Source organism: Gobio gobio, assembly GCF_949357685.1.
Source record: "Gobio gobio genome assembly, chromosome: 1".
In the NCBI taxonomy this organism is placed as follows: domain Eukaryota; kingdom Metazoa; phylum Chordata; class Actinopteri; order Cypriniformes; family Gobionidae; genus Gobio; species Gobio gobio.
Genome location: NC_137097.1, coordinates 29,314,148 through 29,602,505, shown reverse-complemented (window position 1 = coordinate 29,602,505; position 288,358 = coordinate 29,314,148). Strand labels below are relative to the sequence as shown.

The window sequence follows — 288,358 nt, the reverse complement described above, 5'->3', positions numbered from 1 at the left end:
AATAGCACCAGGGATTGTTTGCGCCGGGACACGCCTCCTTTTTTGCGCTGAACCGCCCAGGGAGCGCAAGTTCATTCACTAGTTTAGCGACGTGCTTCTGTGGAGGGAAAAGCGCGCTTTGCGCGGGTGCAAAATAGGAATGACACATGCGTCGGTGTACAAAGTCAATTGCGCTGGGTGCAAGATAGGGCCCAATGTGTGTTAAAGGAGCTGTATGTAGGACTGTGGCCAAAACTGGTACTGCAATCACTTTCAAATTACTGTAGAGCGGTGTATCCCCTCTCCCCCTCCCCTGACTCGAGGTTGCCAGATAGGCTGCAGGATCCAGCAGGAACGTAGCTGCTACACGGAGCTTTCAATGGCAAGTGACGAGTCGTACACAGTAAGATTTTTTTCTTTCTGTTAATTATGTTTATGCTTCAAGAGCGATGTTTTGTGAAGTAATTATGAATCGCAAAAATATGCTAATGGCGATTAGCCAAATATAATCGTAAATATGAACGCTCGTATGTGACAGTAGCTACATTCCCACATGAAAAAATACTATAGTAAAATTACAGCAAAGCTAAATAACATTAGCAATGGTCATACAGGTCAACTTGCAGCATGTTTTGTCCACTATATATGCGAAGAACGAATGAGGAATAATTTTTACTGAGGTAACGTTAGGCTACTGTCTCAAATACGTTTTCACATTGCCATAATGGCGTGCTAATGTTGTTTTCCTCAGCGTCCCAGCATAATGACAGAGAAACGGGCTCTGATAATGCATTACTAATGTTAGCAATGACGACTCGCCGTTTTTATTTACCAAACAATTCCTTAACGTTACCTTTTCAATTCAATGACCCACCTCCTCCATCTGCGCTAACCTAATGTTACTTTGCACGAACATGCATATCTTTGTTCGACTGTCATGAATATTTGAAATGTCCATTTACATTAAGTACAAGTTAGCCAAACATAGATGAACCTTACCTGTCCAGGAGAAAATTAGCAACGTTGGCATCAGTCTTCAAATTATTCTCCGTTTTCAGCCGTCTCCATCTTTCAAAGGCATCTCTAATACAAATCCTTGTTTTATTTCGGACACTGTCACAACGTTTTTCTGATTCATAACGAGGTCGTTTAGGTTTCGTAAAGTTAAACATTGTTTATCCAAAAAGTTTGTAGCTGCAGCTGTGTTGACTAGAGCAGAGCTGGCAACCCGAATGCAGAAACACTACTGACTTTATGATTGGTAGACAGGTGGAGGGTGGGGCTTCAGGCATGACACAACATGTCAACATCAACATCAGTTGAGGGCTGCAACTTCACTTTTAAAATGACAATATCTTGGCCGGACAACCGTTGTCAGTGATATAAATATTTGAAATTAACATGATTTCTTAATGTCTAGTGACATATCAGGGCCATTTTATGATTAATTGAAATACATTTCTCACATACAGTTCCTTTAAATGTTACTCTGGATAAAACGTCAGTGGGTGTTTTGGCAGCCAATCACATCATGCCTCTTTTTCAATGTCTTTTTCAAATGCTTTCTCCGCTTTTCACTTGTTATCACTGACCAGACTGACTTTATTTCTGTCAGACAGAAGCTCTTATTGAGATGAACAGGATTTGTGTTGATGATTCAGTGAATGTTTCATCTGAAGTCACCAGAATTGTGATTAGTGGCTCCTTTATTTGAGGTCTTGACCCTTGACTCTTACACATCAGTTTTTCTCTGTTTGCTGTGACTGTGTGTTTATTAAACACATTTGAAACAGCAGAAGTTACCATGAGAAGACTATGATCAGATGAGAATGTTATTATCGGTTACATTTGTTGAGTTTAGCAAGTGTTAGATATGTGAAACTTTACTGTAATAAATATTTTCAGTTATTAATATTTTTTTTATGTTATTGTTGTCATTATCTGCACATTTGATTTTAGAAACACAGTGCACATAGGATGTTCCAAGTCTATGGTGTCACACATGCACACACACATATCAAGGATCAGCTCATGAATCTCAATAATGGTGACAAACCAAAAGCTTCATCCTGCAATGCATTCTGGGAGTCACCATAGTACAAAACTCATCCATGACTCCCAGCATGCACTGCAGGATGAAGCGTTTGTCACCATTGTTGCGATTCATGAGCTGATTCTTGATGTGTGTGTTTGACGAGTATCTGCTGCAGCTCTAAACTGTCTGAAAACATTGAATTTATATTTTTTAAGAATTCATTCTGCACTACTGGACATCATGAAGTAGTTTCACAAAACTTTTATAGCTAACAGCACACAAATAAAGTAAATGTGTACCATCCATTTATACATAAGCTGGATCAGATCTTAAGATTATGACTTGATCAAGAAACTTCTGATCGTGTTTTCATGCCATAACAAACATATTTGATTTAAATGCAGTTATAGCAGAAAGAGGAGAATTATAAGACAAGTAAAGGGTCAAGACCTCAAATAAAGGAGCCACTGATCACGATTCTGGTGACTTCAGATGAAACATTCAATGAACCATCAACATCTAAACCTCTGTTCATCTCAATAAGAGCTTGTGTGTGTAGATTCATGATGTCTAAAACATCCAGGTAATACAATAAACAGTCAAACACACTTTATTAAACGTCAATGGACTAAACACAAGTTAACAATACGTGTCAGTGTTCATCCAAACACGAAGTAACTCTGGCAAATACACACATACAGTCACATGTAACACACATCTGACACAAGTTGTGTAACTATAACACATTATTGTGTAAAAGGTTTCAACACACTCCTGTGTAAGAGGAATGACACATTAGTTGAGTTACAGGTAACACAGAGATGTGTTAAAGAAAACGACACAGGTTGTGTTTTAAATTTTACGCAACATGTGTTGTCCCTGAGCACACACACTACATGTGTTAAAATCTACACAACATGTGTTGTCCCTGAGCACACACACTACATGTGTTAAAATCTACACAACATGTGTTGTCCCTGAGCACACACACTACATGTGTTAAAATCTACACAACATGTGTTGTCCCTGAGAACACACACACAATATGTGTTAAAATCTACACAACTTTTGTTGTCCCTGAGCACACACACTACATGTGTTAAAATCTACACAAAATGTGTTGTCCCTGAGCACACACACTACATGTGTTAAAACTGACACAACATGTGTCAATTTTTAACACATCTGGTTGTGTTGTTCTCAACACATCATATTATAAAGCGCGACACACACCATCATTGTGCATTGTATGCAGTGTTTATGTTGTCAAACAAACAGGCCTGAGTAAATAAAAGTTATTTATATAGAATGTTTTATCAGTTGCTACATTTTAATTTAATTCAAAGCGCAAACTCTGTCAACTGTTATCTCTTCATGATCTTTTCTCAAAAGCAGCATCGATGTGGTGTTGAAGTGTGAATAATTGAGTTTATAGAGTCATAGAGTTTGAAACATTGTACTTTGTGTGCACATGCGTTCTGTACTCGACTATTGATTAAATGCTTAATAATTTAGTTTCACTTTATTTTTAAAATTACATCTGAGTATGTGATTACCTGACACAATTAGTGTGTTAAAATGACTTACACATTTATCGTGTTAAATTTGACACAACATGTGTTGTCCCTGAGCACACTCACTACATGTGTTAAAACTAACACAACATGTGTCATTTTTAACACATCTCTTTTTAGAGTGTATGAGTTAAAACGTGTTATCAAACGTTGTCTTTTTTTGTTTTTTCAAACACACGTTATAAGCGACTCAAACTCGCAGTGCTTTCATATGGAGCAGCATTTACTCCTGATCACAGAGCCGCTCTTCAGTTCACTGACACACTGGCATACATTTATTTAATTAAAATCGCAGCCTTTACGCTTTCATAATCGCACATAAGTCAAAGCGCGATTGCAGTTCCATTTTGATGAATCGTGCAGCCCAAACAGAAACCAAAAAGACCAAAACTAAACAGAGCAGGGAAACAGGAACCAAGAAAAACACAACAGAATTTCAAAATAAGAGTAAAGACCGTGACTTTCAGCGATTCATTTGTCCTAAACAGTCAAATGTGGCTTTTAAAATCTCCTAATGTATTTTTACTGAACGATACCTTCGTGGCCCATGTCACAAAGCCTTTTCCTCTCTTTTATCTTTCATATACCGAGGTATCTTGCTATACCCAGCATTATGCGCTGACATTGTTATCTTTATCCTTTCTTTTTTTTAATGATTTTTTTTTTACTTTTTCAGCAAATAAAATAAATAAACCTGAGCATCACATGCCTCGCCTCATGTAACTGTATCATTTCTGCTGAAGAGAATCTGTTCCAAGCTATTTTATAAACACTTCTACGAGATAGCGCTGAACAGTAGCCGCTAAATGCTCTTAGAGATTCAAATGCATGCCTTTGCATCAGTGCAAAGCTTTGAAGACCTTTTAATGAGCAGATAGCTGGATTTAAACATTTAAAATTTGAGGAAGTGCCACCATGGAAAAAAGGTTGCACTCTCTCTGTTTTTCCCTGTCATTTCTCTCTCTCTCTCTCTCTCTTTGATGCTGGGAGATTACTGCAGGGCAATGCTTTTACTTTCTCTTCTGGGAAGAGTTTCACAGACAGTAAGATGCCATCTTCAGCACCCTCGCTTCCATCTCAGAGCAAGCAGACTTTATCGACTGCAGCAGAGAGAGGAGAGGAGATATGAAGAGCAAGAACAGAGAGGCGGAAGTGTTGCGCTTGTGTTTTCTCGCGAGCAGCGGGAGAACAGTGGAGCTTTGAACTCGCCCCCCCATTAAAAGCCCGATGGAGATTTGAAGAGATCTGTTGAAAGGAGCCGGCGTATTTTAGATGTTAATTTGTTTTTGTTGTGTTTTTCCCCTACTCTCTTTTTTCTCTGTCTAGGCCTTTCTAAATCTTTTATATTCACATCCAATTTAACACAGCTGGATAAAAAGCTTTATTTTTCCCAAACTCCAGCGTCTTGCTTCATTTCCATCTCTATTGAACTTTTCCACACTTTGTGCAAAGTCAAAAGATCAATATTCACACAACTTATTCCGGGTTTATGGCGTGACTCCGTGTGCACCATATACGGCACATGACTTGTGTTCATGTCTTGAGGAGCGGTATTTCATGGAAAAGAGCCAAGATAATTATCCCAACGCATTATTAGACAGAGCAATCAGGGAGCGTTTGGATTGTTCTTTGCTGTTTTCTCTGGCACTCACTCTGAGCGTGGAAATTTTTGTATGCTGTGAGATCAGAGAAGCTCATATAGATGCTAAACGGCCTGTTATGAAAAAAATAATTTGTTTACACTGGATGTCTGACATAGTTTTGTTAACTACAAAGATGGGGCATTCACTGAGAGTGCTGTGGCTTTGAGGCATTTGTCTTTCACAAGGTTGCTTTAATACAGAACAAAACTAGAGTTTTAACTTTTCTAAAGAAAATGTGAGTGATGTTTGCCAAACTTACCATTAGGGTGGTTTCTAGGGTGTTGTTGTCTTTGCTATGGAGGTGCTAAGAGGTTGCAAGGCTTTGCTATTTGGTTTTTGGGATTTTTTTTGAGTGGTGACTATGTATTAGGGTGTTCTGGGAATTCACTGATGAGCTAGGATGCTGCCTTAGAAGTTGGTAGACAGGGAGGCACCTCACTATGGATTGGATCAGACCTATATTGTGTCAGGTTGGATGTTTCAGCTTGAACTGGCACCTCTGAGTCTGTGGAGCCATTAGTTCCCCTCAGCAACATCATGTCTCTGTTTCAGGGTCTGTGAGATGCCCTGTGGTCCTGGACCAGTACGTGTATACCTTTGAAAGAATACATTAAAAAAGAGTAGGCTACATGTTACGCAAATAATATAATAAATAATATACTTAAGTGTGAACTGAATGTAATGTTTTGTAATGACACTTAATTGCACTTTATTGAAAATCGATTAAACTTAAATTAAAGTTAGATTAAATGTAAGTATTTAAACTAGAGATGCTCCGATTAGCATTTTTGGGGCCGATTACCGATCACCAATTTCATGATCTGCCGATTGCCGATCACTGCCGATCACAGAATGGCAGGGGAATGGCAATCTTTTATCTATAATCTTGCAGAGTTTGCACCATTTGTAGAAATGAAACTAACTCTAAATTAACTGAGTCAAGATCTTGAAGAACCACCAAGTGTTTATTTTAGAAAATTAGATAACTTAAGGCTACTGTAGGCCATCTTTCCCAAATAAATGTATATAATTATCTCACCTAAATATTTGATCAGGCAGTGCATTTTTGTTTTTAAAAATAATTTTTCAGGTAGGTCTAACATTAGTATTGAGGTAAGAAATACTAAAGACATTTAATAAGAAATCAAATGTAAATTAATTTTGGTCTTCCCTGAATAAATTAAATTAGATTAATCCTTACACTTAAGGTTGCAAAAGTTAGTCATTCAAGAGCAGTGAGTGTCATAAAGGTTCATCAAACAACACAAGACAAAGAGAAACAGCAGCAGTTTATTCGACAGCTGTCACTTTAAGAGCGAATACGGTTACAAGCAGTTGCACAAACGTTCACTCGCGAGTCACGACGGGGTTTACGTGCATACTCGTCAAGACGGTAATTTAGTACATACATTTGTGTGTATCTGACCATTTCAGCGCAATTTGTACTCGCAAGCTTTTTGTGAGATGGCCTGTGTGTGTGTGTGTGTGTGTGTCTCTCTCCAGACTGTGTGCGCGAGTGCTGAGCGGTTTGAACACTGGCAAGACTTAAAAATAAATGCAAATGATAAACTTTAGTGACGATGCGACACTGCCTCGATTGTGCAAAGTGGCAAATCCTTTGTCAACTGTGCAGCTCGATTTTAGTGCAGATGCAATGCGCTGATGTGAAGCCATTTGAGCATTTTGAAAGGGAGAGAGAGCGCGCGCACGCGGTGATTCACGCGCGCTGTTTGTGAACTTGCTTCCCACAGAAAGTTTTCAAATGACTGCGTAAGTTATTTAATATAGAAATATGAAGTGTACCTCACCTTCAGCATTATAATTATTTTACCCGCGCTGGAAAGAGAATGAGACGGTGTCGCTGCAAATCATGCCCTAGCTCTCACGGCAGGTGCGGGTTTATGTGTCGTCAGCATGCGATCGGTTCATGAGATCGGCCTTTTTGGAGACCGCCGATCAATCATCCCAAAGCGATTATCGACCGATCGAGATCGGTTGCCGATCAATCGGAGCACCCCTAATTTAAACATAAGAGTACATCCTTTATATAGATTCATAATTACCTAATGTTTTCTTTGAAATATAGATGAACTCTACAGCCGAATGTACTGACGACGGTTTATGGCAAAATAGAATTTAATATAATTTCTAACATACAAATAAACACTGATCACCATTATGGTGATCAGTAAATAAAACTCAATAAAACATTGACATCTAAACCTCTGTTGATTCTCCATAAGAACGTCTGTAGACGAATAACAGAAATAACTCTTTTTTTTTTTAAACCAGCCAGAGAAAAACTAATGTTAAAGAGTCAAGGGTCAAGAAGCCCAACTAAAGCAAACACTGATCTCTACTATGATGACTTCCAACGAAACTATTATTTTCAATAAAACAGTAATAACGTAATTCTGGTTAGTAATGTGTGAAGCTAGTAATGCTGTTTGTGGAGTTGTTTAATCCTCCTCTGCTGAGATCTACAGAGATTGAATGTCTTCTTTTATCTTCAGTTGATTTAATCTAAGGCTGTGGCTGAAGTCACTTGTAGTTCTTGTGTTTCTCTTTCCTTCAGTGGTTCTGCTTGTTAACAGCAGGTGTTAATCACAAATGATCAATCGTCTCTTATATATTCACTTAAATAATCACTTGCAATGTATATCTTCTTTTAGTGAACTCAACTTCATTTAAGTTCAGAGTACTCATAACTATTGGTTTCTAAACTTAAATTAATTAAGGTAATCTGTGTCCTCAAATGTAATGAGTTACTTTATTGGATTGGATTTTGAGTATGCTATTGTGAGCTAGCAGTGACTGCAAGCACTCTGAGTTCATTCAAAGTTTGTAATTTCAGTGGTTTTACTCAATATAGCGAAGTTTCACCTCTATAAAGTATTTGAATGCAGTGCAAAGTTTAAATGTATATTAAGAAATATCCTTGTTTTAGTGGATTAAAATGAGTACTCATTACTATTGTTTTTTTCTTAATTGAATTGAGGTAATCCGTGTCCTCAAATGAAATGAGTTAGCTGAACTTGTTGGGTTTTAGAATGTAGTCATAAAAGTGTTCTCTTTTATTTAATTAATATTATATAATCTACTGTTTTTTATCTTTGAATATACTTTTAAAAATGTAAGTGCACTACAAAAGCACATTCAATACAATTAAGGGTTTCACTTTATTTTGATGGTCCCTTTGACACGTTCTGTTGACTATAAGTAACTTTGCGCCTCTCATTAGAGTAGAGTATTAGTAGATTAGGGTTGGAATAAGTTGACTTGTAGTTGCTAAGTTACTAGAATGTATGTTGGGGTGGGGAGCATCAAAATAAAGAGTTAGCAGATATTAAGCAGACAGACTACTATACTCTAATGACTGATAGTTGACATACAGTTGCAAAGTAACACATAGTCAACAGAATGTTCAAAAGGGCCCATCAAAATAAAGTGTTTCCCAATTAAGCTTTTATAAGCAATCATCATCTGTATATGCATATTTTACACAGGCTCAGTCACACACACACAGCTGTTCCTCATCACTGCAGCACCAGTACAATAGCGCTCCCCTCTCCGTCACTCATTGTCTGGCCTTCAACGTGGAAACAGACTCCTTACCTGCTCTACTTATAGTCACACACAGACATCAAGATTTTGCATATGATTCACAACAACGGTGACAATCAAAACAAAAAAAGCTTCATGCTGCAATGCATGATGGGTAGCTTCATAGTACAAAACTCATGCTTGATTGTCACCGTTGTTGTGAATCATATGCAAAATCTTGATGTCTGTGTGTGACTGTGAAATAGTTGCTCAAAACTTTGTGTGCACATACTGCAAACAAACTTTAATTTAATTCATTTACTTTAATTTATCATCTTTCAGGACAAAGGATCATTTTATTGCTATTGGTGCCAATACAGTATTCACAAGCTTATAGTGGATATAATAAACGACTATATGCCAAACAAGCACAAAAACTTAAAAACAAAACATCAGATGCTCACTTTCAAAGAAAAGCTAACATAAAAACAGGGACCAAGAGCCCAACTAAAGCAAACGCTTCCCACCACAATGGTCACTTCAAATGAAACATTAATATCAACATCTAAAGCTCTGTTAACTCTCAGTAAGAGCTTCTGTAGACGTCTGACAGAAATAGTCAAAGTGTGTCTTATGTCTGTGATTAAGGGCAGCACCAGTGTCTCAGTGGGAAACACTGTCTCCTCACAGCAAGAAGATCCTGGATTGAATCCCACGATTCTCTCACGATCCAAAGATGTGTGAATTACAGATGCTAAGTTGTCTAAAGTGTCTAAAGGTGTGAGCTAAGTTTCTTTTATTTTCATGATTTCTGGACAAACACACACTGTCTGTGAGTTGCTTTGCAATTACAAATGGGAAATATGTCCACAATGAGCACATTTGAACTAGTTTTTAACCTTGAGGTTCCATGAACGTCTATATCGGACGTGCAGAATACGTCAAAAACAGACGTCATAAAAACGTTCATTCTGGCTCCTCAGTGGACGTCTTTTCAACGTACGCCTCTAGGGGCAAAGACATTGAAAAGACATCTTTTGGACATAACTTTGCTCAGTGGGTTGTTTATCTCCTGTGTTGATTCCCCTGTGTTTCCTTTGTCTCCATGCCTGAAACCTGTGGATTAAGATGATCTATTCATCGTGTTCCTCAAGAGGTGTTCCCCATTCTCCATCTACAATGAATAGAAACACAAATTATTCACCAGAATTCAATCAGAAACTAAACATAAACATGTGCCTAAATTGAGCTATAATTCCATCTGTTCAATTAACAACTGTTTGGATTTCTTATATCGGTCTTTGAGTCTGGTTTTATCCTGATGATATACATTGCCAAAAATTTTGGAGTTGGCCCACCCTTTGCAGCTATGACAGCTTCAACTCTTCTGGGAAGGCTTTCCACAAGCTTTAGGAGTGTGTTTATGGGAATTTTTGACCATTCTTCTAGAAGCGCATTTATGAGGTCAGGCACTGATGTTGGAAGAGAAGGCCTGGCTCTCAGTCTCCGCTCTAATTCATCCCAAAGGTGTTCTGTCGGGTTGAGGTCAGTTCTTTGTGCAGGCCAGTCAAGTTCCTCCACACCAAACTCGCTCATCCATGTCTTTATGGACCTTGTTTTGTGCACTGGTGCGCAGTCATGTTGGAACAGGAAGGGGTCATCCCCAAACTGTTCCCAAAAAGTTGGGAGCATGAAATTGTCCAAAATGTCTTGGTATGCTGAAGCATTAAGAGTTCCTTTCACTGTAACTAAGGGGCCGAGCCCAACCCCTGAAAAACAACCCAACACCATAATCCCCCATCCACCAAACATTACACTTGGCACCATGCAGTCAGGCAAGTACCGTTCTCCTGGCAACCGCCAAACCCAGACTCATCCATGGGATTGCCAGACAGAGAAGCGTGATTAGTCACTCCAGAGAACACGTCTTCACTGCTCTAGAGTCCAGTGGCGGTGTGCTTTACACCACTGCATCCAACGCTTTGCATTGCACTTGGTGATGTAAGGCTTGGATGAGCTGCCCAGCCATGGAAACCAATTCCATGAAGCTCTCTACGCACTGTTCTTGAGCTAATCTGAAGGCCACATGAAGTTTGGAGGTCTGTAGCTTTGACTCTGCAGAAAGTTGGCGACTTCTGCGCACTGTGACCCTCAGCATGTGCTGTTCCCAATTGCTTCCACTTTGTTAAAATACCACTAACAGTTGACTGTGGAATATTTAGTAGTGAGGAAATTTCACAAATGGACTTATTGCACAGGTGGCAACCTATCACTGTACCACGCTTGAATTCACTGAGCTCCTGAGAGCGACCCATTCTTTCACAAATGTTTGTAGAAGTGTCTGCATGCCTAGTGCTTGATTTAATACACCTGTGGCCATGGAAGTGATTGGAATTCAATGATTTGGAGGGGTGTCCCGATACTTTTAGCTAGGGCTGGACGATTAAAGGGGTGGTAAAACACATTGTTTTGAAGGCTTGATTGTGTTTGTGGGGTGCACTGTAACATGTGTTCATGCTTCGTTTTAAAAAAAAAAATCATTATTTTTCATATATTTGACCTTTATTCTACACTGCTCTGTCCCTCCTTGTAAAACGGTCTGATGCTTTCCGGGTTGTATGAAGCCAGTCCCTCAAAAATACGCGATGGGCTCTGATTGGTTAGCTGGCCCAGTGTGTTGTGATTCGCTAACCGCAGTGCACGTTTGTCGGAAACGTCACGCCCCTTACGTTTACCGGTAGACTGTGCTTTTGTCAGTATTAGAAACGATGGCGTCAATAAAACCACACCAATCTGAGCCCGAATCAGACCCAGAACATTTTAGTGAAGATGATCGAGCAGAACCTGTTCAGTCCTCAAGAGTAAAGACTGCGGATCTATAGTGATCGCTACTGAATGGCACTGTTACTTTTGTATTTTTAGAACGATTATAGCCAAATATCTGTCGCAAGAACTATTAACCCAAAACAAACACTAAACATTGGCTTTACTAGTAGCCAAATCACACACAGAACCATGTTTAGCAAGCCTGTAGATAAATAATACATAAAAGCTCTAATCAAAGAATCATTTACACTAATGCCAAGTTCGCTGTTGAGATTTTATTGTAGTGTTTGTAACGATAGGTGTTCATCGGATAACGTTAAGTATGAATGAGCATTTAACAGACTGGTTTGCAGAACAGTGTTGTCATCTGTTTACTTCCTTGCTACAATGTACAACCTATTACAGGAAAACACATCGATGAAAAATAAATCAGACTTACAGGTTGTGGCCCGTAAACAGCTTCTGTTTGTAAATCCAGCTTTCAGGACAAGCTGTTGTGCATATCCTGTATTGAACTTGCGAACATTGTGGAAGTTTTCCTCCGTGAAATGTGCTGCGGGAGGGAGCCCCGCGCGCGTCGTGCATTCACACACTGGCCGCGTTTGTCTCACGCAGCTGACGTTGTGCAAATCCGGCATTGAACTCGCGAAAATTGTGGAAGTTTTCCTCCGTGAAATGTGCTGCGGGAGAGAGCCCCGCGCACGTTGTGCATTCACACACTGGCCGCATTTGTCTCACGCAGCTGACGGTGTGCAAATCCGGCATTGAACTTGCGAAGATGGTGGAAGTTTTCCTCCGTGAGATGTGCTGCGGGAGCCCGGCACGCGCCTGTTCCCTTCTGTCTCATACACACGTGCATATAACATGCTGTATGTTAAACGCTCTGCAACGCACCCCTGTCCCTATGAAGGCTGAACAAAGCAAGTACCCCAGACCTGCAATCCGGATGAATATAACAGCATTTCCTCGGCATCGCGGCAACAACACTCCAGCCTAACTATACCACAACAGCGCCGCGATACAAAATGGCGCCCCGGCCCCCCCTATTTAATATTCTCGGAGGAGGGGTTTATGTAAATATTGAGCCTGGTGATGTCACCAACCCTGGAGGAATGTGTGTAGTCGCCTACTGGCCATTTGCTGTAGTCCTTAGAAATGGATTTCTTTAAAAGCAAATATCTCCCTTTGCTTAAAACTTGGAACGTTGTAACTTTGCAGATGTTGTTTATGCTCAAGCAGCAACATTACACGCTAGCTAAAGTTAGAATAGTGAAATCGTGGTTTACCACCCCTTTAACCGAAAACTATTAGAAACTGAAATTTAGAACCTCTAACCGACGTAATTTTCCCATGACGGTTATTTCGGTTTTCACGTGACTCCACCCCGTCAGTCATATCAAGTGCAGTTTGCAGGCACACGGAAAGATGCAGGAGCCCCTTTGTTTATAGATGCTCAGAATTACTATGGTAATTGCATGTTTTACACAGTTTAAACAGGTAAGTTAATCGCCGTTCTTATATGCGCTGATACACACACACAGACAGCGCGCACAAGCCCCGAAGCCAGATCACTTTCACTTGCGTCCTCATGAAGTTTGTCAATTAAATGAGTTTAAAGGCTTGCCAGTTTTAACATTAAAGCGATTGTGCAATATTCAAGAACAACGTTATGGAAAACTTCTCCGTTCAGTGCTCATGAGCTTTTTTCTGTGAGACAGAGAGTCATGTCTCTGACAACTCACGCCAGATCACTTTCATTTGCGTCCTCACAAAATGTTGTCATTTTGTATGTGTTTAAGGCCTGCCAGTTTGAACATTGAAGCGATTTTAGACAATCAGATGTGTATTATGTTGAACTAATGCCTGTGTAACGTAGCTTGTTCGTGTGCACGCAGCTGCCGCTCATCGTCCTTAATGACCACGTCCTCGTCCCGCTCTCACGGTCCCTCAGCCTCACTGCTCGCCACATACTCCCGAGCCTGCGCTCTACTCCCCCCCCCTCCTCTGGGGGGGGCGATCATGGCGGCCACGGCACCTGGGGGTAAGGACAGAGAGGTGAGAGAAAGGAGCCGGAAGCATGAGGAGCGACAGAGACGAGACAGTGGAGAGAGGAGAAACGAAAAAAAGTAAAAATTCTGGTCCGGTTCCCGGACACACTGCCACTCGGTCTTCAGCCAGCCGAGAGGCTCTTCCTCGCGGTGCCATTCGATTCGAGTCGCCGGTGCTTGCTGTGAGCCGGAGCCTGCTGCCGCTCCTCCTACTGAGGGAGCCGGCAGCGAGTCCCGCGCTCCCTGCTCCTCCCCTAATACCCCTTTTCCACCAGAATGAACCGGTGCTGGTTCAGAGCCAGTGCTAGTCCCAGTTCATAGTTGGTTCGACTGAGCCTTCTAAGAACCGTTTGTTTTCCACATGCTGAGAACCACAACAGAGCCATGTCTTACGTCACTGTATACGTCTCATCTTTCTCAGCAATGCTAGCGAGACGGCGGGAAACACAAACACACCAGGTTTGTTCAAGATGCATCGGCGCTGCGCAGACCTTTTCACGTATGATATAAAAACACTGCATGAATGAATCAAAAGCATAAGGAGTCATATGCTCTCGCTGGACTTGTTATCATACGGCGATCGGTCTCTGCACAGCACCGCTGCGAACAAGCCTTCCATCAACTACATCAACAAAAATCCAAATATTGTGATGTAAATAACACATACTTACCATTGCAAATATTTGCTGTTGCTGCTTTCGGTCTTCTCCATTACTTTTCCATGAACAAGAATGGGCTGACTGAGTCCGAAAGGCCCCTTTGGTCGTTTCAGGTTAAAAAAAAAAAGAGAAAAAGTCATAATATATAACACATACATTATATACAGGACAAAGTATTTACATCACAATATTTGGATTTTACATTAAAAGGCATTCAAAGCATGGTAAGTGTTGTGGTTACTGTCTATTAACAAAAAAAAATCACATTAAAACTACCGATACTGTGGTAAAAGCATGGTAAGTGTTGTGGTTACTGTCTATTTACAACAAACATCACATTACAACTAGGGTTGTTTTTATTGTGCTTCTACTACAAATGCCACGTTGGAACTACACTAGTTGTTATTATTAAATATGAATAACTGTTTAAAAGGTCTATAGCACGTCACGTGACAGTGTTTAATCGCCCTATTAGCAAGGTGTGTTGATTTAGAAAGCAAAGAAAAGCGAAGCCTGAGTGGAAATGAAAGATATAATGCAGTGACTGAACATAATCTGATCATTAACGACAGAAAATACTTTATATCAAATATTCATGGCTACTCACCAACATGTGGCCCACGTGCACTGATGCCAAACATCGCGATGTATTCTGAATGAGACTTCTTCAGCGAGATTTCATACCGATAGAATACCGGCAAAGGTTTCCAATTGAAAGCAAGGGAGTTCCCAGTTCGTCTATAGACTGACGCCGAGGGGTAGGCCGTACCTGTGGCGTCTTCACTATGACGCCGCGGTGCGGAGGGAAACGCAGATCGCTTTTGGGTCTTTTCTTCACACAAATCAATCGTTTGGCCTCGGAACAGTTGGAATACTTGACATTTTTCAATAAAGTGTGCATGTTGTCTGTTATATTCTGTGTTTTATATCATATAACGCAAATGGGTAGGTTAAGGGGCGGGGTTGGGCTACTTTCAAACGTGTCTGAATAGCGTAAATACAAATCAATAAATGTAAATAAAATAATGCTGGCTGATTAAATTGAGAATCATACTCCAACATGTCATAATGGAAAAATTATAACCCAATAAATAGTTACATCATGATAACATTCACATGCCCAACATGTCTATGTATGACGCCAAAAGTGTCTCATTGGAATCACTGCAGTACCCTTAACGTCGAAAAATGCCTTTCAAGGGGTACCCTGTACGTAAAAAAGTGACGACGAGGGGTCCTGACCAAGCGTCAATATGTGAAGAGTGGGAGTGAGACTGTGTTGGACTAATTCACACACACAATCACTCTCTCATTAATGCATTCAAATAAATGAAAGCTTTAGCATAAGTTCTGCCGGGAAGACTTAATTGTCACGTCACTTCAACTTTTATCAATCCAATCACATTCTAATACTTGGGTATAAAAGATCGGTAACTACTCATGTCTGAGTTCGCAGATGCTGACGCTCCAATTCACCGCCATCCTCCCCACCACCTCCAAGTCAAATCCTTCCCTACATCCACCCCACCACCACCAGGATGGTCCCTTCCATACCTCACGGGGCGGTCGGCTGCGCCTCTGCCTTCGTCTTCAGGCAGGATATGCAGAGTCCGGATCCTCAGATTGCGAGCTACGGACGGGGCCTATGCCAGAGTACTTTATTGCTTGCTGGGTTGTTAATAATGGATAATTGTCACAGTATTTATTCTCCCGAGTCTTTCTGGTAGAAATGTAATGTATGTGCTAATTTATCTGCATCTGATGTACAACAAACAGAAATCTGCCCCATAGACAATAACTGCTGAAAGTGAACCGTTTCCTTCAAGTATTTTAAAATCACAAAGAAATTCACTTTTTCATTAGAAAAAAAATCCCACCTTTAATAGTAGAAAATATTTACAGTACAAACCTTATCAGTGAACTATGAGGGCAAAAAAAGGAAAGAAAAAAAAGAGAGCAAAATAATCGTTCATTAATTGTAATCAAGGTAAAATGTTCAATTAATCGAGATTTTTATTTTTTGTCAAATCATTACAGCCCTACTTTTAACAAATTTAAAATTTGTATGTATAACCATTGGGCTTCAGTCTAATCAACCCCCTCTAGATTGATGTATGTGTGTGACATTCAAGAGGACAGCAGGACACACACACACACACATACACACAGAAACAACAGCTGGCCAGTGGATGAGTGCACTTGTCTCATTCATTAGGCTGCCTGAGAACTAGAGCCGGAGGATACACTCACAAACATGCACACAATAGTTTTTGTATCATGATGGGGACTTCATTGACTTCACTTACATTTTCATATTGATCTAATTACACTTGTCCTGTGTAATTACATTAGCCTGGGTCCGCCCTCCAACGTACTTCCGCTCTATTTTAATTTTCCTTCAGTACTCCGTCTGGGACTGCGGCATATTCTTAGGTTTTCTCCGAACAAATTTTTAAGGGTCCAATCAGCAAACAGAGGGAATGGCTGAGAACGATGACGTTGATGTTGTGTGCTAGTTTGAGTTGTAGTTCTGTAATGGCGGCGGAGAAAGATGCGAGCAAAACCATTAATTCCGTTGTGGCACCGCTGCCGAATATCCAGAAGTTAAAGCCGGAGCAAGAACAATCTTTGCTGAGTTTTGTTGGTGGCCATGATGTTGTGGCCCTCCTCCCCTTAGGGTTCGGGAAAAGTTAGATTTTCCAGCTCGCTCCGTTAGTGCACTCTAAAAAGAGATGTGTTAAAAATGACACATGTTGTGTTAGTTTTAACACATGTAGTGAGTGTGCTCAGGGACAACACATGTTGTGTCAAATTTAACACGATAAATGTGTAAGTCATTTTAACACACTAATTGTGTCAGGTAATCACATACTCAGATGTAATTTTAGAAATAAAGTGAAACTAAATCATTAAGCATTTAATCAATAGTCGAGTACAGAACACATGTGCACACAAAGTACAAGACAATGTTTCAAAATCTATGACTCTATAAACTCAATTATTCACACTTCAACACCACATCGATGCCGCTTTTGAGAAAAGATCATGAAGAGATAACAGTTGACAGACTTTGCGCTTTGAATTAAATTAAATTGTAGCAACTGATAAAACATTCTATATAAATAACTTTTATTTACTCAGGCCTGTTTGTTTGAGAACATAAACACTGCATACAATGCACAATGATGGTGTGTGTCGGTGCTTTATAACATGATGTGTTGAGAACAACACAACCAGATGTGTTAAAAATTGACACATGTTGTGTCAGTTTTAACACATGTAGTGTGTGTGCTCAGGGACAACACATGTTGTGTAGATTTTAACACATGTAGTGTGTGTGCTCAGGGACAACACATGTTGTGTAGATTTTAACACATGTTGTGTAGATTTTAACACATGTAGTGTGTGTGCTCAGGGACAACACATGTTGTGTAGATGTTAACACATGTAGTGTGTGTGCTCAGGGACAACACATGTTGCGTAAAATTTAACACACAACCTGTGTCGTTTTCTTTAACACATCTCCGTGTTACCTGTAACTCAACTAATGTGTTATTCCTCTTACACAGAAGTGTGTTGAAACCTTTTACACAATAATGTGTTATAGTTACACAACGTGTGTCAGATGTGTGTTACATGTGACTTCGTGTTTGGATGAACACTGACACGTATTGTTAACTTGTGTTTAGTCCATTGACGTTTAATAAAGAGTGTTTGACTGTTTATTGTATTACCTGGATGTTTTAGACATCATGAATCTACACACACCAGCTCTTATTGAGATGAACAGAGGTTTAGATGTTGATGGTTCATTGAATGTTTCATCTGAAGTCACCAGAATCGTGATCGGTGGCTCCTTTATTTGACCTCTTGACCCTTTACTTGTCTTTTAATTCTCCTCTTTCTGCTATAACTGCATTTAAATCAAATATGTTTGTTATGGCATGAAAACACGATCAGAAGTTTCTTGATTAAGTCATAATCTCAAGATCTGATCCAGTTTATGATTAAATGGATGGTATACAATTACTTTATTTGTGTGCTGTTAGCTATAAAAGTTTTGTGAAATTAGTCAATGAGGTCCAGCAGTGCAGAATTAATTCTTAAAAAAATATAAATTCAATGTTTTCAGACAGTTTAGAGCTGCGGCAGACACTCGTCAAACACACACATCAAGAATCAGCTCATGAATCACAACAATGGTGACAAACGCTTCATCCTGCAGTGCATGCTGGGAGTCATGGATGAGTTTTGTACTATGGTGACTCCCAGAATGCATTGCGTGATGAAGCTTTTGGTTTGTCACCATTATTGAGATTCATGAGCTGATTCTTGATATGTGTGTGTGTGCTTGTGTGACACCATAGACTTGGAACATCCTATGTGCACTGCGTATCTAAAATCAAATGTGCAGATGATGACATTAATATTATAAAATAATTATTAACAGCGCAAAATAATTTTTACAGTAAAGTTTCAGATATTAAAAACTTGCCTGAGCTCAGCAAATGTATGCGATGATAACATTATCATCTGATCATCGCTTTCTCATGGTAATTTCTGCTGCTTCAAATGTGTTTAATAAACATACAGCCACAGCAAACAGAGAAAAACGGATGTGAAAGAGTCAAGGGTCAAGACCTCAAATAAAGGAGCCACTAATCACGATTCTGGTGACTTCAGATGAAACATTCACTGAATCATCAACACCAAATCCTGTTCGTCTCAATAAGAGCTTCTGTCTGACAGAAATAAAGTCAGTCTGGTCAGTGATAACAGGTGAAAGCATTTGAAAAAGACATTGAAAAAGAGGCATGATGTGATTGGCTGCCAAAACACCCACTGCTGTTCATCCAGAGTAACATTTAACACACATTGTGTGTTATATCTACACAACATGTGTCAAAATACCATCAACACACTCAGTGTGTTGTTTTTTAACACATCTCTTTTTAGAGTGTGGTGAAGGAGTTGGCTGAAGCCCTATTCGGAAAGTAATTGTTTCTAGTGGGGTCGGAAGGTATTGTCATCATTTACAGGGGCTAGTCAGTGATTTTATTGCCGTCCTTCTCCCACCACCCATGTAAAAATCCCCGGCCGAATTACCTACTGTTTTAGACAAACACCAAGGTCGTGTGGTCATTTAATTGCTGTCCGAATCCACATCTCTGAGTTTTCAAGAATATATCACTTCAAAATTCACTGTTTATAACCTTTTTGGCCACTGCAAAGCACCGTGCGGTTGCGCTTCGCTGTAATTTGGATGCATTTCTAGACTTGTATTTCTTTAAATGCTGGCAAGTGTTTACAAGAGCAATATATTTAATCACCGCTCAAAAAATAAAAAGAAGAAAAGCATGTAAACATTTGAATTGGGCTGTTATTTACGGCAGCATTTATTCTTATCATACCAAGCATATGACATTTTATTTACAGCATACAATCATGTTACGGACCACATGAGCAGCGCGTTCCCAATCACAAAACTCTCCCCTCCACTGTGAATAAATCACAATCCGAATGCACAAGTTTTAGGTTTTTTCACTGAGGTGGCGTGCACAATCTGCACAGTTATTTTTATGGACTTCCATGTGAGAAACTGGCGAACAGCGCATGACATACGTCACGACCAAACGTAAGCAATTGGTTATGGCAGATCCAGAGTGGCTCTGGGCAGATCCAATAGTTTTAAACTTCAACAGAGGACCCGCCTTCAAGGAAGTTAACACTTGTCAATGGAGAGTGGCCAGACTCTCTGTACAAATTAAATGTACGAGAGTCTGGTAAAACCAGGCTATAATTGCATAGTCCTTTTAATAAAATTTGCATTGTGGGAATTCACCTGTCGTAATGAGGAAATATCATAAATGTTTGCATATAAATAAAATTTTTATTGATTACATAATTTCAGGATACATAATCTCCACAAGGAGATTGCCATCCTTATGGGGACATTTTGTCCCCACAACATAGGGAATACCTAAACCACACTCTACTGTAAAAATTTTTTTACAAAAATGTTGCCAATAAAATCATTGCTGTATAATACTGTAAAGCAATTTACAGTTAATTGTTGTATGTGAAATACAGTCATTTGTAGTTTATTTTACAGCAATATTTTGTAATTTTACTAAAGTACAGTTCACACTGAAAAAAATAACTTGTAGGATTTTCTTGAACACATTTTGAGTAAATTTCATTGCTACTGCTTTGTACTAACCGGTTGTTATCAAGTAAAATCTACTTACTATTGAACTTAACATTCATGAAGTAATTGAGTAGATATTAATAAATTATATTTAATTTCACATTAAAGGTCCCGTTTTTCGTGTTTTTTTTTAGCTTTGATTGTGTTTACAGTGTGCAATATAACATGTGTTCATGTTTCATGTGTAAAAAAACACAGTATTTTTCACACAATTTACTTATCTGTATACCGCTGTTTTCACTGTCCTCAAAACGGCCTGAGAATTTCCTCATTACGTGAAGTCCCTCCTTCAGAAATACGTAACGAGTTCTGATTATGCCAGCGGTTCCCGTGTTGGGATTCGACAGCAGCTTAGGGCACGTTGCCCGGGAAGGTCACGCCTCTTACCATAACGGGGAGATGAACGCGCTCAAACTACAGCCCCTGAAGGCCAAACAAAGGTGATTTGACTCCGGGATGAAAATAACAGCGTCTGAACGACATGGCGACAAACGCAACCGAACCGAACCGAACCGAACGCAACACTTCCTCTTCTCCACGAGGGAGCAACAAGACCACGCCCCCTTTTTCGCGTATTCTTGTGGGCGGAGGTTAGTCGACAAACTGTTCTACTGATGTAATTAAAGCAGGATGTACAGGGATGTAGTCCAAACCGGCCGTTCGCTGTAGGCTTTGAAAGGGAACTTCTGTTAAATAAAATATCTCGCTTGGCATTGAACTTTGAGCTTTATAATTTTACAGGTATTATTTATGCTCTAACAGCAACATTACACACTAACTAAAGTTTGAAAAATGGGATCACGAAGAACAGGACCTTTAAGAATTAAGTAAAGACAACTTAACTAAGTTAAAGCTGCAGTCCGTAGCGTTTTGCACTCTAGCGGTTAATAAACAGAACTGCTTGTGTCTTGCGGAAGAACATTGCAGCCGGAGCTACTTGTCTCTGTTTATGTCTATGGCGAGTCACGCAGGGACTGTGCTCCTCCGCAGCAGTTCCTACCAGACCGGTCTGAAGTAGTTCCAATATAATCACTTATTATAAATGTGCCATAATGATTCACACTGTAAAACCTAACAGTTGTATGTACTAAATAAAAATGAGTTCACTGCACTCAAACATTACAGAATGTTGTGTGGACACAATGACTGAAACAGAACTCAAAATGAATGAGTTATAGAACATTTCTAGTTCCCAGCATGATAATTGGATAATAATTGTATTGTTAAGTGATTAAATAAGTGATAATTGCGTATTGGTGGTGACACCTGATGATGGTAATGAGCAGAATCACTGAAGGAAAGAGAAACACAAGAACTACAACTGACTTCAGCCACAGCTTTAGATGAAATCAACTGAAGATAAAAGAAGACATTAAATCTATGAAGATCTCAGCAGAGGAGGATTAAACAACTGCACAAACAGCATTACCAGCTTCACACATTACTAACTAAACTAACTTTATTTCTGATATATTGAAAATATTAGTTTTGTTTGAATTCACCATGATGGTGTTCAGTGTTTGCGTTTGTTGGGATCTTGACAAAACATGTCTTGCTCTGGCTGCTTTAACGAAGTACATTTGTTATAAAAAGAAAAGCCAAGAGGAAATGTGAATGTGCTTTCTAAACACAAAGTTAAAGCAGCCAGAGAATAAAAAAATTAAGTAAATTGTTTAAGGGTCAAGAGCCCAACTAAAGAAAAGACTCATCTCCATCATGGTGACATGATGAATGAATGATCAATTAAACTATTATTTTCATTAAAACAGAAATGACAGAAATAAAGTCAGTCTGGTTAGTAATGTATGCAGCTGGTATTGCTGTTTGTGGAGTTGTTTAATCCTCCTCTGCTGAGCCCCATAGATGTAATGTCTTCTTTTATCTTCTGTTATTTCACCTAAAGCTGTGGCTTAAATCAATTGTAGTTCTTGTGTTTCTCTTTCCTTCTGTGATTCTGCTCGTTATCATCAGGTGTTCATAATTAATGCTCAATCATCACTTAATTAATCACTTAATTACTCAACTGCAACATATATTAAGAATCATTTAAAAAAAATTCTATTAGTGTACTCAACTGAAATTAGCTTAGAGTACTCATAACTGTTGGTTTTTAAACTCAAATTACATACACACACTCACATAAAAAAGTTATGGACAGCAGCTTTAAGTAAATTTAACAAACCTTTAATTCATAAATAATATAACAAAAACTTAAACCATAATTTTAAAGTGCATGCTTTACTTAGAAACATCTGAGTAAATGATACAATAGATATCATGTAGATGCCATATCTACATAATAGAAGTAAATAATGCCGCATCTGAACACAGAGACTTCAATACTTGGTACACAATACACAATGACAGTAACATTCAATAGATCGATTTGAGTATGAATGTGTCATTTTGAGTAGAAATTAACTTCAGATGTCATAAAATCGCAAGTTAATAAACCTAACAATAAAAGCAATGATAAAACAGTGTAAATACAGCTGGAAAACAGTAATAAAAAAAAAAACGTATTAATTAGCCATACCCCAGTGCATGACACCAGTATCAGAGAGTTGATTAGTTTTACTTAATTTTATATTGTTGATATTTACGCTTTAATTTACAAGCTTGAATTGAGTACTAAAATAGAATTTACTTAGTTTTTTATTCTTGCCTGAACTAACTTTTTCATGTAGAAGATTTTCTGTAGTATTTACATTTACCTGGCAATAAAGTTGCCAATAAAATCCTGTAAATATATTTTACAGCATTTTTTTGGGGTAATTTCACTAAATTACAGTATGTAATATAAATTCATGTCTAAACAGATTTATGTATTTGAATTGCATATACATTTTCAATGCATTTGGATTACAAAGTTTTAAAATAAACAAATTAATAAACTGAATGTGATTCATATTTAAGTTATACACAAATTAAACAGTTAAGATTTATGTAATTGTATTAATAAACTGAATGTGATTCATATTTAAGTTATACACAAATGAAACAGTTAAATTGACACTTCCTAGCGTTCATGTCTGTGCTCACTACTGAGTTAAAGTACCTTTGAAGCAGTGTTGACGTTATAGATAATTAAGTGATGATTGAACATTAATGATGAACACCTGATGATAATGAGCAGAATCACTGAAGGAAAGAGAAACACAAGTGCTGCGTCCCAGTTCGCCTACTTATACTACGACCTAAAAGTATGTACTCTTTTTGTGAAGAAAAAGTAGCAAAAGAGTATGCAAGAGTATGCAAGCTTTGGGACATACTACTTTGTCATATCTAATAGACTCTATTACGTGCATCCTGTCACCGTTTAAACTGCCCAGTCAATCATCGTCACAGTTAAATTCCTCCTCATTCAGTTTCATTTCCTACCGTATCAGAGAGAAATGTAGTAGCCCGTTGCTCTGCCATTCGTGAGTCTTTAATGCAGAGACTCTCCTCGTGTGTTTGCAGTTTAAATATAATGATGAATTTAAAAGTTAATGGCCAAACATATCAGTACAAAAATTCACAATGCTGTTGCAGATAAAATATAATGTGGATAGCATTAAATACATATATTTTCGTCAGGTTAAATACTTATAATTGATTACTCAAGCCCCTTGGAGGGATAGTTCACCCAAAAATGAAAATTCTGTCATAATTTACTCACCCTCAAGTTGTTCCAAACCTGTATGAGTTTCTTTGTTCTGCTGAACACAAAAGAAGATATTTAGAAGAATGTTTGTAACCAAGCAGATAGAGCAACTATTGACTTCCATAGTAGGAAAAAAAATACTATGGTAGTCAATAGTTGCTCTATCTGCTTTGTTACAAACATTCTTCACTCTATCTTCTTTTGTGTTAATCAGAACAAAGAAACTCATACAGGTTTGGAACAATTTGAGGGTGAGTAAATTATGACAGAAAGTTCATTTTTGGGTGAACTATCCCTTTAATCTAAACCTCTCTACTTAACCGTCGGACTCGCACATCCGTCATGTTTGTATTTTTTTTAACACTTTTTATCCGTGTTTGTAGTTCTAATCGAATCCTCGTCCAAATCGCAATGGGCTGTGGGCAATATCAGCCGTTAGAGTGTGCGTCGATCCGCACTTCGAATTCTGACCGGAAATAGTAGACCATCCGGGTATCTTTGGAAGACTCTTTTCAACATTCTACGATTTGGGACACGTGTCCCAAATCGTAGAATGTTGAAAAGAGTCTTCCAAAGATACCCGGATGGTCTACTATTTCCGGTATTTTCGAATACTATTTAGGATGGATAGTATGCGTATTGGAATGCAACAAAGAATTACAACTGACTTCAGCCACAGCCTTTGATGAAATCAACTGAAGATAAAAGAAGACATTAAATCTCTGAAGATCTCAGCAGAGGAGGATTAAACACAGTAAATACATTACTAACCAGTAGGGTTGGGTACCGAAATCCGGTTCCAATATGGCACCGGTACTTATATAACCGGTATGTACCGGACCGAATCAGAACGCAGTTTTCGGTTCCTCATTTCGGTGCCAAAATTCAAACGTGCTTTCGCGCTTTGGCTGAGCCAGAGACAGACGCTCAGCGCTCGTCACATCACAACTCATGACAACTACTCAGTGTTTTCAACGACATCATGTTTATTTCAGGTTTCAGACATTTAAATGTTCATAAGTACTAGCAAAAAACACACACTGATGTCTATGAAAGCGGCAATGACAATCCTTTCAGGCGGTTATAATTTGACTAACGTTACGTGTTTTATTCACATCAGATAAATGCACATTATATAGTAACTCTATAGTTTACTCTATTCTTCTTCCAGTTCACTGGTCACTTACTTTCATGTATTTTGTAAGACGAGAATGAACTCAAGTGTTGTAAATCCGACAGATCCGATTCTGAGGCGCAAACTAACATGGCGCCGCCCATTGCGCTTTATAGATCAACTAACACACATTGACTCACACATTTGAACATCAGATAGTTCGTGACACAGTTAAGAAGTTTGTGAATATTTTGAATAAAAAGAAAAAACGAAATAAACCCGATACAGCTGAGCTGTCAGCGCTATTGCGGCTGCTGTGTCATGTGAGAAACATGACGCGTCGTCATGGAAACATTAAGGCGATGCGTTCTAAAATATTTAGCCAGAGAAAATTATCATATTTCAAAATAAAGCTGAAGCTCGAAGCTGGTTTGTAGCAGAGCAAGAATACAGACGACTGCTGTTATTACTGTAACTGTTTAGAGTTATATTAGGCTTGTTGTAGTTGGGTGGCTTAGGTTTTACTGTGAATTTGTAAATATGTCAATTATAATTTGTAAATAAGTAAATTGTGTTTTGTATTTATTTATATTCATACATTTAAGTATACATTAAACTTTTAATAAATGGTTCAATTTAAATAATAAATAAATAAATAAATAAATAAAAAGCCATTTAATGTCATCCACCTCGTTTGGTGGCCTTTTAAAAAAAAAAAAGTATCGGTTCAGGCACCGTTTAGGCACCGGAACCGTTTTAAAAGTATCGGTTTGGCACCGGAATCGAAAAAAACCCAAACGATACCCAACCCTACTAACCAGACTGAATTTATTTCTGTTTTATTGAAAATTATAGTTTCGTTGGTGATGATGGAGAACAGTGTTTGCTTTAATTGGGCTTCTTGACCCTTGACTCTTTAACATTTGTTTTTGTTTGGGTGCTGTAACTGTGTGTTTATGAAATGCATTTGTTATGGAAAGAAAAGCCAAGAGAAAATGTGATCAGTGATATTGGCTATTCATTGATGATGACATCATCATGAAGTGGCGGAATCACTGATCTCATTCAGAGTCTAATGCTCTGGGGCCAGTTGTTCAAAGGTAAACTGATCGGAGTTTGGTTATCGGATTGGATCAAATCTTGAAAATGGGTTGTTCAAAAGGGAAAGAAGGAATCTGAAATCAGATTAGATCACGGAATCCAATCCTAGTTTTAATCTGGATCAAACCTTCAGTTTGTGTTGTTCAAAACTTGTCAGTAGGATTTGGATAACTTTGATCCAAAAAAACAGGATTATCCTGATCCCAACAGGGACTGGGATTTCAAGGTGGATTCCAGGAAGAAAATGTAGTAAAACTTTTCAACTGTTCAATAAATACAACATTTGTATCATATAATACACAAACACATATTATTTTATTTTGCTCTTGATTAGGTAGGCTAATTGTTTAAGTAATACATTTGAAGTAGACATTAGGCTACCTATGAATCCTTTCGGGAGCCTACAGTCAAAGGGAAAAAGATTTCACCACTGTAATATATCACACAAAAGTACTATATTTAATTTAAAATATTTTTCTTATCATTTATAAGACTTTTTACTTCTTATCAATTATAAGAGATGAACCATTTAATCTAAAACATTATTTAGCCACACACACACATCAAGAATCAGCGTATGAATCTCAACAATGGTGACAATCCAAAGATTTATGCTGCAGTGTATGCTGGATACCACCAATCAAAACTCCCCCATGGGTCCCAGTATGCATTGCGGCATGAATAAATTATGCATCTGAATTGTGACAAATTTTCTTTGACTCTTACTATTGGATTTTACTTTTGCTGTTTTTGTTGTGATGTTTTAGTAGCTTGTTTTATATTCAGAGTTGATCTGTTTATCTGAATTTTTTTTATTGTTGCCATTGTTGAGAGTCATACACTGATTCTTGATTTCTGTGTGTGTCTTAGCAATGTGGTATTTTAAAACTTTTATTAATTAAAAAATATTAATTATCACAACAGAATTAGATGTCATACTGTAGGATCATATGGCTATTATTATGAATATATCAAAAATATTAATAACTATTTCTACAACCAGGAGTCTTTTCTTCGTACCTCGCTTAACATATCTGAGATGATTTGAATGATGGATCCCAGATCTTTTAATTGTGATAATTGATCTCTGGTTAATTGGGTTCTTCACACGAATTTGCGGATTGGATTAAAATATCTGGATTAAGTTATCTAAGATTACTGCGCTTTCCGGAGTTCCTGAAGAGGGCAGATGCATCGATACTCCAAACCATGAGCAGCAGAGCAGCGATTGGCTGGCGTCAAGACAACGTAATGACATCATATAATAAAAAAAGCTAAATGGCAAAAAAACTTGACAAATTGCCCCCCCCCCCCAAACAGCCAAACGACCAAACCAAAATAAAAGTTATAATAGATAAATGATAAATGTTGTTTTTTTTTTACATGATTCCCAATTATTTATGTTCACGATTTTATAGTATTTGTACACCCTTTACATTTTTATTTTAATGTTTTAATTAGCAATTCATTTAATTTTTAAGTCAATTTGAAGCAGATTTGTTACGTGACATTATTAAAGTTTCGTAAGGGTCAAGATCAAGTTATCTGCATCTTTTGCGCTGCATCAAGCCACTCCCATAATATCCGTTCTCACTCAAATTAATGCACGGCTAACTGTACAGCATGTGTGTAAGAGAATAACATTATAAAGTAATTATTCCATTAAAAAAATAAATCTCTCAATCAAATGGCTTTGTCTATACACAGTAAAATCCCCAGAGTTAAATTAACACTGCTCAGAGAACATTTGGTCCCACTCTACAGAGTGTTAAAGTAACACTGAATCAGTGTTAAAGTTAATGAGATAATTGAGAGATTAATTAAGTGATGATTGGCCATTAGTGATGAACACCTGATGATAATGAGTAGAATCACTGAAGGAAAGAGAAAAAGAAAAACACAAGAACTACGAATGACTATAAAAAAGACATTAAATCTCTGAAGATCTCAGCAGAGGAGGATTAAACAACTCCACAAACAGCATTACCAGCTTCACACATTACTAACCAGACTGACTTTATTTCTGTCAGACGTCTCTTATTGAGAATTAACAGATTTTTTGTTTGATTCTGTTGTGAAAATTGTTAGTTTTTAATGTGACCATCATGGTGATCAGTGTTTTCTTTAGTTGGGCAGTTTGATGACGTTTTAACGTTAGTGTTTCTCTGGCTGCTGTAACTGAGTTTGTTATGGCAAGAAAAGCAAGAGTAAACACAATCAGATGCTGTCGGCTGCTCGATGTCGAGAATATGATCATTGTATAATGATTTAATTCATTGATTTTACGACTGAGTTTGAGCAATATCCTATTAACTTTTTTTATTGTGATTTTAGAGAAGATCCAACACTGTTTTAATCAGAAAAGCTGAATAAATTTTGAAATCGATTGTACACTAATCACTTCTAACTCCTGCGAGATGAACTCACACACAGACATCAAGAATCTGCCTATGAATCTCAACAATGGTGACATGCTTCATGCCACAATGCATTCTGGGAGCCATAGATGAGTTTTGCGTGATGCACCCAGAATGCATTGTGGCATGTCACCATTGTTAAGATTCATAGGCTGATTCTTGATGTCTATGTGTGAGTAAAACTTGCAGGAGTTAGAAGTGCTTATTGTGTGATGTGTTAGTAAACCGCAGTACAAATCTTATGTAAAAATGTTTTGATAATTGTTTAGTTTCTCTGATGATAACATTGCTGGATCTTCTGCCCTAGAATCACAAGTCTCCTATAATCAATGACTTTCAGGGGATCAGCAAATAAGGCACTATATGATGATAACAACTGTTCATTCAATCATAAACAACAAGCGTCAAGATTTTCTTGCCAATTTCACCGTAACGAACAGTTACAGCAGCCAGAGAAAATCTTATGTTAGTAAGTCAAGGGTCAAGAGCCCAATTAAAGCAAACACTAATCACAATAATGGTAACTTCAAACAACTTTAATTTTCAATAAAACATCAACATCTAAACCTCAATAAGAGCTTCTGTAGTCGTCTGATAGAAATAAAGTCTGTCTGGTTAGTAATGTGTGAAGCTGGTAATGCTGTTTGTGGAGTTGTTTAATCCTCCTCTGCTGAGATCTTCAGAGATTTAATGTCTTTTTTATAGTCAGTCGTAGTTCTTGTGTTTTTCTTTTTCTCTTTCCTTCAGTGATTCTACTCATTATCATCAGGTGTTCATCACTAATGGCCAATCATCACTTAATTAATCTCTCAATTATCTCATTAACTTTAACACTGATTCAGTGTTACTTTAACACTCTGTAGAGTGGGACCAAATGTTCTCTGAGCAGTGTTAATTTAACTCTGGGGATTTTACTGTGTAGTATTATACATAACATAATATTATTTTCAAATACATTTTTAAATAATTATTATTTTAAATTATTATTGCCCCTGGTTCAGTAAGGAACTCTTGTAATAAAGTATCAGTGGCTGGGACACATTTTAAGTTTCACCTCAAGATGCAATCTAATCCTGTTTACATAAAATAAGCCTGCTCGCGGGCAGGTTTAAGTTTATGGACCTATTGCTATGACAGTAAGTCCAGAAAGAGCTTCGAAGGACCAAACAATTCAAAATCATGCCAAATAGTCAACGATCAAATCCAGCTTATTAAATTAGCAGCGTACAAAGAACGGACCCCATTTGATTCAGCCACTTCATGATGATTATGGCATGATCAATGAAAAGCCAACATCATTTAATCACATTTTCCTTAGGATTTTCTTGTCATAATAAGTGTGTTATATCAAACACAGTTAAAGCAGTCAGAGAAAAATATTATAGATATTCTAGAGTCAATGGTCAAGAGCGCAACTAAAGCAAACACTGATGATGGCAACTCCATCATGGTGACTTCAAATGAACAGAAATGCCAAAAATAAAGTCATTAAGGTTAATAATGCGTGAAGCTGGTAATGCTGTTTGTGGAGTTGTTTAATCCTCCTCTGCTCTGATTTTCAGAGATGTAATGTCTTATTTTATCTTCAGTTGATTTCATCTAAGGCTGTGGCTGTTCTCCAGTTGTTGTGTTTCTCTTTCCTTCAGTGCTCATTATCATCAGGTGTTCATAATTAATGCTCAATCATCACTTAATTATCTAATTATCTTCAGTGGCACTTTAACGCAGTAGTGAGCACATGCATGAACACTAGGAAGTGTCAATTGAACATGCATGGGCGTTTTGCTGTTTCATTTACATATGACTGGTATATATGAATCATATTCAGTTTATTAATACAATTACATAAATCTAACCTGTTTCAGTTGTGTATGACTTACAAATATGAATCACATTAAAGGAACACGCCTCTATTTTTGAAAATAGAGTTGGCTCATTTTCCAACTCCCCTAGAATTAAAGAGTTTAGTTTTACCGTTTTCGAATCCATTCAGCCGATCTCTGGGTCTGGCGGTAGAACTTTTAGCATAGATCATTGAATTTGATTAGACCGTTAATCTAATTCTTGTAGAATTATACTGGAATATATACTGGTTATACTGTTATACTGGTTATATTTGCTTTAAAATCCCCCTACACCCTGACCCTTACAGAAACATTCTGACATTTTTACATTTTAATACATTATAAATCAAAAACCATACAAACACACACCCAGACAATAAAGGCCATGAAAACACCATCCTCCATGGCTCTTACTCCTCCAGACGTTTATAATCTTCTGCTTCCTCTGCTGCAGTGACTTTAGGACCTTCATTAGAGCTACTGGGCTGCCAAAAAATCAACAATCTGGGGTTTGTGAAAATGTGTCTATCATAATTTCATTGGGACATATCCATGCACCATAAATCATTAATACTCTGATGCTTTGAAGTGACTATTGTACATGATGAAAGTGAAACGTCTTGAAATGCTAGAGCGTAATAGTTGGATTATGTTGCTCCTTCATGTTGAAGCGGCACTGAATTGAAACTCCTTAAGATATTATGTCTTCGTCAAGAAGAACTTTTTGAAGTCTGTTTAAAATCATAATCCGTCTTTAATCAAACTCTCACACGGTTACTGCTGCACAAGCCGCACATGGAAGGCGTCACACCTTTGAAGTTGGTTTCTAGCAGTATAAAGGGTTTATTCTGGCCTGCTGTCACTGTCCGCTGAGCTGTGATCTTCTTTCTCCTTTGATTGCAGTCAGAAGAACTTGTCTGTTCATGTAGCGCTTGTGCGAAAAGAAAAAAAAAAACAAGGGAAAAGCCATCAAAGACACTTTAAAGAAATTTAAAATTAAAGTAGAAATTAAACACAACCATCATACGAGCACACAGAATATTAAAGGTGCAGGCAGATCAGTTTCATTATAAAAATAAAAACTAGTAGTTCCCACATACCAACAACAGAGGGAGTATTTTCCTTCCAATTATCCATCCATTTTCCAAGCCGCTTATAGGCTTGAGGGGATGCTGGACATAGGCAGGGAAACGCCCTGGATGGAAGGCCACTTCATCACACTAACACGCACACACACACACACACACACACACACACACACACACAATTTAGTGCAGGGGTGTCCAATCCTGCTCCTAGAGGGCCAGAGTTTAGCTCCAACTTGCCTGGAAGTTCCTGGAAGACCTTAATTAGCTGGTTCAGGTCTGTTTAACTGTCGTAAAGACCAATTTAAACATTTCTCACTTAGCTAAATAGATAATAATAGTGGTAGACCTGTTTGGTGTGAGGATCAAATGTGGTGCTGCAACATTTAAAGGGATAGTGCACCCAAAAATTTGAATTCTCTCATAATTTACCCATCATTATCACTTACCCTAACGTTGTTCCACATCTTTGTGACTTTCTTTTTTCTATGCAACACAAAAGATGTTAAGCAGAATGTTCATGCTGCTACTTTACAAGTCAAGTCACTTTTATTTATAAATCGCTTTTTACAATTCCGATTGTTTCAAAGCAGCTTCATAGTGTTAAACAGGAAAATAATGCAACAGAATTTGATTCAACTGTACAGCCGCTCTGGAGAAAACGTTGATGTCATCCAGCTCAGTTCAATTATCATATAGTGTCAATGCGGGCGGATCAGTAATATAGTTGAATATTTAGTGTCCCCTTTACATACAATGAAAACATTCAGTCCCTGTTTACACTAGAACGTTTTCGTTTTAAAACGTTGTTTTACGATCCTCGTTTATACTGATGTTTCAGAAACGATCTCCGTCCACACTACATGACCAAAAACGCATGTCACATGACTATTCATGCACACTGGGCATGTGCGTACAAGTGTAAACAGTTGTCTCTTGCGCATGTAGAAGTATTTATTATACACTATACAGAAAACGACTCTCAGACAGGAACTGACTCATAGAGCTGATTTGTTCGCGAACGACACATCTGTTAATGCTGATGGTGTTTTATTTACTGTTGGTTACTAGGTTACCAATACCACTGTCGTCCGCTCTAACAACTCGATGGAAATACACCTAATTCACATTTGGGTTTTTTTCTTCTTCTTTTTTTTGCGAACTTTGAAAAGATTCGCTTCACGTTTGGATGGAAACCCTACATCAGTAGCTATACTGGCCTTCATAATCACGATTAATCTAAATTAATTACAGAAAGAAATGTGTGATTAATTCGTTTTTTAATCGATTGACAGCAATAATTTAAATGCATTACGTCGCCTTCATAACAAGACAAGTCTGGAGACTTAGAATATGATTGTGACTAAATCTGAATGTGTACTAAATCATGCACACAATATAATAATCTGTTACCTCGTTTTACTAAATTATGCGCATAATATATATTATTATAAATTATTTTTCATTTACTTGTGACCACTGTACAACACAGATTGTTTCCCCAATGCGCGGTGCAGATGTAAACTTTAGTGAGAACAAGATGGCCTGCATCTGTTTCTCTTTCTCCTGAGAGAAGTGACTGTAGCTCCTCCTCATACTCTGTGTTTTGTTGTCAGAAATGAAGTACCTTCACATCAGCTTTCCTACCTCTGCTTTGATCACTTCTGCAGTGAAATTCCTCCAATGGATGAAAGAGCGGCGTTACAGAGGAGAAAGAAAGGAGGTAAATGGAGTGAGTTAGAGGAGAGTGATCATTGTGAAAGTTGTCTGAGCGACTTCAGAGGCAGTGCCGTAATGTGCAGCTCTTTTGGAGTAATTAGGATCAGCATGCATTATTTACATTGTTTGTGTCTGTCTTCTCTCGTCACCTAAATGGCTCTTCAAACCCCTACGTGTGTGTGAAGGAGACAGACAGCTAGACAAATCAGCAAAAGCAACAATCAGTGTCAGGCTTCATTTGAGCCCACACAGGTGATTGTCTCTCGTGACATCAGCCTAAAAGTGACAACAGCAAACACTGCCTTCTTCTATGATACTGTGGTAGTGAGACACATCTAAGTAAGGATGTACAGTCAGACAGCTATTATAATGAAGGCTTGGGGTTTGCTTATGTTTTCTGCCTATACTGTTAACACCAGCCTTTTTACCTAACCTGCAGAAGACGAATTTGTGTCAACTTTATACAGTTGTACAAATGCTGGTTCCTTCTGACTAGAAATGGGCTTACCAAGGTCATGGGACTTGTTTTGGAAACCACTGATTAATCGTTTTTAAACATGAAAAATGCTTTATTTTACACATTGGTTCAATACCTTTATGCAGCCTTTTAAAAAATGACAGGAGGAGCTGGGGATGGAGGAGGGTAACAAATTCCTGAGCAATGCGATAAATCTCATATTCCTATAGGAAGACGTGAGAGTCAGCTGATGCGAGCTTGACTGATGTGACCTGCCAGAACTAACGCTACGCTTGATCTCTTTTACCTCCTTATATCCATTTTTTATGATTCTGCCTGTTGTATCTAGCCTGGCTCCGCCCTCCTACATACTTCCGCTCAATTTTCATTTTCCTTCAGTACATCGTCTGGGTTTGCGGTATATTCACTGGTTTTCTCCGGCCAATTTTAACCAGTCCAGTCAGCAAACAGGGGGAGTGGCTGAGAACGATGACATTGATGTTGTGCGCTAGTTTGAGTTGTAGTTCAGTAATGGCGGCGGAGAAAGATGTGAGCAAAGCCATTCAGTCAGTTGTGGCAACGCTGCCGAATTTACAGAAGTTAAAGCAAGAACAATCTTTGCTGAGTTTTGTTGGTGGCCATGATGTTGTGGCCATCCTCCCCACGGGGTTCGGGAAAAGTTTGATTTTCCAGCTCGCTCCGTTAGTGGTGAAGGAGTTGGCAAAGGTGAACGTATGACATACGTCACAAGCAAACGTTAGTGATTGGTTATGGCAGATCCAGAGTGGCTCTGAGCAGATCCAATAGTTTTAAACTTCAGCAGAGTACCTGCCTTCAAGGAAGTGAACGCTTGTCAATGGAGAGTGGCCAGACTTTCAGTACAAATTAAATGTACGAGAGTCTGGTAGGACCAGGCTATGTTGTTTCTTCTTCTTTAGCTAGTTTTTAAAAGCACTGTAAATTGTTGCCACCTAGTGGACCCACCAGTTCAATTAGAGTGATTAGGAGTCTGAAAGGTTTTATATTTTGCGATAATAGGGGAGACCGGGTATGGTGATAACACTTTTTTCTTCAGCACCTAAAACTACCTTTTTTTTTAGCTACACGTCTGAAACGTTTAGGCAAAGTACCCACATTTGTCTACTACAAATGGCAACAATTTATATTTCTTCAACTATATCACTGACTTTGTAAGATGATGACAAATACAAGGTGTTCCTTTGTTACAACCTACCCCACTACTGGCAAAATGCACAGAAACTAAGGGTACTCCAAGTGATATGCCACAACAACAGTTTTAATTTAAATTAATGGCTGCAACAATTAACAGATTGTTTAAATTAACGGATGCCAACAGTACAATTATTTATTTCAATAACAGTGTACATACTTTTTTCTTGATTACCCCGAAAGAATGGAAGTGAAATGTGACAACATGCCCCATAGGTGGGGTACAGCTTAAAAATATATCTGATCTAATCAAAAAAATATCCAAGACAAATTAAAATATTTAATTGCATATAAAATAATAGCATTTTTTAATAATTAAAAATAAACACATTTTTGAGTTTGACTATAAGCAAAACACAGCTATTCAGCATAGTTCAAAACATAATAATTATTAATAATTTATGAAAATTGACTCAGTCTTTATTCACCTTTTTCTCATGGTTTCTCAAAACAATTCATAAAAGTATAGAATAGAATAGCTTAGTTCTAATAGTGGCTCATTTTAACGCCGTGTGACAACATCCCACCTGCACAATTCAGCATTAAAGAACTGTTAAATAACAGAAATAAGATTACAATAATATCAGATTTGTCTAATTTTATATAAACATAAAAAACAGAGAATTTTTTTTTTTTACTTTAGTAATACTTTTACTTTTGCTATGGTTAAATAAATGTTCAGTGATACCTTCCAAAGATTTTAAAATTTTGGCGGAATTTTTTCTCTATGTATTGTTGATATGGCAGATAGTAAATACACTAAGTTTCGTCAGGCTGGCATGTGTGGAAAGTTTTAAACAAAAAGTGCTAATTAACCCCGCGGCTCTCCCCTATTGATAGCTGTGCAACAATATTTTTATATATCTTTTAATTTTCACTATTTCTCCTCTGTCCTCCACTAGTCGCATCCTGGTCTCATTATCTAATGCATATCACACAAAATTGACTAGAGCATATTGAAAAGGCCAGTTCTGATTGGCTGTTTTCTTAGGAAATGGTGTCATTGCTTACTTCATTTAACAAGGTTTAGTGTAAAATGTAAAATTATTTTTGAAATAAAACATACATTTTATATGAAACAAAATAAAACAAAACTTTTTTTAATATCGACATCACCTATTCACCTTATGTTGCACCACGGAAGAAAGCTATTTTCTGTGATTGTTTGAGATGAGACTGGAAGCCTCGGCATCCAGTTACAATGCTCTTACATTAAGATTAAGGTGAATAAAGCGCACTGGACTTTGGAAAAGAGTCCAGTTGAGAAGTGGTTTAGCTCCTTTCCTCCATATTAGTTATCTTTTGGTTGGTACTGTTAACTATGTAAGCATTTACTGGGGTTGCCAAGAGATTGTTTCAGAGCTGAAGACACTGGATAGAGTTGAGGGGGATCCGAGAGGTCAGAAACATTATAGTACGAGAGAAAGATTTAGAGGGAAGGCCAGGACTCAAGGTCCCTGTGAAGGACAGCTAATCCTGTGCAGGTGTGCTGGAGTGTATGTTACTGCAAGAAGAAAGAGCAATGCACGTGTGTGCACTTGTGTGTTCGTGTCAGCTGAACACATCTGTTTATTATTCCTGTGTGTGCTCAGTATGTGAAGAACACCTCTTGCAAAGCGTTGTCAGTCAGCTCTCTCTACTCCCCTGAAGACAGCAGGAGAATCAACATGTCAGTCACTCTCTAACTCTCTAACTCTCACACTTCTGGGGGATATACCACACTTAAACACAGATTTACCATTCACATGCTTGTTTTTGTTTAAAAGAGTCATGCGACAGAGAGATAAAGAAAGACATTTCTGATACAGCTAGTGTGTCCCAAAGTGATATTTTAACAGTCAATACATGACATATAATGGAGCTCTCCTGGGTCAGACTCAAAAGTCAGGCTATAAGTGTTAATTTAAAAGCATCTAAGAAGGGGACAGATTGATTGAATGCTTATCAGGAAATTATTCCATAACCTGGGCACGACTATCGAAAATGTAGGTTGGTGTAAGATAAGCAGGTTTGTTAAATAGGGGCCAATTAAAGCTTAAAAAATTAATAAGACCTTAAAATGAATTATATAGGCTAACTGGATGAAGGGAGGCCAGAATGGGAATACACCTGTCCATGACTATGAGAGGCCTAAATATAGAGAATTACATTATCCAGGTATTCATTTTAGCTTTGCCAGCCCTCGCTCCACACATGCATCAATGAGCCTTGGCCTTATATATAATTTTACATGCATGTAAAAGATCCAATATGTCCTCCAACCAATACGCCTTTATAGGTCGTTTGTCACTTCCCTGAAATACGACCCATATGAGCGTTTACTAAAGTTGCACCCCTATCGACAACAGGACACTTTCATTTGAATGCTTTGTTTCCTTTTATTTGCGTTATAATTTATTTGCGTCCAGGTGGGGGGGGGTGTAGTTGTTAATAAAAAAAATATTTTGGCTAAATGGAAAGATGACAAATGGTGGTGAAAAAGTCCACACATTGCATTTAAATGAACACGCATTTTGATTGGTAACGACAGTCGTACGTCATTTCGACCAGTCAGGATCTGCAGACTGAACTGGCAAGACAGGTCTTATTTCTGCAGGCAAAGAGAAAATGGGCTAAGTTAGAGACCCTCTCCTAGGAGGACACTACAAACTCTGCTCCAAAACTTGTTGAGGAGGTCTATAAAACGTGGAAAGCATTTTATTCTACTTTTTCAGATACTAGAGAAATGTTGTGTAACTGCTAAAGATAACCAGGCAAGACCTGACCGCTGGAATTGATATCAATGGAGATAATGTCTTATACTACCCTCAAATAAATGGGGGTTGTTTTTCCTTTGGTTCCTGTGTTTCCTTCCTGTGTTTAGTTCCTGTTCCCGATGCTAGTTGGTTTCTATGGTTACTCTGGTTAGTTGATTATGTTCACCTGTGTCTGGTTTGGTTCCTCATTTAGCCATTTATTTAAGCCCTCAGTTTGTTTCTTCTCTTTGTCCTGTATAGAGGGTGTGCACGTGACATCACCGTCGGCCGGAGTGACTGCAGTTACACCCACTGAGTGAGCAGCAGCATTGGTTTTCAGTGTGAATGAGATGAAAAACACAAAACAAATCTAAAATGGGAAATAACTTTGAGATTGACTGTACAAATAGATTTAATAAGAATTCTGAGGTATATTTTTACAGACTGTTGGACGCTACAGAAAAGAGACACAAATGGATCGTTGCAATTGAGAAACAACTAGACTCCTGGCAGCAAAACGTGGATTTGCAGTTATCATTTTGTGTCAATATGTTGAATTTTGTGGTAAAATCATATCCTATACATTGTATTGTTATATATTGTATTGACAATTAAATATTGGCAGCGGCTATTTACACTAAGTGCAAATAGCAACTAGATTAAATTTGCACTAAGTGAAAATAACATTTTGTTAGCAATAGATGATTTTTACACCAAGTGAAATAGCACACTAAGTGAAAATAGTGATATATACTATTTACACCATGTAAAAGCAGTTCTTTGTGAAAATAAAGTATAAATAGCATCTAATTACTATTTACACATATTGCTGATAAATACTATTTGCACCTCAGTATTGTTGTTCATTAACTAATTAAATGCAATAATAAAATAGTGTAAATTACTATATTTATTAAAATGATTAAATGGATGCTGCCTTAAAAGCCCTCCCTACACCGACCCCTAACCCTACCCAATAAATGCTTTTATTATTAAACATTTCATTAGGCACTTTATTTCCACTTTTAGAACATTTTCTTAGTTTTTATTGAAAGTAAAATGTGTGATGGGAAAAGGGAAAAGAGCGAGCTCTGCAAAAGTCGGATGCGAACCCGGGTTGATCGCGTCAAAAGCTGGACTAGCCAGGCATTTTTAGGTGGATATAGTGCGAATAGCACTTACCAACAAGGCACGCTATTGGGTGTAAATAGACTTGGTGTACTTGGTGTAAATTAAATATTTACACTTAAATTAAAAGTGTAAATTAAATAGGATGTGTTTAAATAAACACTGACAAAAACTAACCAAGTTTTAGGGCTGGATGATATATGATATGATTATATATACATACATTGATATAAGTGAGCCCGGATTTAGATCGACATATTGTGTTTAAATAAAACGTTCACAGGCACAGGAAAGTGACGTCAATGCATACTGTAACAAGTCCACTGACGAGGCAAGTTGCTGAACCCAAGTGCAGTTTATTATAACTTAAATCTTAACATAAATCAAAACAAAGACTTGGCAAAACAAAGACTTGACTAAACACACACTCACCAACACAGCGGGTTACACATTCACTAACAGACGAAGACACATGGCAAACATGAGGGCTTAAATACACATGGACTAATGACAAGACAAGGGACACCTGTGAACGATGATCAGACAATGAACCAATGACATGACATGACACAAGATCACATGAGGGCATGGGAGTCACATGACAAGACCAGGAAGTGCATGACAAACTGAAAAACATAACAGTGAACATGACAAACTGAAAACATGAAACATTAACATGAACCAACACCAAAACACCCTGTGACACATACCCTCTATTGTCTTTATATGAGTGAAGCTGTTACGTTGACTCTTGCCTTCTGGATTGCCTTCTTTGTGTTCGTTTTTGTAAATAAACGTAAAATTGCTGCAATTTAGATCCTCTGATCCTCTTGAGCCCTTACGCACCATGACAATAATAAATTGAGTTCCTTGCAGCTAATCTTGCATGGCAAATCACAAATGCATCAGCTGTATCTGCTCCCAAAAAAAGTCTCTGTTTTAGAAGAGAAAGATGGAAATTATATTTCATATAACTATGCTTTGCGCAGTAATATCAAATTGATAGTTACAGTTCATAGTTAGTTCTGCCATGTTTTAGGTCAGTGGATAGATGCATGGATCATCATAAGCTACTGATGTCCTAGTAATAAATCTTTCGTATTGATTATGAGAAAATCTGGAATTTAATCTACATGTTTTTAATAAAGCTAAGCTGCTGTGATTGTCACTGTATCTATTTTAGGAGAGAACATTTGATTGATTTCACTGAACAGCTAGCAATAAATGAACAGTCCTGCTCAAGAATTGGAGATGCTCCCCACTGTAAAAAAAATGCTGTAAAAAACGGGGAAATTTTGACAGTAAAATGCTGTTTTCCATTAAAACAGTAATATACCGTAGAAAACAATGCATTCTGGGTAATATTTGTAATTTTCGAGAAAATAGCCAACAGGAATATACCGTGAATTAACAGTGCTCAAAGTCGACATTCAGGGGCTGTGCTCCAAATCACACCCTATACCCTCATTCACTATTCCCTACACTAGTTTACTGATAGTGAGCAAAAATAAGTGAGTGAATTCAAACACCTGATGAACACCTGCTGTTATCACCGAAGGAAAGAGATACATGAACAGAAAAAAGTTGCTTTCATCAACTGAAGATAAAAGAAGACATTAAATCTCTGAAGATCTCAGCAGAGGAGGATTAAACAACTCCACAAACAGCATTACCAGCTTCACACATTACTAACCAGACTGACTTTATTTCTGTCAGACGTCTACAGAACTTATTTTGACGTTACCATTATGGTGATTAGTGTTTGCTTTAGTTGGGCTCTTGAACCATGACATAATAACATTAGTTTTTTTCTATAGCTGCTCTAACTGTGTGTTTTAAATACATTTGTTATAGCATGCAAAGCTGAAAACAAATGTAAACAGATGATGTTGACTATTTATTAATGGTCTGGTTCACTGAGCTCCTTCATAATCTAATTTATAATGATTTAGAAGAAGTTTTATTTTATGATAACATAATTTTATGGAATGAGTTCCATTAATGTTGCAACAACCAGATAATTTTAAGGACAGGGAAAAAGCTTGTGGTCAATATATATTGAATACGATAGTCATTCAGACTCAAATAGACATCAAGCATCGGCGTATGAATCTCAACAATGGTGACATTCAAAAGCTTCATTCTGCAATGCATGCTGGGTACAGGCACTGTGCAAAAATCATCCATGACTCCCAGCATGCATTGTGGCATGAATAAATTATGCTGATGAATAGCCTGGTTATTTTCTTTTATTCTTAATATTTACCTTTATTTTTGGTGTTGTTTTTGTGTTGACTTTTGGTAGTGTTTTGTGATGTTCAGAATTGATCTGTTCATCTTTTTTTTGACTGTCACCATTGTTGAGATTCATATGCGGATTCTTCATGTCTATGTGAGTCTAAATGGCCCTATAGAACAAACCATTTATGTATTTCAAGTGTTTAAAAATCCTTCTTAACTGATTCCTAATCACTGTTTGATATTCTACAAACTGTCACAATTTTGGTAATAAAAAATTGGGGTACAATGAGATGTATATATTTAAAAAAGGTTTTGTGTAGGGAATAGACACTGAATGAGATGAACGAATTAAGCATTCCATTATATTTATGTCACAATCAATAACACCTGATCACAAGTGTTTTGCAACAACAAATGTGTCTAAGAAACACACAGTTATAGATACTAAAGAAAAACTATTGTTACAAAGTCAAGGGTGAAGAGCCCAACTGAAGCAAACACTAATCACCATAATGGCGACCAAACATTTTCAATTAAACATCAAAAGTTAATTTGATCTGTTAATTTTCTATAAGAGCTTCTGTAGATGTCTGACAGAAATAAAGTAAATCTGGTGAGTAATAAGTGAAGCTGGTAATGCTGTTTGTGGAGTTGTTTAATCCTCCTCTGCTTTAATGTCTTTCTTTCAGTTGATTTCATCTAAGGCTGTGGCTGAAGTCAGTTGTACTTCTCTTTCCTTGAGTGGTTCTGCTTGTTAACAGCAGGTGCTCATCACTAATTCTCAATTATCACTTAATTAATATCTTAATTATCTCATTAACTTCAACAATGCTTCAATTACTCTAACACTCTGTATGTGGACACATATAAGTGTTCATTTAAAACTGAAGATTTTGCTGTGGAGTTTAAAGGGTTAAAGGAATTAGATGAAAATTAACGGTAAACAACTGTAAATTAATTTACGGAAAAGTACTGTAAAAACAGCAGTTTACTGGCAACCAGAGCTGCCAGTAGATTACCGTAAAATCAAAGAAAAAACAGTAATATACTGTAAAACGTAACAGTCAGATTTACCAGATGAATCAAGATATTTTCACTGAAATAGTAGTGAAAGTTAATAGAAAAAAGTTGTGCAAAGTCTGTAACTGATAAGGAGAGTAAATATTAAAATGAACTGTTTCTATGTGTTGTTGCACAAGATGATATAGAAGAGATCTTTTAGTTTAATTAATTTGTTTTGTGGGTCACCATTGTGCTGGAGAGTAGAGCCTGTGCTTCAGTCCAGGCTGAGCAGAGAAACACTGATGAAATGCTGCCTGATGCTTTATTTAAAGTCAGTGACTGTGTTTGCTAATGCAGTTATGAACTGTTTGTTGAGTAGTTTATCACATACATGTGTGCTATTGCTAGCGATGAACTGTAAAAATTGAAGTTAAAGTCATCTACTTTCACTACTACACTTTACGTGTTTGCAGTTTATATTAAGAAATGTTCCTTTTCAGTGGACTCAAATTAAATGTTTACAGTACAAACACCATATGAATGCTAGTTTTAAAATGAGCTGTTTGAAGCAATCAGTTTTTCAAATGAAAAGAGTTACCTTTCATGGTATTATTACGGTAACATACTGTAAAAAAGGAGAGCTGTAGAGGGCTGTAAATTAACAGTATATTGCTGGCAACCACAGCTGCCAGTAGATTACCGTTATTTTACAGCGCAATTTTTTACAGTATATAGTCTTACCACAATGCCAGTTTACTGTTTACCGAATGTGAAATTAAAGGGATAGTTCCCCCAAAAATGAAAATTAGCCCATGATTTACTCACCCTCAAGTCATCCTAGGTGTATATGCCATTCTTCTTTCACAGGAATAAAATCTGAGTCATATTACAAAAATCCAGGGTTATCAAAGCATTAGAATTTACTTCATAGTTGCTCTGTTTTTGAAGTCCATAAAAAGTGCATCTGTCCGTCAAATAACATGCTCCACACGGCTCTGGGGTGTTAATAAAGGCCTTCTGAAGCGAATCGATGCGTTTGTGTAAGAAAAATATCCTTAGTTAAAACTTTATAAAGTAAACTTTCGACCGACCGCCTTCCCTGTTCAATTTATGGAAAAATTGTTGAAAGTTCCCCTGCCGATCGAAAGACTAACGCGACCAGGTACGATTGTCATGACGTCACGTAGCCTACGCATCTTGAGTTTCACTTTCAACATTCAACAGTTTTCCATGGAAGGCGGTCGTCGAAAGTTTACTTGATAAAGTTTTAAATATGAATATTTTTCTTACACAAACGCATCGATTCGCTTCAGAAGGCCTTTATTAACACCCCGGAGCCACGTGGAGCATGTTATTTGACGGACAGATGCACTTTTTATGGACTTCAAAAACAGAGCAACTATGAAGTAAATTGTAATGCTTGGATTAGCCTGGACTTTTGTAATATAACTCTGATTTTATTCGTCTGAAAGAAGAATGTCATATACACCTAGGATGACTTGGGGGTGAGTAAATTATGGGCTAATTTTCATTTTTGGGTGAACTATCCCTTTAAGCAGTAATAACCTAACATATTAGGCACTATTCGGCATGTGAAAACATGTGTGGCACATATATAATAAAAATCATGTGTGTTTAAGTAATTTTGTTTATTTAAGTTAAAGTTATATTTTCAGTGGCTAAGTTGCTCATGTTCCAAATTAGGAATTGAGATATAATTCTGAGATATAAACTTGCAATTGTGAGAAGAAAGTCAAAATTGTGATAAAGTTGCGTCACACTTTAGATTAGGGTCCATTTCTTACTATTAACTAAATATTAACTATGAATTTTTCCTCAATAAACTCCTAATTACTGCTTATTAATAGTTAGCAAGGTAGTTGTTATGGGATGTAGAATATGCTCATACAGTATAAAGCATTAATATGTGCTTTATAAATACTAATAAACAGCCAATATCCTAGTAATATGCATGCTAATAAGCAACTAGTTAATAGTGAGAGTTATTAAACTAAAGTGTTACTAAAGTTGCAGTTACGAGACTCTTGACTTTTTTTTTATTAACTTTTTTTCTAGCAATTCCAAGTTTACAGTTCACAATTCTGATATAAACTATTATAAACTGTTATAAACTCAGAATTGCTAGAGAAAAAAGTCACTATTACCTTTTTGTATTTTTATATTCCTTGACAGAAATATAGGCAGACTTTTCAGTAGCACTTCATGCATCACCAATCACGGGCACGGTACAAGGCAACCAGGCTAGTGTGAGTACACCCTTATACACTGTAAAATCCAACAGTTGTTCTTACTAAGACTTTTTTAGTAAACTTTACTTAATGTCCAATAATTTGTTGACCTTACTTAAAACAAGTAAGTAATCTGAACTATTTGCATGCTATGCCTTCGTTACTTAGAAAACTCAAGTAAACATTACTTGACTGGTTTGAGACAGTTCTTTCTTAGGTAAGTACACTGTAAGTACATGTACTGTAATATAAAGTGCAACCATAATTTCTTCACAGCAGAGTTTGAACATGTTTAATAAAGTACTCTTTTCATCACACAAAACACACTGTGCATTGCATTCTTTTTCAGAATATTATTTAGAGGGACACGATCAAATCTCATGGGGGGGCAGAGGAGGGAGTCAAGCTTGCTGAGTCTGGGTAGTATGTAGATCGGGATGGAACCATCCAGTAAAGTCATGGGAACATCGGTTTTAAAGTGGATTTCAGTGTAACTTTCAGCGAATTATTCGGCCGGTTTAAAATAGAACACAGAACATGTTCTCAACATTCACTCAACTTCCTTTCAAGGTTCCACGTCAGTTGCACAGATGAACATTATAATTTGGCTCTAACTAGTTCTCTTTTCATCCTCATGCTTTCATCTGCTGGTCTAAAGGAAAACAGTCCGTTGTGTGTGCCCTGCGGGAGAGAAGAGTTTTAGACTGAAATCCCAACGCTCCTCAGGCAGAGTAATGAGATGCTGGTCAAAAAAAGTCTTTCAGCTTGTGCCCCCTGTGGGCTCCTTTGAGATCCTCAGGGGTGCCGGTGCTCCGCGACCCAAGTTTTAATGAATCAATCAAACTTGTTGATTGGACACTGGGATTGATCACCTGATCTAGAGTTGTCAATCAAGAGTTGTTTCAAAGACCCCCTGGCAACTTGTTGACCCCCTGGGTTGTGTACACTTTTCATTTGCTTCACTTTCTTTCCATCTACAACTTCCATATACCATCTTTCTTTTATTCTCACTTTCTCTTGGTCTCAGTGTGGATAATGATTCAAAGTGGTAAGTCGTCAGATACAAAAACATCTCTCATCTGGCCGTCAGATCATAATTAAGTCTTCAAAGGCATAGATAGCTTTGAAACTGATTACCTTACACTGATATAAGATATATTCAAACATTATCTCCACCTCTTCCTTAATCCCATTCTTTTCATCCTATGATTGTATCGTGCGATGACTGTGTTTGTTTTATCATAATAATTTTACTTGACTCTGCAGCTGAGATTATTCTGATCAGAGCGTATAAAGGGGCGAAAAAGTAGAAGTCCAAAATACTTTCTCTGATTCAAGAGAACTTTATTCAACATTGCCAAAGCATTCATAACATTATGGATCTGATCCAAAAAAAGCAATTGTACTGCCAACGTGGGCATTATATGGCATTATATATTAGGATCACTCTCAACTTGAAGACTCTTCTATCTTGTTTTGGCTCAGGAAAGCATAACATAGATCTCAGAGAAAGCAATACCATAATGTATTATGACAAACTTCCGAAGCAAGAGAAATGTTGATTATATTCAATGACAACAAACATATTTATCAAAGCTTATCAAAGATTTGCATCAGCTTAGCAACATGCAACACAATCGTGTGTCCAGTCTTTTGTCCGTATACATCACTCCAAAACAGTCATTTATGATATTGGATCAGGTTTTCATAAGTATCTCTGTATTTTGCTGTGAGCAGTCTCCAGTACAACCAGTTTGAAAATGTGTAGTGTTGGAGGGCCTCCGGGAACAGGGTTGGGAAATACTGGACCAGAGCATTTTGTTTTCCAATGTCTTTTGGGTGCTTTTTTTCTTATTCTAAGTGATCTTTATGTGTCTTTACTGAAGAGATGTTTCCATCTGGCCAGATCAGTGTATTGTCTCAATGATGTTTGTCCTTCTCTAAGTTTTTCCCATCTCCACATGTGATCTCTGGAGATCAGCCAGAGTGACCTTTGGCTTCTTGGTCACCTCTCTTACCAAAACCTTCTTCCCTAATTAGCTGTGCAGTGAGCTCTAGGAAGAGTCTTGATTGATTCAGACTTCTTCTATTCACAATTATGGAGGCCATTGTGCTCTTGTGAACCTTCAATGCAGCATAAACATTTTTGTAGCCTTCCTGAGATCTATGCCTTGACACAATTCTGTCTCTGCTCTACAGGCAGTTCTTTTTACGTCATGGCATTGCATCATGGGTGTCGGAACCATTGTACACTATATTGCCAAAAGTATTGGGACACCCCTCCAAATCATTGAATTTAGGTGTTTCAATCACGTATAAAATTAAGCACTAGGCATGCAGACGCTTCTACAAACATTTGTGAAAGAATGGGTTGCTTTCAGGAGCTCAGTGAATTCAAGCATGGTACCGTGATTTCCTCACTACTAAATATTCCACGGTTCCACTGTTAATGGTATTATAACAAAGTGGAAGCAATTGAGAACAACAACAACAGGCCACGTAAAATCACAGAGCGGGGTCAGCGCATGCTGAGGCATACAGTGCGCAGAAGTCGGCAACTTTCTGCAGAGTCAATAGCTACAGACCTCCAAACTTCGTGTGGCCTTCAGATTAGCTCAAGAACAGCGTGTAGAGAGCTTCATGGAATGGGTTTCCATGGCCGAGCAGCTCATCCAAGACTTGCATCACCAAGTGCAATGCAAAGTGTGGGATGCATCACTGGGCTCTAGAGCAGTGGAGACGTGTTCTCTGGAGTGACCAATCACGCTTCTCTGTCTGGCAATCCGATCGACGAGTCTGGGTTTGGCAGTTGCCAGGAGAACGGTACTTGCCTGACTGCATTGTGCCAAGTGTAAAGTTGGGTGGAGGGGGGATTATGGTGCGGGGTTGTTTTTCAGGGGTTGGGCTTGGCCCCTTAGTTCCAGTGAAAGGAACTCTTAATGCTTCAGCATAAGACATTTTGGACAATTTCATGCTCCCAACTTTGTGGGAACAGTTTGGGGATGACCCCTTCCTGTTCCAACATGACTGCACACCAGTGCACAAAGCATCGGCCGATAAAGACATGGATGAGCGAGTTTGGTGTGAGAATGGAATGTCATTAAAGTTCATGTGCATGTAAAGTCAGGCGTCCCAAAACTTTTGGTAATATAGTGTATGTGGGTGGGTCAAGACCCATTTTTTAAGACTAGTGATATTGGACCCACTCACTTTTACAGTCTCTAATTCAGCGCATGTCTGTTCACCTACCCCTAACCGATCAACACTTTATTATTAAACACACTGTAGACGCTTTATTTCTTTTTAATTCGGCAAAAGGCGGATTCGAATCTTGGGTCAAAACTTGCTCCCATGTGCCTTACCCCTACACTATTGTCACTGTAAAAAATTGTGTCTTTCGTATTTTTGTCTGGCTCAACCAGACTTTTAGTAAACAAGGTGGACTATTCCCTTAATGTAAATGGCATCTACTCCAGTTAAATTTTTGGAAAGGTGTGTACCAAATCACATACTGTCAAATGATTTTGACACAGGTTCACTCCAATCAAAGTGTATTACATACACATTTTCACTATTTGTCACTCTCTCTCTCTTTCTTGGAGTTTTACTAAAATAGGGGAGGCGAATAGAAAAGGTTTGTTAGTGAATAGCTGCACTGTGCTGGGCCACTCATTTCATGTGGAGGAGCCATGCTGAGCATGCAGCTTTCTCCTGAGGCTGAGCCAGTCAAACTCACACCACTCCCTCTCTAAAGACCTCTGGGGGTGTGGGAGGGAGCGCTGTAACCCAGAAACCCCTTCACTCTCCATTTGTTCCATGGGAACTTGCAATGTGCAATCTAATCCCACTTCAGTGGGAGAGCAGCTATTGAAAACAGCTTTTACATACTCCACTCCACAAGTGGCTTCTGGCTGCTTCAGTGACTTTAAGTCTGGTCTACTGAACACTGACTGACTCCTGCGTGTGGTAATCAACATGGGAGAATGGAAGTAGTGTCTGAATGTACACAAGACTATAGGTGCTGTCATGTTGTTTGAGCTTCTATGTTAGTGTTCTTATGCAACCAGACTTTTGAATATAAGCATAAAGTCTAGCCCACACTGCAGCTTATTCTTGCATAGAACAAGAATGAATCATTCTTACTTTGCATAATGCCCACCTGTAGTCTTCATTGACTGCCCACGAACGTCTACTTTGACCGGACCTCAAACACTGTAGTTGTAGCTGAGGTCTTTGATTTGTGTGGTTGACACATGATAAGAAGACGCTGTTTTCTATGCTAAAAAAGCAAAACCGGTACAATAAAATCAACACCGTTGTTACTGTTTATATCACAGTGTATAAGTGTTGAGGAAGCCTCCAGAGCTGAAATTCAGATATGTTAATGGATATTTCGTTTTCAACACACTGTAAGCAATAGACCAATCACAACAGAGCAGAGATGACCAATCACAACAGACTGGGATATCTGACCAATCAGAGCAGAGTAGACCAATCACAACAGACTGGGCCATCTGACCAATCAGAGCAGAGTAGACCAATAACAACAGACTGGGCCATCTGACCAATCAGAGCAGAGTAGACCAATCACAACAGACTGGGCCATCTGACCAATCAGAGCAGAGTAGACCAATCACAACAGACTGGGCCATCTGACCAATCAGAGCAGAGTAGACCAATCACAACAGACTGGGCCATCTGACCAATCAGAGCCGAGTAGACCAATCACAACAGACTGGGCCATCTGACCAATCAGAGCAGGCTCTCAGAAAGAAGGGGTGTAGAGAGACTGGATTGAACCTTTATTGAACCATTTCTGACACTGTGAGAAAAGAGGTGATGCTGCAAAGTATATTATGAGAAAATAAAATATTTTTTTTTACCTTCGACACGTGTAAACTTATTGAAGAAGACCCCCAAAACAAAACTAGGAACCTTTAAAATGTCATATTAGGGGCACTTAAAGGGATAGTTTGGGTAACATTTTATTCCGATGGTCCACATTAGATAAGTGACTATTAACTATAAGTAACTTTACAACTACATGTCAACTTATTCTACTAACCTGATCCCTAACCCAACAGTCTAATACTCTAATGACTGACATGTAGTTGCAAAGATACATATAGTTAGTAGAATATCTAATGTGGACAATCGAAATAAAGTGTAACAAATAGTTCACCCAAAAATGAAAATTACCCCATGATTTACTCCCCCTCAGGCCATCCTAGGTGTACATGACTTTCTTCTTTCAGACGAACACAATCAGAGTTATATTAATAAATGTCCTGGCTCTTCCAAGCTTTATAATGGCAGTGAAGCTCCAAAAAAAGCACATTCATCCATCATAAAAGTAATCAATACAGCTCCAGAGGTTTGATAAATGCCTTCTGAAGCGAAGACATGCATTTTTGTCAGAAAAATATCCATATCTAAAACTATAATTACTGGCTTCCGTCAACGGCCTGACCGTACGTGAGTTCACGAGAGACTTGAGTTCACGCGGAAGGGTGACCTCTGACTCGACGTTTTCATTTTTGTGTGAACTATTCCTTTAAAGACACCTAATCACGCATGCCAGGATCACACATATGATGCCTTGACATTCTTGCTGTAGGTAGCTCATTAGGATGAAGACCAGAGATTGTTCACAACAAAAATCTGAAGCCCTCATTGCACAGCAGCTAGAGGACATTGTCTGGTGTAAACTGGGAAGTGACAGACTTTCTAGAATTTCCAAACCAAAACCTGCGTACTCGACTCCTAGAAATAGCCAATCATTTTGGAGCTTGCTGTTTGCTGCAGATTGTCCTTTCTATTTTTGTGCGTAACATGCATCGGACGGTGAGTGAATGATGTGCCGTCAGAAGCCGAGACCATTAGCAAGTGTAATAAAGAAGCTAATCAGAACAGAAGCTTCAGAAAGTATAGCGAGAGACTACATCCTCCCACCATTTCTCTCCTTTTCTGCTGGGTCCATCACAAGACATGGGAAAGTGTCCTCTCTTTCTGGAAACACCAAAGTGGCTGTCAAGACATCAGCTCATTAGATACAACAGCAGACAGAAGCTCATGATGTGTGGCACAGTGTTGACCAGCATCCAAACTGTGTGTTTGCATTCAGAGCTGGTCTGTTTTCGTCCTGCTTGGAGCGAGGGTGGTCCTTGACTGAAGACCCCACACTCTGACTGCATACTCTGTTTGACCCCTGCAACACACACAGCAATGCTCACACACTGTGAGCCTTCCACTGGGCTTGTCACTTAAACCCACAACTGAAACAAAGAGAGAAAAAGATGCAAACTCCAGACAACAACAGACAGAAGCTTCGCTCACCTCTCTTTTTCTCAATCACTCTCATTTTCACGGCTCCATGTCTATCCACCTTCAATGAACTGAGCTAGCAAACAAAATGCAGAATTATAATTTGAATCTGAATTTCAGGAAGTACAATTAAAATAGACTGAAAATTTCATAAAACTGCTGTATTTTTATTTTTAAAAATTCAGAAACATTACATATTTAGATACTAGATTGATAATATGAAATAAATATTCACCAATGTTTAAAATGGCAGCTATAGAAATGTGTTTATTTTTCATAATGTCTAACTGTATACACTGATCAGCCATAACATTATGACCGGTGAAGTGAATAACACTGATTATCTCTTCATCACGGCACCTGTTAGTGGGTGGGATATATTAGGGATATATGGGATATACAAAGCATCTCCAAACCTGCAGCTCTTGTGGGGTGTTCCCGGTCTGCAGTGGTCAGTATCTATCAAAAGTGAAGGAAGGAATAGTGGGGAGCGAAGGCTGGCCCATGTGGTCCGATCAAACAGACGAGCTACTGTAGCTCGAATTGCTCAAGAAGTTAATGCTGGTTCTGATAGAAAGGTGTCAGAATACGCAGTGCAAATATGATCCCCAGGACTGGCCTATGGCCACGGTTCAAAATGAACTTTCCCTTACCCAATGCTTAATATGAGCCGGATCCTTTTCTGGAAAATGGAAACAGGTTTGAATGTCTTTCATATTAACAGTGTGTGTGCCTTACATCAGCGAGAGTCTGACTTTCATTTTTATAATTTGATTTAAACCAATTGCATACTTGATACCCCAGTGATAATATTTGATGTGTAATGTCATCATGTGTGTGCGGGGCCCATCTCATGGTTTATGGGGCCTCCGAGATTTGCAATATGCCACTAAACCATATAGTATGTTGCAGTTGCAGTAACCGACCAAGTGGCAAGTATTTAAGTTTTTTGGGTTTTTTTGTTTGAATTTGGTGTATGGACCCTGTGCTCAGACGTGCTGTCGCAATGTGACACCAGGTGTGATGCAAGTGTTTTTTGATAGTTTCAGCTCTACGCAGGGATCATTTTCACGTCCAGCTCCAGCACACACACATTTTAAAGTATTGAAAATAAAATAATTCCTCTCTGAAGAAGAGTTCAGTCTTTCCGTTCAGATGTAAGTAGTGAATCCGCCATGGTGCGAGCGCAACTGGCTTTTAAAGGGAATGGGAGATGAGACTCTGATTGGTTTATTGCACGTTACGCCCAAAACACACCCATGACTCATTAAGAGACTAGGGACAACCCTTTTGGACCATGCGTCTGGTGCGCCAACTGTTTTTTCCGTCATTAAACTACCAAAAGTGGATTCGGACGCCCTAAGTGCACCTGCGCTATGAGGTTCAGATCGTTAAAATAGGGCCCTATGTGTGAAGAAAACTACCATCTAGAAAACATTATTCCAGTTAATTTAGAACAGACAAAGCACTAGAAAAACATAGCGTTACACACGCTGCACGTTTTCATGTCCCTCTGGAAAACATGAGGAAGAGGTAGAGAAAGAGCGTTAGAGAGAACATGACCTCATCGGCTAGCAGCTCCTTTTCATATTCATTCTTGCTGTGCACATCAAAGACTTTCAAAGGCAACCAAGAAAAATATTCCTTCACAGCGCACCTGATCTGAGCAGGAAAGATTTGGATTATGATATGCAAATGGGGCTTTGTTATCTGAGCTGACATTCATTATGAAAGCAAGCTTTCTCTCGCGCTGACTTTGTCTCTCTCTCTCTCTCTCTTTGCACGTCGGCCACCCCTGTGCTCTTATTTAAGATCAAAAGGTTACAAACAACAAAGCGAGGCCTTGTTGAAAAACCTTGAGCTCTGAAGCATTCGGCCTCATGTGTGTGAGAGTTGAGCTGACGGCCGGCTGTAAAGGAAGCGTCACCAAGTTTGTAGGGTTTAAGGGATTGTTTCACAAAATGCAAAATCAAAAGTAAGGCATAAAGGCCGTTCACACCAAGAACGATAACTATAAGGACAAATATATTGGCGTCCACACCAGCGGACAGTAATGTTCTGTTTACTCTATTCGTGCGCTGCAGTTTTGTCGTCTATCACTTTAACATGTTACTGCAGGATGGATTCTGATTGGCTGTGTGAACTCTGCTATTCTTTTATATTGAGAACGATTTTTACAACTATCGTTATAGGTTATAGATTATTGTTCTTGGTGTGAACTGGCCTTAAAAAAAAAAAAAATTCTTATAATTATTTTCATGACACATTTACACTACGCACATTCACCTGCCAATTCTTATTACAACAACACAGAAAAACATATTTATTTTTAGCATATCTAAATTCATATAAATGCTTATATGTCATGGTATTATTTGTTCTGTACATATTAAATTGAAAAACTATTGGGTAACAATAATAATTGTAACCTCAGTTGTAATACATTATAATACACTTTTATAAAGTATAATGCATTAAAACACAACAAAAGTCAATTTCAGATGTAACAAGGAATCTGTGAATATTTTTACTTTACTCATGAAAAGATATAATTATAACATATATTATGAATACATTTATAAAGCATTATAAATATAGGCTTTAAGTAAAGTTTTACCCAATCATTGTTACATCTTTTGTATACAAAAATGATTGTCTACATACAACTTTTTTAATTACTGTAATTTAGTAAAAATAGTTTATTATACAATAACCCTTAAGAGAATCTGTAATAATGTGTGAATACATTCTGGTGCTTAAAATGAAAAAGCACAAAATACATTTATTTCTACAAAATAAAACTGGAAATCGAGGGTAACATGGGTAGGATGCCACTGATAGGTGACACGGTCCGTGTCCTGGATAAAAATGGCTTATTTATCCAGATTTAAACATTTGTGGAAACATTTGGGATAATGTAAATACACAAGTCAACAAAATAACATTGTTCTAGTGGTTTTTGGATATTTAAATCCAAAAATCGTACATATTGTGCCTTTTAATGGTCCTATGAAATGCTTTCTTTTTCTCATTCGAAATATATTTTCTTTATATTCATTGTGTCACTGAACATTTCTTCGCCAGATCCCTCATGATCGGCTATCTGTCATGAAAACAGGGCTTTTATGTGTCCTCCATACACATAAAGAGGTGGTTGAGTTGAAAGCAGGTAAATCGAGGTGGCTCTCTGCTTCTGAGTTATTAGTTCACAGAGCATGTTTGTGAATAAGGTATGCAGTTTATTAACTATTATGGCGAGAGGAAGGCGATCAGTAGCTCCTGCTTTCAGCCTGAGCAGCAGGAGTCTCTGCGGCTTTGATCTCCATCACAGCTAAATGTCTTCTGAGAGAGAGTGAGAGAGAGATAGAGAGAGAGAGAGAGAGAGAGAGAGAGAGAGATCCATTTACTCCCTCTCTCTCTCTCTCTCTCTCTCTCTCCTTCCATCGAAGCAAATGACAGCAGGTTTGTTTGCTCTCTCAGTTCTTTCTTAAAGAAAACTCCCAAAATAGCATCTAGAGCACACAAGTCACATGATTTGATTTAATCTCAGTCAAATGTGAAATACTCTAAACACTAGGGATGTTTTGCCAGTTCAATGTAAACTATTTACAGTCAAACCAAAAATGATTCAGACAGCAGATATAATGTTTTACTAGTGGGTGCAGGACACTATAGTTCATTTATGTAAGTGAGGATAGCAAAATAAAGTAAACTGTGACATTATACCCAAAAATTCTTCATACAGTGACTATCAGTAAAATTTGTGAGCAAAATGATTCAGACACTTTGACCTGAGCATGTTTTGCTGAAGTGTCTTTTCTTTAATGTGACCTTTGACACCATAGACTGAACAAAATGAAGCATTGCTTGGTCATTGGTTGAGCTAAATTGGTATTATCTAATTGTGTTCTTAAATTTAACAGCTGATTGGTTGATTGTAATCCATTACATCCCTTTATATCAAAGTTATCTGACATTATCAAGATGAATTTGTTCTGACACAGTTTAACTCTGAGTTTTTGTCATATTTTATAACCATTTTCGAAACTATAGCGAATAAACTGTGATCATGTGAGATGTTGAAGGTCTGAATACATTTAGGTTTGACTGTACCTCAAAAGTTAATAAATAAAGAATTTGAGCTTTATTTCAATGATGTTTTGATTGGGTTTTTCATTTTTTGAGAAGCAATATGAAAATGTTTTTTTTTTCTTTTTTTTCTGTGCAATTTAAGTATTTTGCAAGCAAAATATTTTATCCACAAAATGTAATATTATGAAAGTTACCTCCAATTTTTCTCACTTTCAAGATGTTAAGATCTATATTAAAGCCTCCTGTAACAAAAAGGCTACTAAAACTTTGAATGTATACTCACTTTTTGGTGTTTTTGTATAATTTTATTTAATATTATATATATATTTTTTTGTGAGGAGGATTATGTTTATGTGATCTGTTTAATTGATATTTTTATTTTTTATTTTTGTATTGATTTATTACATTTTATTTTATTTTATTAATTTTATTAAAAAAAATGTATATATATATAAATATTCTTTCTCTGAATTCACAAGTCATGTAATTATTATTATTTTATTTTTTTTAATATGTATGTATATACATCGATCAGGCAAAACATTCCAATATTGTGTGGGTCCCCCTTTCGCTGCCAAAATGGCCCTGACTCGTCGAGGCATGGACTCCATTAGACCCCTGAATGTGTGCTGTGGTATCTGGCACCAAGATGTTAGCAGCAGATCCTTTAAGTCCTGTAAGTTGCGAGGATGGGCCTCCATGGATCTGATCCTGATCTTGTTTGTTTAGCACATCCCACAGATGCTCGATTGGATTGAGATCTGGGGAATTTGGAGGCCAAATCAACACCTCAAACTCGTTGTTGTGCTCCTCAAACCATTCCTGAACCATTTTTGCTTTGTGGCAGGGCACATTATCCTTCTGAAAGAAGCCACAGCCACCAGGGAATACCGTTTCCATGAGAGGGTGTACACAATGCTTAGGTAGGTGGTACGTGTCAAAGTAACATCCACATGGATGGCAGGACCCAAGGTTTCCCAGCAGAACATTGCCCAAAGCCTCACACTGCCTTCGCCGGCTTGCCTTCTTCTCATTGTGCATCCTGGTGCCATGTGTTCCCCAGGTAAGCGACGCACCCGACCATCCACGTGATGTAAATGAAAACAGGCCACCTTCTTTCTATGCTCCGTAGTCCAGTTCTGATGCTCACGTGCTTTCAGTGATGCACAGGGGTCAGCATGGGCACCCTGACTGGTCTGTGGCTATGCAGCCCCATAGCCTTGGCCACCCATGACCCTAATCCTTACGCTTGCCCATTTTTCCTGCTTCTAACACATCAACTTTGAGGACAAAATGTAAACCTTCTGCCTAATATATCCCACCCACTAACAGGTGCTGCACACAAACCCACTAACCAGTACGCACACAAATATAATTGAAGAAACAGTAAATCAGGGTTTAAAAGGTGACTTGAAAAATATATCAAATTACTATTTAAAAAAAAAAACAACATTTTGAATTATTAAATAATAATAATTTGAGTTTAGTGAAAGAAACGTCTAAATTATATGAAAGCACTGCTTCACACATAAACCCCTTTTATTGTTAGTTTAGTTAATGAATTCATGTCAGCTTTGCTGGAGAAATGCTGCGTCTGTGTCATATTATCAGTCCACCAGGTGGAGCTGCAGTCATGAGCCGGTTTAAACCTGCTCTGCTGGAAACATGAAGAACTCATCTCATCTCAGTCTTAGCACTTTAAACTTTGATGGGATAGATATAGCATATCATATCTGCTGTGATGTGTTCAGCATAACTCAACGACCTCAGCTCTCCAATTATTGCATGTCAGTTCTTGTGTTGAAGAAGTGTGGAAATGTGGATGTCAAATTGTGGATGTCAGGAACCACTTTCTTAGATTTAAAATAAATAAATCTAAGAAAGTGTTCCTGCTCAAATAAGGAGACGTCTGAGAGAGTTAAAAGAGGATGATGGGAGTTTAACCCTCTGGGGTCAGTCGTTCAAAATTTTTTATCTGGATCCGAATAATCTGGATCTGGAAATCCCATGTTTTGCTATTCAGGATCTGGGAGTCCATCTTACTTTTAGTGCCGTTTTTTCAAAGCAAAACTACTTTCTCAGATGACCAAATCTGGATAACCAGTGCTCTACGAAGCCCCTAAAGGGACATGCGATGGGAAAAAATATGAGATGAGGGGGAGTATAATCCTGATTTTTTTTTTGGATCAAAGTTATCCCAATCTTACTAAAAAAGTTTTGAACAACTGAAACTGATGTTTTGATCCAGATCAAATCCGATCTAAGATCCAATCTAAATATCTCAGAATATTTTTTTTTTTGAACAACCTATTTTCAATATTTGATCCAATCCAATAGCCGAAATCCGACCAGATTACTTTTGAACATCTGGCCTGTGGTGTTGTTTGGTCATTTTAGACCAGAAAAAAAAAAACGTCATCAGAATGGTACGAAACTCAAAAAAATGGTGACAAAAAGGACTTGATTAGAAATGGCTAAATAATCTTTAAAAAAAATAGTCACACAGTCAAAATAGTCCCATTCATTCACGGTCAAAATTAATGGGAAATAGGCATTAGAAAAATACAGAGAAAGTTTTATGTGTATAGTCAACAAATCAGCCACAATGCAGAAAAAAAGTGAAGGGGTGACACACTAAAATATCAAAAGTGCAAACAGACACACCACTCCCAAACGTATATGAACTGGTGTGACTGTAACACACACACACACACACACACACACACACACACACACACACACACACACACACACACACACACACACACACACACACACACACACACACACACACACACACACACACACACACACACACACACACACACACACACACACACACACACACACACACACACACACAATAACAATGTGGCAAAATTGAGCCAGAAGACTCAAATAAGAGGCTGAATTAATCTGAATGTCTAAGTATATTTCCAAATCCACAACTTAATACATATAAGTATTTATGTCTAAAAGCCACTTGAGAATGTATAAGCCTCTTTATATGGAGCTATATGGGAATCTAGCCAACATTGCACAGGGTTTTATTTTTGTACTCCCACCAGATGGCACTGATTTGCCTTCAAAAATCGGATTTTATTGTAACATGAAATATTGATGTCATTGAAAAGTATAAAAAATACATTGATTTTACTGAAAATAAAGAAGTTTTAGTGACCATAATATAACATAATATTTAATAATATAACATAACATAATTAATATAATATAATATAACATAACATAACATAACATAACATAACATAACATAACATAACATAATATAATATAATATAACATAATTAATTTAAAATAATATTTAACAATATTTAATAATATAATGTAATATTTTATAACATAATATAATATAACATAATTAATTTAAAATAATATTTAACAATATTTAATAATATAATGTAATATTTTATAACATAATATAACATAACATAATGTAACATAACATAATTAATATAATTAATATAATTAATATAATATAATATAATATAATATAATATAATATAATATAATATAATATAATATAATATAATATAATATAATATAATATAATATACTATAATATAATATAATATAATATAATATAATATAATATAATATAATATAATTAATATAATATAATTAATATAATATAATATAATATAATATAATATAATATAATATAATATAATATAATATAATATAATATAATATAATATAATATAATATAATATAATATAATATAATATAATATAATATAATATAATATAATATAATATAAAACACATCCAGCAGGGGGCGCATCTGCCCTTCAGGTTCGTCCAGCACACCAAAACAAACACACGCCCTTCCATCAGACATTTTAATCCCGCACAGAGTGTGTAACCGTAGACGTGTATCGTCACCTCCTGCGGATCATTGTTCGATTGTTCTCGTCTGGGGGTCTGTATGGTTTATTTTCGCCCCGCTTCCCTGATGTGCGACTGTCACTGGATTATAAACACAGACATGGTTGGGATCGATTGTGGACGCACACGCGAGTATATAACGTGTCGGATGAGATTCTGTGTGTAGTTCCGGCAGGATCATGAAGAAGTGTAATGGTAAGATCGCGCTCACGCCCATCCTCATCTGTGTGTCGTTGCTATAAGCCGCATCCCTGTCTCGAGACAGACGAGTATCATAGCAACCGCAAATCTTCTGTGTCGGTGATGTCCTGTGAGTTCTTCATCTGTTGATCTGTTGTGAAACACAATGGCGTCGCGTTGAAGCGATTGCAATGCTGCGGAAACTGACAGACATCTGTTAGATGAGTTACAAGAGTACAGTAATGGTGTCAGGAGGTAATACCGTGGTGTGGGATAATTTACCCTATTCTTAAACCATGATACGTCAAAGAACAGGAGGTACGTTTCCTACTAGTTACCTTGCAATTATACCATGTTACATGTGCAGAAATGTGGTATTACCATGTTACATGTCCTGAATGTTGCTTTCCCCGTCGTGGTAGCATTTCCAAAGCCACAACAGCACTATAGTACTTTATTAGTGATTTCATAACACATTTGTTTGTTGGCAAAGTTAATCATATTCAGGATTTTAGACGGTCAGATGACGGACTGACCCATGTGGTAACCAAAATAAAACAGTGATTGTTACAGTAAAATTGTGGTAACTCACTCTCAGCCTACAATTATCATCAAAATAATCAGTTAAGAATGACAGAAATAATATCAGACTATCCAAAACAATAAGCAGAGTAACAAACAAAAAGCAAAAAGGATTGTTTCGGTGTAGTCCTTCCTTAGAGAAATGTGTTCACACTCAGTTGTGTTGGATAAATCATCCAGGATTGTAATCATCACTGCTCTAAAAATAGAAAAATAACTGTTTTGCATTGTAAACACAGATTCAAGGCTAGGACGACTGGCTAATTGCCTGTTTTAACTGTTGTTTATGCTTTTTACATGTCTTTTTTTATTTCTATAGCACCTTGCTCTAGAAAAGTAAATCAAAATAAGGGTGACAGGCAATCAGATAAAACAGAGTAATGAAGTTTAAACAAGTGTGTTTTTAGCTACTTTTTAAAAGTGTCCCCTGATCCAAAGGGAGAGCGAGGGACGGCTAACAAGACCTGTTGTTCAGAGGATCTCGGATTCCTGCTGGAATTAACAGCTATTTTATATAAACAGGAGCTTGACCGTGCAATGCTCTAATCACAATCACAAGAATTCTAACTGGGAGACAATGTAAAGAAATTAAAATTGGTGTTACATGTGATCTCTTAGAAGACAGCAAAAAGAGAATTACAATAATCAAGGTTAGTGGAAATGAAACATTATTTTATTGAGTCAGAGGTACTTTATGTCTTTTACATATATGATTAATTCAAATGCAAAGTTCTGTCATGAAACTCCATAAATCACTCATTTTCTATAGGGCAAATCTAGCTCGCTGTTCAACCTTCAAATACTGGTCAGCATTTGCTGCGTGCTTTCAGAAACCCTCCACCTTCCCCAGCTCCACCTGTATAGATCTGCCACAGGTAATCCATGTATGCTATATTGTACAGCAGCATCATGTCTTACTTGCTCACAGCAGCGTTTTGTGTATGTATTGGCAGTAGCAATAACCAACAGCAGTACAGCGCTCCAGACTGATTAATCCAACTGAGAAAGTTGGTAGCACCAGTGCAACCAGTGGAAAAGTTAGGTTGGAGCCCTGCAGCAGTAATAACAGTAGCAATAATGACAGTAGCAGTAATAACAGCAGCAGCAATAACAACAACAGCTGCAGCAATGACAGCAGCAGCAGCAGCAGTAATGCAGTTGTAGCTATGACAGCAGCAGCAGTAATAACAGCAGCAGCAGTAATAGCAGCAGTAATAATAACAGCAGCAGTAATGACAGCAGCAGCAGTAATAACAGCAGCAGCAGTGATAATAGCAGTAATAATAACAGCAGCAGCAATAATATCAGCAGCAGTAATGACAGCAGCAGCAGTAATAGCAGCAGTAATAATAACAGCAGCAGTAATGACAGCAGCAGCAATAATAACAACAGCAGCAATGACAGCAGCAGCAGCAATGACAGCAGCAGCAATAATAACAGCAGCAGTAATGACAGCAGCAGCAAGGACAACAGCAGTAATAACAGCAGCAGTAATGACAGCAGCAGCAGTAATGGAGTTGTAGCAATGACAGCAGCAGCAGTAATAACAGCAGCAGCAGTAATGACAGCAGCAGCAATAATAACATTAGCAGTAATGACAACAGCAGGGGAACTGGCAGCAGCGGTAATGACAGCAGCAGTGATAACAGCAGCAGGAGTAATATCAGCAGCAGTAATGACAGCAGCAGCAGTAATAATAACAGCAGAAGTAATGACAGCAGCAGCAATAATAACAGCAGCAGTAATGACAGCAGCAGCAATGACAACAGCAGTAATAACAGCAGCAGTAATGACAGCAGCAGCAGTAATGGAGTTGTAGCAATGACAGCAGCAGCAGTAATAACAGCAGCAGCAGTAATGACAGCAGCAGCAGTAATAACAGCAGCAGCAGTAATGACAGCAGCAGCAATAATAACATTAGCAGTAATGACAACAGCAGGGGAACTGGCAGCAGCGGTAATGACAGCAGCAGTGATAACAGCAGCAGGAGTAATAAAAGCAGCAGTAATGACAGCAGCAGTAATGACAGCAGCAACAGTAATGACAGCAGCAGTAATAACAGCAGCAGGAGTAATGACAGCAGCAGCAGTAATAACATCAGCAACAGTAATGACAGCAGCAGTAATGAAAGAAGCAGCAGTACTGACAGCAGCAGTAATAACAGCAGCAGCAGTAATGACAGCAGCAACAGTAATGACAGCAGCAGTAATAACAGCAGCAGCAGTAGTAATAAAAGCTGCAGTAATGACAGCAGCAGCAGTAATAACAGTAGCAGTAATAACAGCAGCAGGAGTAATGATAGCAGCAGCAGTAATAAAAGCAGCAGTACTGACAGCAGCAGTAATAACAGCAGCAGGAGTAATGACAGCAGCAGCAGTAATAAAAGCAGCTGTTATGACAGCAGCAGCAGTAATAACAGCAGCAGCAGCAGTAATGACAGCAGTAGCAACAGCAATGACAGCAGCAGCAATAATAATAACATCAGCAGAAGCAGTAATGGCAGCAGCGGTAATGACAGCAGCAGTAATAACAGCAGCAGGAGTAATGACAGCAGCAGTAATAACAGCAGCAGGAGTAATGACAGCAGCAGCAGTAATAACAGCAGCTGTAATGACAGCAGCAGTAATGACAGAAGCAGCAGTACTGACAGCAGCAGTAATAACAGCAGCTACAGTAATGACAGCAGCTACAGTAATGACAGCAGCATTAATGACAGCAGCAGCAGTAATAACATCAGCAACAGTAATGGCAGCAGCATTATTGACAGCAGCCGTAATAACAGCAGCAGCAGTGGCAATGACAGCAGCAGTAATAACAGCAGCAGCAGTAATAACAGCAGCAGCAGTGGTAATGACAGCAGCAGTAATAACAGCAGCAACAGTAATTGCAGCAGCATTATTGACAGCAGCCGTAATAACAGCAGCAGCAGTGGTAATGACAGCAGCAGTAATAACAGCAGCAGCAGTAATAACAGCAGCAGCAGTGGTAATGACAGCAGCAGTAATAACAGCAGCAACAGTAATTGCAGCAGCATTATTGACAGCAGCCGTAATAACAGCAGCAGCAGTGGTAATGACAGCAGCAGTAATAACAGCAGCAGCAGTAATAACAGCAGCAGCAGTGGTAATGACAGCAGCAGTAATAACAGCAGCAGCAGTGGTAATGACAGCAGCAGTAATAACAGCAGCAGCAGTAATAACAGCAGCAGTAATAACAGCAGCAGCAGTGGTAATGACAGCAGCAGTAATAACAGCAGCAGGAGTAATAACAGCAGCAGCAGTGGTAATGACAGCAGCAGTAATAACAGCAGCAGGAGTAATAACAGCAGCAGCAGTGGTAATGACAGCAGCAGTAATAACAGCAGCAGGAGTAATAACAGCAGCAGCAGTGGTAATGACAGCAGCAGCAGTAATAACAGCAGCAGCAGTGATAATGACAGCAGCAGCAGTAATAACAGCAGCAGGAGTAATAACAGCAGCAGCAGTGGTAATGACAGCAGCAGCAGTAATAACAGCAGCAGCAGTGATAATGACAGCAGCAGCAGTAATAACAGCAGCAGGAGTAATAACAGCAGCAGCAGTGGTAATGACAGCAGGAGTAATAACAGCAGCAGCAGTGGTAATGACAGCAGCAGTAATAACAGCAGCAGGAGTAATAACAGCAGCAGCAGTGGTAATGACAGCAGCAGCAGTAATAACAGCAGCAGCAGTGGTAATGACAGCAGCAGTAATAACAGCAGCAGGAGTAATAACAGCAGCAGCAGTGGTAATGACAGCAGCAGCAGTAATAACAGCAGCAGCAGTGATAATGACAGCAGCAGCAGTAATAACAGCAGCAGGAGTAATAACAGCAGCAGCAGTGGTAATGACAGCAGCAGCAGTAATAACAGCAGCAGCAGTGGTAATGACAGCAGCAGTAATAACAGCAGCAGGAGTAATAACAGCAGCAGCAGTGGTAATGACAGCAGCAGCAGTAATAACAGCAGCAGCAGTGATAATGACAGCAGCAGCAGTAATAACAGCAGCAGGAGTAATAACAGCAGCAGCAGTGGTAATGACAGCAGCAGCAGTAATAACAGCAGCAGCAGTGATAATGACAGCAGCAGCAGTAATAACAGCAGCAGGAGTAATAACAGCAGCAGCAGTGGTAATGACAGCAGGAGTAATAACAGCAGCAGCAGTGGTAATGACAGCAGCAGTAATAACAGCAGCAGGAGTAATAACAGCAGCAGCAGTGGTAATGACAGCAGCAGCAGTAATAACAGCAGCAGTAATAACAGCAGCAGCGTAGCAGATCTATTCAGCCAAGATCAAGCATATCAAATTCAACATTGTCAGCTCAATTACCGTGTGCCAAACACTCAGAGAGTTGTCGTGACAGAAAAATATTTACTATTAAAAGAAGCTCTTGAGGGATGGTCTTCATCATCATCGTCAACATCTACTGTCATTACTGTCATGTGCAATCCATATTTCAATCTTCAGTGAGAGAGAACTTTTTAGTCTGCTCTTGTAGTATTTTGTACCACACCACTAAAATACAATAAGTAGTTGTAAATTCACATTGCCCTTTTTTTGCAGCTGAGCTACGTACAAAAATGTGAAGGGGAATAAAACATTTTCTTTACTGAAGCAATAAGATTTAAAGGGACGGTTCACTCAAAAATTAGATTTCTGTTATCATTTATTCACACTAATGTTGTTCCAAACTCAAAAAACTTTGGTTAATCTTCAAAACACATATTTTGGTATTGTAATGGCACCGACCTGAGAGGTTTTAGTCCCTTCATTGAAAGGTCAGGTAACCAAAACTTAAAAGGTCAGTTACATCTAAACTATGATCAACACACATATATATAGAGCACATCACATTTGGTAAACACGGAAGCTCATATGTGACCCTGGACCACAAAACCTGTCATAAGGGTCAATTTTCTGACATGAAACATGAAAGCTATAAATAAGCTTTCAATAACAAATTAGCTGAACAAATAAGCATTGATGTATGGTTTGTTAGGAGAGGAGCTGAGATACAACTATATGAAAATCTGGAATCTGAGGGTGCAAAAAATCAAAACATTGAGAAAATCTCCTTTAAAGTTGTCCAAATGAAGTCCTTAGCAAAGCATAATGATTTTTTTGATATATTTACGGTAGGACATTTACAAAATATCTTCATGGAACATGACCTTTCCTTAATACCCTAATGATTTTTGCCATAAAAGAAAAAAATATAACTTTGATCCATACAATGTATTGTTGGCTATTGCCACATGATTTTGAGCGCCAGGGTCACATATTGTGCTTTACCAGATTTTAAATTAAAATTACCTTAATTTGTGTTTCAAAGATTGTCAGTAATTTGAGTAAATGATGAAAGAGTTTTCAATTTGGGATGAACTATCCCTTTAAGAGACCAAATATGATAGTCATGTTTATGATAACGCAGTTTAGAAAAGCGAAGTATACATTTCAACATTGAGCAACCGACAGTTCATGTCTTTGAACTTTAGAATAGTGTTGGATAAAGACTGATACTATGCTGTCTCACACACACGTTCAGAAGTGCACCTTTATTTGCTGTGTGCAAAAGTGTGTTTCTCACACACGCACAGAGCTCATTAAAGCTGCATGAGTGTTGCCTGTATGTTTGTTAGTGTTGATTGACGGGACTAAAGCAGAGCTCTCTGCAGTCAGTGCACACGTTAACCTGCGTTGTGTAACGCGTCAGAACAAACAGCCCCGAGTAGTGCACATCTGAACACACTGAAGGACGCATGGGATACCGAGCGCTCGTCTCCCAGCTGGTCTGCATCCTGCTCACAGCTCGCTCTTTTACTGCTCGGGATACTTCTTAGTTAATGAGTCAATTGTTGACAATGCAATACGAGTACAGTCCAATCGTTTGTTCTCGGGAGAATTTGATGAGAAATGTTTGAGTTTGTTGTATTGAGATGTCTGACCAATCTGAGCACAGTTTGGAACCTCTAGAGGAGACACCTGGCAGTGCAGAACCTTTAGACTTAATAGGGATAGTTCAACCTCCCAAAAATGAAAACTGTCATCATTTACTCACCGGTGTGTCGTTCCACAAACCTGTATGCCGTTCTTTCCTCTGGAGAACAGAAGTCTTCTGAAGCCACACGTTTTCTGATAAGCAGTTTGATATTTAATGCCTTCATGAGGTTGAGTAAGTGATGACAGAATTTACATTTTTGGATGAACTATTTAATTCCATTGCTGTCTAGGAGAAACAAAGTCTCCTGCAGCAGGTTTACATGCATCAAAGGTAAAACCTTCTATAGAGCTCCGGAGGGTGAGCTCCGCCGCCATTTTGGCAGGCAATCAGAGGAGCGCTAGAGCGGCTGTAGCATTGGTACCTATTAGGGCTGGGTAAAAAATATCGATTTCTCGATTTTAATCGATTATCACTTTTACAAAACAATATCGATTCTTAAATCCCAAGAATCGATTAGTCATCCTGTGGTCTATACGTCATCCTGTGGTTTATACGTAGATTTAGGCTTCAACTAAGTTTAATGGTGCAACGCAAAAATATTTAGTAGTGCATAAGTTGTAACTTAGTGCCCATTTACATCAAAACTGCGCTTAGTTGTAGCTTGCGCACGACTGGTGCAACAGGTGTCCTCCTTACAGGAAAGCTATCCGGTTCTTTATCGATACATGTGAAAAGCACACAGGGGGCATTATAGGGATCTGTTATGTTTAATCTATTAAGTTTTGCTATGTACAATTCTATGTCTTTTGAATTAAAGTGCGCAGTGAACTCTGTTGCCTTAAAACTCATGCTGGCGCAGACTGTTCCTGCCTGCCAAAATGGCGTCGTTAACAGAATGGGTCACGTGACCTCCGGAGCTCTATACATTGCAGTATCACCTCTTCTCTCACAGTGTCAGAAAATTGTGTATTCAAAGATAATAGGCATTTCTCAATGTCAAGGAAGGATCCTCGGAAGCCAGAATTCCGAGGATGCTACGTCATCGACGGCCGTCGAAGGGCTGTTCCAATGTCGAGGATCCTCGGAATTTCAACCAAGGTCTGAGTCCTTCGTTCGAAAAATATGCCATAAGGAAAGGATGCATACGAGTAGACTTTGCGCACTTCGCGCTCTCAAATCACCCACAATCCTATGCGCGCAGCTTTGCTATCTTGTTCAAAAAATACAAAATATCGGACGTTGCCGGAGTCGGAGCGTTAACAGGCAATATTTACGTCACCAAACATTTGTTATAACCATTGTAAATATAAGTAAAGTTTAACGTTTAAATGCCAGTACAAATGACTACCGTATTGATATTATACAAATTTCGTTATTGATGGCTAACGGACCTTTTCACTGATGTAATGACGTGCACTTGCTAGCCTGTTCCATTTACCTGTTCTCCGAATGCTAAAGAGGAGCCTCGCCTAGCCTCTGAAGGAAGTGACTTGGAAGGACCAGTCCTACAGAGGAAGCATCCTTGACATTGAGAAACACCTTCAGTCTCTCTAAATACTTACTCTGCTCTGATTGGTCAGATGGCCCAGTCTGTTGTGATTGGTCTACTCTGCTCTGATTGGTCAGATGGCCCAATCTGTTGTGAATTGTCTACTCTGCTCTGATTGGTCAGATGGCCCAATCTGTTGTGAATTGTCTACTCTGCTCTGATTGGTCAGATGGCCCAGTCTGTTGTGATTGGTCTACTCTGCTCTGATTGGTCAGATGGCCCAATCTGTTGTGATTTGTCTACTCTGCTCTGATTGGTCAGATTGCCCAATCTGTTGTGAATTGTCTACTCTGCTCTGATTGGTCAGATTGCCCAGTCTGTTGTGATTGGTCTACTCTGCTCTGATTGGTCAGATGGCCCAGTCTGTTGTGATTGGTCTACTCTGCTCTGATTGGTCAGATGGCCCAATCTGTTGTGATTTGTCTACTCTGCTCTGATTGGTCAGATTGCCCAATCTGTTGTGATTGGTCTACTCTGCTCTGATTGGTCAGATGGCCCAGTCTGCTCTGATTGGTCAGATGACTCAGCTCCAGCTCTTCCTCAGCGCTTGATACACAGTGATACGTAATGATGGTGTCGATTTTACTGAATCAATTCTAGTGCGAGTCCTCATACTTTTAACAAACAGTATTTGAGGGTCAAAGTAGACATTGTTCGCGGGCAGCCAATAAAGACCATAGGCTGGCATTATGCAAATTTGTAATATAGTTTACATAGGTTTGTAACAGGAAGTGAGAGTGGAGTTGCTGACGACTCGTTTCAAGGCACTTTAGAATCGGTTCTTTCTTTTGGGAGACAATAACTTTATTTATCTGCACTTTGCAGAGCTTTTACATTCACAAACAGCTGTATTACACAATACATGAAAGGTAACATTCGAAAAAGCACTTTAAAGAGATTTAATTTGTGTTTTTTTGTGTGTGATGTTTCTGTATGTTGTCATATAGCTTACAGCTGTTGTCGTTTTTTTGATGGAATATTTACCATGTTTTGAACCATGCCATGGTTTGGCAATTGTGTGATGATACATGAAATTGTTTGTGATCCTCTGTAAGGATGATATGAAACACTAATGCAGTGTTGTGTGTCTGTGCCATCCGCAGGCTTTTGAAGTGTGATCCGTGGGTGGAGACTGAATGTGGCCGAGGTCTCGACATAAGTGCTAAAGTTGTGATTGTGAACTTGTATTGATTTCAGGAACCTCTAGGGAATTGATCCACTGACCGGCTCCTGTTGTTACATTCATGACGCTGATGCATTTTCACACCATATGTGAGTGCACAGGGGATCAGAGAGGGCCAGGCCCTTGCAGAGCTCATCGCATCTGTGAAACTACTGTCATAAAACTGAATTGTTCTAGATCTTCCTCCAGTGTTTCTCAGTGTTTGTACACAGGGAAAGCAGCAGGGTTAACGGAATAGTTCACGCTCTTCTTTCATAGTGTGGTACCGAAGTCTGAACTTTTGACACCACTACTCATATTTACAACTTGTAAAAAAAATTTAAAAAAATTTGATTAGTTAATCTTCATCCAGATGTACCTATTTAGTTCCCTGATTTACTATGTGTATACTCCCTGTTCTGTTCAATCCTTTGTTGGTTATTGTTGATGTGAACGTGATCCTTGTGAGTTTTGTTATTATATTAAAGACTGTGTGTATCTCCATCTTCTTCGTTGTGAGCTTTCTACAGCCACCAGAGCGTTGCAGTCAGGTTGCTATTTTGTATTTACGGTAATTACGACAAGTTGAGAACACAGAAATATATTGTTTTCATCAGGCCAAACAACTTTCAAAATGACATAAGCCCCCATTTTGGATTTAAAGTGAAATAAAAAATGTTTTAATAGTACTGAGGTGTTGAAGTGTTTTCATGTGACATTATGCCAAGACATTGAAGATTTTTGATTTCTTGAACGGTTTTGCCATGTTTAAGGATTAATTAATTGTAAAAGAGGAAGAGTGTCATATTCTGCATTGTCAGATTTAGATCTGATTGGTCCTGTATGCTTGGTCATGGTGGCTGGTCACATGGATGTGGCTATTGTGGGTCACAGTCATAGCACCAACAGCTGGCGGCAGGAAGTGTGGCACTGTAAAAACACTTAGTAGTCATCTTGTATTTCTTTGCTTAAATGCATTTAGCCAATATGCACCTAGAGCCACCAAACAGTGATTGCTACTTGCTGGCAGCTATATGTTTTTGGAACAATCCATAGTTACTGTATACTTTAATTGCATTGAAAAGCATAGTGTGAAAAATTATGTTAAACATATCCTTCTGTGCTCCACGGAAGAAAGTCGTACACGTATGGAACGCCATGAGGGTGAGGAAATTATGAAATAACTTTTCATTTTTGGTGAACTAGTCCTTTAATTGAGCGTACATTGCCATTTAAAAGTTTTTGATCGGTAAGATTTATGTTTTTAGAAGAAGTCTCTTCTGCTCACCAAGACTTAATTTATTTTATTAACAATACAAAAAAAACTGTAATATTGTGAAATATTATTAAAATGTAAAATAACTGTTTTCAATTTGATTATATTTTAAAGTGTGACTTATTCCTGTGATCAAAGCTGAATTTATCATCATTACTCCAGTCTTCAGTGTCACATGATCCTTCAGAAATCACTCTGATATGATGATTTCATTATCTAGAAACATTAATGATTATTATCAATGTTTAATTTTTTTTCAGGATTCTTTGATGAATAGAAAGTTCAAAAGAACAGCATTTATTTTAAATAGAATATTTTGTAACATTATAAATGTCTTTACTGTCACTTTTGATCAATTCAATGTGTTCTTGCTCAATAAAGTATTAATAGAGTATTAATTTTTGTTTTTAATTAATTATACATTTTAATAGAGTATTAATTTCTTGGAAGTCCCCTCCTCCCCCCCAATAAAAGAATACAAAATTCTTACTGACCCCAAACCTTTTGACAATGTTGCAAATGATTTCTATTTCAGATAAATGCTGTTCTTTTGGACTTTCTATTCAACAAAAATATCCTTAAAAAAAAAATTCAACATTGATAATAATCATAAATGTTTCTTTTAATAATATTTCACAATATTACAGTTTTTTTTCAAATAAAATAAATGCAGCCTTGGTGAGCATAAGAGACTAATTCTTCTAAAAACATAAAAAATCTTACCGATCAAAAACATTTGAACGGCAGTGTCAAGTCAAGTCAAGTCTTTATTTATATAGCGCTTTTAACAATGCAGATTGTTTCAAAGCAGCTTTACAGTGTTAAACAGCAAAATAATGCAACATAATTTTATTCAGCCGTATAGCCATTCAGGAGAAAACGGTGATGTCATCAGTTCATTTCAATTATCATACCGTGACAGAGCGGGCTTTAGTTCAGTAATTTACTTTATATGGTTAATTTAGTTTAATGATTAGATTTATTTGGATATTTAGTTGAAAAATGTAGTGTCCCCAACTGAGCAAGCCAAGCCAGAGGCAAAGAGTGTATGCAAGTAACTGATAATAACGGAGTAGAGTGTATACTGCAGTAGTAATTTTAATGTGCACATGTTTGAGGTCACTGCATGTTGAAACAGAAGCTCATGAAATGCATTAGTGTTCCTCTTTCTGTTCATTTTCGTTTGTCTTCGTCTCACTGGGGTGACAGATTCATGACTAAGTGGATAAACTCTTTAGTGAGGACATGATCTGATACAGGACAGAGAGCTCTTTAGTCAACTGTAAGATTACGCATATCAACATTCTCTCTCTCTCTCATTGTGTGTGTGTGTGTGTGTGTGCGCGTGAAAACAAGTGAGCAAAATATCTGTCTGACTCAGCATTTACTGTGTGATAATGTGTTTACAGTTAAAGGATAAATCCAGGTTTTCAACTTAATGTCTAGGCTGGTGTAACAGATCTATGGCGTTCTGTCAGTTACCACAGACGATAATATCAGCTTGTTCCTCAGTTAATAAAAATGTGCTCACTTTACTTTACTTTGAAGTCTGTGGGGAAAGACATTATGGAGGATATAAAAGCACAAGTTCCTATTACTATTGGCGGAAGTACAATCTAAAAAATGCTGGGTTAAAAACAACCCAAGTTGTGTTGAAAATGGACAAACCCAGCGATCGGGTTGTTTTAACCCAGGGTTAAATGTTTGCACATTTATTTAGCCCAACTATTGTTTAAAAATTACTATATGGCTGGCTTAAAATGAACCCAAAATAGGTTGGAAATTATAAATCAGACACATAATTACTTGAGGCAACAATAATAATCAAAAGATGAACATTTATTAATAAGCAATTTATTATTGTTAATTATTATTCATTAAACGTATTAATAATGTTCATTTATTAAACATATCAATAAATGTTCATGTCCATATTTTGGGTTCATTTTAAGCAAGCAATACAGTCATTTTTAAACAATAGTTGGGTTAAATAAAACTACCCAGCATGTAAAACTACCCAACCGCTGGGTTAATACTAGCCTGGTCCTACCAGACTCTCGTACATTTCAGTTTTACAGAAAGTCTGGCCACTCTCCATTGACAAGCGTTTACTTCCTTGAAGGCGGGTACTCTGTTGAAGTTTAAAACTATTGGATCTGCCCAGAGCCACTCTGGATCTGCCATAACCAATCACAAACGTTTGCTCGTGACATACGTCATCTCAAACTAGCGCACAACATCAACGTCATCATTTTCAGCCACTCCCTCTGTTCGCTGATTGGACCGGTTCAATTTTGACTAGGAAAAAACCAGAGAATACACCGCATTCTGAATGAAAATGAAAATTGAGCGGAAGTACGCAGAAGGGCGGAGCCAGGCTAGGTTAAAACAACCCAATCACTGGGTTTGTCCATTTTCAACCCAACTTGGATTGTTTTTAACCCAGCATTTTTGAGAGTGTACCCGTCACTTTTTGGTGTTTTCGCAACGCAGGTACTGGGAATGATTTTAGTTTTAAGAACGCCTTTTGGGGGGACTAAATTGGAGTAGGGTCTACCAGTGATGTAAGTGTATGTTGATAGGCCAACACATGCCATACGAAACACCAGCCCAAAGCCGTGTAAACACACAATTTACATATACCTGCTCAAACTCAAAACCCAATGAACATGTAAAACAGCGATAGATGGACATAGACGGCAAAGTCCAGGCACTTCTTGACCAATCACGGCATCCACCATCCACCGTCCTCCAGCTGTTGATGCTGTTGAATGCTCCGCTTAAATGATGGTGCTGTCGGCCGGCTTACGTAGTAATGTAGTCAGCTGGGGGTAGTAACGCATAGACCTTTCAAAATAAGAGTTCTGAGGTGCGTTTCAAGCTTGTTTATAATCAAAATTCCTGCATTGTTCACCAAAACTTTTTGATTATTATTATTGGTATTTTGGTTAAACAATATACAAGAAAGGAAGAAAAAGAAAAGCTTCACAATCAGTGAAGAAATAAAATAAAATAGATTTGTATAGAAGAACTAGGAGAACTAGTGTTGAGGGTTTGTTTCATGTAAACAGTGCTTCATGGATCTGTAGTTACGTCATGTTTCTTTCTGGTTAAACTTATGATACCATGAGTCAGCAAAACTAACCCGCGTTACTTTTTTAGCTTGCCATTACATAAGTTGAAATAATGGATATAACCGTAGACAAAGAGGGATTGGTATGTGATTTTATCACATTAATCTCATGTTAAAACTTACGTTAACTTACTTTAAGTGTTGGTTTGTTTCTTTGCCATGATTGCCTGATTGTAAGTGTTTTTAGCATAAACATGTTTCCCTGTTCATATAGCATAGTAAACGAATCCACAGGCTGTGTTTTACTAACTGTTTAGGAGTGTTTCAACACATTTTACAGCAGGTTAATTGCCCTTAACCCATGGACTCGTGAGGTTCGTCAGGTCTCTAGACATCGGCACTCAATGAGCTCATTATGTAGTGCTCACTCTCTTTTCTGTATAGTTACTGCTGCTCTTTCCCATCCTCAATTCATAATTAACATATATTCGGTGTAATTCAGGTCACATTCTCCGAACTGCTTGCAGTATATTTGCAGTCCTAAGTTCCTGTTATAGTTAAGACAAGAATGAAGCTGAACATGATTGTAGAATATAGCCAAAATAACATAAATGTGTTAATAAAAATGGCATAATGTGACACTGGATCAACATTCAGTTAAAACGGACACTATTTTCTTTCTGGATAAGTATCCCTGTTCTCATTGTGTCTGTTATTCTAGAGTAAACAAAATCCTTTTGGTCATCTGATTTGTCCACCTCCACATTCTCCGCCTCTGAAACAACTTCTGGAACTACAGACACACAGTTCGCATATTATGAGCTGTTGCTTACAGGCACAATGGCACTGTGTTTCATGAGGTCAGACGTGCTTTCCAAACAACATCTCATGACCTTTGTGCTCCATAACAAATGCAGTGAATTACAACACGCTCTGGAAAACATACCCAGACCATTTCACCCTAAAAATCCACTGTAAACGTATTTTAGGAGCGTTTTCCTAACTACATTTGTCCTAAAACTTCAGCTTATTTTCATAACTCAACTCACTTTTATCATCACTACAGCATTTACAAGCAAATGTTGTGTGAAAAACTTCCTGGTCCAGACATTGCAGCTGTACATACACCGATCAGGCATAACATTATGACCACCTTCCTAATAATGTGTTTTGCTGCCAAAACAGCCCTGACCCCTCGAGGCATGGACTCCACTAGACCCCTGAAGGTGTGCTGTGATATCTGGCACTAAGATGTTAGCAGCAGATTCAACAGTCCTGTAAGCTGCGAGGTGGGGCATCCATGGATCGAGTTGGATTGAGATCTGGGGAATTTTGGAGGCCAAGTAAACACCAGAAAACTTGTTGTTTTGCTCCTCAAACCATTGCTGAACCACTTTTTGCTTTGTGGCAGGGCGCATTATCCTGCTGAAAGAGCCACAGCCACCAGGGAATACCGTTTCCTTGAAAGGGTGTACATGGTCTGCAACAATGCTTATGCAATTGTTGCAACAATGTTCCCCAGGTAAGCAACGCACACACAGATCATTCACGTGATGTAAAAGAAAACGTGATTCAGGCCACCCTCTTCCATTGCTCCGTGGTCCAGTTCTGATGCTCACGTGCCCACTTTTGGTGCTTTTGGCGGTGGACAGGGGTCAACATGGGCACCCTGACTGGTCTGCGGCTATGCAGCCCCATACGCAACAAACTGCGATGCACTGTGTATTCTGACACCTTTCTATCAGAACCAGCATTAACTTCTTGAGCAATTTGAGCTACAGTAGCTCGTCTGTTTGATCGGACACTGACCACTGCAGACCGGGAACAGCCCACAAGAGCTGCAGTTTTGGAGATGCTCTGACCCAGTTGTCTAGCCATCACAATTTAGCCCTTGTCAAACTCGCTGCCGTGATGATGATATAATCAGTGTTATTCACTACACATGTCAGTGGTCATAATGTTGTATAAATAAAGTTTAAATGCACTAATTATACCACATTTTATTATGTACAAAATTATTATGCAGGTGACATATATCCGTAGGATTTCAGTACAATAACCATTCAGATTTTAGTTTTTCAAAGAAAGTGTTTGTTTGTTGTATTTCTCCACTTTTAGATAACTGGTATCAATCTCAGACCAGTTTGTTAAATAGTTTGCGAGGTCTTCTTAGGTAAATGGAAACCCTATATAAAGAGGTTGCTTCTAGCATGTTATATGTTTGGCAACAGTTCTTCTAACCCTAACTGATGGAGTGTGTAGCTTTTCATTTCTTAAAAAACCATAGTCAGGTTTCCATCCAACCAAAAAAGGTTTAGCGCAACAAAATGTTTACCAATATAGCTGATGGAAATGGCAATTATCGATTTTTTTTTTTTGCAAATGTCAGCACAATCTTTTTCTGTTTAACTTTAGCTTATAAATTCTATGTCGATACTTCAGAAAAGTAGCTTTAATGCAAATAAATGTGGTGTGACGTGACAGAATTAGCCTATAGCGTCCACATTAAAGCATGTTTCTTTGTAGTTCAAAGGCACATTAAATCTATATTCATATTATTAAATTGTATATTAAATTATTTTATTACAATTGGTAAGAATAAGATGTGTTACCACACAAAAGTTATTCTTTTTTTTTTTTTACAATCCAATAAAAGTTAATCAGAAAAATAATAGTTGCACCAGTTTCTGAATATTGCTTGATCAAGTCTTTATAATGAAGTAAAAAAAAAAAACAACAAAAAACATTGTTGGCCTACAATTTAATAGTATATATAATAAAGTTTTGTTTCAAAATAGATGAGGAAAACATAGCGCCTTGAAAATCTCTGAAAAATATTTCCAAAAATGAATGCCATAAAATCTGATTTCATGGGCAGTATCTGGCTAGTTGACAAATAAAAATCCCAAACATGACACTTATTAATAAAATAATTTTTTAAATAGGCTACAATATATAAAATAATTGTATAAATAGGCTACAATATATAAAATAATTTTATAAATAGGCTACAATATATAAAATAATTGTATAAATAGGCTACAATATATAAAATAATTGTATAAATAGGCTACAATATATAAAATAATTTTCTAGCGTGACCTTTCCGACGTGATTACACAATCTGTGGCGCTCCGCAGGGCAGCGCAAGATGAGCAATTTAGGTTGAAAAGTATATAAATGTTTTTTTTTTTGTGTGAAAATGGTCGATGGTTTGTCTAGATAAGACCCTATTCCTTGCCTGGGATCGTACAGAGCCTCTGAAGCCCTTCCTGGAATGGAATCCTGGAATGTTTTCCTCAAAAAACTAAAAAAAAATTCGACTGAAGAAAAAAAGATATGAACATCTTGGATGAGATGGTGGTGAGTAAATTATCAGGAAATTTTCATTTTGAAGTGAACTAATCCTTTAAGCATTTGTCTATTTAAATCCAAATAGTAACAGTTTTTTTGGCCGATCAGTCTATTTACACATCACAATAAACATTACACAAAGAGATTGACAATAGGGCAGTATAGCAAAGATATGCACAGTTAATGTGCAGTATTGTGTGACGTGTACTGTCATGTGTGTATCGTGGTGTATTAGTTGCGGCTCAGCTGTCTTCTAGCCTGAGGGAAGAAGTTGTACTTAATATGCCTGGATGTTTTACTTTTCAGTTATTTTTTATTCAAATTACTTAAATAATTTGTGTGTGTGTTTGTGTGTGTGTGTGTGTGTGTGGGGGGGGGGACTGGTAATCCCTACGTTATGGGGACAAAAATGTCCCCACAAAGATGGCAATATTCGAAATCCTCATCCTTGTGGGGACATTCTTTGGTCCCCATGAGGAAAACATCTTATAAATCAGACTAAGTGATGTTTTTTGAAAATTTTAAAATGCAGAATGTCTCCTGTGATGGGTAGGTTTAGGGGCAGGGGCAGTGTAGGGGGATAGAATATACGGTGTGTACGATATAAAAACCATTACGCCTATGGAAAGTCCCCATAAAACATGAAAACCCAACATGTGTGTGTGTGTGTGTGTGTGTGTGTGTGTGTGTGTGTGTGTGTGTGTGTGTGTGTGTGTGTGTGTGTGTGTGTGTGTGTGTGTGTGTGTGTGTGTGTGTGAGAGAGAATTTGTGAGAATATTATGTAAATTTGCACAAATTAAAGCCAGTGCAACAAATACTACAATTATACAGTTTAAATAATAGTCACAATGCAAAAATCTGAGAATTAAATATGCCTCATTGTCATTATTATTTCAAATATTATTTCCAGATAACAAAAATGTGACCCTGGAGCTCAAAACCAGTCATAAGTCTCACGGGTATATTTGTGGCAAAAGCCAATTGTATGGGTCAAAATTATCCATTTTTCTTTTATGCCAAAAATCATTAGAGTATTAAGTAAAGATCATGTTCCATGAAGGTATTTTGTAAATTTCCTACCATAAATATATCAAAAATATATTAGTAATAGTAATATGCATTGCTAAGGACTTCATTTGGACAACTTTAAAGGAGATTTTCTCAATATTTAGATTTTTTTGCACCCTCAGATTGCAGATTTTCAAGTAGTTGTCTCTTGGCTCATATCCTAACACGCCATACATCAATGGAAAGATGATTTATTCAGCTTTCAGCTGATGTATCTCACTTTTAAAAAAAATTACCCTTATGACTGGTTTTGTGACTGCTCCAGGGTCACAAGGAGTCTTGACGGTGGAAAAGCTGTGAGGGTTTGGTTTTATAGACTGTGAACTCATTTGCCTTTGCACAGGTACATTTAGCCAAGCTGTCCACTAAGGTCTGTATATTTGACTATATATTGTAGTGAGGCCACATGAGCAGGTGATGTCCTCAAGCATGCAAATGCTGATGGTTTTGTCTAACATACAGTTTTGGTTTGGTTTTTGTTGGTGCTTATGATGGGTGTATACGGCCACTTTATTAGGTACACTTGCTAGTACTGGGTGGGACCCCCTTTTGTCTTTAATTCTTCATGGCACAAATTCAACAATGTGCTGGAAACATTCCTTAGAGATTTTGGTCTATATTGACATGCATCAAACGTTTGCATCTCATCCCAAAGCTGCTCTATTGGATTGAGATTTGGAGACTGTGGAAGCCATTTGAGTTTAGTGAACTCATCGTCATGTTCAAGAAACCAGTTTGAGATGATTTGAGCTTCTTGACATGGCGTATTATCTGGCTGGAAGTATCCATCAGACGATCCACTGTGGTTATAAAGGGATGGTCAGCAACAATACTCAGGTAGACTGTGGCGTTTAAACGATGCTCAATTGGTGCTAAGAGGTCCAAAGTGTGCCAAGAAAATATCCCGCACACCTGAACTGTTGATTCAAGGCAGGATGGGTCCATGCTTTCATGTTGTTTACGCCAAATTCTGTCCCGACCATCCGAATGACAGCAGAAATCAGACTCATCAGACCAGGCAATGTTTTCCCCAATCTTCTGTTGTCCACTTGTGGTGATTTTTCGCCTTAGTTTGCCGTTTTCGTAGCTTGCTGTTTGACATGTTGTGTGTTTAGAGATGCTCTTCTGCAGACCTTGGTTGTAACGAGTGGTTATTTGAGGCCTTGTCCACACTGCTAAACACGTTTTTGTTTAAATTTTGGCCTTCCATTCACACTGAGACGAAGAACGAAGCTTTTTGAAAAAGCTCTTCAAAGTGGATCAATTTGAAAATTGCGTTTTCGTGTTGTAGCGTGGACTGTGAAAACTGAGATATTTGAAAACGATGACGCATGTTTACCCTTACGAAAAAGAAGTATACTTCAAGTTCATTTTATATACTTGTGAACATTATTTTATATAATGTTCAAGTATATGTTTAAGTATACTTTATGTAGTAAGTATACTAATATAATCAATGTGTATTAGTAGTAAACTTGTAAGTGTACTGTTTCAATACTGCTTGGGACTAAATTGGCCTACTTTTAGTATATAAAAGTATAAGTTTAAGTGTACTATAAGTGTAACAGTAGTAAACTTTTAAGTGCACAACTAGGTTTCTCATTTGTACTGCATCTGTACTACAAGTGAACTTATAAGTATACTAGTAGTTTACTATTTTAATACAAGTAATATTTTTTTTTGTTTATGAAAGTACAATTTGAAGTGTACTCTCAGTAAACTACTAGTTTAGTAGTTTATACTGCAAGTATACTTGTAAGTTTTCTTTAAGTGAGCATAACATTATACTTATGGTTTACCATTTATATATTATTTTTGCATTATATATTACTACTATGTTCAAATATAGATATAATTTTTTTGTACTTGAAATAGCTATACCTCCAACTGTACTTTTAACAAATTTTTAAAACATTTTATTATAGATTAAAGAGTAAAGTAGATGTTAAGTAAATTCCTATGTACACTACCAGTGGACTAGCCTGACGTCGTCATACTCAATTCTAGTCAGAATATGAGTCTGATACTGCTCCGTTGTGCTGTGATTATGGGGTGTGTTTCAACCGAACCAGGAAAGACCTCAATTGGATAGACCTACAACCAATCAGAGCAACGGAGCGACGCATAACGTTAGTTGTCAAATGTCAACAGAACTCAACTGCACTGTGTTGCCATGTCCGCGGGTTGAAGCGACCCCAATTATGTGATATACAGACCCAGGAATGCGATTTTTAGCTGCCAGCCCTGCCAAAATAACACATATTTTACCCCCCAAATGCCTTTTTTTCCCCGGAGAACACCCCCCCCCCCCCCCCCCCTGGAAAGCTATTGGGCTTATTTTTGGCTAGTTTTGAGGAACGTTAGCAATTGGGCGGGTTTTGTTGTAAACACTTGGCAACCCTGTACCTGCACGCACGCTGGAATAAGTTGCGTTAGAAGAAAAATATGAGTGTAAACGATCTTTGCCGGTGTTGTAAAAAAAAAGGATACACAGAGTTTACTTACCAACACGATCATCATTTCTGAGAGAAATAGTAAAGGTGAATGCATATACGAACAAGTTCTCCGTTTAGGATTAGAACAAACTCAACCCAAGCGCCTTTGATGACATAGATGATTACGTTACTGTTTCTCTTCTGTCCATCATCGTCTAAAGCCCGCCCTGACAATTTCATTGGTCCGAACAGTTTCTGTTCGGGCATAATTACTTCTCTACCGATCAAGTCCAGACCGAACTGCCCGAGTAAAAATGTTGTGGGCGGGGCTAAGTTCGGCTGGCATCCAGGCTACCAGTGGACTAGCCTACACAAAAATTCAGATAAGCAGAATTAGGAACATATCTGTTTTATATCAATATTCTAATCAATAAGTTTATTAAGACTGTAAGTAAAACTATGTAAAAAAAAAAAAAATAGTTCTCAATCAAAAGATTAAACACAAGTACAAGCCAATTACTTTGAATACTTAATTATACTTTTAAGTATATCTTGATCAAAAGATCGAGTACAAGTATAGGCCGCATATATTTAGACTTTTCTGTCAGTATAAGTCAAGTATACTTAAGTGCAATTTTAAGAATATTTCTGAGAAGTATATGAAAAGTAGACTGAAAGTTTAATAATTCTATATAGTTCTAATTTTTAGTTTAAAAGACGTATACTGAATTATTTTCATTATTTGCAGAATTCTATGCACCACTTCTTCAGAATTAGAAGTGGTGCAAAGATTAGGGATTGCAACATCTAGTCCTTTCAACGAACCTACTAATAGAACACTTGAATAAATGTCTTTTTCGCATATTGTGATACATATTGAACTGATATATATATACGTTTATACCGCTATTGTGGCTGTTATGTGCTATTCATGTTCACTCAGTTGCTAAAATATGTTACTTTGTACACTCTTCATATCACAGTCTGGCAAAGATGACAGAAAATGGACTCACATTTGCTGTCCTGCAGCAAAACATGAGAGCAGTTGCATTTTAGACCAAACATATAGGCTAATGGTGAGTGTGTGCGACCTGGACGCATCAGTTAATGCTGAGATATTTTGCTAAATAAAATGATCCTGCCAGAATAATTGCGTGATATCTTTATAATGTCTTGTTCCTTCTAAATATCCTCAGTGAGCTTTTATGAGGGTATTTCTGTGCCAAATACACTCCTTCAGGATTCAAACAAGTTTCGGAAAGTTTTTTCGAGTATGGCCCTGTATGACGTCATAAAGCGAGGAATTCCTTATATAGGCAGTTCTCCAGGATGAGCGCACACACACAGACACATCAACCAGAGCTAGAGAAAGAGCGCGTCCATCAACGAGCTTCGTTCAGGTTACGGGAGCCGTCGGCAGCGCTGTTATTTTGTTTTTAGACCAGAACATCACACTACACTAAGTCATCACATTACACTAAAGAAGTGTGTTTCTGGTGGTGAGGGAAAGATCACCTTGTTCAGCTTCCCAAATAACCCAGTGTTAAGGAAACAGTGGATGCAGTTTGTTTTTCTGGAGTTCTGCAAGTGTGTGTGTTTGTTCCCAGTCACGAGACGAAACCGCAGGCGGTGAGTGAAACTGCATCAAATGTCTGTGTTTTGTTGCGAACGTATAGTGAATCGAAAGTTATCCAGGGAAAATGCCATGATGTTGTGTGTGTGTGTGTGTGTGTGTGTGTGTCTCTTTAACTCCGCCCACTGCACGCCTCCACGAGTTCGGCTGTTTTCTGAAAGAATCGGTACAGCGTATCTGTCTTTTATAAATCTAATCAAACTAAAGACTCTTGGGAGATATGAAGGATGCAATACCACTCTATAGGTACTCAAGATTAACATGAGACTGGCAGAAACTGTGTGTGCACATACCCTTTAATGTAGACATACATTAAATGCTGTACGTTAGCCTGTTACTGTTCTCTTTCTGACAATTCACTTCAGTGAACTCTGGCATCAACAAGGCATTCTTGCCCACAGAACTGCCTGGATATTTTCCAGACCATTCTCTAAACCCTAGAGATGGCTGTGTATGAAAATCCCAGTAAATCAGAAATACTGAAGTTTCTGAAATACAGCCCGTCTGGCACCAACAACCATGCCACGTTCAAAGTCATTTAAATCACCTTTTTTCTCTTTTCTGATGTTCGGTTTGAACATCAGCAGATCATCTTGATCATGTCTACGCTTAAATGCATTGAGTTGCTGCCATGTGTTTGGCTGATTAGATATTTGCGTTATCGAGCAGTTGAACAGGTGTACCTAATAAAGGGGCCGGTGAGTGTAATGTGTTTTAGTGCGTAGTATGTGTGTATATTTCTGGCACTGTGCAGCAGAGCAGGTGCATTTTATTCCGTCATGTCCGAGCTAAAGTGGGCTGAGACCGAAGCGCTGATTGCACCTGCATCTTTTTATCTCAGTTTCTGTTCTGCTCAGATTAGTCATCTGATTATGTTCACACTTGAAATCCACTTATATGTCTTTAGTTTCCTGCATCGTGGGTTTGTCTGCTTTAGTCATATTTTGTGTGATTTCATAGCAGCGATGTGTTCTAGTTTTGTTATCCTGCGGGTGTTGACATCCTTTACATCTGCTCTCTGACCTCTGAATGGGGAGGAAGCTCTACTGATAGAAACCTTTTTTCTAAGAGGAAAAGGTTAGAGAAAAGTTACATATTGATTTCGGATTGTTTGTTCAATAGATTCTGGATAATTTCTTAAATGTTATATACTGTGCGGTTACATTTTGAAGTTTTGAACATTTTGATATATACATTTTGATATTCAAAAAATATATATCAAATGAAAGGTAGAAGCTTTGGGATTAAGAAAAAAATAAATGTTACATAATGCAAAAATGCAACCCATTCTCACTCACAAGGCGTCAAAAACTGAAGCATGGCTTTAGCAACACTATTAAGAGGATAAAGGTACCCCTAGATATCGCTATATTTACAAACTAGGAACTTTATTGCTTTTTAATGAGAAACTTTTGCAGTCAATACACAGACGTGAAAGGCATGGGAATTCTATCATCATGAAATTATATATTAAGGTATAATTTTTTTTGTCATTTTGATGTTGATTCTGAATTGAAACTTTGTGTAGGAGCAGCACCAAAAGTGAAAAGACCCAAAGGTGATCACCATCCCCATCCACCGTAACGCTCAAATTGGTGTTAATTTTGTTTACAAAAACTACGACAAAAGAAAATGTTTGTTTACAACCCTTTTTTCCATGACCAAGACAAGACAACACCAACATCATTAAGCACTAACTCTGATGCAGTATTGTTGATTAAAGACTTGACTAAAGTATAGTTAATAAAAACTTAAAGGCACAATATGTAAAGAACAATGTATATTTTGTTGAAAGGTCAATTATATATTTGCGTTACCTCCGATTTCCAGTTTTACTTTAGAAACACCAAAGACGCTTTAATATATGATGTGTTTTAGGTGAGCAGGTGAGCAACTGTTTGGAGACATTCGTTGACAGAAAACTAATCATTGTTCTACAGCTCAACACAGTTAGTCTTATTGTTGAATCTCTTGTTTTCTTGATTTACCGGGAGTAACGTTTTTAGCATGTCTCAGAGACAACACTATTGTCAAGTGTCTAACAGCATAAAAAGAACTTTACTGGCAGTAACAGACAGTAATGCAGCATTTTCCTTGCCATATTTTAAAATGAATTGCATGCCATATTTAGCAACACAAGTCATCCAGCTTTTATTAATATGATATTCTAATATCGATCTAGCTTACTGCATTTAAAAGAAAAAAATTTATTTGACACGATTGGAATTACTATTAGGATTTTCACTGTTTTAGCTTTTGAGAGAAGCTTTTTTTATACATTTTTTTTTTACCAGTTTTCATTATATAGAATTTATATGATAATATTATAAATCAGGAAACTAGATTGATAGATAAGTAAAATAAACCATGCGTGTGAGTCTTGATTGTGCTTATAGGTGAAAGTGCAATAATTCTGATGAAATGTGAAATTTTTGGAATGACAACAATCATGATCAAGATTACAAAATGAAGGAGCGTTATGTCAGCTTTGATTGTGAAATGCCATTGGCACTTGTGTGTCTTGTGACTGATTGCATCATTGTTCCTCACATAATGGCACTGTATAGCTTCAGAGACTTGGAGTGCAAAGTTAGATAAACTTTTATACTCTTATTTTGGTCACTTTTTGCTATTAATACCTTTTACTACCTGCTACATGTTTTAAATGTTTGAGAAGGGGTTAGGTTTAGGGTAGGGGTGGGGTTAGGTGCTCAAAAATATCTATGAAAGTAAAAAAAAAAAAGTATGTATGTATGTATATATATATATACACCGATCAGGCATTACATTATGACCACTGACAGGTGAAGTGAATAACACTGATTATCTCATCATCAGGGCACCTGTTAGTGGGTGGGATATATTAGGCAGCAAGTGAACATTTTGTCCTCAAAGTTGATGTGTTAGAAGCAGGAAAAATGGGCAAGCATAAGGATTTGAGCGAGTTTGTCAGATCATCTTCAAAACTGCAGCTCTTGTGGGGTGTTCCCGGTCTGCAGTGGTCAGTATCAAAAGTGCTCCAAGGAAGGAACAGTGGTGAACCAGCGACAGGGTCATGGGCGGCCAAGGCTTATTGATGCACGTGGGGAGCGAAGGCTGGCTTTTGTGGTCCGATCAAACAGACAAGCTACTATACCTCAAATTGCTCAAGAAGTTAATGCTGGTTCTGATAGAAATGTGTCAGAATACACACAACATCGCAGTTTGTTGCGTATGGGGCTGCATAGCCGCAGACCAGTCAGAGTGCCCATGCTGACCCCTGTCCACTGCCGAAAGTGCCAACGGTGGGCACGTGAGCATCAGAACTGGACCACGGAGCAATGGAAGAAGGTGGCCTGGTCTGATGAATCACGTTTTCTTTTACATCACGTTCATGGAAATGGTATTCCCTGGTGGCTGTGGCTCTTTCAGCAGGATAATGCGCCCTGCCACAAAGCAGAAATGGTTCAGGAATGGTTTGAGGAGCACAACAACGAGTTTGAGGCGTTGACTTGGCTTTCAAATTCCCCAGATCTCAATCCAATCGAGCATCTGCGGGATGTGCTGAACAAACAAGTCCGATCCATGGAGGCCCCACCTGGCAACTTACAAGACTTAAAGGATCTGCTGCTAACAGCTTGGTGCCAGATACCACAGCACACCTTCAGGGGTCTAGTGGAGTCCATGCCTCGACAGGTCAGCAAAAGGGGGACCAACCCAATATTAGGAATATTAGGTCATAATATTATGCCTGATCAGTGTATATAATCATTTCTGCTTTTACAAATGCAATGCATACAAAGAAATTACAATGCAAGCAATTGAAAGCAATGGCGTTCCTATTAGCCAGCCGTCTTAATAGAGCCACGCAAGGTTCAGTTTAGACGCTGTGGGAGTAAGAACGGGTTGAAAAATGTCATGGTGTTTGTTTGTTCCTTGTCAGTCGTGTTTACAATAATATCTTGGCAACACAAGCATTTTGACCAGGAAGTGCATTTGACTCTTTCAACTGCCATTCTCAGATTTACTACAGACCTTCTGTGTGTCTATCCAGATGACATTTAGTTGTGCTCGTTCTGCGGTCGCTAGGCTGTGGGTCGTCAGACATGGTGCTTAGCATCTCCTCGCTAATCTGAGTCTAGCTGTTGCATGATACATCAGTGCTGGCTGTAAATCTCCAGCGTCTCCTTTACTCAAGCATCAGATGAGATTAATGGAAGGTGAGCAGCTTGTATTCATTCACTTTCTGCCGTTCTCTCTCGCAAACTGAAGGTCTGGATCTGAATTGTGAGTACTGAACATATCTACCGCTCATTATCATAGTGCTGCTGCGTTACTTTTACCATTATAAGATTAGTTTTTCTGTAAATGTTGATGGAGATGTAGTCTCTGCAGTCACACCTTTGGTCTACCTTGACAATTTTTGTCATTTGTAATTTTAATAATTATTTACCCATCTTGATAATAAAACTGCTGGATTTTTTCTCTAGTGTTGTGCTTCTAAAATAGCTAAGTTACTCTGTTTCAAGTGAGAATACTGTATCAACCATTCATTTGTTCAAGCAGCCCTCATTGCTTTAGGATCAGATTCATGAAAACCTTCTTAGAAGTTTGTAAGAATGTTCCTAAGAGCCGTTAAAAATTCTAAAATATTTTCGTAAGAACATCTGATTGTTTAGCGGTTCTTGCAACTTGCTTATCAACTGTGTGTGTGTGTGTGTGTGTGTGTGTGTGTGTGTGTGTGTGTGTGTGTGTGTGTGTGTGTGTGTGTGTGTGTGTGTGTGTGTGTGTGTGTGTGTGTGTGTGTGTGTGTGTGTGTGTGTGTGTGTGTGTGTGTGTGTGTGTGTGTGTGTGAGTGTGTATGTGTGTGTGGACTGGTAATCCCTACGTTATGGGGACAAAATGTCCCCACAAAGATGGCAATATCCGACCGAAATCCTCATCCTTGTGGCAACATTTTTAGGTCCTCATGAGGAAAACATCTTATAAATCAGACTAAGTGATGTTTTTTGAAAATGTAAAAATGCAGAATGTCTCCTGTGATGGCTAGGTTTAGGGGCAGTGTAGGGGGATAGAATATACGGTATGTACGATATAAAAACCATTGCGCCTATGGAAAGTCCCCATAAAACATGAAAATCCAACGTGTGTGTGTGTGTGTGTGTGTGTGTGTGTGTGTGTGTGTGTGTGTGTGTGTGTGTGTGTGTGTTTGAGTGAACGTGTCCTGTGTATGATGTGTCTCATATGTGCTGAAAGCTGCCGAAAAAGATGTAATTATACAGATAAAAACAAGGTCCCTATTTGAATAATTTTTGTAGAGTTTGTTACCAACATTACTATTACTATGGATTTGCAACCAATGTTATGTTGTAACCCTTAATATTTAAAACATCCAAATACATTTTTGAGTTGAAGGGCATCCTAACTTGTTAGAGGTTATTCACTATGATTCTTACTATGAAGTTTTTAAAACAATCTTAACAAGAAAGATACGAAATGAATACAAAGTATTCCTAACTTCAACTTCAAATAAGAACAGTTAAGACGAATGTTATTGGTCTATCCTCCAGTGTGATTTGCTGATTGATTTGAGCTCTAGTCTTCTCCATTATGAAGATTGCTTTCCTAATCCCTCACTCTTTCATCCTGGGACAGACCAACAGAAAGGTCTGCGAGTTCATGGTTAAAATCAGAATCTTCCCTCTGTAGGGCTTTCAGCTAACAAATAAAACCACAGTCTATTTCTAGCATAATAGTGATATGAGAACGGGATATTCTTGTCACGAGATCAGGGAAGAGGGCATTATATGCGTTCTGAACAGGGTCTGGGTGTTGGAGGATCAGGTCTCGACTCTAGTTGGATTCGACTCATGTTTGGTGGTTTCGTCCATCCATCCATGCATTCTCCAAAGGGCTTGTCCTGTGTAGGTTGTGGGGATGCCGGAGCCTGTCCCATCGCCTCAGGTGGTTAGGTCATTTTCCTCATATTTCAGTATCAGGTCAGTTTTTGTTCACAGTGTGTATAAAGGCCTGTTCACACTATGAACAATAACTTTAACAATAAAAATAAAGATACAGCTCTAAATCGTTCTCAGTATAAAAGAATAGCAGAGTTCACACCAGTTGTAATGATAATGACATGGAAGAACGATATCGCTGGAATCACTTTCAGAATGTTTTTACAGCTGATTAACGATTAAAACATTGACAATCAGAATCCACCCTGCCGTAACAAGCTCGAGCACTTAAAATGGCAGACGACAAAACTGCAGCGCGCGCTTAGAGTAAACAGAACGAGATTGTTCACTGGTTTGGATGCTAATAGTTATCTTTATTGCTCTTGGTGTGAATGGGCCTACCCTGTTGAAAAAAAACAGCATATGCTGGTTAGGTATGTTTTGAAGCATGGCAGCTGGTTTAAGATGGTCAAGTGCTGGTCCTAAGAAGCTCCAGCTCAGGACCAGCTTAAAGCAGCTCCGGACCAGCTCATGACCAGCTCAGAACCAGCTTAAACCAGCTCATGACCAGCTTAAACCAGCTCAGGGCCAGCTCATGACCAGCTCAGGACCAGCTTAAACCAGCTCATGACCATCTTAAACCAGCTCAGGACCAGGTAAAACCAGCTCAGGACCAGCGTAAAACCAGCTCATGACCAGCTTAAACCAGCTCATAACCATCTTAAACCAGCTCAGGACCAGCTTAAACCAGCTCAGGGCCAGCTCATGACCAGCTCAGGACCAGCTTAAACCAGCTCAGGGCCAGCTCATGACCAGCTCAGGACCAGTTTAAATCAGCTCAAACCAGCTCAGGACCAGCTTAAACCAGCTCATGACCAGCCCAGGACCAGTTTAAACCAGCTCAGGACCAGCTCATGACCATCTTAAACCAGCTCAGGGCCAGCTCATGACCAGTTTAGGACCAGTTTAAACCAGCTCATGACCAGCCCAGGACCAGTTTAAACCAGCTCAAACCAGCTCAGGACCAGCTTAAACCAGCTCAGTACCATCTTAAACCAGCTCATGACAAGCATAAACCAGCTCAAACCAGCTGCCATGCTTCAAAACATACCAAACCAGCATATATGCTGTTTTTTTTCAACAGGGTTAGTGTGTCCTTTTTCACATTTCTAAAGAGATTATTGCTAAAACTGCCATGTTCCTATTATGTTTGGAAAGGTGTTTACCCCTCTTCACTCTCGGTTTGCCACAGATCGTTTCATTCCCATTTTATCCCTGGGTTTCTTCCTGTTGGCATTTGTTGACATGACAACCGATCGGATGGCAAATGCATGTCAGCAGCTGAATCCTTTGGTTCTGGAGAAATGGTGCGCTCTTTATTACCTGTGATTGCTCCGTCTCGGTGTGTGTCTGAATGAGAAGGTGTTCTTCTCATTTCCTGGGCAGGTGGCTTTGCGTGGGCTCACAGGAAGTGAGTGAGTGATATAAGCAGGAAATATTTAAATCAATATCAGTGAAGCATCTGTGTGTGATGACAGCTAAATTATTTTTTTCACTTGCTTATCATTATTCATTGTCATTGTTTACAAATGTATTGTACTATTTGAATGCTGTACATCGATCAGGCATAACATTATGACCGGTGAAGTGAATAACACTGATTTTGTCTTCATCACGGCACGTGTTAGTGGGTGGGATATATTAGGCAGCAAGTGAACATTTAGTCCTCAAAGTTGATTTGTTAGAAGCAGGACAAATGGGCAATAGTTTTGGGTGAACTATTTCTTTAAGACCTTAAATCCAGCCATTGATATTGCAGTTAGTAAGTGCACATCTTTCTTTCTTTATGTCATATCTAATGTAAGAAATGCTTCTTTCTTATCTCTAGAGCTTTACTTCTTTATCCCGGTCTCTTTTGTTCTGTGGCATCTTGCCCATTGTGTATTCCATTCACATCTTGAATGAACAGCATGTGTTCTGTATCCCTTGTATTAATATGTATCTGCTCTGTTTGGAGATGAACACTCCCTGCAGAACTCAGACATTTTTCAGTCCTTTCACAATCACATCCTGTGGGCCGAATAAGGCCATCTCCCACTGTCCCGCATCCTGTTCTTCACTACATTAGTGCTTCCTGACAGCTCCATTAGACAGTCTCAGAAACCCCCTCTCTCTCACACACACACACACACACACACACACACACACACACACACACACACACACACACACCGCAGCCGTGTGAAGCTATACTGGCGGCCTCCCATGAGACCCCTCATGTACTGCACACCCCAGTCATTTAATTTATTACCACATCTTGTCCTGAACAGTGCGTAGATTACAGTATCTTAAATTTAATGGTAAAATATTCAGAGAATAACAGCAGATATTGATAGATAAGAAATGAAATGTCACCATTTGGTTGCTTGGAGAAGCTCTTGAGTATGAACTTGACCTCAGCCTTTACTTTCCAGTCAGACATCCTCACAAGTGGTTTCGGGTGGGCATTAGTGGTCCAGAAACTCACATTCAGCTCTGACTCCATTCTGATATGTAGCAGCCACTCAAATAACCATCCAGTCAAATCCTGATAAATAAAATCAAGTTCAGCCCTACATTATTTCCTTGCTGAAGATCGTGTTTCACTAAAAAATACATCACGGAGGTTAAATGGATTGAGAATGCTGTATCATGTTGACTTTAACAGCATAAATCAGTGTGATGGGTTTGTGGGCTGAATTTCAGATGTCTTGGCTGGAGTGTTTCTTTTTTCTTTTTTCACAGTGCTGAGCTTTAGAGATGAGATCCAATTAAGAGCCATTCTCTTTGATTTTGGAATATACATTTCTCTCATCTTTCATTCCCTTTAGTCACAGTCATGCTCACAAATAGAATTGTCTCCTTTTTCTGATCTTTCTTCTGTCCTTTAACTTTTTGACTTCTGTTATATTGCTCTGTTAGATGTCATTTAATCGGCGATGACTAATTAAGTGTTATCACACCGCTCATCAGTTATTACAGGGCTCCAGACTGCGACCAAACTAAATTTTGTTAGAGGTCATTCTTGACCTCCACCACGCACCCAACTGATAAGAGCTGGAGTATTAATAAAGGTCTTCTGAAGCGAATCGATGCGTTTGTGTAAGAAAAATATCCATATTTAAAAATGCATTTCATTTTTTTCTATGGCTCTGCATCAGCCGTCCCCGCGCCATCACTTCCGGCGAATAAGGTCAAAATACATGCAAAATACCGGCGCGATCATAGATATATACATAGATTCCTCATTAGTGCCCGCGCGGATGGGTCGAATGAGGCATCTACGTATATATATCTTTGATCTCGCCAGTATTTTGACCTTATTCGCCGGAAGTTATGGCGCTGGGAATACTAGATGACATTCGTATAACATAAAATAACATAAATACTGTTCGATTTTTCCGCAGAAACCGATCGTTTCGTGTCTTAGGACATCAATGTGTCGCCACGCATGGTTTAATAAGGATTCGTATGTCTATGTGTTTTTACTCTCATTGCTCTCATACTCTAAAATATCCCCATTGACATGCATTATACGATTATCACACTGCAACGGTTGGAGTTAAAAATCTTCATTTGTTTTCTACTGAAGAAACAAAGACACCTACATCTTGGATGCCCTGGGTGTAAGCAGATAAACATAAACATTTCGTTTTTGGGTGAACTATCCCTTTAAATCAGGGCATGATTTCTGCGATGCAGAAAATGTGGACAGAATTGCAGAATCCATTCATAAAAAAAATTATTTACTGTATAATGCAGAATGTCACGAAACTGGTCACATTTTGGATGAATAAATCCAAAGTAGGTCAGAACACTTAAAGGGACAGTTCACCCAAAAGGGACAATTCTGTCATCACTTATTCGCCCTAATGTCGGTCCAAACCCGTAAAATTGTCGTTCATCATATAAAATGATCGAGTCTCTTCAGAAAATTTGGAATAATCCGCTTGATTCATATGGATTTGTTTTACGACCTCTTTATTGACTTTTTGAAGCGTCAGTGGAATTTGCTTAGACTGTCAATGGAGGGACAGACATCTTTCCCATTTCATTAAAAATATCTTCATTTTTGTTCCGAAGATAAATGAAAGTCAGTAAAATTTAATTACAAAAACTTTTTGTAAGCACTACAAAAAATGATTTTCTGCCTCTGGATTTTTGTTTTCCAGTACAAATTCAAAACATTCTTAGATCAAGATACATTTAATGACATGCTGAAAGTAAAATTAAGAAATTAAGTCTTGTTTTCTGAGGAACTGAACAAAATTAAGTGAGTTTGTGCTTTAAACAAGAGCAAATATCTGTCATTGGGTATGAAAAGTACTTACATTTTGATTTTTCTGAACCCATTGGCAGATATCTGTGCTTGTTTCAATTATGAAATCACTTTCACAAGATTTCTTATCTCGAGCTTTAAACTATTTTTTGTAAAAATGTATTAAAACATTGAGATCTGTTGGAAATTGTATTCTCAAACTTTGAAGTGTCACTATATAACTCATGGTATGCTTAGATATTTACATTTAGAGATTATATTGACGTGTTATGTTCCCCATAATTCTCTGTGGACACGGAAACCAGGAGAAACCATTGTTGTATGGGGTTTCATTCCACAAATCACCAACATTGTTCATGGATTTAATGTAGTAATACACCATGGTATTGTGGAAGATATTTTTTTTTTGTACATTATTCGTCTCTGGGTTCGTACAACCTTGTGATTTGTAAAACTAAGCCCGCATTTACACTGCAGGTCTTGATGCACAATTCCGATTTGGTGACTATATCTGATTTTTTTGACGACCCGCTTACATAATTTCTTGAAAGCAAATTATGCAAAACGGATACAAACCCGTATCCGATATTTGCATTACATTATACACTGGCGAAACAGCCCAAGACATTCTGACCCGTAAAACGAGGTAAAACGGTGCGTTATGCAATTGACACAATGGATGCAGACTAAATGATTATTCAATGTTTGGCTCTCGTAAGGCGGAGAACAAAAGAGGAGAGCTCTTGATAGCAGTTTGTGTCCACCTGAGTTGACGTCATTCGCCTCCGTCCCTTTTTCAATGATGTACAACATTTACTGGGGAATATCCGATTCGACCGCTTACATGGCAGACGCAATTTCACGTATCCGAATCATATCGGATTTATTACCACATATGAGTGAGGCCTGAATCCGATCTGAGGATATCGGAATTCATGCGTTTTTTTCCTGCTTACAAGTTCACGTCATATCCGATCAGTGCCACATTGGAGGGAAAAATCGGAATTGGGTCACTTGAACCATGCAGTGTAAATGGGGCCTTCAAGTTTAAAGGGGTAGGAAAGCTAACACTGTGGCAAACAAGCACTTTTATTTAAAAAAGACATGAAATGACCACTATAACCAGTAGATGGCAGAAAAGGAGCACTTATTGACTTATTAGCAATTTACACTCCTTAATATATGGAAAAAAAGTAGGAAGTCGCAAAGTCTCATGAAAAACAAAAACTTTTCTTCCAATTGTGACTCCTTTTACTATCACTGAAGCTGTCGGTCAGTTCAGTTCAGATACTAAGAACAATGGTACATTTAATAACAGTAGAATATTTACATTTTCTCTATAAAAATGAGGTTTTTGCACATTACTGTTAATAAAAGTTAATTTGATCTGCATATCAATTCAAGCTCAGTGCTTCACTGTTAAATTTCCAATAAACAAACATGTAATATTATTAGTAACTGCACTTATTAACAAAACAACGCAAAACATTAGTACTTTTATGATTAAATTAACCTTCAGCGCTACCATCTGTAGAATTTAGCGGTGCTGGTGCCACTGCTCTCAAATGTTAATCTGGAGCCCTGTATTATGCCAAATGTCTTTAATTATAGCTAAATCTCCTGGTCCAACACTCAACTGACTGTAGTATGTAAGAGTCTTCTTTTCATATCGGTTATGCTAGATCTGCTCACCATCTGTGTTTGTTATTTAATAGACTTCTTGAATCATGTGCTTATTTTGGTAATGATAACAGTCTCTTTGTGAAAAATGGGCCATATGTTTGTCTCTGATTACTCAGCAGTGGATATTTTGCATCATGTTGCCTAATTGGGATCACTGGGGGCTTAAGGCCTGTACACACCGGGACGAATATCGCGCACGCTTATCGCCAGCGTTTTTCGTGACGTTTTTCGACACGTCTTAAGTGTTCACACCCAAGCGATTTCCACTGGCGATGCGCGAGTGAACGTGCACATTCAGTAGATGCGCTTCCGGTACACAAGGTGGTGCTGCGGCACTTTACGCTTCTGACACTCGCTTGTCACACAGAAGAAGAAGAGAGACAGTATTTACGTGCTTGCCAAAACCACAGATATATTATGTCTATGGCCAAAACCATTCACACACTTTTTGCTAACTGGCAGGCAGCATTAGCTGCTCATCTTCTTCTTTGTCTACTTACTACTTCTTCGTCGTATCAATGTGTGCTCGGCAAGACCGTTTTGTGCTTGAGCGCCACCAAGTCGTGTTTTACTGTCACTTCAGCAGCTCCAGGCACGTGATCTCATTGGTCGGCCAGTTTTTAACGCGTCGCGTCAAAATAAAAAAACGAACCCGAGGCGTTTTCTCCACACCAAACTCGCTCATCCATGTCTTAATGGACCGACGCTTTGTGCACTGGTGCGCAGTCATGTTGGAACAGGAAGGGGCCATCCGCAAACTGTTCCCACAAAATTGTGAGCATTAAATTGTCCAAAATGTCTTGGTATGCTGAAGTTCCTTTCACTGGAACTAAGGGTCCAAGCCCAACCCCTGAAAAACAACCCCACACCATAATCCCCCCTCCACCAAACTTTACATTTGGCACAATGCAGTCAGGCAAGTATCGTTCTCATGGCAACTGCCAAACCCAGACTCGTCGATCGGATTGCCAGACAGAGAAGCGTGATTGGTCACTCCAGAGAACACGTCTCCACTGCTCTAGAGCCCAGTGGTGCATCCCACGCTTTGCATTGCACTTGGTGATGTAATGCTTGGATGAGCTGCTCGGCCATGGAAACCCATTCCATGAAGTTCTCTACACACTGTTCTTGAGCTAATCTGAAGGCCACACGAAGTTTGGAGGTCTGTAGCTATTGACTCTGCAGAAAGTTGGCGACTTGCACCTCAGCATGCGCTGACCCCACTCTGTGATTTTACCTGGCCTACTACTTCGTGGTTGAGTTGCTGTTGTTCCCAATTCGTTCCACTTTGTTATAATACCACTAACAGTTGAGCGTGGAATATTTAGTAGTGAGGAAATTTCATGAATGGACTAAACGCTCCGGTTGTCTTCTGTGCCCAGACTTGAGTTTTGTTTGATACATTCAAGATGCATGTTTTCTTTGAGCAGGTAAAATTAAAGGTTCAGTTCATATAACTGACTGACAAAATTGTATACATGAGGATGCAGTGCATCGTCAATGCATTGTGATGCATCGTGATATCGAATTGAACCGAATCGATGGCATGATAATCGTAATTGAACCGTGAGACCAGTGTAGGTTCACACCCCTATCCTGAGAGCGACCCATTCTTTCACAAATGTTTGTAGAAGCGTCTGCATGCCTAGTGCTTGATTTTATACACCTGTGGCCATGGAAGTGATTGAACACCTGAATTTTATGATTTGTAGGGGTGTCCCATCCCAATACTTATGGCAATTTAGTGTATTTACTAAGAGAAAGTGTTGTATGGAATAGGCAAAATTCAAGTTTTACCACATTAGCCTCTGTCTTTATGAGTGAGTTGGGATTAGAGAATGAGTGTGTTTTCTTCTGAGCCGGTCTAGAATCTAAAGCCTTACACTAAGTCTTCAAGCCTTTGATCCAATCTGTGTGTGTTCCTGTGCTCTGGTGAATATACGAACACAAACACACAACAAATACACCAAAACCCACCAAGCATTTTAAGTAATGTCTCAGTCAGAGATGATTTTTCTCATCATGTCAGTGTTTATAACGGTGAGCCTGGTGTCTGATGTCTACTGAGATCGGCACAGGACGATCACATTAATTGAATGTGAGTGCTGAACCTATGCCAGTACTGCAAATCAGCACTGTAATGCTGAGGTAGACCGTCCATCCTGTTTCACATAATTCTTTCATTCATGTCAAACACTTGAATTCCCTCAAAATCCTTGTTCTTTTAAAACTTGCCTTGCCATCTGTCAGTAAATCATGCTTTAGATGTGGAAATCTTTGTAAATTCAACTTATAAAACAAATAGTTCCAGTCCTTCTAGCTGAGCCATAAAATGCTCCATAAACACCCGCCTTTGACCTCATTACATCAATGGTTGCTTGACAGCTATTCTACTAAACAGTGCTGAAGAACTACATTGATACAGTTAATAAATATTATTTATTATCAACAGGGTTTGAAATTAACCAAGTTGGCTGCTAATTTTTAAGTTACCGGCCATTCAGTACTTCTAATAGCCAAAAAATTAAAATAAACCAGATTATCAATGTCTAACCTTAGATTTAAATATAGCCTATTTATTATTAAATCTGATTATTTTTTTGCTGTGTGTTTATTTTATGAAACCTTGCCAGGTATATGTAGGTATGTTAAGCCGTGGGTTATAGTGTTTTTATTAACAACTAAATTCTGGTACACGGTAAACCTGGATAAGTTGGCAAAACAAAACAAAAAATTAGGCAAATAAAATATTTTAAGTTAAGAAATGTAAAGTTTAAGTAAGCAGAACTTGCAGATTTTTATTTTGTACTCATACATTTTAATTGTGCTTAAAGGGTTAGTTCACCCAAAAATGAAAATTCTGTCAGTAATTACTCACCCTCATGTTGTTCCAACCATGTAAGACCTTCGTTCATCTTCGGAACATAATTTAGTATATTTTTGATGAAATCTGAGAGCTGTCTCACTCCTCCATAGGCGCCTCCATAGTAAAAACGTCATTTAAGGAGTCCAAATGACTACAGTGGCTCTGTATTAAGTCTATCATGCGACGAAAATACTTTTTGAGCGGAAAAACAACAAAAATAACGACTTTATCACACTATTATTGTTGTTCAATTTGAGCCTCTGACGAGAGTTCGCGGGAGTGCCACGACGCATGCGCGAGAACTGAGATTAACCCTACTCCGAAAGAGTGAGCAGCCAGTCAAGTAGTAGTAGAAGAAGAACGCCGTAATCTCAGTTCTCGCGCATGCGTCGTGGCACTCCCGCCACTTAATACAGAGCCACTGTAGTCATTTGGACTCCTTAAATTACGTTTTTACTTACTATTCTGGGCCATCAAGTTTCATTCCCTCTGAAAGCCTATGGAGGAGTGAGACAGCTCTCAGATTTCATCAAAAATATACTAAATTATGTTCCGAAGATGAACGAAGGTCTTACATGGTTGGAACAACATGAGGGTGAGTAATTACTGACAGAATTTTCATTTTTGGGTGAACTAACCCTTTAACTTCAAATATTTGAGTATAAGCTAATTCATACATTTTAATTAAAAGTATCAATTTAAATATTTTTAGTAGTAGAAATTTGGCTAGCTTTAACTAGCTCATTCAATAAATGCCACCTTGCTAATTACACAATGCTTTGATAGCATTAGCATAACATAACACTTGCTGAATGAGGACAGCAATATAATACATTTAACATAAATCTGTTCTCAAACTAAACTCATGCTCCACTCGTCACCATGATGGAAACCCTATAAAAAACAACATAACAGAAACTCTTCTAAACTAGCATAACAAAACATTAAACACTACTAAATCTCCCACTTAACACTAATCTTGCACATAAAAACATTATATAAAATTTTATTTTAGCATTTACTCTACCAAATCATGCTGGGAAATAGAAATCCCAGCCCAGTTTCAGTTAAATTTAAGTTGGTCTAAATTAAAAGTTCATAAAACTCAAAAAAATGAAACAGTTCAGATAACTTAAAATGTTTCAGTTTTGAGAACTCAAAAGAAAAAGAAAATTTTAAATACTCATAAAAGTTCATTTGATATAACTAATTTGTTTAATTTGAGTTCTACTCAAACCGATTAATTATTTTGGGCGTTAGAGTTTACAGTGTATAGAATGCCCACTTTTCATGATTTAAGGTCTGTTTGCACCAATAATGATAAAGATAACTATAATAATAACTATATTGGAATCCTAGTTATCATCCTTTGTGTGAATGAGCCTTTAGTCAATTGCTAATGAATAAAATAGCACTTGCATTTTCTTATGGTACGTTTAAGTCATGTCTGAAAGATCATGAGTTGCACATGAACACAACCACAAAATCGTAAATTCGAGCTTGGGAGTTTCTGCATTTACATGCTTTAATAATCGGAATTATCTAAAATACGAGTTTCCTAGTTAAAATTTGGACATGAACACCCTCTCAAGTCGTATTTACCACCTGAAAGCTCTGGAATAAATTTGAAACTCAAGTTCCTGAGTTGAGCGGCGATAAACTTTAAATATGGCGGAGGGTAGAACGATTGCTGCTGTGACTGCTATTCTTTATTAGTCTTTTTCCACAACAACTACATCGCCTTGTCTTGTTGTTAAAGTAGAGCATATTTACATATATGAATAATCTTTTGAAGCATACTGTTTGTATTTTACACAGCTAAAATAGACCAAAATTCCAGACAAAGATAGCGCTGTAAATATGTGTATGGTTTTCAATGAATGTGATGCTAAATATAATTTTGGCTTTAATAAGATTTTCCCAATTAAAGGGATAGTTCACCCAAAAATGAAAATTAGCCCATGATTTACTCCCCCTCAAGTCATCTTAGGTGTATATGACATTCTTCTTTCAGACAAATACAATCAGAGTTATATTAAAAAAGTCCTGGTTCTTCCAAGCTTTATAATGACAGTGACTGGCAGCCCAAAAAACAGCATCCATCCATTATAAAAGTGCTCCAAATGGCTACGGGGGTTAATAAAGGCCTTCTGAAGTGAATTGATGGGTTTGTGTAAGAGAAATATCCATATTTAACATGTAAATAAAGTAAAATATCTAGTCATATCTATATATGTTGTTAACTAATGTTAACTAATTAACCTTATTGCAAAGTGTTACCAAATTTTGTTTCTGTCAATCGTGTAAAATGTTTCGGTGAATAATACAACTTATGTCATTGAGTTTGACCTATGCCACTTTCATAAGAAACATAAAGATGCTTGTATAATGTGACACAAAAGTAAATGTCAAAGCCCAAAAGGCGCAAATTGTAGGGATGACCTAGACTGGAGAAAACCTGTACATATTTCTATCCTGCTTCTGTTACAAATTTGCGGGGACCAATCACAAACTGGCTTATCCACCTGGCACGCTATTGGCGGGTTTAACACAATGGCTGATAGAGAAGCGATGGATCGATGGTCTGATTGGTTGAAGGACTATCCAATTGCGTACAGAGTCATTTGAACTATGCCCGTTGATCACGCCTCTTGCAGTAGAAAATACAGAGTAGACCCCCCAGACCAATGTTCAATCTTAAAAGATTAAGCTTGGTCTGGTGATAGCCAGACAAGGGATGACCCATAACATGCAGTTTATATGAAATCCTGAAAACTACAGAGCTGCTTCTGGCTGTGTGCAGTTGAGCTCTCCGTCTCTCAGTCGAGGAAATACATTTGATGTGATGTCTCATCTCTTTGCTGTCCTTGTTTTAGTGCTTCACCCTTGACTGCTTTGATCAGCTTTAAATTCAGCGTTCTCCTTTGCTCCCTTTCTTTTCCTTGTTGTCAGAAAACTTCAAACGGCTCTGTTCCCAGTGCAGCATTCAATCCCTTCAAAGACTGTCTTTATTATATATTCTTAAGACAGTTTTAGTCAACTCAGAGAGATCATTTATATGTATATAAATGGAAATATGGGATGATTAGTTACTGTGGTTCTTAGATGTTGGGAGATAGACTAAACTCTGAAGCATTTCTTGTGTGTGGCCAACCATGACAGCAGGACATTGAGACGTGATTATGTAAGTGAAGCTTTCTTTAATAAACATTAAAGGAATACTCCACTTTTTTGGAAAATAGGCTCATTTTCCAACTCCCCTAGAGTTAAACAGTTGAGTTTTACCGTTTTAGAATCCATTCAGTCTGGCGGTAGCACTTTTAGCATAGCTTAGCATAGATCATTGAATCTTATTAGACCGTTAGCATCTTGCTCAAAAAAATTAGCAAACAGTTTCGATAGTTTTCCTATTTAAAACTTGACTCTTCTGTAGTTACATCGTGTACTAAGACCAACTTTGCTGCAAGCTCCTTGTGCAAGCAGGTTGTCACGTTGGTTATGTTGACGGGAGCCTTTTTTTAGGCGCTGTGTAATATCATTGCGGCGCTGCACCCATGGTACGGCAGCAAAGTTCCTTGATCATTACGCAGGAATGAGAGTATAGTTCCTAGCCATATCGGCCTAGAAAATCACAACTTTTCATTTTCCGTCGGTCTTACTACACGATACAGAAGAGTCGAGTTTTAAATAGGAACAATATTGAAACTCTTTGGTCAATTGAGCGAGATGCTAACAGTCTAATCAGATTCAATGATCTATGCTAAGTAATGCTAAAAGTGCTACTGCCAGACCTGGAGATCGGGTTAATGGATTCGAAAACGGTAAAACTAAACTGTTTTACTCTAGGGGAGTTGGAAAATGAGCCTATTTTCAAAAAAAGTTGAGTGTTCCTTTTAGCTCTCCTCCCTGTGGAGCAGAGACGAGCTCTCCTTTGGAAAAACCGTTAACAGTAGCCGTGCGTCCATTACCCTTCAAATTGCGCAAATTGAAATTGTGAATTGAAAATACGCCCAATGGAAACGCGTCAATTTTGCAAAAACTCCAATGTAGCACAAAAAGGTTTTACGCACACATCAGATGGTTTTTCAGGCAATTCAAAAAAGGAATATTTAGCAAAACTTTAATGGAAACATGTTTTTTTTTCTTTGCATTTACAGGTCACCTGGTGCAAGTAAAAGTTGATCATTCTTTAAAGATGACGTGGTATGTTTGGACAGAAGATGAGACAAAGTGCTTTATTAAAGGTGCACTATGTGATTATTTTTCAGTAAAATATAAAAAAAAAACACTAGGCTAGTGTTATATATTTGGTTCAGTTGAGTACTTACAATATCCCAAATGTTTCCAACTATTTGTAAATCGTGAGAAAATGGCTATTTTAAGCAAGGAACCGGGACGTATGAGGAAGTCGACTGTCAATTGCGTCATATCTGCGTTACCCTCGGTTTCCGGTTTTATTTTGAAGAAACGCTTTACTCTCACTGCAGTGTGCAACAAGTGTCATAGCAGCCGCCAAGGGTAACGTCATAACATAATTTTCAACACACTCAGATGTATCTAATATGATAAACAGAGTTGCGTTATCTCATACTCATGACCGGAAAAGCGGTAAATGGCGCCGGCGACTGTTGCATAATAAAAGTCCCGCTGCTCACGAGGCGTGTGTTCCGCTCTTCTTATTAACAATCGCTCCTGTGGCCTTGCTCAGCTCCACAACACTCTGTCTTGTTCTGCTTCATACTTTTAACATTAATAATCTCATCCATGAACATGATTTCTGCCCGAGTCCTATCCCGATTTCTTTTCCACCGCTGTGAGGTGAAGACGACATCTCCCATGAATCTGTGCTCAAATTTGACGTCATCAAACTACGCCTTTGTTTTGAATAGGCAACCTCTAGCGGACGGAGACGTTACATAGTGCAGCTTTAAAAGACAAAATAATTCACGTGAATACTGGATGCTAAACAAAGAAATGCCACAATTTATCAGATATGAGGGATGAACACCCTGAAACACATCATATGTGGCCGCTCCCTTCGATTAAAAATAATGGCTAGTGCGGTGGGATAAATGTAAACCTACCAACATCTGTTGCCATGATTTTTGGAATGATTTACCGTGAGAGGAAAAAATATTGCATAAAATATAGTTTTAATCGCATTACATCGGTTAAAGCTACACTATGTAACTTTTCTGTCCACTAGAGGTCACCTGTTCAAAACAAAGGCGTAGTTTGATGACGCCACGTTTGAGCGCAGAATCTTGGGACGTGTGGTCTTCACCTCACAGCCGGTGGAAAATATTATTCATATATTATTAACATTACTGTAGTCTGAAGCAGAGCAGGACCGAGTGTTGTGGAGCTGAGCAAGGCCGCAGGAGCGATTGAAGAGCGGGACTGTTATTATGGCATAGTCGCCGGCGGGACTTTTATTATGACACGGTCGCCGGCGCCACTTCCTCTTTTCCAGTCATGAGTCTGAGGTAACGCAACTCTGTTTATCGTATTAGATATATCTGAGAGTGTTGAAAAGGAAGTTATGACGTTTGCTCTGCGGCTGCTATGACACTTGTTCACACTGCAGTGAGAGTACAGCGTTTCTGCTAAATAAAACCGAAAACCGAGTGTAACGCAGATATGACGCAATCGACAGGCGACTCCCTCAAACGCATAGCTCACACGTCCCGGTTCCTCATAGTTGGAAACATTTGGGATATTCTAAGTACTCAACTGAACAAAATATATAACACTGGCCTAGTGGTTTTTGGATATTTTACTGCAAAAATCTTACATAGTTCACCTTTAATGGAAATGGTGTCATTTCGCAAAAGTTTTTTATTGACATTTAGAAAGTACCGCAAAAGTTTTGTGCATATCTGTAATGGAAACGTGGCTAGTGTTTGTCCCTGTTGACTTAACAAATACTACTTCCCCTGGTGTAGAGAATAAAAAAGTAAAGTTTGGAATAAACCACCCCTTTCAATCCAATCAAAATTACATTCGGATCGAGCTCAATCGGATTGATTAAGGTGTTTACATGAAGGCTTTTCAGTCCGATTGAGCCATCAATCTGATTACTAATGGATTATTTTGTTGCATGTAAGTAGTATGTACGTAGCCAATGTAATCTGCACTGAAGTCACTGTAAAATCTTCACCACTTGTTCACAAATCATGTTCATGTATGCGATTATTAACATTACTGTAGTGAAGCAGAGCAGGACCGAGTGTTGTGGAGCTGAGCAAGGCCGCAGGAGCGATTGAAGAGCGGGACTGTTATTATGGCATAGTCGCTGGCGGGACTTTTATTATGACACGGTCGTCTGCGCCACTTCCTCTTTTCCAGTCATGAGTATGAGGGTAACGCAACTCTGTTTATCGTATTAGATATATCTGAGTGTGTTGAAAAGGAAGTTATGACGTTCGCTCCGCAGCTGCTATGACACTTGTTCTCACTGCAGTGAGAGTACAGCATTTCTGCTAAATAAAACCGAAAACCGAGTGTAACGCAGATATGACGCAATCGACAGGCGACTCCCTCAAACGCATAGCTCACACGTCCCGGTTCCTCATAGTTGGAAACATTTGGGATATTCTAAGTACTCAACTGAACAAAATATATAACACTGGCCTAGTGGTTTTTGGATATTTTACTGCAAAAATCTTACATAGTTCACCTTTAATGGAAATGGTGTCATTTCGCAAAAGTTTTTTATTGACATTTAGAAAGTACCGCAAAAGTTTTGTGCATATCTGTAATGGAAACGTGGCTAGTGTTTGTCCCTGTTGACTTAACAAATACTACTTCCCCTGGTGTAGAGAATAAAAAAGTAAAGTTTGGAATAAACCACCCCTTTCAATCCAATCAAAATTACATTCGGATCGAGCTCAATCGGATTGATTAAGGTGTTTACATGAAGGCTTTTCAGTCCGATTGAGCCATTAATCTGATTACTAATGGATTATTTTGTTGCATGTAAGTATGTACGTAGCCAATGTAATCTGCACTGAAGTCACTGTAAAATCTTCACCACTTGTTCACAAATCTTGTTCTCAGAATGTCCCAGAACAAGCACGAGAATCTCAGGTGAAAATTGTTGTTGAAATATCAGTATTCTTGGAGTTCCTCTCGTCCAATCAGATTTGAGGACGGAAAGTACATTTACATTTTACATTTATTAATTTAGCAGACACTTTTATCCAAAGCGATTTATAATTTAGGAATACAGGAAGCGATCCATCATGAAGAGGTGAAAATCACAAAAAGTGCCTGAGATGCAAAGTTTTGGATACTTTGTTTTGGATACTTAGAGCAGCATAAGTTGGAATAGGGAGGGAATTGAGGAAAATAGTTTTTTTTTTTTTTTTAAGGGAATGTTAAGTAAGAGTTTTCAGCTGTCATTTGCATCTTGTCAGTGATTCTGCTTTCCGGATGGGGGTGGGGAGATCGTTCCACCAGCAAGGAACGGTGAATGAAATTGTTCTGGAGAGTGATTTAGTGCCTCTCTGTGAAGGTACCACGAGCCGTCGCTCCTTAGCTGAGCGAAGGCTTCTGGTGGGGATGTAGACTCGTAGGGGCGAGTCGAAGTATGCGGGAGCTGAACTTGTGGTGGATCTTTAAGCAACTGTCAACAGCAACGCCTTGAACTTGATGCGAGCAGCGAGTGGTAGCCAGTGCAGAGAGATGAAGAGAGGTGTGACATGGGCCCTTTTGGGCTCATTGAAGACAAGACGTGCTGCTGCGTTCTGAATTATTTGAAGAATTTTGAGAACACACGATGGAAGTACAGCCAGAAGCGCATTGCAGTAATCAAGCCTTGAAATGACCAGGGCCTGGATGAGAGGCTGTGTTGCATGCTCTGTTAGGAACGGTTTGATTTTTCTGATGTTGTGCAGCGCAAACCTGCATGACCGAGCTGTCTTTGAAATGTGGTCTTTGAAGGACAGCTGGTCATCAAAGGTTACTCAAAGATTTCTGACTGACCTTGAAGGGGTAATCAAGGATGGTGAAGTCGTGTTGTAGAGTCGGAAAGTCCGGAACTAACCCTTGTTGAGAATAAACTCTAACACAAGATGAAAGAGTGGTGGAAGCGGCAGGGCATTGTGCTGACTAATCTCTAATAGCTAATTTACCTCTACCTTTAATAGCTAGTAAAACTGTTGAGACATTAGACCTACAATTATGACATACATTTTTAAATAGATCCAATAAAAATAAATTATTACAAGTACTTACTGTTGTTTTGTTTTTGGACTAACAAGGACGTTTTGAGATCTGAAACGTATACAGTATGCTTTTATAGCACAATGACCTCTGATATGTCAAAAGAACAAGGAAAAAAGCTTTATTTCTCAATTCAAGACTCCTTTAATTGGTTTTAGCCAATGCTAGTGTTTTGTCACATTTGGTTAAGTTTTGATTAGTGTCTTTTATTATGTCATGTCTTTTAGTTTGAAGTATTTTCCTGTTCATTGTTTCCTGTCCCTCATCTTCCCCATTCCTGTCTTGATTGTGTTCAGGTGTTCCTTGTTTGTGTCATTAGTTCTGTTGCGTATTCATAGCCCACATGTTTCCTTTGGCTGGTATGTAGCTTTGGCTTTATTTAACCCTCTTCTTTGGTGAGTCTTTTGTTTTAGGATTTATCAAGTTCAATATGTCTTTGGTCTGTTGATTTTTGCTTTTGTGTTTAAAAAAAAAAAGTTATAATAATAAACTTGAGTTCTTAATTTTGACTCACCTGAAAGTGAAAATGTTACATGTGTTACTGGCAGAAACTGGTTAAGCTGGTATTGTTGCAGGTAAACTAGTATGACCTGTATGGCTTGATAGGTGACCAGCCAAAGCCAGCATTGAATGTGTGTCAAACCCTTACATTGTACTGACAACCAGCAACAATAGTTTTAATTGGTCTATTATTGGGATATTTCACCCAAAAGTGGAAATTCGCTCATTGACTTCCCAGTTTTATATGACTTCCCAGTTTTATATGCCTTTCTTCAGATGAGCACAGACACATTTTAGAAAAATCATAAATCGCTGCGATTCCATGAGGGAATGGGTTCCCAAATTTAGATTTTATGTGCGATTTGACTGGTAATTGGTAAAATTGGTAAAAGCAAATGTGCCAAACACAATGCTAGAGATGTTATTATGAAAAATGTAAAAATATTCTGCTACAAACTGGAAAATGAATGGGAAGCACTGAGCTGAACCAGTTTGGCTGTTTTTTTTCCATTATGGATGATGAACCAGTTTGAAGAGTGTTTTATGTGTTTGTGGGTCCATGAGTGACTCACTGAGTTCCCAAATGCAGTAGCATTATTTGTGATGTGATATATGACCCCAGTGGATTTGTAGATGTTGTCTTCTCTGAAGCAAAATGAGAATTTTCTTTCATTCTTTTTTTTGGGTGAACTATCCCGTTAAGTTTGTAGTTGGTAGTTTCCCATGGGATTTTGAGAGAATTGTTGGTGGACCTCACACCCTCCCAAGGGGAATTTTTAAAATGAAATGCTTCAATATGGTGCACTTTGAGAGTAAAATTAAGAGCGCCAACCTCTTTACTATCAAGATTGAATAGAGAAAAAGAAAAATTAATTGACTGGACTTAAAAGTGGACTCAAACCTCTTTTTAGATGTGATAGAATCTCTGTCCGCATTACATTCATACGGTTTTTTTTTTGTTTTGTTTTTTAGGAAGACAACAAGACAGAAATTTTATTATTGTAATACAACTTCACTGTAAAATATATAGAAATAATAATTGTTATTTTACTTTACTTTACACATCCGCAGTAAAATTACGATACTACTTAAAGGTCCCGTTCTTCGTGTTTTTTTGAAGCTTTGATTGTGTTTACAGTGTGCAATATAACATGTGTTCATGTTTCGCGTGTAAAAAAAACTGTATTTTTAACACAATTTACTTATCTGTACACCGCTGTTTTCACTGTCCTACAAACGACAGAAGACTTCCTTTATTCTATGAAGTCCCTCCTTCAGAAACACGTAACGAGTTCTGATTGTGTCAGCGGTTCCCGTGTTGCGATTTGACAGCAGCTTAGCGAACGTAGCACGGTCCTGTGTTGTGATTCGACAGCAGCTTAGCGCACGTGGAAAGGTCACGCCTCTTAACGGGAGATATATACGCGCTTAATAATCTCTACAGCGTCCCTGGGAAAGCCAAACAAAGGTGATTTGACTCCGGGATGAAAATAACAGCGTCTCGACGACATGGCGACAAACACAATGAAACGCAGCACTTCCTTTTCTCCACGCGACGTCCTCTTCTTCTCCACGTGGGACAGCAACAAGACCACGCCCCCTTTTTTCGCGTTTTCTTGTGGGCGGAGGTTAGTCTGTTCTACTGCTCTACTGACGTAATTAAAGCAGGAAATACCAGGATGTAGTCCTAACCAGCCGTTCGCTGTAGGCTTTGAAAGGGAACTTCTGTTAAATAAAATATCTCGCTTGGCATTGAACTTTGAGCTTTATCATTTTACAGGTATTATTTATGCTCTAGCAGCAACATTACACACTAACTAAAGTTTGAACAATGGGATCACGAAGAACAGGACCTTTAATGTATTCTAGCAAGCATTAAACTCAAGTACAATACAATAAAGCAGCTTCTTAGTAATCGGACAATATGTGTTTACGTAGCAATTTAATAAATTTCCGCTGTAAAGCAGCTCTACAGAGGACAGTAAATGTCATTGTTCAGTCAGTCTGTGTTTCAGTTCAGTTCAATAAGTGTTGATGTTGCAAAGTTCATTAATTATGAAACAAATTCAATTCAGCCTTAAGCTCAATTCAGTTTGTTCTCATTTGATAGTGACATTGCAGTCAAAATGATAATATTACTGAATATTAATTGTCTTTTAAACCTCAAGCTTTTATTTTGACGGAAAAGCTTTATTAGAGATGCACCATAGCGGTATTGGCCGATATATGTTATTGTTATCGGCTCAATAAGAAAATTTGTCCGATATATTAAAGCCGATAAATAATGGCTTATTTCCTTCAGCTGAGACACTTCAGATGTTCACAATGAATCATGATGGTTTTGAATTGCTTGAAATATGATTGAAATCACTTCAAAAACGAGTGAGATGATGAGAACATCATAATTGTGTGTTTGGGATATGGATTTTAATGGTGAGATTTTTGTTTTTCTAATCAGGCTCTCAAAAATGATATATGGATTTCGATTTATTGGCCGATGTATTGGTTATCGGCTTTCAAATATAAAGAATTATCGATATCGGCCAAAATTTTCATATTGGTGCATCCCTAGTTTCTGTGGCAACAGGTTTATACATTTAGTGAAATGCTGTAAACTGTGTGAATAGTGAATAATGTTAGAAATTATGCAAATTTTAAAATAGTCTGCTTTTTACCATGAACCGAGAGACTGAAATAACTGGTTGCACGTGCTGCACGTGCTGCATGTGCATAAATAAACACTGTGCTGCACTTCACTCTGAAACACGCAGCGCAACAAACTGTATACTTTTTTTTTTATGAAATCACAATGTTATTATCGCACTAAGCCATATCACAATTTCAATTATAGTTTGATTGACTGGTAAATGCTGAAGCAGATGCGCCAAACACAATGTTAGAGATCTTTTATGTCATTACGAGAAGTGTAAAAATGTTCTGCCAGAATCTAGGAAATTATGGGAAGCACTGAGCTGAACCAGCTTGGCTGTTTTACATGTATTACATGTAACCTTTTTTCTTCTCTGTATCCACAGGCTGTGAGCTCTTTTGAGTGGTGCCATGACCAGTCAGGGTGGTGACCATGAAGACAGACTAAGCCCCCCAACTTCCTCCTCCTCTTCTCGGCCTTCAGCAGCCCGTAAGCTGCAGGTGCAGCGCTCGCTCTCCCGGGATACCATTACCATACACTTTTCTGCCAAAGGAAATGAGGAAGAGGAGGAGGAAGAGGACCTCTACAGGCTAGCTGTTTCTCCTTCGGGCCTTGACACTGACGATCAGAGCGTAGTCACAGCTCAGGAGGCCAGCGAGGACCTTCTCTCTGAAGGACTGGGAGTGGACTTGGTTACAGGACTGTCACCCCAGACACACAGTTCTGCCTTGGCTATCCAACACCCCTCCATTAACCTGGGTTGCACGTCCACTTCTAGTCTTGTTAGCTTCTCGTGGCCCTCTGAACAAAGGTCGACTGCCCCGGTACCTTCCACCTATTCAGCTTCCTCCAACTCATCCCCAGCCAAGGCCTCTGCCCTACCCTCAAAGCCTTTCCTCAGCCTAGTCAAGTCCCTTTCCACTGATGTGGAGTCTCGTGAGGCTCCCACTGTTGCCCCCCAGTCGATAAGGCACCGGCATTTGATGAAGACTCTGGTTAAGTCTTTATCCACAGACACTGCTCGACCCGAACAGGAGGCTTCATTGACTCATCGCCCCTCAGATTCGCGGCTCAATCTGCATCTTTTCAAACCTTTCACCCAAACTCGTGTCCCTGCTGTCAGTGGAGACTCCAAAACGGCTCCCTCATCCCCGCTCACCTCACCTGATAGCCGCTCCTTCTTCAAAGTTCAGGAGGTGGAGGCACGTATTGAAGACACGAAGCGCCGTCTCTCGGAGGTAATGTATGAGCCCCTTCAGCTTCTCAGCAAAATAATTGGTGACGAATCTGGTAGCGCTTCTGCATCCACAACTGCTGGAGTCTCCTACCGGTCCAGAAACCTTTCTTCCAGCGCCTCTGAACTCTCCAACCTGTCTGCCCTCAATGGCCACTCAGAAAGCAACAATAACTATTGCATCAAGGAAGAGGAAGACCTGGAGGGTGAAAGTCCTCTTGAGGGGGCAACTGTTGAGTTGCCTCTACACAGGTCACCCTCTCTGGGCCTGGACAGATGTTTTATGTCGACACTCGCTCGTCAGGAAGATGAAGAGTTCTGTGAGCTCTACACCGAAGACTTTGAGCTCTGCAATGACACTGAGTTAGATGGACCTCACTCATCCCAAGTCCGACGAGGGAGTACGGGGGGATGCAGTGAGGAACCAACTGAAGGAGGGGAGGAGGAGGAGGAAGAAGATGAGCCTCCAGGAGTACCCCACAACAAATTGATTCTTCTCATAGCTATAGTTTACGGTTACTTTGTGTTGCCACTGCCTACCTATGTGTGTTGGGTGTTGACGGGAGTGGTGGCAGGTTTCATGCTGGCGATTCTGATGGTGTGGCTGTCAGCAAGACGCAGACCGTCATGGGGCCGTCACAGCAGCTGGACCAGAAGAGAGCAATGGAACAGGGTTCCTCTGGATATCACAGAACCTGCCATCCACAAGGTGAGCACCATCCTGCTGACAAAGATGATTTGGTTAAAGGGTCATGAAACCTGAGTTATGTGTGTTGACCATCATAGAAGACAATGTTACCATCTGTTAGTTTTGAATGTGGGAGAAGACTAGTTCATTTTAAAAGTGGGTTTAACTTTGTCTTCATGTCAACGTCATAGGTTGTGACGTTTTCTTGTACTATAGTACGACGATGACTCATTGGTGTCTCATAATTATTAATGAGACTGTGTCTCCTTGTCCTAAAAGAAGGTGCATTGCTTAATTCATGACAACATGCTCTTAATTATTCATGACCGCACGCATTGGTAGGCATTTTCCTCTGACTTGCGCTTCAAATAACGAGATTGCTTACAGTTAGTGAGAGATGCATTAATGGATCAAAAACGAGTGTTTGTTTTTGCTTTGTAAGAGTTTCTGTGTTGCATAAGTTCTCTTTGATCCTGAGTCTTCGAAACAAACGCGATTCATCCACACTGAGTGTAACCGCTCTTTACGGCCCATTAACCGGTTCATAAAAACTCCAAAATAAGTCTCAAAAGTTATCAAAGATGCAACAGTGTGTTCATATATATCTACAAATTGCAATTTGCTGTGCATTTAATTGTGCATTGAATTATAGCTGTCACAGGGTATACATGTCCGCGAGACGTGTGTGTCACGTTCTTTAACGCTCTGCCTATAACCAAATAATGTGACGCTAAATTCCCCCGTGGAAGAAAAACGCTGTCGTGTTTACAACTGTGACAATGAGCGCTTACCAGGATGAACTAAACGCTGGATTTTCAGTATGAGAGCGGCTCCATCGTTGCAGTAAACTTGCTCATTTATAGATGCACGCTGGTCTGTTATTGCAGGGACATCGACTTGACATTTTCACACCCCTTAAACATGATGTGGAACAAAACAAACTGTGAAGTTTGTCAAGACTGTCAATACTTCTGCCGTTAGTCTTGACTCATAGTCGAGTATTTCTTTCCACCAGCATGAACCGGGTGCTAGTTCAGCTAGTGCTAGAGCCAGCTCGGAGTTGGTTCGACTGACGAGCCTTCTAAGAACCGGTTTGCCTTTCCATGGGCTTGAGGGCCACCACAGAGCCAGGTCTTACCTCACTGTATATGTCTCATCTTTCTCAGCAACGCTAGCGGGCCAGTGTGAAACACAAACACACCAGGCTTGTTCGAAATGCATCGGCGCTGCACAGACCAATCAGCGTATGATATCAAAGTACCGCAAGAGCGATTGAAAAGCGAACGATGTGCGAACCCACATCGGCATCAAATAGCATTCCAACACATTCGTGCAGCTCACCGTGATTTGTATAGACGGAGATTACAATCGAGCAGCTTTTGGCTCGATTAGCTGCTATTTCAAAAAAGGCGGTCACAAGTTTGTGTTCTTCTTGTTGGTCACGGTAACCCCGCCCCCAGCCCCTGATACAAGCGATTCTTACTTTTTAGACCAGCAATTTTTTGGTGCTACTCAAGAACCACTTTTCCTGGTTCAGAGCTGGTGCTTTGGGTGTCAAAAGACAAAGAACCGATTTGAAACTTGGCTCTGGCTCCGAACCAGCACTCAAACTTCCTTGGTGGAAAAGGGGTATCATACCCCTTTTCCACCAGAATGGTTCACATTCTGGAGCTAGAGCCTGTTCTCGACCAGGCGGACTAGAGCCTTTTTGCGACTTGGCCACGTATTTCCATAGACTTGAGGAACAAGCACTGATGTAACGCTATCATGTGGTGTTTACCTGATTCTAACCAGTCTAAAAAAAGCATAGCGCATCCTAGTGTTTGTGCAGGCAGTGCGCCAGTTCTGTGCTGTTCACAGTACCGGGAGTGATTCTAGTGAACCAGCAGCTCACACAACCTGCCGGTACTCTCATCTGTCCTATTCAGAGATCAACTGACACTGAAACGGTTGATTCGTTCACTCTCTTGCACGCTGGGTCTCTCTGGCGCTCATGATTTTGATATAGTGCAGTGTTAATAGATTACTCAATGAGACAGCGGCAGCTCCGCTCCCCGGCTCCGTTCAAGCAAGTTTTTAGGGCCAGAGTTGAACCGATCTTTACGGCACAGAACCACCTTTTCTGCAGTGGAAATACGCATAACGGTTGGGAACCGTGTCAGTGGAAAAGGGATATCCGTGACCCCAAACAGGATTTGTGATAGATCACAGTAGTTTTGGCAGTAGGAACCTACATTGCGGTCGTTTGAAGTCTGTTTTTTTTTAATAACATCCAACATGTCTCTCATGTCATTTATTTATGATTGTTGCTTTTTTGCTTATATAAACACAATAGTATACTTGGGGGTACAGTTTCCCTTTTTATGTTCAAAATGTGAGCAGAAATTATTCCCTAAAGATTCCCTAAACAAATTAAATATCAAAATGTTGCATTGACATATTAAAATAAAGTGAATTTGGGAGATCCTAATGGCCACACCAAGAATAACTATAACCATAAAGTTTCTCTTCAACACGACAGCTATTACGAAAAATGGCACAGAGGAATAATGTCATGGGATCACTTTACTGATTTTTTTTTTTTACTTGAGCAAAAGTATTACTGCTTGAAAAGTAGAAGTACTAAATAATAAAATGAGTTTGCTGAATAACTATCCAAGTACCTACATTACAAATTACTTCACTTAAACTAAAATTACATTAGAAAAAAAAAAGAACTGAACTAATGTTTAAAATGGCAAAATGCATTGAAACAACAGTATTTAGATCTTGAAAAGGCATTAACTCAGTACTTATATTGACATTATATACTGACATTATTTCAACCAGCTTTGTGTTGTTGCAGTGTCTGTATTATAAGCTAAATGTGTGATCCAGTGGACTTCAGACAGCCATAAAGTTTTTTTTTTTTTTTTTTAATCATGCGTCACCCAATGGACTTTAGACAGCTGTAAAAGCTTTTGTATCAACTGGCAGACTTTTGCATAAATAAACTGGAGACGTGGATGGAAGTATCATGGGGAAAGAGTACACATTAAATTACTTATACTACCAACATTGTAATCATACAAAACTGGTTACAAAATCGACAAAGTTGGCCTTTTAACCCCCTCCAAAAGCCTTGTTAAGCCCAACTGACTGTAGTTGTTCTTAACATCTTTAACAGATTTAGATTTATTGTATTTTTCTCAGTTACGCTAATGATTTACATGGAAACATTACACTCATTTAAAATGTTGCATACTTATTTGATTCCAATGAATGAGCACTTGTTTAACCCTTACATTTTGACCCGAAACACTAAAAATTGAGAGTTCATCGGAGTGGTCCAAGACCCTGGCACTTTTGTCGCACTTGAACCACAAATACACAAAAAAATTTTATCAAATTAATTTTTACTTTGTTTATTTAGTTACCCAACAAACATAATTGGATACTGATAAACACAGGGCACATGCATCATCTTTGAAGCTCCCTATGAAATAACGAGAGAATACTGTCAAGTTCAATACTATGATGAATAAATATTAACATAAATGCTACGAACAGGATTGCCCATGACTAGATTGCAAATACAAATACAAAAATATACATTATGTAAGTAAACATTAAAAGAGACTATGAGATGTGCTGCACTGGTGGAAACAAAACGAGACCATGCTACCGCGACCGTCAAGACTGGCTCTGACTGGTATTAAGGATCCCCGCCAGCAGCAGTAGCACGCGTTCCTTCAGCACAGCTGCAAGAGTTACGGCCTTTTTACACCTGTTCACTTCATTCGTTTTCTCTGATTACATCATTACTGTGGTGGTGATGGTAAACTTTTTAACTAACATTGTAATATGCTTGAACTGTTTTACATCTATGGATTTTATTATAGGCAAGACAAGTCAAGTGTTGATTTGAGAGGCTAAATTGATCAAACGTGGTTAATTCACTGTCGGCCGCTGGCCGATTGGTCGTTACTTTAAATAATAAAAACTTTAATTTAACAAACAAAAATTGCTCCAAACATTTTTTCTAAATTAACTTAATAAAGAAACAAAACAAAATATAACTACTTTGACATTAAAAACAAAAGCTGAACTATTTTTATGGGGTTTGGTGGCCCCAGGTCATGTTGGATGTTGCTGATTTCATGTTTCAATGCAAGACAAGCGTTTATGAGCAATTATCATTATTAACTAGGGTGTCTTAAGTGCAAGTGGTCAGCATATTTCATTTACAGGTGACAAAATTGCCTCAATAACAGTCAATAACACAGTCAAACCTAAATGTATTCAGACACCTTCAACATTTTTTCACATGATCACAGTTTATTCACTATAGTTTAGAAAATGGTAATAAAATATGTAAAGAACTCTATTCGCTATAGCTTAGAAAATGGTAATAAAATATGTCAAGAACTCAGAGTTAAACTGTGTCAGAACAAATTCATCTTGATAATGTCAGATAACTTTGATATAAAGGGATGTAATGGATTACAATCAACCAATCAGCTGTTAAATTTAAGAACACAATTAGATAATACCAATTTAGCTCAACCAATGACCAAGCAATGCTTAATTTTGTTCAGTCTGTGGTGTTAAAGGTCAAATTAGCAATTAAAGAAAAAACACTTCAGCAAAACATGCTCAGGTCAAAGTGTCTGAATAATTTTGCTCCCAAATGTTTATCAATTTTACTGGTAGTCACTGTATGAAGAATGTTTGGGTATAATATGTCACAGATTACTTTATTTTGCTATCCTCACTTACATAAATGAACTATAGTGTCCTGAACCCAAAACATTTATATCTGCTGTCTGAATCATTTTTGGTTTGACTGTATCATCTTGCCAGTTTGCCGAAGTTACTTACCTCAGTGTCTTTGTGCAAATTTGAGAAGGATCTGTGAAAGGCTGATATTACCTCAGGTAGACCGTTTGTACCCTTAAATGAAGCGTTGACTTGCTGGACATTTGTTGTTGACACAGGTTGTGACGTGTCAACTTTCCAATAATACTGTTTCCGGGTCAAATATTCTACTCCGTTTGCAAGTGAGAATACTCTCAAAAGCTGTTAATAAACTATTCATTGATGGCACAGTTTTTAATAACAGTCTCCAGGCTCACGGTGTCCCAGACGGCAATAATTTAAAGACTCAGAATCACTGTCTTGACAACTGAGATTTTGGGAAGGGGATAAAGGTTAGGATCATGATTATTCAGTAGTACTACAGCACACGTTGTATGTTAGCATCATTTACAGTATAGCTTTTAGAAACTGAAGGAGTGCTTGGATTAGGAAATGGTGACACATGATGTCAGACTTGACTATCGGATAGTGGCGAAAGATCCTGCCAGGAATGCTTATAATTACACTCATGCTCACTGTCGTCGTCATCACCAATCTGTTGTTCTCGGCTGAACTGAAGAAACTTTGTTTTGCAAAGCTGCACCGTCTTATTGTCTAGCTTCTTGACTGACTCATGGAACAAAATCTTACAAATATTTTAGTTTCACTGCAAGGTAATTAAAGTTGAAGTATGTTAGATTATGTTAAGAGATATTCTCTTAACCCACACCCTTAAAAATAAAGGTGCCAGGAAGAACCAAAAAGGGGGTTTCACAGTGATGCCATAGAAGAACCATTTTTGGTTCCCCGAAGAACCGTTTTGTGAAAGGTTCTTTGAAGAACCTTTTTTTTCTAACTATTTTATAGTCTAAAGAACCTTTCTGCGCTACAAAGAACCTTTTGTGCAATGGAAAGGTTCTTTGGATATTAAAGGTTCTTCATGGAACCATACACCTCGCCAAAGAACCATTTAAGAACCATTATTTTTAAGAGTGCAGTTTATTGTTCATTGACTACTATTAAAGGTCCTGTTCTTCGTGATCCCATTTTTCAAACTTTAGTTAGTGTGTAATGTTGCTGTTAGAGCATATATAATACCTGTAAAATTACAAGAGTACTCGCGTACTCATGATACATAGCAGCAACTAAAGTATTCCTAATATGTTGGACCTTTTATTGAAAGTTGCTTTACCTGTTGTATCTTGCCTTCACACACAAGCACCTGTAAGAGCTGTGATTGTGACGTTTGATTTGCCACTAGAGTCGCAGAAACTACATACTTCTTTAACCATCATCCTTCCCTCGCACTATGTAACAAATCCTTTGTAACTAAAGGCCTAAAATTATACTTAACTTTTTCTATGTCCAGAAAGCTTATTTTATTTAATTTTGATATTTTTTCTATTTGTAAAGCATTTTTTTTTTTTTTCCTTTTAAATTAATAGATTTTATCAATAAATACTAAATAGTTATTTAATCACATTCTTTCAACTTCAATTAAAAATAACCACAATTTCATGCATACCCATTTGAATTCAGCTCAAAATATTCTTACATTGGGTGTCTTTGCCGACCACTTGTGGAAAAATAATAATATAACCTGATATTTCATGACTCTAGGTGGCCTATAGTACTATATTGAGCGGATGAGCTGTTCCGCTGGGTCCTAAAATCAGTTTTTTCTTTAGGATGCATTCAGATACACATGTAGACATTATAAAATACTTTTTTAGGTAAAGCTTTAGCATTTTTAGTTTGAATTTTGAGCATCTTTCTATGTGAACTGAAACATTCCTCTCATCCCATTCATTCCTAAGCGGGTCAAATTGACCTGTGAGGGAAGGATTTGTTACTTTTTTTAAATTTCAACCACAAAACTCCTTGAAATCCAGTAAAAAAAAAAATGGTGCATTTGTGGTTCAAGTGCGACAAAAGTCCTAGGGTCTTGGACCACTCCGATGAAAAAATAAAAAATGAGTTTCAGGTCAAAATGACCCGATGGAAGGATGCGGATTAAGTAAAAGTACAACAATTGAATTAATAACTTTTAATTTGTTACTTTTCACCTCTGCTTTTAGAGTTTATTTTTATCCAGCTGTTAAATTATTAAAAACGATCAAAATCCATCCAACTTTAAAGCGTGTGCTGCATTTATGTTGACAGAACCCATATAACTCATATAAACAGAGCCTTATCTCCCGTAGGTGGACTCTAAAATGGGGAACGTCGTTACTATAGTTAAAATAGATATTGAGTATTGTAACCTTGTATCACAGATGAACAAGTGAAAATTCTGTTTTTGTTTTGCTTCTCATTTGAGCCGCTAATGATTTGAGTCTTGTCTCCACTGGTCTGGAGAGAGTAATGTAAGGTGCGGCTGTAAGGCTGATGTGCTGCGTAATATTATCAGGCCTATCTTTGTTGACTGAAGGACAGGCAGTCAGATGCACAAAGCCAGAACAGTCCTTGCTCGTATTTATTTGTTTAACAGCGCTGTGATTAACTTTGTTCATTTGGGCCTTATAGTGTTTTTAATTACTGGTCCTGGTCAAGCAATGCTTTTCCAGGGGAATTTTTCTCCATTTTGCTTTTTTAGGGGCCAAATGTTTTTCCACTTTTCACCAAGTTATGGTCGGGTGGTTTTCAAATAATCCTCTATTTAGATTTGTTCCGATTCTTAGACTGTTTGATACAAAAATATCCAAAATGGAACAAAATCGTTCAATTTTCTCTGAGAAAAATGAATCGCTTACTATTTATATTGGGGAAAAAACATTTCAAATGGATTATGTATTCAAAATTATTCATAGCTTGCTCTTTTTCCGCAGTGTTTTTGTGTGTTGATATATCTCAGAAGGTGGAAGCTATTGGGTGTTCTTGGTCCCTACGAATTGTTATTTCTCAAGTTTCCCACTTTTTTTGTTGTAAAAGTTGTGTGCTTTTGTTCTCAGGGTTGGATGAATGAGATCTACAGCTATGACCCTGAGACATATCACGCCACACTCACCCACTCAGTGTATGTGCGTCTGGAGGGCTCTGTCCTGCGACTGTCCAAACCCAACCGCAACATTCCCCGCCGGGAAACCTTCAGCGAGCTCAAACCTGATGTCTCCTACATTAGCCAGAAAATATATGATCTCACGAACAGTAAGGTGAGTGCTTGACATGGTTCCCTTTGTGCAGAACATGTTTTGTTGTTAACCTCTTATCCTGAAGTTTTAAATGCAAAGACATTTTTCAGTTCAGCTGTCTAAATGTTACTGGAAATGAGGATACCATAGTAATATTTGCATAATTGATGAAACATTTTCCTTGCACCCAAACGGCTCTGATGCTGCATTTCACATTTGCACTTTCCTAAAAACATTGTTCTTTTGCCAAACATTTGAAAAACCAAACTCCTTAAACCCTTTAAATGCATACTATTTAAACAAATGATGGTTAGGTTCGAGTTCTTGTTCTACAGATCTACCTGGTGCCTCAGAGTCTGGCCAGGAAAAGGGTGTGGAATAAGAAGTATCCCATCTGCGTTGAGCTGGCCAAGCAGGATGACTTCATGGCCAAAGCTCAGGGAGAAAAGAGCGAGGTGGTGGTGGAGGAGAAGCCCCCTGCGACAGGAGACAGGCCTGAGACAGCGGCCACTAGTGAGGAACCTAAGAGAGCACACACACAACCTGTGCTGTACCTGTTTGGGAGGACAGGACGAGACAAAGAGGAATGGTTCAGAAGGATGCTGTTTGCATCCAAACTGAAATACGAAGCCAAGAAGCCCTCAGGCCTGCCTACAAGTAAGAGTGAAGTTCATATTTCAAATCATTGCTTCTTTCATTAAATGTGACCCTGGACCACAAAATCAGTCATAAGGGTAATTCTTAAAAAAAATTATATATATAAGATTTATATATAATCTGAAAGCTGAATAAATAATCTTTCCATTGATGTATGGTTTGTTAGGATAGGAGCCGAGATACAACTATTTGAAAATCTGGAATCTGAGGGTGCAAAAAATGTAAATAGAGAAAATCTCCTTTAAAGTTGTCCAAATGAAGTCCTTAGCAATACATATTTCTACTAATAATAATGTTTTGGTATATTTACGGTAGGACATTTACCAAATATCTTCATGGAACATAATCTTAATATCCTAATGATTTTTGGCATAATAGAAAAAATGATAATTTTGCCCATTCAATGTATTGTTGGCTATTGCCACAAATATACCCGTGAGACTTATGACTGGTTTTGTGCTCCAGGGTCACATTTGTAGAATTCAGAAACTTTAGTTATTAGCACCGGTGGCCATTAAGTGAACTGCGGCCGGCAACTCACTACTCCCACTCGTGCACGTGTTACGTACAAGCAGAGGCGGACAGTAGTGAAGTATTTTTACTTTCTACTCAAGTGCATTTTTCAAGTATATGTACTTTAAAATTTTTACATTTTAGTGCACTACGTTTCATATTGAGTATGTAATACTTAATTACATAAAGTTTAGTACTTTCTTACTTTTACTCAAGTAATTCAAAGTTTTACTTGAGTACAAGTAAGAAAGTACAACATTACCAACATGTAATTAAGTACTAAAGAAATGTATGATTTGAAGTGCATGAAACGTAGTGCAGTAAAAACGTACGACATTATACTTTGGAAAATAGTGAAGTAAAAGTTTTCCAAAGAAAAACCCTGATAAAGTATATATACTTGAAAAATTTACTTAAAAATACTTCATACTATCCACCTCTGCGTACAAGAGACTACGTGATTCAAGGCCCTGATATACTCACAGCAAACGTCTTTTTCGTTCTTTGCTTAGAAGTAATAGATGAATATGTAAACGTGCTGCACGCTTTCCTCTCAATAACAAAATAAACACAACTAAAATGACAGCAGTGAGAAAACAGCAGTTCAGAAAGCACCTGATCATAGTGATGTGGATATGTTATGCACCCGCACTGCAATTCATGTTGACGCAGATCTGACTGCGAGACTATAGTTTGAATGGATCCCTTTGCATGACATATTGACATTACAGTACAGAATAACTTTTTCGCCATTGTCCTGAACATTGTATAAGCATTCATTTCATGTGTCACATCCTTTTGATTCCAAGTCCTTCACATAAAAAACAGCCTATAGGCTTTCATAGGCAACCAATGAAGTCGGGAAGGTCTCGCTTTTAAGTTTTGTTAAAAGCTGTTTGCACATTTCTAATAAAAAATAATTAAAAGTGACTGAAAATTACATATTGTGGATTAAAATATCCAAAAACCACTAGAATATGGTTATATATTTTGTTGACTTGTGTACTTATATTATCCCAAATGTTTCCAAGAATGTTTAAATCCAGAGAAATAAGCGATTTTAACCAGGACACAGACCATGCGTCGCCTATCAATGACATCATACCCATGTTACCCTCGATTTCCGTCTGAGACAAATTTTGCAAATCCTAAAATCATTCCTCTGATCCTAGGCTAAAGTCTTTGATTATTAGTTTGACATTGACATCAAATTTTACCTCAGATGAAATCATGGCAGTGTAAGAAGATTTGACGCACAGTCCTGCAGTGTGACTTTTTTTTAAGACAAACCATGACCAAAATGAGCGCTAAAGATTTCTTTGTAGCCACCATTTCAGTCCCGCATGTAATGCAGCTCACTGTCACCAAACACGTCATTAATTGATGATATAAAACTCCAGACATGTTTTCTTGCGTGTGTCTGTTTTAACGCGCCTTGACTATCGTACAGTCTGACATTAATGACAACTTAGATCTTACAGTGTGACATGGCTTACAGCGGGAATCATGTTCATACAGTCTGACAAGGAACAAACATAAAGGACTATTATAAATCGCACAGTGTGCACCTGGCTTTAGACAGGTGAGCAACTGTTTGGATCATTCATGGACAGAAACTAATGATTATTCTACAGTTCAACACAGTTGGTCTTTTTGTTTAAATCTGGTGTTTCTGATTTACTGTGAGTACCATGTTTTACCATGCCTAATATGATCTTGCTCACTGCAGTGTGAACAAGTGTCTCATAGCAGCGCCGAGCAAACAGAGTAGCATTATAACATAACTCTCAACACACTCAAAAGTGTGTAATATGATAAACAGGTGCTGTGTTACCCCACATACACATGAGCGGAAGAAGTGGAAACGCTCGTCTGCGGCAGATCGTTCCGCTCCAACCCTGCTTGATACTACAGTAGCATTAATAAATCTTTAATACATTAGCTCATCCATGAACAGGATTTCTGCCTGAATCCCGTCTGATTCTTTTCCACCGGCTGTAGAGGTGAAGACAACAACTCCCATGATTCAGTGAAATCAAGGCGTCATCAAGCTACGCCTTTGTTTTGAAAAAGTGACCCCTAGCGGCGAAAATTACTTATTGTGCCTTTAAGAAAAAGTATATTTGTCTTGATAGCACAATAGAAATCACTGTTTACGAATGAGGCATTCAAATTGATCATTGCTTCTACTTGGATCAGGGTTTTCAGGTTATAGTAATGATATGAATATTCTACAGATGAAGTATTTGTTGATGTGTACAGCTGTTGGTATTTTTAATGAACGAGTAGCATCATCTCCACCATCTCTCTCGGCAGGCTGTCTGTCTCAGAGCCGCAGCAGCAGCCGTGGCAGTCTGGATGAAGTGCTCCAGTCTCATCCTAGACAAAAAGACCTCGGTGCCAGTGTCAAACAAAAAGTTCTGGAATACAACGTCTACATGGCCAAATATGTCAGCCAGTCCACTGGCAGCACCGCCACAAGCCCTGTGCAGAGTGCTGGAAACAGCCCGGGAACCGTTAAGAAGGTACACAACGCTTCACAACATCTTTCAGAAATCAAAAATGCATCTTGCATTTAAAAACTTAACCAACTCAACCGTCAAATACTGAGGCTTGTAGGCTCAGACACCCTTCTCTAAATAAGATTAGATGGTATAAGTATTCGTAATCCTTAATGGTGTACCATTGGATAAGCCATGAAAAAAGACCTGTAATCATACAAATTAATTCCATATTTCAAAACTGTATTCTGTGTAATATGCTTGTTACATTTACTGGAAACAGGAAACGGCTCATAATATCAAACAATATTATCAGTACAAAGCTTCCTCATTGCCAGAAAACAATGAATTTATTAGCGCTCTCCTGTAGACTGTGATGTTACTTTAGTGTCTTCCAATGAAGAAGTGTGTTTTGTTGTGCTTGTCTCGTAGTTTCCGGAGAGTCGGGAGCAGGAGGCAGAGTCTGAGGCCTGGGTCAATGCTCTCTTGGGTCGCATTTTCTGGGACTTTCTTGGAGAGAAATACTGGGCAGATGTGGTGTCTAAAAAGATCCAGAAAAAGCTGAGTAAGATCAGGGTGAGTCCTGATAGTGTACATCTCAGACCAGACTATCTGACTGTGTTTCGTTTCAAACAGTAACTTAATGTAATGATTATTACAGCTACCGTACTTCATGAATGAGCTGACCCTCACTGAGCTGGACATGGGAATATCCATTCCCAAGATCCTCAGCTCCTCCAAACCATCTGTAGATCACAGAGGTAAGGCCTGCTCTGGATGGACGGATGGATTGACGGATGAATGGATGGACAGAGAGATAGAGGATAGATGGTAGACAGACAGACCGAAAGACGGATGGATAAACCGATATAGACGGATATAGATAGATAGACGGACAGAGAGATAGAGGATGGACGATAGATAGACAGATGGATAAACAGATGGATAGATAGATGATAGACAGACGGACGGACAGATAAACGGACGGCTGGATGGATGGATGGATGGATGGATGATGGACAGACAGGCAGACAGATGGATAAACAGATGGACAGACAGACAGACGGATGGATAGACAGACAGACAGAATGATAGATATATAGACAGACAGACTGATGGATAAACAGATGGATGGATAGACAGACACAGACAGAATGAATGATAGATGGAGGGACGGATGGATGGACAGAGATGGATAGATAGATGGATGGATAGATAGATAGATGGATAGATAGATAGATGGATAGATAGATAGATGGATAGATAGATAGATGGATAGATAGATGGAAAGATAGATGGATAGACAGACGGACGGATAGATAGATGGATAGACAGACAGACAGACAGATGGATGAGAAAGGTGTTTTAAACAACCCCTAAGTATTAAACTTGGGTGTGTAAAGGCCCAGAGCAACCTCATGGGCCCATAGCAAGAGCCACCAGGTTGCATTTTAATACAGGGTGCCTAAGAATTCTTTTTTGTAAGTTTTGGTTCTTTCAGGAGTGTCTTGTGATCTTTTTAATCTCTTAATATAAAAAAATGTCTATCCACTCTAATCATTTACCGAAAGCATTAGATGTGCCTCACTGACACAGTCAAGCTATATCTCTGCAGTAATGCACTGTACTGATGGAGCAGCACCCCTACAGTTACTGCTCCGGTGGATGTGTACGATTTGGTAAATGGCCAGACCCCTGCCAGCTTGTTAAACTTCTCCTTCGTCATCTAGGAAGCTGCCCGCTGGGCTCAGAGGATCAGTGTGTGTCTGAGCCAATCAGAGTGGAGCAAACTCAAGCACTGACCTTTCATTCGCTCAGGAGGAAGTGTGCGTCGTGACAGTGTGGCTTTTAAGATTTCCAGGGGTTCACTAGTGACTCCTGCATCAATTTAATCAGTGCATCCTCATGCTGGGTGTAGAGTCCAGCCAGATTCATTTGAGGGATTATGTTCAAATCAGGAAAATGTGAAGAAAAGCAGTGCTGTGCTTGTTTTTCAGGGGACAACATGGGCATCCGAATTTATACAGGAGGCTTGTTGTGTCAGAATAGTACAAAATCAAAGAAATCGTGCTAGTGAAACTTAAAGGTATGGTAGGCAATTGTGGAGAGACTAGCGATAGCAAGCTAGCTTTGAAATCATGAGATCCCACCCTTGCTTCAGAGCGTCTCCAAAGTCACAGCTCCTTCAAAACACATGAACGCACACAGCCAGAGCAGAGTCTGCAAAAGTGTCATGAGAACATATGTCTCAAAGAACATAACATTACAACAATAATGAACATAAACAACTTCCAGAGCTCTAGTTGTACCACCTGACTGCTGCAGATAAATTTAAGTGTTGATAAATAAATCTGAACAGCTCTGGGTAGAACGTCACGGGATGCAATCTCATAATTACGGTTACGACATGGCATGATCGCAACATAAGCTGGTGGTTTTGGTTTAGGAGAAACTTTAAAAGGTGGCTGCTGTTTGTTTGTGATGCTCAGTGACTGTCTGTCTACGACTCTGCATTGCCTTACTGATGATATGTGTTGTGATGTGCGAGCAGGTGCACGGAGGTATGGAAATACATACACTATATTGCCAAAAGTTTTGGGACGCCTGCCTTTACATGCACATGTACACATGAACTTTAATGACATCCCATTCTTAATCCGTAGGGTTTAATATGGAGTTGACCCACCCTTTGCAGCTATAACAGCTTCAACTCTTCTGGGAAGGCTTTCCACAAGCTTTAGGAGTGTGTTTATGGGGATTTTTGAACATTCTTCTAGAAGCGCATTTGTGAGGTCAGGCACTGATGTTGGACGAGAAGGCCTGGCTCTCAGTCTCCGCTCTAATTCATCCTAAAGCTGTTCTATCAGGTTGAGGTCAGGACTCAGTGCAGGCCAGTCAAGTTCCTCCACATCAAACTCGCTCATCCATGTCTTTATGGACCTTGCTTTGTGCACTGGTGTTTTTTTCTTTGTGCAAATGCTGAAGCATTCTGAGTTCTTTTCACTGGAACTAAGGGCCCAAGCCCAACCCCTGAAAAACAACCCCACACCATGATCCCCCCTCCACCAAACTTTACACTTGGCACAATGCAGTCAGGCAAGTACCCTTCTCTTGGCAACCGCCAAACCCAGACTCGTCCATCGGATTGTCAGACAGAGAAGCGTGATTGGTCACTCCAGAGAACACGTCTCCACTGCTCTAGAGCCCAGTGGCGGTGTGCTTTACAACACTGCATCCAACGCTTTGCGTTGCACTTGGTGATGCAAGTCTTGGATGAGCTGCTCGGCCATGGAAACCCATTCCATGAAGTTCTCTACGCACTGTTCTTGAGCTAATCTGAAGGCCACATGAAGTTTGGAGGTCTGTAGCTATTGACTCTGCAGAAAGTAGGCGCACTGTGACCCTCAGCATGCACTTCTTGGCTGAGTTGCTGTTATTCCCAATTGCTTCCAATTTGTTATAATACCACTAACAGTTGAGCGTGGAATATTTAGTAGTGAGGAAATTTCATAAATGGACTTTTTGCACAGGTCGCAACCTATCACAGTACCACGCTTGAATTCACTGAGCTCCTGAGAGCGACTCATTCTTTCAAAAATGTTTGTAGAAGCGTCTGCATGCCTAGTGCTTGATGTTATACACCTGTGGCCATGTAAGTTATTGAACACCTGAATCCAATGATTTATATTTATATATATATATATAAATATATAATCATTTCGGACCGAATGCAATGATTGGAAGAAAATGTTTTGGTCCTGAGACCACAGAAGATATATGTACATGTTTTAATATTTAGACCACTTTGATTATTGATTGCTATCAGGATGTGAAGAGAGTTTCAACCAGAAGAACAAAGTGTTTATAAAACAAATTGCCTTCCCTACCTTTAATGATAAAATGATGAAAAAGTATCAATAATATATCATATAATTTAGAGCATATTGATTCCAAATGTTACAGTTGGATAATCACAATCCAGGAGACAAAATAAGGGATTGTTCTCCAGGGAGAGTTTTGTGTTTTGTTCCATGACAAGTTAGTGGAATATTGCAGATGACACCATTTTGTTACATTATTCAATGCAGTGACATTCAGACATTTATTTTAAAGTGTGACCAAATATGTTTTGGCAATCTCCTTTTGTAGGCCTTTGGTTTGACCTGGAGATCTCGTACAACGGTTCCTTTCTTATGACTCTTGAAACCAAGATGAACCTGACCAGACTGGGAAAGGAGGGAGAAGGCTTAGGAGAACAGGGAAAAGAAGGGTAAGAGAATGGATGACATTTCAGAAGACAGATGCATACAGTATGTTGTCAGACGTTCCTCGTCACTTGTTCCAAATATCTAGGCTGCTTGTTCTTTTTTTGTGAGATGCTGCTTTCTTTTGATGGGTTATTTTTCTGTTGGATGTATTTATCATTTACTCTTTTTGCTGTTTCCGCTGGACTCATTTCTTTGTGGATGTGATCTCTTACTGGTGAGTTGAATCAGGGCTTTTCTGAAGTCTCTCATTATGTTGAACATGCTGAATGTTTTTGCTGCTTGTCATATTTTCCCTTCATTCCACATCCGCTATGGTCTGCATGTGCTTACAGAAGTTCTGTTCCTAGCCCTTGATTAAGCGTCTCTGGGATTGCAATAAGTGATATGTTATTCTGCCTTTGTGTCTGAAAAACTCAAATGATGCCTATAAGTGTTACAGCTCACTAGGGTTCGGAACAGAGCTTAAATCTTTAGAGGAAATTCCGTTTTTTACTGTGTATTGCCTGTGTAAAGGACCATCTTTAGTTCAGGTGTGTTGCAAGAGCTTTGCCCATTCCCTTGCTTTCAGAAAGCCAGTTATCATAGAAAGATGCTGCATAAGCTTTTGTCTGTTTGTGTGCTTGCACTAGATCCAGACCACGCGCTTACTTCCTGGCCGACAGTGATGAAGAATCATCAAGTGCAGGATCTTCTGATGAGGAAGATACTGCCGAAGTGCCTGAAATTCCTGGAGTGGAAGGGTGAGATTGAGCAACTTTCAGTTTCCCTCTGTTTAATTAAGGATATGTTTAATAGCCCAACACAGAGCTCTGAGGTCGGGTGTACACCTGGTATTAAGACGTGTTTTGGTCAATCGGATAATAAGTAGGCGAAAAGTAGGCAGCTTGAACGCCAGCTTTAACAAGAAGTCATGCTTCACTGTTCATAAAGTTTGAGTCAATATGCTGAAGCACTCAAAGCAGCAAGAACAGAGTACTACTCGTCTATCATTAGAGATGTAATGTTTGCCTGAATCAGAATCAGAATCATACACTGTTTGTTCGTTGGCCAGAGGAGAACTGGCACCCCGACTGAGCCTGGTTTCTCCCAAGGTTTTTTTCTCCATAATGTCTCCTGATGGAGTTTTGATTCGTTGCCACCGTCGCCTTTGGCTTGCTTAGTTTGGGACACTAAATATTCAACTATGTTACTGATCTGCCCGCATTGACACTATATGATAATTGAACTGAGCTGGATGTTGACATCACTGTTTTCTCCAGAGCGGCTGTACAGCCGAATCAAATTCTGTTGCATTATTTTCCTCTAACACTGTTTTGCTGTAAACAGTGTTACAGCTGTAACACAACTGCTTTGAAACAATCACCATTGTAAAAAGTGCTATATAAATAAAGGTGACTTGACTTGATTAGAGATGGTGCTGCAAACCCCAGCAAGATTTTTAAGACGATCAACAGTATTCTTGCACCAATTAAGCCGCTAATTTGTTCCTCTGTGCATAAGTGTAGCAAGTTTAATTTCTTTATGGAAAAAATGAAAGCATCTATCAAGTCTATCAGTTCAGTCCCCTGCTTTGAAGTTCCTGAGACCTATCCAATTTCCTGAAACTACATTCTCCAGCTTTAACATGGTCACTATTGATTGTATTTTGAAATTAGCGATGACAATGAATGTACTCCGCGACCCAATCCCAACCTCTGTTCTTAAGGGGTGTCTCTCTTCAATTAGTCCCCTCATTTTGAAAATTGTAAATGCCTTCCTTACTGGTATTGTTCCAAAAGCCCGTAAAGTTGCAGCTATTATACCAGTCCTTAAAAAGCCCGGATGTGACAAGGCTGACCTATCAAATTACAGACCTATCTCAAATCTACCCTTTCTTGCTAAGGTTTTGGAACGTGTGGTTATGGCACAGCTCCACTCACACCTTGTCTTCCAACAAGCTTTTTGTACCTTTTCTAAACCCTTTGGGTTTAGAGGGACACAGTACAGAGACAGCCCTGGTTCAAGTTAAGAATGACCTGCTTGTCTCAGCTGACTGTTTTATTAGATGTCACTGCAGCATTTGACACACAGTGTGCCATTCTGTCTATCCTGCTAAATAGGCTGGAGAGATGGCTTGGTAGCACTGGTACTGTGCTTAATTGGATTGTATCTCACCTCACTGATTGTTCTTAGTATGTTGTCTTGGGAAACAACAATTCTTTAATTGGACAGGTCTGCCATGGTGTTCCCCGGGGATCTGTCCTGAGTCCCATATTTTTTTTGTGTTTATATGCTTCCTTTGGGGCAAATCATTAGGAAATATGGCTTGGGGTATCACTTTTATGCCGATGATACCCACATTTACATCAGCTCCAAGTCTGATCCTACTATCACCTCTACAGTTCTCTCAGAGTGTGTGCAGGAAATAAAAACATAGAACAATTCAGTTTTAAAAAATGATGCATCCAAGATAGAGGTTCTACTTATTGGCACACCAGCAGCTATTCATAAAGGTAGCAATTTTAACTTGATTGTCGATGATAGTGTCTTATTTCCATCTGCTCAAGCTCGTAACCTTGGTGTGATTTTTGACACTCATCTGATGCTACTCACATATTAGTATTACAATATCATTCCATCATCTTTGCAAGAATTAGGCCTTTCCTCACTCCGCCTGATGCTGAAAGACTTATTTGTGCATTTGTAACTTCCAGGATTGACTATTGTAATGCACTATTTGTTGGGCTATATCCAGAATTCAGCAGCACGTGCCCTTGCATATACTTCATCACGTCAACACATCACAGGCGTACTTTATACTTTGCATTGGCTTCCTGTTCAGTCGTGTATTGTTTTTAAAACTTTCACTCTAACTTACAAAGCTATGCATGGTATAGCCCCTTCTTATATCTGGGACTTTCACACCTGAAAGTCCACACCAAGGTCCAAACCAAAGTTCATGTTTTGGTAAATTTTATACATTCAGTTAGTTTTGGTTTGGTTTCACATTGCAATTATGCGAGCGCACTAAAGAACTTCACATGACATACTTGCATCCTGTCGTCATCATCTTTGTGGGCTGCATTCGACATTGATTGGTTTGTAAATGGACGTGCATCTGACGTCAGCGTCTTTGACGAGAATGAATGAACAGATGCATATCGTTGCCACTAGTGAACAGTGTGCATTAGCCTGGATGCCAGCCGAACTTAGCCCCGCCCACAACATTTTTACTCGGGCAGTTCGGTCTGGACTTTCTCCGTAGAGAAGTAATTATGCCCGAACAGAAACTGTTCGGACCAATGAAATTGTCAGGGCGGGCTTTAGACGATGATGGACAGATGATAAACAGTAACGTAATCATCCACGTCACCAAAGAGCGCTTGGGTTCAATTTGTTCTAATCCTAAACGGAGAACTTGTTTTATATGCATTCACCTTTACTATTTCTCTCAGAAATGATGATCGTGTTGGTAAGTACTCTGTGTATCCTTAAAATCTTTTTTTACAACACCGGCAAAGATCGTTTACACTCATCTTTTTCTTCTAACGTTACTTATTCCAGCGTGCGTGCAGGTACAGGGTTGCCAAGTTTTTACAACAAAACCGCCCAATTGCTAACGTTCCTCAAAACTAGCCAAAAACAAGCCCAATAGCTTTCCAGGGGTTCTCCGGGGAAAAAAAGGCATTTGGGCGGTAAAATATGTGTTATTTTGGCAGGGCTGGCAGCTAAAAATCGCATCCCTGGGTCTGTATATCACATAATTGGGGTCGCTTCAACCCGCGGACATGGCAACACAGTGCAGTTGAGTTCTGTTGACATTTGACAACTAACGTTGTGCGTCGCTCCGTTGCTCTGGTTGGTTGTAGGTCTATCCAATTGAGGTCTTTCCTGATTCGGTTGAGAAACACCCCATAATCACAGCCCAACGGAGGAGTATCAGACTCATATTCTGACTAGAATTGAGTATGACGGCATCAGGCTACGTGTGCATTGCTTGACTATTTCTTTTTGACATTTCAAGCTTTCTATACACATATTACTCATGTCTGTGAGGCAAGTAGCCTGCTGAGTTTCGGTTTATTTATGTTCAAGAGCAATGCAAGTGATCTCCAGTGAATACAGTGCCTCTATATCATGATCATTGTCTGCTATAGCCTATTTGCTTCTTATTTATTAAATCCAGGCAATTGGCTGATGAAACATTGATTAAAATTAAGATACAATTTACACAAAACGAAATTCACTTCAAAGAAAGGCTTTTTACAAAACAAAACTTAATGAAGTGGTCAAAATCATTTCTGACCTTCTGTCTTCTGACATATTGCACATCTTTACATTTTCAGCCTAGATGAAAATGTAGCCTAGATGAAATTGAAAAATAACATTATAATATTTAAACATTAACAGGAAATTACAGAAACTTCCATTACAGAAAATGCTTTCACACTAGAAACAAACCAAACCTTTGTTCAGTTTGATCCAGACCGAGACTACCTCTTTTCGTCTGACCAAATTTCATCTGTTTGGTCCGGACCGTGGTCCGGGGGAGGTCTCACCTGTAATTTAAATCCGGACCAAACAAGGTAGGTGTGAAAGGGCCCTTTAGTCACCCTGTACACGCCTTCTCGTTCCCTTCGGTCAACTGATTATCTTGTCTCTTAAAAACTGTGCCATCAATGAATAGTTGTCTCTTTTGTCCACTTTCAAACACTTCTGTCCTGATTTCTTCGAGGGGAGGATCTATGGGCGGGTAAATGTATGGGATTTTTCAGATCTTTCCATCTAATGGATGAAATAAGCTCATGCAATTTACATATGAACACGACCAGAGACGATGCAGAGAACACACGGAAAGCATCAGCTTTATTTTTCGCTCTGACCGCCACAAGAGCAGCCGAACGCTGTGAGTGTGTGTTAGAAATCAGGAATTGAGAGGGAACATTGTTCGTGGGATGTTTTTCCTCTTCAAACTAAACTTGGGTCTTCAGCCGACAAAGTTTAAATCCCGTCTGACTAGCACACATCCCATAATGTTTACGCGTTAGGTCAGTAGGTGGAGAATATAGGATCTTTAGTGGCTGTTTGAACACATTTGACCACATGAGCGTTTACACTACGAAAGCAATCCGGTCGAATTAGTTTTCCACTACCTCTGTAAGTGGTCAGAAGTGGATAAGCTCAAAACGCTTTAGACCCCGTTTACACCTGTATTTAGCGTCGTCCACTTGTGATCCGATCCACAAAACGCATCTTAATACCAGGTGTGAATCTAAGGGTCTAAGATGGGCAAATGTTTAAGAGTCAACCCTGAGTCCAGTTTTTATCTAAAGCAAACATTTGGAAACCTTATATAGGTTTTTAAATTGCTCTCTTATAGTATATCAATTTGTTACCATGAAAACAGCAGAGGAAGCAGGCATGGCATTAAAACACCCACCAGCCGATCAAAGATGGCCACACACCTGTAGAGCATACTGCATGAATAACTCTTTTCTTCACAGTTATGTTGGGGGACACCGACCCAGCAAAATCATGCGCTTTGTAGACAAGATTGCCAAGTCCAAGTATTTCCAGAAAGCCACAGAGACCGAGTTCATTAAGAAGAAGATGGAGGAGGTGTCCAACACCCCGCTGGTCCTGACGGTGGAGGTTCAGGAGTGTCAAGGAACACTAGCTGTCAACATTCCACCCCCTCCAACAGACAGGATATGGTATACTGCTTTCCTTAATATCTTGCTCAAATGGCAAGTGCACAGAATTATAGTCAGATAGTGGCTGTGTCTGAAAGCTTAAAAATGCTGCCTTTTGAGGAGACTTTCAAGGCATCAAGACACGTCCGAATCCAAAGTTAGATTCACTTCCTGTCTCCTGAAATACCTTCATCTGATCGATTATAGATGTATCCTTTGCTGCCTTTGATATCCCACAATCCTATGCATTCCATTAAATGACAGTTGAGCTAGAAAAAGAAAGATGGCGTCTGAAAGTTGCAGTTGGTGGTCAGTTTGTGTGTAAATGTATATATAGTAATTCAATATTTGCTCAGTTATTACCAAAGCTCGCTCTATTTTGCTGTAGATCATTAATCCGTTAAGCTGCCTTAGTTTCGTAAGATACCTTCATGCGCAAACGCTCCCTGCAAAGTCATTGCCTGATAGGGCAGCGAGGCAACAAGTCAGCCAGTATCTTTTGTGCATCATAAATGTCTCTATCATGCCATCTGCTGGTCATAATTCAGTACACGTGTCAAGACATTTCATACCTATGTTCATAGATTGGATTTAAAATTAATGTTAAGTATCTTTAAAATACCATTAAGATTTATTTCTGACAGTTAAAGGGTTAGTACATCATTTACTCACCCTCATGACTTTCGTTCCATCTTTTGAACACAAATGAAGATATTTTTAATGAAATCGGAGAGATTTTTCAGATTTATTAAATCTGTTCATCATATAAAGTGATGGGCTAAACCGCTCATAATTCATATGGATTATTTTTACGATCTCTTTATTAACTATTTGAAGCGTCAGTTGCGTGGACTGTCAATGGTGGGACCGAAATCTCTCAGATTTCATTAAAAGCATCTTAATTTGTGTTGCGAAGGAAGTCTTACGGGTTTAAGGGTAATTTGTGACAGTTTGTGTCATGTTTGGATGAACTGACCCTTAAACCACCCTACAGTGCAGTAAAAAAAAAATGCAGGTAATGGTGAAATGATGTTTTCAGACTGAAAGCATGTATGTGGGCATGTGCTTATGTGGATGTTTCTGTTTATTTCAGGTATGGCTTCAGAAAGCCTCCTCGTCTGGAACTGAAAGCTCGGCCTAAACTGGGCGAGAGAGAGGTTACTTTTGCTCACGTGACAGACTGGATAGAAAAAAAACTAAATCAGGAGTTTCAGGTAAATCGATTGGTCTTCTCAAAGGTGTTATAGGTTAAGGATTGCCATTGGTTAGTGCAGGGGTTCTCAGTTCTGGCCCTCGAGGTCCACTGCAGATCAAGGTTGAAGCTAAACTCTGAAGGGCAGTGGACCTCGAGAGCTAGTGTTAGAAACAGTTGCATTAGTGGTTTTTAGGATTAGTTCACTTCAAAATGAAAATTTCCTGATTTACTCACCCCATCTCATCCAAGAGGTTCATGTCTTTCTTTCTTCAGTGGAAAAGAAATTACATTTTTTGAGGAAGACATTCCAGGATTTTTCTCCACATAATGGACTTCAATGGCAATTAACGTCCATTATGTGGAGAAAAGTCCTGGAATGTTTTTCTCAAAAAAACGTATTTTCTACGGAAGAAAGAAAGAAATTAACATCTTGGATGAGATGGGGTGAGTAAATTATCAGGAAACTTTCATTTTGAAGTGAACTAATCCTTAAAAACCTCTAATCCTTTAACTGCAATAACCCATAATTGCCAGTTTGGAGCCACATACATGAACACACCTTCAAATACACTAGTGTTGTATAAACACCAAACTTTACTTACCCATATTTGTTTGCTCATAATAGACAAGGCTTTTATTTTGTGTTGTCTTTACTTCTTTTCCATGCCCCTCTGACGCTTCCATTACCTTGCGCAGAAAATATTTGTAATGCCAAACATGGATGATGTCTGGTTGCCTATCATGCACTCTGCCATGGACACACGTTCCAATGCCAATGCCTTGAAGGACGAAGAAACCTTGGACCCTGAGGAATCCCTTGATGACATGTGAAGATGCGTTGCTGTACAAAGCAGATAAAGTCCCATGAGGGCAAGACTATACCTGACTTGAAAATTACAGGTGCCATATTGCCCATTGAACAGAGAGCTAAACACATCCATAACTTAAAGAAAGGACAATATTGCTTGCTTGCTTGCTTTTGATTTGATTGGGACAGTCCAAATGCACAGGCCCTCAAACAGGATAAAGAAGTTTTGGTGATGGATGTTGAACTAGTGAAGAGGCAGTCTATGTGACTAGGCAATGTGTACACTACCTCCGTTTGATGCACGCTGACTTGCCAAAAGTCCTGGGGTCGCATGGCACAACCTAAACTCTTTCCTGCAATAGCCTAAGGGCCTGGTCGGCAGATATGATTTACAACATGAGGACTTTTAGTATGACAGGGTGCCTGCAAACCACCTTGGAGGGTTTGATATTGGAGGACGTGCATCCTCGAGACATGTTACAAACACCAGTAAAGGATACATTTGGTCATTTAAACAAAACTATAAGCCATTTATGATTTTCTCATGGTTGTCATATCCTTCTAAGCAGCAAATCATTTCTTAGGCACAACATACCTACTAGTACACCATTATCCTCTTCCATTCACCGCTGCCTGAGCCCTCTGTGTGGCGTCCGATTATGCAATTAGATCAATTTCACTGTGCTCAAGAGGGACACCAGCCAGTAACCCCTCATTCCTAAGTGATCCCTACTCAAAACAGCCTAGGGTTCCAGAGCTTTCTGTGCGAAACATCTCCAGTCAACCATTGTCCCTCGTTGGTTCTCAAATGGTCTGTTCTAAGGAGAAAAAAACCCCGTTAACAATGCTAATGTGCATAGTTAAGACAGCTACATAAACAAGCTAACCAACTTCATAAAAGCTATCCATATCCTTTACATAGTTTTAGTTTATCATCTACTCAATCCTAATGTATTTTGGTGCAAATTCACATCGCAGAACCCAAAAACATCTGTCAATTTTGTAGGTCAACCTGGAAGACTAATTCGCCATGGCTTCCCTAGGGAATTTCCTACTTGCTTTCAGAATAGTGGTTTATTTTTTATGTGTTGATCTGTGGTAAACATTACCTAAAGAGGCTCTCACATTTTTACATAAATTACACATCAAATGTGAATTTGAAGCTGCTGTTTAGTTGCTAGATAAAGGGTACAACCCATAAACGAACATCCTTGTGGTATCTGTATTCCTAAACCCCACTGGAAAGTCCCATGGCTTGGAAAAACAAATTCTCGTGTGGGTTTTTGAGGACTGAATGGCTCTATTTGGTGGATGGTAATTGGACTGGTTGCGTGACACGCCCTCACCGTCAAAAGCCATTAACATAAAGAGTAGAAAAGTGGACATTGTTCACTTGAAATGAAGATAATTCTGCATTGACCACAGTGTTTTATGTGGTGGGTTATTGGATTCTTGGGCTAAAAAAATAAGTGCTATTCTATTTCCAACACCGATGAACTCGTATGTTGTGTACATGTGGAGAAGATTGTTGAATGTACAAAGCATTTTTGTCCACTTTGTTTGGCATACTTTGTCAAGTGTTGATATCTGTGTTGTTCATTGTCAGGTATAGACTTTTTCTTTTTACTGCGCTTGCAGGTCATATGGTGTATTAAATCAGGTAGGTAGTTTCTGTTGGATTAACAGTGGCAAAGTGAACTTTGCCATCTAAAATATCATGAATGAATTTTGACATTCATCCATTATCAGATACTTTACATGTATTGAGAGGTCTGAGAAAAAGTGTTTTATATCCAGCAAACATGACAAGGTGTGTATCTTAGCTGGTGCTAAGGTGTCAATGAACGTAAATTGTGGCTATTTCCACATCCATTTTGGACTCGAGTCCAAACAATCAATACTACGTGTACTTTGATTTCAATGTGTTTACTTTGAATGACAGTTTGTGCTACAATTTTGCCATTCACAATTGATCTTTTGTGCGCTCTCTGCCAATCGCTTATTATTTGCACAATATTTATGTTAATATTGTGTTCGGCCATATTGACAACATGATTGTGTGGAAATTGATAAAAAGGCTTTTGCAAAAATAATTCCAGTTTCAAGTATCTTTTTTTAATGTAGAGTGAATTATGGGTGACTGGGACATTAGGTCAGCGGGTCAAATGGGACAATGTTACTTGTTTATTTTCTCGTCTAATGAGTGTAAATAAAAACTTTGCCGAGCCCTAGCTATGAGACTGCATAATCAAAAATGGATGCCCTCATTGGTGTGACATCATGTAGGTGGGCGTGACAGGCAGCAAACCCTGAAATGCATGAAGTGAGGGAAAATGACAAGCTTTTACTAGTTTTCATAAGGTCATAAAATCATCTATTATATGATGCACTACTGCAACAAAATTAGTATAAATGAGTACATTTTATGCTTCTATATTAAGAATTATGTTGTTTTTAAACAGTTTGGGCGGATGGGACGGCATGATTTTGTGTGCTGAAAGGCTTAGCTCATTAAAACAAAATAATGAACCTTGCAACGGCGAGCCATTATGTGGCTCTGTATTCTCCAAATGGGTGTTTCCCAAACTTTTCATTTGTGCAACCCCTAATCAATCCCAAAAATGTTCATGAACTAGCTTTATGCTCAAAGGCCAAATTCTTATATAACTGATTTTATTGTAGTAATACACAATATTCATGTTTCCATCAAAGGTTTGTGCAGGTTAAAAGTTTATTGGAGATGGGACAAACCTTCTATCCAAATCTTACCAAATTTGACCAGTGTATAGTTTTTTTAAGTTATCAACGACTTCTGGCCTTTTACCTCAATTACATGTTATACTGGATGAAGTAATAAACATTAAGTTTATTGAAGTTGAAAAGAAGTGAACATGGACTCATAACAAACACACAAAAAAACTGCATAGGAAATTATACCAAAGTTTGAACTAGCTTGTGTAATAAACGCACTTACTAAATCAGTAAGATGTGCCGTCAAACACGTTACCAAAAAAAAGAGGGTCTTGGTTCAGTTTACAAAAAGTGAATTTCATTGTGTGCCTTGACCACAAAACCAGTCATGAGGGTCAATCTTTTTGAAATTGAATAAATAATACTTCCATTGATGTATGGTTTATTAGGATAGGAGCCGAGATGCAACTAATTGAAAATCTGGAATCTGAGGGTGCAAAACATCTAAATATTGAGAAAATAGCATTTAAAGTTGTACAAATGAAGTCATTGGCAATGCATGTTACTACTAATAAAATATTTTATATATTTACAGTAGGAAATTTATTAAATTTCTTCATGGAACATGAGCTTTACTTAATATCCTAATGCTTTTTGGGATAAAAGAAAAATGTATAACTATGACCCATACAATGTTCTAGTTGGCTATTGCCACAAATTTATGCGTGAGGCTTGTGACTGGTTTTGTGCTCCAAGGTCACAAACTTGTTTTCTGTTCAAATGGATTGGGAAAATCTTCAGAATTACATGTGTTTGGCTTAAGTTACTTATTTATTGCGAGAACTTGCATATACTTCCATAACAAACTCAGAATTTTGTGGATTGCTTTTAAAAGAGCAACTTGGAGAAAAAGCCAAGAAACTCCAGTTATAACAAGCCTTTACTGTAGCACTGCTGCTTGACCCAATGAGCCACAAAGAGGCGTCACGGGTTCAGATTCAGTGCTCTATATTAACAAAACAAAAAAAACAATAAAAATAAAAACAGCAGACACAGGGCTAGATGTCCATTTCGTTTTATTGTGCACAGAAACTCAAACACACATGCCAACAACCACAAAAGTTACTTACACAACGTAAAATACATAAATAAAAGTTCTCCCAAAAACAGTTATTCAATTCAGATTTATCTAGAATGGAGCACATACAAACCTCAGCTTCTTCCAACTCACCTCGCCCTGTTTCAAGAGTAAAAGCCACCATTAACATTAAGATCAAGATAATCTCAATGATTAAAGATCTTTAGTCTGGTCAGTGATTGGAGTTAACATCAATGCTGATCAGCAGTCTAACGCATTAAATTCATCATACCAGGACATACAAACTTTCATCCAGTAAGTTCAGGCCCAGCCTCACCTAAAAATCACCAGCTCCACTGCAGATAGGCATCCTAAATGAGAACAAAAACAAGTAATGATTAATATGTACCAGTATAAGTCTTATAGACAATAAAGCTTGGTTAATCAAATGCTCCATCACAAGGCGAGTACACTTCCCTTGCAGATAAACCACAAGAACTTCACATGGGAAATGTACATGGTTATTTTTGCATGTGATTCACACGAAAATGTACCAAAAGTACATATTTCCCAAGTCAAAAACACCCTTTAACATGTGCTTTTAAAATGTTTGTGTACACATGTGAAATTCCTGCGTTCCTATAAGTGGTCGGCCATGCTGCAAGCACGTGCTCAGGGGCCAGCTTCATACACACCGCCATTGTGCATCTCAAACTAGTCCGACCAACTAACAGTTAGTTACGGGTCATCAGTCTTACTTTTCTATATCAAATTAGACAAATAGAAAAACATGTGAAGACTAATGTTAGCTTGTAAGTTTATAGTTAGTTGTTTATAAAACCAGTCCCAGATCTTCTATAAATAGTTGTTCCTATTATTTTTAAAGAATGCAAACTGAAATGTAATGTTAATATATCTAGCTAGCTTATATAACTAGCAGACACACTCACCTGAATTTGTCGACACAAGAGATCAAGTGTTCATCGGAATAAACGAGTTGTCACGGTTGAGGTAACTTAATAATTATCTCGAGTTCTATAACTACGGAAGGACAATAAAACAAAAAACGAAAATCTACATATTAGCTGGCTCTTCGGCCTACATAACAGACTGAAACGAGTCTTCTTCTTCTCGTCTCGTCTCTTCCCTTGCTCTTCGTATAATGGCGGGTCGCAGTGGACGTGTTCTGATAACGTTGGAGAGATGTTCCTAATATAGGGAGATACCAACCTCTGCGGCTCACACATTGGCCAGAGCGTAATCACGTGTTCCGTGATAACCAATCACATAAGCACTTATCTGGATACCCTTGTTTTTCAACGGCTCTGCTTGCACCCATAAAGCATTAAGATCCATCACACTGTGTAGTATGTTTAATATTTTGCATCCGTATAATAAATTATGAATAATACGAATCTTTTGTTTCATACCAAAATGTATAAGATCAAACTGCCAAAGTCACGTGATTTCAGTAAACGAGGAGAACTGTTTCGAAATGACAATGGTTCATCGCCCCCCAGCGGCCCAATATTATCTGCCTGCCCGGAGCCTGCACACTTTAGGACCGCCGCAGTCTCAGGGCTGCATTTCTAGGACCCTATTTTTTGTGTGACCGCGCCATCTAGCCAACTGTACTCCAACAGAGGAGACCTGATTCAAACTTTTTCCACGTTATTTTTAACAAAACAGTAGGCACGGCCATTTTAAACTTAATTACTTAAATTAGTTTAAATATTTCAACAGGGTTACCAATAGGTAGGTTTAGGGCTAGGGGCTGGTTAGGATAATATATAAATTATCCATCCAATGCGGTCCTGAAAATGCAGCCATGCAGCGAACCATTGAACAAGGTTTTTATCTGACTTCTGATCAGTTTTATAAATTTGTAGACGTTTCAAAGAGACATTTATATAATAAAAATGAATAATCGTAATAGTCTCTTTATTGGACTGTTTAGCTGAGCCATCCCTATAACAAACAAAACAAGCCCTGGAAACATATTAACAAGACATTTAATAGGCTATTTAATGGGATTAGGTAATTGCATTTGATAGATTATACATTCAATACACAATTTGCACTTTGTTTGTAAGGTATTTTTTTGCATGTTTGTTTTTGAGTTTTCGTTGTATTTCCACTGTTCTGACCAGCAGAGGTCGCCAGTGTGTGGAGTTTCGAAACAGTGAGCCTGAAGACCTTCGTTTCTCCCATCACTAATGGTAAGATCAAGATGTTTCACCACACAAAAGTAGTTTATTCAGCCTATTGAAGCCTCTCTTCCATCGACATCCATTAAAACAAAAAACCCTATTGCACCGCAGGGTTACGGTTGTTGTTGTTGTTTTTTGGCTAATCTTGGAGACTCGCCTTAAAGGTGCAGTGTGTATGAGGATCTATTGACAAAAATGCAATATAATATACATAACTATGTTTTCAGTGGTGTATAAAGAGTCAATGGGATGCTAACAGCAGGTGATGGCTTGGTTAGCAATGGCTGCCCCTATGGAAGGTACGCTTTCCGGGTGCTGGATTACCCCCTTGCATGTGCTTCGAAAGGGAGCTGTGAGCGGTGGTGTTTGCAATTCCCAACCTCACCGCTAGATGCCGCTTAAATCTACATACTGCACCTTTAAAGGGTTAGTTCACCCAAAAATGAAAATTCTGTCATTAATTACTTACCCTCATGTCGTCCGACACCCGTCAGACCTCCGTTCATCTTCGGAACACAAATTAAGATATTTTAGTTGAAATCCGATGGCTCTGAAAGGCCTCCATTGGCACAATGCACGGTTCACTCTCAAGACCCATAAAAGATACTAAAGACGTCGTTACAAAGTCCATCTCAGTAGTTCTACAATTACTTTATGTAGCGACGAGAATAGTTTTTGTAAATAACGACTTATATAGTGATGACCGATTTCAAAACAAGGCATCATGAAGCTTCAAAGCGTTATGAATCAGCGAGTCGATTCAGAGGTTTGGATCACCAAAGTCACGTATTTCAGCAGTTTGGCGGTTTGACACACGATCCGAATCATGATTCGACTCGCTGATTCATAACGCTTCGAAGATGCCTTGTTTTGAAATAGTTTTTTTTTGCTCACAAAAACTATTATCGTCGCTTTATAAAGTTATTGTAGAACCACTGTAGTGAGATGGACTTTGTAATGACGTCTTTAGTACCTTTTATGGGTCTTGAGAGGGTCTTGTACAGTGCATTGTGCCAATGGAGGCCTTTCTGAGCCATTAGATTTCAACTAAAATATCTTCATTTGTGTTCCGAAGATCAACGGAGGTCTTACGGGTGTCGGACGACATGAGAGTAAGTAATATTAATGACCGAATTTTCATTTTTGGGGGAACTAACTCTTTAAGTCAGCTCTGCCTTCACTTCTTCAGCGCTTCACTGCAGACGAGATACCACCTACTGTTCAGAGGTGTTCAAATCACCCACTTACCCATTGAGGTGGGCCTAACTGACCCATTGATATCAGTATCAGTAACTTTCTTTAGTGTGGATAGCACATGTATGTCTGCAAGATATCTGTTAAAGATCACTTCATCTGGAAAGCATCTGCTGTGTACAAACATCTATTAGACATCTTTAAGATGTCAGTTTTACATACATTCTAAATCATAAACATCTTAAAGACACTTTCTAAACATCTATTTGACATATGAGAGAAAACAGATGAATTGCAGATGAGCAAACACTCTAAAAAATACATCTTCCAGATGTAAACACGCACATCAAATAGACGTTTCCAAGATGTACGTGTGCTATCAGAAGTCTCACAAATTCACAAGAAATAGCTTTTGCCTGTGAATTTGTGAGACTACTGATTAATTAGCGTACGTAAATAACTAGAAAAACAACAACGTGCAGTAAAAGGTAAAACTAGGTATGCAATATTAAATTAAAACAATATGATAACAAATACCAGTTTTCAACATCAATGAGCTTAACAGTTTTTGTACAGCCAAAATAACTGGAAGCGGAATATGACGCATTCAAGCTAAAATGGCTGCCCACCCACGACCCAAACAATTATATTATTTAAAACCTTTTAAAGTATTTATTATTTATTTATCTTGAAAAAATGACAAAAAGACCAGTCGAGAACAAAGAGATAATACATAATAAAAAAAGATTCATACCATGTTTATTATTAGAACTTGTTTAATTTACTCTTATGTAATTTGTACTGAATACGTTGACGGCAACAACAACAGAATAAAAATAAATACAAATATGAATACTCGTTTCCGGTCCAAGGTGAAGTGACGTCTTTCAGAGCCCCGCCTCCAGGGTGATGTGCGCATGCGCAGGAGCAATACGAGGAAGCGACCAGATAAACGCATTGAACCCGTCTGTTCAGTAGTAGCCAGTACAATGACACAGTAAACTATCGTAAAACAAGTATATATCTGCCGTGTAGTCCGCGTGTTTGTATATGTGTGTATGATGGCGTGGGGAGTGTGTAGCAGGGCTCTTGTGTGGATTATAACTGCGCTCATATGCCTGATGGTGAGTGTAAACATTACTTTCATCGATTACCTGATCTCTGATCAGTCTTTAATAGTGTACCGCGTTCATTAGAGTCACAGCAGCCTGAAGATGAGTATGGTCGACTACAGTCCTCCTGCTTTGACCTGTGGCCTTGGCTCATCTTTTTGTTCTTAGACTAATTTGGGTGTCATTTAATATTTTTCTATGAATTCTTGTTTGCCTGCTAATTGATCTGATTGTATGGATGGACAATTCATGTATTTCAGTTATGCCCATGCAAAAGTATATGCATGCTCTGATCTGAGCAGAAACAGCAGTACAATAGCTTTATATGATAGAGTAGATATGTTATGTCTACTAGTGTCAGAGAGAGTAATCTTCAGTTTTGTCTTTATTGCCCTGTAGGACATGAGTTTGTCCTGACCTGGATGTCTGTGCAGTAACAGTTCCTTCCTATCTTTTGCAGTACTTTTCAGGACTACACTATAGGATATTTATTAATCAATTTATAAGAGTGCCTTTGTCTGACAGGATTAGATCTGAGCCAGTATAAGCTGGCTAAACTTACTAAATATTAGAGATAATCGGTTATCCCGATAATTAGAGGTATAGATCGCCCAAAAATGATAATTCTGTCATTAATTCCTCACCCATGTGTCGTTCCAAACCCATAAGACCTTCGTTCATCTTCAGAACATAAATTAAGATATTTTAAAGAAATCTGAGAGCTCTCTGACCCCTCCATAGACAGCAATTTAATTAACACACACACAGGCAGATTTCAAGGCCCGTAAAGGTAGTAAAGACATCGTTAAAGGGTTAGTTCACCCAAAAATGAAACTTCTGTCATTAATTACTTACCCTCATGTCGTTTGACACCCGTAAGACCTCCGTTCATCTTCAGAACACAAATGAAGATATTTTAGAAATATTTTTTAAATCTGATGGCTCTGAAAGGCCTCCATTGGCACAATGCACTTTACACTCTCAAGACTCATAAAAGGTACTTAAGATGTCGTTACAAAGTCCATCTCAGTAGTTCTACAATTACTTTATGGAGCGACGAGAATAGTTTTTGTGCGCAAAAAACCCCTAAATAATGACTTCTATATTGATGACCGATTTCAAAACAAGGCATCATGAAGCTTCAAAGCGTTATGAATCAGTGAGTCGAATCAGAGGTTTGGATCACCAAAGTCACGTATTTCTGCAGTTTGGCGGTTTGACACACGATCCGAATCATGATTCGACTCGCTGATTCATAACGCTTCGAAGCTTCATGATGCCTTGTTTTGAAATCGGTCATCACTATATAAGTCGTTATTTAGGGTTTTTTTGCGCACAAAAACTATTATCGTTGCTCCATAAAGTTATTGTAGAACCACTGTAGTGAGATGGACTTTGTAACGACGTCTTTAGTACCTTTTAAGGGTCTTGAGAGTGAACCGTGCATTGTGCCAATGGAGGCCTTTCTGAGCCATCAGATTTCAACTAAAATATCTTCATTTGTGTTCCGAAGATGAACGGAGGTCTTACGGGTGTCGAACGACATGAGGGTAAGTAAATAATGACAGAATTTTCATTTTTGGGTGAACTAACCCTTTAAAATAGTCCATGTGACTCTAGTGGTTCAACCTTAATGTTATGAAGCGACGAGAATACATTTTGTGTGTAAAAAACAAACAAAAATAACGACTTTATTCAACAATTTCTTCACTTCAGTGTCCTACGCTGTTGACGTAGTAAATACAGTGCAGCGCTCTGAGTTCTACACCAGAACGGCTTACCATCAGTGGTGTAAAGTATTTGAGTAAATGTAATTAGTTACTGTACTTAATAGGGGTGGCACGGTACATGGAAAAAAAACGGACCGTTCGGTTTGCTTATCTCAGTTCGGAGTGTCGCCGTTGCACGGTTCAACGCATGCGCAATGTATCCTCGTGCCCGTATGTTACCTGTGTGTGTTACCTGTATGTTACCTGAAGACAGTGGGTGTCCTTTTCGCGCGAAATAAGAGGTGTGTGTGTGTGTGTGTGTGTGTGTGTGTGTGTGTGTGTGTGTGTGTGTGTGTGTGTGTGTGTGTGTGTGTGTGTGTGTGTGTGTGTGTGTGTGTGTGTGTGTGTGTGTGTGTGTGTGTGTGTGTGTGTGTGTGGACGTACAGTAAAGTAAAAGTGGAGTGCTGCAGGTCACGTCACGTGTAGAAATGTAAGTGGGAGAGATAATGAAGGCTGCCCGGATATGGAGGATGCGCCAGCGTCGTATAGCAGGCAGGGCAGATGCAGTGCGTATGGAGAGTGGGAGCCGCGCGCGCCCCTGTTGCACATACACACACTGGCAGCGTTTGTCTCGCACAGCTGAACCGCGGCTCGTGTATTGCAAATACAGACAAATATTGTCCATCCTGTCACATTTTCCGGTGTTCTCCTCCGACCCCTGTCTGTCTCATGCTTTGATTTATGATGGGCAGCATATATCTGCTGCAAATGCGACCGTGTTCCCCTCTGTCTCATACACACATGCATATATAACATGTTGTATATAAGTAGTTCACATGATAAATGTAACATTTAAAAGTTAAGATATGCTTCTAGTTTTAATAATTTAAACATGCCTTTGAAGTTTGGGCAAAAACTTATGGCAGTGTTGTGTTTTCGTGTATTTTTTTATATTTTTTTCACAGCGCTGGATGTCATGGTGATTGTGAAACACACGGAACACTTCATGGTGAAATGTGTTTATCAGGTCAGCTGAATTAAAGCCACAGTGCATTGTTCTGATCAAAATTGATATGGTTAACATGAAAAATGTTACGCCAATGTGTGTCGGACTCGGTAGACAGCCAGTTAGGAAACAACTCGATATAACAATTTTTTAATACTGTATCCTAAATTGTGGATGATAACGCTATATATATCATATGCTGAAGTAAATTTCTGGAGTGTTAATGATTAAAAAAAAAAAACAACAAGAACCGTACAGAACCGAAAACCGTGACCCTAAAACCGTGATACGAACCGAACCATGGGTTTTGTGAACCGTGCCACCCCTAGTACTTAAGTATCTTTTTAGCTACTTTGTAGTTCTTACTGAGTATCACATATATTAGCAACTTTTACTCTCTACTTGACTACATTTATGAATAAGTAATTGTACTTTTTACTCCAATTAATTTCTGATGAGTAATGCAGTTAGACATTATGTTTTGCATGGCACCTAACGTTTTCTGCAGCAGTTTGTTTCTGCTATAAAGAAGCATAATCGCATTCGCCAGGTACAATATCTGTGTGTATATGTGTGTTTTGCCTTTGCTCACCCAAACTTGTCAATGAGGCTACTTTTCGTGAATGCGAGTGCATTAGCAGTTAGTTTATGAATCACAGGTGTTTGATTTATGAGATGAGTTCATGACTGCAGCCGCTGATGAGGCTGAAACCAACACATCCAGTGCAAGTAGACTTTGACTATTTAATTTGACTTAACATTATTTTATTTATCCTCTATATTGATGAGACCTTTTTGAAGGATATTGGTTTACTTATGGCCTTTTTGTGCCCTTGAGCTTAACTGAGACTTGTGAGTTTGTAGATGTTTAAGAGGCTGTTGTGTCAACCTTGATTTATTGCACTGGCATGTCTTTCAGGTGTTAAGCACTAGTGCATCTTTGAGCCTATATTCAGTAAAAGTAAAATACTTAAGTACTGGTTAAAATCAGATACTCTAAGACTTTTACTCAAATCATATTGGAATTGGTGACTTGTAATGGAGTCATTTTCTCTGTAAGGAATCTATACTTTTACTCAAGTGTGGTTTTCAGGTACTTTTTACACCTCTGCTTACCATTGGCCGACGCTGTTCATGTAATCGCCACAATGCATGTGTGTGCAGCTGACGCAGGAGCTGGCCAACGTAAACTGCGTTGGACACTGACACAGATGTGAAGAAATTGACAGTGAAAATGAAATGACTTGTGGTTTTTGGACCTTAATACAGTTTATGCCAGTGTAAAGAAGACTGTAAGTCTATCTCTTACAGCCTTGATTTCATCCATGTTAAATTCAACAACCCTGATTAATGCTCCTCATGTTACTCCGGTCATATGTGCGTGGACTTGTAGCACACAGGAAGTGTGACTCATGATGGCCGCTGGCAGAGACAGGTCTGTGTTCATCTCTTATCATCACAGTCGTATGAGATCTCTGACAGGCCATAGCGGAGCACCAGCTCTGTGTTTCTGACATTTGGCACAAACACATTATTAGTTATCACTCTTTTGTTGATCTGTTTTGCTGTCTAGAATGAAAGGCAGTCTATTAGAACTGCAACTATCAGCTATCAAATAATCTGTTGATAATCTCAGAAAAAAACCTTTCATTTTTAGCATTTAACATCTTTCACAAATATCATCTTAAAATGTGCCGGTTGAAAGCTAAACAAATGTACATAAATTTATATTTACTAATTGTGTAGACACTTTTATCTAATTGACTTTCAAATGAGAATAATTCATATATAGAAGAGAACAAAACAAATAGTGCTAACATCCTAAATCACCAGAGTAATACTACAATAGAGCAGTTGTGCAGATTAAATAACATGTTTTGCGTTTTATATTCCAGCAATCATTTGATCAAAAATATAGGAAAACATATTATTACAATTTTAAATAGTGGTTTTCTATTTTAATAGACTTTAAGACTTTTAAGTCCCTGTAAAGTCAAAACTAAACATGTGTTCTGAGTTTCTCACACCACAGATAAATTTGTTATTAACCACCCAGCCAAATTTGAATTATTAAAAAATCCGCCAAGTACATAAAATAGCTTATCAAAAACTTGAAAAAATGAGCAGCATTCTCTGCTCTCAAACGCTGGGGGTGTGTCCGCTGGCGGCGCCGAAACCACGCCCACTCGAGGGAAAGCTGGCGTAGCAAAACAAGACAACACTCACTGATCACGAGCGTCTATAATCACGACGCACCAGATGTCGGCGGGACGGGAGGACTAAGGCCGGGAGGGGGGATAGTCGGTTCTGCAGCGGATTATCAGTGAATCCCAGTTGTCTCCGGTGAAAGTTTGTAAAACGATCCGGTGTATTCAGAGGCAGGCGTCGGTGGTGATCCTCAGCTCTCCATCAAGATGGCTGTTCACAAAATTAATCCACCTCTTCTTGATCATCGTGTTTGTTTTGTAAGCTGTTTTGTAAGTTGTAGACTATAGTAACTAACAGTACTGACAGTAACTCGCAATCGAGCGGGCAAACTAATGCGAATGTGCTCTAGTTATGATCGTGTTAGGGGAGGAGCCAGACTCAGTGGCTCCAGTGCGTCATCAAGCCACCGTTTTAGCCCCGCCCAGAAAATCCTGAACACAGCAACGGTGAAAAACTGTTTAACGGTCTAACTTCTGAATTCAGTACTACATAGTTCACAGTCTTTTTAATTTGTTTCAGCAATACATTTCTAACATTTATAATGTGTTTAGAAAAAAATCTCAGAATTGCCTTTACAGGGACTTTAAGCATAATTTATTCCTGTGATCAAAGCTGAATTTTCATCCGCCATTACTCCAGTCTTCAGGGTTACATGATCCTTCAGAAATCATTCTCATATGCTGATTTTTTCAGGATTATTTGATGAATAAAAAGTTTTAAAAAAAGAACAGCATTTGTTTAAAATGTCTTCTGTAACAATATAGGTCTACACTACCGTTCAAACGTTTGGGTCAGTATTTATACTAAGAAATTAATACTTTTATTCAGCAAGAATGTGTTAAATAGATTTTTTTTTTAAAGTGATAGTAAAAACTTATTTTGTTAGAAAATATTTATTCATCAATGAATCCGGAAAAAAGTATCACAGGTTCCAAAAAAATATTAAGCAGCACAACTGTTTCCAACATTGATAATTGAGCATCAAATCAGCAGGATCACGTGACTGAAATAACACATGCATAACAATTGCTACAATAGAAATATATTTATTTTAAGTATTTACTATATTAGAAGTAAATAATTGGAAAATATATCAATATGCAAAATATGAATGAATAAATAACATGTCCGCTTATGACCAAACAAAATGTTTATATTTATGTTTGTATATGATACAGTATAAATTTCCTGTAGATTCCCATAAATTCCTGTTAAGTTTCTAAATTGGAATATTTCCAAAATTTCCCAAATTAAATTTGGGAAAGTTTCCAAAAATGTTCCGACCCTTTGCAACTCTAGTGTCTATGAATACCAAAAGCATTTCTATTATAGAGATTTGTTTTCCTTTTTTCACATGACTTTAGCTTGAGATTCTTAGCTTCTCGGAACAGAAAGTCTTGAAATGGACTTCACTACTGGCACTTTGGGTTTGTAATTTGGGTTAATTGGATTTTTATGGATCTGGATTTTACAGTTTCATTTTTATCCCTCCGAAACTGTTCCCTGTTGAAGCGTGGTTGGGTTTTGGACCGTAATGAGAGCGGTTTCCATCCCATTTCCTATCTATGGCTCGGTAAATAAACATCTGCCCTCATGTCTAATGGCATCCTGATACTTTGCTGGAAGTTTAAACATTTTGGAGATGAGTTCATTAAGTTGGATAAAGTGTATAATGGATAACTTTCTTTAGTACTGAAATATACGAATGTGCTATGTTGTCACATAATGTGTTATAGTCACAGCTAAATGGTGTGAAATCAGCCTAAACTGGTTTTTAAAAAAATAGTTACTGCTTATTACACAAATTAAAGTTTATGCAGCATACCACACTGTAAACCTGAATCAGTTGCCTCGATCTTTAAGGTAAGAAATTTAAAGTTTAAGCAGAACTTACAGATTATTATTTTGTACTTATACATTTAAAAGGTGCAGTGTGTGAATTTTAGCGGGATCTAGTGGTGAGCTTTTGAATTCCGCTCACCCCTCCCTTTTGAAGCTCATAGAGAAGCTACGGTGGCCGACACGGGACAAAAATGTTGTCATCGGAGATGGCAGAGTAATTAGTGCTCTGTAGAGAAGTTTGTCCCTTTAGGGCTACTGTAGAAACATGGCAGCGAAAAATGGTGGCTTCACCCGCGGTGTATGTAGATAGAAATGGCTCATTCTAAGGTAATAAAAACATAACGGTACATTATGTAAGGTCTTTATACACCACTGAAAATTAGAGCTGCTCCGATCAGCATTTTTGGGGCCGATCACCGATTACCGATCACCAAGATCATGATCTGCCGATTGCCGATCACAGAATGGCAGGGTAATGGCAATCTTTTATCTATAATCTCGCAGAGTTTGCATCATTTGTAGAAATGAAACTAACTCTAAATTAACTGAGTCAAGATCTTGAAGAACCAACAAGTGTTTATTTTAGAAAATTAGATAACTTAAGGCTACTTAGGCCATCTTTCCCAAATAAATGTATATAATTATCTCACCTAAATATTTGATCATGCAGTGCATTTTTGTTTTAAAAAAACAATTTTTCAGGTAGGTCTAACATTAGTATTGAGGTAAGAAATACTAAAGACATTTAATAAGAAATCAAATGTAAATTAATTTTGGTCTTCCCTGAATAAATTAAATTAGATTAATCCTTACACTTAAGGTTGCAAAAGTTAGTCATTCAAGAGCAGTGAGTGTCATAAAGGTTCATCAAACAACACAAGACAAAGAGAAACTCAGAGACAGCAGCAGTTTATTCGACAGCTGTCACTTTAAGAGTGAACACTGTTACAGTTACATGCAGTTGCACAAACGTTAACGTTCACTCGCGAGTCATGACTGGGTTTACGTGCATACTCGTCAAGACGGTCATTTAGTACAAACATTTGGGTTGGCAATTTGTACTTGCAAGCTTTTTGTGAGATGGCGTGTGTGTGATGTGTGTGTGTGTGTGTGTGTGTGTGTGTGTGTGTGTGTGTGTGTGTGTGTGTGTGTGTGTGTGTGTGTGTGTGTGTGTGTGTGTGTGTGTGTGTGTGTGTGTGTGTGTGTGTGTGTGTGTGTGTGTGTGTGTGTGTGTGTGTGTGTGTGTGTGTGTGTGTGTGTGTGTGTGTGTGTGTGTGTGTGTGTGTGTGTGTGTGTGTGTGTGTGCGCAGACCGTGCGCACGAGTGCTGAGCGGTTTGAACACTGGCAACACTTAAAAATAAATGCAAATGATAAACTTTAGTGACGATGCGACACTGCCTCGATTGTGCAAAGTGGCAAATCCTTTGTCAACTGTGCAGCTTGATTTTAGTGCAGATGCAATGCGCTGATGTGAAGCCATTTGAGCATTTTGAAAGGGAGAGAGAGAGCGCGCACGCGGTGATTCACGCGCGCTGTTTGTGAACTTACATCCCACACAAAGTTTTCAAATGACTGCGTAAGTTATTTAATATAGAAATATGAATTGTACCTCACCTTCAGCATTATAATTATTTTACCCGCGCCGGAAAGAGAATGAGATGGTGTCGCTGCGTATCATGCCCTAGCTCTCACGGCAGGTGCGGGTTTATGTGTCGTCAGCATGCGATCGGTTCATGAGATCGGCCTTTTTGGAGACCGCCGATCAACCATCCCAAAGCGATTATCGACCGATCGAGATCGGTTGCCGATCGATCGGAGCACCCCTACTGAAAATATATATACATTTAACTTAAAATTTTCAAGTAACCTCAATGTGAACATTTTTATTAGTATAAACCTAGCTAGCTATGACAAGCTAATTGAGAAAATTGACTCATTCCCGCAGATTTTGTGCTCACACCCAAAGCGTGCACATAAGCCGCCTCTCGTACTAAATTTAGTTATTTTTTGCTGTTTATTGTCAAAATGCCGGTCTTGGTCGAGTATTTAGTCAGTTCTGTAAACAGTTGAGAAAGACAATGCATGTTTAACAGTGTAATGGATCCGTGCGTCAGGTCTTAAAGTGACAGCGGCCTAATGAACCTGCTGCCAAATTATGAGATTGGTCAAAATTGTGGCCAGTGAAAAGGACTGGTAACTTTGGGAAACCCCTAGCCACAGCGGCTAATGTCAAGCAAACCCTGATTAGCAAATGTGTCAGTAGTCTTTAATGAATGCACATTGCACATGTTGCAATTTCTATTAAAATAGTTTCTCATATTTCCCTTTTTTCTGCTGTAGGAGAATGAGGATGTGGAAGTGTAAGATAGATAGGGTGGACCTGCTAATCACATGTTTTATAAAGCCGCTGCTGTGAACACATGACATGAGTCGATCTGAACCTGATACGACTTCAGAGATGTTTTGCACTGCATTAGCTAGGGTGGTAATATGCAACGGGGTGATGCAATGTCTGCCTCATTTTATTAAGCTTCATAACAACTGCTTGCTTTTGAGCATTTTAATGTTCAAGTGCCTGCTGTTCACTTTTGCTCTGCCATGATTTTAGAAAGACTTTTGATGTTTTCACACTTGAGTCCTCTGTAAAAGAGCGTTCACTTTACACTCTCTGGCCTTAAAATTACGCTCACTTCTCATTTTAGTTAATTTAGCTGTGAACAGATCGATAGACCATTTGAGTGTTTACAATTGCAAACAGTGATGTGTTTTGTGGGCGGAGCCTACCCTGATGGCAGAAATTTTAGGCCCCTTTGTACTTCAAATGAAGAATGAACTGGTGGCTGGTGCGACGTAATTTTGAACAAAATAAGGTCAAAACAAAGTTTGTTTGGAGTTTGAAACATCTTGCCAAAAATAACTTTCCGGAAAAGTTTGCTCCGGCTGGTAAATACCTTCATATTACCATTGCTCTGTGGTGATGATGTAACAGGCGGGTGTGACTCAGAGGCTCCGCCTTCTTTTAATTGGAAATCTTCTCTGGTTAATTTTCTCTGTTCAGTCCGTCAAGGTCAGACACAAGTAAAAAAAGAGACTGTAGAGCTGCTTTAGAATAGAAATTGAAGTTGTAATTCTAATTGAAAGAGACTCTGACACTATTTTTCATGTGTAATACTGTAAAGATGATACTTTAAAGGGGACATATTATGCTCCTTTTCACAAGATGTCTCAGGTGTCCCCAGAATGCATCTAGGACGTTTCAGCTGAAAATACCCCACAGATAATTTGACAAGCTATAATAAATTTGCCCCTATTTGGGTGTGAGCAAAAATTAGCTGTTTTTGTGTGTCCCTTTAAATGCAAGTGAGCTGCTGCTCCCTGCCCCTCTTCCAGAAGGGGGCGGATCCTCTACATGAGCTTCGGATACTTGGTCAACAACAAAACAGTCGAATCTCACTCAGCCTGTCAGACATAACCAGTTGTGGAGTGCATTTATGTTTGAACCGGAGTCGGACACAGATGAGAGACTCAGGAAGAGGCTGACACTTTTAGACGCACATGGACGTTTCTGAATGGTTGGATACATAACGTTAGTTGTTATAGAGTTGTATTGGTGCTCGTGTGGGAACGTAACATGTCTGTCACCCCACTAATCAATGCATAATAAATGTGCGTTTATGAATTACGCAGACCGTGAGCGTTTTCGGGATAATACTAATGACAGCTCTAGTCTCTGTGCAGTCAGAGACGATGATAATTTTAGCCATATGAGCCGTAGAGCATTCTAGAAAGCTCATTCAGAAAGGAAATTTGCAAACATTCACAAAATATGAAGTTCCATCCTTACTTGTTCTGGAAGTTAGAGCACGAAACGTTGGTATTGACTCGTCCTTCAGAAACAACTTTCACAAATCCAGCTTTGCACTGACCCTCCTTGGTGAAGAAGTCATGTGTAAAATGATTTGCGCAAATATATTATATATTATATTTTCCTTCATAAATTAAATTCAACCACGGTGTCCTCAGTGGCTCGGATGCCGGGCAGGGGCGCGGGAAGTGGGGGTGCTGAGGGTGCTGCAGCACCCCCTGGTTTCAAAGGATTGCAATGCACATTTTTGTTCATTTACATTTATTCATTTTTAGGATTTAATCATTTATTTGTAATAAACATTTTAAGTGGCCCATTAAAAAGTATTATTTATATGTTGAATTATGTTTTTAAAACATAGCCTAAATGAGGTCATATTGTGACCGTTGCGGTGTGTGCGTATATAGAAAGAGCGGTAATATTTCCTCCAGTGGAGCGCGCCTTTCTGGAGATTCCGTTGATTTCTGAAGCTCATTCCGCTCAGCACCGCGCGCTCAACCCAGAACTCCCTTTGTGACATTCTTGATCAAATATAGGCCTATCTGAAATAGGGCTGCCTCAGACTAAGTTTTTTTTTTTGTTGTTGTTGTTGTTGTTGTTTTTTCTAGTAGGCTAGTTGTTCATTTAAGCCGTTTTTCACGCAGCTCGCCGCCTCCATGTCATTGTCTGTTATAGGCTATTTGCTTATTATTTATTAAATCCGGGCAATTTGGTTGATCAAATATTTATTAAAATTAAGATACAATGTATACAAAACGAAATTCAATGTAAGGCTTTCAACAAAACAAAACTTATTGCAGTATTATTTAACTTATTGAAGACCCCCGTCTTCTGATAAAGGCTATGCATCTTATGTGTCCTGTTCACTTTTCAACGTAGCCTACATTTAATAAAAAAATAACATTATAATATTTAAACTGAAACTAAATACGTGTTTTAATGGCTACAAGCAGTGTTGAGTGTAGTAACTAAGTAATTAGTTGCTGTAATTTTCCCTTGAAAAAGTAAAGAAAAGGGATTATTTTTTCTGTAATTTAATTACAGTTAGGCTACTTCTGAAGTAATTGAACTAAATAGCCTACTAAATACAATTATATATAATACAATAATGGAATTAACATCAAAATTTAAAGTCTAACTTTAAAATGCATGTTTTTATGTATCCTTCTAACATTTGTAATACTTTGGTCAGAATAATTGATGTAGTTTTATATTATTTATTTTAATGAATTAAAAGAACCGTTTCAAGTCTATCCTTGAATCGCAGTCGAGGTTGATATACCGTAGATTTGGGAAGTAGCCTAATTAGTAATAAGTAATTAAATACATTTTGGAGAGAGTAATTTGTAGCTACAGTAGGCTAATCAAATTACACTATTGAAGATTTAATTATTAACTAGTAATTCATAACTTTTTTAGAGTAACTTACCCAACACTGGCTACAAGTAGGCCTATAGGCTAAAGAGAAATGTCATATCGGAGCGGGATTTGAGTGCACGTCATTTTAACAGTGGGCGGTTGCTTACATGCTCTGGTAAGGTAGGCAGTTTTTTTGCGTCAATTTGTATTTCCTGTAACCCCCCCCCCCCCCCCCCCCACATCAAAAATCACAGCACCCCCAACCTAAAACATCTTCCCGCGCCCCTGATGCCGGGAGTCTATGAAGACAACAACAGAACATTAGTAATTAGGGCTGTTTATTGCCAAGATTCAGGCGATACAATATGTATCACGATACAGGGGTTACGATACGATAAATTGATATTGTTATATATTGCGATATTGTAAGAGAGGCAAAATATTGCGTTTTTTTTTTTTTTTTTTTTTTTTTTTTTTTTTGAAAGATCTCATTTAAAAGAATAAAGAACATAACCATATGCATATATATATGTATGTAACATTTTCTTTGTATACATGTTCTTTTTTCGTCATTGATCCCTATGCTTCCCATCTTGTCATGCCCATAAAACTACGATAAGTGATTAATCTGCTGTGTCGCTGTGAACCTCTAATGCCCAACAATATTTGGCATGATCACACAAATGTATTCATGAAGTGCTTTCTAAGTAGACGACACTGAGGATTAAAGCCTTTCAGGATCTCTGTGGTCTGTGTTTGTTTTGTTTTCATGTCATCCTAACGTAATCTCAGAGAGTGAGCGCTGAAGGAACATTAATTTGCAGTGATGATTGTGCTGTCAGAGTTCAGAGAGGCCAGCGGCTGTGGTTCAGCAGATGTGCTGCATGTTTTCGGTTCTCTCCTGAAACCAAGAGCGTGCTGCTGTTTCGATGGGGATCTGTGTGAGGCCGTGAGAGATCTCACAGGTGTGTAATGTTTGCACTGACTAACTGTCAGATTCAAGCGACAAAAACAGATTATCACTCCAGCACGTGATCAGAGAGTGTGAGTGTGAGTGTGAGTGTGAGTGTGAGTGTGAGTGTGAGTGTGAGTGTGAGTGTGAGTGTGAGTGTGAGTGTGAGTGTGAGATGTGTGTGTCTTTGTTTAATGAACTTGCACCCAAACTGGATTCAGACTAGTTTAGGTGAGCAGGATTGAGTGTTTATTGACCAACAGGTCTGGCCTGGTCTGGTGACTTTGAGTGATCACTGTGCATTTCTTTTTTTCTCTTTTTTTAAATTCTGGGTTTTGTTTGAAGCAACTTTTGGAATTCAAGTAACCGTTTTAAAACTAAAAAGGGAAAGCGATTATGGTTGGTATTCCTGTAGCTCAACTCATGGATTTGATTCCCAGGGAATGCATGAACTGATTAAATTTATAACTTTCATCACTATTCAGCGTAATGTATGTCGCTTTTAAATAAAAGTGTCTGCTCAAATCAGAGCTTACACGATTCTGGATAAACTGAGAATCACAATTTTTTTTTTCTTTCAACTTTCAAATAGAAATCACGATTCTGAACAGTCAACTAAACAAAATAACGTAATTTTAATTTAATTTAAAATGATAATTGCTGAAGTCAATTTAAAAATGTTTAATCAATTTGAAATGAATTTTTTTTTTTGGTTCATAAGCCACCCCTACTGACAGTTTTTCAAATCGCAGTAAATAAAAATATAAAAACAATATGGCCCCTATCATACACTCGATGAAAAATATTTTTTGCTAGTTTCAGCCCGACGCAGTTATCATTTTCATGTCCAGCTCCAGGTTGTTTAAATATCAAATGCACTGGCGCTGCACTTTTAATGACACTTTTAATGGCAAATCCAGCTGTTGGCTCTTCTTGTATCAGTCTAGCCTGTAATGCATGTTGTTCATGTGTGACGGTCCGTCTGTGTGAAGGATCCAAGCCGTGCGAATTTGAATGTGCAGAGGAGAGTTTGCTCAACTTTAAACCCTTGATTTCAAGCTATGCTGTGCTATATCCAGTGTACAGCCATGTCATATTCATGTCATATTCACTTTGTACTGTATTTATAATTGCTGTTATCTGGACTATGAGAGAATCTGATTCCCAGTCCACATAGTTTTATCAGATTACTGTGAGTTAGAGAGTATACTTCTTTTTTTATTCACGTTTTTATAACAGTTTCTTTTGATTTGCTGTGTGTGTTTGCTTGGTTTTATTGTATTTATGTGGTATTTGTATTTTTATAATTAAGTTTTTGCCATGAATATAGCCTAAGATGCTGACATGCTGGCATTAAATAAAACAATCTGAATCTGATGATTTCTTTATTTGTGAAAAAATACTATAATAGTATTACATAATCAGTTTGTATTCAAAGTAAAAATCTGTTTATTTTATTTATTTTTTATCAAGTTCAAATTATTTAAAATTATTTATTATCAAATATATAAAAAAATGTAATTACATTTCAAACATAATTTGACATGTTTTATTCTCGTCAAACAATCACACAATGTGGTTCATGTGGATCATGATCTCTACTCTATTTTTATGTCTTTAGGGAGAAAAAGTTAATGAATTTACATGTTGTGAATCTGACAGGCTCTGACGTAAAACTAGTTTAAAAAAACAAAATACATTTACTTACATATTTGAGAATCTCAATATCAAGTATTACAAAATCTACAGTGGCCAAAAGTGATGTCCGGAGGGGGATATTTGTTTTTATGACCCTGCAAATTCGATTAAACCATCAAAATATTAGGAAAATATTTTATAATAGTTTAAATATTAGAGAACAACAAAACACTAAACGTGGTTAAGATATTTTTCTGACCAAATTTTTTGGCCAAAAAAGGCAAACTACAGCGACAGGTTTTATTTTCCTATGCAAAAAAAATGCACAGAAAAAACACAGGAAAAAAACATACATTGACTACAACATAATGAGTTATTAATATTCCATTGGTTCTCCATTGTTTTTGCATGTTCATAATTTCTTTGTATGACAGCCTGGACAAACATTATGTTGGCACAATTTGGCATGTTTAATTGCATTATTACTACAAATATAACAATTGTCTTCAAGCAAAACTGTGCAATATGCTTACAAAATCTAACAAATATTTAATAATATTTGAATTAAAGGATAGTTCACTTCAAAAGGAAAATTTCCTGATAATTTGCTCACCCCCATCTCATCCAAGATGTTCATGTCTTTCTTTCTTCAGTCGAAAAGAAATTACGTTTTTGAGGAAAACATTCCAGAATTTTTCTCCACATAATGGACTTCAATGGCAACCAAGGGTTGAAGGTCCAAATCAATGCAGTTTCAAAGGAAGGGCTTCAGAGGCTCTGCACGATCCCAGACGTGGAATAGGGTCTTATCTATTTATATAATTTTTAACCTCAAATGTTCGACTCCGGTGTTGTGCTTCTTCACGGTGTATGACGTCATCACATCAGAAAGATCACGCAGAAGGTGGAAGTACCGACCCAGTGTTACAACAAACGTGCAAAGACTAAATCAAATGGCCTTTACAAAAATAAAGGTAAAACAACAATGACAGACAATTTTGAAGTTGGAGGAGAACATGAGATGGAGTTTTGTGGCACTAGGTCGGTACTTCCTCCTACATTACGGACGTGACCTTTCCGACGTGATGACGTCATACGCCTTGAAGTAGAACAACACCAAAGTCAAGCAATTGAGGTTAAAAAGTATATACATTTTTTTTTTTTATGTCCGATGGTTTGTCAAGACCCTATTCCTCGTCTGGGATCGTGCAGAGCCTCTGAAGCCCTTCCTTTGAAACTGCATTGATTTGGACCTTCAACCGTTGGTTGCCATTGAAGTCCATTATGTGGAGAAAAATCCTGGAATGTTTTCCTCAAAAAACGTAATTTCTTTTCAACTGACGAAAGAAACGCATGAACATCTTGGATGAGATGGGGGTGAGTAAGTGAACTTTTGAAGTGAACTAATCCTTTAAGGGTGAAAATGTCAATTTTCTAGGCCGAACATTACTTTTGGCCTTTACTGTCTTTAAGAAACTTGTAAATAATAAGGTAATGGATGATCCAGTGACGCTGTGTGTTTGCAGGGCTTCTGCAGCAGCAGTACGGTGTCTGTACCAGAGAGTCTGCTCTTTGTGTCCACACTCGACGGGAGCCTTCACGCCGTCAGCAAGAGATCTGGAACCATCAAATGGACCTTGAAAGAAGGTACGTATACGCATTTATTGGAAGACCTGTTTTAAAAGCGTTCAGATCAGATTACATGTACCACAAGTGTAACAGCAGTGAAAGTAGTGAACGCCCAGTGAGCGTGTGAAAGTGAACACCAGCACTATTGTTTGCAGGAGTGTAAAATTGTTATCAGTGGTTCTCAACCTTTTTTACTTAAGGGCCTTCCATTATCCTGCACAACATTCATACAGGTGAAGATATTTCCTCTTGTAAATCTGCTGTAATTATGGCAAAGTTTGTGTTTGTGTATGCTTGTGTTTGCAAAGTTTTTTTTATAACTCCATTTCCAGAAAAGTTTTGTAAATCGCAATAAGAATCTGTGATTTGTTAATTCCCATGAACCTTTATTTAACTGACAAAAGTACAGAGAAAAGATTCCCAATGTTTCCACTGACTACTAAAATGAATTGTATTTTGTAAAATCTAAACAAATGTTGATTTTGATGGCTGCAACACACACAAGGGTATTGTAATTGAGTGTAAAGAAGCATCTCAGCACAAATGGGTCATGGCTCATCACTTTGTGCCAAATATCATGAGAGAATTTGTCAATTCAAAAAATCACATTTATCACAAATCCAATCTCCAAAACACAGTGGAAATGTGTGCTGAATCCATGTTTCAGCGTGTTTTGGGGAAAAACTTAGATTTAAACTGACAGTGTGTCTGTTTCCCGAACAATGTTAGGAAGACTGTTCCAGAGTTTAGGTGATAAATAGGAAAAGGATCGACCGCCTGCAGCTGATTTTGATATTTTAGGTATTATCAACTGGCCAGAGTTTTGAGACCGCAATAGACGTGATGGAGTATAATGTGTTAAGAGCTCGCTCAAATACTGGGGAGCTAAACCATTTAGTGCTTTGTAAGTAATTAGCAAGATTTTAAAATGTATGCAATGTTTAATAGGCAGCCAGTGCAGTGTTGACAGAACTGGGCTAATATGGTCATACTTCCTGGTTCTAGTACGAGAACTAGAACTCGAGCTGCTGCGTTTTGGACCAGCTGGAGTTTGTTTATTAAGCGAGCAGGGCAACCACCCAGTAGAGCATTACAATAATCTAACCTTGAGGTCATGAACGCATGAACTAACTGTTCTGCATTTTGCATTGAGAGCATATGCCGTAATTTAGATATATTTTTAAGATGGAAAAATTCAGTTTTACAGGTGCTAGAAACATCTCTTTCAAATGAAAGATTGGTATCAAAGAGCACACCCAGGTTCCTCACTGACGACAGAGCAGCCATCAAGTGTAAGACAGTCACAGTATTCTAGGTTACTACGTGCAGAGGATTTTTGTTCAATGAATAAAAAATCATTTTTTTCAGAATTAAGTTGCAGGAAATTACTAGTCATCCAAATTTTTATATCAACTATGCATTCCATCAATCTTGTGAGTTTCGTCAGGGTGCAAAGAAATATTATCAATCAGCACAACAGTGAAAACTAACGGCATGCCTGATTCATATGGTTCATATGGATAACTTTTTTACGACCTCTATTGTGGACTTTTAATGGATGGACAAACTAAAGAATATTAAACTAAATCTTTATTTGTGCTCTAAAGATGAATGGAAGTCTAAGGGGTTTGGATGAGTAAATGACAGAATTAAGAATTTTTAGGTGAACTATTCCTTTAAACTATGTTACAAAACATTATTCCAAATTATATTACTTTAAAAACTACATGGAATATTTGAACTCAAAAATTATTCTGTCACACCACACCAACCATCTACTTTAACCTAAAATCTACAACAACAAAAAAATTGTTTTGAAAAATGGTGCATTTAATATAGAATTGTTCGGTTACAGGTGTGTGTTTACTTATTTATGGGTGTGTATTTATTATCCAATCAGAATTTAGCTAACTTAAAGGGATGGTGTCATCATTTACTCTCCCTCAAGTTGTTCCAATCCTGTATGAAGTTCTTTCTTCTGTTGAACACAAAGGAAGATATTTTGAAGAATGTCGGTAACCAGACAGTTGATAAACTCCATATAGAAAAAAATACCATGGAAGTCAGTGGAGACCAGAAATGTTTTACTTACCCACATTCTTTTAAATATCTTTTTTGTTCACACTTTAGCTTAGGGAAACACATATTCACTATTAACTATGACTTTTGCTTCAATAAACTCCTAATGTACTGCTAAGAATAGTTAGTAAGGTAGTTGTTGTAGTGGTTAAGTTAGGTATTGGGTAGGATTAAGGAATGTAGAATATGATCATGCAGAATAAGGCATTAATATGTGCTTTATAAGTACTAATAAAAAGCCAATGAACTAGTAATTTGCAAGCTAATAAGCATCTAGTTAATAGTGAGAATTGAACCCTAAAATAAGGTGTTACCTCTTCAAGAAGAAACAAATTAATACAGGTTTGGAACAATTTGAGCATGAGATGACAGAATTTTCAGTTTTGGGTGAACTATCCCTTTAAGCAGTTTTCATTTTGACTTCTTATTCATCTTAAATCTGTCAAATATGTTGTGGGAAATATTTGAAACATTTTTATTAAAAAGCACTTGTTTTTACTGCATTTATGACAAAAGGTGGTAATCTTGTTTGTCCCCCATGCAGTCTCAATAATATTTTAAATCTCTGTCAAGCAACTGCGCACAAACTGTGTCAGGCCAGGCACGTCTGTTCACCTCATTTCCTCTTGAGCTTTCTCTCAAAACAACACATGAATGAGGGATGGTTCCGTTTAATGCATGTTAAAGCTCCCTCCACTTCTGCTGTGTTTAACATGCATAGAATGGAATATTCCATCATCAGCACACTAGCCTCCCACTGGCCTTGTTTTTCAATATTCACACGGTCACAGCAAGTTGCATTTTATCCACCTGCTGTGTCTCAGAAACCTGCTGTACAGGCTGAGCCAGTCTTACACACTGCAGGAGCGTGGCATACGTTAAAAGGCCGTTGCACTACACACCCACAGTGACCTGTGTTGTGCAGTCTGACCTGATATTCTGTGTTTAAGTCACACAATTGCCAGATACACTATATTGCCAAAAGTTTTGGGACGCCTGCCTTCACATGAACTTTAATGACATCCCATTCCCATCCATAGGGTTTAATATGAAGTTGCCAACTTTGCAGCTATAACAGCTTCAACTCTTCTGGGAAGGCTTTCCACAAGCTTTAGGAGTGTGTTTATGGGAATTTCTGACCATTCTTCTAGAAGTGCATTTGTGAGGTCAGGCACTGATGTTGGACGAGAAGGCCTGGCTCTCAGTCTCCGCTCTAATTCATCCCAAAGGAGTCCTATCAGGTTGAGGTCAGGACTCTGTGCAGGCTAGGGGGGGTCTGTACAACTAACGCAACAGACGTGATTGGAGTCTGAAATGACATAAGTTCAAACACGTTAAATGTTTTATCAACAAAGCTCGGGAGGAGCACCCTCTTCTTGTGTCTTAAGACACAAAATTAATTTGTAGCTTTTATATAGCCAATGTACACACAATCAGGGAAGAAACTGGCCATCTCGGGGTGTGTTCACACTTGGAATGTTTGTTTGGATTAAAACAAACTCTGGTGCGATTGCTCTGTTAGTGCGGTTCATTTGAATAAGTGTGAATGCTGCCATCTGAACCAAACAAGTAGACCGAGATGGGTCTCACTCCGCTTCCAAACGAACTCTGGTGCGGTTCGACTGAAATATGAACAAATATGATGTTTAGCCAGAACACAGCATTGTTTTGGATGTTCGCTAAGTATTGCTAATAAAAGCCGACCAATCTGGTTGTGAACATATCCCTATGCCTTTAGGTTCGGTATCTTTAGGTTTGGTGTTTAAACAGAGTTTTGGAGTTAACACTAAGTGGACCAGGACTAAATGTTTTACATGTGTGAACACAACCTTATTCTCCATCATAAATATTTGGGTGTTTGGGAACACAATCGTGAGACGCTTCTGGAGGGAATTAAACCCAATCATTCTGATGACAGACTTTGGCTCAGGTGTTTCAGAACCACCAAACCAACATTTGAGATGATGTGATCCGATTGATTCGTTGGTTAGTCCAGTCATCCAATCATGTCCTCTGTTGAGGCAAAGTTGCATGGGTTTGTTGTTGTGCATCGAGGGATTTATGTGTTTCTTATCGGATAAAACATTTATCAATCCACCTCAATTGAGCGCATACGTTTTTTATGAGCATTTTTAGAATATATGTGCATTCTTGGTGTCTCTATTCAGCAATTTTTTATGCGATCTCACAAAACGTGCATAAAAATAGGTGGATGGAAACATAGCTATAGTAAAATAGTTAATATACACACACCTGTGACGGAAAATCACTCATCACAAGTTCTATATAACATTTTTACCAATGATTTGTTCATACATTATACCTTTTGGTCGAAACGTTGTTTTTTTTTATTATTGGTTGACCATTGCTGATATAAATCCTATCAATATGACATCACACAATTTAACTTAAACCAGTGAGGTTTGATGCCAAACACATTATGAAGTTTGTTGAGACTATAACTAGACTGTGCAGTGCTGGAATCTAGGGCCTTGTCAGTTGTCTATTTGTGTTATTTGATGACTTTCCAAAATATGTAATAAAATGCAATTGTTGGTTAAAGGATTACTTCACCCCAAAATTAAAATTTCCTGGTAATTTACTCACCCCCATCTCATCCAGGATGTTCATGTTTTTTTTTCTTCAGTCGTAAAGAAATTATATTTTCGGAAGAAAATATTCCAGGATTTTTCATCATATAATGGTTTTCAATTGCAACCAAAATACTGAAGGTCCAAATCAATGCAGTTTCAAAGTGCTTTTTAAATGCTTCAAATGATACTACCGTGATCCCAGCTGAGGAACAGGGTCTTATCTAGCGAAACGATCGGTCATTTTCAAAATAAAAGAAAGAAAAAGAAAATACTTTTGAACCTAAATTGTTCATCTTGCTAAGGATGACGTAATCACGTAGGAAAGGTCACGGAAGACGTAGGCAGAAGTACCGCCCTGTGTTTACAAAGCGCTCGTGTGAAGGCTAATACAAACGCCCTGTACCAAAAACACTCAATTTTCAACTTTAAAATTGTCCGATATCGTTGTTTTACCTTTTTTTTTTTTTTTTTTTGCTAAAGGGCGTTTGTATTAGTCTTCACACAAGCACAGGGGCGGTACTTCTGCCTATGACTTGCGTGACTTTTCCTACGTGATTATGTCATCCTTAGCACCCCGCAGAGCTGTGCAAGATGAACATTTTAGATTAAAAAGTATATTCATTTTTATTTATTTATTTTTAAATGACCGATCGTTTTGCTAGATAAGCTATTCCTCAGCTGGGATCGCGCAGTACCATTTGAAGCACTTCAAAGCACTTTGAAACTGCATTGATTTGGACCTTCAGTGTTTTGGTTGCAATTGAAAAGCATTATATGATGAAAAATCCTGGAATGTTTTCTTCCGAAAACTTCTTTTCGACTGAAGAAAGAAAGACATAAACATCTTGGATGAGATGGGGGTAAGTAAATTATCAGGAAATGTTCATTTTGGGGTGAACTAATCCTTTAAATGAAGGTTTTAAATAAAAGATTAGAGACTGGAAACAAAGTCCTAATGGATTCAATTATTCAATTCAAGTTTGACGCCCTACACTTAGTGTGCTTTGTTTTATCTTCATGTTTGCTCATCCCTTTATTTGCCTGCGATAAAGTTTATATCTCTTAACTGACTTTCTCATTCCCAACGCAGATCCTGTTTTACAAGTCCCAACGCACGTGTCAGAGTAAGCATTCTTTCTTTACTTGAGCGGTTCGGTTGTTTGTGCATGTGGAAAGTCAAAAAACAGGAACTGTGCAAGATGCTGAGTGAGCACGATTCTTCCTATTCATGATATCATCTTCCTGAAGCTGTGATGAAAACACTCAACATGAAAAGCTCACATACAGTATTAAGAGTCTGCCATTTATTGTGTTCCAAACCTGTTTTTTACTTTGTGTAACAGATTTTTTTTTTATCTTCACACAACTCTTGTCCATACAATGACAGTTTATAGTGATCAATTTTAGTTTGTCACTAAAATTAGCTTTATACAGAATATAACATCAGTCATACAAACCTGAACAAAAGTGTTTGTTGTTATTTTACAGGCCTGCATTTCTCCCGGACCCCAACGATGGCAGTTTGTACTCTCTCGGTGGAAAGAATAACGAGGGGCTGACGGTGAGAGAGAACTTCTTTCCGTTTCTCTTGAAGGACTTCCTCATTCTCAGGAAGCTAATGGTGATATTTTTAGTGATAATAGTTTTAGAAATGAGCAATATAATTTTGAAGCGAAGCATTTGAGGTCAGTAACAATAGTAGCATCCACACTAAACAACTGCTTTGTGTAATTTTGGATGGGTTAACAAATACAGTATTGTATCTAATATGTGGGGATGTTGCAGAAACTGCCCTTCACCATCCCTGAGCTGGTCCAGGCATCACCCTGTCGCAGTTCTGATGGCATCTTATACATGGGTGAGAGACTTCTTCTGTAACTCTCTTTCCCTTCTGTTCAACCTCATTTCAGTTTGCTTTTCTCACTGGTAGTTGCTAAGTCAAGATCACTATTACTATAGCTTGTAGTTTGAATAAACCCAGTTACTGGTCCGAGTACCATCTTGAAATTGCTTCTTTGTCTTCTTCTTCTCTGAAATTAATCGCATTTTTGAAAGCCTAAACATGCTTGAAAACTCATGAAACGTTGCAAACGCATCAGAACTGGGGAAAATGTACATCTGATATGAGTTTCAGAATTAGGTGTGGTAAAACGCCTTGATTAAAATTTCAGCGAAGTGCCCTTCCCACTATATTTTTGCGTATATTTGCGAAAGTTGGTACATATGTGTAAGGTCCCAAGACCTACAAAAAAGTATCTTGGAGTGAACCCCTAAACGCAACAGGAAGTCAGCCATTTTGAATTTCATCTTCGATTGTTGTGCAGTTTTTGCAGTTCAGGCCTTATACTTTAACAAACTCCTCCTACCGTTTTATTTTTATTGTATAATCTTCAAATTTGGTGAGTGTAATCTTAAGGCCTTTACGATGTTAAATTGCGAAGGTCTTGAGTTTTCGTCAAAGGACGTGTCCCTGGCGGCCTGACAAATTATGATGTTTCGCCATGAAACGGGAAGTTGCTGTAACTCAGGCAAACAATGTTCAATCTGCCCCAAACGTCGCACAGTTCATAAGAGTCCTGTCCTAAACGCCTCCATGCCCATATTCAGTTATAGTCGTAGCGCCACCAGCTGGCAACAGGAATGTTTAGCACTATTATGGACATATTAAAAAGTGTTTAATAGGCTAGAAACATGCTATAACATGCTAGCAACACTTAGCTAAGTGATAAAGCATGCTTTTAATGCAACAAAACAGGAAGTTACTGTAATTCAGGCATGCAATGTCCAATGTTTGAGTCCTGCCCTGAACACGTGTACATGCCAATATATTACTATAGCTTGTAGTTAGAGATTTGAACAAACCCAGTTGTCAAACGTTCGACATGATCAGACTGCCAGCAGGGGTGTCACACATTTGAGGAACTGGCAGTTTCCTAACGGCCTCTCTGTGGCTGGGTGGGCACTGTGGGATTGTTTCATAATCTCACCGCAAACACCACAAAAAGACGTCTGTCTGTACCACCCTTTCTTAACCAGCAGGGGTGCGTAATCACAGGGCACTACTTCTATAATAACACCCACCCAGCCCAAAGGAAGCAGGCCAAACAGTGATTAAATCAGAGTGCAGACCTGAAAAGCAAGTCATGTCTTAATCCTGTTACTTGTTAATACCTCTAAATGAGACATATTAATGGTTTAAGCATTGCCGTTAAAGTTCATTTCATATGTTGAATATCACCATGTAACCCGCAGGAAATTACCGTTTGACTCAAGACCACACTTCTTTCCAGAGATAAACATGTGGTGTGTTTGAACTGACGTGTTGATGTCTGTTTACACATCCTGAAGAGGACATTTACCCATGCTGCATCAGTTGTCTTTGGACTTTTGATCTTTTAGATGATAAAGGGCAAAATGACTACTTATCTTATTTCATTCAGTACTTCTTTTGTATTAGTGTTTTTTCGTCTTTCCATTATTATTCACAATTAATTGGTGCAAAGTATTCGAAAGAAAATAAAGCCATCTCATTTTTCGCCCCTTGCCCTCCAACTAATCCGCTCCCTTCTTTAAAGCATCATTATAGTTACGCTTTATGTACAGCGTCTGTGACATGCTCAGGGTTGGGAAGGTTACTTTTAAATGTATTTCACTACAGATTACAAAATGCATGCTTAAAGTCATTTGTAATGTATTTCGTTTTGTAAATTAATCGAAATACTTTAGAATACTAATAAGGTATGTAACACAAAACATAGGACTTGGTTTTCCTCTGCATATTATTTTAAACAACGTCTGTTTAACACAATATTCTTTGAAGCAAAAAATGCAGACAATCTTAGAAAAAAATACTGATGCTCAAGAAGGCAAAACTAAAGTTTTTAGGCCTAATAACATCTGGCAAATGGACTACCAATGAAAGCCTTCGGGCTAAGTTGGGTACATTTACATTATTGAATGTTGATTAATGTACACTGTCCCTTTAAAAAAAAGATCTGGGGTGTGTAAACTTTGAATTGGATGAACAGGGTAAATTGTACTTATGTTGTCTTCTTGGAAACATGTCGCTATTAGCTTCTGAAGGGCAGTATTAAATTAAAACAATTATTATAATCTCTAAACAAAATAAGACATTTTCACATCATCCTGTTTATTTTACTCAGAATTACAAGATATAAAGTCAGATTTGCGTGATATAAACTCAATTGTGTGATATAAACTTGCAATTGTGGCTTATAAAGTCAGAATTGTGAGATAAAAAGTCGCAATTACCTAAACAAATGACTTACCATGAAACATGAAAACAGTCGTGGCTCATGCAGTTAACATCAATGTATGTAAACATCTATAATGTGAAATAGCTTATTCAGGACAGTACTAAATAAAAGTAACATGCATGTTAAAATTATTAATATTTTGCATATTCTGCAAGGGGTATGAAACTTATGAGCAGAAATGTGCCTTAGGATGGTTTTGCAGTGTCAGAGTCTGAGAATCACCAATCGCTGTTTACATTAAATTCAAAGTCATGACGATGACTTATAATGACTTTCAAAGAAATACTTTTTCGGATGTAACTGTAATTTGATTACCACCTATTTAAAATGTAACTGTAATGAAATAGTTACTCAAATTTTGTATTTTAAATACACAACTAAGGTACATGTATATCATTACTGCCCAACCCTGCATCTTAAAAACGCAGTTTGAAGTCGCCGGCGTTTCTAACGTGCCGGTGTTTCTTACATCACAAACCTGTAACCAATCCCGTCAACGTGGCTTTTCTTCACGGGAACATGGTTACTAGCTGTTTAATACGTAATCAAGCAAAAGGCTAGTAATGGGAATCAACATTTGCTAATCATATTAGTTATCTGATACATTGAGTTGTAGACGAGCCTGTATAATTTACTCTTCCTCTTCTGAATCAGTTACTGGTTCAAACAAATATGGCTGAATTAAACCAGTATTTATTGCCATTGTGCAGTGTTTACTACATAGTTGAGCGAGTGGATTTTCTGTGGTTGAATGGCAGATGCTGCACATAGAGCTGATTTTGAATTTGAAACGTTCATAACTGTGTGCAGCCCTGTGCTTGAGGATATGAAGTTTTGAGCATCAGATCTGTCTGTGTTTGTTTATAGGTAAGAAACAGGACGTGTGGTATGTTGTGGACCTGCTGACCGGTGAGAAGCAGCAAACGCTGACCTCCTCATATGCTGAGATGTTATGTCCATCTTCATCTCTGCTCTACCTCGGCCGCACAGGTGAGACAAGACCTGTACCTTGTTCACATCATCTCTGTTTGTGCAGGAAGAACTAAAACCACTTTAGGCGTTAGTAGTGCCTTCAATTGAAATGACAAATGCTGCAAAACCCGTTACTGGAGACTAGGGGCTCTATTTTAATGATCTGAGTGCATGGCGCAGGTGCACTTAGGGCGAGTCTGAATTTTTTGCTAGTTTAACAACAAAAAATGGTTGGCGCGCCAGGCACATGGTCCAAAAGGGTTGTGCCTGGTCTCTTAATGAGTCATGGGTGTGTTTTGGGCGTAACGTGCAATAAACCAATCAGAGTCTCATCTCCCATTCCCTTTAAAAGCCAGTTGCGCTTGCGCTATGGCGGATTCACTATTTACATGGAGGAAAGACTGCGCGCTTCTCCAGAGAGGAATCCTTTTATTTTTTTATATTTAAAAATGTGTGTGTGCTGCTGCGCGTCCCTGTGTCTGTAATAAGCAGAGGGTACGCGTGTTGTGCACCGCCTATAGTCTCATATTACTAACAAACCCTTTAAACATCACAGAAAATACTGCGCTATTGACTTTAGAGCAGGTTTGTGTTGGTCAATGGCGCAGTCGTTTTAAGTTCCTCAAAATAGCAACGTTCCAACAATGCTCCTGAACACACCTGGTTTTCAGACCAGACGCCCATGAGTGAACAGATGATCGCCAATGCATTTAATATTTAAACAACGTGGAGCTGGGAGAGGAAATGATAACTTGCGTCAAGCTGAAACTAGCAAAAAACACATTGTGCCGGGTGTATGATAGTGCCCTAGACATGTGACATTTTTCATATTACAATAATTGCTAAAACTTTTATCACTATATTAACATAGTATTGAATTGCATTGATAGATAAACATTATTGTTGTAACTTAAACATTTAAATCAGTGCACAAATAAATAAAGATTATAGACTGCTAAATATGCAAAGTATCGCATTTCATGCGATTTACTGATTTAAATTATAGTTGAAGTCTGTTATTACGTGACGTGATGTGAAGGCCAAGTAACCCAAGATATTCATTGTTGATGTGACTAAGTGTCAGTCTTGTGCTTTGTTGATCTACTGATTGTGTTGTTCCTCAGAATACACAATCACTATGTATGACACCAAGAGCAGAGAGCTGCGCTGGAATGCTACTTACTCTGACTACGCCTTCACCCTTCCAGACGACGACACCAAATACAGTGAGGCATCAGCCGCATCCATCAGTGTACATTTGGAAACCCTTCTGTTGCATGGCATAACATTGTTTCCCGTGCTCGACAGGTATGGCCCACTTTGTATCCAACGGGGACGGCCTAGTGGTGACAGTGGACAGTGAGTCTGGGGACGTGCAGTGGGTTCAGAACTACAACTCCCCTGTGGTGGCCATCTACATCTGGCAGCGCGAAGGCCTGCGCAAGGTTCCGCACACCAATGTTGCTGTGGAAACTTTGCGTTATCTCACTTTCATGTCAGGAGAGGTGGGCCGCATCACACAGTGGAAGTATCCGTTTCCACGGGAGAAGAAAACCAAAGATAAACTGATGTAAGCAGCCCTTCTAACAAAACAAAGTAATAATAATGTTTGTATTCTGTTTTTATAACTCTTGTTTTCTGTATGTCTACACAGGGTTATTTTTGTATTCCTTGTCAATTTTCTTCATTTCCACAAAAATATTTTAACAACCGTGTTGATCTTCATGTCACTCCCAGCATCACATGCTGAAATGCCAACTCTTGATTTTCTTTTATATTTACTTGCCAAAACCACATTTTAATTTCGTGTGGCACTTGCTGAGCTGACATGATTTGACTTGTATGTTGCATCTTCAATATCTAAGCCACATCCTGTCTGTTTTTTGAGAATTGTGGGCAAGAACTTATTCTAGAAATTGTAGTAATAACTCACAAATCATACATTTGTTGTTCATAAAATTTTAAGAATGCTTGGTTGAAAAACACTTTATTTTACAGTGTCCTTGATATGTTACATGTACTTACCATAGTGTAACGAGTAAATTATGCATAATTAATTACATGCAACTAACCCCAAACCCTAACCCTATAGTAAGTACATGTAGTTAATTAATATTACTCAGTACTTAAATATATAATTACAGTGTAACAATGACACCTTAAAATAAAGTGTAACCGACAGCCAATGAGAGAGCAAGATACAGGGCAGCGGGAGGTTCAGGGAGGAGTTAAAGACCAGAATATCCGTATTTTTAATATATATATTTACAGTTATATCAAACAGAAATAAAGCACAAACATTTGCTTGACCAGCCGCAACAGCACCACACTGCAAAATTATTTATTTACTTCCAACTCTCTTTGCAGAACACAATCCTTGCTCCCTGTGTCTCCCCAACCATTTCCTCCACCATAATCTTTTTTTATTTTTCTCTTTTTTGCTGCAAATCAACGCACAGACAATTTGGATAGCAAGTTTCTGCACTGCAGTCTATATTTTTAATAACAATTCCAGTCTCGCGCGAGAACTCCGGTCTGACGCACGTGTGATCTCGCGTTGTTTCCTTCTCACTTCTTGCGTGTGTTTTGTTGTGAAACGTAGTTCGCGGACGGGACAGAGCTGTCGCGATTTTTCCTCTTGTACAGTCATGCAGTGTGAAACCCCCTGTCGCCGAGCCATCGGTCAGTGTGAACACAGCAGTGACTGAATGCTGGCCCAGATAGTCATGCAGTGTGAAAAGAACTGTGATCCGACGAGTTTGAAAATCGTGCAGTCTGAACTAGGCTCAAGAGTCCCTTTCACTGGATGTAAGGTTCCTTGCCCAACTCTTAAAAAAACGTCCCCATACCATTATCCCCCCTCCACCCAACTTTATAGTCGTCACAATGTAGTCTGACATGATGCAAGCTAAATGATTTGAAAGTGATCTGATTTTGACATCCGGCTCGTTTTGTCAGATCAGGCATTCTGGATAATTTTTTTATCTCTTAGTCTGCTGTATGCCATTACGTTGGTGAATCTCAAATCTTCTGATCTATCTGAATATCGATGCTGATTTGGTTCACCCAGAAATGTATTAATTCCTGGCATCCAGTAAAACCAGACTCGCCCATCAGACTGTCAAACAGAGAATTGGTTTGATTAATCACTTCACAGAACATGTTTCCACTGCTCCAGACAGAGTTAGGGTTGAGTCAAAATATCCTCAAAACAGTTATGTTTTAAGGGAACGTAAACACTTGACAAAGGAAACGCATGTGTTACAGTATTTTATATTTTATTTTATATAGCTTTTTTTTTCCTACTATGGAAGTCAATGGGGACCATCAACTGTCTGGTTACCGACATTCTTCAGAATATCTTCTTTTGTGATCATCAGAGGAAAGAAACTCATACAGGTCTGGAACAACTTGAGGGAGAGTAAATGATGACAGAATTTTCATTTTAGGGTGAACTATTCCTTTAAGAGGTGTGTCCCAATACTTTTGTCCATATACATTACAGTAACTTGAGTAAGATCAAACTTCACACTTTACTATATCTCTTTGTGGGAGTGTTGTTGTCATCAACCTAAAGACTTTCAGCATGCAGTGTTATTGCCTGGATAAATAAAGATTAGCCATTGTATAAAACCTAGCAGTTCCTTGGCAAGCTATTTATAGGCAAAGTATGTAACTTTGGTAAACAAGCTATGAATAATTAGCTGTTTTTGGCTGGTATTCTCTACAGGTCTACATTGTATGTCGGGAAACACTCCTCTGGTCTGTACGCGTCTCCCTCCCTGGTGCATGACGGAGTTACTGTTGTGGTGAGTGGCATTTAAAAACCTTATAAATGTGTTACTTTTATGGGACTACATGGTTAGATTGATTTTGGAAGGTTCCTTCTGGAGTCTTAGTATAGCCCACTTAGGCAAGAAGATGCACACTGTTAACCCTATAAAAATCACAAATAATAATCACAAGAAACCTACATAAAATAATGCCTTTAAATATCTTCTTACTCCGACATATCACTGGCAGATGTAGAGTGACAACTGATATTTATGCATTTTATCTAAATAGTCTTCTGTGCTGTTATAAAGATCTCATTGATTTACAAGCTATCAGAATTTGATCTTACTTTTTGGCCATATAAATATCAGCAACTGCACCAAATTGCATATTTTTGCTCATTTTGGGCCTCTGAATAATCTCCACTGGCCCTCGATGATCTCCATATTCTCTATTCCAGTGGTTCTCAAAGTGTGGTACTCAGGCTGCCTCTAGTGGTACGCAGAGGAATCACTAAATGTATTAATGTTAAAACACAATACATTTTAATGTAATCTTTATTTGAGTAAAGTTTTTTTTTTTTTTTTTTTTACATTTAAGTACAGTACAGTTTAAATTGAACTTTACAACCAATTTTAATTGAATCATTATTGAATTATTTTATTTACCTGTATGTAAGCACAGTGCAGTATTAATGTACAAACTGTATTTACAATGTTAAATTGGCTGACAACAATAAATATTCCTATTAGGAATAAACTGCCTTGTTTTTTGAACTGTGCAGAGCTGTAGCTGAATAGTAAGGCCTACTGAGCTACTGTATTTTAATGTTGGTCATTATGGTGGTACTTAGAGAGCCAAATATTTTCTGAGGTGGTACTCTGTATGAAAAATTTGAGAACCACTGCTCTATTCTATATCATGCTATATGGGCCATAAAAGCAGAAAATGTATCAAATATGAAACTCAACATAAAAACATACATGCAAACTTTTTTGAAAATCTTTTTATATATATTTTGTCTAAAGGTTCAATGAACTGTTCCATATACACGATCAGGCATAACATTATGATCTAATATTGTGTTGGTCGACCCTTTTGCTGCCAAAACAGCCCTGACCCGTCAAGGCATGGACTCCACTAGACCCCTGAAGGTGTGCTGTGGTATCTGACACCAAGATGTTAGCAGTAGATCCTTTAAGTCCTATAAGTTGCGAGGTGGGGCCTCCATGGATCGGACTTGTTTGTTCAGCACATCCCACAGATGCTCGATTGGGTTGAGATCTGGGGAATTTGGAGGCCAAGTCAACACCTTAAACTGCTCCTCAAACCATTCCTGAAACATTTTTGCTTTGTGGCAAAGCCCCATACGCAACAAACTGCGATGCACTGTGTATTCTGACACCTTTCTATCAGAACCAGCATTAACTTCTTGAGCAATTTGAGCTACAGTAGCTCGTCTTTTTGATCGGACCACACGGGCCAGCCTTCGCTCCCCACGTGCATCAATGAGCCTTGGCCACCCATGACCCTGTCGCTGGTTCACCACAGTTCCTTCCTTGGAGCACTTTTGACAGATGTTCACTTGCTGCCTAATATATCCCACTCACTAACAGGCAGTGTTGGGGAAAGTTACTTTGAAAAGTAATGCATTACAATATTGCATTACTCCGTTAAAAAGTAACTAATTGAGTTACTTAGTTACTTTTTAAGAATAATGGAGATAAAATATTAAGATAAATAAATGCTCACATTTAGTCTGGAACTACAATAACCATCATGTTTACACACAACGCATCTGCACTTATTTTCTCAACATGGGGGCAGGAGAGCTGTCAGTCAAATTAATGTGAAAGTAATTTGCGTTACTTTTTTGAAAAAGTAACTCAGATATTTTGTTGTAAATTTGAAAAGTAATGCGTTACTTTACTAGTTACTTGAAAAAAGTCATATTACGTAACTCAAGTTACTTGTAATGCGTTACCCCCAACACTGCTAACAGGTGCCATGATAAAGAGATAATCAGTGTTATTCACTTCACCGGTCATAATGTTATGCCTGACCTGTGTGTGTGTGTGTGTGTGTGTGTGGGCATGTTTTCGTGAAATATCAGGACACAAATGTGTATAATGACATGGGTATGACATAGGTATTACAAAAAAAGTGTGAAATATGGGGACGTTCCCCATGTCCTCACTTTTCAAAATGCTTATAAATCACACAGAACAAGGTTTTTTTTCACAGAAAGTGAACTGCACAGTCTCCTGTGAGGGCTAGGTTTAGGGGCAGGGGCAGTGTAAGGGGATAGAAAATACGGTTTGTACGGTATAAAAACCATTACGCCTATGGAATGTCCTCACATTTCACAAAAACAAACGTGTGTGTGTGTGTGTGTGTGTGTGTGTGTGTGTGTGTGTGTGTGGCTGTGTGTGTGTGTGGCTGTGTGTGTGTGTGTGTGTGTGTGTGTGTGTGTGTGTGTGTGTGTGTGTGTGTGTGTGTGTGTGTGTGTGTGTGTGTGTGTGTGTGTGTGTGTGTGTGTGTGTGTGTGTGTGTGTGTGTAACTGTGTATATATATGTATATGTGGCTGTGGGTGTCAGTGTAGGGGTGTGCGTAATGGCATGAGAGGTTTTCAAAACCATACGAGTATAAATAACATGATTTCTAGTCTTAATCATAGACTACTTCATTATCCTATACATAATTTTCAGAGAGTTAAGCAATGGAATGTCGAAAATAAAGAAGGTCTGAAAAGTCCCTAGTGCAGTTCAAGAATGCCGTTTCTAGTGCATGCATGCTCATAACCAAGTGTGTGCGTATTTCAGCCTCGTGGCAGGACGTTTCCCATGCTGGAGGGCCCCAGTAACCAGGAGTCGAGCATGGAAGATGAGCAGGAGTGTGTGATCACTCCCAGCACCACAGTGAAGTTCAGTGCGGCGCTGAAAGAGAGGAACCGCATCAACTTCATGAGGAACTCTCTGCTGCTGATAGGTACCACTGCACTGTAACACTCCAGCAGAGCTGCCACGCCCTCTAGTGGAGACATTAACAAGTGCTTTTGTTGAACAAACTTTAGAGTAACAAAGTCACAATGCTTCTTAAATAAAAGTGCTGTAAGTCTGTTTGATGAAAACATACAACTTGTGTTTTTAAAATATTGCATAATTGTCAAAGTTGTTTTAACCCACTTTTCTTGCGCTCTACTATGTTGCCCCACTTTTAATAAAGTTCGATCATTTTGCTCAAAGGCAATGTTTTCTCTTCCACAGGTCACCACGAGACACCGCCTGACGCTCATAATAAAATCCTGGAGAAGTTTCCCGAGAGCATCCCCCGCCAGCACGTCAACATCATTCCCCCTGCCACAGAGAAGACCATTGAAGAGGTACCGTGTGAACAACATCACTCCTGACTTAGGGTGTTGACTACCGTCCTTAGCTTTGACAAGCCACATGTGTAATGACTGACTTTCATAATGTAGTCTTAGAAGAGGAAGGAGCCCTTTAGATCACCTTATTATTAGTAGTAGTCATACGTCTGTGATGGTTTTATTAAAAAAAGAGCATGAGGCTTACATAAAATGGGTTCAGGGGTAATTTGCCCATCTTTACCTTCAGGTTTCTGTCTGACAGATGTTTTCAAGTTCAGACTTCTGTGTCAAATTTTCATACACATAAACAAGGAGTACCTCAAGACTGCATATTTTCTGTTATTCTGTTTAAAATAAATGGTATTTGAAATGTTATAGCGGCAAACGTATTGTGTAGTCTCTCGATGAAGAAATGGGGTGGGTTTTTTTTCGATGATGTTTGTAATGTGTTACTGGGGAAAAATATGAATATGATTGATGCAAGTGAAAACAAATGGTGGTTGGTTACTTGAAAATGGTTTAGGAGTCTAAACCCAAAACTGAATACATCCGCTCCCAGGGGCCCGCAAAGGAGTGACCGGGGGTCCGTAAAAAAATAAATAAAAATAAATAAATAAATAAATAAATATATATATATATATATATATATATATATATATATATATATATATATATATATATATATATATATATATATATATATATATATATATATATATATATATATATATATATATATATATATATATAAAAAGATTCAAAATAAATAAGTGATTAAATGTTAAATAAGCATATATTATATTTTAATATAATAATTAAAATGTTTTTTTTGTTATAATAAATACATTTGATAATTTTATTTAAATAAACAAATAAATGATACATTTACAGTGAGTAGAAAACATATATAATAAATATATGTTTTTTTAGATGCCTTTTAAATTTCAGGATGGGGGTCCCTCACATGAGGATGTTCATATGTGGGGGTCCGTGGCATCTAAACGTTTGAAAAGCCCTGATCTAAAGCATCCAATGCTTTTAATTACTACATTATAGAAGTAGTAGTAAAAACAAAATGCAGTGCATATTGTCCTGTTCTTTTATGGCCAAACGTACTGCTGCTACACTCCTGACTGGAGTATGCAATTAAGATTAAGCAAAATCTATATGACCCAGCTTATAAACCAATATTCCCCCTGCAATATTTGCAGTAGTGTTGTCAAAATATCGAATTTTCGATATTTATCAATACTGAAATATCTGAAATGGTTCCAATGCTCCTTTTCTGCAGAATCAAAAAACTAAATGTTTATTACAAGTACAACAAAGTAATGTTTTTTGTTTGGTTTTTATACAGTTGTAAAGATTTGACAGATTTTATTGAATGCTTGATAATTATCTGTAACTGCCATAAAATAGCCTTTGAGAAACTGATATGAATACTGAATAGACCAAAATACATGTTCTGCTGTGTTTCAGAAAGTGAATGAGAGTGGAATGGAGGACAATAGTCCACTGCCTCCACCGGTGTCGTCACTGCAGGAGAAACCCGGCCGTGTCCCGCGCGTGGAGACTCCAGTGGACTCCATGCTGAAGGACATGGCCACCATCATCTTCTGCACTTTCCTTCTGGCTGGCTGGGTGGCCTTCATCATCACCTACCCCAAGGTAAACACACTCTGATGAAGATCTGACCAAGTAATGTGTTTGGTCAGTGAGGTGAGCTTTACTCTTGCTTACTTGCCAACACTCATCAATACGGTGTCAAGATGATGGAGTAATACTAGATGTTGTGCAGAATCAATATTCATTTGAGAGCTGCAACAAAGTATAGTCATCTTGATTACAAAATATTCCAGTTAGAAAAAACAGCGATACACACAGCAGCTGGAGAAAGAGAAGGAAAAGATCAAACCTCTTGCTTGCAAATCTGAATATTTTGCTGAAAAGCCCCCACCTGCTGAGAAATTAGCTTCACTCATGGAGACACATGCCTGTATCTGAGTGTCTGAGGTTATTTTACATGGACAACAACAACATATGAAAAGAAAGATCTCTCTTGAAAGGCTGCGACACACCAATCCGACGTAAGAGCAAGACTGCGTCTAGCACAAAAATCTGTGCTTGAACAAACCGCAAACACTACAGGCGACTGCCAGCTAGCTTGTGTGTTTGGCACCCGTGTAAGGAAATTACTGTCTACGTGAGTAGGTATCAATAATAGTCTATATTCACCTTTCGAAAAGGGAAAACGAAACTAGGACTGCAGATATGCAAGCCATAAACAAAACAGCACTTGCTTTCCATTTTGAATATCAATCATGCTGATCACTTTCTTCATTCCAGGCGGCTTATGTTGTTATGAAAATATTTATGTACTAGAATGCTCGGGTAAAATTAGACCAGCCTTCTGTCTGTGCCGTCCTGACCTCTCTGCTTGCTTTCATCACTTTCGCTTTATTCTAGTGCGCTAAACTGAATAGCCAATCAGGGTGAACTGCCACCACCACAAAAACTATCTCACCAGACAGTCACTGTGTCACAGACCTAATATGTCCTTTCTTTACCGATCTGTCTAGTAAACTGTCAAAAAGTTAAGTTCGTACCAGATTGTGTACAGACTTCACTCACCGGAAGTGAGAGCGCTCTCAAGGCTGTTGGACACATAGTGGTGTATTGCAGTTTAAATACACTCACAGGAAACAAGGCACAAGTGAGAACAGTAACACATGATAGAAAGGCGGGAAACTGAAATGAAACACAATGAGGGCCTCTAGTGGCCAAAACTAGTCCATAAACCTAACAGGAGTAGCGTAAGCTTATGCCGAGTTCACACTGCCCGATTTTAGCCCTGATTTTGACTCGTCAACAGGCTTTGGGAAATCATTGACAAATACCCGAAATCATAGGCAAATCGGTGCTCGTGCACGTGAGTGACAATCATGCAGTGTGAATTATCAAAGACGCGATCTGAGAGAGTTTTGACTGAAAAATACATTGGCGATGACCTACAGCCAATGAGAGAGCAAGAAACAGGGCAGCGGGAGGTTCGGGGAGGAGTTCTAGACCAGAATATCAGTATTTTAATAGATATATTTATAATTCTATCAAACAGAAACAAAGCACAAACATTTGCTTGACCAGTCGCAACAGCTGCACGGTGCAAAATTATTTATTTACCTCCAACTCTCTTTGCAGAACACAATCCTTTTCCTCCTCCATAATCTTTTTTTCTTTTTCTTATTTTCGCTGCAAATCAGTGCACAGACAATTTGGATCGCAAACTGTCTGCAGTTTATCATTTTTAATAACAATTCCAGTCTCGCACGAGAACTCCGGTCTGACGCACGCGTGATCTCGCGTTGTTTCCTTGTCACGTCTCACGTGTGTTTGGTTGTGAAACGTAGTTTTGAAATGAAAAGGATGCTTTCAAATGTGTCCAGATTGATGTAGACGTAGCCTGAGAGTGTACTGTGGTTTGCTGTGTTTCGATCAGAGTGTCCATAAGCAGCAGCAGCTCCAGCACCAGCAGTTTCAGCAGCAGATGGAGGAGAAGCTGCAGCTCCTGCAGCGGCAGCAGCTAATTTTCCAGCCGCCCACAGATCTGCCTTCTGACACTGACTTCCTGGAGGCAGCCCGGACCCGCTCAGAGAGCTCCGCCCACAGCAGTCCCAACATAACCCCACGAGCGTCTAACCATTCCAACATGTCCCAGTCTGAGATGGGACATTCCGCTAATGAGCACGAGGACACAGGTCAGGACTGTCAGAGAAACAATCATTCAAATTAAAATATCACCATTTAATCTAATTAGCCTCGTGTGTCCGTCAGTGCCTATTGGTTGACTTCTGTTTTTTTGCTCTAATTTTCAGAGGAGGAATCCAACATTGTCCGAATTGGAAACATCACGTTCAGCCCCAGAGATGTGCTTGGACATGGTGCTGAGGGAACTATCGTGTACAGGTGACAAAGAGTGACCTTTTGTAGTCTTTGTATTTGCTTTCACTCTGTCAGATTCCGAGTCGATAGTCTTCTCTCTGTATGATTTCAGGGGTCAGTTTGATAACCGTCCAGTGGCTGTAAAGAGGATTCTCCCAGAATGCTTCAGCTTTGCCGACCGCGAGGTTCAGCTGCTGCGGGAGTCAGACGAGCATCCAAACGTGATTCGATACTTCTGCACTGAGAGAGACCGTCAGTTTCAGTACATCGCCATAGAGCTGTGCAGCGCCACTCTGCAGGAGGTATTACTGACACGCAACCTGACCTTTTATCGCTGTTTCAGGTCAAAGAACCCACATTGAATATTACAATGATAATAGATAAGTCTGCACTTTATTTATCACTGATTTCATTGTTTAAAAATTCTAACACAAGAACATGAACGTCTCCTATCATTGACCACTTTTTAATGTCTAACACATATAAAGGATTTATTAAAGGTTACATAACACACACAGTTTGTGCCAGTCTCATGTTAATCTTGAGGATCTATAGAGTAGTGTTGCATCCTTCATATCTCCCAAGAGTCTTTAGTTTTATCAGTTATAAAAGACAGATACGCTATACCGAATCTTTCCCGAAAACAGCCGAGCTCGTGGAGGAGTGCGGTGGGCAGAGCTAAAGACACACACAAACACACACACAATACATCATGGAATTACCCATCATGCGTGCGTGCGTGTGTGTGTGTGTGCGCTCATCCGGGAGAAGTGCCCATACAAGCAATTCCACCCTGTATGACGTCATACTCGAAAAACATTTTCCGAAACTTGTTTGAATCCTGAAGGAGTGTATTTGGCACAGAAATACTCCGTCATACGTCCAACTCATTTTTTTTAAGCCATGTTTAGCATGAGAATCAACTATTTAACAGTTTAAATAAGTCAGAATGCATGAAATAGCCATATGAGCTTTAATGTTACCCTAATAATAATTTACTTGAACCTGATGATCACGTTATCCAGCATGACTTGCGAAAGTTCTAGTGAGCATCTTGCAATTCAATGTATGTTGAGCCACTGGCCGACCAAAGTGCTGTACACATTGAAAAACAGAGCCAATAGTAATTAGAAACACAGATAAAAATGAACACAGTTCAAGACAGAACACTTCTTATAAGCTAAAAGCAACAGAAAATAAATAAGTTTTAAGACATGACTTGAACTCAGACAGAGCGGAAGTCTATCTGATAGTGTTCACTAACAGTGTATCGCTGCTCACATTTTTCAAACTTCTTATTACCCCTAAGCAAAGAATGAAAGAGAACTTCACCATGAGTACATCACAGCCTTAAATCTCAGTTTAATTTCTGGTGTGGATATAAAACTGATTTTCAGCTTTCTAGGTCATGCAAATATAAGTTTGTTTATTTTTTAATAATGTTAATTGTATTTACTTGTGCTTTATTTTATTTACTCTTAGTATGTGGAACGAAAGGATTTTGAACGCCATGGATTGGAGCCAGTGACACTGCTAGAGCAAACCATGTCTGGACTGTCTCATTTACATTCTCTTAATATAGGTAACCATTATCAGTAACGTCAGTACTACATGTTTAACTAGTCTGCTTTTTTGGGCTAAATAGAGACAGAGTGCATTTAGGCCACACCCACACCGGGGGGAAAACAATCCATCTCCATTGACTTTGTATTGCGTGAGGCTGCCTCCTTCTCATTTCTGACTATGTGACAAGGTGTACTGCAAACAAGCTAACAAACACAAAACTACGTTTTTATAAGCTGTCGACCCAAAAAAAAAAAAAAGCGTTTAAGGAGACAAAAGTGGATACAGGCAATAAGACGTGAAGCATCAGCAGGAAGAATGGGTACATTTTGGGATCCTGAAACTCAGTATGCCTAAGTGTGCAGTACATTTTTGGTCACTGTTAAGTCAAATATCCAAATGTCAGTTTTATATATTATATTTCCTGTCGCTGATTACGTTCCCCTCTAGTGGGTGTAGTTCTCAGTGTAATATAACATGTCGCGCTCTGTCTCAATTGCCTGTATCCACTTTTGTGTCCTTAAACGCTTGTTTTTTGGGTCTACAGCTTATAAAAACATCTGGGTTTTTGGTTCTGGGTTTTTTAGCTTGTTTGCTGTACACCTTGTCACATATCAGCTTTTAGACATACTGTTTTTTGTAATAAGTCAGAAATGACAAGGAGGCCGCTTCACGCAATACAAAGTCAATGGTGTGGTTTTCAGATTATGACGCGCGTCGCTCTGTCTCTATAATCAGTATTCATGAAGTACTGTAGTTTCTTTTTTCATAAATCTGTGTGATGCAAGTGTTAGTAACGCTCTCGTGGGTTGATAGTCCACAGAGATCTGAAGCCGCACAACATCCTGGTGTCGATGCCGAACACGCACGGGCGCGTGAAGGCCATGATCTCAGACTTTGGCTTGTGCAAGAAGCTGGCGGTGGGCAGACACAGCTTCAGCAGGAAGTCAGGCGTCCCGGGCACTGAGGGCTGGATCGCTCCAGAAGTGCTCAGTGAGGATGCCAAGCATAACCCGGTAAGAGCTCAAAAACGTAATAGTTTTGATTTGGTTAAACGCACCAGTTTTTTAAATCTCGTAGCATATGAAGCCAAGATTGTGACCAAAAAATCTTTCAGTAAAGTGATATCGTTTCATCACAATATTGTTAAAGCTGCAGTAACAATTTTAGAGAAAGTACATGTGTTCAAAACGATCTCCTTACCTTAGCCCACATCACAAATGTAAGCTTGTAATAATGTGTTATAATTTGAGTGGTACTGGTGGGTTTCTGCGGGAAATTCGAGCATGTCTTTGCATCATTACGTCACATCTGTACACATAAAGTAGTAGTAGTAGTAATGCATGGGAGGATGCTGCAGATGGCGGATGATTTATAGCCTTTTCTCACAGCAGCTGGAATAATTAAACATTATATTGATGGCCGATTGTAATTCAGAAAGGGCCAAATGACAAGCATCAGTGACAACTGGAGATTCACCCACAGTCAAAAGCAAAAGATTAGACTGTACGGAAATGTAAATTTACTAAATAAATTTTTTTTTTGCTTCTATGTATATTTATATGTATATTTATTTAATTGTGCTTTTTTACATTTCTTTATATATTTCTTTATGTATTTATTTATTTTTAATTTTGGCAGACTTGGCATTCCATAATTATGACAGTGTTTACTTTACGGTGTTTATATTCTAATATGTTGTATACAGTTGTAAGAATGCATATTTTATCTCCCTCATCTGAATTTGAATGACATTTCAAAATAAGAGTCCCGATTTATTTCCGGCTTATTTATTAAATAAAAATCCAATTTCCATCCCGGTACTATTTGGTTACACAAACTGTATGTAATTTATTTCCATTTAATTTAAAGATAATTATTGTAGCTTCTGTCTGGGACGCCCCGTCACAGGAAGGAAACACTAAGAACATTATTTGGCACGCATTATTAAATATGTAGATTTTACTTGTATCAGTTTTATTATAGTTAACAAAAACTAAAACCATAATATAATCTTTACTTGAAGTAAATGTTAAAGGGTTAGTTCACCCAAAAATAAAAACTGTGTCGAACGACATGAGGGTGAGTAATTAATGACTGAATTTTCATTTTTGGGTGAACTAACCCTTTAACTGACATAAAATATAAAAAAATATATTTAATTTAGTTGAAATTAACCTGTTATTTAGTTTTATTTACCTGATCTACCAAACTAAAACTGAAATAAAAATTAATACAGACATTTTTTTAAAATATCAAAAACAAAAATTTACACTCTGTGTGTGTGTGTGTGTGTGTGTGTGTGTGTGTGTGTGTGTGTGTGTGTGTGTGTGTGTGTGTGTGTGTGTGTGTGTGTGTGTGTGTGTGTGTGTGTGTGTGTGTGTGTGTGTGTGTGTGTGTGTGTGTGTGTGTGTGTGTGTGTGTGTGTGTGTGTGTGTGTGTGTGTGTGTGTGTGTGTGTGTGTGTGTGTGTGTGTATATATATGTGTATATATGTGTATATATATATATATATACACATATACACATACACATACACATACACATACACATATACATATACATATACATATATATACACACACACACACACACACACACACACATAACACATACACACATAACACATACACACATAACACATAACACACTGTAACTGTATATATATATATATATATATATATATGCAGAAATAGTTAGTTGTGCCCCTAAAGTTTCTAAATGCCCTCCAACATTTTTCGACTTTAAAAAAGTAAGCATCAAGGCCTGCTTTACAATAAGGGTTAATTCAATAACATTATTTATTAGAAATAATTGATGAATAACACATTTTTATTGATATTAATCATCTGTTATTGTTAATTAATTTATAAATATACTAATGTTTGTTTTTGTTCATAATACAATGTTAACTAATGTTAACAAATTAAATCTCAAGTGTCACCAATATTTTAATTTGACCAAATTTCAGCAATCGATATTGTTTACAGCACAGTTACCACAGTCCATGAATAGCTCTCGTATATCTTATCTTATGCTAGCAATATTTATCTTGCTTGTAGTTTGCTATAAATGTCATACATTTTACTGTGGTGGTAAAATAGGAGTGCAAAGTTACAAGTGTTGTTCATTGGGTGCAGAATACTGCGACCAATCAGAAATCAGCGGCATAAAGCGTGGTGACATAAATTTGAAAGTGGCTAGGCACTCACAGCTTCTCCTCTTTGGGATGTTTCAGACCTGCATGGTGGACATCTTCTCTGCGGGCTGTGTGTTTTACTATGTGGTATCTGAAGGCCAGCACCCATTCGGGAAGTCCTTGCAGCGGCAGGCAAACATTCTGCTGGGCGCCTATTCGCTCGACCACTTACAGCCCAACAGACACGGTAGGACCACCACATGCATACAAATTACACCCTGACCAAAAACACCAGCTCATTTTGTGGCAAAATGTGTACCACAGTTTTCTGATCATGTGATCATTTATGCCATTTCATGCAGAGGATATTGTGGCACGAAACCTGATTGAGCAGATGTTAAGCATGGAGCCGGAAAAGAGACCCTCAGCTGACCGAGTGTTGAAACATCCCTTCTTCTGGAGTCTGGAAAAACAGCTGCAGTTCTTCCAGGTTTGTTAGTCAGACATCCTTAAGTGTCATGAAACTCCCGTTTTAGCCTGGTCATCCACACTTCAGAGTTGCAAAAAGTTTCTAGGAATAGGCATGGGGGGGGGTTATTGGCAACAACCAATAAAACACAGAACTGCAACACTTGGTATTCGGTAGTACCGACTTAGTTCGGTACCCAACCCTATTCACATTAAATCAATCTGTGCCACATTTCGGTACCTGAGAACGCATCTGGTGATATAGACCAGCGTCTGTGAATATTAAACCACAAAAAGACAATTTAAATATGAATCCTGTATGTTCAGGGTTTGTCTGTGTGAATGAATGGAGCTGACGCATGGTTTAATATACCTCACTCACACAAACACACACTTGATGTGTGTTTCCATCTCATATGGGGACAAGAATGAATGAACTTCTTCTCCAGTGCTGCTCTGAGAATAACTTCATGAGCATTTTACCGTTTAATTCAAGAAAAACTATCATATCATAAACGCACAGAAACTCAAAGGTCTTCACGGCAACCCGTCAAATTAAAAGTTTGGTTTAACTTGACCAATATATTACTGCTTTTGTACTGTAGAGTTTAGATGCGTCTCAATGTAGTAATAATAATAAATTATCAAAACGTTATTTTTTAAGTATGAAATATTTTAATTTTAACAGTACAAAGCTGAGTTGTGCAGCACTTTTTGACAAAAAAGATTTTTTAATTGAATAAAAATGTATATCTCTCACTTTGCTTTTCAACCCGGAAGAACGAAATTGCTCAGACAAACGCAAAAATAACCAGTGCTTTTAGTGTTTTAAGCGTTTTCAGCTTTCCTTCTGTTCACATCTCAAATGTGTTTTGAGGTTTCATGACCCTTAAATCAGGTAAAAGGCCAAGAAATGGCACTACTGCAAAATAGCACAGATAATCTCATTTTCCATCCTTTTTCTGTAAATTGTTTGCAATTCTGCCAGAACTTACAGGTCAGTACATTATTGTTTAAAGGACAGTAGTCAAAAGGGTTATGAATTGGGAAATCAAATTTCCTTGAGCTTTTGACACACAAGGTCACTTTCGGAACTCAAGACCCCCTTGCTAGTCCAAAAACAGCTTTTATTGAAATCAAGCTGCCAAAAAGGGCTCGTTTACTATGTCCTGGTTTTTATTACACAATGGAAATGAATACATCAGCACAAGACTGATCAATGCCTCTCGGTCTGTCTGGCTCCGCCCACAGTGAAGGCAGTGTTAGTGAAGGCAGAGCTACAACAACAGGATCACTTGGAATAAAAATAGATTTAGATGCCTCCTTTGGTTTCCAAGTCTCTTCATGCCTTCTGAAGGATTCTGAATGTTGGGAAGTGTTTTATTATTTCCAGCCAAGTGCTTATTTTCACAACTGGACACAAACACCCTTTTTAGATTCAACCATAACGTCGCAACACGTAACCATGTTAATTCTAAACCCTGATCTGTGATAAATTATTTTTTTTACTATGTACAGTCAACACGCCCCTGTTAAAAGAGCTGGTTTTTGTGAGGTAAGCTATGAAACGGAGATCATTTTTATCACAGCTTTTGTATGTTTAATGTAATAATTACATCCTATACAATGCCACTGAGGCCCTGTTTAATCCTGGTATTAAGATGCGTTTTTGTCGATCGGATCACAAGTGGACGACACTAAATACAGGTGTAAACAGAATTTAAAACGTTTTGAGCTTGTCCACTTTCCACCACTTACAAAGGTAGTGGAAAACGCATTCGACAGGATTGCTTTCGTGGTGTAAACGCTCATGTGTTTGAACAGCCATTAAAGAACCGCCTACTGACCTAATGCGGAAACATTATGGGACGTGTGCTAGTCAGACGGGATTTAAACTTTGGCTGAAAACTAGGGATGCACCGGTTGACCGCCCAAAACCGGTTTTCTTTGTATTTTTCTGCCGATTTATCCGGAAGTGCGCCCGCGTGCACATACGCCTATATTGCAATCATTCGCGAACATGTCACTTGTGTGTTACAAACGGAAACTGGAGAACTGAGGCAAGAGACGATATCCACTGAAGGGAATGAAGAGCCGCTTTCCTGCGCGAGCTTACCTCTCCGCACCCTGCACTGTGAACTAACAGGAACAATTTATATTAACTAACGTTAACAAAGATGAACAAATACAGTAACAAATGTACTGCTCATGGTTAGTTCATGTTAGTTAATACATTAACTAATGTTAACTAATGACCATTATTCTAAAGTGTTACCTTTTATTTTACCTTAAAATTACATTGACTTAATTTGATTTAAAAAGCACCTGCTGTAGCATCTTAGGTTTTTTCGTTGCACTAAACATTATTTGATTGAACATTTTGGAACAATTATATACTTTGGTTTTATTTAAATTCACTGGTAAAGACTTTTTTCTTTACACTGAATTTAAAAACAAATGCTGATTTAAGTAACATCTTTGTTTGGATTGCAGAATATGCAGTTGTTGCCTTTAATTTCACCTTTCAGCCTTTTCATTTCCAATTACATTTCCTGTTAATTTCAGATTGAGGACTTGTTTTCATTAGCCAAAAGCCAATTTAGCCTGTTAAATACCAAATAAACATCTTGTTCATGTATACTTTCATTCTTTTATTGTGTAAAAAATAAAATAAAAAAATCGGAAATCTGTATCGGAATCGGCCAGTTTTCTTGCAAAAAATCGGTATCGGAATCAGCAATGTAAAATCATGATCGGTGCATCACTACTGAAAACCCAAGTTTGGTTTGAAGAGGAAAAATGTCCCAAGCTCAATGTTCTCTCTCCATTCCTGATCTCTAACACACACTCACAGCGTTCGGCTGCTCTTGTGGCGGTCAGAGCGAAAACTAAAGCTGATTCTCTCTGTGTGTTCTCTGCATCGTCTCCGGTCGTGTTCATATGTGAATTGCATGAGCTTATTTCATCCATTAGATGGAAAGATCTGAAAAGGCCCATTCATTTACCCGCCCATAGATCCTCCCCTCGAAGAAATCAGGACAGAAGTGTTTGAAAGTGGACAAAAGAGATGGATTAAAACACAAGGTGTAAACAGGAATGCGTCTCCCTCGCCGACTTGTGATCCGATCGACCAAAACGCATTTTAATACCAGGTGTAACATCTGGTAACACTTTACAATAGTTTCTTTGGTTAACATTAGTAAATATATACTAACTAACATGAACTAACCATGTGCAATACATCCGTTACAGGATTTATTAATCTTTGTTAACATTCATTGTTTGTTTAAGTTAGTTCACAGTGCATTAACTGATGTTAACAAACAACTTTTGATGTTAATAATGTATTAGTAAATGTTGAAATTAACATTAACAAAGATCAATAAATGCTGTAGAAGTGCAGTTCATTATTAGTTCATGTAAATAATGTAGTCAACTAATGAAACCATATTGTAAAGTGGTACCGACTTTTTATATCCACTGTAAGACTTCCTGTTTTTCCTTTTAGTAACATGAAAAATAACTTCAAACTGTGATTATAAAAAGTGTGATCGCTTTCTCTATACAATTTAATTACTGGAACAGTAGATGACTTTAGTTTACCGCAAGTTTTGCTGTCTCGCCAAATCTCCCATTATAATCATTGAAACCGCTGTAATAATTTCACTTTTGGGCCCAAACAAGGAACGCCAATTATGTAGTGATTTTACCTTAGTCCATCCAAGGACGTTAAGTGAGGTAGTGATTGGTACTCACGTCACCGCGGACGTTGTGATTTCTGGATCACACGTCACTTAAGGTGTGGTTATGGGTACATCAGATGACCACCTTCCCCCTCTCTTAGTTTGGACACCAGTCAAGGTCTTTTACCTTGACTCTATGAGAACACTCCAAACAGGAGGCTGTTCAATCATTTTAGATTGAATGTAAAGTGGGGAGAGTTGGTCAGCTGATTTATCTGAAAGATTGGTGAGATTTCTAACTTGTAGAGCCTTTTCTGTATTATCAGCACAAGAAAGACACAATTTTAATAAAATAGATTTTATTAACAAAAGATAAACAAGAATAACTAACACAACTACTGAATTAATACAATGAATGATAAAGGAATAAAGTGCATAAGATACATAAAATACATGTGATTAAGTTGAGTGTGGCTATGGAAGAGTTGCGTTATCTTATGGAAAGATAAACCGTTGTTTCTCTGAAACTAAGGTGAAGAACCTTATTATGCATCAAACAAATAACTAAAGATTATTTGTTATTAACTAACATCATTTAAATTACCTCTAATGTAAATTAGAAAATCATATACTGATAATATACAACAATGCCAAGGTTTCTGGAAAGAGGTTTGGTTAAGTGATATTTACGTTCCTCTTGGTTGAGTAAGCAGTCCAATGGAGGTGACTTCTTCCACTGGTTGTGCTGGGTGACAATGCAGTGGGAAAGGAGCTGGAATCCGTTTCAACAGTCTTGAACACGAAGATCTGTGGGATGCTGATCTCCTGGAGCACCAAAGGGTCCTAAAATCTGGAACACGCAGATGAGGCCCTGAAGTAGGTGCAGAAGGTCCTTAATCTGGAACACGCAGATGAAGAACCTTGAAGTGAAGGTTTGCTCTCCTGAGCTTAACCTTGTTGCAAATGTCTCTGTGTGTCTTCTGACTCTGTGGGTCAGACACTCAGGACTTGGTCAATTCGCTTTTGTCTCTCTGGCATGGAGACTCGGGACGTGCTGTAGTCTCGCTGGACTAAAACTCTGAACGTAGTGGTTGTTAATGTCTCTTTCCTCACAGGCTGGAGGCTCAGAACGTGGTCGTATCTGTTGCTGCCTCACAAGCTGTAGATTCAGATCCTTGGATCTTTAGTTGTCTCTCTGGATGAACCAGAGGCTCAGAACTTGGTTGCTCTGTCACAGTCTCATCCTCGCCGGACAGACTCAGAACATTACGGTGTATCTGTTATGTCTCTCTTGAAGGGAGACTCAGAACAAGGTGTGTCTGTTGAAAGGGTACCTTTATCCTTTTCCGAATAGGAGATTGCAATTTGGCGCTTCTCCATTCCAGTGTTGCGATTGGCTGCTGGCATCAGAGGAGGTCCACAGTGAGACTCACCCTCCTTTCTCCTGTGGAACTCATTTGCATACTGTACACAGTTAGAAGTCTTTAAAGTGTCTTTTAAGTTTACCAATGCATTTCTCAATTTCCAAACCAACATCAGAATACCTTTGGCAATATTCTAAACAATTAGAAACCAAACATGATGGGAAAAGATTGAACTGTTCATTAATTTGTTCATTAACAGCTGATTTTGTGTAAGATGTTGCATTACAAATAGCTGTCACTGAGAATACTTATTTCTCTGAATAAGTATGAAATGGATGTGTGTAGTTTACATCAGTCTTAAGGTTTCCGAACATAGTTATGACTGGATTTGGATAGATCATTTTGGTCTTTCTTTCACCCACTACTGCTAAGGTCCTGTGGAATTTTTATGGCAGTCCTAGACCAGGACACTAGGGATTTGGGTGAAGGGTAGAAACTGCATATGGACCAATGAGATGTCTTGTCCTTCCTGGTCTTGGTACAAGAGTTCTTCTTATTGCCCTCTAAGAGGTGTCTGGATGTTGTCCTAGCATCTTTATCTGATGGCGTTGGACCGTTTGTCTCTACCAAGATCCAATCAAAATGTAGCAAACCTTTGTCCACTGTTACGGACAGATAGGGGCCCGGCCATAAACTGGGCCCTGGAATGTGCTGTCCACTACACCGCATAATGAATCTCATATTTACATTGTGTTTGCGTCGTATGTTGATATAATGGCCATTTATGTTCTAAATTATTAAACATTTTGGAAGTGTTCCTCCTTTTAAAGTAGTCCATCGGGGAAACTCAGCCAAAGCTGAAAGAAAAATAACAGCAGATTCTTCTAGAATAGCCAGTAAATGGCAGATTTTTTGCTGTTTCACAGGATGTGAGCGATAGAATTGAGAAGGAGCCGTTGGATGGACCAATCGTGAGGCAACTGGAGAGAGGAGGACGGGTGGTGGTGAAAGGGGATTGGAGGGATCATATCACAGTTCCTCTACAGACCGGTGAGCACTACTGCTATCTGCCTTACTGCAATGATTGTCTAGTTTTATTCATTATTAGAATCTTAAATGTTAAAATTTTGCTCTGCAAACCATTAAACTCTTGTGTTTTTTTTTACAGATCTACGCAGATTTCGTTCTTACAAAGGCGGATCGGTCAGAGATCTTTTACGTGCCATGAGAAATAAGGTACGTGAGTTTACCGATACCACAAATATTTTGTGGTTATAGCAAAACCGTTTACAGTGGCGTGACATGATTTTTATCATTTTTGTACTGGTTGAGCTTCAACATCTGACACCTGAATGTTATTTGTATGATGTGAAAGAAATGTGGCATAAAAGAGGAACACCAAGTTGTTGTTTTTTTTATGCATAGTATGTAGTTGTTTTTTAGGTTATCACATATTTTTAATTTTTGAAGTGAAGTCCACAAGCAGAATTCTGATGATAAAACATCAAAAAGCTGCTAATAAACAGCTACAATAATTACTAGGCATGTGGGATATTATCAGCCCCCATAGCGGTATTGGACGATATATGTTGATTTTTAATGTTATTGTTATCGGCCCAATAAGAAAGTTTGGCCAATATATTAAGCTGATGAATAATGGATTATTTCCTTCAGGTGAGACACTTCAGATAAGCACTGTTCACCATGATGGGTTTGAATAGCTTGAAATATGATTGGAATCATATAATTTATTTTCCTCAAAAAAGGAAAATAAATTTAAGTGCAACATGTCATATACCCCTTTTCCACCAAGGCAGTTTGAGTGCTGGCTCGGAGCCAGAGCCTAGTTTCAAATCGGTTCTTTGGTTCTCGACACCCAAAGCACCAGCTCTGAACCAGGAAAAGTGTTTTTTAAGTAGCACCAAAACATTGCTGGTCTAGAAGTAAGAATCGCTTCCATCAGGGGCTGGGGGCGGGGTTACCGTGACCAACAAGAAGAACACAAACTTGTGATTTTTGAAATGGCAGCTAATAGCTGCTCGATTGTAATCTCCGTCTATACAAATCACGGCGAGCAAATTCGCTGTGTTTTGATGCCGATGTAGGATAGCAAAGCCATGTGCATCAATAGTAACGCAATGTTCACCATTGTTGATGGAAGGCTTGTTCGAGATGCATCGGCGCTGTGCAGACCGATCGCCGTATGACATAACACAGCGAGAGCATACGACTCCTTATGCTTTTGAATTGCTCTTGCGATACTTTGATATCATATGCTGGTCGGTCTGCCCAGTGTCGATGCATCTCGAACAAGCCTGGTGTGTTTTTGTTTCCCAAAATTGTCATATCAGTGAATCCCTAATAATTACTACATAATTAATTGATTGAATACTGCATTTTGGACCAGCTGGAGTTTGTTTATTAAGCGTGCAGGGCAACCACCCAGTAGAGCATTACAGTAATCTAGCCTTGAGGTCATGAACACATGAACTCACTGTTCAGCATTTTGCATTGAGAGTCACAACTGGACACTGGAGAGCGATGTCGTAGTTTAGATATATTTTTAAGATGGAGGAAAACAGTTTTACAGATGCTAGAAACGTGGCTTTCAAATGGAAGATTGGTATCAAAGAGCACACCCATTCCTAACCGACTTACTACATAATTAATTGATTTGAATACTCAACTAAACATACAATTTACGTCCATGTTTCTTTTACAAACCATTTCTTTGTCTCCTGTAGAAACACCATTACCGAGAGTTACCTGATGAAGTCCAGGAGACGCTGGGGTCCATTCCAGATGAATTTGTCTCCTACTTCACCTCCCGTTTCCCTCTTCTTCTGCAGCACACACATCTGGCCATGCGTTTCTGTGCTGTGGAGCGACCTTTCCTGCCTTATTACCATGCTTCTGAACTGCTCACGCACCGCATAGACGCACAGTGTGCGCCACAGACTCCGCCCACACAGCAGGCCAGCCCGTCAGTGCCCTCAGGCCTGTCATCGTCCGGTCAGATATCAGCAGACTTACCTGAGACAGGCCCAGTGCCGCCCGCACCGTGCACACAGGAGACTGGAACTCCGTAGTGCCACGTGACTGACGGTCCCTTTCCAGACACATTCCAGGGAGGAGCGGTCTCTCCGTGCGGATGCAGTCTGGGCCTGCAGTGCCCGGGCTGTGTCCCCGCAGAGGACGCCATCCCATCTTTAGTGCCTTACATGCTCATTTTAGCTGAGCGACTTGCAGCTTCCTGCTCATTTGGAGGGTGCTGGAGAAGATGGTGTGCTAGAGTCATTCCTTCCTTCGTTTTTAAGTATAACGTGATCGGAAGGCAAGGGATTTTTGTTGAACACTTGAAGTGAACGCAAGAAATTCTACTGTGCAATGTTGAGAGAAAACATATATATTTTTGTACATATTTTGATCATTGATAATTGGTTGAATTGGCCATTGATTGTGCCTTTTTAAATGATACTGTGTCTTGGTCCTGAAGAGAGTCTAATGTTTGTGATTTCGCTTTATGCCTTTGCTGCTGCCGAGAGCTGTTAAAGGAATAGTTCAACCAGAAATTAAAAGTGCCATCGTTTAGTCATGTTTTATTTATACACGTACAACTTTGTCTTTACGTGGAACGCCATTGCGGATGTTATGTTTCCATACAGTGACCAGATGCTGTTAAGCCCCAAAATGACCAAACACAATCATAAAAGTAGTTGATATGTGGTAAATCTTCTGAAGATCGCATTAAAATTTACGTCAATTCACTGATGATCTCCCTCGGCGCTACATTTCTTAAGTGTGAAGACCGATTTGACATCAATGAAGCCAAAGAGCATTGGTTCTCACATATCATGTGAACGATCACAGCATATCGAGAATATATGGAAGTGCAAATCATGTTTGTGAACGATGACATGGCAAGATAATCAGTGAACACTGTTTCTCTGTCCGTTTCTCAGACAAAGTGATCAAATGGCTTCAGAAAACCTTTAAAGGAAGACTCCACTTTTTTTGAAGACAGAGTTTAACCGTTTTTCCAATCCATTCAGCCGATCTCCGGGTCTGGCGGTAGACCTTTTAGCATATCTTAGCATAGATCATTGGATCTGATTAGACCGTTAGCCCTAGCCATATCGGTCTAGAAAATCACAACTTTTAATTTTCTGTCGGTCTTAGTACACGATGTAACTACAGAAGAGTCAAGTTTTAAATAGGAAAAATATTGAAACTTTTTGGTCATTTTTGAGCGAGATGCTAATGGTAATCTAATCAGATTTAATGATCTATGCTAAGCTATGCTAAAAGTGCTACCGCCAGACCCGGAGATCAGCTGATTGGATTCGAAAACGTTAAAACACAAATGTTTAACTCTAGGGGAGTTGGAAAAGGCGATTTTATTTTCAAAAAAAGTGGCATGTTCCTTTAAAACATTTGACAAGTTATGTGACCTACTTCTGTGATACTACTGGTTTGAAACCAAGTAAATGATGAGGGTTAAATTTTTTGGGTGAACTATTCCTTCAATGTCTCTAACATAAAACCGACTGTATGACATTATAGGTATTACGCTTTCAAAAGTTCTGGATATACTTTAATGACAAACTTGGTTATTATCATGTCTTGTGTTCATAACTTCAGTCATCCACTTTTATATGTTGTCATATTTTAACAAAACATGGTGAACTATGAATTCATTCCCTTGGATTCTGGATAGAGTGGTTAAGTTTTTTAGCTTTCAGGTGATTCTCTTAAATGGTTATTATATTGGAAAATAATTATTAAACTATTTTTCTTGGTTTTAATGGATGCTTGATTCAAAAACTGTGGGCTTTTATTAGGAAATGCCAGGAAGGACGTTTTGTTCTGTCGAGATGTACAGTGCATATACGGCATTGTGACATAAAATGCATGCAGTTTTGAATGGAAATATTCCAGATGGAGCTTTTATAATGTTACATGTTTTTTAATGTTCAGTATATATTTTTAAATGGCACATTTTGAGGGGAAAATTATTAAAATGCAATGCCCTTTTACATGTAGTGTTAATAAAAGCTGCTATTGTGCAATGCCAAGCAACTTTTTACCAACCTCGGGAATAGATATTATTGGCAAAGGCTATTTTCATAGAATAACATTGCTAGGGATAAAAAGATTACAAGTTTTGAATAATATTTTTGATGACATATAATGTATAAATAATGTTTTTCATAATCTTTTCATTCGATATCAATCTGATCTTTTTCCACTGTAATGCACACATTTGACAGCTGGAAAAAAATGTGATCAAAACTTGGGTAACACTTCATTTTACAAGTGTCCTTGTTACACGTTACGTTACATGCATTTACTATCAGTGTTGGGGGTAACGCTTTACTAGTAGCGTGAGTTATGTAATCAGATAACTTTTTTGAAGTAACTGGTAAAAATGTATTTAGTTAATTTTTCAAATAAGTAATGCAAGTTAGGCGTACTTTGTTTTCCCATTTATATACTGACACTACTTCTGTCCACATGTTGAGAGAAATTTTAAGTGCAGAGGCGTTGTGTGTGAACACCATGGTTATTGTAGTTTTAGACTAAAAGTGAGCATTTACTCATCTCACCTGCACCAAAACAGATTCAGTATTCCCCAAAATTAATAAGAAACAATGACATGCAAACTCAGAATATTATGCTCACCTGCAATAATTAAATATATTAAATTACACAGATAGATATCCTTTATGTATTTAATTTAATTTCACTTTATTTACCAATATCTTTGCTGCTGACTTACGATGATCCAATTCACCCATTTGTGTGTTGAACCTTCTTCTCCTGTGTCCTATTCCTCTGCGGTCCGAACAGCAGGCTTTCAGCTGTGCTTCTAACTACGCCCTTTCTACTGGCGTGAATTTGCATTTCTTTCAGCCTGAGGCCTAAAGCTATAGGAAACTTTCCCTTTAATCTTCAGGAAATCGAAAGTTAAGACCTACTTGTGTGTGTTTGTTTGTTTTTTTTTTTGTTTTTTTGTTTTTTTTAACCATGCTTCCACAATACAAACAAACAAAAAAGGTACATAGTCGGTCCGTGTACGTTTTGATCATTTCATTTCCTGTTTGGAATGGAATAACGAGACAAGATAAATCGGCTTGTTATTCGTTTTTTTGTTTTTTTTTTAAAACGAAAAATTAGATTTTGGCTCGATATTTCATTTTTCGTTTGTGGTTTACAAAACGGTTTATGGGTTCGATATTTCATTCGCACACGAGGGCGGCACTGAAACGCCCCTTTCATCTGATTGGTCAAATCGCTCCGCCTTCAGTACGAGCTTTTCTGTCTGTCAGGCAGAATAAGAGCCAGTACGAGTGCGGCACTGACAAATGTAGTTTAATAAAATAATGTCACTACTCACCGTCAACTACGCACAATATTTGAAGCAGAAATATGTTGCGACTCCATTAATGTGAGCCACAGAATATATGACAGATTATTTTAGCATGATGATGTATTTCCCATTGATAAATACAGTGCAAATATTTCCGTCTGTTTGGATAAAAGGGAAGTGGAAATAAAAATCAATAATAGGCTGAACTGCACCATGATAATATGTCCGTAACCGTTACCACACTCGTCTTTTATTTATTTAAAGGCAGGTAGGCGTGTGTGACACGTGTTTATAGTTTTGAAAATTGAATAGAAATAAAGTTTAGGCCTATATTTATGAATGTAAGCATGTGTAGTCAACTCCGCTCGCATGAAAAGAAAGAGACCGAAAAGAGAGCAGCTAGAATCAGTAAACATACATTAATACTGAAAAATCTTTATATAGGCTAGGCCTAGTCTATATTTATATAACTATAGGTTTTTTCTTTTAAATACTGAATTGGTCGAATTTTTTATTTTTCTTTATTATGTTGGTTTAAGAAAGCGAGCATATATTTAAAGATGATTATTATTATGAGAAATTGACTCCGCCTAGAACTTTAATGCGTCACCAAACTCAGCTCAGACCTTCCGACTCGCTTATATCTTTTCTAAATGGTCAGACTTACTTTCCCAAAAAATCCCACTGATTTGCGTTATCTGGGCACTGAGGACCGTAATACTTAATGCTGTCCACTAGAGGGGGCGACAGGATAATAAGGGTGCGTCTCGATCAGCTCCCCTGGTCAGTAGTCAGGGAATCAGTCAGCCCATTGACTTCTGAACTAGGGAGCTGATCGAGACGCACGCCAAGTCTTTTCTGCTCTCTTTCCCTATTTGCATCAGTTTTTAATGACAAATAAATGCATGAATTTCATTCTTAATTAGGCCATATCTGTGTATGAGAACAAGCTTTACACTTCAAGCTCTACAACTCATTAAAACTTGAACCCTACTTCAAAGTTTGCCACTCCCTAGTTTCTTTTAAGATATTGTTATTCTTTTTTTTTTGCATGTAACGTTTATCCATCTGGAACTTTTATTTGTCAGGAGCTCTATATTTTAAGATGTACTAGCTGTTGATGAATCACATTCAATGGATAACAAGCTAATGTCAGGGCAAATGTCCTGCAAAGTATAGGCTAGTTAAACACACCTGAACCAGCTAAGCTAGGTCTTCAGAATATCTAGAAATCTCTAGGAATGTGTTGGGACTGGTTGGAGCTGAACTCTGCAGAACATGATCCTCCAGGGTCAGGACTGGGTGTTAAATCTATAAATGAATGTGCAAAGTTGGGTATCTGCATGCAGATGTGTAGGTCAGTCAGTACAATGGAAAATGGAATCTGCAAAAACTTTATTTGTTCTCACAACACTGCAATGCAACAATGTCTGAACTGCAAACAAAACTGCAATGTTTTCGAACTTTTTAAGATTTTGAAGTCTTCTTCACATACCCTGCTTGAACCTTACTAACTGAACAAATATGTTACAGCAGGAAGAAAGTGGAGACAAAAAAATCAATACAAAACTCTTAAACAAAACTCTTAGTGACTTCAAGCACATTGAATAGGCCTGCGACTTCTGTGAAGACCACATCTTCAGATCTGCATTTAGGACACTGCCTTGAGTTCTCTCTCCACTGGTCAATACAGACCTTGCACCCCACCACACTCCTGCAGCATGAGGTGAACACAGGTTCCTCCATGACAGCTTGGTAAAGAGCAAATAAAAAGTCAACATTAGCTGCAGCTGGTGCCAAATAGACATGATTCGGGTTTGGAAAACAGTAAGTCAAATCACATCAATTACAGCTGATATCATGGCTACAAATACAAACCTTTGGCAGGTACTGCAAAAACTCAGTCTATAGGGGCCACACACTTGCAACCGATATCAGTGAATAGATTGAACATGATTTCAGCCGAACAATATCCGTGCTTCTGTTTTAGCACCACATTTGTTCCTTCTGGTTTAATGTGTTTTGGTTAGGATGATTCCCATTGATAAATTCAGTGCAAATAGTTCCATCTCTTTAGATAAAAGGGAAGTGGAAATAAAATTCAATAATTGGCTGAACTGTACCATGATAATAATTCTGTAACATTAGATGTCTGGGTAGATGACCTACCATAACTGTTACAATAGAGTTAGGGGATAGCACAGTTTGTACAGTCATACACTCTAAAAAAAAAGGATCGTAATCATAGGGGAACCTTTTTTAGTGCTATATAGCACCAATTTTGGTGCTTCAGTGGTTCTTCAGCGGTTCTTCAGAGGTGCTATATAGCACCTTAGTCAAAGAACCGGTGAAGAACCTCTAAGAACCGCTGAAGAACCTCTGAAGAACCGCTGAAGAACCGCTGAAGAACCGCTGAAGAACCAAAATTGGTGCTATATAGCACTAAAAAAAGGTTCCCCTATGATTACGAGCCAAGAACCATTTTTGGTGCAATATAGAACCTTTTTTTTTTAGAGTATACAATCATTATGTCTAAAGTTCCCTTAACATGAAAACCCAACAACCCAATGGGAATATATTGTTGTTGTGCAAAACATCTGTTACTATTTGCTCAGGCTTTACAATTCCAATAAGGATGGCACCGGGAGGCATCTGGAATATCTGCAATGATCAAGCCGCACTATTACAGTTTTTTTATTCGCTTTGGTTTCACAAGCAAGGTGTACATTTTCGAAACTCATAGTGCTAACATCACAACAGATCATCAAAAGTGCACTTTTTTCAAACATTTCAGCATATTTTCAATTGTGTACAATACACAAAACCACAAAGTATCCACCAAAATAAGCCTGGTAAACTCTACATTATGGGGAAAAAAAGATGGCAATATCCTTTATCCTTGTCCTTGCAGGGACATTTTTTGGTCAAGCTTATAAATCATAGAGAATGAGTTTTTTTGAAAATGTAAAAATGCAGAAATGTTTCTTTGATGTGTAGGTTTAGTGTAAGGGGAAAGAATATAGATTTTCACCAGTATAAAAATCATAATGTCTATGGAGAGTGGGACAGAAATATTTGCAATTTGTGAATAGAGTAGAATAGAGTATAAGGGAGTGGAAATAGTCCATGATGGTGTAACACTGATCAGAAATCAGAAGAAGGGAGACAGATGGTATCAAATATAGAATTTTACATTACAGTATGTATGCCATATGATACTGTAAACAGATTACCATGGTACAGACGGCCACATTACTGTAACTCACGCTTATAAAGCTCAACTACAGTAGATTCAGTCATATGGTACAGTGAGAACATGTATTGGCAGCAAACTCTGTTATAGCACAGAACCTCGGCTGTGTCATAATTTATCACACCTTTTTGATTACAAACTGAATACTATCACAAACATTATGGATTAAATTACGTAAGTTAGGTAATGCAAGTATTTTCTAATGAGGCATATGTAGCCTGTCTTACTGTAGATACTGTAGATAATTCAGCAACGAGGGAGATTTGAAACATGTATCTTGCATTGTTTGCTGTTGGATGACCTGATTGTTTAAAGTACTAAATAGAAAGAAGATCACACTGTTGTGTTTTGGTGATTAAACCAAATGTTCTCATTACATATTACAATAATCTTGTGTTTGAGACATGATTATGTGGACTGAAAACATGTTCAACTGAATGAAAGCATTACATCAGGTTTTGAGAGAATGACTTGTGTTACAAGTGTGATCAATTTGGATTTTTGTACTATGAGTTTTGAAAATGTACACCTTACTTGTGAAAATAGTACCAAAGCGAATAAAAAAAACTGTAAGACAGCTAATTTTACAGTAGGCTAATATTCAGAATGTGGTTCACGGAGGCGCACTATAAGAATAAATATTCATTAGTCTGTTCTTCAGCAAATCAGTTAGGCCTAGGGGAGAACGCTTTTTGACTTTCTCAGTTTGTGTAATTCCACTTCGGGTTCAGAGTATTTATTTTTTTCCAACATTAATTTCACACATGTCTAGTAGCCTAGCCTACAATTATGTGGTTTTGTTTCATTAATACAGTGTATACTTTTTTCTTGATTTACCCAGAAAGAATGGAAGTGAAAGGTGGCAACATGCCCCATAGGTGGGGTACATTGTAACATGACCAAATGACAGCTTAAAATGTTACCTGGGATTTAAACCACGGCTCGTGTCTTCTGCTGGTTAGATCAGCATTAAATAACTAGCTCAACAGTTAAATAACAAACAGATATAAGATTAAAATAATATCAGATTTGTCTTATTTTTAATATAAACACAAAAAACAGAGAAGAAAACTAAACTTAAGTAAGAGATTTAATTTTGCTATGGTTAAATAAATGTTCAGTAATATCTTCCAAATATTTTTTTAAATTTTGGCGATATTTTTTTCTCTAAATAATGCTGATATGGCAACTAGTAAATACACTAAGTTTCGTCATTCTGGCGTATGTGGAAAGGGTTAAAACGTGCGTGCCCCGCGCGCTCCCCTAATCGTCATTCGTCACTCAAGTTTGGCGGTCTTTTGCAGTCTGTCTGTATGGATTCCACATTATTTCCCTATCAAAAGCCGATAGAAAGCATGATAAAAAGTGGATGCTCGGATGAGTACATATCAAATTTTTTAAAATTTGAATGTGGATTGTCAAAGGGTGCTTCAAAGGTGAGCATACGTCGATTTTGTGCTGAACATGGCATACGGAGACAGCGTCTGCAAGATTCCCAGCTCGAGGTGGAAGTTGCAAAAGCAGTTACCGAGGTAGATCAGTTCACACTTGCATGTAATTAAATGTAAAGGTTTATGTGTAATTGGCGTGCTGTCCAGGAGGAGGGCTTCGAGCTCGGAATTTGGCCCTAATCCAGTAACTTACGTTACTTCCCCTGGTTGTGATAGGAATTTTTAGAACTGGAAGAAGTGTTGTATGTATACCTCTTATATTGTTAACTGAGTTAATTATCTGACCGTGTTCCTCCCGCACTTTGTTAATAAAACATAATTTAAATTAAAATGGTCAAAACTCTTTTTTTATGGTTAAAATGGTCTCGTGTATGCTACTCAATTTGGAATTTGTATCCCCCACAACAGACTGGGCCAACATATGGCAGAAAGATGATGAGGGGATACCTGGCTTCAAAAGGTGTTAAAGCATCAGAAGGCCGCGTGGGATGTATGCTGCGAACAATCAATCAGCCCTATCACATGGCTCGATATCGTGTAGGTATTGGTAAAAAAGTTATGGATTAGATGTTGTGAAATTTTGAAAGTGTTTGTCTTTAATTCAGCCATTTTAGTGTTATAAAGGTTATAAAGTGAATCACTTCAACACTACATTACTGCAATAACAGGCTGCTGTTTCAGGACCACATTTCTAGGACCCTAGTTTTTTGTGACCACGCCACTAGCCAATTCTACTCCAACAGAAGAGACCTGAGTCAAACTTGATGAAATAATGAGACCCATGGAAATTATTCACTTTTTATTATCTTTCACTGGAGTCAGCAGTCTCGTTATTATTTAGCTGCAAAAACAGTTAACTGTGGATGTTTTAAACTGGAATTTGTTTAATTGCATTCTGATACACGCACTAGTTTTACAGTTTAAGTGTTTTACTGCACTTTAAGTGTGTCACACATCAGATGTTAAGCGCCATGTTGTGCACTAATGTGGGCTAATGGTTTTAAGTCTTGTACAGATACAGAAAATAGTCTCTTTTCAAGGAAATTAAATTTAAAAACCAGAATATTGTTGCTTATGTACAGAAATAAATTAGGTTAAATATTTCAAGAGGATTACCAACAGATATGTTTAGGTTAGGTTAGGGTTTGATTAGGACAATAATTTAATTAAATGTATACTATTAAAATCATTTCTGAAAGATTATAAAATAAATACAGAATTGAATCATAGGCATAAGTGCCATTATCACATGTGTCTGTCCTTGGTCTTTTACTTTGAAGTGTTTCCTGTTTTATTTTGTAGTTTTTATGCATGATTAGTTTTCCGCAGGTGTTGCCTATTAGCCACTCCCCCTTGTTATCTTGTGTCCTTAATCAGAATTAAACGAGAGGGTTCTTTGTAGGACGCACAGACAGGAAGTATCACATTGCTATGCCAACACTTTCACAGTGGCGTTGCACGCTTGCTTTATAACTTGAAAATGACTATGAAATGTTTCTTGCATTGACAGCAAAGTACTGTTCTAAGCGTTTAAAAATCACTAAACACTTATGACCCTGTTTACCACAACTATATCTATTTGAGGTAATACAGCTTAAAAACAAAAACAACCTTGAAACTACTTACATTTAAACACTACATCTTTGCTTGCATGTATATCTGCCGACGGTGCAATTTTTTCAAATAATATGTAAAAAACATGACGTTGTTAATGTGGTGACGCAAATAATTGTGGGTTATCTGAGGCAGCGAAGGATAGGGGTGTGTGGGGCACAATCTAACGCGGGGTTAGTTGTAACTTTCTTCAGTGGTTCTTCAGAGGTGCTTTATAGCACCCTAGTCAAAGAACCGGTGAAGAACCACTGAAGCACCGAAATTGGTGCTATGTAGCACTTAAAAAGGTTCCCCTATGATTACGAGCCAAGAACCATTTTTGGTGCTATATAGAACCTTTTTTTTAGAGTGTAGTTAAGAAGCAAATTGCATATTATTGTATGGGAAACAGGGTTTTTCCTGGGTCAAAAATGGTCTTCGTGGTGTCTGACAGACATGGTCATCCACACACACAGTAAAAAATTACTCTACCTACGTGATCCGTGAGCGCAATACTGACAATACATTTAAAATAAATGCAAAAAAAAAACGTTTGTAATTTTTGCTTATCTTATTTTGACATCTGATATTATGTATGATCTCTACCTTGATGTTTGTTTCTTTTGATCCTCATTATTTTACAATATTTACTGGTAATTGTTTTGGTATAATTATATCAATATTAAAAAGTAGCATTAAAAAATTAACAAATAGCCTAATTTTCTACCATATACAATTTTGTAAAATTATCAGCTAGCTAACAACTTTGTTCTGGTCTCACCTAACTCCAGTCTACACTAAATTATATTTCACTACACATTGTCAAAATAAATAAGCTTAATGACTGCAGACGATTAAACTAATTCTTACTATTCACTCTTGCTAAATTGGGTAAGCACACTTGTGTTCTCATCTCAGAGGTGTTCCAAGTAAATGAAAACTGATTCGTTCGTTCAGTGTTGGACGGATCAGTTGTTCTAACCAGTCGCTAAAATGATTCGATTCAAAAGAGTCATTGGTTCGCGAATCGGACATTAGCAGACGCGTTGTGTGCGAATCCCGTCTGTTAGAACACCGCGAAAGATTTGTCAATACAGAATACACTTCATAACAGAATATAATGTTTTCCCGTTTATTGAAACTTATGTTTATGTCAGCTGGTCAGAGAAGAGTCGATGTTTTTTGAGCGCAGTTCACACCCAGCGGGAATTCAAGGAAAAAATTGTCCGAATGCGGCACGTGCAACATGGATTCGGTCTTCCGACCTTTTGATTAATATGTGAAATATGAGCCAATAATGTGAAATATGAGAAGACCTCGACAGACAGAGAGAGAGAGCGCGCGCGCGGGGGAGGAGTTCTCTGCTCGTTCTCTGTCACTCAGTTAATACAGGCGTATCACAAGTGCAACAGTCATCTATTCTACACTCATAAATCACAATAACTCATCAAATAAGGCTTTGGCGGGCCAAACATTTTCAATGCAGGAAAAACCCTTAAACACACCCCTGGCCAAGCCATTCCAAGCCCATCCCAAGTACATTCCTAATTCCACTAACTTGAAACTCTCCACCCACTGTAGTTTTAATATGTGTACACATGGAGGTCTCCAGACTACAGCAATGTTGTCATGTAGATTTCTGTAATATAAATTAATTAGTAATTAGTAAATATCTATTATTAAATAACTATATTTAGTAGGTAGTGTTGTTTTCCCCAGTGTTTTGCTATTATGTTAAAAAATCTAAATAATCTAAACATTTACTACTCCACTTTTTTCTTATACAGGGATCTCGGAACTTGAATCCGATACCATACACTGCAGAATACATGGGTCACAAATTACATCTTGACCAAAATGAGAAGATGGTAATGTTTGGGGTGACCCACGTAGCAGCTGTGGATGGATACTCCAGAAAAATTGTCGCACATTCCACTATGCCAGTGAAAAACAACCTGACAATATATCAAAATGTTTACAGGTAACTTCAAATTTTTTATCTTGTTTTTTGGGAAGTACTTTATTTGTGTTGTTCCAAATTAATGAATACATTAATTAATACATCTATGAGAAATGTGTGGATAATACTAATCATAACACTAACCGGCTAGAGTATGAACAATTAGGCTACATGTTTTTGGATGCAAGAGTGAACTTAGCTCTGAACCGTGGATAAAGAGTCAAAAAATTAATTTATTTCAACAAGCATTACCTATTCAACATGTGTTTTCTCAGAGGAGGCAAAGAAAAAAAATTGTATGAGAAAATAATCCATTCGATAAATTCCACCCTTAATTTTCAAGCATCAATTCACAAATAATATAGGACTATACATGAAATCTGAATTGTTACTGCATTGTTATAGTTATTACTTTGGAATAAATAAACTGAGATTTATACATGATTTTAATTAATATAACATTTTAATTTATAGCATTTTAATGTAAAAATGTAATTCTGTGTAACTGGAACGTGAATTTACTTTTTTTTTTTTTTTATAGTGAGGACTTGACTGTCTAAATAGCAGTTTTTACCTTCAGTGCTTTTAACTATAAGCTGTACTTTTTGTTTCTTGCAGAAGTGCAGTGATCGAATACGGAATGTGGGACCAGGTCAGGGTGGATCATGGGAAGGAGTTTTATTTAACACTTTTCATTCAAGAGAAACTTGCACACCTTAGAAACAACAGAGAGAGGCAGCCATATTGCCAAACACCATCAACAAATGTGAGTCTTAATATATTCATAAACATTGTAGGGCCACAGAAACTATAGTGTCCTTTTAACATAATCTATTAAGATGTTTTATTTTGTTAATAAAAGTATTGTTGTGTCCAATACAGGGGCCTATACCATGAAGCCGGTTTAGGTGGCTAGCCAGATATATTTCAGTTTAGTTTGTGCCAACCCTGGGTTTTGGCTTTTTGCTGTGTTCATCGCCATAGTAACTTGTGCTCAGTGGCGAACATGGTCCGGGGCAGGTTTTTCTCCAGGGGCCAGTTGCATAAACTTAGCCATTATGTTTAGACTGTGTCTTAAGAACTAGTTTGACACACTAGCAATTAGTCAAGAGGTAATCAGTCTTACTTTTCTGATTCAAAGTAGACCAATCTAACTTTTTATGCAAGTGACTTTAAAAAGTTAAGAACAGTCTTGAAAAAAAAAAAAAGGTGACTAACTTTTAAGACTAGTCTAAGCAGTTTATGCAACCGGCCCCTGATAAGAGGTTGCAATCTGATCTTGGATTGATCTGCTGTGAGCAATTAGGATAAAGGCACTTCACCTGTTTCTACTCCAAATTAAAGGTCACTACATAGCAGAAGATTTTTTTAATCAACTTGTCTAGCGTTTAGCGATGCTTATTTATAATAATAATAACAATAATAATAATAATATTTTTTTATGATTTAGATATTTTAATTATGTTAGCCATAGTCCATTACACATACAATTTTAGTTTATCAATTAATATGCACTGTTTAAATGAACATAAACATATCAAGGTAATATAAATAAACTTTAGAATCATAGATAAAGCTATACAAATGACGACAAATGAACTTAAATGTTCAAATCTCTATACCTATATCAACTAAATAAACTAACTTCACATATTTTACTTACACTGATATAAGTTTTAGTTGTCCTCTTTCATAGACCACTCTTTTCTTCTCGCTGTGTAAATTTGTTTAAATTCTTAATATTTTTCAATCTCGTAATATCATGCAGAAGTGAAAAGTGAATCGCAGTTTCACTGATCCACAGCATGTGATTTTCTACTGATGTCATTCCTAAACTCAGGATTACAGCCTGAGTTGACAGAGAAAGTTGATGAACAGCGTAATGGTACCACTACCAACAAAGGCTGATTGAATTGTTTGGTTTTGTCAAGTCAAACTAATCCTGTAACCCTGATTTTGTTTAATTACCATCATGGTACAGGCACCTGCTCTTGGAGTGCCATCTTCCTGCAGAGTTTAAGGTTAACCCAAAATAAACCTGAACAATCAAATATAGTGATACTTCAGAATCACTGGAAGATGATATGAAGATGTGAATACTTTATTGACCCTGTATGTTAAGCAAAATAAACTGAACTTTTTTTTTGTTGCAGAATTAAAATGCTATATGTTCAGTAGCTAAGTTCTCTTAACACGCATACATTTTTACAATCTGAAATCAGGAAATCATTATGATGCATAAATTGAGAAACATGAATGATTGGTTCTCCTTCACAGATATAGGTTTCCAGGGAGGTTTTTTAGAGGGTGAGTGGAAAATGTACAGGAAAGCAGCCTGCAAGGAACAGTATTGGACACCCCAAGAGGTGTATGAATATTTTTATGCATCTTTGAAGTATTTGAAACTATACAATTATGCGAACGAATGTACTAACAACTAACTAGCCTACATCTCCATATAAACTGCCTCACCAAGTTCCTTACCATACTGAACCCCCTAGAAACTTTTGATATCTATCTCTCTGAATGATTGTCTATCTTTGCTATAAAACTTTCAGAATGTAAGCTTTTATAGGGAAATTTGCAATCAAGGCTTTAATCCAACACCATAGTTTGTATCAACAAACTTAGCTGTCTTGTTTTTCTTTTCATTCATAAAACAGAATCACATTGTTGAAAGAATATGGCCAGAAGTCAACAACAGAGTAAACTATCCGCTGAAAGGAGCACTCATCCAGTTGGTAGACCAGGAGGAGATTGATATGCAGGATAATCTCACACAATACTGTGTGTCTACTCTGACGTGTCAAGTTGCTCAAATTGGATTTGAACGAGTTGTGCACTCCTGGAATGCACACAGTATTCCAGGTAAATCTGAAGCAGTTGCTTTTTTGTTTAACCTAGCCTCTTGACCTTGATCGTTTGTTGACAGGATTTTTGTCTGCTGTGCTACTTAATAACAGTAAAATGTAGACTCCACCTGAAGCCCTAAAATCTCAATTTCCTTGTAGGGAATGGAGTTCCTGATCATCTGGCCCATGGTGGATGCCTGAAGAAAGTCTCCCCTGATGTTTTGCCTGATGCAGTGGATGCAGCAAACTGTTATGACAGAGAAGTTGGTTCTTCATTGACACGAGAGTCATCCTTTGGCAGGAATCCTTTTTTACATCTTGAAGACCAGGAAGCAGCTCAGAGGGAATTTTCCCTGCACTATCCAAACATTTGTTTGTTATTTGAAAGTGCTGTTAATTTCCAGCCTGGCCATTTCAAACATGCGATTAGAAAGCTAATTGACATTGTAAGAAATCGAAGTTCCTAATTGTAACTATTACCTATCTGGCCCATCTGCTAAAGTCTATTGTTGTAGCTCCAGTGATTAATTTGATATGTTAAGCATTTTGTTGACTTCTTAAATGACTAAATGAACTTGTAGAATTTATTGGCTTATGTGAATAATAAACTCTTGAGATTGTGCACACAAATAAAAAAAATTGCCATTTTTGGGGGGACCTAAAAGTGTGAAGATGGTACATTCACATTCTCTATATAGAGAAGGATATTCATTTTGGGTAGACCCTGTATATTAAAAACAAGGACATTTAAAACAGAAACATGCTCTTTGATTGTATAAATTTTAAAGGATGTGATTCTCTAGTCTTACGATAGAGGTCATAATTTAAATAATTTCACCACCACCTTGAATAGCTTGCTGAACTTTTATGACTAAAACTGAATTTTGATTGTTAAACTTTGCTCAATTTCAATTGATGTAAATGTGTGGAGTGTTCAGAAGGACAACTGAAACCCATCGAATGTAGATTATCAGATGCTGTCAAATCACACTTCAATGCACTAATGGAGGTTATAACTGCATATGACAATTTAAGAAGAGTAAATGTGTATGTTGCACACTTACCAAGTGAAGGTTATTATTTTACAGCTGTAGAGATTAACTGGTTTTTAATTGTTCAATATTTGGGCAAAAAGTGTTACAATTTAACATACCGGTAGTCTACCTCTATTTGTTAGTAACTGATACGAGGGAATCATGTTCCTTTAAGGAACCCATCCCCCCATCCACCCCCAACTTCGACGCGGCCAGTGTTTCACTTAACGTCGACAGCAACTTTAAACTAAGTAACCGATCTTAACTCTAACTCTTCGAACATTGAAATCTTTGATAATGGCATACGTTTTGTTTAAAGACAACAAAAGAGTTTCTTTGAGGCTTGACGATATGCGCGCCGAACGCATTGGAAGGATTTTCCAGGTGTGTCTAATTAGATAATTAAGTTTAATTGAAGTGGCATTAAGTAGTTAATGCTGTCACCAGTCAAACCTTGTGCAAATTCACTAACCTTTCGTTATGTTCGGAATGAAAATATAGACTAAATTAAACTGCTGTAAAAATATATCAGATAAATAAACAGATTTTTTGCATAAATCTGTTAATCAACCAACCTCAGTCCTGATCAAAACTGATTATTATTATTATAATTTTTTAATCCAGGATTTTTACTCTTTAATTGCCTAGTTAATAAATGAACTGTTTCAAAACTGATTTTGGGGTGGAAAAAACACATACAAATTACTTATTTTCAATATAAAAAGTGATTGTGGACTGGATATTTTTTTAACCTTTTATCACAGTCTTGGGCATGTAAAAGATCCGAAACAACATTGGCTTTGATGCATTGTTAGTTTTTGTGCAGCATCAGATTTTAATTTGTTCTCCATTTATATGCTGTTATACTCCATATAACTCCATATTAAAGCCGGAAACTAAGCTTTTGTTTGCACAGGCCTATCTAAAGGGTTAATGGTGCCACCTGGTTATCAGCTGTTAATTACAAATTGTACCTCTTCCCAACAGGGAAAACCACCAACAATCAGAATGCATGATTATATGGTGTCATGACAGGGCAAAAACAGCCAGGAACAGTAAATGAGGGAGAAAAAAATAAAATCTGATGTTGCACAAAAACTAACAATGCATCAAAGCCAATGTTGTTACTGATTTTTTACATGTCCAAGACTGTGATAAAAGGTAAAATAAAATATCCAGTACACAATCACTTTTTATATTGAAAGTAAGTCATTTGTGTGAGATTGCATAATTTTATAGTTAATTGGCCCTGCAAAAATTAGCAAATTGGCCCTGCAAATTTTTTTTAATAGGTTTCAATGTGGACATTTTTGTCCAAAAGGCGCTGAGAGGAAGTATTTTGTGTACCTAGTGCAAAATTGATTTTTTTAAAGGAAATGGGGGTAGTAAAATTCCAATATAATATATATCCAATATATAAAATTCCCACAGACACACGGGGCAAAACTAGCATGGGGCAAAGACAAACAGTATTGACAAAAATACTTCACTAGACGTAAAAGGTGTATTTCAGTTATCACTTTTTTTGTTTCAGGTTGATACAGACAGTCTGTATTTAACGGACTCTGCAAACGTCGCTCTTTTTCCTATGGAAAATGGAGATTTTTGCAGCTTGGACCTAACTGACAGAGGGCTTTATGAGGTTCATGGCGGTGAACTTCAAGGGCAAGTAACAGCTTTGAGTCAGCGTAGTTTCTCATTTTCTCAAAGGCCTTTAAGTTCACCAGTGGCAAACTTCACACAGCCACCTAGAGCTACTACTCCAAGATCATTTCAAAGGTAATCCTTTATTACTGCTTTATAATGTCATTATGTGAAGTCATAAAAATATCATAATTTTAAGCTATTCATACTCAAACTATCAATTCTGGATTTAAGTTGCACCTTTTGTACAATACAGAAATGTGTTTATTTAATAGATCCATACACATCTCTGAAATACAAGATGGACGCTTGGTCTCTAGTCGAGTAGTGGTGGTGCGTTTCACAGAATCTGAGGCAAATGTGCCCAGCATTCTGGAAAAAGTGAGGCTGGCTCTGGGCAATGATGAATCTTATGTCCTTACCAACGCCCAAGGAAATGAAATCTTGCACTCTGAGGGCACAACTGGTAAATAAAAATCCTATGTTTGTTTATATGTATTTTTTTCCCCAAATTTTCCAATCTTTCCTTATTTTCAATGAATTAAAGAAAATAAATGAATTGAAGAAAAAATCTGAAACTTGAAGAAATAATAAAGGGACAATATTTACACTTAAACGGTCTCAAAAATGCACTAGTCAATGAGAATCCATCTTTGTTATCCTTTTCAACATGTAGAGGACAAAAACGCTGAGGGAAAAATGAAAAGCATGGTTGAAAAATTTAGCAGCTCATTTTTAATTCTCAGAAACAAATGCAGCTAGATATTTTCAGTAGTGAATGCAATGTTTATAAAGAGCAAGTTTTTAGCCTTTGAATTTTTTTTTTTTTTCAGATTCATTTGAAGACTTCTTTTTTTATTGTTTTTTTTTTTTACAGTTTTATTTTTCTTTCGGGAAAAGCCACTATAGTGTAGTATAGACTCCATTGTTGCTGTACTTTTTGACTGGGTATGTGCCTTTGTTGTTGTTTTAGGATCATCTTATTGGAGGCCAAACTCCAGAAAAGTCCATGCGGTGGAAAGGGCTGCATTTACACAGTGGCAGCGCAGTAGGAGTCTGAGGTATTACAGTGTAATATAATACATCTCCAGCAAATTCCAAAGCTTTTGAGCTACCCTAGCCAAACAAACAGAATCTTTCAGTGATCAGACATAAAGAGATTTGTTTTATTACTCTCAGTCAACATAACATGTCATGTGGCTAAATCCACTTAAAGGGATAGTTCACCCAAAAATGAAAATCATTTACTCACCCTCTAAACACGCATGAATTTCTTTCTTCTGACCTTATGAACAGATAAAAAAATATTTTTAAGAATATTTGTAACTAAACAGTTGCTGGTCGCCATTGACTTCCATAGTATTTATTTTTCTTACTATAAAAGTCAATGGGGTCCATCAACTGTCTGATTACCAACATTCTTCAAAATATCGTATTTTGTGTTCAGCAGAACAAAGAGACTCATGCGTGTTTGGAACAACTTGAGGGTGAGTAAATTATCTTTTTTGATACTCGAGTGTACAAAGTGTCTAAAATTGAACTCCCTACAAATAAAAAGCAAGTCAGAACAGAAATCTACATATAACATTTTGTTGTATTTCTATAGTATTTTCTTTTACAGCCTGTCCCATTCACTTCAATTGCCTTATTGTAACCCTTTTTCAAAAGAAACTTTTATAAGTAAGGAGGGATGAGTGAAATGATTTATGTGGTAACCTTTTTTTTTTTAATAGTCGCAGAGATGCTGACATCCTTGTCCTTCAAAACCTTAAATCCCAAATCGAGGAGCTGTTGGAGGCCTCTCATGGATTAGGAAATGTATCCAGACTTATTCAGCAGATTGTTTCCAGTACACAAGAAGCAGCACAAAGAGCAAACCTAGTAACAACTTTAAAGGAAACATTCATGTGTGTAATCTGCAGAGGTACGAACACACACACACACACACACACACACACACACGTTTGTTTTTGTGAAATGTGAGGACATTCCATAGGCGTAATGGTTTTTATACTGTACAAACCGTATTTTCTATCCCCTTACACTGACCCTAAACCTACCCATCACACACACACACACACACACACACACACACACACACACACACACACACACACACACACACACACACACACACACACACACACACACACACACACACACACACACACACACACACACACACACACACACACACACACACACACACACACACTGCCCCTGTCCCTAAACCTAACCCTCACAGGAGACTGTGCAGTTCACTTTCTGTGAAAAAAAAACTTGTTCTTTATGATTTATAAGCATTTTGAAAAGTGAGGACATGGGGAACGTCCTCATATTTCACCCTCTTTTTGTAATACCTATGTCATTATACACATTTGTGTCCTGATATTTCACAAAAACATGCCCACACACACACACACACACACACACACACACACACACACACACACACACACACTGCAACTGCAACTTTAAATGTCCTAACCAAAACACATTAAACCAGAAGGAACAAATGTGGTGCTAAAACAGAAGCACGGATATTGTTCGGCTGAAATCATGTTCAATCTATTCACTGATATCGGTTGCAAGTGTGTGGCCCCTATAGACTGAGTTTTTGCAGTACCTGCCAAAGGTTTGTATTTGTAGCCATGATATCAGCTGTAATTGATGTGATTTGACTTACTGTTTTCCAAACCCGAATCATGTCTATTTGGCACCAGCTGCAGCTAATGTTGACTTTTTATTTGCTCTTTACCAAGCTGTCATGGAGGAACCTGTGTTCACCTCATGCTGCAGGAGTGTGGTGGGGTGCAAGGTCTGTATTGACCAGTGGAGAGAGAACTCAAGGCAGTGTCCTAAATGCAGATCTGAAGATGTGGTCTTCACAGAAGTCGCAGGCCTATTCAATGTGCTTGAAGTCACTAAGAGTTTTGTTTAAGAGTTTTGTATTGATTTTTTTGTCTCCACTTTCTTCCTGCTGTAACATATTTGTTCAGTTAGTAAGGTTCAAGCAGGGTATGTGAAGAAGACTTCAAAATCTTAAAAAGTTCGAAAACATTGCAGTTTTGTTTGCAGTTCAGACATTGTTGCATTGCAGTGTTGTGAGAACAAATAAAGTTTTTGCAGATTCCATTTTCCATTGTACTGACTGACCTACACATCTGCATGCAGATACCCAACTTTGCACATTCATTTATAGATTTAACACCCAGTCCTGACCCTGGAGGATCATGTTCTGCAGAGTTCAGCTCCAACCAGTCCCAACACATTCCTAGAGATTTCTAGATATTCTGAAGACCTAGCTTAGCTGGTTCAGGTGTGTTTAACTAGCCTATACTTTGCAGGACATTTGCCCTGACATTAGCTTGTTATCCATTGAATGTGATTCATCAACAGCTAGTACATCTTAAAATATAGAGCTCCTGACAAATAAAAGTTCCAGATGGATAAACGTTACATGCAAAAAAAAAAGAATAACAATATCTTAAAAGAAACTAGGGAGTGGCAAACTTTGAAGTAGGGTTCAAGTTTTAATGAGTTGTAGAGCTTGAAGTGTAAAGCTTGTTCTCATACACAGATATGGCCTAATTAAGAATGAAATTCATGCATTTATTTGTCATTAAAAACTGATGCAAATAGGGAAAGAGAGCAGAAAAGACTTGGCGTGCGTCTCGATCAGCTCCCTAGTTCAGAAGTCAATGGGCTGACTGATTCCCTGACTACTGACCAGGGGAGCTGATCGAGACGCACCCTTATTATCCTGTCGCCCCCTCTAGTGGACAGCATTAAGTATTACGGTCCTCAGTGCCCAGATAACGCAAATCAGTGGGATTTTTTGGGAAAGTAAGTCTGACCATTTAGAAAAGATATAAGCGAGTCGGAAGGTCTGAGCTGAGTTTGGTGACGCATTAAAGTTCTAGGCGGAGTCAATTTCTCATAATAATAATCATCTTTAAATATATGCTCGCTTTCTTAAACCAACATAATAAAGAAAAATAAAAAATTCGACCAATTCAGTATTTAAAAGAAAAAACCTATAGTTATATAAATATAGACTAGGCCTAGCCTATATAAAGATTTTTCAGTATTAATGTATGTTTACTGATTCTAGCTGCTCTCTTTTCGGTCTCTTTCTTTTCATGCGAGCGGAGTTGACTACACATGCTTACATTCATAAATATAGGCCTAAACTTTATTTCTATTCAATTTTCAAAACTATAAACACGTGTCACACACGCCTACCTGCCTTTAAATAAATAAAAGACGAGTGTGGTAACGGTTACGGACATATTATCATGGTGCAGTTCAGCCTATTATTGATTTTTATTTCCACTTCCCTTTTATCCAAACAGACGGAAATATTTGCACTGTATTTATCAATGGGAAATACATCATCATGCTAAAATAATCTGTCATATATTCTGTGGCTCACATTAATGGAGTCGCAACATATTTCTGCTTCAAATATTGTGCGTAGTTGACGGTGAGTAGTGACATTATTTTATTAAACTACATTTGTCAGTGCCGCACTCGTACTGGCTCTTATTCTGCCTGACAGACAGAAAAGCTCGTACTGAAGGCGGAGCGATTTGACCAATCAGATGAAAGGGGCGTTTCAGTGCCGCCCTCGTGTGCGAATGAAATATCGAACCCATAAACCGTTTTGTAAACCACAAACGAAAAATGAAATATCGAGCCAAAATCTAATTTTTCGTTTTAAAAAACAAACAAAAAAACGAATAACAAGCCGATTTATCTTGTCTCGTTATTCCATTCCAAACAGGAAATGAAATGATCAAAACGTACACGGACCATAGTCAAATCTCTGAATATATGAATATTTGTGACTTCCGTACCGGATATCTGTTTCACACACACAATGCTGCTGAAATCAGGGAGAGTCGCATTTGATGAGTGCGTGCACGCACACGCATTGTGTCATTTTCTTCGTTTATCTGGTAAAACTTGTGATGTATAAATAATCGAACAATTTTGTATGATATATTTGATTTACACTGGTATTTACACGTTGTTGTTCAAAGGTTTGGAAGTTTCGTCTTTTATAGATGCAAAGGCGGCGGTTGAACCACATTCATGCCGGAGAGACTCGACAAATGGTGAGTTTGTTTGTTTATTTATTCCCAAAATCGCGATCTCGATTCAAACACACACGCGATCTTGTTCCTAAATGACAACAATTCCGCGGTGTCTATTAAAGTTTAAGTTAATTTGTTTACAGGGGCAGAGTACATTAATAAACGTGGCTGTAAATGTGCCAGAATTAGCCAAAAAGGCTAGACCCTTGACTTAAATGTTAAACAGTCCCCCTAAAAAAAAAAAGTATCTTATATTAATACACACACACACACAAAATAAAGAAGAAAGAATAAAAAAACATTTCACATGATGAAATAATAAAGACAAGTAGCCTACATAATTCCACACGGAAATCATGCTAAAAAACATTAACAAAAAATTATCTAAACATATATTGTGCTATATAAGAGGTAAGTGAGCAACAGGAGAAGTCAAAGTGTTTATTGTCATGCACAGTGAGGAAAACAAGTTTGCATGTAATGAAACTCTTTCTTTGCTGTCCACAGTGAATGCCAAGACTACGATGACACATTGCTGCCACTAGGCTACTTATTATTTTTCCACTCAATTATGTCGTAATAACAAGATGTTATGTTGTTTAAACAACATATTTTTCTCGTTAAAACAACATATATTTTTCCTAATAAGGACATGTGTTGTATAGTGATGTGTATATACAAAATATGCCTTTATCCACATTAGAGAATTGATATAGGCTAGCCCAGGGGTGTCCAAACTTGGTCCTGGAGGGCCACTGTCCTGCAGAGTTTAGCTCCAACTTGCCTCAGCACCTGTCTGGAAGTTTCTAGTATGCCTAATAAGACCTTGATTAGCGTGTACAGGTGTGCTTAATTGGGGTTGGAGCTAAACTCTGCAGGACAGTGGCCCTCCAGGACCAAGTTTGGACACCCCTGGGCTAGCCTATGTGCCTTTGTCACTGAGTCGCACCTGAGTATGCAGTCCAGGGGCCTCATTTAAAAAACTTTCTGTAGATTTCATTTTAAAAGTGTAGGTACGGACAAAAGATTTTGATTTGAAACGGGAGGTGAACAGATTTTTAAAATCATGTGTACGCAGTGGTTAAAGTGGGATTTGGCAGGTGGGGGAACCCTCAAATTGTGTGGGTTCAACAGGGAAAAATGACTCACTGTGGGACAACATATTGAGTATCGTGGTATAGCAATACTTTTTGGGACAAGAGTGTCACTGTGGCACCAAGTATCAGAAAGTTTATTTACTTGATATTTTAATGGTTTTATTTTGGTCCATCTACATCTACACTGATATGATGATGATGATACTATGTTAAAATAATATGCAACACAACGTTGTTTTTCACAATGTAAATTCAAACATAAAAATGGGAAATATAAAAATGAATAAATCCCGAATTAAGAACACGTAAGGCCCTGGGGCTATAACAAACCCTAGTTTAGCCAAACCCACCAAATTTTGGTGCCACAAAATCATCAAAGCACAGATATACAATGAGTATATACTGTCTGAATATTCAATTTTAATATTAAGTAGGCCTATATATAAATATTCCAGGCTGCAACGCATTAACAGCATAAACGCATTAACTCCAGATACGAGGTCAAAGCAAACAGGTTTCCAGAAACAGAAACAACTTTTGACTATACAACTGCCTCAAGGAGTTTTACAACCAGTGAGGTCCCAAATTTGAGCTATTTTGGGGGCTTGGTCCCCCAATAAATATTTAATTTTTCTGATCTAACTATGTGCATTTTAAGATATTTCAAGGCTAAAAATAATAAATAGCTTTCAAAACAAACCATGTTAGTGGTTTTTCATCTTGTCATACCGACTCTCTCCTCATTTCATCACTCTCTCATTTCCATCTTTCCTCTTTATTTTTATCTCAGTCTCCTTCTCTTGCCCTGTCTCTTCCCCTCCTAAAGCTGTGTTCTGGCTGATAGTCTATTCATTTTCGTCTGTGTCAGTGAAGAAAGGGTTAACTGAAGTTAATTCACTGAAGGCTATTCGTGTACGACTTCCATAAACACCACATCCGTAGGGGCTGCCATAGTTGTTTCGCGGGCTATGTGATATCAGAGCTCGTAACTGGCAGTACATTAATCTAGTACGAGTTCACGGGTGGGAAGTCATGGGTTAGACTGCCGTTCCAGTGCACTTTCACGGGTAGAAGGTTGAAAAAACACGTGTTACGGGTTGCCTGGAACGCAGCATTAGATACAGACTATAAATGCCATTTGTGCCGTCACAGTACATCGCTGAAAATCATCCATATTTAGTTAATTTTAAACCAATCAAATCAAATTCATGCAGTTTTGCTGAATCTTTTAGGATGTATAGGATATTTTTAATGGAAACAGACAGGCCTACTTATTTATTGCAGTGTAAATAAAATTGTCTGACTCACTGACAAAGTATTTTACAAAGGAAATGTGCAAATCTTAACTTTTTCTTCAAGTTGTATCCTACAAATATCGTGGTATTTTTCATAATTTTGTGAAGATGTCTTTACACTCCGTGTCCGTGCAGCTGCGGTTGTACAGTAAGCTGTAACTTGTTTTAAGCAAAAACTCACTTAATTTTGATTTTGTTTTCCAGAAAACAAGAAAAAATATCTTGTCATTTTACTTATGTAGTAAAAGCATCTTGATTTAAGAATGATTAGACTGGAAACAAGACAAAAATACTATGTAAGAAAAGCATTTTTTGCAGCGTATAATGGCAACTGCCTAATAATGCATGCCTTGATAATCAAAAATAAGTTGCTCAAAAAAGAATTAGTAGCCTTCCCTAAAAAAGGGTCATCAAAACGCACCACATCGGCTATTTTTACTTTATAGGCAAATAAATGAATGCAATGACTGCGAGAAAATCTATGCTCAGTAGGCTAAAGGCTACATTAAGTAATGAATGGCAATCGAAGTGGGCAGCGGCACGACTGGGAGTCCCGTTTACCTACTTTACTCGCCAGACTGATATAGCTACTATTTTATATATACTTATTAGTGCTGTCAAACGATTAATTGCGCACATCCATTAAATCACATCCAAAATAAAAGTTTGTGTTTGCATTATATATGTGTGTGTACTGTGTATAATTATTATATATAAATAATTTTTTCTTAAATATAAACATGAATGTGTGTGTGTTATATGTAAAATATTCATATAATAAATTATAGAAATATATATATACAGTATATACATGCAAATATTTCTTAAATATATACATGAATGTGTGTGTATTTATATATAATAATTATACACAGTACACACATATTATGTAAACATGAACTTTTATTTTGGAGGTGATTAAATGCAATTGATTGTTTGACAGCACTAATACATGATTCCACCCAATCAAGCATTATATTATGTTATTATGATTATCAAGCACTATTTAATGACAGAACATTAGTAATTAGAACTAAAACTTAATCATGTAATATTTGCATATTTGTCATTTTAACTGAACTTGGGACTGGTGGTGGTGCTCATTCAGTGTTTCTGTAAAGAAAATAGATAATAATAATTATTATTAAAAGATAATAATACTAATTCTACTATTAATAACAATAAACAACGCACTAACTAAGGATTGATGAAGTGCTTGGTTCATGAATATTAGCATTGGTCAAACAGGGGTCCGTTCTTCGTACCTTGTTTAACACATCTGAGATGATTTGACAGATCCCAGATCTTTTAATCGTGATAACTGATGTCTGGCTAATTTGGTTCTTCAAACAAATTTACGGATCGGATTAAAATATCTAGATTAAATGATCTAAGATCACTGCGCGTTCTTGTGTTCCCTGAAGAGGGCAGATGCATCGATACTCGAAACCACGATCGATCAGCAATGCAGCGATTGGCTGGCGTTTAGACAAAAACGTAATGACATCATATAATTAAAAAAGCCACCTGGCAAAAAACTTGACAAATTACACAAAAAACCCCCACGAATTTATGGACCTTATATAAGGAAACTGCCAAATGACCAAACCAACATAAAAGTTATAATAGATAAATGATAAATGTTTTTGGTTTTTTAATATGATTACCAATTATGTATATTCACGATTTTATACAGTATTTGTACACCCTTTACATTTTTATTTCAATGTTGTAATTTGTAGTGGACAGCAAATTCCAGGGCCCAGTTTATGACCGGTCCCCTCTCTGTCCATAACAGTGGACAAAGGTTTGCTACATTTTGATTGGATCTTGGTAGAGACAAACAAACTGTCCAACGCCATCAGATAAAGATGCTAGGACAACATCCAGACACCTCTTAGAGCAGTGGTTCCCAAACCTGTCCTGGAGGACCACCAGCCCTGCACATTTTGTGTCTCCCTATATCTTACACACCTATTTCAGGTCTTGCAGTCTCTACTAATGAGCTCATGAGTTGAATCAGGTGTGTTTGATGAGGGACACATACAAAATGTGCAGTGCTGGTGGTCCTCCAGGACAGGTTTGGGAACCACTGTCTTAGAGGGCAATAAGAAGAACTCTTGTACCAAGACCAGGAAGGACAAGACATCTCATTGGTCCACATGCAGTTTCTGCCCTTCACCCAAATCCCTAGTGTCCTGGTCTATGACTGCCATAAAAATTCCAGAGAACCTCAGCAGTAGTGGGTGAAAGAGACCAAAATGATCTATCCAAATCCAGTCATAACTATGTTCGGAAACCTTAAGACTGATGTAAACTACACACATCCATTTCATACTTATTCAGAGAAATAAGTATTCTCAGTGACAGCTATTCGTAATGCAACATCTTACACAAAATCAGCTGTAAATGAACAAATCAATGAATGAACAGTTCAATCTTTTCCCATCATGTTTGGTTTCTAATTGTTTAGAATATTGCCAAAGGTATTCTGATGGTGGTTTGGAAAGTGAGAAATGCATTGGTAAACTTTAAAGACACTTTAAAGACTTCTAACTGTGTACAGTATGCAAATGAGTTCCACAGGAGAAAGGAGGGTGAGTCTCACTGTGGACCTCCTCTGATGCCAGCAGCCAATCGCAACACTGGAATGGAGAAGCGCCAAATTGCAATCTCCTATTCGGAAAAGGATAAAGGTACCCTTTCAACAGACACACCTTGTTCTGAGTCTCCCTTCAAGAGAGACATAACAGATACACCGTAATGTTCAGAGTTTCTCCTTGAGCGAGACAAACAGTTCACCAAGTTCTGAGTCTGTCCGGCAAGGATGAGACTGTGACAGAGCAACCAAGTTCTGAGCCTCTGGTTCATCCAGAGAGACAACAAAAGATCCAAGGATCTGAATCTACAGCTTGTGAGGCAGCAACAGATACGACCACGTTCTGAGCCTCCAGCCTGTGAGGAAAGAGACATTAACAACCACTACGTTCAGTTTTAGTCCAGCGAGACAACAGCACGTCCCGAGTCTCCATGCCAGAGAGACAAAAGCGAATTGACCAAGTCCTGAGTGTCTGACCCACAGAGTCAGAAGACACACAGAGACATTTGCAACAAGGTTAAGCTCAGGAGAGCAAACCTTCACTTCGAGGTTCTTCATCTGCGTGTTCCAGATTAAGGACCTTCTGCACCTACTTCAGGGCCTCATCTGCGTGTTCCAGATTTTAGGACCCTTTGGTGCTCCAGAAGATCAGCATCCCACAGATCTTCGTGTTCAAGACTGTTGAAACAGATTCCAGCTTCTTTCCCACTGCATTGTCACCCAGCACAACCAGTGGAAGAAGTCACCTCCATTGGACTGCTTACTCAACCACGTGGAACATAAATATCACTTAACCAAACCTCTTTCCAGAAACCTTGGCATTGTTGTATATTATCAGTATATGATTTTCTAATTTACATTAGAGGTAATTTAACTGATGCTAGTTAATAACAAATAATCTTCCTTTATTTGTTTGATGCATAATAAGGTTCTTCACCTTAGTTTCAGAGAAACAACGGTTTATCTTTCCATAAGATAACGCAACTCTTCCATAGCCACACTCAACTTAATCACATGTATTTTATGTATCTTATGCACTTTATTCCTTTATCATTCATTGTATTAATTCAGTAGTTGTGTTAGTTATTCTTGTTTATCTTTTGTTAATAAAATCTATTTTATTACAATTGTGTCTTACTTGTGCTGATAATACAGAAAAGGCTCTACAAGTTAGAAATCTCACCAATCTTTCAGATAAATCAGCTGACCAACTCTCCCCACTTTACATTCAATCTAAAATGATTGAACAGCCTCCTGTTTGGAGTGTTCTCATAGAGCCAAGGTAAAAGACCTTGACTGGTGTCCAAACTAAGAGAGGGGGAAGGTGGTCATCTGATGTACTCATAACCACACCTTAAGTGACGTGTGATCCAAAAATCACAACGTCCACGGTGACGTGAGTTCCAATCACTACCTCACTTAACGTCCTTGGATGGACGAAGGTAAAAATCACTACATAATTGGCGTTCCTTGTTTTGGGCCCAAAAGTGAAATTATTACAAATTTAATTTTTAATTCAATTTGAAGCAGATTTGTAACGTGACAGTATTAAAGTTTCTTAAGGGTCAAGATTAAATTCTCTGCATCTCTTGCGCTGCATCAAGCCACTCCCATAATATCCGTCATCACTCAAATTAATGCACGGCTCAGATTAACTGTACAACGTGTGTAAACCTCCAATAAAATGATAAAGTAATTATTCCATCACAAATAAATCGCTCAATCAAGTGGCTGTGTCTATAGTATTATACACAACATTATAATATTATATACATTCTCATATACATATACAATATAACTTTTTTATATTATTATTATTTAAAATTATTATTATTGCCCCTGGTTCAGTAAGGAACTCTTGTAATAAAGTAGCAGTGGCTGGGACAGATTTTAAGTATCACCTCAAGTTGCAATCTAATCCTGTTTACATGAAATAAGCCGCTCATGTGCAGGTTTAAACTTACGGACCTGTTACTATGACAGCAAGTCCAGGATGAGCGTCAAAGAACCAAACAATCCAAGATCATGCCAAATCGTCGACAATCAAACTGAGCTAGCTACGTAGGAAGAACGGACCCCTGATTTGCTGAAATCAAAACAGGGACTGTAATAAATGAGCGGCAGCCAATGAGATTGCCATTTGCGTTTTTGCTCCGCCTACTACCAGAGAAACCGGCGTATCTTCTGCTTGTTCTTAAAAATCAGGAAAATACAACAAAGAATATAGTTTACATGTAGCGCATCGATTATGCGTGGTATGTAAGTCTCTCTCTCTCTGCATGTGTGTGTGAGAAACACGCTCTCAGCAAAGCGACGGCGAGTCGTGCGCCTTCACTTCACACTAGTGTTTATGGTACGTCAAATACAGTCACGCTGTGCATCCATTGATCTGAACTGAAACCGTAATGACCGTGTGACGGAGAGCGAAACAGCGAGTGTTCAGCGAGTGAAAATATATGCTAAACTTATTCTTTGCCTCTTAGACACGCACTGGCGGGTAAAATCTAAGCATTTATTAGCCAATGGCTAATGACAGATAATATTTAGTCGGCCAGAGTGAAGATTTACTCACATATGCGAGTGATTTACTCGCATTGTAGAGGGTTGGACTGGCTAAATTTACAAGTACCAATTTTGACAAGTAGGATCACAAATTTAAACATTCATATCTGCATTTGAGCTGCCTCTGATCCAGAGAAAGCAGTTGTCATGTAGTATAGGTATGAAACAGCTTCACTCTTTTCAACCTCACAGTATCCCTCTACAATGTGAGTAAATCAGTCGCATATGCAACTAAATGTTCACTCTGTGCGAATAAATAATGTATATAATTAGCCATTGGCTAATAAATTCTTAGATTTTACTTACCAGTGTGTGTTTGTGTTAAGCCGCCTTTCCACTGCACAAGACAAAGGACGGTCACATGGAGAGGTCTACGTCGGTGAAATAGCTTGGGTGACCTGACCCCCTAGGGCCCCAACCCCCCAGTGCATTGCAAGCTGTGCATCTTCGTTGAGATTTTGTTTATTACCTTCATTTTCTCTTTCCCCAGTTGTTGTATAACAATGTTTTGGATTGCAAAGCTCTGAGTTTGACTTCCTGTGTTCTTTCAATCTTTGCTGACCATTCAACAATCTGCATGAATGCTGTTCTAATGTTGTCACAGTCATCTTACCTGATAGCCCACTTTTGTCACAGTGCTCTGTACTCCTCATTGTCAATTTCAACTTCAGTCCTGGTTTTGACAATTACAGGAGCAAGTCTAATCATTGAGTTCCTTGAGACATGAACACCTGTGTTGATGGGAAATTCAGCCTCAACAGAGCTGCTTGAAGATTTTGATTCCAGTTGTTAGAGAGTAAACTTGGCATTCACAGCTGAATCTAATCCAATATCCCAAAGCTATAAACTTTTTTTTTTCACAAAGCTATAAACTTGCAGCCTCAGGAGAACTAAGAAAATAATTGAAACGGTTCCTAGAGAATCATGAGAGAGGCCCAAGCCAAAAATTCTCAACAGTACTATACTGTATATGTGACAACACTACAAATCGTTACTGGTTTACTAATTATTCTTTTTAAAGGCGGTTCTTTAAAGGGATACTCCACTGTTTTTTCATATTAAACTATGTTATTCCCTTAACTAAGACGAGTTGATACACACCTCTCTCGTCTCAGTGCGTGCACTTAATTGCTCTGACGCGCGGTGACATTTTGATAGCACTTAGCTCAGCCCACGTTTTTCCTATTTAAATACAGTTACACGAATAGTTGAACGACCAAGTATGGTGACGCAAAATAAAACGTGGCGCTTTTCTAAGCGGGTTAAAAAGGATAACTATAATGTATGGTCGGAATAGCACTTTTGTATCACTATATCGGTTACCACTATATAAGTAGTTCTTTAGTTTTTAGTCTTTAGTTTTTAGGGATTTTTTTGGTGCACCAAAAATATTCTCCTGGCTTTATAATATTAATATTGAACCACTGTACTCACTTTTCTCTCAGGATAAACAGGATTTTTCTCGCCGTGACTTTTTACTGCGCCGAGTCGAAGTACTCTCAAAAGTGCTATTCCATCATACATTATAGTTATCCTTTTTAACCCGCTTAGAAAAGCGCCACATTTTATTTTGTGTCACCATACTTGGTCATTCAACTATTCGTGTAACTGTATTTAAATAGGGAAAACGTGGAGGTGTTTGGTCGCTTCTTACTTGATCTCTGTTTGGTACCTAATGAATGAACTGGGCTTAGTGGGCTAAGCTAAGGGCTATCAAAATGTCACCGCGCATCAGAGCGATTAAGTACACACACTGAGACGAGAGAGGTATGTATCAACTCGTCTTTGTTAAGGGAATAACATAGTTTAATATGAAAAAACGGTGGAGTATCCCTTTAAGAGAGCTTATAAATTCCACTCACCAAATTAGGATATTTTAAAACAGGATCCAGTCAATTTATATAAATTATGTCCACAGATGCAGTCTTCTGATCTTCAACTTAAAAAGCTGACCTAAGGGGCTAAGTATATGGGCCATTTGGTTAAACAAAAATACAGTTGATTGCATTCTGAGGCACAGTCACAATGTAAATGCATCTACGTGTAACTAAAGATGACTGAAAATACACACAATCTTTCAATACAGATTAGCATTAGCAATAAACAATTAAATAAATAAATTCAACTTTCTGTGTTTACTCCCCTTGTGCATTTATTTAATGACGAAATACAGACGAATGTATTGTTGACTGCAAAATCTCTGCTTTAACAATGTCCTTTCTATTCTTCAAGGTCCGCAATGTAAAGGTGTCTGCATTTGTACTGTGAATGATCATTAGAAGACATTAAACAATGGGCAAGTATAATCTTGTTTTATAGCACTTACCAGCCATTGTTTTAAAGTAAAATATCTCACCTTGAGCTATTTTTTGGTTTGCAGAAAAGGAAGAGGATCCTCCACTGGAGACATGGACTGAGTCTATGGTGAGCAACTGGTTAAGATCAATAGGAATTAAAGAAACATACATCGAAAAACTTAATGAAGAGGAAGTAGATGGTCGGATCCTTTGTGAACTATCAGAAGAATTTCTGAAAAAAGAGACTGGAATGAAATCCGGGCCTGCGCTTTTGATAATCAAAAAAAGAGATGAGTTAATGAATTCACAAAAAGCCCAACGCCAACATGATCATTTACATTTACAACAGTCCTCTGGAAAAAATGACCATGGAGTCAAAAGAAGTATTGACACAAGAGCCAATGTCAATGAAGAAAATAACAAGGAAGACGATTCTGTACTTGTGATAAAAACAAAGAGAGATTCAAAACCACGACCTTTTGATATGAAAGGTGTTGATTATACATATGTTAAGAACAGTGTACTCTTACCAGAATCAGGGGCTAGTGATTTAATGACTCCATGTCATGAGTATAAGTCCTTTGCCATTGCTGCAACTCTGGACCGCCAAAGACTACAGGCCAAGTTTGCAAAGGAAGTCCTGAAATTTGCTACTGGTTGTATGAATGTTCGTACAAATGGCACAATACATTTTGGTGTCATGGACAGTAAAGGTGACACTGGTTATGTACATGGTGAAATCATTGGTGTTCCTGTGATGGAAAAAGATGTATACTATGATTCATTAGATTACATTGAGAGGAGTTTCTCTAGCTCTGATAGCGAACTTGTACGACTATGTATTGGTGAACCTCAGTTTGTTAAAGTAAATTGTTCAAACAGCAACGTGGAACACTATGTTGTGGAGGTTGATATTAAGCCAGCAGTGAGCATAGTGAAGAATAAGGTGTTCTCTGTTAGCCTGCCAAATTTCAATGACAAGGCAAACAAAGTACAGTTAGTGAAGAAAACCGCTTATCAGAGAGTGGGTTCTAAATCAGAACCTGTAGCTGACCTGAATGAGTTCTACCAACATATCAATTTTAGGGATGCTCGGAGAGAAGAGGCTGAGAAAACGGATAATTTCACAGCACCAAAACTGTGCCAGAACCTGGGAAAAAAGCTCAAAATGCTCATAACAGGTGGAAAGAAAATAATGGACAAGGAAAAATGGCACATACTTGTTACCAATCAATTTCAGAAGAAGGATCTGCAACACATTGATTTTTTGCTGAACATGAATATCTTCTGTGTGTTTGACTTCGATCCAGATTCCAATGTGTCTGGGTTATGCCATGAATACAATAAGCACCATGTAGTGAACCGCCATTTCATGCAGAACTACAAAATTCCCAGCGGCTTGAGCATCCGAGACTTTGAGAGTCATCTGCGTCTCTTTGATCAAACCAGCTGGATATTTTGCAATGGCCGGAGTGATTTCAAAGGCAATGAGGCTGCCTGTGATGAGAAGACCTGGGTTAAAACAAAAAGAACACTTCTAAAGGATTGTGTGTCATTGATCTGCAAAGATATCTTGCCCAAAGGAACTTTTCAAGTGATCTTCCTTCTTACTTCCCCTGTTGACATACCATTCGTAAACACATTCTATGAGTTCTTCACTGACATGGAAGGACATGAAGACATTATCTGCCTTGCAGAATTGGAGGAGAATTTCACGGATTGGCAGAGATTTGCTCTAGGATCCTGTGACATGAGAACAGTGAACAGTTCAAGTGTTGTTGGGATGACAATAAGTCAGGTAAATGCAACCCTCCAACAGGTCCAGTCTACGACTACAACTACCACCAAACTATTACCGATCCATGTCAAAGGGGAGTGTTTCCTTGATACTCGAGATGAGGAAGCAAGATGTTCATTTGAGATTCTGACTCTAAACCACTGTGAAGAAACTAGTCGCGATGTCATGGAATCTGAAAAGGAGAATATTGAGCAGCAGTTTTACCATGGGGGAAAATTAACTTGGATGAATCTCTGTCTTGCAGATAAAAAAATTGTTGGGGAGGTTATTCAAAGAGATGCTTACAATGAAGTCAACAGTCTGGTGAAAGACTGTCTTTGCTGGAGTTTGGATCGGGCACCCATCAGCTGCATCAACATATACCATCATCCTGGCAGTGGTGGCAGTACAGTGGCAAGGCAGGTACTGTGGAATAACCGAAGGGATCTAAGGTGTGCTGTTGTAAAACCTTCATACTCAGCATCGGTTGTTGCAGAAGATGCCGTTTGGCTTCGGGAATATGAAGAAAAAGATCACCAAAAATGCCTCCCTGTTCTCCTGCTGTTTGAAGACTGTGATCAAGAGTATTTAGAAGATGTGAAGTATGAATTAGAGGTGGCTGTCAATACCAAGAAAATAGCACGTGGAACTCTCTGTTTCATTCTGCTAAGTTGTAAGCGATCACACAATCCAGAGAAGATGTGCAAGGAATCACCTCAACAGAATGTTTCTATTACTCATAAACTTTCAGAGAAAGAAAAAGAGCAGTTTTCCAAAAAACGACAAAGACTTGAAGAGCAATTCAAGCCAGAATTCATTCTAACATTTGTCCTGATGAGTGAAGAATTCGAGAGCCACAAAATTGCTGAATATGTGAAGACATTTGTCAAGCATTTACTGCAAGACATTGACCACAAGTCTGTGGTTACTAAGCTTGTTCTGTATGTGGCATTGCTCAACACTTACGTGCAGAACTCATTCATCTCTCAGTCACATTGCGAAGCTCTTCTGGCTCTGTCCCTCCATGTGGATAGGTTTCGACGACATACCTTTGAGACTTCTCTAAGTGAGCAAGCAAAATTGGTCTTAATACACTTGAGGGATGAAAACACGTATATTACCTCCATCAGGATCATTCATCCACTGGTTGCAAAGGAAATCCTCCAACAATTTCTGGGTGACAAACAACAACAACAAAGTGATCTTGCTTTGGATTTTCTGAACAATGATGTGCTCTTTGAGCACAGGTTTGGTAAAGATCAGTACATGAAGTTCTTGCGAGATCTGTTCATGACACGCCACAGGATCAGCAAAGGTGATAAATTTGACAGCTTTTTCTCCCCCCTAATTGAGCATGTGAGAGAGAAAGAGTGTCCAGATAAAGCCATTGAGCTTCTCAAGGCGGCTTACAAGCGTTTTAATGAGGATGCATTTTTTGCTCAGCAACTGGCTCGACTCAATTACAAACATGACCGATTTGAAGAAGCAGAAAAGTGGGCAAAAACTGCAGTAGCGAAAAGGCCAAACAATTCCTACATTCTTGATACCAGAGGTCGGGTGTACAGGGAGTGGTTCACAGCAAAATGCAAAGCAATGGAGCAGGATGATAAAACACCAGAAAACACAGTAGATGCTTTGGAAACAGCACTAAAAGCCATTGAATGTTTTCAGGAATGCAACAATGCAGCAGTTGCGGACAATGAGACCATGAACAATGCTGGCTTTGTTGGAGTAGTAGAGGTAGGATGTGCAATGCTGAAGCTAATGCGCACTCTTCATGTGTTCTCAAGGAGAAAGTCTTCAGAATTAATTAGATACCTCCTTACAGATTATATTCCTGTTGAGATAGAAAAACCATGGGAACATTTTCATTGTACATTGAAAAACCTCCAAAAAATTATGCTGGAGGCACTGGAATGGATTTCGGAAGACTTGAGTTACTTCCAGACTGACCTGAACACCGATGAGGAGAAAACATCTGACACGGCTGAGAGGACCATTAAAAATTCCATGCACTGGCTGGTGAACAAGTCTACTGCTTATGGCAAATACTTCACTGGAGCTTCTCTTAGTACAGATCAAAACCAAGGGAAGTTAAGTCCTCTCATGAAACGCATGATGATTTATTATTATGGTGGGGGAAACATCACAACAATTTTTTCCCTCCTTACAAACCAGAAAGACGGTAACCCTGTGAGCGTTCTGGAACACATTATTTCACTTTACCCAAGCAATACTTTGATGGCACAAATGCCACAAGCGGACCTTGTCAAGTACATAGCATCGCACTTTGCTTTAAGTTGCCTCTCAACTCAGTCTTCTAAGCTGGCTGCATTTCAAGATCTACAAAGGCTGAGTCGCCAATTTTCTAAAGAGAAACAGAGATGCTTGCCAAATGCTCTTTTCATACTCGTCTTACTTTTCTGGCCAGAAGAGCATGATACAGAAGGGGAGAAAGAACACAAGTATGAAACTGTTCTCTCTGCTGTTGAACATCTCCAGAGAAACTACGACAAGAAACTTAAGGACATCCCTCCAAGGAAAAAGAGGATCTACACTCATTTCTTCCTGAGCAATGGGACTGGATTTGAAAAGTTTGTCCACAAGAGTAAGGTTGAAAAAATCACAAAACAGCTGCCTGTTTCAGAAAAACGGATGAAATGGTTTAGTGGAGAAGTATGGAAAATGCCAGAAATCTCTAAATTGCTGAGGTGCGTCACAGGCTGGACGGAGGATGAGAAGGTTTTTCTAGAGGGTCCCAAAGGAATGAAATTTCATATCCCAGCTCTTAAGACATCCTCAGTACCCCATATCAATGAGAATGTCACCTTTTACCTGGGCTTCACTCTGAAAGGACCTGTTGCATACAACATTACTGTACAAAAATAGAAAACTTGCGTACGTTTAGGATGGACAAGGCAGGTGGACCAATATCTGTCTTTAGGTGCAAATTACATTTAAGGTGGAGGAAATGTTTAAGTTCTCCAAGTCCCTGGGAAATTGACATCCGCACTATACATTTATAGTGAGAAACCGTTTGTTACTCTATTCAGTGTGATTTGAACCTTGCTCTATTTTGTGTAATAGTTTAATGTATTTCCCTCACATATATCAGATTTCATAAATACATATAGATATCTACTGGGATTTGTATTTCAAAGTAAAACTTTAAATGGGAGATGTCTGTAGACACTGCATAATATTCCTTGTAGCTCTATGGGGTTTTTATATATATGATGAAGAAAAAACTAGCAGGTTGATTGATTTGTTTTCATCTTTGTTTCCACATTTTTAATGGTGTTTTTTTTTTTCTTCTTTTTTTGGCATGCATGATTATGCTTTGTATAAGAATAAAGGCATTTACATTTGTAAAAATAATTTTATGTATTAAATGTTAAAGGAATTGTTCTGTCATGGTTCTGCAAGAAAGAGGACCAAACACAGAATACACAGGGATGGTGTTTTATTGACAAGACTGTAGACAAGGCACAACAAGGAGAGTGAGGCGTGAAACAGTAGGGTAGGGCAACACGACAACAGGCAGGATGACCACTGAGACCAGTCCTGGATGACAATGGGTTGAGGACAGCAGAGGAAGAGGCAGCACCAGGTGGAATGATGGTGAGGGAGACGAGTGCTGGGTCGAAGTTTGTTTTTATTATGCCCTTCACTCGCTAACTTCCCTCCGTCTCGTTCACTCGGATATGCGTCATTGCTTACGTTGCATGAGTGCCAACTACTGGCGGAACCTTTGCAATGGACTGAACTGGAACGTCCTAAGCCCTTGATCACTTGGAATCCACAATGGAGTTTCTTTATTATTATGTTTTTCCCATACGAAATTGTTTAAGGCAGAATTATATATGTATACAGGTGTGTTTGGTTTGTTTTAAAGGTTTTAAAAAAAGAATTAAGGCCCCACTTTATATTAGGTGGCCTTGACTACTATGTACTTACATCAAAAAATAAGTACAATGTACAGGGTTTTTCCTGCATTGAAATTTTTTTGGCGGCCGCCAAGACAAATTTTTGGCCCGCCAAAGCCTTATTTGATGAGTTATTTTGATTCATGAGTGTAGAATAGATGACTTTTGCACTTGTGATACGGCTGTGTTAACTGAGTGACAGAGAGAACGAGCAGAGAACTCTCTCTGTCTGTCGATGTCTTCTCAGATTTCACATATTGGCTCATATTTCACATATTAATCAAAATCAAAAGGTCGGAAGACCGGATCCATGTTGCACGTGCCGCATTCGGACATTTTTTTATTACCGCTGGGTGTGAACTGCGCTCAAAAAACATTGACTCTTCTCTGACCAGCTGACATAAACCATAGTTTCAATAAACGGGAAAACATTATATTCAGTTATGAAGTGTATTCTGTATTGACAAATCTTTTGCGAGGTTCTAACAGATGGGATTCGCACCCAACGCGTCTGCTAATGTCCGTTTCGCGAACCATTGATTCCTTTGAATCGAATCATTTTAGCGACTGGTTAGAACTACTGATCCGTCCAACACTGAACGAACGAATCAGTTTATTCATTTAGCCTACTCACAGAACACATCTGAGATGAGAACTCAAGTGTGCTTACCCAATTTAGCAAGAGTGGATAGTAAGAATTAGTTTAATCATCCACAGTCATTCAGCTTATTTATGTTGACAATGTGTAGTGAAATATAATTGAGTGTAGACTGGAGTTAGGTGAGACCAGAACAAAGTTGTTAGCTAGCTGATAATTTTACAAAATTGTATATGGTAGAAAATTAGGCTATTTGTTATTTTTTTAATGCTAATTTTAAATATTGATATGATTATACCAAAATAATTCAGTAAATATTGTAAAAAATGAGGATCAAAAGAAACAAACATCAAGGTAGAGATCATACATAATATCAGATGTCAAAATAAGATAAGCAAAAATTACAAATGGTTTCTTTGCATTTATTTGAAATGTATTGTCAGTATTGCGCTCACAGATCACGTAGGTAGAGTACTTTTTTACTGTGTGTGTGGATGACCATGTCTGTCAGACACCACCGAAGACCATTTTTGACCCAGGAAAAACCCTGAATGTACTTACTGTGTTCAAATTGTATTGCAAAACACTTTTGCTGATATTGAAGTGGGATACGGGTAAAGTTAGGGACAGGTCAAGTCAAGTCAACTTTATTTATATAGCGCTTTTAACAATGTAGATTGTTTCAAAGCAGCTTTACAGTGTTAAACAGGAAAATAATGCAGCATAATTTTATTCAGCTGTATAGCCATTCTGGAAAAATTTCAAGTATCATACAGTGACAGTGTGGGCTTTAGATCAATAATTTGATCAGTAATTTGGTTTAAATGGTTAATTTAGTTTATTATTTAGATGTATTTCGATGTTTAGTTGAAAAATGTAGTGTCCCCAACTGAGCACGCCAAGCCAGAGGCAACAGTGGCAAGGAAACCAAAACCCCATCAGGTGACCTAATGGAGAAAAATAAACCTTGGGAGAAACCAGGCTCAGTCGGGTTGCCAGTTCTCCTCTGGCCAATTAACAAACAGCGTATTATTATTATTATTCTGGCAGTTTTACAGCTCGGAGGTCATAATAGATCGGAATATTCGAGGGACCGGGGGCAACATGCTGGAGACGGGTTTATTGAGGATGATGTTGATTAAATAATTATTAAAGTGCAATATTCGAATGATCGGAGGCAACACGCTGGAGACGGGTTTATTGAGGATGACATATCGATTTAAGTATTATTTAATTGTAATATTCGAACAATCTGAGTCAACACGCCGGAGACGGGTTTATTGAGATGCCGTGTCGATGAGGCAGTTGCAGGGGGAGTCTAATCACGGTCTCCCAGACACTACGGGGTCCTGTGTTGGTCTTCTCTGGGCGCAGGTCCACCATCTGAACTGGATACGGCCCGGATCCGGCTGACTGCAGTAAACCTTGGGATAAAACAGAGAGACTAACATTAGCGTAGATGCCATTCTTCTGATGATGTAACGAGTACATCAGGTGTTATGGGAAGTGTTCCCGGTTCCGGCTGACCTAGTTAATGCAGCCTAACAATCATTTCATTGAAAAAGTGTTTTATGTGTATGCCACAGTAAAGAGATGTGTTTTTAGTCTAGATTTAAACTGACAGAGTGTGTCTGCTTCCCGAACAATGTTAGGAAGACTGTTCCAGAGTTTAGGTGCTAAATAGGAAAACGATCGACCGCCTGCAGTTGATTTGGATATTCTCGGTATAATCAACTGGCCAGAATTTTGAGACCGCAGTAGACGTGATGGAGTATAATATGTTAAGAGCTCGCTCAATATTGGGGAGCTAAACCATTTAGTGCTTTGTAAGTAATAAGTACGATTTTAAAATTTATGCGATGTTTAATAGGCAGCCAGTGCAGTGTTGACAGAACTGGGCTAATATGGTCATACTTCCTGGTTCTAGTAAGAACTCGAGCTGCTGCGTTTTGGACCAGCTGGAGTTTATTTATTAAGCGAGCAGGGCAACCACCCAGTAGAGCATTACAATAATCTAACCTTGAGGTCATGAACGCATGAACTAACTGTTCAGCATTTTGCATTGAGAGCATGTGCCGTAATTTAGATATATTTTTAAGATGGTAGAAAGCAGTTTGACAGATGCTAGAAACGTGGCTTTCAAACGAAAGATTGGTATCAAAGAGCACACCCAGGTTCCTCACTGATGACGAGGACTTGACAGAACAGCCATCAAGTGTTAGACAGTATTCTAGGTTACTACTTGTGGAGCTTTTTTGTCCAATAATTAAAAATTCAGTTTTTTCTGAATTGAGTTGCAGGAAATTACCAGTCGATGACTAACAGACAGCAGATAAATGGCTATCCATCTGTCACTCGAAATGGCCACGCCCTTGATTATGCAGAACTTTAATGCTTTATATAATGTAAACGAATGAGTTATAAAAAAATTCACGTTTGCAAGTGCGTGTCTAAAAGGTGAGTGGAACGCAGCACAGGCAGGAACACAAGGAACCAGAGGCTTGAAGAGTAAGCCAGGCTAAGCGTCAGTGGCCAGGAAATCTCAGGATGCATGGCAGAAACGGACACAACAAGACTTGCAATGAACAAGATAACAAAGACTGGGGATGAAAATCTTAAATAGAAATTAAATGAAAAGAGAAAGAAGAACCAAACACGTCTGGGATGCACAGGGGCAATAACTAACTAGAACGAGACTAGAGGGAAAAAAACAATTTAACAATAAGTATACACTAGAACTAGAAACAAAATCAATAGTTCACCCAAAGAAAGAATTATGTAATCATTTACTCTCCCTCAAGTTGTTCCAAACTTGTATGAATTTCTTTGTTCTGCTGAACACAGAAGAAGAATGTCGGGAACAAACCAGCATGGCATGAAGGAAAGAAGCACAATATAGGCCCTGTCCCAAATGGCACCCTAAACCCTTGCAGTCTTCCTACGAGTCTGCACTTTCATGACGTAACGTTGCTTTGACTGTCGGGAAGAAGTCCGCTGCGGAACCCGCACCAGTACGGGCTCGGCAGGAGTGCACATTGAGGGCGCATATCGACCGCAAAGGGGGCGCTCGCGAGCACCCTACTGAGACCTAAAATGACAAATCAGCCACAAGACCTAAAGTGCATATGAAGTGTGCCATTTGGGACAGGGCCTTAAAGTGAGCGGAGCACATGATATGAGGAACAGGTGAACACAATCAAGCAAACGAGGACTAACGACATGGACTAAACGAGGGGGCGTGGTAACCGGAAACAAGGAGGCGGGACGTGAGGAGCACATGGCCAAACAAAGACAGAGCCATATGCTCATGCACAAGACAAACAAGGAAACATTAAACAGTAACAAGACCATGGACCCTGACAAGTTCACCCAAAAATGAAAATTAAGTTTAAATTAAAAGCCTGTATGCATTTCTTTCTTCTGTCTCCACACAGACATTTTTCAGAATATGTTATTTTGTGTTCCACAAAAGAAAGAAATGCATACAAGTTTTGGAATGGTAATGGTGACAAAGTAGCTGTTTTTTCAGTGAACTATCATTTTTAATACTCAAAGTGAATATATTCCCCTGCAAAGATCAAAAGGAAGTATCTGATCTGAAGTTTTTTTTTTTTTATGAATGTGTTTTTTGCAATTAGTTTTGTTTAATATAGGCAACTCTACTCACAGCATTTTTGTCAGTGCATGGAGCAGATTGCTCTGAGGGATGAATGGAAGCCAGAAGCAGTAAACTACCAGTTACCTTCAATTTAAGAGTCCTGTTTGATCTGAAGAAACTGTGTGTGTGTGTGTGTGTGTGTGTGTGTGTGTGTGTGTGTGTGTGTGTGTGTGTGTGTGTGTGTGTGTGTGTGTGTGTGTGTGTGTGTGTGTGTGTGTGTGTGTGTGTGTGTGTGTGTGTGTGTGTGTGTGTGTGTGTGGCACGAATACTTCCCTGGTTAGTAGAGACAGGAATACTTTCACCAAAACAAAAAGCTTATATCAATAGGCAGGGGATGAATGAACACGTCTTCTGTCTTAAAACGGGAATAGATGATTTTAAACACTCATCTACTAAGTTCTTCACTGTTTTTTTGGATTTTCGTGACGCATTTGGCACACTGCCCCATGATGTCATGTCTCACGCATTAGAGGAAATAAGACTCCCACAGCTGTATGCGAACGTAATTAAAGATGTGTATAATAACTCTTACATCCAAGTCATATGCGGACGCGCCCTAACCGATCCTATACCACTCAAGATCGGCATTAAAACAGGCTGCCCGTGGAGCGCCATCAACTTCATTCTGGCGATTAACTCCTGGATGAAGTGGTTGTGCCAGTGCGCGCCAGCAGGTGTGCGATCCCCAAACCCAGTGCAAGGCTATGCGGACGATGTGGAAATCTCCTCAAGTGATGAAAGTGTGATTACCAACATGCTCCTCCGCACAGATGAGTTCATAAGGTGGTCTGGTTTGGACATCAAACATACAAAATGTGCTGCATTTTATGAAAGACGCAGTGGAGGAAACAGATGGTATCAGGCAAAGTCTGACAAACCCCCTGCCTTCTCATTAATGCAGAAACCCATCCGACTGTATGAACGTCATGAAACCTATCTTTATCTGGGTCATAAATTTAATGTCGGCGGCGATTGGGAGGAACAGATCACAGAGTTGCGTCACGAGTTCACCCAAGACCCAAAGACTCGATGCCGCCCCACTTCCCATAATGATGAAAGTTGAGGCCATCAGGCTGATCGCAGTGGCTAAAATACAACATCTTTTCCCCAACGTACATATTCCACAACATACACTGTCAGCGATGAACAATGAAACGGTGAAGCTGGTGAGGAAATGGTTTTGTCTTAATAGTCGAACAACTCGGGACATTATCTTCCAGCCGCGCAGAGACGGAGGTCTCGGTGTCCCAAACATTGAATGGCTCTACACCGCTTCCAGAACAGGACATCTCCTAAACATGCTCAACAATGACGACACAACTGTTAGAGAACTATCACGCCAATCGCTGTTTTTACATCTACAGCGTCGCAAAATACCTGCTGCTTCCACAAACGAGTCCCAGTTTCTGGGGTTCAAACTAAAGCAGAACGGAAAGTTGGACATCAGATTTGGATTTGGAGTGCGCTCGGACTGGCTGGATTTAAATGATCTATGCTACCGTACAGGAATACAGCTGTCCTGGCTGCGACCCGACGGGGAAGAAGCTGCTCTTAACAACAACATAATCACTGATCCGCTGGTTTCCACCCGGGCGATACTCAATAAAGACAGCACACCTCACCAGCTACAGATTAAACACGTAAGAGCTTCGATTCTTAATCTTAGACGGACCCAGAGCGGACAGCACTGGACGGGCCTCAGATTACAAGGAAAACTTGCATTACTTCAATTTGCAGACCATTCAGTGTCTCATTCTGTTCTGACAAACCCCTCAATCTCAGATGACATCCTAATATTCATGGTTAAAGCAAGACTGCAGTGTCTCCCAACCAAGTACAATCTGGCAACATGGTATCCATCCCAGCATGAGCCCTACTGTATACTACACCCATCCCAGCAGGAGAATGAGACAGTTGCTCACATACTGAATGGATGCCACAGTTATAAAGGACTGTATGTGGCCAGACATGACCGTCTGGTTGATCTGGTGGCAAAGGACCTGCAGAGGTTAAACTATGGACATGATATTCAGATGTACCAGCACAGCACTCTACAGGCTAACTGGTTTCATCAGAACACATCGGACAGTGACTATTTTAAAAACATTCCCAATACTCCTGATATTGTGATTGTAAAAAAGGTCATGAAATCTGTGTGTGTCTTTGAGGTGGGCTGCTGCTTTGACCTGTATATGGACACTTGTTACTATTCCAAATTACTGAAATATCAACCACTGGTAGATCTCATTCACAGACTCGGATACAACTGTACATTAATAACTCTGGTGTTCGGAAGTTTAGGCCATGTCCATAAGAATGTGGTCAGGGGGATGCAGTTGGGGGGGGGCTGCAAAAAAAGGAGGCAAAAAGGCTTGCAAAATTTTGTTCTGTTTCAGCCACCATAGGGAGCATGAAAATATGGAGACGGAGATGTTTTGTTTATCCTTAATGTGTTCAGTATTACAAATGGAAGGACCTGTAAAAGTGTGTGAGCCATGAATTGTAGATCTGTCACTTTGTCAATGACTCTTCCCGGAGTATTTGGATCTTGTCTTCTTTGCAATGTCTTTCAGATCCAAATAAAAGCATTCATGTGTGTGTGGTCCTGTTAAACATTATGGGGACAAAAAATCTCCCCCCAAAGATGGCAATATCAAAAATCCTTGTCCTTGTGGGGACATTTTTGTTCAAAACAGCTTATAAATCATTATGTTTTTTTGAAAATGCGAAAAAATTTCTTATATAAGAATATACTTTTTTGTATATTTTTGTACAGTTTGTACAGTAGCCTATAAAAATCTGTTTCTATAGAAAGTCCCCATAAAACTTGGAATCCCAACGCACACGTGTGTGTGTGTGTGTGTGTGTGTGTGTGTGTGTGTGTGTGTGTGTGTGTGTGTGTGTGTGTGTGTGTGTGTGTGTGTGTGTGTGTGTGTGTGTGTGTGTGTGTGTGTGTGTGTGTGTGTGTGTGTGTGTGTTTAGAATTGCACAAAGTAGATTATAATGTTCTGTCATTAGAATTGTTTGTGTTTTGGACAGAAAACAATGCAGTCTTTAAAAAGACACATATTGAAGGGAGTTATGCAGAGTATTGCCTTTGCCCTTTGATAAACTATTTGTTTAGCTTAAGTTACCCAATAGACCAATTTACTGTTTGTAAACATACAGGATGCGCGCGCAGCTAGGTTGCAGAAAACATGGGGGAGATAGCGTTTACCTATAGAAAATTACATGGATACGGTAGCTACAAAATCGTTAGATTTAAAAAGATTATAGATTATTTATAGATATATATTTATAGATGACTAATTGTAGATTATTAGATGTTATTTTCAAAATGTTGTCCGCATATTACAAAAGTTTGTTTCCCAGTGATAGGGCTGTGCGTGACAACCGCACCACAGGGGTGGCTGAGTAGCCTATCACCTGCGGTGGTCGGCCAAAACACTTTTTTTTGTTTGTGAATGCTGTTTTACGTGAATATTATGACACGGGTGAAGCACAAACATTTATTAAATGTTACATCGCAGCCATGGAAACATATGGATTCGTAACGAACGAGAGAGAGCTTGTGAGGTGAGCCAAATTTAAGCTTTGCCTACGTTCCCTTTTGAGAGGTCTCTCGTATTGCGTATGGGAAAAGCTCCTTTTCTTGAGAATATGGAGCAAAAACTTTATTCTATAAAGTATCTATGTAAAGCGCAGTGCAGCTGCACAGCAGATAGAACAGCACGAGCTGCATGCTGATTGGCTGTGCTGTGGCAACTGCAAGAACCTATGGCGATGCGGCTGAGAGAGCAAACCAATAAGGGTCGCTAGAAAATCCCGCCGAAAAAGGTTGCTAGAATTAGCATATTGAGGCTATAAAAGACCGTGTTCAGCCATAGGATTTCAGATTTAATCTCCTTCAGCGATAACTTCGTTGACCTTCGGAATTAAAGCACCACCATCGAAAAGCACTCAGCAGAACTTCTCTGCAGCCCTGAGGACGCCGGATTCCCGCCTGGTCTCCGCCTTCAGCCGCCTGCCGTTCCAGCTGCGCCATCAAGCGACTGCACGCCGAGTAACTCTCCACGTGCCTTGCTCTCGCCGGTGAAGTTCACTCAAGAGGAACAGCGCCTCTCACTCGCAGCGGCCTGTTCTGTCTCCTTCGGTGGACCAGCAGCGGAAGAGGAGGAGGAGGACAGCCTTTCTATGGCTGCATCTGGCAGCAAGTGGTCAGACTCTGTCTCGGAGCCCTCCACTTCGACGCAGACCACCACGAGTGCTAAAGCCAGCTTCGACAGCTGGTCCGTGTGCTCTCTAAGGCCGTAGGAGACCTCGGGCTAGAGTGGTCCCACCCCCAGGAGCCAACACGAAGTAGGCTGGACAAATGGTTCCTGCAGAGCCGTCGCCTATCCTCCTCTCAGAAGTCTGCCCCCTTCTTCCCGGAGGTACACAAAGAGCTGACGAAGGCTTGGAAGGCCCCTTATTCAGCTTGTGCTAAATCCTCGTTTTCCCCAGCACTCTCGTCTGTCAATGGCACGAAGGAAAAAGGCTATAAAGGTTTTCCTCCCCTTGAAGAGGCTGTCGCTGCGCACCTCTGCCCACCCTCCTCCAGAGGAGGGCAGGCCAGGGCACAACAGGGCACAAATTTTGTGTCCCCAACTGAGCAAGCCAAGCCAAAGGCGACAGTGGTTTCCTTTCCACTGTCGCCTTTGGCTTGGCTTGCTCAGTTGGGGACACTAATTTTTCAACTAAATATCCAAATAAAACTAATTAGTAAACTAAATTAACCATATAAACTAATTTACTGATCTAATTATTAATCTAATGGCCACATTGTCACTGTATGATAATTGAAATAAGCTAGATGACATCACCATTTTCTCCGGAGCGGCTGTACGGCCGAATCATTATTATTTTCCTGTTTAACACTGTGAAGCTGCTTTAAAACAATCTGCATTGTAAAAAGCGCTGTATAAATAAAGTTGACTTGACTTGACAACACCCCTCGAAACCGTGCCGCACTACATCAGCTTTCGCCAGTCAAGCATACTGCTCCGCTGGCCAAGCTGCTTCGGCGCTCCACACTATGGCCATCCTTCAAGTTTACCAGGCCACCCTCCTCCGCTCTCTGGACGAGTCTGTTCCTGACTCTGAGACTTTGAAGGACCTGCGCAGCACCACTGATCTAGCCCTGCGCGCTACCAAATCCTCCTCTGGTCTGGTCTGTTCTGTCCGGCGGTTGTTGGCTTTGCCAAGCGATTTACGGAGGCACAGAAAGCGTCGCAAGCGATGAAGCACTTTCTGCCTAAACACTCCAGCTCTTCCTCTGGCCGTCACAAAGCACTGCCCCCTCAACCAGCCAAGGCGGCGCCGCCGACCTCACGGCCTCGCTCAACATCTAGGAATCGGCAACACACACGCCCAGCGAGCCGCAGCAGGCAGCACGAGCTTCGGGGACCTCGACCCAAAGCTGTGTTGAGACCCAAGCCACCGAAGCCGTGAGAAGGAAGAGAAGGTGGTCAGGTCCCGCCTCGGCCGGACCCCACCACACACTCTCGGTCTCCCAGTTCCCTACAATCAGGTGACAGGTGACTGGCGACTTCATTTCTGCAGTCTTACGTTGTCAAAAGCACTCCCCTGCACACTGCCAAAATAAATCTCAAAAAGATTTTGAGATTCAAAACTTCACAGTATGCACCCCTACACTCGAACACCTCTTACACAGCACACGCGCTGTCCTGTGCCACAAATGTAATGCGCGCGCTCACTACACAGTGCACGCCGCCAAGCATAAACACTGTCCCCACAGTGTTACAAGCACAAAGCATGTCACAGCGCGCCCTCTCCATTCAGAACATGGCTGCATCATTCAAAGCTGGCGCATGCATTCCTCTCAAACGTTTTCACAGGATGCTTGGTCTTATGGCCTCAGCATCGGCAGTACTCAAACTGGGTCTATTACACTTCAACGCTGGTTGAACTCCTGCGTTCCGGCTCACGCAAGGCGATCAGGCCAGTTTCGCGTCAAAGTGAACCACAGCTGTGTCAAAGCTCTGGCTCCTTGGAAGGCGACCACCTGGTACCAGACAGGTGTGATTCTGGGTACAGTTACGAAACAGAAAGTGGTCTCCACAGTCCAACCTAGGTTAGGGCGCCCTACAAAAAGACAAGCCAGTCTCTGGCCAATGGGCAGAATCAGAGAAAAGAGCTTTCCTTCCGTACATAAAGGGTCACCACGTCCTGGTTCGAACGGACAAAATGTCAGTGGTATCCTATATAAATCGCCAGGGTGGTCTGAAATCAGGCTCTCTACATTCCATGGCAAAACACCTCCTTTTATGAGCAGAGCACTTCCTGAGCTCCCTGAGAGCGGCTCACGTGCCAGGTATCCTGAATCAGGGTCCGGATGTTATCCAGAGGTGGCATTCCCCCGGGGCAATGGTCCCTTCACCCACAGACAATTCAGTTGATTTGGAGCACCTTCGGCAAAGCGAAAGTAGATCTTTTCGCCTCTGAAGACAATGCTCACTGCCCAATATTTCTCCAAACACAAGGATGCGCTGGTCCACGTCTGGCCCAGTCGCCCTCTGTATGCTGTATGCTTATATCAACATCGTGATCGGAGGAACTGACTCACATGTCAGACACAGCCCCATGGCCGATTCCGCTGAGGAGAGACCTCACGCAGGCGAGAGGGAAAATATGGCATCCCCGTCCCGAATTGTGGGCCCTCCACATATCCCACTGAGCCAAGTTATGTCCAAAAGACGTCTTTTCAACGTCTTTGCCACTAGAGGCGTACGTTGAAAAGACGTCCACTGAGGAGCCAGAATGAAAGTTTTTATGACGTCTGTTTTTGACGTGTTCTGCACGTCCGATATAGACCTTCATGGAACCTCAAGGTTAAAAACTAGTATTGTGCTCATTGTGGACATATTTCCCATTTGTAATTGCAAAGCAACTCACAGACAGTGTGTGTTTGTCCAGAAATCATGAAAATAAAAGAAACTTAGCTCACACCTTTAGACACTTTAGACAACTTAGCATCTGTAATTCACACATCTTTGGATCGTGAGAGAATCGTGGGATTCAATCCAGGATCTTCTTGCTGTGAGGAGACAGTGTTTCCCACTGAGACACTGGTGCTGCCCTTAATCACAGACATAAGAAACACTTTGACTATTTCTGTCAGACGTCTACAGAAGCTCTTACTGAGAATTAACAGAGGTTTAGATGTTGATGTTTGTTTCATTTGAAGTCACCATTGTGGTGGGAAGCGTTTGCTTTAGTTGGGCTCTTGGTCCCTGTACTTGAGTTAGCTTTTCTTTGTCTGCTGTAACTGTATGTGTGAAACACAATAGTTGTGGCTGAGAAAGCAAAGACAAAGCGACATCAGGTGTTGTCAGCTCCGTGTTGATGACTAAACTTTTGTAAAGTGATCATTTGATTTTTTTTTTTTTTAAGTTTTGTGTATTTGTTTGGCAAACTAACTTGTGAATGTAACGTACTGGCACCAATAGCATCAAAATGATCACTTGTCCTGAGGGATGATAAAACGGTATGTGCACACAATGTTTTGAGCAAATAGTTCATATGGTCACACACAGACATCAAGATTTTGCATATGATTCACAAAAACGGTGACAATCAAGCATGAGTTTTGTACTATGAAGCTACCCATCATGCATTGCAGCATGAAGCTTTTTTGTTTTGATTGTCACCGTTGTTGTGAAGCATAGGCAAAATCTTGATGTCTGTGTGTGACTATGTGAAATATTTGCTCAAAACATTGTGTGCACATACTGTTTTATCATCCTTCAAGACAAGTGATCATTTTGATGCTATTGGTGCCAGTACTGTTTTCGCAAGCTTATAGTGGAAATAATAAAATATTAAAAAGAAAAACAACACACGCAAAACTCACAGGCACAACATCAGATGCTTGCTATCTGATGATTTAGTCATCAACTTTCTCAGCCACAACTATTGTGTTTCTCACACACAGTTACAGCAGCCAAAGGAAAGCTAACTTAAGTACAGGGACCAAGAGCCCAACTAAAGCAAACGCTTCCCACCACAATGGTGACTTCAAATGAAACAAACATCAACATCTAAACCTCTGTTAATTCTCAGTAAGAGCTTCTGTAGACGTCTGACAGAAATAGTCAAAGTGTGTCTTATGTCTGTGATTAAGGGCAGCACCAGTGTCTCAGTGGGAAACACTGTCTCCTCACAGCAAGAAGATCCTGGATTGAATCCCACGATTCTCTCACGATCCAAAGATGTGTGAATTACAGATGCTAAGTTGTCTAAAGTGTCTAAAGGTTTGAGCGAAGTTTCTTTTATTTTCATGATTTCTGGACAAACACACACTGTCTGTGAGTTGCTTTGCAATTACAAATGGGAAATATGTCCACAATGAGCACATTACTAGTTTTTAACCTTGAGGTTCCATGAGCGTCTATATCGGACGTGCAGAACACGTCAAAAACAGACGTCATAAAAACTTTCATTCTGGCTCCTCAGTGGACGTCTTTTCAACGTACGCCTCTAGTGGCAAAGACGTTGAAAAGACGTCTTTTGGACATAACTTTGCTCAGTGGGATGGCCCATCAACGGATACCCTGGGACCTCTGAAAGAGTTCTGAATACTATTTCTGAAGCTAGAGCCCCCGCATCCAGGTGGCTCTATGCACTGAAATGGTCGGTATTCTCTAACTGGTGTACAGCACGAAACCTCGATGCACACTCATGCGAGGTGGCAAAAGTGCTCGCCTTCGCACACTCAAAACCGCTTTTCTGCTGGCACTGGCCTCAGTCAAGCGAGTGGGTGCACTCTCTGCGAGTACTTCCTGTCTCGAGTTTGTGCCTAACGACTCCAAGGTCGTCCTCATGCCAAGACATGGTTATGTTCCTAAAGTGCTTGCCACTCCCTTCAGGGCACAGGTCAGTATTGGCCCTGCCCGAGTCACAAAACGAAAAAGACGTGAATCTGCTTTGCCCAGTTAGAGCACTGAGACTATATCTAGAGCGTTCCGCCCCCTACAGGCAGTGAGAACAGCTCTTCGTGTGCTTCAGTGGCCACACTAAAGGTTGCGCTGTCACGAAGCAGAGACTGTCACATTGAATAGTAGATGCTATCGCAGTGGCTTATAAGTCTAAGGGTCTCGTTTGCCCTATAGGCATTAAAGCCCATTCCACTAGAGGCATGGCCTCGTTGTGGGCATGGTCATGGGGCATTCCTCTGGAAGATACCTGTGCGGCGGCAGGCTGGGCCTCTCTGTCCACTTTTATCAGATTTTATAAACTGGAAGTCCCCGCTTTACAAGTTGGGATTCTCTCAATTTAATAGGTATTGCCATTTAATATTAATTAAGGCATGATTTTCTTCCGGTCTTCCCGTTATACACATAATTATGTTCACAAGCATGTGTTTATACTACATAACTATATGGCCCGACTATGTCCGGTCATAGTTTAATGTTTCCTGCGATCAGTACCGCCGCTGGCCATTTTGATGCCCTATGCGCGATAATTTTATGATGCCCGCGGTCGCGGCGTTCGCGAATTATAGAGCATTTTCTTGTGGTGCCCCCCTGAGTAGCCTACTTCGTGCGCGCAGGAACGGAGCGGCGGCACTGGCTGCGATGAAACATTTAATTAAGAACCTATTATTTATTTTGGAAAGAAATGTTTGTGCTTCACTCGTGTCATAATATTCACGTAAAACAACATTCACATACAAAGAAAAAACTATTTTTTGCCCGACCAGCGCCGGTAATACTCAGCCACTGCGGTGGTGCGGTTGTCACGCACAGCCCTATCACTGGGTGACAAACTATTGTAATATGTGGACAACATTTTGAAAATAACATATATAATCTATAATTAGTCATCTATAAATATATATATATATATATATATATATATATATATATATATATATATATATATATATATATATATATATATATATATATATAAATAAATAAATCTATAATCTTTTTAAATGGAACAATTTTGTACCGTATCCATGTAATTTTCTATATGTAGCCTAAACGCTATCTCTCACTGGTTTTCTGCAACCTACCTGCGCGCATCCTGTGTGTTTACAAACAGTAAATTGGTCTATTGAACTGAGGTGTAGCCTAATTCTGTAAAACACTGATTGTAATTGTTTTCGTCACATTTCAGTGGCGTGACACTTTTGTCATCCGTATATAATCGTAAAATGTTAGTCAGTAGGCTATTTAATTGGTAAATTCTTTGATTACTTTTTTTTGTATAAAAGTAACAAAATATTAAAAACCTCTCTATATTACTGAAACAAAAGTTAAAACACCATACAAAAACAACAAACTTTTTTAAAAAATCCTTACAAAATCATAAAAAAAGGGATGCACATTTCTTCCTAATGTAAAAAATTACCATCTTATATTGATGTTCACCCCTCTTTTATGTGTTTTTAATGAAAAATAAGGGTTTTAGTACTTTGAGATGTCATATATCATTAACGAGGAATTATTTAAAACTAAAAATGTTAATTTTAATTATAACATTTTATTCACTGCTCCTTTAAATGAGCGGTGTCGTAGAGCCTTCATGAATGGAGCCACGTGATCAAACATCATATGACGTCTGATGGTTTCAGTACAAGAGAAAGAGAATCAGAGCAACAATAACACATTTACACATCTGATTTCCCTCAAACACACTCGCGACACACGCGCACAGATAAGGGCATCTGTTGCATTGGTGGTGAGTCGACTCGGTTATTGTTTCATGAAATGTGTGTGAGAGAGAGAGAGAGAGTGTTGTTGTTGTGCTGAGTGTGCAAGCATGCACGCCTCCACTTAACTTACTCTCATAATGTATCTATATATATTAATCATACAACTGAAGCAGCTTTTGCATTTATGTTGATTCACAACTGCAAACGAGCTGCTTTTGGTCATAAAAATATTTGATACGCGTGAGCAGCCTATGGGGATTCCCTGTGTTGCTGTGAATTAGAGTAGGTATTATAGTGACAGCTAGGGGGATGTGTGGATAGGCACACACACACACACACACGCGCATTTCAGCACAAAGCTGCTGTTTCATCATAAGGGCGCTCTGCGTTTCAGCACCAGGTAGGGCGCTTGTTTATCAATATGCACTGATGCTGTATATATATATATATTGATATCTGATTGGTGGAATTGTTTCTTTTACTATGCATTTTTTTTAGATCTGATGTAAATATCGGAGTGAAGGAAGATTTCATTTGTTCGACAGATATTCATATCGCTCTATGCATCATAAACTGTAGCGCTTTGTTGGTTCGAATTGGAACGTAACGTTAGATGCTGATTCATCATAACGCACGAATGTTTCTCAGCTCAGGAATCATTTCCCGGATCTACATTCCAAAAGCGTTATGGTCATGTGTTATATAGTATGACAATCAGCTGATTATTTGTGGGAATCGATGTCAACCTTTTTTATTTTTTTATTAAGACCTGTTTGAATGCCTGTGTTTTTGTCAGAGTTTTAATACTGCCAAATGTGATTTCCATTTTAAATGATAAACTTTTGTTCATTATCCTAAGAATGTTCTGCTTTTCTGAATTTGCTTGTTGTTATGATATGATATTATGCATAAAACATGTATCCGGAGCAGGTTTTTGTTGAGCATCTCCAGTGACCCTGTAAAAAGTGCCCGAAAGCTTTTTGAATATTTATACTTTAGGAAATATGCATGTAAGGTGTTTGAATTGTGGATTATTTTTGCAGGATAGGGGTTCATAAGGGTCAATTTTTTGAAATTGGGATTTAAACATCATCTGAAAGCTGAATAAATAATCTTTCCATTGATGTATGGTTTGTTAGGGTAAGAGCCAAGATACAACTATTTGAAAATCTGGAATTTGAGGGTGAAAAATATCTAAATATTGAGAAAATCCCTGTCCAAATGCAAGTCCTTAGCAATGAATATTACTACTAATAATACATTTTTTTATATATTTACGCTAGGAAATGTACAAAATATCTTCATGGAACATGATCTTAATATCCTTATGATTTTTGGCATAAAAGAAAAATGGATCATTTTGACCCATACAATGTATTGTTGGCTATTGCCACAAATATACCCGTGAGACACTTGACTGGTTTTGTTCGCCAGGGTCACATATGGTATAGCTATGTATTGTCTTAAAATAATAATAATAATAATTAAACACATTGACAACATGCCAAATTGTTGTTACAGTGTGATGTAAGCTGTCACATTGGAACCTGTCATTAAACTGGTTTTCAGCAGTTATGACAATCAACATTTTACATCATAAGATCACTATAATGTGAAAAGTCAAATTGATGTAAAATATAAACTGTAATATTAGACATTAAAATGTCTTGAGAACACAGTTCAACCTTTTAGTCAAATGCCATAGTGGTTTTATTGTGCTCACTTGTTTAGCTATTACAAAAAATATGATGATATTGAAATGTTATCTTGGAAGACAGAACAAAACAAAAAATCCCTATTTCAGAGGATTTTGAATGAGGTGTTGTGTGCAGAACTTCTGCTTTTTGTGTGGTGCACATTCATGTAGGCCTATTTAGACAAATTTGTTTAATGGGACTTTTGACCTAATGACTAAATCTGCCTGGCATTTATAAGGATGCCCTTTTGTGTCCTGAACCCCGTCTAGCCGTGTGTAATTGCACCTGCCGGAGCAGGTAACAAGAACAGATGAGCGCCTTCATCAAGCAGCAGGGATTCATTTGAAAGATCATGCATCATGCCTAGTTTAAACCCAGCTTTTCTTTTGTCTGAGATACAGGCTTTGACTGGTGTTTCTGTTCAAAATCATCTACAATTCATCGGCTGAAGGTTTGCTAGGACAGGAATTGATGCAACCTGAAGAAAGTGTTTAATGAGTGGAGGAGGTGCTCCTCAATGCCGTTTCTAATGCCGTCTCCGCAGAAATTACAGTCCCTCAGTCCTTCGGTACAGCACTATCTGGATGCAGTGCTCAGGGCTCCAGAAAGAGATCAATAGGGTTTTTGGGGGATGTTGGGAGGGGTGTCGATGATGAAACTCGGTGTAAGTGAGGGCGTCTTTTTTTATTTTTACCGCAGTTGTCTTTCGCTTGCTGTTGCTATGTGTTTTTTCTTTCTTTCCTTGAGTTGTAACTCTCTACAATATTGTTTTATTTAAGTTTTATTCAAAGATGTTAATGTAGAGTAGAATTAATGCAGAATAAGCCTGCGTCAAAGAGCTTAAATATAACAAACAATTGGAAGACAAATAACTCTCACTAATGTTTTATTATTTCTGCCTTGTCATATTGTATTCTAATTTTAACTAGTCTAGAATAAGACTGGAAATCATAAATAATTTAACCATTTTGTTTCCTATTCTAATTTTGGTTTGGTTTTCATTCTCCTATGTACTTTCACTGAGGAGAAATGCAGGTGTTCAAGAATTGTTAATGGAACCAAACAATATAGAAAATTCAGTCTTTATCAAGTAAATGAATATACACCGATCAGGCATAACATTATGACGTAATATTGTGTTGGTCCCCCTTTTGCTGCCAAAAAAGTCCTGACCTGTCGAGGCATGGACTCCACTAGACCCCTGAAGGTGTGCTGTGGTATCTGGCACCAAGATGTTAGCAGCAGATCCTTTAAGTCCTCTAGAGGTGGGGCCTCCTTGGATCGGACTTGTTTGTTCAGCACATCCCACAAATCCTCGATTGAGATTGGATTGAGATCTTCATACATCGCTAACTCGGTTAGCTAGATTTGATTGTTGACGATTTGGCATGATCTTGGATTGTTTGGTTCTTCGAAGCTCTTCCTGGACTTGCTGTCATAGCAACAGGTCCGTAAATTTAAACCTGCACGAGAGCAGGCTTATTTCATGTGTAGGAATAGATTGCATCTTTTTAGGGAGCGTTGATACTTAAAATCTGTCCCAGCCACTGCTACTTTATTACAAGAGTTCCTTACTGAACCAGGGACAATAATAATTTTAAATAATAATAATAAGATAAAAATGTATTTGAAAACAATATTATAATGCTGTGTATATAATACTATAGACACAGCCACTTGATTGAAAGATTTATTTGTGATGGAATAATTACTTAATAATTTTATTGGAGGTTTGCACACATGTTGTACAGTTAATCTGAGCCGTGCATTAATTTGAGTGATGACGGATATTATGGGAGTTGCTTGATGCAGATAATTTGATCTTGACCCTTAAGAAACTTTAATTATGTCACGTAACAAAGCTGCTTCAAACTGACTTAAAAATTAAATTAATTGCTAATTGCAACAATTAAATAAAAAAAATGTAAAGGATGTACAAATACTATAAAATCGTGAATATAAATAATTGGGAATCATGTTTTTAAAAAAAACATTTATCTATTATAACTTATATTGGTTTTGTCAAAAGTTTTTTGCCAGGTGGCTTTCTTAATTATATGATGTCATTACGTTGCTGTCTTGCCGCCAGCCAATCGCTGCATTGCTGATCGTGGTTTGGAGTATCGATGCATCTGCCCTCTTCAGCAGGCGCGGATTAACGCACAGGCTCGCGTAGGTTGCAGCCTAGGGGCCCCACGTGTGCAGGGGCCCTGGATTGGCCAGACTATTTTTTTTATTATTTAAAATTTACTTCAGCGTGAACAAAAAAAGACCCTCATTGGCCCATAAGAAACAATAAGCAGGTGATTGGATAGATCTGTCCAATCAGCTGCTGGTCAAATCATGTCAATCATTTTCATTTACGTCACTGCTATTGCTAGATGGGCAAGACGGCATAGCGGCAAAATGTCTGAAAGAAAGCACGATAGTGGAGCCCAAAAACGGAAAATACAAAGGTAAAAAGAACAACGTAACCAAATAAACCGAAAAAAATCCCTAAATTGACTGGATACTTAAAGGCTGCTGAATCTTCATCCAGTCGAAGACAAGATCCACAGCAGGAGGACTGTGTTATGGAGGGCGATCAGGTATTTCTTTTAATTTTATTATTAATCTGTATTTACATCGCTCAAATTGCGCGCTTACCCAGCAACAGAGAAACTGGTAGCCAGGCAACAGACAAGTGACACATTTGTGGCGACGTCACTACACGCATTTTAGCTAGCCGTGCCGAGAATGCAGAGATGGAGGAAATCCCGCCGTTTTTATTATGGCTTTGTTTTATACACAGTTTAGTGTATTGCACAGTGGTTTGTGTCTCAGATATGATGTTGTGATTTTGCCTCAGTAAAACAGGGTGTTCTGCACTGGTGCTGTAGTCTACCTGTTGGTTTATAAAGCTAAACCAGCTTGCAGTTGAACTGTGAATGCAGGGAATTCTGTTGCTTTGCTGTTTATAGTTACATATTTCTGTGGCAGAGGGTAATATCTTTCCACCATCTCTGTGGTGCGTGTGAACCATGTATGGCACTAAATACATTTTTCCAGTAAAGCATAATGATTAAGGGGGGCCTTACACAAAGAGCAGCCTAGGGGCCCCTGACCACCTTAATCCGCCTCTGCTCTTCAGGGAACACCGGAACGTGCAGTAATCTTAGACAACTTAATCCAGATATTTTAATCCAATCCGCAAATTTGTTTGAAGAACCAAATTAGCCAGAGATCAGTTATCACGATTAAAAGATCTGGGATCTGTCAAATCATCTCAGATGTGTTAAGCGAGGTACGAAGAACGGACCCCTGGGGAATTTGGAGGCCAAGTCAACACCGCAAACTCGTTGTTGTGTTTCTGAACCATTTTTGCTTTGTGTCAGGGCACATTATCCTTCTGAAAGAGCCACAGACACCAGGGAATACCGTTTCCATGAAAGGGTGTACATGGTCTGCAACAATGCTTAGGTAGGTGGTACGTGTCAAAGTAACATCCACATGGATGGCAGGACCCAAGGTTTCCCAGCAGAACATTGCCCAAAGCATCACACTGCCTCTGCAGGCTTGCCTTCTTCCCATAGTGCATCCTGGTGCCATGTGTTCCCCAGGTAACCCACGCACATACATCCGGCCATCCACGTGATGTAAAAGAAAACGTGATTCATTAGACCAGGCCACCTTCTACCATTGCTCCGTGGTTCAGTTCTGATGCTCACGTGCCCACTGTCCACTACATGGGCACCCTGACTAGTCTGAGGCTATGCCGCCCCATACGCAACAAACTGCGATGCAGTGTGTATTCTGACACCTTTCTATCAGAACCAGCATTAACTTCTTGAGCAATTTGAGGTACAGTAGCTCGTCTGTTTGATCGGACCACACGGGCCAGCGTTCGCTCCCCATGTGCATCAATGAGCCTTGGCCGCCCATGACCCTGTCGTCGGTTCACCACAATTTGGCCCTTCAATATGTAACGGATGCCAGCTAGTAGCAGCTGTGCGAGTAAACCTCACTCTTCTGACCTCAAGAGACACTCTGGTGACTGACACTAGACGTTGCATCCTTTGTTAGAGCATCCGACTCTCATGCCGGCGGACCGGGTTCGAGTCCTGCTTAGAGCAGGCGGTTCGAACAGAGGGGTTACATTGGTGCCGTGACCCAGATGGGATTGAGGTTTCGCTAAACTTCAACATGCATCTTTGTGTGTGTTGTCGGATCATCAACCATCAGTCATTCAAACTTGCCTAGCAAGTGTTACTCTAGTTTAATTTGTCTGTTTGCCTACATTCAGGTGTTTCCCTCTAAGCCCCGTTCCCCAAGAATGTCTATGAAACACCTTATGTAATGCTGTACTCTTTTTTTTTTTTCTAACAGATTTACTCCGTCCAAACTTCTGCCCTGTATTTAACATTGGAAAGAAATGTTAGCATATAGTTTATAAAAGCTTTTTTGCATTCCAAGCAATTCCTTACCCTGCAAAATCAATACAGCACTAGAAAGCTTTTTCACATTGTTTGAGGGTGACTCCAAATGTCAATAATGAATCTACCTTTCACTGAACTCACAAATTCAATCGCTTCACAAAAGTTGGGCTCCGACAGCTGACCGATTGGTCTTTTCCCTGCAATGTAAGCAGGGTTTACTTTGAGAGAATACTTCTCGAGATCTCCACTCCTCTATCACTGTCTGTCTGTCTAGCTACAGTGCTACCGTTGGGTTATTGACTGTTAATGGTGCAGAATAATTTGCATCTCCTTTTCACGCTCTGAATAGCCGCTTGTTTATGGCTTCCCTGCTCTCTGTGCACAAATTGATGCCTATCTTGAAAAAGCACAACCCCAGCCATCAGCCAAGTCTGATTTTTAATTTGCAGTTAAATGGTGCCGACATACAGAGCTTGTTTGATAATTGACTTGACTCTGTTGAAGGGAGAGATGATTAGATCTGCATAAAACCACTCATTTCCTCTTCTTTTTTTTCTTTGGTTGTACTTGATGAGGCAGATCAGAAAGAGGTGCTGATCATGCATGAAATTAAATGCAGGGTTTTTAAGCCAGCGGCAGTCTTCATTAAGGGGCATCAGGGTTTCAGAGAGGTCAGCAGGTTAGAAAATGACTTGCATGAACATTAGTAGCCTGAAACCTGATGGCTTTCACTAAAATGTCTATAATGATCGTTCACTGTACTTCTCTCTAGCTGTACTCCGTATCATAAGCGGCACTAGGGGAGAGCTAATAGTGCTTAAAGGCTTTCTTTACCTAAAAATTATCATTCTGTCATCATTTACTCACCCTCATGTCATTTCGAAACGTTATGACTTCCTTTCTTCTTTAGAATGGGAAGATATTTTGAAAACTTTTTTTTTGTCCGTACAATGGAATTCAATAGATCAGCATTCTTCAAAATATCATCTTTTGTGTCTTCAGAAAAAAGAAATGCATACAGGTTTGAAAACGATGATGATGGTGAGAAAAGGAGTTTTCATTTTGAGTGAATCATCCCTTTTGAATGTTTTTAGTAAAGCCCAGAATATCCGTTATCTTCTCTTTCATGTCCAGTAATTACTGTCACAATTAAAATCATTCAGAGCTGCAATCGTTTTATAATGGTGCACAACATTTAAAACATTCAATACTGTTATTATTTTGATAAATATGACTTGATGAATAAGAAAATCCCTAGAACTAGTACATACACCAATCAGGCATAACTGACATTGTACTTTAGACCGTCATTATAGGTCATTATATCAGGCATAACATTATGAACATCCCACAGATGCTCGATTGGATTGAGATCTGGGGAATTTGGAGGCCAAGTCAACACCTCAAACTCGTTGTTGTGCTCCTTAAACCATTCCTGAACCATTTTTGTTGCATTATCCTGCTGTAAGAGGATCCTGTCAACGTGCATCAATGAGCCATGACCCTGACGCCGGTTCACCACTGTTCCTTCCTTGGAGCACTTTTGATAGATACTGACCACTGCAGACCGGGAACACCTCACAAGAGCTGCAGTTTTGGAGATGGTCGTCTAGCCATAACAATTTGGCCCTTGTCAAACTCGCTCAAATCCTTACGCTTGCCCATTTCCTGCTTCCAACACATCAAATTTGAGGACAAAATGTTCACTTGCTGCCTAATATATCAGGTGCCCTGATGAAGAGATCTTCACGTCACCTATACATGTCATAATGTTATGCCTGATGTGGTGTATGTAGACGATATATAAAATAACTTACAACATGACTTGGCCATAGGCCATAGGCTTCATTGGCTTCCGCTGACGAGAGTTGAAGCTTACGGAGGCCCACACACGGTGCTGACATCTTGCGCAGATTTGGGACCGAGTCTGCGCAGTAGTGATCTCGGGACCGGAGTTGAGCATTAGAGAGCAGGAAGTAGAGGCGCGATTATCAAAAGCCCGCCCACACTCTCACAGATGCAGAACAATTCATTATGTTGGTGTGAAATAAACAGTTATGGAAATGTAGAAATTAAAGCTAAAGTTCTAATCTCCTCCCGAAAATCCAGAAAAAAGTCTGTCTCAGTGACAACTTCACTTAGAGAAGCCGTCAATCTCAGCTGTCAATCATGACGTCACACCCCCTGTTTTTATAGCATCAAATAACAAACTAAAACTAAACTTATATAAAAAACGAACACTTGAAATGAAATCATCCTTATAAAAACTGCCTAAAATGACAGAAACCATCTTTAGGAAACTTTTTTGAAGTGTAATTTTTGTAAAATTGTTTAGTTTGTTTCGCGTCTATTGTAATACATGGAGCGGTTAGGTTTAGGAGCTATACTATATTCAATATTGTCGAGCACAGGCGTTCAGGCGTTAGGTCAGGCAAGTGCTCAGCACTGGCGCGTTCTTCAAAAATGAAGCGGTCTAAACCCTCGAGTGCACAGGGACGGAAAAAGAGAAAGGCAGACGATCAAAAGAAAGCCCAGTATAGAGGTAAGTCTTCTCATCTCAGCCATAAAGGTGTCAAACGAAATAAATTAACTTCGTATTATCGATATTATCAACAAATATTGGACGGCATTGGACGTTTCATTGCTGTCACTAAGCTATCACTAGCTAGCTAGTTATCTACATATTACTACGCATTTCACTGACAATAAGGAAATCCAGACGAGCCAAATTTTAATGCTGCGTCAATTTTGAAGGTGAATAGAAATGCCAGAAACAACTGTTCATCTTTTATTATTTAAGATAGGGATAGAGCTACAAGAACTTGTATATTTTAATTTTGTAGTGGTAAGTACAGTGTATCCATAATAGCACTTTTGTTTGTAGAGGGTATAGTTAATCCAGTTTATGGGTCATAATTTGCTTAAGTGTCTTTACAGGTGCTTAAGAGAGTTTTTGCACCGTTTATGGAGTTAATATTTGGTAAATATCCTTGAACATTCTTTCTAGCATTTGTGTATGACCAATTTATTGCAGTTGATCCTTCAAGTCTTAATTTTCTTGATTAAATGTTGGAGTGGCCATAAAAGCATTTTTGTTTGTTCATCCATAGTTTGAGTCATAATTTGTTAAAAATCTGTTAAATATAATAAACGTTAAACGTTAAATATAACGTTCTTTGTAGCATTTTTGTATATGCAATTTATTAGAGTGCATAATTTAAGTCATAATTAGCTTTTTAAGTCTTGGAGTAACTATAGGAGCATTTTTGTAACCAAAGAGCTAGAGCCGGCCCTGGAGGCGCGGAGGCTCCAGTTTCTGAGAGGAGTGCTGCAGGCTTGGACTTGGCAAAAGACTAAATCTTGAGACTTGATTTAGGTTTAACCTTGAAAGACTTGACTTGGATGTTTCTTATTTCAGTATGCACTCTCTGTACTTTTACAAACACTATTATGATATAATTTGCTATTGTTTGGACAATACATGTAGTCCCATTCGCCATCTGCGGAACACTTTTAGCATGTTAGCCAGGGTTCAAAGAGCCAAATGCGAGTAAAAAGTGGCGTTGATACTGTTACTTGCCAGTTGCCCGGTTATTGATTTTGACAATGTATACGATTATCAAATCACAACGGTTATGATGTAATTATAAATATACAGTCTGATGTTGTGTTTCAGAGTAAAGCACAGCACTGTTCATTTTCAGTTTCGATTCACAGGAAATGCTGCTCTGCAGGTGTTGTGTGTTCGAGTCGCTTATAATTTGCATTTGGGAACCACCTTCCCAAATTTGTAATGAGAATATATTTTTAAATATGTTGTGGAAGAAGCTTTAAGGTCTTCCAGCAAAGAAATTAAGACAACCATAAGGTTTTCCTTCTTTTTTGTCTTTAGATGATCACATCCCTGAAAAATCAGATAGTATAAGCTCTGTTTGAAAACTTTTAAAAACCTATTTCCACGGACTTTCTCAGAAAATCAGCACAGAAAGTCTGCAGATTCTTTTTGGACCTGCTTATTGTTGACTCTAAACATTAAAGTGAGAGAGAAGAAAGTGTTTTAATAAAAATATATGCATTTTAAGTATCACTTTTAAAGGTTCACTCCTTTTAGATGGAAACAATTTTGTTGAGGCCATGGTTTGAGTATGGTCTGCAACAAGAGTTTCTGACAAATATTTTATATTAGCATTACATGTAATTACATCAGCATAAAAAAAACTGCTACAACTCACGCCTGTCTCGGACTCCGTTTCCCGTAATCCTCCCCGTCTCACACCTGAACTCACTCCCTCATCATCTCTCCCGCTCTCCCCGGATTCCCTGCACCTATGCTGCGTCCCTATTCGCCTACTTATATTACGACCTAAAAGTATGTACTCTTTTTGTGAAGAAAAAGTACATACTTTTGAGTGTGTGTAGCAGAAGAGTATGCAAGCTTTGGGACATACTACTTCGTCATCTGTAACGGACTCTGTTGCTTAGTTACGTGCATCCCTTCACCGTTTAAACTGCCCTGTCAATCATCGTCACAGTTAAAATCCTCCACATTCAATTTAATTTCCTACCGTATCGGAGAGAAATGTAGTAGCACGTTGATCTGCCATTCGTGAGTTTAATGCAGAGACTCCCCTCATGTGTTTGCAGTTTTAATATAATGATGCATTTAAAAGTTAATGGCCAAACGTATCATTACAAAAGTTCTCAATGCTGCTGCAGGTGAAATAAAATGTGGATAATATTGAATAAATATCTTTTTGTCAGGTTAAATACTGATAATTGCTCACTCAAACCCCTTTATCTAATCCTCTCCGTCGAACTCGCATAACCATAATGTTTGTAGTTTTTTAACACTTCTTTTTATCCGCGTTTGTAGTTCTAATCGAATCCTCGTCCATCTCGCAATGGGTTGTGGGCAATATCAGCCGTTAGAGTGTGCATCGATCTGCACTTCGAATTCTGACCAGAAATAGTAAACCATCCGGCCATTTTTGGAATACTCTTTTCAACATACTACGATTTGGGACATACTAATTCTTTTTTTTTCGAATACTATTTAGAACGGATAGTATGCGAATTGGGACGCAGCGCTGGTCTTCGTCGTTTGCACTCCCTTCATATTGGACTCACTTTCCTTCACTCCTTGTGGGTTGTTAATGTTGTCATGTGTAATCCTGCTGTTTGGTTTCTTATGTGTAATAAACCCGTCTTTATTGTAGTCAGATTCTGCCTCATCCCTGCAGCAACCCACAACTGTAACCGAACATCCGACCTAAAAACAGTAAGGACTTCTGCAAAGATGGGCATCTTTCTCGTCCCCGTCTCTCCCACACCCCCAAGGAGGGAGGCATCAGCGGTGGACCGTCTGTGGAGGCTTCGCCCGCTGGAGAGGTACGTGGAGGAATTTTCTGACCTTTCTTATTTGGTGAACTGGCCAGATGCTCCACTTTCCACGTGTTTTTTGAAGGGTCTGGACGAGAACACCATTCGTTATATTGAACCAGTCTGTTCCTTCTCCCTAGTTGAATCTATTAATCTGATTCTATTTTTAAATGGTTCTGATTTTGAAATTGAAGAGGTTAAAAAAGAAGTGTGTCGTCCTCATCCAGTCCCCCCAGCAGAACATGCAGCCTGGTCAGTTCAACCATCGCCAGTTTCCTCCACATATCCCTCCAGCGGGTCTTCCCGTTCTGTCCTGCCTGTCCCAAAGCCCAAACGGCAGAGAAGGAGGGCCACCGTGAAGCCCTCGACTCCGGCCAAGATGGCCGCTACCTCGCCAGAGCCACAGGACCACTGGCTGATAGACTTTTGGAGCAAACCTGTCGCTCCAGTCCTCCACAAGCCTGCTCCAGTTCTCCATGAGCCAACTCCAAGTCTCCAAGAGTCCGCTCCAAGTCTCCAAGAATCCGCTCCAAGTCTCCTAGAATCCGCTCCAAGTCTCCTAGAATCCGCTCCAAGTCTCCTAGAATCCACTCCAAGTCTTCACGAGCCTGCTCCAGCTCACAGGCCCGCTCCAGCCCATGAGACCGCTCCAGCCCACAAACTCGCCCCATTCCACGGGCCCTTCCTGCACCTGGTATTCGTCGTTTGCACTCCCTTCATATTGGACTCATTTTCCTTCACTCCTTGTCGGTTGTTAATGTTGTCATGTGTAATCCTGCTGTTTGGTTTCTTATGTGTAATAACCCCATCTTTTATTGAAGTATGATTCTGCCTCATCCCTGTAGCAACCCACAACTGTAACAAAAACGTATTAAAAGACTTGTTTTGAAGAATTGTATCTAGCTTAAACCAGACATTCTAACTAAAATCTACCCTGACAGCTTCTGTATGCACACAGTATAACAAGTATCAACTCTGCAACTGCTTTTTAGCAAAGATAATGAACTTTGCTTTTCAGTGCCTTGGGGTTTAGTTTAGTATGCAAGGAACAAGTGTTGCTTTGGTGTACTATTATGGCTGTGTTAATCTTGTTACTGAGCTGTGCTTTGAAGAATTGAAGCTACGAAACATTGCATTTGTGCAAATATATATATATAGCTATATTAGGGCTGTCAAAATAACACGTTAATTTCGATTAATCTGAGGAAAAATAACCCGTTAAAAAAAATAATGCAGATTAATCCATTCTGTATTGGACATTGACCCTGAGCTGTAAAATGAAGGAGGGAGACGAGAACGCGCTGACTGGATCATTGATTGGAACATTTACGTAGCCTATATGAAAACGGCCCGATGGAAGTGCTGATAAAAATAAAGTCGTCTGCGATATCCTGCAATGCCCACTATCCTACCCAAGAGCGTGTCATATAGGCTACACGGCATAAAGTGCGTATCATATGCACGCGAAAAACTGCGTAGCGTATACATTTCACGACACTTGTACTATTGATACGCATTCTCAACAGGGAGCGCGCACTCTTAAAGGGGCCACACTATATTCCTACTCGTTACAACGTCCATGCATAGAGTGCCGAAGTAATGACGTCACTTTGTAGGCCAAAACGCGGAAGTGAGTTAGCATTTTAGCCCTATGGGTTCCCTCGCCCTAAAGTCTATGGGTTTTTTGAATGGGGTTTTGCTAAATCGCCTGAAATAAGGTCTGTGGTTAACAAAGCCTCTATATATTTTCACGTTTTAATCTATGACATAAAACACACTAGTTATAACCTGCTTGTGATTTTTTAAGACTTTATTGTGTCTTAAAAACGATGGTTGCTAACAAGTTGCTAAAAGGGACTACATCCTTTGGCGGGGACTTTAGACGTCATCGTGACAAACAGGCAATCTCTCACTAGCCCGCGTTTCAGCCTAAGAATGAAGAACTTATGTGGCGTGAATAAATCGCGCTATTCGCGCAAAGTTGGATGCTTGAACATTTGGAGTTTACTCTCTTCACATGTTTGTCTCGTTGAGAAATGGCTGACATGGGCTGTGTTTACATGTCTTTTTGTGTTAAAATCTACTGTTAATGTGTGACAACTTAGTTTTAAGACTTTTTCAGTCGATAATGTAGTTGTTTAAAGCTCAAATCTGTGGTTTATTTATAAGAAGAGTGCCTATTTAAACATTTTATCTGGTGTTATCGGAGTTGTGAGCTCCAGTGAGTCAGCGGCGGTCAGCGCTTGTTTAGCCGGCGAGAGTTGACTTTCCTCGGCTAGTCCTTCTGCCGTCTGCCGCTGGCTCTGATGTCTCTGTGGCGTCTCCAGCTATAATTAGTCTTGTGGAGATTTAACGGCCCATATTTGCTCTCATGGATCTATAATTTGTTCCCTGGCAAATCGTTTAGGCTGAGTGCAAAGATAAGTTTCATTACTTGTTTATTTTTTAGGCTATAACTACGTTACCGTTGTAAGTTAGCCGACTAGCACTGACTTTGAATGTTTGACTGAATTGTTTGCTTTATTTCATGTGTAGCTTATTATACGTTTTGTATTATTGATCATACATAAACTTGCATTTAACAAAAAGAGTCTGGGTTGAGTTTCATGTAATTTAATGTTATCACAGTGATAATCATATTGTCTGAAAAAACATTAACAAAAGATAAATCTCAGAGAGGCACGCATAAACAAAATTAGTTTCTAACATTTTTGGAAAAAACGAATGGGCAATATTTCTCATGAAAAAGTGGATAAGTGTTCATACACAGCGCAGATCATAATGAGCGAGCGTGCTTTTAAATAAAGTTTGAGGAAGCTTGATGATGACGTTGATCCGCGACCATGGTGTGCTGTAGTCCGTTTATAGCCTACCGTTAGCATTTTATATCTGACGGCTTTATTTGGGCTTCAAAATGTATACATTTTGGATTAACTTGTAAAGATTATCTTGGTAGACAAAACGTGTAAGGGTCATTACTCTTTGTTGAACACAGATCTTATTTTTTGCGATTTTCCAAAAGTCTATGGGGAAAATGAATGGCTTTTTGATCGAGGGAACCCATGCGCCGCTAACTTCCGGGTTGGCCTACAAAGTGACGTCATTACTTCGGCACTCTATTCAGCAGCCCAAATGAATACCTGTCTGTCATTTAATGTTAATCAAACAACTACAGGTGTTAAATAAATGTATACATATTAAATAAACCTACTGTATCTGTATATTTTTTAAAGAAATGTATTATTGTTTTTGTAATTTGCTTCTTTGTTCTTTTATTTAGCCTATATTCAATTTCTCATATTAGCCAAATTGCCCACCCCTTGCCCACCTGCACATAGGCTACCAGCTGATATAATGTAGTCTTGATTTGGGTGGTCACTCTGTATTGAAAGTTTGAAAGGGTTTTAAATCTTCTAAATCAAGTAAAATGACTCAAAATAAAGTCATTTAAGCATGCCAAATGCAACTTTAATCATATAAAATGTAATTTCCAAGCAGCAAAATTGTGGCCAGTGAAAATGTTTCACTTTGGAAAACCACTAGCCACAGTGGCTGGTGAGCAAAAAAGTTAATGTCAAGCCCTGTTTGTATGTACAGTGAAAAAATTTGATTCATTTGAATTGAAATATTTAAAATACTTTCACAGCAAAAATTATGTATGCGATTAATTTAGACTAATTAATCACAGAGTATGTAATTAATTAGATTAAAATTTTTAATCGATTGACGGCCCTAATATATATATACAGTGGCATGAAAAAGTATATGTGAACCGCTTGCAGAATCTGTGAAAATGGTAATAATTTTAACTAAATAAGAGGGATCATATACAAAATGCATGTTATTTTTTATTTAGTACTGTCCTGAATAAGATATTTTACATAAAAAATGTTTACATATAGTCCACAATACAAAAAAAAAAACCTGAATTTATTAAAATAACCCTGATAAAAAGTTTATGAACCATTGATTCTCAGTGCTGTGTGTCGTTCCCTGGATGATCCACAGCTGTTTTTTGTTTTTTGTTTTGTGATGGTTGTTCAGTTTTCCAGCATCTTTTTCATATTTGAACCCTCTCCAGCAATGACTGTATGATTTTAAGATCCATCTTTTCACACTGAGGACAATTGAGGGACTCAAACACAACTACTAAAAAAGGTTCAAACACTCACTGATGCTCCAGAAGGAAACACAATAAACTTTTTTATGTAAAATATCTTATTCAGGACAGTAATAAATAAAAAATAACATGCATTTTGTATGATCCCTCTTATTTAGTTAAAATTATTCCCATTTTCACATTCTGCAAGCGGTTCACATTTTCATGCCACTGTTTATGTATAAATAAATATATATATATATATATATATATATATATATATATATATATATATATATATATATATATATATATATATATATATATATATATATATATATATATATATATATATAATTATATATAGTGGGGAGAACAAGTATTTGATACACTGCTGATTTTGCAGGTTTTCCTACTTACAAAGCATGTAGAGGTCAGTCATTTTTACCATAGGTACACTTCAACTGTAAGAGACGGAATCTAAAACAAAAATCCAGAAAATCACATTTTATGATTTTTAAATAATAATTTGCATTTTATTGCTTGGCATAAGTATTTGATCACCTACCAACCAGTAAGAATTCTGCACTACATACTAAGTATTAGACCATAGCAATGCTTTATGTGGACTGATTTTATGGTAGGTTTTGAACTTTAGTGATATTAAACTTCACTGTATGGAAAAGATTTCAAAATGTGTAAAAAAAAAAATAAAAAAAATAGAAATTATTTATTAATTGCCATGTGCACCAGGAAAGACCAATTATAACCTAAAGCAGTATGCTTGTCATTCATTAATGTTAATGATAAGCATTTCAATAAAAAAAAATTGCATTTATATTTCGTTATAAATAGCATCTATATTTGTATGTTATTAAGTGGTGTTTAAAATTGCTCTGTGCATAATGAGCTAGTGAGTTTATGGTGAGATGAAAAACTTTACTTCAAAAGCAAAATTAATTTCCTATTATCACTGTAAATCTGCTTTGAAACAATCTATGTTGTAAAAAGTACTATATAAATGAAGGTGACTTGACTTGACGTGTTGCGGACCGGTTGTTATGGGCCGCTTTGTGCCAGAAAGTCCAGGGCCACTTTTTTGCCCCAGTCTGCCCCTGACCTGAAGAGAGCTGGGACCACAGTTTCAAAGAAAACCATTAGAAACACACTACGCCGTCATGGATTAAAATCCTGCAGCGCACACAAGGTCCCCCTGCTCAAGCCAGCGCATGTCCAGGCCCGTCTGAAGTTTGCCAATGACCATCTGGATGATCCAGAGAAGGAATGGGAGAAGGTCATGTGGTCTGATGAGACAAGCTTTTTGGTCTAAACTCCACTCGCCATGTTTGGAGGAAGAAGAAGGATGAGTACAACCCCAAGCGTGAAGCATGGAGGTGGAAAGGGATGCAAAGGGGACAGGACGATTGCACCGTATTGAGGGGAGGATGGATGGGGCCATGTATCGTGAGATTTTGGCCAACAACCTCCTTCCCTCAGTAAGAGCATTGAAGATGGGTCATGGCTGGGTCTTCCAACATGACAACGACCTGAAACACACAGCCAGGGCAACTAAGGAGTGGCTCCGTAAGAAGCATCTCAAGGTCCTGGAGTGGCCAGCCTCCAGACCTGAACCCAATAGAAAATCTTTGGAGGGAGCTGAAAGTCCGTATTGCCCAGCAACAGCCACGAAACCTGAAGGATTTGGAGAAGGTCTGTATGGAGGAGTGGGCCAAAATCCCTGCTGCAGTGTGTGCAAACCTGGTCAAGAACTACAGGAAACGTATGATCTCTGTAATTGCAAACAAAGGTTTCTGTACCAAATATTAAGTTCTGCTTTTCTGATGTATCAAATACTTATGTCATGCAATAAAATGCAAATTAATTACTTAAAAATCATACAATGTGATTTTCTGGATTTTTGTTTTAGATTCTGTCACTCACAGTTGAAGAGTACCTAATACCTATGATAAAAATTACAGACTTCTACATGCTTTGTGAGTGGGCAAACCTGCAAAATCGGCAGTGTATCAAATACTTGTTCTCCCCACTGTGTGTGTGTGTTTATTTATATATATTTATAATATATATATATATATTTTTTTATCTTGCTAACAACTCCGGTGAACCTATAGGGGTAATTAACACATGGTTACCGAGTAGATCAGTGGTTCTCAACCTTTTTTCAGTGATTTACCCCCGGTGAAATATTTTTTCAGCCAAGTACCCCCTAACCAGTGCAAAGCATTTTTGGTTGAAAAACAAAGACTTAAAACAGAGCACTGTGCCATCAGTGTCTGATTTATTAAACTTTGGAACAGATAAACACATACAAAATTCAAACATTTGAAAAAAGAAACTATTTTGAACATTTTAAATGATAATAATCCATGACGAAATTTATTGCAAATATTTCTCAACACTAAAATGTAGTGATTCAAACTAATGTAGTGAAAACAGTGACCAATGGAAACCGGGGACATTTCCTATTTGAGTGGTCAATATATCACACTCTAAAAAGAGATGTGTTAAAAAACAACACACTGAGTGTGTTGATGGTATTTTGACACATGTTGTGTAGATATAACACACAATGTGTGTTAAATGTTACTCTGGATGAACAGCAGTGGGTGTTTTGGCAGCCAATCACATCATGCCTCTTTTTCAATGTCTTTTTCAAATGCTTTCACCGCTTTTCACTTGTTATCACTGACCAGACTGACTTTATTTCTGTCAGACAGAAGCTCTTATTGAGATGAAACGGATTTGGTGTTGATGATTCAGTGAATGTTTCATCTGAAGTCACCAAAATCGTGATTAGTGGCTCCTTTATTTGAGCTCTTGACCCTTGACTCTGTCACATCAGTTTTTCTGTTTGCTGTGACTGAGTGTTAATTAAACACATTTGAAGCAGCAGAACTAACCATGAGAAAACGACGATCAGATGATAATGTTATCATCGCATACATTTGCTGAGCTCAGGAAAGAATTTGATAACTGAAACTTTACTGTAAAAATTATATTGTGCTGTTAATAATTATTTTATAATATTGATGTCATCATCTGCACATTTGATTTTAGAAACACAGTGCACATATGTTCTAGTCTATGGTGTCACACAGGCACACACACATATCAAGAATCAGCTCATGAATCTCAATAATGGTGACAAACCAAAAGCTTCATCCCGCAATGCATTCTGGGAGTCACCATAGTACAAAACTCATCCATGACTCCCAGCATGCACTGCAGGATGAAGTGTTTGTCACCATTGTTGTGATTCATGATCTGATTCTTGATGTGTGTGTTTGACGAGTATTTGCTGCGGCTCTAAACTTTCTGAAAACATTGAATTTATATTTTTTTAAGAATTTATTCTGCACTGCTGGACATCATGGATTAACTTCACAAAACTTTTATAGCTAACAGCACACAAATAAAGTAAATGTAAACCATCCATTTAATCATAAACTGGATCAGATCTTGAGATTATGACTTGATCAAGAATTTTCTGATTGTGTTTTCTTTCATGCCATAATAAACATATTTGATTTAAATGCAGTTACAGCAGAAAGAGAAGAATTAAAAGACAAGTAAAGGGTCAAGAGCTCAAATAAAGGAGCCACTGATCACGATTCTGGTGACTTCAGATGAAACATTCAATGAACCATCAACATCTAAACCTCTGTTCATCTCAATAAGAGCTGGTGTGTGTAGATTCATGATGTCTAAAACATCCAGGTAATACAATAAACAGTCAAACACACTTTATTAAACGTCAATGGACTAAACACAAGTTAACAATACGTGTCAGTGTTCATCCAAACACGAAGTAACTCTGGCAAATACACACATACAGTCACATGTTGTGTAACTATAACACATTATTGTGTAAAAGGTTTCAACACACTTCTGTGTAAGAGGAATAACACATTAGTTGAGTTACAGGTAACACGGAGATGTGTTAAAGAAAACGACACAGGTTGTGTGTTAAATTATACGCAACATGTGTTGTCCCTGAGCACACACACTACATGTGTTAACATCTACACAACATGTGTTGTCCCTGAGCACACACACTACATGTGTTAAAATCTACACAACATGTGTTAAAATCTACACAACATGTGTTGTCCCTGAGCACACACACTACATGTGTTAAAATCTACACAACATGTGTTAAAATCTACACAACATGTGTTAAAATCTACACAACATGTGTTGTCCCTGAGCACACACGCTACATGTGTTAAAATCTACTCAACATGTGTTGTCCCTGAGCACACACACTACATGTGTTAAAACTGACACAACATGTGTCAATTTTCAACACATCTGGTTGTGTTGTTCTCAACACATCATATTATAAAGCGCGACACACACCATCATTGTGCATTGTATGCAGTGTTTATGTTCTCAAACAAACAGGCCTGAGTAATTAAAGTTATTTATATAGAATGTTTTATCAGTTGCTACAATTTAATTTAATTCAAAGCGCAAACTCTATCAACTGTTATCTCTTCATGATCTTTTCTCAAAAGCGGCATCGATGTGGTGTTGAAGTGTGAATAATTGAGTTTATAGAGTCATAGAGTTTGAAACATTGTCTTGTACTTTGTGTGCACATGCGTTCTGTACTCGACTATTGATTAAATGCTTAATAATTTAGTTTCACTTTATTTTTAAAATTACATCTGAGTATGTGATTACCTGACACAATTAGTGTGTTAAAATGACTTACACATTAATCGTGTTAAATTTGACACAACATGTGTTGTCCCTGAGCACACTCACTACATGTGTTAAAACTAACACAACATGTGTCATTTTTAACACATCTCTTTTTAGAGTGCACTAAAATCTCATTTGTTATTATCTATTAATTAAAAAACAGGGACAATAAATGTTTTAATGTTTTTGTTGTTGTTGTGGAGTCCCTATATTATTATTAACATTAATAATTATTATGATTTTGTTTGATTATTAGGATTTTTGGTCTGGATTTAATACAATTAAAAAAAAACAATAAAAAAAAACAATGAGAACAGTTAATGGTAAGCAAACCATTGTTAATAAGCAGTTCAAAACAATATTGTAACATGACTTAACAAAAACACATTACAAAAACAAAACATAAATATGATAAATAAAACTATTCAACAAATATTGTAACATTTTATAATTGTATCTAAGTTTATACTAGGCTATATAAATTACTTTTATATTACTGGCTTGCAGTCTCTGCTCTAATTCATCCCTAAGCTGTTCTATCAGGTTGAGGTCAGGACTCTGTGCAGGCCAGTCAAGTTCCTCCACACCAAACTCGCTCATCCATGTCTTTATGGACCTTGCTTTGTGCACTGGTGCACAGTCATGTTGGAACAGGAAGGGGCCATCCCCAAACTTCCCACAAAGTTGGGAGCATGAAATCATCCAAAATGTCTTGGTATGCTGAAGCATTGAGTTCCTTTCACTGGAACTAAGGGGCCAAGCCCAACCCCTGAAAAACAACCCCCACACCATAATCCCCCATCCACCAAACTTTACACTCGCCCATGGGATTGCCAGACAGAGAAGCGTGATTGGTCACTCCAGAGAACACGTGTCCACTGCTCTAGAGACCAGTGGCGGTGTGCTTTACACTACTGCATCCCACACTTTGCATTGCACTTGGTGATTTAAGGCTTGGATGAGCTGCTCGGCCATGGAAACCCATTCCATGAAGCTCTCTACGCACTGTTCTTGAGCTAATCTGAAGGCCACATGAAGTTTGGAGGTCTGTAGCTATTGACTCTGCAGAAAGTTGGCGACTTCTGTGCACTGTGCACCTCAGCATGCGCTGACCCTGCTCTGTGATTTTACGTGGCCTACCACTTTGTGGCTGAGTTGCTGTTGTTCCCAATTGCTTTCACTTTGTTATAATACCACTAACAGTTGAGCGTGGAATATTTAGTGAGGAAATTTCACGAATGGACTTATTGCACAGATGGCAACCAATAACAGTACCACGCTTAAACTCACTGAGCTCCTGAGAGCGACCCATTCTTTCACAAATGTTTGTAAAGTGTCTGCATGCCTAGTGCTTGATATAATACACTTGTGGCCATGGAGTGATTGGAACACCGGAACTCAATGATTTGGAGGGGTGTCCCAATACTTTTGGCAATATAGTGTATGATCTTGTTTTAATCATAAACTCACTTCGTTTTGAGAGAAAACAAGACTTCATATTTTATATTATTTTGCAAGTAAATGATGAATCCAATCTTGATTTATGAATCTTTTTTTGTTAAACGAATTAAAAAGTAATGGATATCTGTTGAAAGTTGTATTTTCAAACTTTGAAGTGTTGCTAGTGCCACTCATTGTGTAAAAGAGAAAAGTAAATTTCTTTTACTTTTCCCTAGAAAAGTAAATTTCTGGAACATATTGATGTATTGCGTTCCCTTCAGTTTATTTCTTACATTTTCTTTACTTTGTTTTAAAAATGTCTTTTAAGAAGTCTTAAATTTACCCTCATAAAACCTGCAAAAACCCTGGTGGTCCTTCACAAACAATCACGCACTTATTCCAGAGAGCTGTGTAGTATCTTCAGGAGCAGTGAAATTAGTTTGTTTTATTTATTGGTGGGTCACATTGTGCTGTAGAGGACAGGTAAATGGGGCAGGTCGGTGTTTCTTTAGCATAGCCCGGCCCAATGGCATCCATCTGTGGACTAGTCCCTGAGGCCTCGGTAAAGGAAGGCAATCATTAACACATGACACAGGGACACAAGGCCACAGCGCTTTTGTTGGCTCAGCATTTATCATATGTATGTATACTGTAATTTATGTATCATTGCATCATTGCACCCTCCAAATTTATGAATGCTGCCAGGGTTTGAAGGTTGGAAATGATTGCTCTAGTCATTTAAGTTCAGCTACACAACTTCCTAATTGGTGCCTTGGTTGGGGTCCTTGCTGAGATCAGGGGTTTTTACCCTTCGTTTTGCAAGCTAGCCCAAATGTGCTGAGAATGCATTTTTCACAAGGCTGTTTCCTCCAACCCCCTCATGTTCCCTGGCTCTATTTGTTCTTTATTTCTCCTCTCTGTCTCACTTCATTTCTTCACCTGGTCTCTTGTTAGTGCTTTCACTCAGTGTTTTTCTGTTCAAGCATTCTTTGATTCCAAACTAAACTAAAAAAAAATCCTAACCTTTATCTTCATTGCAAAATCTTATGAATTGTTACAGGTGCAGTGTGTAGTATTTATGAGGATCTATTGACAGAAATGCAATATAATATACATAACTGTGTTTTCAGTGGTATATAAAGACTTTACATAATGTACCCTTATGTTTTATTACATTAGAATGCGCCATTTCTATCTACATACTGTGCAGGTCCCCTTACAGTTGCCATTTTGCGCCACCATGTTTCTATGATCTACAGAATGCTAGCTACTCTCTGCTGTCTCAGATGACAACATCTTTGTCCTGTGTCAGCCACCATAGCTTCTCTATGTGCTTCGAAAGGGAGGGGTGAGTAGCCTGGATGCTAGCCGAACTTAGCCCCGCCCACTAGGCTTGCTACGATAGTCGGTGTTGCCGGTGTTACCGGTGTCCAGACTCAACACCGGTTACATCACTTGCCCACCGTGGCACCGCCCACCGACTTTTTGATTTTTTTTATAGTAATAAAATAATTTAGTTCAGTTAGAGAACAGACAATACAAATAAAAACTGAACGTGTCTGCTTAATAAAGCAGGATCCGACCGTGAGTTTCGGCAGCGGCAGGAGTCATTCATCAGATTTAAGAGTGAGGAGCTGAGATGATCGCGGAAGATTTGGTTTCAAAGCGAAACGTAAAAGCGCCTATTTAAGGGAGTTTGTCATTTGTTTTGTTGTTGTGTTTTTCATTAAAAATAATAGGCTAATGAACCCACAATTCAAGCAACCCGCAGCCGAATTGGCGCTAATTCAAAACTGAAAGTAAAATGTGCACGGCCGCACAGAGCGCGCATTGTTTACTTTGGCCTGGCTCCGCAGTGCGAGCCTCCGCGCTCCGCGCATTTATTTTTTGCCGCGCGCACCCTCGCGCTCGTGCGGGCGCGTCGAGTATAAACAAGGGGACGAACTGTTATACGTTCATGGCGTGCATCTCAATCATAGACTGATCAATGCTTGATCAGTGCCCTGACTACTGAACTAGGGAACTGATTGAGACGCACCCATGGCCTCACAGAGCGCGCATTTACCGACGAGCTGTCATTCACGGTGTGTGCGCACTGGCGCGTTTTCAGTTCAGAGCGGTCGTGTGCATGTTACTTTAGATTTAAAAGCCTCCGCCGGTGATACCGGTATTACCGGTGTTGTCACACATCAATTAACGGTGGGAAAATTTCCTCACCGTCACATCCCTACTGCCCACAACATTTTTACTCGGGCAGTTCGGTCTGGACTTGATCGGTAGAGAAGTAATTATGCCCGAACAGAAACTGTTCGGACCAATGAACTTGTCAGGGCGGGCTTTAGACGATGATGGACAGATGATAAACGTAACGTAATCATCTATGTCATCAAAGGTGCTTGGGTTGAGTTTGTTCTAATCCTAAACGGAGAACTTGTTCGTATATGCTTTCACCTTTACTATTTCTCTCAGAAATGATGATCGTGTTGGTAAGTAAACTCTGTGTATCCTTTTTTTTACAACACCGGCAAAGATCGTTTACACTCATATTTTTCTTCTAACGTTATGCGTGCAGGTACAGGGTTGCCAAGTTTTTACAACAAAACCCGCCCAATTGCTAACGTTCCTCAAAACTAGCCAAAAACAAGCCCAATAGCTTTCCAGGGGGGTTCTCCGGGAAAAAAGGCATTGGGGGGTAAAATATGTGTTCTTTTGGCAGGGCTGGCAGCTAAAAATCGCATTCCTGGGCCTGTATGTCACATAATTGGGGTCGCTTCAACCCGCGGACATGGCAACACAGTGCAGTTGAGTTCTGTTGACATTTGACAACTAACGTTATGCGTCGCTCCGTTGCTCTGATTGGTTGTAGGTCTATCCAATTGAGGTCTTTCCTGGTTCGGTTGAAACACGCCCCATAATCACAGCCCAACGGAGCAGAATCAGACTCATATTCTGACTAGAATTGAGTATGACGGCGTCAGGCTAAGGGGTGAGAGGTGGACGGCTGCAATTCACAACCTCACCGCTAGATGGCGGAAAGAATTTACACAGTGCACCTTTAAAATATTATAGAGTAGGGCGCCGTGAGTCTGGAGACTCACAACTACTTAATGAATACCATGAATAATAAAGAAGTAAAGTGTATAAGATACATAAAATACAAGTGACCAAAGCCTGAAGTACACTTCAGCCATTCTCATTTCGCGATGGTCTGCGCACTGTTAGACGATTTTCGTCATCAGGAGGGTCGTCCACATGCAGCGCAATTTTTGTGACCACACAGATGGTGTGTGTACAACAGCACATGCGCAAGGTGAATGTTGAGCCCGTACTAGGTGGAAATACACAGTTATGATCTACTGTGCAGTAGTTGAAGAAGAGAGTGGAAATAGATACAAAAACGCCACGACAAGCGTTCACCATTGTAACGTGTTTTTAGCTGTATACAAACTATAGCATCTTCTTCCAATACAACACCGTATCCACCGCAGCTTCCGTGTCCTAATGTCCCAACATGCAACATGCATGCTGATGCCACGTTCCCATTCTCTATAAAAAAAAGCAAATAAAAAAAAGACAATTGTACTCCGCAAGTCCATCCGTGCTTATCTGTGGTTGAGTGTACTTTGAAAGCTGTGCAGACACGATTGTGCACAAGATGGAATGGAACGTGGAAAATTATGTATAGCCCTTAGCCTGGATGCCAGCCGAACTTAGCCCCGCCCACAACATTTGAGCTCGGGCAGTTCGGTCTGGACTTGATCCGTAGAGGAGTAATTATGGCCGAACAGAAACTTTTTGGACCAATGAAATTGTCAGGGAAGGCTTTAGACGATGATGGACAGATGATAAACAGTAATGTAATCATCCACGACATCAAAGAGCGCTTGGATTGAATTTGTTCTAATCCTTAACAGAGAACTTGTTCGTATATGCGTTCACCTTTACTATTTCTCTCAGAAATGATGATCGTGTTGGTAAGTAAACTCTGTGTATCCTTAAATTCTTTTTTTACAACACCGGCAAAGATCGTTTACATTCATCTTTTTCTTCTAACGTTACTTATTCCAGCGTGCAGGCAGACAGGGTTGCCAAGTTTTTACAACAAAACCCGCTCAATTGCAATGGGGGGTTCTCCGGAAAAAAATGGCATTTGGGGGGTAAAATATGTGTTATTTTGGAAAGCCTGAAAAAAAGGAAAGCTCATTGATGGATGGCTCTTGCTCTAGCTCTGGGTGGTGTGTGTGTGTGTGTGTGTGTGTGTGTGTGTGTGTGTGTGTGTGTGTGTGTGTGTGTGTGTGTGTGTGTGTGTGTGTGTGTGTGTGTGTGTGTGTGTGTGTGTGTGTGTGTGTGTGTGTGTGTGTGTGTGTGTGTGTGTGTGTGTGTGTGTGTGTGTGTGTGCGTGTGTGTGTGTGTGTGTGTGTGTGTCACCCTTTATGATGTCATACAGGGCCATACTAAAAAAAAAACTTTCCGAAACTTGTTTGAATCCTGAAGGAGTGTATTTGGCACAGAAATACTCCGTCATACATCCAACTCGTTTTTTTTTTTTACTTTGACCATGTTTAGCATGAGAATCAACTCTTTAACAGTTTAAATAAGTCAGAATGCATGAAATGGCATTAGACATCCTCTTTATAGAACGCAGCTCATTCACAGACCATTTCGCAGTCTAAAAAGAGCAGTGCTAATTAGTGCAGGGTCGTAAACAAGCAGAACCGATGATAATCAGGTGTGGGTAATCTACTAACAACACAGGCGCAGCAAAAATTTAAAATAGCGTGGCTTGGCAAACAATATGTTCGGATAGCGACTTCTGTCCTTTCTGACTTGTGCTCTCTGGTCTCAGCGGTGCCTCCTCCTAGCAGCAACTATCACAGCCATGTCAAGAAAAAAATGTGTTAAGACATGCTTTTTGGGTGGTAAATTAAAGCAAGCCCTGTGAAGCCGTTGTTTATAGTTGTTTATGGTAGAACAGCCTAGTGGTGTATTTAGGCATGACACAGAGCGGAGTGTAAGTAACTGCAATCCACGGCTTCACTGGGCTCATTGCTTTTATAAAACAGTTACTAAACAATACATATATTAATGGCAAAATATGTGTACTAATGTTACTTTTTTTAACAGTGGTAACACTTTAGAATACTGTTCCATCATTAATGAATAACTACACAGGAACAAATGAGTAATGCATTATTAACACTCTAGTAACGACAATTAACTAACAAGAAACGCAAGAAACGATGGAATCAGTCACGCACTGTGAACGGTCACACTTTTATAGTTCGCTTGATTTCATTTTGATCCTGCAGCGTCTCATAAACGGATGTACATATGCCTGAAACAAGCTTAAAATCATACCCACTTTCCAGATTAATGCCTAAACACACAGTACCCGTGACTTCCTATACTAGGGACTTACCGACGATGGAATCAGTCACGCACTCTGAATGGTCACACTTTTATAGGTCACTTGATTTCATTTTGATCCTGCAGCATTGCATAAACGGATGTACATATGCCTGTAACAAGCTAAAATCATACCCACTCGTCAGATTAAAAGCCTAAACAGTTTCCACAACTTGCTGCAGTAACTTACCGAGAGAAATCACCCTTTCAGAAGTGCGCAAAAGCTGGCGTACAACTGCAGTCAAGCCACCGGCACGTTGGGAACGAAAGGGAACCCCCGAGGCAATCGGAGATGATGCATCACAAGGAGGAAAGGAGGCCATTTATAGTCAGCCGGAAATGATGCGTCACAATAATTAAAAGGGAAATTTGTAGGCGGCAAGCTTTTCTAATAAATTAACATGGGAGGAGAGCATCTGGTCACAATCTACCCCCGACATTTTCATCGATGGATAATTTTTTATTTTTTTAGACACCTATCATTTTAATGCCAGGGCCGAAAACAGGCAACCACAGCACTGGACACCAGGCTATTGCTTGTGCCCGCTTCCTACCTAGTTCTTTCAACCGTTCGAGGGAGGTGATGTGGATTTAACTACTATCCCACCATCAACCTCTTTGTACGCCTTACCCCCTTATCCCCATCCACTTCCTCAGCTAATGAGGATACGTCCACAACTGGGTCAGGTGGCTACAATCTCAGTCTAACATGACTCACGAAGACTGGTCATTCAAGATTCAATGTTATGTCACTCGTCACTTTCAGGCCAACCAATCACGTCCTAATTCACAGAGTATAAAAGACAGTCACATACTCATGTCTGAGTTCGCAGATGCTGACGCCGACATCCACTTCCAGCCTCCCCACCACTACCAGGTCCAGGATGGTCCCCGCCTATACCTCCCGGGGGTCTGCTGCGCCCCTGCCTTCATCTTCAGGCAGGAAATGCAGAGTCCGTTACCCTCGAAACGAAAACTAAGGACGGGGCCTACGCCAAGAAAAACCTCTAATTTTCATACTTGCTGGGCTATCAATAAACTTGTTACTTTTTGCACTTCATCTGGCTTCCGAATCTTTCTGGTAGAAGTGAAAAACATGATAACTCCCTAGTAACGACTTAAGTCATTGTAAGCTTTTGAGGTTTTTGTAAGTTTTTGGATAGTAATGGCTTCTGACGGATTTGGTAACACGAGTTATTACTGTGTGTTACAATGATTTTCACTTGAGAATACTGATCCAAATAATTAGTAATTACTTTAGAAGGAAGTAGTAACACTTCAGTCATTACTATCCACAACTTTACAAAAAACTCAAACGTTTACTATGACTTCAGTAATTAATAGAGAGTTATTATGTTTTTCACTTGAGAATACTGATCCAAATCAGTAATTCCTTCTGAAGGATTTGGTAATACTTGAATCATTACTAATGGGTTACTATGACCTTCACTTTAGAATTAATTATAAATTAATATATTATGCATTATTCACATTATTATAAATTAGTAGTAGTCTTCTGGGAGGTGTGAAATCTAATAGTGAACTGCCACCTTCAACTGAGAGCTATTACTTACTGATTCATTAATCAGAGTTTCTTGTTAGTTAATAATAGTTACTAGAGTGCTAATAATGTGTTACTCATTTGTTCCTATATAGTTAATCACTGAACTGTATTTTAAAATGTTACCTTAAAAGTTAAATCACTAGCCTAAATGCCATCCTTTCACTAGAAAAATAGTCAGTAAAAGGCAACAGGATGTTAGGTCTGATGCCTTATCTGATGGAGCTCAAATAAAAACAGAGACTGGAACTGTTCTCATGCGCTGTTTTTTTTGTTTGTTTGTTTTTTACTCAATAAATTATATTTCTGTCAGGATCACTATCGTCAAAGTGATTGACAATTAAGCATAGTTTAGATTGGCGGTATGGTTCTGTTCTGGGCAAGAACTCCCTGCTCATCCATGCAGCCTAGCATGGATAAGAGCAGAGAGAGCAGTGATAAACCCCCTTAGGGTAACAGAACAGAAGCAACGATGTATTGCAGATAGCATTAATGTCATATTAAAATGTACAACCCAATTCAGGAATGTAGTCTGACTCAGGGGGAATCAGAATGCCAAATCTTGACTGACGAGTTGAGGAGCTGGGGATGGAGGAGGGTAATTAGCTCCAGAGAACGCGATAGCAGCTGATGATACTGAAGGAGCTTATATGCATGCTGTGATAGGCATCCCTATAGGTAGACGTGATCAGCTGACAGTCAGCTGATGCAAGCTTGACTAACGTGCCCTGCCAGAACTAATGCTATACGCTGGATTTCCTCACATATTTCCTACACACAAGCTTCTCTCTCAACCAAGTATTATAGTTCAAACCAGACTGGTTCGTGGCAAGATGTTTTACTACAAATAGCAGTCACTGTACTTATTTCTCTGAATAAGTTATGAAATGAATGTGCTGTAGTTTACATCAGTTGTAAGGTCTCCAAACATGGATTTGGATGGATCATTTTGGTCTCAGCTAACACTGTTGCATCCGAAAGGTCCTAAGGTGTTTTTATGGTGGTCTGGGCCTAAACCTTAGGGATTAGTCTCTAGATGGGTGAAGGGCAGAAACTGCCCGTGGACCAATGAGAAGTCCTGTCCTTCCCAAGCTTGGTACTTACTCTCTAAGAGGTGTCTGTAAGTTGTCCTTGCATCCTTCTCTGATGGAGTTGGACATTTGTTTGTGCTAGTCCATGCAAGATCCAATAAAATGTAGCACACCTTTCTCCACTGTTGCCATCAGAGAGGAGCCCCGCCATAAAATTGGGCCCTGGAATGTGCCGTTCACTACATAAGCCACTGATCCAGCAGAAGATACTGCTGTCTCTGCCCGTGTAACATCATCCCTACTATATCTGCTTCAATTTCATCCTGTCACATGTCTGTCCTGTCTTGTGGAGCACATGTGGTGTGTTGTTGTTTTGGGCTGTGCTCATGTCTTTGTCTGATCCCTCCCCCTTGTTATCTGATTAGTGTTTGATTTCCTCCACCTGTGTTCCCTCGTTACCTGCCTTATTTGTCCCCTTCATAAGTTCCTTTGTGTTTGCAGTCTTTGTGGTATCGTTGTATTGTCTACGTGTTCCTTCCCCGTGATCCGCTCCCTGGTGTCCATTCCCTGTGATCCGCTCCCTGACTTTTTGGTTTGTTGTTTGTTTCATTTATATGATGTTTTGTATTATATTATGTTTCCCCCCTCGTGGGTGTTTGTTTTGTGTTTCTGTTTATTTCGTTAATTAAAACCTTTTCCCTGCAATTGAGTCCTCACCTCAGTTTCCCTCAGCATAACGTGACAGAACGATACCACCACTAGAGGACTCAGCAGAAGATGGGTAGCTTCCTTTTTTCATCTCCCTCCAACTACCTGCAAATTGCCAAGTATGTGAGTTTCAACTACATCCGTCAGCAGGGGGCTGACGTGAGGGACTTCGCCTGCAGTCTCCTCATTAAAGTAGACCACATGACTTACACTGAGGCTGAGATTAAGGAGGTATTGAACATTTGTTTGGACATGCCTCTCAGCCCGGGGGAGATGGAAAAGCTGGGGCATCTGGGATTCTGGGACTTTGTCCACCACATCTACCATCTTGGTGAGTCGGAACATCTGCGGCTAACAGAATCCCAGCCCACTGACAGTTCCCTTCCATCGACTGTCAGTGGAGGCCCCAGTCCTCCGATGACCCGGAAACGGAGAAGGAGGAGGAAGAGCAGGCCTACCTTGTCAGACACCTCCACTGGAGAGGATCCTACTTCGGGGGTAGGAGAGCCGGTGGTCCCAGTTCCGGTGGATGGTGTTCCGGTGGATCGTGCCCCGGTGGTCCCAGTTCCGGTGGATCGTGTTCCAGTGATCCCAGTTCCGGTGGTCCCAATTCCGGTGGTGGTCCCTGTTCCGGTGGTCCCTGTGCCGGTGGATCGTGTTCCGGTGGTCCCTGTGCCGGTGGTCCCTGTGCCGGTGGTCCCTGTGCCGGTGGATCGTGTGCCGGTGGTCCCTGTTCCGGTGGTCCCTGTTCCGGTGGTCCCTGTTCCGGTGGTCCCTGTGCCGGTGGTCCCTGTTCCGGTGGTCCCTGTTCCGGTGGTCCCTGTTCCGGTGGTCCCTGTTCCGGTGGATCGTGTGCCGGTGGTCCCTGTGCCGGTGGATCGTGTGCCGGTGGATCATGTTCCGGTGGTCCCTGTTCCGGTGGATCGTGTTCCGGTGGTCCCTGTTCCGGTGGTCCCTGTTCCGGTGGTCCGTGTGCCGGTGGATCGTGTTCCGGTGGATCGTGTTCCGGTGGTCCCTGTTCCGGTGGATCGTGTGCCGGTGGTCCCTGTTCCGGTGGATCGTGTGCCGGTGGTCCCTGTGCCGGTGGTCCCTGTGCCGGTGGGTCGTGTTCCGGTGGGTCGTGTTCCGGTGGGTCGTGTTCCGGTGGTCCCTGTGCCGGTGATCCCTGTGCCGGTGGTCCCCGTGCTGGTGGTATCAGGGACGGCGGACACTGCTGTGCTGGAGGTGCCGATCGGGCGCCCCGCACCGCCCCGGCGCCCTGCTCTTCCCGCGCCGCCCCGGCGCCCGGCTCTTCCCGCGCCGCCCCGGCGCCCTGCTCTTCCCGCGCCGCCCCGGCGCCCGGCTCTTCTCTCGCCGCCCCGGCGCCCGGCTCTTCCCGCGCCGCCCCGGCGCCCGGCTCTTCCCGCGCCGCCCCGGCGCCCGCCTCTTCCCGCGCCGCCCCGGCGCCCTGCTCTTCCCGCGCCGCCCCGGCGCCCTGCTCTTCCTGCGCCGCCTGAACTCTGCTGGCCGCTTGAACTCTGCGGGCCGCCCTGGCCTCCCGAACTCTGCGGGCCGCCCTGGCCTCCCGAACTCTGCGGGCCGCCCTGGCCTCCCGAACTCTGCGGGCCGCCCTGGCCTCCCGAACTCTGCGGGCCGCCCTGGCCTCCCGAACTCTGCGGGCCGCCCTGGCCTCCCGAACTCTGCGGGCCGCCCTGGCCTCCCGAACTCTGCGGGCCGCCTGAACTCCCCGTGCCGCCCTGGCCGCCTGAACTCCGCGGGCCGCCCTGGTTCCTGAACTTTTTGTTTCCCCCTTCCCTCCCTGGTCTGTCTCCCCCGTCCCTCCCTGGTCTGTCCCTCCCGTCCCGCCCTAGGTCTGTCCCTCCCGTCCCACCCTGGTCTGTCCCTCCCGTCCCACCCTGGTCTGTCCCTCCCGTCCCGCCCTGGTCCGTCCCTCCCGTCCCGCCCTGGTCCGTCCTTCCCGTCCCGCCCTGGTCCGTCCCTCCCGCCCCGCCCTGGTCCGTCCTTCCCGTCCCGCCCTGGTCCGTCCCTCCCGTCCCGCCCTGGTCCGTCCCGCCCTGGTCCGTCCCTCCCGTCCCGCCCTGGTCCGTCCCTCCCGTCCCGCCCTGGTCCGTCCTTCCCGTCCCGCCCTGGTCCGTCCCTCCCGTCCCGCCCTGGTCCGTCCTTCCCGTCCCGCCCTGGTCCGACCCTCCCGCCCCGCCCTGGTCTGTTCCTACCTGGTTTGTCCTCCCGGTCCCGCCCTGTTCTTGTGGAGCGTCTGGTAGCCGCTCCTTAAGGAGGGGGTAATGTCACATGTCTGTCCTGTCTTGTGGAGCACATGTGGTGTGTTGTTGTTTTGGGCTGTGCTCATGTCTTTGTCTGATCCCTCCCCCTTGTTATCTGATTAGTGTTTGATTTCCTCCACCTGTGTTCCCTCGTTACCTGCCTTATTTGTCCCCTTCATAAGTTCCTTTGTGTTTGCAGTCTTTGTGGTATCGTTGTATTGTCTACGTGTTCCTTCCCCGTGATCCGCTCCCTGGTGTCCATTCCCTGTGATCCGCTCCCTGACTTTTTGGTTTGTTGTTTGTTTCATTTATATGATGTTTTGTATTATATTATGTTTCCCCCCTCGTGGGTGTTTGTTTTGTGTTTCTGTTTATTTCGTTAATTAAAACCTTTTCCCTGCAATTGAGTCCTCACCTCAGTTTCCCTCAGCATAACGTGACACATCCCCACGTGCTCCTCTCAAGACCGTTAAAAATTTTATTCACAATGGGTAAATGCTTGGTACTTCAGTTCCCTTTCGAGAATATCACTCGTATTGCGTAGCATACGCTAGGGGGGACTCCTAGTTCCTCGAGAATTGAAGCAGAATTTTATCCTTAAAATGTATCCATGTAAAACGCAGTGCAGCTGCACAGCAGACCTTGCAGAGCATATAAGCGCACTGTTTGGCTGTGCTGCGCTACTGCATGAACCTATGGCGAGGCGACTGAGTGGGAGGACCAATGAGGTGGCTACCATGCTCCCGCCCAAACAGTCCACCTGAATTTGCATATCGAGTCTATAAAAGACCATGTCACGCCATAGGAACTCAGTTAAAATCTCCTTCAACCACTCACCACTTCTCTGATCTCTGGACCTGAAGCTGCCGTCGAACAGCACCTCAGCGGAATCCGTGCACTTGTGAGGACGTCGGAATCATCTGCCTTCAGTCGCCGTCGTTCCAGCTGCACTATCCGGCGTTATATATCCTTTACTGCTTTCTGTGTATTATTCTGTAACGAGAGCGTTGTTTCAAATGCCTCGTCCCACCTGAGCCTCGTGCAGAGGCCCCATGCAGAACGGTGATCGTCACATCATTTGCGCGTCGTGTCTCGGACAAGACCACGCCCTTGCTGCACTCTCCCAGGGTGGCTGCCCGGAGTGCGACGAGATGGCACTGCCGACCCTGCGGGCTTGGCTTGCCATCTTCAACGATGATCCCGCCCCATCTGCTCTCCCTCTTGGACCGCGCAGGAAGAAGCTCTGCGACTCGCCCTCACCGGTCATATACTCTGCCTACTCTCTCCTCGGGCCACGCTGTAGCACTGCAGACAGAGAAAACGTGTGATTCCATAGCACGTGTGCACGCTCCCCTTGGGTATCGCTCTCTCAGAATCCTCTTCGCCGTCTTCAGCTGAGTCACCGTATTTTGCCAACCATCCGCTAGAGGACGGCAGTCAAAAGCGATGCACCCATCCAAAGCTCTGGCTACTGGAGTTGTCGAGAGAACGGCTTACGTCACAGCCTCCTCTCACTGCAGCGTACATAAAATGGCGGCCAGCTTATGACAGCGCACGCTCTCTTTCGTCTGGAGATGTCGAGAGCGCGGCCTACGTCGGCTCTCTCTGTCTATAATGGCGGCCAAGCCTCGCGCATGTTTTCACTCTCTACACTTCTCCCAGTCCCCTCTATGCAGGCGACTAGAGAGGTTTAACACTGCAGTAAACGAGCCTGTTATGAAGCACGCATTCCTGCACACATAACATAATTGCCGGTTCAAGCCCCACTCTCACAGGCTTCTCAGTGAGTCTCAATTTAGAGTTTTTTCCTCTTTTATACTGTGGGCAGTGTGTCCATGATACAGTGTGCACCCCTGCATATAGCACTGTTAACTCAAAATCACTCAAAAGTCCTGCTGCGGCCGGATTACCACCACAAACTTCCTTTACGTTCTCCCAATCCCCCTTTATTCAGGTGGCCGGAGATGTCAATATTGCAGTCAAATAACCTGTTGTCAAATAAGTTTGTCTGCGCACGAACTGCCACCACACTCTTTCAATCTGTGTCTCTCAGTCCCCTGCAGTCAGGTGACTGGAGACTTCAATTTCACAGCCAACGAGCCTGTTATAAAACACGCTCGCCTGTACACAGACTCGTGCCCACTTACAGTCTGCACCCAAGCACTTTTCACACAGCGCACTCGCACACGAGCGCTCTGAATGTGAGGCGCGCGCCCACTACACAGTGCGCGCTGGCAAGCAAAAATAACAAAAAGAGCTTTTTCTATGTAGGCAGTGTGCCAACTACACAGTTTGCACCCCTGTAAGCACTACACACACACAGCACCCGCTGTATTGCGCTATGAATGTGAGGTGCGCGCCCACCAGACAGTGCACGCCGCAAAACGTTATCAATACCCCGAGTGGGTCACAGACACAAAACAGTCAGGCTACCAGCCCCCTTGTACAAAGCAGGCCATCCCTGAATATAATTCGACCCCTTGCGCTGTGGTCGAGACCTCGGTAAGAAGCAGCGTGAGTCATGTGCTTAAAGCCGAAGTTATGAGGCTGCTATAGAAGCGAGCGATAGAAGCCGTGCACCTGAGCAAAGCGAGTCAAGCTTCTACAGCCACTACTTCCACATTCCGAAGAAGGATGGAGGTCTCAGACCCATCCAAGATCTCAGACGGCTGAACAGAGTGCTGATGAAGCGCACGTTCAGAATGCTGACCATGAAACAAATCCTCTCGCAGATTCGCCCGGGGGATTGGTTTTTCACATTGGATCTGAAAGATGCTTACTTTCACATTCAGATAGCGCCCCATCATAGGTAGGGATGGGATTTTTTGTCAATTTCTCATTTCGATCATCGATAGGTCTAAAAAACGAGTACTCGAGTGATTGGGGCGGGGCTTGTGGGGGGAGCGGGGTATCTCCGTCATGGAGATATGAAACTATTTTAAGAGTGTTACGAAAATTTATGTTGACAAATACAAACATCACATGTCTATGAAAACATGAACATATGACTAGAAAAAATAACTGCTAGATTATGATGCATAAATGTTTTTTTTTTAAAGAAAAATCTAAAAACAAAATAACCATCTCAAATAACCCAATCAATCATATCATTGTTATTGAACTAAAACTGTGAATAAACAGAACCCTACATTGCTTTGCTAGCAGGTTAATAAACTCAACCAAACGCACCCTATATTAGATTAATCAGTGTACCTACTTGCATCAGCACAAAAGGACGCGAATGCGCACATGAATTTGGCCGTTCTAGTTTTTACACATTTTGAATGCGCTCTTCCCTTAACAACAATGCCGTTACACGGGCAACTAAAACACAGATAATTTACAACACTATTACAATTGTGTTCTCGTTATAATGTTATGTACATGACAGATTGGCTCTGCACATCTTGCACTTAATTTTATTTTTCCTGATCAAAGTGATTACAGACATCACTGCACGTTTTTGAAGGCATAATGAGAAACAACTTTAAATAAAACATAGGTCTACTGTTAAAAAATATGAGAACGAAATAACGTTGCTCCATTAATATCATCAATGCTTTTGAAAAAGAAATAGCATATCTAAAAAGATGTATGCTGAAACTGAAGAGAATGAACACCAGTTGGTCACAGCAGCGCTTTACTAGCTGGTTATTAAACTCAACCAAACGTGTCCATATGAGATTAATCAGATATAGACAACATAAAAGTTCATACTACAATCTTACTACTTGCATCTGCAGAAAAGGACGCGGATGCGAACATGAACTTCACCGCGCTTGTGTAAATACATCTTTAACAGCTGATACACGGGGAACTAAAGCACAGATAATTTACAACATTCTATTACAATCTTGTTTTCATTATAATGCGATGATTAGCGCTGCACATCTTGCACTTAACTGTATTTCATGATCACAGTGATTCCAGGCATCACTGCAGTGCGCGCTTCAGTTTCACTTTATTTTGCCGGTCTGGAAGGCGTGCTGTCTTACGCTAACCAATCAAACCTCAGTTACCGCCAAAAATGCCGCAATGACCAATCAGAAAAATAGACAAATATATTTTTTAAAGTCAGGGCGATCATCGTTTTCATGATCGATCGTTGCTGTCACGTTCGAGTACTTGAGTACTCGATCACTGTTGCCCATCCCTAAGGCCATTCTTGACATTTGCCTTCGAGGGGCAGGCTTATCAGTACACAGTCCTGCCATTCGGACTATCTCTGGCGCCCCGCGTTTTTACAAAATGCATGGAAATGTTACGAAAACTGAACCCACAGTCATGTGAAGTGGCAGAAGTGCTTTATTTTCTGCAAGAGCTGATGGACGCGGGTCGCTCCCCCTCTACGCTCAAAGTATATGTTGCTGCAATAGCGGCGCATCACATCCTGGTGACGGGTCAGTCCCTGGGGAAATGCAAGCTCATATTGCGTTTCCTTAAAGGGGCTAGAAGGCTGAATCCACCTCGCCCCCCTTCAGTTCCCATATGGGACCTTTCCACAGTCTTACAGGCTATGAAAGGAGCACCATTGAAGAGTCACTAGAGTCAGTAAGCTTAAAGCACCTTTCACTTAAAGTTGCTTTTTTGCTGGCTTTAGCGTCCGTAAAGAGAGTAGGTGACCTGCATGCACTTTCAGTGAGTTCATCCAGTACAGTTCAATCCATGACCAGTACAGTTGCAGGTCATTATACTATCAGCGCTGCCTTCATCAGAGGGTGAAAAAGACGCAAACTTGCTCTGCCCAGTCAGAGCACTGAGATTATATATAGAGCGTTCTGCTGACTTCAGGCAGTCGGAACAGCTCTTCTTCTGCTTCGGCGGCCGCACCAAAGGTAGTTTCGGTCACGAAACAGAGATTGTCTAAGATGGATAGTAGACGCTATCTCTTTGGCTTATCAGTCTAAGGGCCTCAACTGTCCTATAGGCATCAGAGCTCACTCCACGAGAGGCATGGCCTTGTCATGGGCCTGGTCTAGTGGGATACCACTGGTTGATATCTGTGCGGCGGCAGGCTGGGCCTCACCGTCCACGTTTATCAGATTCTATAATTTGGAGGTTCCTGGGTATGGGTATTCTTTCCATATGACATATTGTGAAAGCATGACTAAATCCATAAGCCTGACTCTGTCCGGCTCCATTACACCTTCGCATAAGGCCCGATTATATCCGGCCTACATAAAATTGTCATGGTTACCCTCTTCGGGGCCCACCACGGTTGGCTTCCAGGGGGTTAATTTTCTCTACACAGGGCTGTATTTCTACAAGCCTTAGTGTGGGAGATTTTGGGCCCCCTAGCTTATGCTGCGCAATACGAGTGATTCTCTCGAAAGGGAACGACTCAGTTATTAACATAACCTCGGTTCCATGAGAGAAGGGAGCGAGTATTGCGTAGCCTGCCGTGCTTGTGCTCGCTTAGTGTGTTGCTTCCGTCGATTTGTAAACTGAGTTCCTATGGCGTGACACGGTCTTTTATAGACTCGATATGCAAATTCAGGCGGGAGCATGGTAGCCACCTCATTGGTGCCCCCGCTCAGTCGCTTCGCCATAGGTTCATGCAAACATAAGTGCAGACAGTGTCTTCACTTTTATCTTTTTACACATTCATTTCCCACATTTAAAGCTACACTATGTAACTTTTCCGTCCACTAGAGGGCGCCTGTTCAAAACAAAGGCGTAGTTTGATGACGCCACGTTTGAGCGCAGAATCTTGGGACATGTGATCTTCACCTCACAGCCGGTGGAAAACAGTCAGGATAGGACTCGGGCAGAAATCATGTTGATGGATGCGATTATTAACATTACTGTAGTCTGAAGCAGAGCAGGAGCGAGTGTTGTGGAGCTGAGCAAGGCCGCAGGAGCGATTGAAGAGCGGGACTGTTATTATGGCATAGTCGCCGGCATGACTTTTATTATGACACGGTCGTCTGCGCCACTTCCTCTTTTCCAGTCATGAGTATATGAGGTAACGCAGCTCTATTTATCGTATTAGATATATCTGAGTGTGTTGAAAAGTAAGTTATGACGTTCGCTCGGCGGCTGCTATGACACTTGTTCACACTGCAGTGAGAGTAAAGTATTTCACTGAATAAAACCGGAAACCGAGTGTAACGCAGATATGACGCAATCGACAGGCGACTCCCTCACACGCATAGCTCACACGTCCCGGTTCCTTGGTTAAAATAGCAATTTCTCACGATTTACAAATAGTTGAAAACATTTGGGATATTCTAAGTACTCAACTGAACAAAATATATAACACTGGCCTAGTAGTTTCTGGATATTTTACTGCAAAAATCCTACATAGTTCACCTTTAATTGAATGAGGAAAGGAAAAACAAACAAAAAAACAGCAACAACAGACTAGCATGTTGACCATATGAACATAAATGTTGCTCTCCTTTCTTTCTGGCCAGCAAATTTCTCAATGACTGATTAAAGTCAGTCATCTCAGTAGTGTCATGACGTTTGCATTGTTCAGTCAGATATTTGAGGTCTCTTACCCCCATTGTTGTCCACAAAACTTCAGTACCAACACTTTGAAATAAAAGACTGGGAAAGCAATAAAGGGCATTGCTAACAACACATCCAGTCAGCCACCTACGTTTCTCATAACAAGCGTGTGAAGCTCCGAGTGCAGCTGTGTCCTTTTTTTGAAAAAAAATCCTGCTGCTGCTGGATTTGTAAATCGCGTTGGTCTGGTTCGGGATCTTCCAGCGAACACCTTGTGAAAGAATTTGGTTTAACTGCTGCCATCTCTACGAAACTGATCATCATAACAAGGTTTTGGCGGAGTCGGAGTGACTGTGTCGTCCGCGCACTTTCGCTTTAGTGGCCAAGAACGGAAAGTTGAATGACAGGTGACGAGAACCAATCAGATTGGATAAAATAACACTCATCCAATTCTGATTCGCCAGGGACGCAGCGACCTGCGTCCGGAGGAGGATCTTTAAAAACCAATTAGAGACCAGCTTCAGGTCACATGCTGCCCGTATATTTTTGGACTCGAATAGACATCCATTTGTCCGGCGTCCCTCGCCCATGAAACCGCATTAAACATATTGAAGAACATATTAGTTAACCGATCAAAGCCAGTTTTTATTAAATGCTGAGGCTCTTACTAACAGCCGGCACGTCGTATGAGTAAACTATTTTATTTTTATTTAATTTTTATATCATTTTTGTATACATGTATATTTCTGGAATTTTGATGGGGGCGGCGCCCCAGTGCCCTCTATTGACCAGCCTTCACTGGTCTCCACTGCTCTAGAGTCCAGTGGTGGCGTGCTTTACACCACTGCATCCCACGCTTTGCATTGCACTTGGTGATGTAAGGTCTGTAGTTCTTCACTCTGCAGAAAGTTGGTGACTTCTGTGCACTGTGCGCCTCAGCATGCGCTGACCCCGCTCTGTGATTTTTACGTGGCCTACCACTTCGTGGCTGAGTTGCTGTTGTTCCCAATTGCTTCTATTAACAGTTGAGCGTGGAATATTTAGTATTGAGGAAATTTCATGAATGGAATTATTGCACAGGTGGCAACTCATCACGGTACCATGCTTGAATTCACTGAGCTCCTGAGAGCGACCCATTCTTTCACAAATGTTTGTAGAAGTGCCTGCATGCCTAGTGCTTGATTTTATACACCTGTGGTCATGGAAGTTATTGAACACCTGAACTCAATGATTTGGAGGGGTCCCAATACTTTTGGCAATATAGTGTATTTCTGTTTGTTATTTTGGTTTGGTCATCTCTTGAAGTTGAACTCCCACTTTTCAATAAAAGCCCCATTGTTTCTCAATCTCGCTGCCTACATCTAGTAGCCTACCTTTCATGCTGCATCATCCTTTATCCCTACATTGGGCGTAACAGTACCTCATAAAACAGAACGGCAAAAAATAATGTGGCTGAACTGTGATAATATGAACCATTTCTGTTGCTTGCCTTGGAAAGCGTTACTAAAGAGAAGAATCACTAATACTGTTGCTTGAGGTGGATGATATACCTGTAGACATGATAAACCGGTAGACATTTTTAATTATCGTCTCCATCGCTGTTACGCTCACATGATGTTGTGCTGTGCCATCACGAAAATTTATTATTTGCATGTGTTTTTAAGCCTTTCACGTGCAATAAGCAGTGAAATAGAACTAATTTGGGTGTATGCCCTCTGTCTGAGAGATGGTTTCTGAGCGCACACACCTGAAACCCGCGCACTTAAAGCTCATACAGCGAGCAAGAACTGAAATGAGTTCTGGTTGGAGCCTTATTGGGCTTGAACTGTCAAATACACAAACTTCTGTGTCAAAATGCCCATGTTTGCGAGTATCCTTGTAAACACAGTGATTTACACTCATCTAAAGGATTATTAGGAACACCTGTTCAATTTCTCATTAATGCAATTTTCTAATCAACCAATCACATGGCAGTTGCTTCAATGCATTTAGGGGTGTGGTCCTGGTCAAGACAATCTCCTGAACTCCAAACTGAATGTCAGAATGGGAAAGAAAGGTGATTTAAGCAATTTTGAGCTTGGCATGGTTGTTGGTGCCAGACGGGCCGGTCAGTTTTCAGTTTTCAGTATTCAGTGAAGACTATGCAGTGTTTTTGTACATTCGATTGCTTTATACAATTTATTTCTTATTTCTAGTGCTCGAATTTGGGTCTATTTCATTTGTCTTTGTTCTGTTGTAGTTTCTTTGTTTTTATTTTATCACCCAATGTTTATGTCTTCAGTAAGCTTGAGGGTTTTTTTTGTGTGGGAAGAGGACAAAAAAATACAATAGAACAAAGCAATTTACTAATGTAATGTGTCTAATGTACAAAAACACTGCATAGTCTTCACTGAATAAATTAAATGTACATTTATTCTTATTAAAGTTGAAAAAGTGATTCATTCAAAAGCAGTGAGAGTTTCTCTCTCTTGTTGTTTGATGAACATTAATGACACAAACAGCAGCAAGTACAGTATATTAGGCTGCTGTCACTTTAAGACCGAATGCACTGATCTAATATACTGATACATATGTTTTCTTTCTCAATTGTTTACATTCACATAAAACATAAAGGACTGTGTTTACGAGGAAACTCGCAAACATGGGCATTTTGACAAAGAAGTTTGTGTATTTGACAGTTCAAGCCCAATAAGGCACCAACCAGATATCATTTCAGTATTCGCCCGCTGTATGAGCTTTATGTGCGCCGATTTCAGGTGTGTGCACTCAAGTCAAGTCAACTTTATTTATATAGCGCTTTTTGCAATGCAGATTGTTTCAAAGCAGCTTCACAGTGTTAAACAGGAAAATAATGCAACAGAATTGTATACGGCCGCATAGCCGCTCCGGAGAAAACGGTGATGTAATTTGGCCTAGCTTATTTCAACTATCATACAGTGACAATGTGGGCAGATCAGTAATTTAGTTTATATGGTTAATTTAGTTGACTTAATTAGATTTATTTGGATATTTAGTTGAAAATTTAGTGTCCCCAACTGAGCAAGCCAAGCCAAAGGTCTGCAGACACTTCAGGGTCATGCGTTGGTCATGTCTGGGCGCAGGTCCACCATCTGGTCTGGATACGGCCCGGATCCGGCTGCAGTAAACCTCAGGATAAAACAGAGAGACTAACATTAGAGTAGATGCCATTCTTCTGATGATGTAACGAGTACATCAGGTGTTATGGGAAGTGTTCCCGGTTCCGGCTGACCTAGTTAATGCAGCCTAACAATCATTTAATTGAAAAAAGGGTTTTATGTGTATGCCACAGTAAAGAGATGTGTTTTTAGTCTAGATTTAAACTGACAGAGTGTGTCTGCTTCCCGAACAATGCTAGGAAGACTGTTCCAGAGTTTAGGTGCTAAATAGGAAAAGGATCGACCACCTGCAGTTGATTTCGATATTCTCAGTATTATCAACTGGCCAGAGTTTAGAGAGCGCAGTAGACGTGATGGAGTATAATATGTTAAGAGCTCACTCAAGTGCTGGGGAGCTAAACCATTTAGTGCTTTGTAAGTAATAAGCAAGATTTTAAAATGTATGTGATGTTTAATAGGGAGCCAGTGCAGTGTTGACAGAACTGGGCTAATATGGTCTTCTTGGCTCTAGTAAGAACTCGAGCTGCTGCGTTTTGGACCAGCTGGAGTTTGTTTATTAAGCGAGCAGGGCAACCACCCAGTAGAGCATTACAATAATCTAACCTTGAGGTCATGAACGCATGAACTAACTGTTCAGCATTTTGCATCGAGAGCATGTGCCATAATTTAGATATATTTTTAAGATGGTAGAATGCACTCAGAAACCGTCTCTCAGACAGAGCACTTGTTTTTAAACCGCAAGGTTTGTAAATAATATATTTTCAGGATGGCACAGCACAACATCATGTGGTAACCGCAATGGAGACTATAATCAAAAATGTCTACCATTTTACACATTTTTGTATTAGTGATTCTTCTCTTTAGTAACACTTTCCAAGGCAAGCAACAGAAATGGTTCATATTATCACAGTTCAGCCACATTATTTCTTGCTGTTCTGTTTTATGTGGTACTGTTATGCCATAGCTAGGCAAGTATTCTTTTTTTTTTTTGTGATATTAAAATTGGTCACGAGAATCAAAAATATTTTTAGAATCATATAATAACTAGACTGGGTAAAGCCCGATCTGCCTGCGATTTGATTTCGCCCTGCAGCTCAGGCTGGAAACCTGTAAATTTTTCTATCCTGCTTCTGTTACAAATCTGCGGGGACCAATCACAAACTGGCTTATCCACCTGGCGAGCTATTGGGGGGTTTAACACAATGACGGATAGAGAAGCGATGGATCGATGGTCTGATTGGTTGAAGGACTATCCAATTGCATACAGAGTCCTTTGAACTATTCCCGTTGATCACACCTCTTGCAGTAGAAAATACAGAGCAGACTCCCAGACCAATGTTCAATCTTAAAAGATTGAGCTTGGTCTGGTGATAGCCAGACAATATAATAACCTTATTTAAAGTAACAACAAAAACTATATTGTGATATATATCGTTATCGTAAAATAAAATTACTCGTATCATGCTATAAGATTTTGGTCATATCACCCACCGCCAGTGTTGCTCACACTTGGGGTTAGTGATTTGACATGAATGATACCTTACATTGCATGGCTTGTCTAGAAAAGAAAAATATTCTCTTTTTTTTCACTTAGCAAATGATGAAATAGAACACCTAGCAACTGCATAGTAAAACCGCTTATTTTTTTGTTATAAATTTGTTAACATATTCTAGCTTAACAGAGCAATTCATTGCATGGGTTTAAATGAACTTTGGAATATAATTGTGACCTTGATGATCAAATCCTGTGTGTCTGAGAAGCATCTGTCTGACTGATGGTGAACTCTC

The 288,358-nt window shown here is 39.1% G+C and overlaps 3 protein-coding genes and 1 long non-coding RNA gene across 9 annotated transcripts; 3 read left to right on the top strand and 1 right to left on the bottom strand.

Moving 5' to 3' along the window:
* The first annotated feature begins 58,775 nt into the window (after positions 1-58,775).
* On the top strand, positions 58,776-134,850 carry tex2 (testis expressed 2). Of its 2 annotated transcripts, none has more exons than XM_079815764.1 (12): positions 58,776-58,999; positions 107,640-109,197; positions 116,964-117,164; positions 117,479-117,800; positions 120,630-120,838; positions 121,247-121,390; positions 121,476-121,575; positions 124,964-125,084; positions 125,712-125,822; positions 130,566-130,775; positions 131,848-131,968; positions 132,646-134,850. In XM_079815764.1, exons 2-12 carry the CDS (start codon positions 107,665-107,667, stop codon positions 132,778-132,780), a joined length of 3,207 nt encoding a protein of 1,068 aa, XP_079671890.1. In that variant the 5' UTR covers positions 58,776-58,999; positions 107,640-107,664; the 3' UTR covers positions 132,781-134,850. The 2 variants fall into 2 exon arrangements, with proteins under 2 accessions (XP_079671890.1, XP_079671891.1); XM_079815765.1 differs by having other exon boundaries at positions 58,821-58,999; positions 125,718-125,822.
* Positions 134,851-136,553: 1,703 nt separating this feature from the next.
* On the bottom strand, positions 136,554-137,611 carry LOC307125736. The gene is made up of 3 exons (XR_013816416.1): positions 137,477-137,611; positions 136,864-136,897; positions 136,554-136,685 (listed from the first exon to the last, which is right to left on the bottom strand). It is a non-coding gene; the product is annotated as an uncharacterized lncRNA (long non-coding RNA).
* A 3,216-nt stretch (positions 137,612-140,827) lies between these two features.
* ern1 (endoplasmic reticulum to nucleus signaling 1) lies at positions 140,828-193,547 on the top strand. 3 transcript variants are annotated; one of them, XR_013816411.1, is made up of 23 exons: positions 140,839-141,054; positions 157,149-157,269; positions 163,015-163,048; positions 163,413-163,485; positions 163,710-163,782; positions 167,069-167,191; positions 168,298-168,399; positions 168,482-168,743; positions 170,904-170,982; positions 173,771-173,936; positions 174,215-174,330; positions 175,795-175,983; positions 177,812-178,070; positions 178,188-178,278; positions 178,367-178,556; positions 179,737-179,836; positions 180,634-180,833; positions 183,055-183,202; positions 183,318-183,445; positions 189,397-189,520; positions 189,639-189,706; positions 191,215-192,521; positions 192,791-193,547. XR_013816411.1 is itself a non-coding variant. In XM_079815784.1 (22 exons), the coding sequence occupies exons 1-22, from the start codon at positions 140,989-140,991 to the stop codon at positions 191,557-191,559; spliced, it is 3,057 nt and encodes a 1,018-aa protein (XP_079671910.1). In that variant the 5' UTR covers positions 140,828-140,988; the 3' UTR covers positions 191,560-193,547. The 3 variants fall into 3 exon arrangements, 1 of the variants encoding a protein (XP_079671910.1); XR_013816412.1 differs by having other exon boundaries at positions 140,844-141,054; positions 191,215-191,804; positions 192,804-193,537; XM_079815784.1 differs by having other exon boundaries at positions 140,828-141,054; positions 191,215-193,547.
* A 19,953-nt stretch (positions 193,548-213,500) lies between these two features.
* samd9l (sterile alpha motif domain containing 9 like) lies at positions 213,501-228,748 on the top strand. Of its 3 annotated transcripts, none has more exons than XM_079815737.1 (4): positions 213,501-213,588; positions 213,697-213,747; positions 223,512-223,575; positions 223,660-228,748. In XM_079815737.1, exons 3-4 carry the CDS (start codon positions 223,572-223,574, stop codon positions 228,240-228,242), a joined length of 4,587 nt encoding a protein of 1,528 aa, XP_079671863.1. In that variant the 5' UTR covers positions 213,501-213,588; positions 213,697-213,747; positions 223,512-223,571; the 3' UTR covers positions 228,243-228,748. The 3 variants fall into 3 exon arrangements, with proteins under 3 accessions (XP_079671863.1, XP_079671861.1, XP_079671862.1); XM_079815735.1 differs by having other exon boundaries at positions 213,673-213,747; XM_079815736.1 differs by lacking the exon at positions 213,501-213,588 and having other exon boundaries at positions 213,612-213,747.
* The last annotated feature ends 59,610 nt before the right edge of the window (positions 228,749-288,358 follow it).

Excerpts from the sequence above, each read along its gene's own strand:
- tex2 (XM_079815764.1), top strand. The coding sequence starts at position 107,665 with ATGACCAGTCAGGGTGGTGACCATGAAGACAGACTAAGCCCCCCAACT. Across the intron at positions 109,198-116,963 it reads CAGAACCTGCCATCCACAAG|GGTTGGATGAATGAGATCTA; the intron begins GTGAGCACCATC and ends TTTTGTTCTCAG. Across the intron at positions 131,969-132,645 it reads AACTAAATCAGGAGTTTCAG|AAAATATTTGTAATGCCAAA; the intron begins GTAAATCGATTG and ends TACCTTGCGCAG.
- ern1 (XM_079815784.1), top strand. The coding sequence starts at position 140,989 with ATGATGGCGTGGGGAGTGTGTAGCAGGGCTCTTGTGTGGATTATAACT. Across the intron at positions 174,331-175,794 it reads CAGAGAAGACCATTGAAGAG|AAAGTGAATGAGAGTGGAAT; the intron begins GTACCGTGTGAA and ends GCTGTGTTTCAG. Across the intron at positions 183,446-189,396 it reads AACAGCTGCAGTTCTTCCAG|GATGTGAGCGATAGAATTGA; the intron begins GTTTGTTAGTCA and ends GCTGTTTCACAG.